Source organism: Mesoplodon densirostris, chromosome 5 (genome assembly GCF_025265405.1).
Source record: "Mesoplodon densirostris isolate mMesDen1 chromosome 5, mMesDen1 primary haplotype, whole genome shotgun sequence".
In the NCBI taxonomy this organism is placed as follows: Eukaryota; Metazoa; Chordata; class Mammalia; order Artiodactyla; family Ziphiidae; genus Mesoplodon; species Mesoplodon densirostris.
The window spans coordinates 42,727,504-43,015,861 of NC_082665.1; positions in this window are offsets into that span (position 1 = coordinate 42,727,504).

Sequence of the window (288,358 nt, forward strand, 5' to 3'; positions counted from 1 at the left end):
AAAGACATGGCAGTGAGTTCCCTGGGTTTTCATTTTGGTCTATATATCACAAACTGAGCACTGAAGAAGTTGGCGATTTGAAAACACCAACGAGCACAGGGGGGAAAAGAAGCCAGAGTGAAAGCTTGTTCTCTATAGCCAAAGGACCAGGAAAAGGGCAGGAAGGCAAGACAGAAGATGTTCGGATTGTAACTGCTCTACTTTAGGCAACCATGGCTCCAGGCACAGTGGCTCCACCCCTACCCTCATCAGCAAAGGCTGAGTGGGGAGCCTAAACTTCCAACCTTATCTAGCCATAGCAAGGTATTTTGTTTTTCCCACAGAGAGGTGGTGTCAGAAGAGGCTAGTGAGAGTTCAGGATTCCCATCACTACTCAGCAGTATTGTGCACCCCTGCCCCTCTCAGTAAAAATATCACAGGAGCAGTAGTGGGAAGCTGCAAATTTCATCACATCCCAGCAGTAACAAAACTTTCTTGTCAAGTGAGGGAAAGTAACAAGGTTCTCCTCACCCTCACAGCCAGGGTGGATGCCTAGTAAAGATCCTGAACTCCCACCCATATCTAGCAGTAATGAGGAATCCTTCCCCTCTATTCTAGGGTATCAAGACAAAACTTGAGTGGGGAACCTAGACTTCTACCACTACCTGGCAGTAACAAGGCAGCTTTTCTTCTCCCACAACCATCTTGGAGGAGACTTGATAAAAGAGAGGATTTAAAATAGATCCAGAGTGTCTTAATATGACATATAAAATGCACCAGATAATAGGGAAAATCACCCATTGTACCAAGAACCAGAAAAATCTCAAGTTGAATCAGAAAAGACAATGAACAGACACAAAAACTGAAGTGATACTAACGTTGGAATTATCTAACAAAGTTTTCAAAGCATCTTTATAAAAGCACTTCAGCCAGAAATTACAAACATGCTTGAAACAAATTTTTTAAAAGTCTTAACAAAGAAATAAAGATATAAAGAAGAACTGCATGGAAATTTTAGAACTGAACATAAAATAACGGAAATAAAAATTCAATGTATATGCTCAACAATAGAATGGAAGGAATAGAATAAAGAATCAGTGAAGTTAAAGATTAAACAATAGAAATTACCAAGTCTGAACAAAAGAGAAAAAAATGAAAGGATACTCAGGGGGACTATTATAGTCCTGTGGGACTATAATAAACGATTTAAAATACATGTCATCAGGGCCTCCCTGGTGGCGCAGTGGTTGAGAGTCCGCCTGCCGATGCAGGGGATACGGGTTCGTGCCCTGATCTGGGAGGATCCCATATGCCGCGGAGCGGCTGGGCCCGTGAGCCATGGCCACTGGGCCTGCGCGTCCGGAGCCTGTGCTCCGCAATGGGAGAGGCCACAACAGTGAGAGGCCCGCATACCGCAAAAAGAAAAAATAAAAATAAAAAAAATAAAAAAATAAAATAAAATACATGTCATCAGAATCTCAGGAAAAGAGAAAGAAGGTGGTGCTGAAAAAGTATTTAAAGAAATAATGGGGGCTCCCCTGGTGGCACAGTGGTTAAGAATCTGCCTGCCAATGCAGGAGACATGGGTTCAAGGCCTGGTCTGGGAAGATCCCACATGCCGCAGAGCAACTAAGCCCATGCACCACAACTACTGAACCTGTACTCTACCACGAGCCACAACTACTGAGCCTATGTGCCACAACTGTGTGCCTAGAGCCCATGCTCTGCAACAAGAGAAGCCACTGCAATGAGAAGCCTGTGCACTGCAATGAAGAGTAGCCCCCACTCACCACAACTAGAGAAAGCCCATGCACAACAATGAAGACTCAATGCAGCCAAAAATAAATAAATTAAATTAAAAAAAAGAAATAGTGGCTAAAAATCTCCCAAATTTGGCAAACAAACAAATCGTAAACCTATAGATTAAAAAAGCTAAGCAAACCCGAAATAAGATAAACCCAAATATATCTATGCCAAGACCCATAAGAATCAAACTTGTGAAAACGAAAGAACAGGAAAACAAAGCCTTGAAAGGAACAAGAGAGAAATTAGACCTCACTATGAAGAAAAGTGAACCAAATAACAGTGGATTTCTGATAAAAAACCAAAAAGAAGTGGCGTATCATTTTTCAGGTGATGAAAGCAAAAAATAGTCATCCCAGAATCATATACCTTGCAAAATTACCCGATAGGAATGAAGTAGAAATTAAAACATTCACAGACAAAGGAAAACTAAAAGGAGTTTGTCACTGGAAGACCTATCCTAAGAGAATGGCTTAAGGAAATTCCTAAAACAGAAAGAAGATGATAGAAGAAGGAACTTTGGGGGCTTGGGGGCTTCCCTGGTGGCGCAGTGGTTGAGAGTCCGCCTGCTGATGCAGGGGACACGGGTTCGTGCCCTGGTCCGGGAGGATCTGGCATGCTGCAGAGCGGCTGGGCCCGTGAGCCATGCCCGCTGAGCCTGTGTGTCCGGAGCCTGTGCTCCGCAACAGGAGAGGCCACAACAGTGAGAGGCCCGCGTACCGAAAAAAAAAAAAAAAAAAAAGGAAGGAACCTTGTAATATTAGGAATGAAGAAATAACAATAAAAAGAGTAAAAATATGGGTAAATACAATGGACTTTCATCTCTTGAATTTCTTAAATTATGTTTGATAAATTGAAGGAAAGGTTATAACATTTTTCTGATGTGCTTCTCAAGGTATAGAAAGGAAGTATTTAAGAAAATTGATATTATAAATGGGCAAAGAAAAAGATTTTTAAGGGAAGTAAGTTTTTTGGTTTTTGTTTGTTTTTCTGCGGCACGCAGGCCTCTCACTGTTGTGGCCTCTCCCATTGCGGAGCACAGGCTCCGGACTCGCAGGCTAAGCGGCCATGGCTCACAGGCCTAGCCACTCCACGGCATGTGGGATCTTCCCAGACTGGGACACGAACCCTTGTCCCCTGCATCGGCAGGTGGACTCTCAACCACTGCGCCACCAGGGAAGCCTGGGAAGTAAGTTTTATATAGTTCACTCTAATTGGTAAAATGTCTACATCAATACCCTATGATAAATTATATATGTAAATGTAATACCTAGAATAACCACTAAAAATTAATACAAAGAAATATGCTCAGAAACACTAAAGATCAATCAAAGGGAATTCTAAAAAATGTTCAAGGTACTATTGATACACACAACTCCTTGGGTTGATTTCAAGGATGTAGAATGAAAAAAGTCAGTCTTGAAAGGTCACATGCTATTTGATTTGACTTGATTTGATTTATACAGAATTTCTGAAATGACAAAATTATACAACTGGATAACAAATTAGTATTTTCTAGGAGCTAGTAATGGTGGGGGAGAAAGTGCGAGTACTCCTATAAAGGGGTAACATGAGAGGAGTCTTCCTGATCATGCAATAATTCTGTTTCTCTATTGTAGTGGCAGTTATATGATTCTACATATGATAAAATGACACAGAGCTATAAATACACATTTTCTCAATATCACTTTCATTGTTTTGATACTACACTATAGCTGCATAAGATAAAACCTTTGGAGAAAACTGGGTGAAAGATACATGATATCCATCCATAATATCTTGGCAATTTCTTGGAATTTATATTTCAATAAACATTTAAAAATACATAGATAATGGCTGAACTTGTTTGAGTGTAGGTTTTAAAAAATTCCTTGATAGTAACAATAAACTGCAGAGGTTAAGAGTCAGAATACTGGGAACCAGGGTAGCCATATTTTCTTGGAGATTCCTCATCCATTCGATTAATGTATTTCTAATAGATAATATAGATAACAAGGAAACTTAATTAGGCCATCAGGACATGAACTCTATATTGAGATACTAGCCAGTCTAGGATGAAGAACACATTTATTACATGGCAAATATTTTTGAGAAAGTTGTAGACTTTGTTTTCATTCTTGAAAAGTAAACATCAATTCTTATTTTATGAACTTTTCAACAGAAATACTTGGTAAAGTGACATTTATAAAATTTATGGGGTTTCCCTGGTGGCACAGTGGTTGACAGCCCACCTGCCGATGCAGGAGACACGGGTTCGAGTCCCGGTCTGGGAAGATCCCACATGCCGCAGAGCGGCTGGGCCCGTGAGCCATGGCTGCTGAGCCTGCGCGTCCGGAGCCTGTGCTCCACAACGGGAGAGACCACAACAGTGAGAGGCCCGCATACCGCAAAAAAAAAAAAAAAAAAGCATAATAAACTAGCTTAGTCATTGTCTATAAGAGAAAAGAAAAAAACAAAAAACCAACTATATCCTAGCTAACACCTAATTCTAGGAATCCTACACCATTCTTTCTATTTCAGAATACTTTCATACCTATTACATATACCAAAATTCTGAGCACCCGAAACAAGTCAAATATTATTATGAATCACAAAACTCTCTTCCAAATTTAATCATGGCCTCAAAATTCTTCTTAATAAACTCTAAGAAACTATTGCCATTGGAATTGAAAAATATGGTATTCATAATTGAGATCAATTCGCCATTCTTTTTTTTTTTGCAAGTGATTTAAATCCTTTTATTAAAAGATAAATTGAATTAAAGAATAATACAACTTTGTGCAGCTTACAAGAGTTATATCTAGGACTTCCCTGGTTGCACAGTGTTTAAGAATCCACATGCCAACGCAGGGAACATGGGTTCGAGCCCTGGTGCGGGAAGATCCCACATGCCGTGGAGCACAATACAGTGAATAGGATAATGGGTAGGTTATGTTGATAAAATGTGTTATTGCAGATTATGCTATAATAGTTTGAGTCATTATATTTCATATATTATTATCAAATGATATAAAGGAAAATATTAAAAATAAACTAAGAAATTTTATTTTATTCTTTTTAAAATTTTTATTGGAGTACAGTTGATTTACAATGTTGTTAGTTTCTGCTGTACAGCAAAGTGAATCTGTTATACATATACATATATCCATTCTTTTTTAGATTCTTTTCCCATATAGGTCATTACAGAGTATTGAGCAGAGTTCCCTGTGCTATACAGGAGGTCCTTATCAGTTATCTATTTTATATATAGTAGTGTGTATATGTCAATCCCAATTTTCCAGTTAATCCCTTCCTCCCCTTACCCCTGATAACCATAAGTTTGTTTTCTACGTCTTTAACTCTATTTCTGTTTTGTAGATACGTTCATTTGTACCCTCTTTTTAGATTCCACATATAAGCGATATCATATGATATTTGTCTTTCTCTGTCTGACTCACTTCACTCAGTATGACAATCTCTAGTTCCATCCATGTTGCTGCAAATGGTATTACTTCATTCTTTTTTATGGTTAATTAATTTGTCATTCTTTTTTAAGGTAAATTTCTAAAGACATCCTCTAACATCAAAGCACTATTAGTGCATCTGAAATGATTATAGTGAATTTGACATCATCATAACATCTAATAATGCAATTTGTGTCTAAATGTAAAGTAAGTTCTCTAGATTTTTGCCTAGCAACAATGACTTTTTTTTTTTTTTTTTGGCCGCACCACATGTCATGTGGGATCTTAGTTCCCCAACCAGGGATCGAACGCATGCCCCCTGCAGTGGAAGCGAGGAGTCTTAACCACTGTACCTTCAGGGAAGTCTCTTTTTATTAGCTTTTTTTTTGCAACACTGAAATAAAAGACATGCATCCCAAATGACACAGCAATTCCATCTCTAATTATTCCACTCTGGAGAACCTCTCACAGGAGTGTACGAGAAGACATGCGTGTGTGTGTGTGTGTGTATATATATATATATATATATATATATATATATATATATATGACTATTTATGGTAATATTTATTAATAACAAAAATAGAACCTATCTAAGTATTAATAAGAGAACAGATAAATTGCAGTATGTTCAGAAAATGGAATATAGCAGTAAAAATTAATAAACTAGAACGTCCTATATTAATTCTATTTCATTCAACAAATATTCTTTCAGCATTTTCCTCACTCATTCCACCCTGAGTCAGATGCGTTCCACAGCCTTTTCCCATCAAGCTGGCATATTTGCATTATTTTTTTCTTGCTACTGTGCCTACAATTCTAACGGTTGTTACCAGGTGAAAAGTGATAGTCATTAAGGAAAGCAATTTCTCATGCAAAATTAATAAGTTGATAAGCATTTTATCTGTTCATATGATTTTTTTTGGCTTATGAGAAAAGATAACAAAAACAAATACTTTACTTAAAATCAAGTAAGGAACAACTCTCTTCGTGCACTCCTTATCCACTATTTTTCTCAGCATGAAAAACACATTTGCCATTTTCTTTCTCCATAATGGAAATCCAAAACCAAATCCCATGTAATCTTCTCATATGTAATGAGTCAAACTTTAAAAAATCTAAACAAATATCTTTTTAAAATTTCATATATCTTAAAATGTGTTTAGTAAAAACAAAATTTCCCTTTAGAAATATTAGATATTATTAGGTTATCTGTTGAGATAATATGAACAAAAGTGAGGGGGAAATAGTTATTATTTCTTCAGGCGATTTTTAGTTCATTTGTTGAATCCAGAAATGAAACCTCTAACACCACCCTCTCTTTTGCTTCTTCCCCCATTTTTTCATGATAATCCATCATAGTCATATATAGAAGTCATAATATTGTCATCAATGCCATTTTGAATGACAGCTTATCCTAAAATCATGTATCTACTGTTTCCTGATTTCCTGTTAGACATTTGGTTCTAAGTTAAACCTGTGTTTCTTAAACCTGTTCTTGCATTCAATGTATCAACTGACATTATTTGAAGTGTAATGTTCTTCAATTCCATCTATAGGTTTTTCACAATTATTGGATAGTACAAGCCTGAGAGTAGAGGTTTTGCTTTATTTAATTCTGTAACTTGCCACAGAAATTGGCATTGTACCTGACAACTAGAAAGTAACTACTAATGATTTTTCAAAGAAATAAATAGAAAATGTTCAAACTTTTTGATCTCCTTTGACTGCCTTTGCCTAATGAAATTACATTTCTATTGTAGTTTTGCAGATTTTATTCATTATTAGGCTAAGATATATAGACATCTGTTCTGGTGGTGTTCTTTTATTTTTAATTAGTCATAACATCCTTATATTGATATTTTAATTTCTCTGAACTTTTTAAACCAACAGAAATTAAAACATGTTGATAGTTATGTTTATAAAGAGCAGCATAGATTACATTTTGAGTTACATAAATAACTTGGAACTATATTCCAATAATTTAAATATGACATTCATCTATTTATATACTCTTTATATCATTAGCTGGCGGTTTTACTTAGTTCGTGTCATTTTCCATTTTTAATATTTGATTCATATGCACGATAATACTTTACTTATGGAGGGCTTCTTCTTACCGATTTATCCTTTAAAATATATTTCTTATGGACTCCAGGCAGCAACGTCTGCATAATAGACCACATAATCAATTCTCTTAATGTATCAGGTTTAAAATTTTTTTCAATTTTAAACCTAATTTCAGATGTGTTCAAACATTTCTCAAGATGAAATATTTTATCTTTTTTCCAGTTTTATTGAGATATGATTGCCATATAACATTGTGTAAGTTTATTTTGTACAATGTGATGATTTGCTACACTTGTATATTACAAAATAATTACCGCAATAGGGTTAGCTAACACCTCAATCACCTCACATAATTAAAATTTCTTTTTTGTGGTGAGTAAACTTAAGATCTACTCTCTTAGCAACTTTCAAGTATATAATAATAATATACATAATTACAATTATATATATTATAATATAACACTGTATAAAATGCAGTATTATTAACTAATAATACTGATGTTACCGCATCTTCTGTATCCATTCATATGTAGATAGACATTTAGGTTGTTCCTATAACTTGGCTATTGTGAATAATGTTGCAATGAATGTGGGAGTGAAGATAACTCTTAGAGTACCTAATTTTATTTTCCTTGGATATATACCCTGAAGTGGATTGCCAAATCTTATGGTAGTTCTGTTTTTAATTTTTTGAAGAATCTCCATACTGTTTACATAGCAGCTGTACCAATTTACATTCCCACCAACAGTGCACAGGGGTTTCTTTTCTCCACATCTTGGCTGAATTATCTCTGTCTTTTTGATAACAGCCATTCTGACAGGTGTGAGGTGATATCTCAATGTGATTTTGATTTGTATTTCCCTGGTGGTCAGTGATGTTGAGCATCTTTTCCTGTACCTGTTGGCCATTTGAATGTCTTCTTTGGAGAAATTTCTATTCAGCTCCCCTGCCATTGTTAAATTAGTTTTGCTTTTTCCTTTTGTTTTTGATTTTTTCTATTGAATTATGTGAGTTCTTTATGTATTTTGAGTATTAACCCCTTATCAGTTGGTTTGCAATTATTTTCCTTCATTCCATAGGATGCCTTTTCATTTTGCTAAGTTTGTTTGTTAGTTTTTGGCTTTTGTTTTTGGGTTTTTGTTTATTCTGGGCAGAATCTTTTTAATTTGATGTAGTCTTATTTATTAATTTTCACTTTTGTTGCTGTACTTTTTGGTGTCATACTCCAAAAATCTTTGTTAAGACCAATGTCAAGGAGATTTTTTCTACCTTTTTTTCTAGGAGTTTCATGGTTTAAGGTTTTATGCTTAAGTCTTAATCCATTTCTAGTTAATTTTTGTGTGTGTGGTGTAAATCAGGGGGTCCAATTTCATTCTTATGCATGTGATTATCCATTTGCCCCAACCTAAGTTATTAAAGAGACTACCATTTCCCCATTGAGTCTTCTTGACTCTCTTGTCAAAGGGTAGTTTATAGTATGAGCAAGGGTTTATTTCTGGGCTCTTAATTCTGTTCCATTTGTCTATGGTTCTTTTTGTATGCCAATAGCATGTTGCTTCTATTACTATTGCTTTGACATTTACTTTGAAATCAGGAAGTGTGATGTCTCCAGCTTTGTTCCCCTTTCTCTGAATTTCTTTGATTATTTAGGGGTCTTTGGTGGTTCCATACAAATTTTAGGGTTGTTTCTTCTATATCTATGAAAAATGCCATAGGAATTTTGATAGGGATTTTTATTAAATCTATAGATGGGTTTGAGTTGTATGGACACTTTAACAATATTACTTCTTCTGATCCATAAACAAGGATATCTTTCCATTTATTTGTGCCTTCTTACATTATTTTCATCAAAGTCTTATACTTTTCAGCGTACAGATCCTTCACCTCTTTGTTTAAATTTATTCCCAAGTATTTTATTATTTTGATGCTATTGTGACTAAGAATGTTTTATTTCTTTTTCAGATATGTCAATGTTAGTGTATAAAAACCCAACTGATTTCTATATGTTGATTTTTTATCCAGCAAACTTAATGAATTTGTTCATTACTTCTAATAGTTTTTTGGTGGTGTCTTTAAGATTTTCTCCATATAAGATCATATCATCAGCAGAGATAATTTTACATTTCCTTACTGATTTGGATGACTTTTGTTTCTTTTGTTTTGCCTGATTTCTCTGGCTAGAACATCCAGTAATATGTTAAATACAAGTGGTGAAAGCAGGCACATTTGTCATGTTCCTGATCTTGGAGAGTACAGCTTCAACTTTTCATATTATGTATGATGTTAGCTGTGGGTTTGTCACTTATGGCCTTTATTATGTTGAGTTACATTCCTTCTATACCCAATTTGTTGAGAGTTTTTAATCATGAAAGGATGTTGTATCTTGTCAGATGCTTTTTCTCCAGCCATTGAGATTATCATTTATTTTTAACCTTTTATTCTATTACTGTGGTGTATCACATTTACTGATTTGTGTATGCTGAACCACCTACACATCACAGGGATAAATCTCACCTGATCATGCTGTATGATCCTTTTAATATGCTGTTGAATTGGGCTTCCTAATATTTTGTTGAGAACTTTTGCATCTATATTCATCAGGGATATTGGCTTATAGTTTTCTTTTCTTGTATTGTCCTGATCTGGCTTTGGTATCAGCATAATGCTGGTCTCATAAATGAGTTGAGAATATCCCTCCTCTTCAAGTTTTTGGCAGAGTTTGAGAAAGATTGACATTCATTCTTCTTTAAATGTTTGGTAGAATTCAGCAGGGAAACCACCTGGTCCTGAGCTTTTTTTTATTGGGAATTTTTTAAATTACTAATTCAACCTCCCTACTCATCATTGATCTGTTCAGATTTTCCATTTCTTCAGACTTGTAGGTTGTATGTTTCTAGGAATTTATCCATTTCTTCTAGGTTATTCAATGTGTTTGCATATAATTCTTTATAGTTGTCTCTTATGACTGGGACTTCTTTGTTAGACTCCTGAACTTCCACAAAGTCTTTCACATCCTGATGACTAGACAGTGTTGTCCAGGGACTCCCAGATTGTGGCTGAGAGGGGCTGCAGCTGGTTCACAGGTCACTGCGGGGTCCACAGCTGGGAGTAAAGTCTGTAGACCTATTACCCCACACACAGTGGGCGGGACTCCTCCCATGTCCCTTGATATTTAGTTCTGGATCCCACAGCTCCCACAAAGGCACTTTTGTCTGTGGATGGATGCCAAATTGTTGTTGTTGAGGAGAAGATACATGCAAGGGACATTTTATTTGGCCATCTTGCTAACGTCACTCCTCCAAAATAATATTTTAAAACAATGCATTCTTTAATTTGAAAAAAGATTGGCATGTTTTCACTGAAAAAGATTGATAACCCCCAAATTTTTCTAAAGTTACTTTAAGCCAGTATTATGTAAGTGCTTTTCTATATGATATTTAAGATGATTTTTATAATAATTATGTGAAGTAGATGATAATATCCAACTGTAGAAAAAGAAAAAAATACCTGACTTTCAGAGACGTTAACTACTTGTCTAAAAGCACCACTTTGTAAATGGAAAAGTCAAGAAATAAAAACACAAGGACAAGGAAGTCAAGACCTATTTTCTTATAAACAAGGAAGAAATATACATACATTTAAAAAATATCCCAAATAATGTATTCACTCTATTTGTTATATCATATGGCCTTGATGATAATTTACTAAAATTTTTTTTTGCTGAATAGATAAAACATATCAAAGTGGTGAAACAAACTCTAGAAAGCAAAAGTCAGCTCAATTTATTCAAAAAATAATTAAAAGATTAACAGAACATTCATTTCCCTCAGGTTGGCATGATTTCATCTCTGTTTTTTTTTTTTCTATTCTCATCCTGATGATCAATCATGTTATGCACAGCAACCTGTCAAAACGTGCTATATTAGCAAACCTAGGATGCTTTGCTCATCTTTCCCCTTAAAGTTCATGCATTTTAATAGGACAAGTGAACTCAAGTCAGTACTTGGAAGGAAGTAAAAGCAGAGAGTAAATCAATATCACCTTGCTTTAATATTCTTTATCATTTTTTTTTCTATTGGTTAAAAAATTGTTTGGTGATCCTGCTTTGTTCAATCAGAAATTTTTAGCATTCTTCATGGAAACATATGTTACAGTTTTAACCAAAATAGGAGAAAACATACATTTTTATTATATAAATCCTGTAATGACTCACAGCATTCTGTAATAAACAACTGATGCAAACTGCTTTTTAGTTAGGAAGAAATAGTTTTGCTCATTTGACATTCCTGCTGTCTATAGTTAAACTCTTTCAAGTTAATTCCTTTCATACTCACAATTTATTTTGCTTCTTGAAGGATTAGTAAATTTTGTCAATGAAAGAATGACATATACTAATTCCCCAAATGGCAATAATTTATCAGCTATCCAAAGGGAATAACACCAAAATATTTTCTGATCACTTAGAGTATCTAGTAAGATTGAGTATCTGTTAAGCAATTTTTTCTCTTTAAAAAACATTTTTTTTATTGAGGTATAATTGACATACAACATTACAATAGTTTCAAGTGTAGGATGTAATGATTTGATATTTGTATATATTGCAAAATGATCACCACAATAAGTCTAGTTAACATCTGTCACCATATAGTTAAACAGAATTTATTTTTCTTGTGGTGAAGACTTTTAAGATCTACTCCCTGAGCAACTGTCAAATATGCAATATAGTATTACTAACTATAGTCATCATGCTGTACATTACATCCTCATGACAATTATTTTATAACTGAAACTTTGTACCTTATGACTCCTTTCACCCATTTCACCCACCCTCCCCCCAACCCCTACCTCTGGCAACCACCAATATGTTCTCTGTATCTTTGAGTTTGCTTTTTTTTAAAAATTGTTGCTGCTGTTGTTTTTAATTCCACACGTAAGTGAAATCATATGGTATTTATATTTGTTAAGCTATTTATAGCAGTTAGACTGCATTCTGCTACAAGTAACAAAAGACCCAACTAAATACAGCTTAAATAATAAGATTTATTCTTTCATATAATAAGATTTATTAGTTCATATTATAGGAATTCTGTGGAAAGAATGACTTCAAATTGGCTAATTTAGAAACTCAGTGGGTTTCCCTTCAAAGTCACAAGATGGCTGCAGAAATTCTAGGCATCATCATTTTACTCAGCAACATACAAAGGCACAAAAACTGGGAGAATTCCTAATTTCTATTCTGTTTTAAGATTGAGAAAACTTTCTGGGAATGCCTCGGCAGATGTTTCCTCACTTTGTATTCATTAGGTTTGCATCACATGCTAACACCTGAAGCAATCAATGTCAAGGGGAATAGATCTTTCATGAGTGGCTTAGATTTTATTTATTCACTGGTCAAATCAATGCCAATAAGTGAATAAAATCTGGTTTCTGTTATCAAAAAATAAGGAAGATGGCTATAGGGACGGCTTTGGATAAGCAAACAATAATGATTGCCAATACCTTTTATGATGCTAAAATCTCTAAAGCATTTTCTTATGTTTTTGTGTAATATTTATTATCAAACTAAAAATAAGAATTTATTGGTTCTACAAATTTCACAAAGACAACTAGTTTCCACCCTCTGAGTGTTATTCTGGTATGTGATATCATGGAGATATATATAATACATGTATAAAATGTATAAGCATATACAGAAAATAATCAGAAACATGGCAATGAGGTAGAGAATGGAGTATTAAATTGTGGGGTTCATTTTAGTTTTTAGGTGAATAAAATACAGGCAGCATAAAACAAGGGAAAATAATGTAACAATGGCATATCACAAAAGAGAGATTAATCCAGGGCTCAGACTACAGTAGAATGTTTTGTAGATCTAGACATTGACCCCACTAGTGAAGTTTAGGTAGATTTCAAATAGGGGAACTGCAGAAGTGAAGTTTTGGTGGTCATGGAAACAGAATGAACAGGGATAAGCTAAGTAGATGGAATATGGTTTGAGGATAGTGGAGAGTTGGGGGAATATAGATCTTGGGTATAGACAACACTGAGTTGAAGATCAGTTTTTTAAACCTCACTCTTTCATATTGCTATTTCTGCAAATCAAACATGTTCCTATGGAGAGGTGACTACAGGGGAAAAAAAGAGCTCTCAATTTCATTTCAATGACAGATTCATTATTTAACTTACTCATGTTGACTTTGGGTAAGGTACTTAACTTCTCTATGTCATCACCTGTAAAAAGGAAATAATTTTGGCCTCTCACCTTCTGAGATGACCCACACTCTGTGGAGTGTGTTTCTCTCTAAATAAATCCACTTCTTACCTATCACTTTGTCTCTCACTGAATTCTTTCTGTGACAAAATATCAAGAGCTTGAGCTTCATTAATTCCTGAGATCAGGTGTGTGGTCTCAGTTAAAAGATGTGGGTTCAAGTCTTAATCTGGGTTTTGGCCAGATTCAAGTCTGGACATACAGGTTCAAGTCCAATTTGAGTTGCATGGTTTCAGCTGACAAGCCACAAAGGGATAGTGATAAGGTAAGAAAATGTTGAGAGTTAGGCCTTGGTCCTAGGCAGGCTTGTGGGACGAGGCCAGGTGTACCAGGGAGGATGCTCCACTGAGGTCTGCCCATTTTTGTCAGGCTGGTCAATCCTGAATGCTTTGGGACTGTGACTGGGAACCTAGGTCTGGACCAGAGGAATGATGGCAATCAGCATGGTTTGCTATAGAAAAATGGTATGGAATGGTTATGCTTAGGCACATCCAATAGCAGGTCTAGGACAGGATTTGATAATCTATACTCTTCTCCTTGACTCTGAGGGTTTTTTTTCCTACATTCTATGTTCATTCTTATTCCACTTCTCCCTTTTCCTCCCCCTCTCCTTCTTTCCTTCCTTCCTTCCTTCCTTTTCTTAACTTCAGAAGACCTGTGTGGCTGCCAATATGTACTTTCTATTGACAAGTGCTGACCTTTTTTTTCCAACTTATAGCTAGACCAACTCCTGCTCACCAGCGACACGATGGGGGACACTTTCTGTACCATTCTTTTGCAAGAACTTTTTGGACACTAACACCTGGTTGGGAGACTACCTTGGAAGGGATAACACCTAAAATCGTAAGTGCAAATCTTGACCAAATTGCGGGGTGGATTTTGACATGAGAGTGAAATTTTGGATAGCATGGGAGTTACAGACATCACTTCAGGCTTGAGTCTGAAATGGGTCAGGACACCCCAATCCTGGCTGATACCCCTCTGGGCCATGTATTCAGGGACTGGGAAAAATTCAGAAAATAGGAATTAAAAAGGAGAAAAAAAAAACTTATTACGTTACGTAATCAGGTTTGGCCACAATATGAGTTAGGAAATTTAAAATGGAGTAAGGTACTGTATGCTCAAATTTTCATGGCCTTGGAAAATCCAGGCAATGGAACACAAAAGGAATTTAATGCATGTGCAGCTTGGAGGGATAACTCTAGGAAAGACACAGAGGACATTTTAACTGACCCACCCTATGGGGTCATGCAGTACACTGGGTGAGGAACGATGCCATGCCTGAGGCAGACACACAAGGGAATTACCAGGAGAATTCTATTGATAGAGATAGATGGGACCATATGATTACCTGTTTAATAGAGGGTATGAAGAAATTTATAGTAAAACCTGTTAATTATGGAAAGGCGAAAGAGGGCCAACAGGGACAGGACAAAAATGCTGCTGTCTTCCAAGGGAGACTAGTGGAAGCTTTTAGAAAGTATACTAGCATGGATCCTTCCTCCCCACAAGGGACAGGCCCTTTTGGCTATGCATTTCATAGTCCAGGTAGCCCCAGACATGAGGCGCAAAATTCAGGAATGAACAACTCAGACTTCAATGAACAATTTGCTCCAATTGGCTTATTTGGTTTTCAATAATAGGGATATGGCCGAAAAGGCTGAACGCACTGAGAGGAATATGCAAAAGGCCCAGATGATGGCAGTGGCTTTGACCGCTCAGAGACCACCAAAGGGAAGTTGGCTTTTCCAGGCCAGTCTGACTTTGGTGGACCACTAGGCCCACAGGTCCAGCGTACCCTTTGTGGACAAAAGAGACACTGGAGGGAAGATTGTGATCACTGTGCCCTTTGCAAACAGCGAAGGCACTGGAAGAGAGAATGTCCCAGATGCCAGAGAGCAAAGGGGGGCCCCCCGGCCATTGATGGTTTTACAATCAGAAGACAGAAGGGGCCGAGGCCGAAAGTGGCTCTGCCTAGAGATACCATCTACATAACTAATGTTGAGCCTCTGGTGGTCATTGATATGGCGGGCCACTTGATAGAACTTCTTATAGACACTGGTGCAACCTTCTCAGTCTTAACCCAAAGGATTGGAAACCTTAGCAATCAAAAGGAGTATGTAATGGGGTTGTCAGGGAAGAGGTAGGGGCACACTTTCCTGGAACCCCTTTTGTGCAACATCAATAGCCAGCTGTTTTTACATTCCTTTCTGATTGTGCCTGATTATACCATCCCTTTAATGGGAAGAGACTTACTATATTAGGGGCCACTCTGTTTCTTGAGGGGCAAGGGAACCACCCTCATCACCAAATGGTTCTAACAGAAAACAAAGAGGAACAGATTGACTCTGGAGCTGAAACAGAAGGCTTAGTAGACCCTAGAGTGTGGAATATCAAGATTCCATGCTTGGCCAGAGATATCCAGCTGGTGATTATTAAATTAAGACCTGGACGGGGACATCCCTGTAAAAAAAAAAAACAGTAACCAAAATGGGAGGCCACTAGTCTGACTAAACTAACCATAGATGATATTTGGAGCCTGATAAGAATTTGGAGGAAAGCCTTCTCCTCTAAACTAAATGAGGGAAAGTAAAACCTTACAATATAGGTGAATGGGTGTGCCAGTCTTTTGATGTCATTTGGTGGCTACCCAATTCTTTGAGAAAGGAAAAAAAAAGAAGAAAAAAAATGTTTTTCTGGACTTAAGAGAACAAAGTCATCCTAGGAGGAGCTTGCTTGTGCCTTTGAGTTGCAAATGTTCTACCTGGTCTTCTCAGGACCCCTTATCTCTGCCATCTTTTTAAAACAAAAATTTTGAAAAAGGGGGTAAAGTAATTTAGAATTTGACTTATCAAGGATAAATAGAAATCTGAAGTGTCTCTCCTGTAAACATTAGTAAAAAGGGTTTAGCCATCTAGACAGGTGACCTTGATTTTTTCCATCTGCCAGAAGCCCAATTTGAATCCAACCCCTTGTAACTGATGGGTTTTATGTTGTTGTACCTAACTCATGGCTGAAATTTTGAAATGGGAATTATGAGGTCTCTGTTTGTGTGTTCATATGTATCTATATGTATATTGTAGATCTATAGTATTGCCAAAATCAGTTCATAAAAGAGCTCTATTTAATTGGCTTAAAGGAACTTAAGTGCTTATATAAATACTCATAAATATGAAAAAAAAAATCCCAGCCAAAATGAATTTTGGGTTCACCTGATCTAGGAAATATTCAACATTAAATTAATATCTGGTATTAAAGCTGGCTTAAGCTTGTTGGTTTGATTAAGATAGACATGGCTTTAAAGTCATCAGTGTTAAGTATAATACTTCCTAGGTTTACTGAAGGTCAAGTTTATGTTATTCCTGTTTCAGAGTTTGTCAGCAGAAAGAAAAAAACTAAATTAACTAGGATTACTTGGTATGTTAAATGTAGTCATTCGTAATTCTGGTTATTGTAACTAGGTTTATCAATTACACTGTTTAACTGTGCCTTCTAAATCTTCTGTCATTTATAGATATTTTTGTACTCTGATGCTATTACAAAAAGTGCTTCATCAAGAAGATTCAAAGAAAGGCTATGGAAACAGTTACAACAGTTCCACATCAAGATGACGGCTATGTGAGGATTCCAGCCCATACCAACTTAAAACAAGGAGATGTCCTGCCCCTGGCGCCCCAAGATGAGGCATCCAGAGTCTTTTACTCCCTGACAGGTAGGGTCGACGCCCCTACTCAGCCTTGAAGCAGTTACAGAAGACTGACCTTCACCCCTCTGCTTCCCATAAGAATATAGGAGTAAAATCTCTGAGAGAGAAATGAAACAAGAGGAAAGGGTGCATGGCACAACCTTTAAAGGAATGATATAGCCATAGGACATGACAAAAACTGGTTAGAACCAATTAGGTCCAAGATGGCAGAAGATTCGACTTCCAGTGGACTCTTGAGCCTCATTATATGCTCACTGTAATACATTAGCATGCTAAATGACACGCCCACCAGCACCATGACAGTTCTGAGGCCAACTATAAAAGGTCAAAAAGTGGGTAGTGGGGCCTCCCTGGTGGCGCAAGTGGTTAAGAGTCCGCCTGCCGATGCAGGGGATACGGGTTCGTGCCCCGGTCTGGGAGGATCCCATATGCCGCGGAGCAGCTGGGCCCGTGAGCCATGGCCGCTGGGCCTGCGCATCCGGAGCCTGTGCTCCGCAACGGGAGAGGCCACAACAGTGAGAGGCCCACATACCGCAAAAAGAAAAAAAAAAAAAAAAAAAAAAAGTGGGTAGTGGCCCAATTCCTGGAAATCTCCTCCCCTTCTCTGAAATAATTGGAATAACCCTCCCACTCATTAGCCTATGAAATTACCCAGGCCATAAAAACTAACCACACCATATTTTGGGGACTCTCGCATTCTGAGATGGCCCACACTATCTGTGGAGAGTGTTTCTCTCTAAATAAATCCACTTCTTACCTATCAAAAAAAAAAATTTTTACACCTATTGCCCAGAATTGTCATGATGAAATAAGCAAAACATGTTAAAGAAGCTTGCATAAATCTTCAGCTATTAATAGGTGATTACTGTATACTAGTATGTATTAGTAAAAATACTACCAATTATTTCCTGTGACATGAAAGTTTAGACAGAGATATATAATCCTATTAATAGCTCTAGGTAAACACTTTGAATATTTCTTGGCACACGGCATTAACGATGTATTCACAGTATTAAGATTCAAAATTCATAGTCTCAAATTGAAAATTAATGAGCAGAGGGACTTCCCTGGCGGTCCAGTGGTAAAGAATCCGCCTTCAGGTGCAGGGGAAGCATGTTCCATCCCTGGTCGGGTAACTAAGATCCTACATGCCGCAGGGCAACTAAGCCCGCATGCCACAACTGTTGAGCTTGGGAGCCTTAACGAGAGAGCCCGCATGCTGCAAACTATGGAGCCCACGCGCTCTGGAGCCTGCGTGCCACAACTCGAGAGAGAAAACCCACAAGTCACAACTAGAGAGAAGCCCAGAGCCACAACGAAGAGCCTGCGCACCACAAGGAAAGATCCCACATGCCTCAACAAAAGACGTAGCCAAAAAAAAAAAAAAAAAGGAAAATAAATAATATATATTAAAAAAAAGAAAATTAAGGAGCAGAGTTTTCCAACAAGAAATCCCTCTTTGTGTTAGTGTGATTTGTGAGTGACCATTCTGGGATAACTTTAGAGTTTACATCAAAACTCTATGTATTTTTTATGAAAATATGTGGACTAACACCATTTTAAAATTTGTAGTGTTAGTACAAAATCAATATTTTGTAAAGTCACAGTTGTATACGGGTGTTTGGAACTAAGAAGGTATTTATTATTGTAATGAATTTAATTCTAATGGGTTCTTTGAGCAGTACTCTCTGTTAAATTTGCATTTAAAGTATTAATTTAAGAATAATTGAAAATAGAGTCAATGAGTCATTTGAAAAGAATCCGTCAGATTATCGATATCAATGTGTGCCATAATACTTAAAAGTCTGAATTTAAAAGCACTGTACAGTCCTTGAAATAGCTGAATCAAGAGCGAGTCTTTGCAAGGCTGCATGTTATTAAGTGATACCTGTTCATAAACAAGCAGCTCCATCTGTTGTGCAGTGATGTGTTCTCTCCAGACCTCACAGACTCATGTTTTACATGTTCAAGTGTAAATCAGAAAGGGCCACCCAAACACTTTGGGAACAGAAGAGCTGTTTACACCAAATAAAAATGCATCCAACATGACAGTCTTGTGTGGATTACTTTTAAGTTTATTGCACTGTGTGGCATTACTTCACTAAATAAAACTGCATTGTTCTAATTTCAGGCTGCATATTTAAATTCAGAGTTTTTTTCCCCCCAGGGTACATGTATTTTAATTTCACTTACACATGTGTTAAGTGACTTAAAAACTCTACTTCATGTACACCTTATTATTTAAATTCCTCTTCAGGACAAAAAAGCCAACTGATTCTCGAATGGAGTTTGAGAACAACTACAATACCATTTTCTTTCTCAATGTCTCATTATTTTTCTATAACATAAGTAAATCAAAATGATTTTCTAGGTGGAAATATTTAGTATTCATTGTCTATAATAAAAACAAAAATCAACCCTAAACTTCACCAGAAAATGAGAATATCTAGATTTAAAAGGTCAAATTATCATGTTGTCTATTTACCTAAACAGATATCTGTTGGTCTATAGCACATACCTTGTTATTTCCACTTAAGTACTTTTGTATCTCTGTTGTGGCATGTTTTAAATATGAACAGATTTAAAATTTTTTGTTTTATTAATTAAGTGTATATTGAAGAGTTAAGTATCGGGGCACTGGGCTAAGCTCTAGACACGTAATAGGGTCCCAAATAATAATTGATGCTGTAAGCTCAGCTTCTCTGTATACTGGTGCCGGATCAAATCTCGGAGACAGAGTTTTGGGAGAAGTAGAAAAGAATAGCTTTATTGCTTTCCCAGGCAAAGGGGGACACATTGGCTCTTGCCCTCGAAAACTATGTGTCTCCACTGGGGAAGATTTCATGAGGAGTTTTATAACAATACTGCAAGGGTGAGATTGCTGACAAGATTAGGGTGTGTGCAGGGTCTCAGGTGGTTTCTTGGCTGCTCCTCCCTTGATTAGCAACTGTTCCATAATCTGCCCTTTGGAACTCAGGGAAGGTCATGGAGGCTGGAGTCTTGCCTACAAGAAATGGGGGACAAAAAGAGGCCTCTGTGTCCAGGCCCCACTAGGTTTCATAATCACTCTTTTTACTCACAGAGGAAATACATTACCTATTTTGGAAACAAAATTAATTAATAATTAAGTATCAGGGCTTCCCTGGTGGCGCAGTCGTTGAGAATCTGCCTGCAAATGCAGGGAACACAGGTTCAAGCCCTGGTCCGGGAAGATCCCACATGTCGCGGAGCAACTAGGCCCATGAGCCACAACTACTGAGCCTGCGTGTCTGGAGCCTGTGCTCCGCAACAAGAGAGGCTGCGACAGTGAGATGCCCGCGCACTGCGATGAAGAGTGGCCCCCACTCGCCGCAACTAGAGAAAGCCCTCGCACAGAAATGAAGACCCAACACAGCCAAAAATAAATAAATAAATAATTTTTAAAAAAATTAGGTATCTATAGATTTGTGAAATGAAAAAAAGTACATTCAGGAAAACTGAAATGTATACACATATAAAATTGTTTTTTTTTTTCCCAGTATTTATCAGTGTTGGTAAAATGAGAACTACTTGGTGAAAGTTTTAGAGAAGGTGTTAGTTTATGAAGGGCAAAGGGGGAAAAGTTGTAAGAAAAAATTCAAATACAGGGGATGGATGACTCCTAGGACAGATTTTTGGGTAGTTTGAAATAAAATTCATATTTTATGGCAAGACGAAAATTTAAACATAAAAACTTTTCTCTGCCCTTTGGCCCCCTTTCTCCCCACACTGTGCATTGAATCAAACCTCCCACATCAGCAGGAATACCTGCTCAACCATAAAGGGCAACATTGTCCTAGCACCAACAAGACAACTCCTTGAAAGATAACATTCCTTAATGTTGTTAAGGGGCTTAAATCTGGATTGTGTAACTTGTCAATAATACCTCATTCAATGTACAGCCCTCTATCTCAAAAACTTACATAACTGTGCTTTGACCTCTCATGGGTGGAAGAGTTCTCAAGAGCTTTCTGAAAGCCTGTTCCCAGGTTATAATCCTCAATTCGGCTCAAATAAAATTTTCTTTCTTAGATCAACTAATTAATTTTTTTTTTGCCAGTAGAAAAGTGCCTACATGTTGGTTCCACCTCCAAGATATCATTGCTCCCGAAATCAAGCAGAACCCTGTGGGGTCCTCCCAGGTACAAAAGCCTTTCCATACCCCCCATTTCTTGTTTACAGGAAAAAAGTTTCAGCCTCATACCTTCCCTGAGTTCCAAAGGGCAGATTCAGTCACTAGAGTAGTGAGGGAAAGCAGAAACAAAGGAAAGGTAGTCAAGAAACCATAGTGCAGCGATGCAGCAAGATCCTGGTTCCTCCCCAAGGGTTATACATAGCAATCTGATACACATGTCTGCGATATTCTACAGGAACTAAGGCCCCCAGCCAAGTAGAGGATGGCAACTTCAGGCTGAGCACAAGCACTTAGACCCTAGATTGGTTGGAACCAGGGGGCTGATGACTGAGATTCCTGGACCACCACCCTGTTGCCTCACCACCAACCAATCAGAGGGAGGTCACAAACCCAGCAGACTTCCCCCCAAATTCTGCCTATAAAAACTCTTCCCTAAAAACCATCGAGGAGGGCTTCCCTGGTGGCGCAGTGCTTGAGAGTCCGCCTGCCGATGCAGGGGACACGGGTTCGTGCCCCGGTCTGGGAAGATCCCACATGCCGCGGAGCGGCTGGGCCCGTGAGCCATGGCCGCTGATCCTGCGCGTCCGGAGCCTGTGCTCCGCAACGGGAGAGGCCACAACAGTGAGAGGCCCGAGTACCGAAAAAAAAAAAAAATAAGAAAAAACCATCGAGGAGTTCAGGTCTTTTGAGCATAAACTGCCCCGCTCTCCTTGCTTGGCCCTGCAATACAACTTTCTCTGCTCCAAACTCCAACTTTTCAGTTTGTTTGGCCTCACTGTGCAATGGGTACATGAACTTGGATTCAACAACACTCTAGTATGTCTGGATTTTTTCCCTTCAATTTGTTAGTCAGAAATTCCACCAAATAGAGTAATTTGTATGAACACACTTCTATTTTTAAATTATAAATACTCCTTAGATAATTATTAATCCCATTAGTGTAAATAGAATTAAACTACATTGCTTTCTTGTTATAACCTGAGATCAGCAACATCAAAATGTGGAACACATTGTGATGCAGAAGGAGAGGCAGATAATTCTCGAATAGTGTGAATTTTGCCAAGAATGGGTCAGATCAGAGTCGTAGTCCTTCAGGATGGTTTGGGCTTATGAGGTCTCTTGAGAAAGCATGGGAAAAGCAGGCTGGAAAGGGGAAAAGGCTGTGGGATCAAAACAAATGCCAGAAAAGGAAGAGGATATTTTCTCTTCAATCCTTCCTCCAGAGACATAGGAATAATAGGCAGATACTATCAGCCAAATAATGGGTTAAAGCAGCTATTTGTGGGCTTGCTTGGGAAACACTAACATTTATCCTAGTTTATACATAAAAATATGTTCTTAGTCCCAAACAAGTGGCTCACAAATGCACTTTTGGAATACAGTCCATTCATAAATTGTGGTGTCCTCCTATAATTACATTCAGACAAAAATCCTCTGACTCATAAACAAATTAAACAAATAATTTCCTTCCCAAACATCTGTTAGTATGAATTGCAATCTTGTAAACCAGCCACAAGATGCCTTATAATAACACGTGTGGTACAACCTTAGCATATGAACAACATGAAGTCATGAGTTCCTATGGACGTGTTAGCCATGATTAACCATTTATTCATACCCTTTCCCCAAAGATTTTAGTCAGGACTTTTTAGGGCAGTAGATGGTAACTTCATTTCTTTCTTGGACAATCTAGAGGAAAAATTATTTTTGAAGATAATAAACTCTGGGACTACTACCAATGACCTTATCTTTTCTTTTATAATATTCTCCCAAATTCAATTTACATTTTTATAGTTGAAATTGATTAAATCCATTTGACATCAATGGAAGTAGTGACTTTTCTGCAGAGAATAAATCCAATAATTACTGTCACAAGTTCAGGAGGTAGTTGATTCCAGATAACATAGGTATAAAGTAGATAAAGGATGTCCTTAGACAAAATGCTTAACTAAGTTTGTTAATAAGGAGCCAGCCCTCTTCTAAACTTATCTGGCAAACCTAATATTTTGAAGTGATAATGAGAAAAACCAGATATTATATCATATGATAATAATACTTGTTAATAGTTTACAGTGCTCACAATATTCTGGATCTTGTTCTATGGATATTTGGAAATATGACATCATTTAATCCCAACAAAAAGCTATAAGGTAGGCACCAGATTTATGACAGTCTTAAAATGAAGAAATTTAGAAAAAGATTAAGCATCTTGCTCAAGGTTGCATGGCTAGGTGGTAGAGTATATGTATGCCATTCAGGTGAGTAAAAGAAATATTTTGTACAACTGATTTTTTAAAACTTAGATGCTACATCAAGCATAAATCAGGCAGTTTAGAAGCTTTTTGAAGAATTTAGGATTTTATTTGTTAGTTTATGTCTAGGAGCTCCTAACTCCAAAGACTATATTGTACAGATTATTTTCCTACACTTGTATCTTTAAGATGGCCTTTATTATTTTAGATAAAAAATTATTTGGGTCTCTTCAATAAAATGTACTTTTGCAGATACTGTAAGAATTCTGTAGGAATTTAGGAAGAGAAAAAAAGGGAAGGAAGGAAGGAAGGAAGGGAGGGAGGGAGGAAGAAAGGAAGGAAAGAAGGGAGGAAGGGAGAGAGGAAGGAAAGTAGAACAGGGGTAGGGAGACCAAGTGAAAGAAAATAATTCGAGTTGTTTCATAATAGACATGCTTCCTGCAATGCCACACCCATTCAGGAAATTAAACCAACACAAATGTCTGTAATGCAGTGTAGTATACAACAATTGTCACAAGAAGAATCTAAATAAAGTGAGCAGCCAAAGGCAGTAAAAGTGCACGCAGATACCAGTCTGGGAAGAAAGGCCTTAAAAGATATGTTTAGCTGGTTGAGACATGGACATGATAAGTGCAAACTGCATTTAGTGCATAAACATTAGTTTAACATAAACATTAAAACATATAGAGGAAAAGTGAAAGTAAGATTTTCAAAAAGGTGCTTACGGTCTCTACCAGTTATCAATTACTGTAAATAAGTTACCTCAAAAAATATTGACATACAATCAGTTATTCCTTATGTCTCATGAATGGTGGATTGCAATTTGGGCTTGGCTGGTCACTTCTGCTGCTGCTCAGGGCTGATGTCACTCATCCAGCTACAGTCATCTGGATTTCTGACTAGGACTGGATTGTCCAATAGCCTCAAGCAAACATCTGATGGTTGGTGCCAACTATTTAATGAAGGGGGAGTGTTCCAAGAGGATGAAAGCAGAAGAAGCTGCAAGGTTTCTTAAAGCCTAGGCTTAGAAGGCACCTTCTGCAGTATTCTGTCACTTCTGCAGTATTCTGCTGCTCAACATAAGTCACAGGGTCAGCCCAGATCCAAGAGTTGAGGAAAAAGACTCTACCTCTTGTTGGGAGCAAATTCATATTGCCAAGAGGCCTGGAAACAGAGATGCATAATACATGAAGGGCCATTATTTTTTTATTTTTTTATTAGTTTCTGCTTTATAACAAAGTGAATCAGTCATACATATACATCTGTTCCCACATCCCTTCCCTCTTGCGTCTCCCTCCCTCCCACCCTCCCTATCCCACCCCTCCAGGCAGTCACAAAGCACCGAGCTGATCTCCCTGTGCTATGCGGCTGCTTCCCACTATCTATCTACCTTACGTTTGGTAGTGTATATATGTCCATGCCTCTCTTTCGCTTTGTCACAACTTACCCTTCCCCCCTGCCATATCCTCAAGTCCATTCTCAAGTCGGTCTGTGTCTTTATTCCTGTTCTACCCCTAGGTTCTTCATGACATTTTTTTTCTTAAATTCCATATATATGTGTTAGCATATGGTATTTGTCTTTCTCTTTCTGACTTACTTCACTCTGTATGACAGACTCTAGGTCTATCCACCTCATTACAAATAGCTCAGTTTCGTTTCTTTTTATGGCTGAGTAATATTCCATTGTGAAGGGCCATTATTAAACCAATCCACTACAGGGCCATTAAGTGTTTTGGCTCATTATTGAATTTTTCCCACAACATACAAACGTGCTGCTGAATTCTTCCATCTTTCAAAAGAAAAAACTTTATCTTGACCTCACTTCCCTCTCAGATAGCTCATCGTTTCTTTTGCTTTTCTCTGTAATAAACCATCTTCAAAGAACAGTCTGTTCTCATAGTCTGATTTCTTTCCTCCCATCATTCCCGGTTAAACCCAATCCAATCAGGCTTTAGTCCTCACCACTCCTCCAAAACTATTATTGTCAAATTAACCAACAAGCTCCACATTGTTAAACCCACTTGTCAGTCCTTAGCCCTCTTCTTCCACCTATCATTAGCATTTCACATAATCCAACACTCCTTCCTTCTTGGTCCTCACTTGCTTTCTAGGATACCATGTTGCCCATGAAAAAGCACCATTTGGGGGGCTTCCCTGGTGGTGCAGTGGTTGAGAGTCCGCCTGCCGATGCAGGGGACACGGGTTCATGCCCCGGTCCGGGAAGATCCCACATGCCGCTGAGCGGCTGGGCCCGTGAGCCATGGCTGCTGAGCCTGCACGTCCAGAACCTGTGCTCTGCAACGGGAGAGGCCACAACAGTGAGAGGCCCGCATACCACACACACACACAAAAAGCACCATTTGGACATCCTGCCGCAGGAGTATAATTGACGATCTGAGAATGCCTGCCCCAGCATTCTTAGATACACCCTGTGCTTGGGTGTTGAATCCATGCTTCCGATTGGCTTCTCCCAACCAATGGCTGAGCACAGTGTCAGCACTAACACAAGATCCCGAGACATACAGAACTTAAATGGGGTCTTCAGCTTTAGGACTTGCCACCACCTGGCAGAAATGTTCTTAGAACTGCATTGCAGTCTAAGACTCATTCCCCTCAATCCTCCTTCCTCTACTTCTTTTTTTGTGGTGCTCAAATCTCCATCAAGATCAGAAACTTCTCTTTACTCCCTTTGGCTCCCTCCTCTTTTTCCTTAAAAAAAAAAAAATCCCCCCTAAACTCTCTTGTACATCTAACTTTTAATTGGTATCTGCTTCTCTTTGGACTCGAATTAACACACTCTCTGTTCGTTTTTCCCCTACCTCACTGTTTATTCCTTCTCAGCATATTTTGATGATTTCTCCTCTTTTGTACTACATTCTAAATGTTGAGTGACCCCAAAGCACAGTTTTTGTTTGTTTGCGGTACGTGGGCCTCTCACTATTGTGGCCTCTCCCGTTGTGGAGCACAGGCTCCGGACACGCAGGCTCAGCGGCCATGGTCCACGGGCCCAGCCGTTCTGCAGCATGTGGGATCTTCCCGGACCGGGGCACGAACCCGTGTCCCCTGCATCGGCAGGCGGACTCTCAACCACTGTGCCACCAGGGAAGCCCTGCCTAACTCTTTTCAAGACTTTGTTTTAATCTATCTTCTCACAAGTTTTAACCTGACCACCATATTTAATACTGAAATCTACACCTATTTACAGTAACTATTCATTGACAGGACAGTCCTCATTCCCTTTAACCTGCTCAACTTTGAAATGTTTCTGTGCCCTGATCACCTTCATACCATATTGTATAAAAATAATTTATTAATTTCTTGTGTCTTTTGTTTATTATGTCTCCCTTCTCCAAGAATATAGGTTCTCTGCACAGGAATTTTATCAGTTTTGTTCACTGGTGTATCCCAAGCATATGAACATTGTCTAGCACATAGTTGTTTAATAAACATTGAATAATTAATGATTATTCATTATATGAATAATATATGGTTATATATGACAGCTTGTTATTATTAAAATGAAAGTTTTTAGGAGTCTTTGTCAAAGATAATTTTCTCAACCCAACACTGTATCTTCTTCAAATAACCATGTTTAGTTAAATATTAATGCTCTTATTACACAGCGTTGACTTATTAGAGTCTAATACAAATTATTACTTTAACAATTCCCTCAATAACATTAGAACTTTAGAACTCTTTAACTTCATTTGCATTTATCCTGCTTTTTAAATTATTTTTGTGATGTGTTTTAGCTCAACTATATTTTACATCCACAATATATTACTATTCAATATTTAGTCAATATTCCGTCAATTTTCACTGAAATATTTACCAAAATATTTATCCTTTTCAATACTTTTTATTCTTTCATGGTATAGTCATATGATGGAATATAAAGTAACACTGAGAATGAACAGACGACAGGTACTCCCAACAACATGAATGAATCTCACAAACACAACGTTGACCATAAGAAACCTGACACAAAAGAGAATGTATTGTGTTTCCATGTTCATAAAGTTAAAAAAACAAGCTAAATTAAGCTATTGTGTTAGAAGTTAGGATAGTGGTTGCTCTAGGCACAGGTGGGAAGGTTTATGACTGGAATAGAACACGGGGATTTTGAGGTTGTAGGTACCTGGCTGGGTTCAGTTTTTTAAATGTATGAAACTGTACATTTATAATTTCACCACCTTTTTGTAAGTATACTTCAATAGAAAGTTCATATTTAAAGAAATTAAATGAAATTTGAAGTACAACATTTCTACTTCTGAAGTCTTGTCCTGATATATAAAACATGGATACTAATATTGTCCTTACAAAATTATTGTAAGGAACTATTAAGACAGTGAATATGAGACACTTTAAAATGATAAACATTATGATTATAAAGTAGTTTTATATATAACAACAGGCTAATATCTAAAATGGATAAATTGGAAAATGGAAAAATGAATTATTGATTTGCTTTAATGTGCTGCATTCTCTAAGACAGCTTCAAATATTCAAATGTATTGTATTCTAGATTTTTGTAAGAGTCATAAATAAACCAAGGGAATAAATTAAACATTCTCTAACCCCAAATTACATTTAAAATACTGCATAATATACTAATGCTTGCATAGTCAGAAAATGACTATTTCCTCAAAGCTTCTACTTACAAAGGAATAGAATGTTTACTCACAGCTAAATAAAACCAACCTAGTATAGATATAAAAAATTAAATAGTAGATAATTGTGTGTATGTTAAAATTTTCACATTGTTTTCATTAAAATATTGGCTCGAAATTATTTGAGGATTTTGTTTGTTTTCATAAAGCCATCTTAAAATGCCTCAGTAGGAACTTCCCTGGTGGTCCAGTGGCTGAGGCTCCACACTCCCAATTTGGGGGGCCCGGGTCCAAGCCCTGGTTTGGGAACTGGATCCCACATGCATGCTGCAACTAAGAAGTACATGTGCCATGGCAAGGATCCCGTGTGCCGCAACTGAGACCCAGCGCAGGCAAAATAAATAAATATATTTTTAAAAAGCCTTAATAATTATTTGGTAGCCATTTACTTAGGTTTATGATGGAAACTATCAGATTTATTTGAATTAAAAAAGAAAGTGAATCAATCAATAGATATTTCCCGAGTTCCAACTATGTTATGCTGTGAATAAGATTTTAGTGGTATGTTAAATGAGAAAATTAGACTGAGACCCTACAGTGATAATTACAACATTTCAAATACAGTGATAATTACAACATTCCAAATAATTCCAACATTCCAATTACCAATAAAATTATTGAAAATTAAATATCTAAAACTAGTTTGGTGATATTTTCCACAGCTAGGAGATAAAGGCTGGAGATTTAAAGAAGAATTTAGAAAGGTGTTATTTGTATTCTGAAGAGTTTTACCTCTTCTTCCACGGGGGTGGAGAAGGGGGTGCCTTTTCCTCCCCTCAGCCTCGAGACAGAGTTTTCAGCAGGGCCTTCCAGAGGGCTAGATGTGGTCCCCTGCCACTGGAAGCATGGTGCACTGGTGTGTAACTCTCCCTGAAAAATCTAAAGCAGCTTCACGCTCACATTCTACAAGTTAGGGAGAAAGGATTCAAACACTGTATATGTACATGCACATTTGTATTTGTATGTTTTATTTATATGTGCCATTTTAAATAATCCAACTATTTTTGTCAGTGAGATACCTAAAAACTTGTGTTTTATTTTCCTTCAGTGTAATTATGTTATATAAAAGCAAAGAGCAAATGGGGGGGAGGGTGTGGAAGGAGTTTTATTAGTGTTTTACTAATAAATAGTGAAGTTATTTTTATTTTATTTATTTATTTATTTATTTGCGGTACGCGGGCCTCTCATTGTTGTGGCCTCTCCCATTGTGGAGCACATGCTCCGGACACGCAGGCTCAGCGGCCATGGCTCACGGGCCCAGCCACTCCGCGGCATGTGGGATCTTCCCAGACCGGGACACGAACCCGTGGCCCCTGCATCAGCAAGCAGACTCTCAACCACCGCACCACCAGGGAAGCCCTGAATTTATTAATAAAGAGTGAATTTAAAGAAACAGTGAATTGGTCAGAGGATAAAGCAAATGAACTCTGCAGTCCTCAGAAAGACAAGAAATCACACTAAAGAACCACTTTAGTCAAAGGAAATATTTTCCCCAGAATCCTTTGGAATTCTAATGCTGTTACTGAAACCAGCAGAAGGCAGCAGGGTTTGTATTAGCTATCAGCGGCTCAGGAAATCACCCACAATGATCAAGCCCACAGAAGACAGAGGTACAAGGGTTGGTGGAATCTTAATTTTACTTAGTCTTATGCTCAGAAAAACCCAAAAGGGAAGAAATTAGGTATGCTTAGTTTTAAATACTAGCTAGAAAAATATATTCTCATACAACAGAAGGAGCTTGTGACAGGTGATGACTGCATTTCAAATATTTAGAGGGTTTTATTTCTTCAAATAAGAACAGAGTCTTCTGAGTTTCTCTGTGGTAGAAATATCACATTAGCAGTTTTTCTTTTACATTTCAGATACGTTTCCAATTAAATTCTGGTCTGCTGCAACTAAAACTGAGCAAAATAGCTGTCTTAAAATAAATAAACACATACATACATACATGCATGTGTATGTACATACATACCAATTAGAAAAAGTGAACATATATTAAATAAGATTGTAAGATTCTTCAAAACATAAGGCTAAAAAGAAACAACAGGGAAAATACTTAGGCTATTTCCATACACATTTATTTTAAGAAATTATCTAATTTGCATGCTGTGCCATGCTAAGGGACTTACACCCTCAGAATGTTTGAGCAAGAGGGAACCATGTCCAATCTCTACTTGTGCTCACATTACAGTGCAGGAAATGCAGCTAGTTGTGTTGGTTGTCTGATGTCACACAGCAAGTGGTAAGAAGAACTGTGTTATGTTGGCTCTGAGATAGTCCTTCTACTTCAAGTAAAGGGAAAAAAAAGGGACAACAATGGTACCAACCTAGGAGGAAATGAAGTTCCATTGGAGCAGCTGTAAGAGAATCTGCCTATTCCAGGACCTCGGCCTACCCTGTGTGAGAAGGCTAGCTCAAGAGATCCAGGGTACTCTGTATCTGCAAGAAGATAGATTTATGACAATAGTTCACAAGGGGCCTAAGATCAGCCCATGCAAGTAGGGTTGCCAGGTAAAATACAAGATACACAGTTATATTTTAATTTCAGATAAATAACATTTTCTTTTTAGTAGAAGTGTGTCTCATGAAATACTTGAAACGTACTCTACTAAAAAAGTTATTATTTTTTTATCTGAAACCAAAATGTAACTGGGTTTCCTATATTTTCATTTGTTAAATCTGGTGACCCTACATTCAAGGCATTTCCAGGAGAGCAGGAATGCAGGTGGGCCTAAACATACAAGCAGGCACCAAGGTCTCTATGAGATTTCTGAGAAAGGCTATGTCACCACTGATTAGGTGGTCCTGAAAGGATTTTTTTAAAGGCTGAAATGACTGAGGAATAATCTATGCCTATTTCTAGAAACTTCACAAAAATGTCTTAGTTCAACTCTGAAGGAAGAGTATCTTTATGCCTTTTTCCAGATATCTCTCAAGATTTCTGAGAAAAGAAGAATGTCAATAGAGCAATTTTCTATTAAAATAAATATCTGCAGAAAAAGAATTATGAGACAACAGTGTGGGAGTTACGAAAAAATTCTTTCAATTTAAAATTAAGTAGTCTTGTCACTGTAATATGTGGCCATTTAGATTAATGTAACAAGTTTTTAAATCAACAATCTGTATGCTAACCTTCAATTCTTGCACTTTTTAAGCAGGGAAGGTTATATGCAAGAAATTACACATTTTGTTTTGGGGGCTTTATTGGGTGCTTCACAGAGAAGGTGAAATAGATTAATTATTAGATTGAGGCAGTCCCAACACAATGATTTCTTGTCATAAGGTCTATTCCAACCCATGTAGCTCCTTCATCATAACATAAACTTGTCTTAATTACTTGATTATTTACAAAGATACAAAGTGATGACAAGATAAAATAGCAAACCAGTAATGTGCCATGTGTCATTACTCTTTTCCATTGACATTTTTGGTGCAGTTTAGTATCATGAGCTTTGTCTCCACAAGACAGTTCAGGTACTTTTTTGTGTGTGTGTGGTATGCGGGCCTCTCACTGTTGTGGACCCTCCTGTTGCGGAGCACAGGCTCCGGATGCGCAGGCTCAGCGGCCATGGCTCACGGGCCCGGCCGCTCCGCAGCATGTGGGATCTTCCCGGACCGGGGCACGAACCCATGTCCCCTGCATCGGCAGGCGGACTCTCAACCACTGCGCCACCAGGGAAGCCCCCAGGTCAGGTACTTTTGGAAGTTGTAGCAAAGGTGAGGAAGGGACAGTGTTGGGGATGTGCAGCATAAAAAGGACTTGCTTAGGCTCCAAGTTCAGACTGGATTAGTTCAAGTGGGTGGTAGTCTCAACTAAATTGACCTGCTACAATTAACCAACTCCCAGCAGTTTAGATTTTAAGTCACAGTTTTACATTTATCTTCACATTTGCACAATAACTCTGTAAGCTAGAATTAAAATAAACAAAGCATGGCTCAAAGTATTTAAGTAAATTTCCATGATTACGCAGTCAGGAATTGGCCTTGTAAGACTTGATTCCTGATCTGCCCATACCAGAAGCTAGGCTCTTTTAACCATAATATTCTCTAACCAGACTCTTAGGATGTGTGTGTGTGTGTGTGCGTGCATGTGTGTGTGTGTTATCTTTACAACTGGCCTTCCATATATTCAATATGTATATGATAATATATGATATGTATTGCTATGGGTTGAATTGTGTCCCCAAAAATGATATGTTGATGTTCTAACTCCTTGCTCCTTGTACCTCTGAATGTGGCATAATTTGGAAGTAGGGTCTTTGCAGATGTAATCAAGTTAAGATGAGGTAATATTTCATTAGGATGGGCCCTAATTAACATGACTGGTGTCCATATCAGAAGAGGTGAGAAGACAAAAAGACATAGAGGGAGAAGACCTTGTGAGGACAGAGACAGAGGTCAGAGTGATGCATCTACAAGCCAAGGAACACCAGAGATTGATGAGCTACCACGCAAAGCTAGGAAGAGGTAAGGAAGAATTATTCCCTAGGGCTATCATAGAAGCATGATTATGCCTACCCCTTAATTTTGAACTTCTAGCCTTCAGAACTGTGTGTCAATAAATTTCTGTTGTTTTAAGCCACTCAGTTCATGGTAGTTTGTATGGCAGCCCTAAGAAATGGATATATACCAAGGTAGATAAACTTTCCCCAAGGTAACATATTACTCTGTATAGAAAGAATATTCATTATAGAGAAAATAAAAAAGGAATAATAGGGCCTCCCTGGTGGCACAGTGGTTGAGAGTCCGCCTGCCGGTGCAGGGGATACGGGTTCGTGCCCCGGTCCGGGAGGATCCCACATGCCGCGGAGCGGCTGGGCCCGTGAGCCATGGTCGCTGAGCCTGCGTGTCCGGAGCCTGTGCTCCACAACAGGAGAGGCCACAACAGTGAGAGGCCCGCGTACCACAAAAAAAAAAAAAAAAAAAAAAAAAGAATAATATTAGTGGATTCTTAACCTATAGTAAAGCAAATATTTTTAAATACAGTTGTAAGAAGAGACTAAGCATAATTAATATGTGCCTTTTTCATATAGGGAAAAAATGCGAATTTGAAGCTGTATCTTTCACAACACTGTATATTTCAGGATACCTTTATAATCTGGGTTTACATTTTGTCTAATATAATGCAAATAATTTTTAAAGCCGAAAATCATTTGTTTAGTTATAAGATGCTAGTTTTTCAATCAGGACCTCTAATTGAATATTTTCTCCTCCCACAAAACAAAAAAAAAAGCATCTGTAACAATAAAATCACAGCAATTGGTTATATTATGAGAACATGTTTATTAATCAAAGAAAACATCAAGTTAATGTATTGTATTAATGTTTAGCTAGTGGGCACATTTTTTATTGTGTGACCATCTGCTGTGAGGCTTTTGTTAAAGGACTTTTACCAAAAATTGCTGATTAAAATTGAAGCTACTAGATTTGCTAGATTCATGCAAATCTCTTAAAGGAAAAGGTAATCTCACTAAAATCTAAATCCTTTCTTTGATTAGTTCAATAAAAGTAATGACTTTTTGACAAAGCTTTGAGTCATACACATTTTGATAGGAATGTTTAAGTGCACATAAAAACTAGCTTTTAAGAAATGGTTACAATAAATGGTTTGATTCATTTCATAAATATTAAAGATAATGCTGGACTTTTGATGGTAAGAAATACCTTCTGATAATCCCTTATATGTGTATGAGGTTTAACAGATTGCCAAATGCTTTTGTGTAAATTATCTCTATTATTGTTCTGAATATGGGAATCAGTGAGTATTCTTTTCTGTGACAGATGAAACTGCAGTAGAGGAGTAATGACTTTTCAAGATAACTGAACTAGTGAGAGAGAGAACTTGCACTTCATTGCTAGTGCTCTTTTAATTTCTGTATGGTTGGCTGTCAACCCATGACCGCCTTATACTCTAATATGCTGCTATCTGAACAAAATGCCCTCTAACTTTCTCACTGTCTGTCTCCAATTACACTTGCTTTCCAGGGATATTTAAACCACACCTCTTGATAATTGTTCTAGTGTTACAGCTATTCCACTGACCAAATCCCCTGCCAAATTACCCACAAATTCTTTAATCTGGAAAAATTGTTATATTCTACTCTATGATTCTAAGTAATCCCTGAAGGATAAAATTATACAACTTGGAAATTAGAATCATTACAAATGATGAATTACTAACTTCAGCTGTATCTATCATGCCACTCATCAATTCTTTTTATTTTGAGTTGGCCTTCTCTCACACTTCCCTTCAGTTTCTCCATCTTAAGACTTATCTGTACATATGTGTGCTTTTTTTGTTTGTTGGTTGGTGAGGAGTGGGATTGGGGAACAGGGCTAGTTTACATTTTTCCTTTTTTGAGTTATAATTTACACATAGTAAAAAGCACAGATCTTAAATATTCAGTTTAATGAGTTTTGACAATTGTATATATACAAGTAACACAAAAGAAGAGATAGAGCTTTTCTATCCCTCTAGAACTGTACTTTATATTATTTTCTAGTAAACATTGGCCTTCTAGAATTTGATTGAAATGAGTTCAAGAAAGAATGGAAGAAATGTTGTTTGAGACAGCAAGTTTGCACAACTACTTCATTATGACTTTATGCTTCCAAGCAGGTAGTCAATGGAGAAGAATGGATATTCAAGAGAATTTATTTTAAGATGGACAAAATAACTGTGTATTTACCTGGCAATGACCATTAAAGAGGTAAATGTTGATACCAAACACAGTGGGGATAATTGAAAAGCTGGTATATTTTTGGAAGGCAAGAAAGATGGAATGTAGTACACACATGGATAGACTAGCTTAGGCAGGAGTATACACATTAGCTTCATTGTGGCAAGATATAAAACAGAGTATATGGATATAGATGGAATAAGTTGGTAGATCTGTTGGAAAAAGCATGTGGTAGTTTTTGGTTTTGCTTTTTCTGATTTTTAATAATGATTTTTAATAGTGAAATCAGAAGCATTGCCACCAGCTGAAAATGGGATGGAGAGGGAATTACTTGGCATTTGAGAACAAAAGACAAGAGATGGAAGAGTCTTCTTATATAGGAGAGTAAATATAACAGAAACTTAACAGGTTACACTAAGGACCAGTTTTGTATAAGGAGTCATGAATTTAAAGGAAACAAATCAGCATGGTTGTATGTTTCCTTCTAACATTGTTTATTCAGCTGGGCAAGATGATGCGGTAGTATATGCAGCATTTTATGCAACTAGTATTGATATTTTCTAGGTGGGCATAATAAAGGGCAAAGAGGTCAGAGAGTGAAGACTCTGAGGCAAATGACTGATTACAATCGAAGACCATTGACCTAAATTAGATAAAAGGGAAGTGAGGTTACTACCTGAGTGAGGGAAAGTGAGATGATGATTAAATCAATATATGGTTACACCTTTTAAATCCTTAAATGGTCACATTGTGTGTCTGTGTTTATTATAACTAAACGCATCATTTTCCAAACATAAAAGGGTACCTACTAAGAGACATAAATCCAGGAATTTAGGTAAATCCCATAAATTTTATTCTTTCTATGTCATATCTACAAATATGTTAGACTTTCTTATCTTCAACTTTTTAGGCTAAGATATTCTAATCTTAACCTACTGTAAACTGTCTTGATCATTTACTTGTCTTTCTCCAAATTTTCCCTGCTTCAGTTATATTTTTCATTAATAGAATAACAGCTGTGCTTTGAATTCTTAATGTTAAGATTTTGGTTTTGCTTTGTTTCTATCCACAACATAGGCAAAAGATAATTTCTTAAAATATACATCCTCGGGTAAACAGAAAGAAAAATAGTTCAACCTTATAATACAAAAATCTTAATCTTTTATCTGAACTAAAATAAGATTGTGTCAAGGTCAAAACTGACTTTCACTTTGCTAAATGCAATGGCCAATTCTCAGGTGAATATGCTGAATCATCCCAAGGATTTAATACAGTTGATGATTTATCATTCCTGAAATGCTTTCTTTCCACAGCTTATTACTTCTTCCCTTACTTTGTAGGCCATCATTTTCTCAGATTACAGCTCCTTTACTTGAGAGTTTACCCAGGACTTTTTCTCATTATTTATACTCACTTTATAGTTGATTCATCCATTCTTATGGTTTTAAATGCAATTTATATGCTGATGATTCTCAAATTTACTTCTCTGGCCAGACCACTTCCCATGAACTCTTGATTCATATATCTAACGTCTTACTCAAAAATCTCCATTTAGATATCCAATAAATTTTTCAAACGTAACATGTCTAAACAAAATTTCTGATTTTCCCTCTCAGAACAGTTTACGCCACTCTTCATTTTATCTCTGTTAATGAGAACTCCACTGTTCCAGTATTCACTCCAACATCTTGGAGGTGTCCATGGTGTCTCTCTAAGCTACCAGCATTGTCTATTAGTTCCACCATCAAAGTACAATCATAGGGAGAGCTTCAAGATGGCGGAAGAGTAAGACGCGGAGATCACCTTCCTCCCCACAGATACATCAGAAATACATCTACAGGTGGAACTGCTCCTATAGAACACCTACTGAATGCTGGCAGAAGACCTCAGACCTCCCAAAAGGCAAGAAACTCCCCACGTACCTGGGTGGGGCAAAAGAAAAAAGAAAAAACAGAGACAAAAGAATAGGGACAGGACCTGCACCAGTGGGATGGAGCTGTGAAGAAGGAAAGGTTTCCACACACCAGAAGCCCCTTCGCGGGTAGGGACTGCGGGTGGCGGAGGGGGGGAGCTTCGGAGCCACGGAGGAGAGAGCAGCAACAGGGGTGCGGAGGGCAAAGCGCAGAGATTCCTGCACAGAGGATCGGTGCAGATCGGCACTCACCAGCCTGAGAGGCTTGTCTGCTCACCCGGCGGGGCAGGCGGGGCTGGGAGCTGAGGCTCGGGCTTCAGTTGGAGCGCAGGGAGAGGACTGGGGTTGGCGGCGTGAACACAGCCTGAAGGGGCTAGTGCACCACGGATAGCCAGGAGGGAGTCTGGGAAAAAGTCTGGACCTGCCGAAGAGGCAAGAGACTTTTTCTTTCCTCTTTGTTTCCTGGTGCACGAGGAGAAGGGTTTAAGAGCGCTGCTTAAAGGAGCTCCAGAGACGGGCACGAGCTGCGGCTAACAGAGCGGACCCCAAAGATGGGCATGAGACGCTAAGACCGCTGCTACCACCACCAAGAAGCCTGTGTGCAAGCACAGGTCACTCTCCACACCACCCCTCTCGGAAGGCTGTGCAGCCCGCTACTACCAGGGTCCCGGGATCCAGGGACAACTTACCCGGGAGAACGCATGGCGCACCTCAGGCTGGTGCAACGTCATGCTGGCCTCTGCCAACGCAGGCTTGCCCCACATCGTGCCCCTCCCTCCCCCTGGCCTGAGTGAACCAGAGCCCCCGAATCAGCAGCTCCTCTACCCCATCCTGTCTGAGGGAAGAACAGATGCCCTCAGGAGAACTACACGCAGAGGCGGGGCCAAATCCAAAGCTGAATCACGGGAGCTGTGCAAACAAAGAAAAGAAAGGGAAATTTCTCTCAGCAGCCTCAGGAGCAGCAGATTAAATCTCCACAGTCAGTTTGATGTACCCAGCATCTGTGGAATACCTGAATAGGCAACGAATCATCCCAAATTGAGGAGGTGGATTTGGGAACAAAGATATATTATTTTTTCCCCTTTTTCTCTTTTTGTGAGTGTGTATGTGTATGCTTCTGTGTGTGATTTTGTCTGTATAGCTTTGCTTTCACCATTTGTCCAAGGGTTCTGTCCGTTCTTTTTTTGTTTTTTACTTAAAATTTTTTTTCTTAATAATTATTTTTTATTTTAATAACTTTATTTTACTTTACTCCACTTTATTTTATTTTATTTTATCCTCTTTTCTTTCTACTTTTTCTCCCTTTTATTCTGAGCCGTGTGAGTGAAAGGCTCTTGGTCCTCCAGCCAGGAGTCAGTGCTGTGCCTCTGAGGTGGGAGAGCCAACTTCAAGACACTGGTCCACAACAGACCTCCCAGCTCCATGTAATATCAAATGGCAAAAATCTCCCAGAGATCTCCATCTCAATGCCAACACCCAGCTTCACTCAACCACCAGCAAGCTACAGTGCTGGACACCCTATGCCAAACAACTAGCAAGACAGGTACACAGCCCCATCCATTAGCAGACAGGCTGCCTAAAATCATTAGGCCACAGACACCCCAAAACACACCACCAGACGTGGACCTGCACACCAGAAAGACAAGATCCAGCCTCATCTACCAGAACACAGGCATGAGTCCCCTCCACCAGGAAGCCTACACAACCAACTGAACCAACCTTAGCCACTGGGGACAGACACCAAAAACAACGGGAACTACGAATCTGCAGCCTACGAAAAGGAGACCCCAAACACAGTAAGTTAAGCAAAATGAGAAGACAGAAAAACACACAGCAAATGAAGGAGCAAGGTAAAAACCCACCAGACCTAATAAATGAAGAAGAAATAGGCAGTCTGCCTGAAAAAGAATTCAGATTAATGATAGTAAAGATGATCCAAAATCTTGGAAATAGAATAGACAAAATACAAGAAACGTTTAACAAGGACCTAGAAGAACTAAAGAGCAAACAAACAATGATGAACAAAACAATAAACGGAATATAAAATTCTCTAGCAGAGATCAATAGCAGAATAACTGAGGCAGAAGAATGGATAAGTGACCTGGAAGATAAAATAGTGGAAATAACTACTGCAGAGCAGAATAAAGAAAAAAGAATGAAAAGAACTGACGACAGTCTCAGAGATCTCTGGGACAATATTAAATGCAGGAACATTCGAACTATTGGGTTCCCAGAAGAAGAAGAGAAAAAGAAAGGGACTGAGAAAATATTTGAAGAGATAATAGTTGAAAACTTCCCTAATATGGGAAAGGAAGTAGTTAATCAAGTCCAGGAAGCACAGAGAGTCCCATACAGAATAAATCCAAGGAGAAACATGCCAAGACACATATTAGTCAAACTATCAAAAATTAAAAACAAAGAAAAAATATTAAAAGCAGCAAAGGGAAAACAACAAATAACACACAAGGGAATACACATAAGGTTAACAGCTGATCTTTCAGCAGGACATCTGAAAGCCAGAAGGGAGTGGCAGAACACACTTAAAGTGATGAAGGAGAAAAACCTACTACCAAGATTACTCTACCCAGCAAGGATCTCATTCAGATTTGATGGAGAAATTAAAAGCTTTACAGACAAGAAAAAGCTGAGAGAGTTCAGCACCACCAAACCAGCTTTACAACAAATGCTAAAGGAACTTTTCTAGGCAGGAAACACAAGAGAAGGAAAAGACCTAAAATAACAAACACAAAACAATTAAGAAATGGGAATAGGAACATACATATCAATAATTACCTGAAATGTAAATGGATTAAATGCTCCCACCATAAGACACAGACTCGTTAAATGGATACAAAAACAACACCCATATATATGCTGTCTACAAGAGACCCACTTCAGACCTAGGGACACATACAGACTGTAAGTGAGGGGATGGAAAAAGATATTCCATGCAAATGTAAATCAAAAGAAAGCTGGAGTAGCAATTCTCATATCACACAAAATAGACTTTAAAATAAAGACTATTACAAGAGACAAAGAAGGAGACTACATAATGATCAAGGGATCGATCCAAGAAGAACATATAACAATTGTAAATATTTATGCACCCAACATAGGAGCACCTCAATACATAAGGCAAATACTAACAGCCATAAAAGGGGAAATCAACAGTAACACAATCATAGTAAGGGACTTTAACACCCCACATTCACCAATGGAGAGATCATCCAAAATGAAAATTAATAAGGAAACACAAGCTTTAAATGATACATTAAACAAGATGGACTTAATTGATATTTATAGGACATTCCATCCAAAAACAACAGAATACACATTCTTCTCAAGTGCTCATGGAACATTCTCCAGGATAGATCATATCTTGGGTCACAAATCAAGCCTTGGTAAATTTAAGAAAATTGAAATTGTATCAAGTATCTTTTCCGACCACAATGCTATGAGACTAGACATCAATTACAGGAAAAGATCTGTAAAAAATACAAACACATGGAGGCTAACAATACACTACTCAATAATGAAGTGATCACTGAAGAAATCAAAGAGGAAATTAAAAAATACCTAGAAACAAATGACAATGAAAACACAATGAACCCAAACCTATGGGATGCAGCAAAAGCAGTTCTAAGAGGGAAGTTTACGGCAACACAATCCTACCTTAAGAAAGAAGAAACATCTCAAATAAACAACCTAACCTTACACCTAAAGCAATTAGAGAAAGAAGAACAGAAAAACCCCAAAGTTAGCAGAAGGAAAGAAATCATAAAGATCAGACCAGAAATAAATGAAAAAGAAATGAAGGAAATGATAGCAAAGGTCAATAAAACTAAAAGCTGGTTCTGTGAGAAGATAAACGAAATTGATAAACCATTACCCAGACTCATCAAGAAAAAAAGGGAGAAGACTCAAATCAGTAGAATTAGAAATGAAAAAGGAGAAGTAACAACTGACACTGTGAAAATACAAATGATCATGAGAGATTACTACAAGCAACTCTATGCCAATAAAATGGACAACCTGGAAGAAATGGACAAATTCTTAGAAATGCACAAGATTCTGAGACTGAACCAGGAAGAAATAGAAAACATGAAGAGACCAATCACAAGCACTGAAATTGAAAATGTGATTAAAAATCTTCCAACAAACAAAAGCTCAGGACCAGATGGCTTCACAAGCAAATTCTATCAAACATTTAGAGAAGAGCTAACACCCTTCCTTCTCAAAATCTTCCAAAATATAGCAGAGGGAGGAACACTCCCAAACTCATTCTACGAGGCCACCATCACCCTGATACCAAAACCAAATATGTCACAAAAAAAGAAAACTACAGACCAATATCACTGATGAACACACATGCAAAATCCTCAACAAAATACTAGCAAACAGAATCCAACAGCACATTAAAAGGATCATACACCATGATCAAGTGCGGTTTATCCCAGGAATGCAAGGATTCTTCAATATATGCAAATCAATCAGTGTGATACACCATATTAACAAATTGAAGGAGAAAAACCATATGATCATCTCAACTGATGCAGAGAAAACTTTTGACAAAATCAACACCCATTTATGATAAAAACCCTGCAGAAAGTAGGCATAGAGGGAACTTTCTTCAACATAATAAAGGCCATATATGACAAATCCACAGCCAACATCATCCTCAATGGTGAAAAACTGAAACCATTTCCACTAAGATCAGTAACAAGATAAGGTTGCCCACTCTCGCCACTATTATTCAACATAATTTTGGAAGCTTTAGCCACAGCAATCAGAGAAGAAAAAGAAATAAAAGTAATCCAAATCGGAAAAGAAGTGAAGCTGTCAATGTTTGCAGATGACATGATACTATATATAGAGAATCCTTAAGATGCCACCAGAAAACTACTAGAGCTAATCAATGAATTTGGTAAAGTAGCAGGATATAAAATTAATGCACAGAAATCTCTTGCATTCCTATAAACTAATGATGAAAAATCTCAAAGAGAAATTAAGGAAACACTCCCATTTACCACTGTAACAAAAAGAATAATATATCTAGAAATACACCTATCTAAGGAGACAAAAGACCTGTATGCAGAAAATTATAAGACACTGATGAAAGAAATAAAAGATGATACAAATAGATGGAGAGATATACCATGTTCTTGGATTGGAAGAATCAGCATTGTGAAGATGACTATACTACCCAAAGCATTCTACAGATTTAATGCAATCCCTATCAAACTACCACTGGAATTTTTCACAGAACTAGAACAAAAAAAATCACAATTTGTATGGAAACACAAAGGACCGCGAATAGCGAAAGCAATCTTGAGAACGAAAAATGGAGCTGGAGGAATCAGGCTCCCTGACTTCAGACTATACTACAAAGTTTCAGTAATCAAGACAGTATGGTACTGGCACAAAAACAGAAATATAGATCAATGGAACAGGATAGAAAGCCCAGAGATAAACCCATGCATATATGGTCACCTTATCTTTGATAAAGGAGGCAAGAATATACGGTGGAGAAAAGACAGCTTCTTCAATAAGTGGTGTTGGGAAAACTGGACAGGTACATGTAAAAGTATGAGATTAGAACACTCCTTAACACCATACACAAAAATAAACTCAAAATAGATTAAAGACCTAAATGTAAGGCCAGACACTATCAAACTCTTAGAGGAAAACATAGGCAGAACACTCTATGACATAAATCACAACAAGATCCTTTTTGACCCACCTTCTAGAGAAATGGAAATAAAACCAAAAATAAATGAATGGGACCTAATGAAACTTCAAAGCTTTTGCACAGCAAAGGAAACCATAAAAAAGACCAAAAGATAACCCTCAGAATGGGAGAAAATATTTGCAAATAAAGCAACTGACAAAGGATTAATCTCCAAAATTTACAAGCAGCTCATGCAGCTCAATATCAAAAAAACAAACAACCCAATCCAAAAATGGGCAGAAGACCTAAATAGACATTTCTCCAAAGAAGATATACAGATTGCCAACAAACACATGAAAGAATGCTCAACATCATTAATCATTAGAGAAATGCAAATCAAAACTACAATGTGATATCATCCCACACCGGTCAGAATGGCCATCATCAAAAAATCTACAAGCAATAAACGCTGGAGAGGGTGTGGAGAAAAGAGGACCCTCTTGCACTCTTGGTGGGAATGAAAATTGATAACAGCCACTATGGAGAACAGTATGGAAGTTCCTTAAAAAACTAAAAATAGAACTACCATACGACTCAGCAATCCCAGTACTGGGCATATACCCTGAGAAAACTAGAATTCAAAAAGAGTCATGTACCAAAATGTTCATTGCAGCTCTACTTAAAATAGCCAGGACATGGAAGCAACCTAAGTGTCCATCAACAGATGAATGGATGAAGAAGATGTGGCCCAAACATACAATGGAATATTATTCAACCATAAAAAGAAACGAAATTGAGTTATTTGTAGTGAGGTGGATGGACCTAGAGACTGTCATACAGAGCGAAGTAAGTCAGAAAGAGAATAAGAAATACCATATGCTAACACATATATATGGAATATAAGAAAGAAAAAAAAAAGGTCATGAAGAACCTAGGGGCAAGACAGGAATAAAGACACAGACCTACTAGAGAATGGACTTGAGAATATAGTGAAGGTGAAGGGTAAGCTTTGACATTTTGAGAGAGTGGCGTCTACATATGTACACTACCAAATGTAAAATAGATAGCTAGTGGGAAGCAGCCACATAGCACAGGGAGATCAGCTCAGTGCTTTGTGACCACCTACTGGGGTGGTATAGGGAGGTGGGAGGGAGGGAGACGCAAGAGGGAAGAGATATGGGAACATATGTATATGTATAACTGATTCACTTTGTTATAAAGCAGAAACTAACACACCATTTTAAAGCAATTATACTCCAATAAAGATGTTCAAAAAAAAAGTACAATCATAATCTAGTTACTTCATCCAAATCCAGCATTACCACCTGTTTATGTTCCCCCAAAGTTCATATGTTGAAATTCTAACCTCCAAAGGTGATGATATTAGTAGGTGGGGCTTTTGAAGAGTGATTAGATCATGAGAGTGGAGCATCATGAATAAGATTAGTGCTCCTACAAAAGAGATGCTACAGAGCTCCTAGCCCGTTCTGCCATGTGAGGATACAAGAAGAAGTCTACAACCTGGAAGAGATCCATTGTTTAACCATACTTGCACATTGATCTCAGACTTCCAGCCCCTAGAACTGTAAAAAATAAATTTCTCTTGTTTATAAGCTAACCAGTCAGTGCTGTTTGATTATAGAGGCCAGAATGGACTAAGACAGAAAATGTTCCCAGCCCACCATATTTCCTTACCTGGATTATTGCTATGGCCTTCTGAATATTTTTCTTGCTTTTGCCCTTACTCCTCTAGAGTCTATTGTCATGATCGTCAATGTAATTCCTTGTAAAACATAAAGAAGATCATATCACCCCTCTGTTAAAATGCTTCTGTTAGATTTCTTTCTCACTCAGAATGAGAGCAGAAGGTTTTACCAGGACCTACCAGGCTCTGTGTGGTTTGGCCCTGCTATCTCTCTGATCTCATCATTTCATCTCCTTCTCCTTTCCTTCTCACTCACATAGGACCAAGTATATTAGCCTTCTTGTTCCCCAAACACCTCAAGTATAATTGTACCTTAAGACCTCTGCACTTGCTCTTCCCTTTGCTTGGGATGTTCCCCATGATATTCATATAGCTAACTCCTGACCTCCCTCAGGTCTCTCTGCTCAAATGTCACTTTTTTGGAAAAGCTCTCCCTGAAAAACCATTAAGAAACCCTACTCTGATACTCCTATCCTAAACTTGGCCTTGAATTGGACAAGGATTCTTATGCAAGGTAGACTTCCGATTCAGGAATTTGAGTCTGACGAGAGTTAGTGGTCATAGACCCAAGGCAGGCAGGTAAACAGTGGTTGTTCTAGGTGACTCCAGCAGTGTGGAGGGTCCAGTCAGTGACTGGGGTCCAAGGACACTGGTGCCACATTAGCTGGACCTCCCAAAACACAACATGGCCAGAGCCTAGCCAAGGAGCCTAGCCAAGTAGCTTATCATTCAATTGAGTACTCTCATCATCATGCAGGAAATAAAATGTTAATCAGAATGCAACCAAGACACACAGATTGTAAAAACATTGTGGGAATTAAGTTAAGGCTGTGGATCTGAATAAGCCCATGAGTTCAGGGTTTAACCCTGGCATACAAGATGCTGGACTGACAATAGTATGACTAATTTCAAGCCTCATAGAGCAAAGTATTTGAATCTACATACACACTGCCAATGTTGGTTAAGACTATCTGAGCCTATCAATGCAGTGTCTGTAAAGCAGAGGCCTAGGATAGTCCTGGACTCATTTAAAACCCTTATTTCTTTGGGCTACACTGACATTTTGGGGAAGGGGAACATAATTTATAATGCCTAGTATATGCAACAGGAATAATAAAATATATGAGGATTAAGGGCAGAGGCAGCATATTTAATTCTCCTAGAACTTCTATTTTGGTTATATTACTGCTAGGCACTTAGAAGTCATACCATAAATATGAGTTGAACTGAAGGCACTATATCTAGATTAATATTTATCTGAAAGCTTTTTTAAGCATGTAAGCAAAGATATTAATCAAAAATGTAAAAACAACAAAAAAAGAAAGATATATTTGACTACTTACAAATGAAACTTCACCATGTCAAAAATAATCCCAAGTTCCAATAAAAATCAATGATAAACTGAAAAAATTCAATGCATGTAGCAAATAGCAGCACTATTAATCTTTTGTGAAAACATACAAATATTTAAGATGAAAACATATGCCCCAACAGAAAAATGTATAAAAGGCATTAAAAAGAATTTCACAAAAGAAAAAATATAAATGACCCATGAATATATGAAAGGTTTCTAGCATCATTAGTAATCAAAAAATGAAAAGTAGAATAATATGAGTACTTTTTTTTTTTGCATCTAAAATGAATGGTGTCCAAGGTGACAAGAGTTAGATATAATTTTCACTCTCTGCCCCAGTGCTTTAAATTGACACAATTGTCTAGAATTTCTTTTGACAAAATTTTCAAAAGATTTAAATATGCTTGCAATATTTGAATTAACAATTGTGCTTATAATAATTTAACCTAGAAAATAGAAGAGCCTTAAATTATGCATTTATAGTGGTAGCATTGTTATTTGCAGTAGGGAAAATTTATAATAGAGAAATCCAAGAATTTTGGAAATTTTAAATAAAATAAAAATTTCTCTAATATATTCTGTATAGTCATTAAATAGCATACCTTTGAATAACAGCTAATAACAATGTATAATGCTAATAACTAATAATAATTTTGAAATTATACAGGCCATATTATAGAAAAAGGCAAAGTTATAAAACTTTACAGTTTATTAAATTTTTTGAAAAATAATTTAGACACATAGAAAACATAACACAAAAATAAACTGTGGGGCTTCCCTGGTGGCACAGTTGTTGAGAGTCCACCTGCCGATGCAGGGGACATGGGTTCGTGCCCCGGTCCAGGAAGATCCCACATGCCGTGGAGCGGCTGGGCCCGTGAACCATGGCCACTGGGCCTGCATGTCTGGAGCCTGTGCTCCGCAACGGGAAAGGCCACAACAGTGAGAGGCCCACGTACCGCAAAAAAATAAAAAATAAAAAAAATAAATAAATAAACTGTGAATGGTGGTTCAACTTTTACATGGTATGGATATTGTGTGTTTTTGTCATACTTTTCTCAATTTTGTATCTTCTTATAATGAACTTATACTGCTCTACCAAGAAAATATTTTATATAATAAAGGTTTGGAAAAATGAGGCTTGCAGAACAGAGAAAGAAACAAATATCATGTGTCCTACCAAACATCTCCCATTGTCATGGACAGAAAAAAAAATCAGATGGGTATCAGCTGTCAGTATGAGCCATATTATTGATTCAAAGCCTAACTTATTTTTTTTTTTTTTTTTTTTTTTTTTTTTGCGGTACGTGGTCCTATCACTACTCTGGCCCCTCCAGTTGCGGAGCACAGGCTCCAGACGCTCAGGCTCAACGGCCATGGCTCACGGGCCCAGCCGCTCCGCAGCGTGTGGGATCTTCCCGGACCGGGGCACGAACCCGTGTCCCCTGCATCGGCAGGCGGACTCTCAACCACTGTGCCACCAGGGAAGCCCCTAACTTAATTTTTTAACAAAAAGATTACTCTGAAAACCCTCAAGACCCTTAAAATACTAGTTAGAAGTAAGCAGTACTGTTTTATTTTTGATATAGAAAACTCGAGGAACAGTACAGAATTTGTTTAAAATTGAATTTATAACTCCACATTCGTAATTACCTATTCTGCTTTATCTCAAATGTCAGGCTTCATAGATTGGATAAAGGGTATGAATTAGATTTTGGTCAGTAAATTAAACATTTTTTCTATAAAATTATCGTGCTCTGCATAATTGCTATTGGCTTTTAATCAACCACATGACCATTGACTTATGCAGCAAATACAGAATCAATTCACTTAGTACAAGTTTAGGGGATTTGTATGCACAATCATCTTCTAAACAGAAATGTGAAGTTTGTATTATCCTCCCTCTGAGCACTGTCAAGTTCACTGCTTTCCTATTGAAAAAGAATGAGACAGCTCTATTGCTTTATACTTAATTTTGAACTTGCCCATAGTCTCTTATGCATAATTTGAATAAACATTCAAAGAGGTAAAATACAATGATTTTTAAGTTTTATATGATATCATTAGCCCATAGATTATATTGACCTTACATTTAATCAACCTAAATATCTGAATAAACTTTTTAAAAAATTCTCCAAAGAAATGACATGCAGTCCAGGAGTTTAAAACTTAAAACAGACCAAGCTGAACTAAACAACAGGAATAATGTCTTCATCATTTTTGTATTTTTTAAATGTTGCCAAAACATAAGGTGTTAAACATTGTGGAACTGATTTTACTTCATTGTGTATCTAATTTGCTTTAAATCTATATATAAAAATCCATACTATAAAAAGGAGAATACAGTTCTTAAAGGAGATTTTTCTTGACAATAGAATTCTTAATAAAATTGTATTAAATAACAATTACTTTAGCATAGTTACAAATATGGAAATTAAATGATTCCACTTACAAAAATATTTGTGTAGATTTTCTCAGTTGTGTGTCAAATTGAGTATATATATTGCACTATTCAAAGGCCTCTGTTACAAATACATCCTTCTTTAAACGTGACCAAATTAATCTTGCTAATGGATATCTCTAAATAATCACTTTACACCTTAAGTTCCTTTACTGGTTTTCCATTACTTCTATATTCCTTACCAAGAACATCCTGGGGAATCCATATTGTTCAACTATACATCTTCTAGCTAACATTTCCAACTTTCTTTTCCAAAACTTTTTTTTTCATTTTTTCCTCCCACCAAAATAGGTTACTCATTTTACTTAGAATATGTCCCAAGTTCCCTTACCTTTGTTGTTTTGCCTACAGTATCCCTTCTATTCTTATATCATAATTGCCCCCACTTCTGTTGCTGACATATTGCCCATCCTTTAAAAGTTCAAAAGTCTTTTCACATACTTTTAAACTTGATTTCATTTTTCTCACTATGAATTCCCTTGATTATCCTCTTATGTTATTTGCACATTCTGCAATTTACTTTGGTTACCTAGATGTTTGTACTAGGCCTCTCATTTTTCCATAATCGGCAGAACTACCAGAGTACTTTGCTCAATAAATATTTGTTGAATTGACAGGAAAGGATACATTAAATGGATAGTGAAAGGGAAGGAATGACAGATATAAATATAGCATAAATATCCCTAAATGAAATAGAGAGGAACACTCAGCTGGGCTACAGAGAACGTGGTCACTATGTAAGCTAGGAAAATCACATCCAATTTTGGATACGTTTGTAATTTTTTACTTCACAAGTGTAAGTTCTATTGGACAGGGATCATGTTTCATCCATCTTTGATTTATTTTCTAACATAACCCAATCACACTATTTACACTTACTGGTGAATTTATCTTGAACTTCCCAAAAGTATTCAGGCATATGGTAACCAATTCATTGGCTTTTGATCGGAATTTAGAAGTTATGATTTTAAATGTCAAAGCCATATAAGCTATACTATTTTGAGAACTAAATTGCCTTTCTTTTGTACTTGAAGACTTTTTTGAGTAGTTTTAGGTTCACAGCAATATGAGTGGAAGGTACAGAGATTTCTCATATATCCCCAGACTCCACACATGCATAGCTTCCATCATCATCAACATCTTCCATCAGAGTGGTACATTTGTTACAACCAATGAACCTATATTGACACATCACAATCATCCAAAGTCTAGAGTTTACATTACTGTCCACTGTGGTGTTGTCCATTCTACGAGTTTGGAAAAATTTAAGATGACATGTATATATCAACTTAGTATCATACAAAATAGTTTCACTGCCCTAAAAATTCTCTGTGCTCTGCCTATTCATTCCTCCACCACCCTCCTCCCCCACCCCATCTCTCCCTCATCCCCTGACAATCATTGACCTTTTTACTGTCTTCACAGTTTTGCCTTTTCCAGAATGCCACATAGTTGAAATCATACAGTATGCAGCATTTTCAGATCAGCTTCTTACAATTAGTAGTATGTATTTAGCTTCCTCCATGTTTTTCATGGCTTGGTAGCTCTTTTTTTTTTTTTTTTTTTTGATGGTTTAAGAATATTCCATTGTCTGGGTGTACTGCAGTTTATTTGGTCGACTCATCTTGAAGGGCAACTTAGTTGCATCTGAGTTTTGGGAATTATGAATAAAGCTGATACAAACATTTGTGTGTAGGTTTCTGTGTGGATATGTTTTCAGGTCCTTTGTGTACATACCAAGGAGCATGATTGCTAGAACGTATGACAAGAGTATGTATAGTTTTATAAGAAACTGCCAAACTATCTTTCAGAGTTGCTGTACTATTTTTCACTCCTACCAGCAATGAATGAGTTATTGTTGACCCACATCCTTGCCAGTATTTGGTGTTTTCTGTATTTGGGATTTTGGCCATTCTAATAGATAAGTAGTAGTATTAGATTGTTGTTTTAATTTGCAATTCCCTGACATCTGATGTTGAACATTTTTTCATATGATTACTTGTCATCTGTATTATCTTCTTTGGTGAAGTGTCTGTTCATGTCTTTTTCCTTTTTCTTAAAAATGCGTTGTGTTTTTATTGTTGTTTTAAGAGTTCCTTGTATATTTTGGATAACAATTTTTAAAAGTTTTTGCAAACATTTTTTCCCATTCTGTGTTTTGCCCTTTTATGCTCTTGACATTATCTTCTTCAGAGCAGAAATTTTTAATTTTTTAATTAAAAAAATTTATTTTAACTTTGAAGTCCTGTTTTTTAATTCTTTCTTTCATAGATTATGGTATCTAAAAAGTATTGTATATAAAAAGTCATTGCCTGGGCCTCCCTGGTGGCGCAAGTGGTTGAGAGTCCGCCTGCCAATGCAGGGGATACGGGTTCGTGCCCCGGTCTGGGAGGATCCCATGTGCCGCGGAGCGGCTGGGCCCGTGGGCCATGGCCGCTGAGCCTGCGCGTCCGGAGCCTGCGCGTCCGGAGCCTGTGCTCCGCAGCGGGGAGGCCACAACAGTGAGAGGCCCGCATACCGCAAAAAAAAAAAAAAAAAAAAGTCATTGCCATATCCAAGGTCATCTAAATTTTCTTTTTTGTTTTCTTTTAGGTGTTTTACAGTTTTGCATTTTGCATTTAGTTCCATGTCCATTTTGAGTTAACTTTTGTGAAGGGTGTAAAGTCTGTGTCTATTTTTTTCACATGATATGCAGTTGTTCCCGCACCATTTGTTGAAAAGACTATCTTTGCTCCATTGTCTTGTCTTTGCTCCTTTGTCAAAGATCCGTTGACTATGTTTATATGGGACCTTACATTTAAAAAGATTTTTCCAGTGGTTGTCCTACTCAAAGCATATAATCACCTCACTGACTTATGACATTTAAAACTTTAAAGTTTAAATATTAAAAATTTAAAAGACAATGTTTTGGAACTATTTTTATTAGAAAATAGCATATTTATTGGGGAAATATTATAAAATATAGATTAAAGAAAAATATTATAACACTATCACTCAGAGATAATCACTGTGACATGTTTTGGTATGTATATTTCTGACCATTTTATGCATATTTGTCACTTTTTTTTTTTTCGGTATGCGGGCCTCTCACTGTTGTGGCTTCTCCCGTTGCGGAGCACAGGCTCCAGACGTGCAGGCTCAGTGGCCATGGCTCACGGGCCCAGCCGCTCCGTGGCATGTGGGATCTTCCCGCACCAGGGCACGAACCCGTGTCTCCTGTATCAGCAGGCGGACTCTCAACCACTGCGCCACCAGGGAAGCCCTGTCACATTTTTTTTTTTTTTTTACAAAATCAGTAACTTAATATACACCATCTCTCACTGAAATTTGCATTGGAAATATCTTTCAACACAAACAAATATACTTCTATAATATGTTATTTGATGGTAGAATAAATTTGGTTTATTTTGACATTTTACTTCTTTAGATAATTAACTCTTAGGGTTAAATCTTTGTGTGTTTGGTTATTTCCTTAAGATAAATTTTTGAAATGAACCGTTGGTTCAGATGTCCCTATTTCTCCATATCCTCATACTTGAGGATTTACTTGTGTCTAGCTTTTTTTCCTGAATCTCCAGATCTGGATCATGACAGAACTGGAAAACCTTTGGTGCCATACTGGTTAAGGCATAGAAGACAGTAAGAAAAGATGCCTCTGAATATTATGCCATCAGGCCACTTATCTATGAGGCTGAAAGCCACTGCTTAAATAATCACCATTGTGGTCCTTTGGACTCAACCATTACTATAGGCTTCTCAGGATTTAAAATAAGAACAACAACAACAACAAAAACCCCTGCACTGTATTATTTCACTAGTACCAACAAATAGACTGGGTGGCTAAACAACAAAAATTTATTCCCTTGCAGCTCTTGAGGCTAGAAGTCCAAGATGAAGGTGTAAGCAGGGTTGGTTTCTTCTGGGAGCCTCTTTCCTTGCTATACAGATTCTTCAAGTGTCTTCGCATGGTCTTCCCTCTGTGTCTGTTTCCAAATTTCCTTTTCTTATAAAGTTATCAGTCATATTGGATTAGAGTCCACCCTAATGATCTCATTTAAACTTAACTACTTCTCTAAAGACTCTGTCTCCAATACAGTGACATTTTAATGTACTGAGGGCTAGAACTTCAACACATGAATTATGAGAAGATACAATTCAGCTCATCATATTTACTTATTTTAATATATTTCCTTCTGTGAAGGGGCTAGTAACCCTTTTATTTTCCTAAGTTATAGTAGCAGAGGATTTAAGATAGCCACGTTTTGTCAATCAGTAAACAAATCCTTCCTCACTTAACCATCAAGATTTATGAGAGGGGGTTCTGGAACTGTCTTGTACGTACTTATCCTCATTGACTAGCATGTTATCTAAAACAGAATAGGTGCATAGTAAAGATTCATGGATTAGATGAATATATGAAAGAAACATCCATTTATTTAAGATACTGTGATAATTGGTGCTAGGAAATCAAGGAAAGCACTGTGTTGCCTTCAAAGAGTGTGCAATATCAAGGGAAGGATTATAACATTTGAAGTATTGATAATAAAGCCATATTGCAAACTCAAATGCCCTCAAGGGTTAGGCAACTAATTTAAATGTGTGAAGAAGCTATGAGTAAGAAAATAGGCAATGACAGGGCCTTCCATAAACTAGAAAATCAAAGCTAAGCCTAATCAAATTACACTTCCTTAAAACAACCATAACAATACTGAGCTACCAAACAAAATATGTCTGAGGGTTTATTTAGGACCACAGGGTATCAGTTCTTGATTCTTGTTTAGGATATGCAGTTTTACTGTTTTATAGACTTATAAAAGATAATTAAAATCAAACAGCCAATGAATAGCACAGATTCTGCAATATAAGTGGTAAATCTTGGATCTGAGAAAGCACTGTAAGCCGAATAGTTCATTCTATACATCTATTGCCAGACAGCAATATGACCTAGGCAATCTCTAAATGTCTTCACTGGTTTAAAATATGTAAGTAATACCATGTAGAAATCTTTACCAGTTTATAGACTATATTAACTAATAATAGTAAACCTAATTTTTCCCAATGATAATAATCTGTGAGTCCTTGAATTTATATGATAGACTCACTTTAGTCTTTACCCAGATAATTTTTAAATGTGTTTCTGTTATTCTGGAGGGGCTTACAGATTATTTACTGAGATTCTATGTGGCTAAAAAGAAATCACTTTGGATCCATTCCCATAAACTGATGTTATGTCTTTGTTTTTTCATAACCACTATCAATTCCCTCCCTACTGTACTAGTCTTATGTCCCAGCTAAAGGATTATATGTAGCAAATATTGAATGAATTCCTCTACTGAAACATAGTCTCTTACAAAAAAAAAAAGTAAATGATGAGTATTTTATATTCTACCTTAGGCTCAGTGTTTGATTTAACCTAGGGCTATATGTATATATAAATTTTCATAGACACAGTTAATATGTTCCATTTTTATAGCCCTCTCAAACTTTTTAGATATAGGTGAAGGGCTGTATAATCCCTTCTTTTTGATAGATTTATGAATAGGATATATGTGTACATCGTCTGACCTCCTGGCTCTACAGTTGGCTTCTTTTTGTATCAGATATTAATTTAAGAAGACATTTTAAGATTTTCAATAAATATTACATGTTGCTGTTTCACGAAAAAAAAAAAAGGATTTTTCCTCTCGGAATGAATTTAGTATTCCTGAAAGGTTTCAGATGGTAGAATATTCATTGAGATGCAAAATTACAAGATGCAGCCAGAAGCAACGGAAACTTCTCTAAAACGCTCAGTGAGGACCCTACTGAGCTCAAACGTCTCCACACATTTTCCTTCTCATATTTAGGGGAACTGTAAATCGCTGGAAACAGCTACTTCATTTCTGTTCTCTGGCCAGAGCTTGAATCCCAGGAGACATTCCAGGAGATATGGGTTTGATGGCGTCAGCACATACTCCAGAGGTCTGCATACAAACCACAGCTGAACTGGCTGCCTTTGGAAAGAAAGGGCATGTTTCCAGCCAGCAATAAGACTGCATTATCTCTTCTCCCTAGAGAGAAAGATCCCTTTTGATCAAGTTTGCAGTCACCTCAGGGTCAGAAGGGAGCACCTTGCATTAGTCTTGCTGGCTCTTCCCCAGCTCATGAGTGGAATCCATCTGCTTCCCTGCCAGCACTTGTTTAAACCTGAGCAGCCGCATTAAGAAGGGAGGGGTCAGAAGAAGGATGAGGCATAAAGAAATCCAGGTATGAATTGGTGGCCAGATATTTCCGTTGGAGGGGGCAATCCCCCAATCTATTGCTGGAAAGTCCTATTTTTGTGTTGTTGAACTCCAGTTTTCAGCACCCTAATTTTTTGTGCTCTCTCAGATTTAGGGTTCATTAACCCCCCCACTTTAGAAGCACAGTTGCAGGGTAACAGGTGAATGAAGAAGGTTTCCTGCCTGACCAGAGTGTCCTTCCTCCAGGAAAATTCCATCTATGTATTAAAACAAATTTTAAAACTAAAACTTTGAATTCAATTCTCTTTAAAGGGAAATAAACACACAGGATTTTATTCTATAGTTATCTTTCTATTAGATAGTATGAAACCATATTCTATGAAGCAGTTACTTTACCCTTGGAAATTTGTTACATGTACAGTTGCAAAGGTTTTAATGAACTACCACATACACAGTATCATGGATGATTAGCAAAATATTAGATCTTCATTTTTTAATTAGAAACAAAGCCCTCTAAATTAGCAAATCTGGACCTCATCACCTTCTTTTGGGAGATTTTTCCTTTAGTGAGTGGCAGAAGGTTTCTCTAGATTCCAAAGTGAGATACAAACATTATCAGTGTTTGAAGATCTACTCAAGGTAAATATTGCTGATTATGGCAGAAAAGACAGTGGAGTGAGAGTCAGGGAAGTTGGTTCTTCTAATCCAGAGACTGTCACTAACTTAATATGTAAGCAACACCAAACACACTACCTTGCATTAAATAAATGCCTGTGACTTCTTTTCTTCACCTGTACTCTGAGGAAATTGCCTAAACTAGGACTTTGCTTCTCAAAGTATGCGCTGCAGATTACTCTGAACCTTGTTAGAAGTGCGGGCTCAAAGCCCTGCTCCCTGCAATCACTGATTCAGAAACCGCCTTTTAACAGGACTCCCTGTGATTCTCACACGTTAGTTTGAGAAGCACTGTATAGTTGAGCTTCAAGGACCCCTTCTTCAATAATCCATGATTGCATGGCATTAAAAAGCCCATAAGATGCTGATACTTTAACAAGGTGTCCTAATTTAGCTCAAAGGAAGATTTGTGTTCTTGCTTTTCGCAGAACTGGAAAGCAGGTGACCACTGTGGACATTTGTCTTTTTGCATGAACATACGTGCATGGTGTTTTTGTGTTTTAGTCTGGGAGGAAGGAAAGTCAAAGTGACCAGGGGAAGAGATGAAGATGGCAAGGGAAATGGAGGGAGTGAGATGACTTTTGTTCTCGGTCTATCTTCAAGAACTAGTTTTGAAATTCTAACAAAGAGGACATGTAACCAGAAGTTGAATGCCATAATTATAACCCATGATGATTTGGTTTGGGGCAATAATTTAGAGCAGAGACACCTTTCCCAATTTCTTCAGCAAGAGGTAGCAGCAGCATCCATGGGCATTGTGAAGCAGCAGAAGTAGCTGCTCTGCCCAGAAGGCAATCAGGGATTCAGCACGGTTGGGGAGCATGGCACTGGCTGTCAGCCTCCCTCAGACTTCCTTTGATTATTGCACTTACGGGATGTTGCTGGAACAGAAGAAAATGCAAGGACCATGGACAGGTTTGGGAACACATATACACACTGAGGATGCCTAGAAATAACTGTTCTATAGTCAAGTGCTAGGAGTGCATCTATCTTTCCCTTCATACCTGCAAATGTTATAGTGAATGGTACTCCCATCCAACCAATTGCTCAAGCCAGGAACTAGAAATAATCTTCGACTTTCCTTCTCCATCATTCCCACATATGGTCAATGAGGAAGTCTGATCAATTAAAACTCTTGAATATTCTTTATCTCTATCAGCTTACCTCTAATTCTCACTATCACTCCTCCACTCAGGGTAACATCTTGTTCCAAGAACAACCTTGCAACTGGCTACACTGAAACTGGTTTTGTTTTCCTCTAACCCATTTATTATGGTCTGGGGGCCCACTTTTATCTTTCCCTACAAAACTCACTAGTTTCATCTTTTTCCATTTCCTTACAACCTATGCGATATTTATGTGTATAAATTTTATTTTTAAAATACTTTTATTTCAACTCTGAGTCTTTCTACACATTTCCCCAGTTTGGTGGGCTATTTCTTCTCAGTTTAGCCAAAGTATGACTCATCCTTCAAGTCTTAACTTAGATGAAGTTGAAATAAACTAGATAATTCGGATGCCACTAAAAAGTTATATAGCACATATAACAAGTAGAAGTTGCCTCCTCTCAGAGATCAAGGGGAGGTTCCCAGAGGTTTACTAGGACCTCAGTTAACACTCCCTTCTTTAACAATAAACCAGCTAATGGATATTAAAGACGACAATGTCCTATCAGAACTTTAATAGGTGTATGATACACTTCCTTCATAGTGCAATCTCTCAGTGGAAGCATCTCAAACATTTTTCTTCTATCAAGCATATGAAACAAAAGCTGTGACTAATTATGAGTAAATTTGAGTTACTAAACAGATGGACTACACTACTATTTCTAGTTAATCACATGCCCTGCATTCATTGTTTCTACATGGCTTTGAGCATACAATATCAGAAAAGAATAATTCAGTTGAGGGTTATCAGAATGGCTTTGTAGTAGCTCACTATTCCTGGTTCTTAGCAGACAGTTTTGTTACACAGAAAAGCCCTGGAGAATTACGGCAGCCTTCTCTAAGCTCATCCTCTCTAAGCTCATCCTCTCTACCACTAGTTACATAAACAAGTCTAGCAAGGGGATTAGTAGCCTGCTCTCTCCCTCATATTTTGGACTCTGTTTGAATAGTGAAACTTTTGACCCCCGGAACTAGAGCACAGCACAGCTCCATGGTTTCACTTCATGCGCGTTTCATGTGACCTGTTCTCCCTGATGTTTATCACATGATTTTGTACATAGACTTTTCTCAAGATCCAAAACACCATCAAAATCAAGGAAATTAATCTATGACAGCTTTAAATCTCAGATCTCCACATTCAAGGAAAATGTCTGTTAATTTTGCTCTTTTCAGAAACAAAATTTTACTATGTGGTATATAGTCAATTTAAAAGAAAAAAAGACTCAGAGTCCTTCTGCAAAATTCTCTCCCTCAGTTGGACTCGCAATTTAAATTACTTTAAGAAAGACAGAAAAATGAAAAAGGCCGTGAAGAAATTTAGAGTCCTGCATCTGTGTCTTTTGGTAGGGGAGGGGGAGAAGTCCTTATTGACTCCCAGGTGTGTTTTTACTATAAATGGGTATTATTTCTAACTCCTCTAACATTCACACAGTTTTCAGTATACAGAGGAATCTGAAGCCAGGTGAACTTTTTCTTGGTTCCTCTTTTTCCTGGTGAACATTTTACATAGCTATTGTGAGATGGTGCCTTCAGAAATTCCTCTCTTTGAGATTCCTTTTATTGGCCATAATATCCCTCCCAACTTGGAAATGCAAGCAGGCCTATATATTTCCCATTTCTTGACTGTTCTGGCAATTTTCCCCAAAAGGGAGGAAAAACCCTATAAAATTTCTTTTGGCCCCCAAAGCAGAAACATCTGCTGGAGTCATGAGTAGCTTGTTGGCGCTGCTTCGAAGTCCCAGCCTGGAGTTGATTATCTCCCCTCTTCACCAGTGTCCATGCACTCAGCAAGAAACACACTGAAAGGTTTCTGGGAAGACTCATTATAAATAATGAGACCATGGAAGAGAAGAAAGAGGGAAAAGGTTCAAGCTACTTTGGCCCATGCATTTTATGAGTTTCACAAACTAAAATCATTAGACCACCAACCTGCTCAATTAGAAATCAAGATTTTAAAAATTAGGCCATTGCTTTCTGTAAATACAGCTGCTTGGCAAATGCAAATGCAAAACGTGACAGATTGCTGGTTGATTTTTTTTTCCTGATAGAAAAAAAAAAAGTTAGTTATTTTAAGTGATACTGGGGAAAGAATTCGTTGCTGATCCGTCTGTAAGTTACCAATTGCATCTTACCTCACAGTGGAGCTGGCAGTGAGTAGAATTTTCTGACTTGAGTGCACAGGCATTTTGTATTCTTTGAAATAGTTTAACAGGTGCAAGTCAAGTCTTGCAAGGAATGCTTACATATGACAATGTACTGAACTCTTTTGTAAATTAATTCATTCCACCCAATGTACAGTACAACGTGTTGCAAAATTTTTGGTGTGCTGTCAATTCAGTTACTTAACAGATGAAAATAACCCTAGTTCTTTATATCCTCCAACTACTCTGACAATTTTATTATTTTTCTACCGTAAGTTTTTCTAATGTTAACAACTGACAGGGTGAAAATGTTCTTTGTCATTCTGATAGGATTTGCAGGGAAAAAATATGAACAAATTGGATTTAAAAAGTCCTGATGTAAAGATTTAGATTAAAATTTTCGTGTAGACCTAATAGGTACATAAGAAAAGGCTAAAAACTAGTGAGCTGTGAGTGAGTGTCTACAGAATAAAGCTCATTGGTGTAAGTGGAGGTGACTTATTCTGAAACAGGAGTTCTCAATCTTGACTGCATCATAGACCCCTGGACGGCTTGTTAAACACATATTGCTGGGCCACACCACAAAGTTTCTGATGCAGTAAGACTGGGGTGGTGCATTTTTTTAAGTTCCCAGGTACAGGTAAAGGAGCTGGCCTAGTGACCACATTTTTCCAACCAGTGCTCTAAGAGATAGTGAGAGAAACCAAGTCAAAATCCCAGAGTGTCCATCTCTATAGGCTCCTCAGATTTCCAGGCTAATGGACTACTAACCAGTTTTCAATGAGATCACAGGCTTGCTTTCTTCTAACCCTGGATGCCAAGTGCATCTTCACCTACCATCCACCAACCAAGGGCCATACTTTCATGGTAGGATAGTCTAAGGTGACTATTGGACCCAAGTGTTCTTTTCACATCTGTATGTCTATGTTGCTGTATATGTTATTTTATTCAAATGTCATTTTTTTTGACAATTGATTGCTCTGATGATTTAATGACTTTTAATTCTTTTCAAATTAAAGTCAATTCTACCCCAGGACCACCCCAATAAACACTTAGAGACATAAACACCACAGGCAAAACTCACCTTACAAATTAGTTTGGTTTTCCATCATACACTGATATGAAATTCTCACTTGGAAATTCCTAGACCAAATCTCAGCCTCCCTCTTATCTTTCAGCTGAGATTCATGCCCTACAGAGTGTCCTCTACCAATGCTCACCTACTTCTGAAACTTATCCTTACTAACTCCCCATGTTTCTACAGTACTCCTTAAACCCCAATAAACCTCCACCAACAACTCTGTTCAACAAACATGTACACAAGCACCCGATTTTCCTGGGGTCTTTTTTGATGTTCCTCTGGTAAATTCCCCACTGAAGCCTACCTTGTAAAATAATTTTTATAACAACTTTTGTGCTAATATGAAAGTATTATTTCTTGATAACTCAGACTTTCTTGATAAACATCCTAATAAACCTATATTTTAGTAGTTTATTGTATTCCTATGCTTTATTGTAGGGACTATAAGGACCATTGAGATTTTTAAAATACTATACTAAATAACTCTAAGCCAAGATTGATTTCTGACTACTTGTGTCTTTTAATTGTTAACGTTTTATTTTGAACTAATTTTAGACCTACAAGAAAACTGAAAAATAGTATAAAGTCTCCTTATGTCCCTTGCCCTGTTTTCCCTAATTTAATGTCTTACATAACCAAATCATTAAATATAGTGATTATATTATAATGTAAAAACAAAGAAAGGTCAATACAGAACTTTTATACTGAAACTGATCTCTTTTCCTACTGCAGAAGTCACTTTGGATGAAACTGAATGATGAGTTCAGAGATCTTACATTTTTCATAGGTGCCAGGAGTAAATTTCACTCCACATGGATTTTTCTCAACCAATATAAAGATAACTCCCAACTCCCACTCCTCAAGGTGTGAGAATTATTATCTCAGGTATGTTTTAAGCCTATTTCTCTCTTCCTTCCTATTAGAGTGGCCTAAAAGTATAAATAAACATCTGTGGTATTATAAGAAATGAGGGAAGGAACTTTATCATTCAATGCAGCCTCAGAGCCCCTACAATGCCCATCACCCTCGCCTAAGGGGTCCATTGAGGACAGGCAGCTCTGCTCTGCAATGCAAAGCTTGGGCACAGCAGTCTTTGTGGAGGCTGGAGCATCAGCACCTTATGTCCAGACTCCCTATATGCACGTTATAGCTATTGCCCTCCAAAGTCCTGTCACTCTCACCTGGGTGCCACGAGGTGCTGCAGTGCTAATCCGGATGGGGGCTGACTAAACTCCTGTGTCCTTGCCACACGGAGGGATCTCCCCTCCCTCAGAGCCAGCCACTCTCACCCGTAATTCTCCTTATCCCCTTTTATCCTTTCTTCTTCACAACTCCCATCTTAAATATCCACTGACAGCTCTCCTCTCAATAAACTGAAACATAAAGCTCTACTCTCATTCCCTGGGTGGGTTGAGTATGATGTGCTAAACTCAACCCATTTTTCTCCTCATAATATTCCCTGCAATACATGTATCTTCAAAGCCTACATTACATTATTAAGAATGTTAAATATGTTAAATTATAGTAGTCCTTGATAGATTCCATAGTTTGTTTTTTTAAAGAAAGTTCTAAGCTTTAATCTTCCAAATCTATACAGAAGAAAAAGAGGATTCATGTTAAATTTTCAAACTTTTGGTTTGAGGGAAAGAAAAGAGGGAAGAAAGAAACCATGATATTATAGGAAGGGAAGTTAATAGGCATATCATTATTGTGGAAAACATTAAATATTAAAAAAAAAACTGATGTTTCCAAATCTCTAAAGACAAAGCTGTCCTATATTTCATGTTGTGTCTGTTAATACTTAATAATGTTTTAATTTTACAGACAAGACAGTACTAATGCATTTAATTCAGTTTTGGCAAATATGTGAAACACTTGTAACCATTCTACATTCACTTGTCACGACAGCTGTGCTGATTGATCACAGCAGTCTGTAGGGCTGCAGCCTAAGGAATTCTCAAAATCATCTCAGCATAATGCTCAAAACATCCACCATTTGTGGACTTGAGTTAATAATTGGACCTGCTGGGTCTCTATGTTTGCCTTGATTTTAGTCTATGTTTCATACCTTGGCATCATATCATTTGGCTTAAATTAAAATGGTGTAACAAATATATAACAGTATATATTATATAATAGAATAAATATACTCAGAAATGTATATTGGGGGAATTTATTATAATAGATGTTTCTTTTTTTTTTTTTTAGGTAACAGTCCATGGTATTTATTTCTGGTCAACAAGAGCTGCATTTATATTCAATGACCCAGCCTCTTTACATCTGTGGCTCCCCCCTAATTTCTACTGCCTCACTGTCATCTTCATCCAGCCAGCAAAAGAGGAGAGAGAACATGGAGGAGGCAACTATCCATCTTAAAAGCTTTGTTTCAAAGATTACTCACATCACTTCCTCTCCCATTTTATTGATGAGATCTAGTCATGTGGACTCACTTAACTACAAGAAAGCCTAGAAAATGTCTAGCCACAATCCTATTACTAGAGAAGGGGAGGATGGCTTGGGTGGAGGACTCGTAATCTCTCCAGCGGGTGTCAAGACAACAGGACACTGATGTCCTCTGAAGGCAATTGCTCAAACTACAAGTGCTAATTTCAGAAGACACCAGTACAGCTCCATCTTCTTGCACATCTTACTGGAGTATAGTTGTGATGAAAGTGTTTGGACAGTTAGGAAGCAAGCACAGACACTTACTTGGAGAAAAGCAAAAAGATAAAGATGACAACCTTTTTTATACAAACAAATAAATCAATGTTTCACTATGCTCTAGGGTCAAAATTTAACACTTTTGAATATATGGGAGCAACAGTTATTTATTTTCTAAAAATTTTACTGAAATTAAACTTCCAAATTTGCATTAAACTATTTAGACATTTGGGAAAAAACCTAGAAAAGGTGATGGTTTCTATAACTTGTATTAGATTTTATATTTTTATACATTTTAACATATTGTTGAATGACATTCCATCACTGCAAACAATAGGAGTAGGTCCAAAAGAAAAAAATTGCTTTATATTTATGTTAAACTCCAAACACATAGAATGTTGATTATTTTCCATTTTTAATTCAGTGTGTTCTAATATTTGCATCTCAGGATGTTAGAAGGAGACAGATGTAGTGACATTTTCAAAGCCAAGAAAGCCATTATTTGAGAAACAAACAGCCACATGGAAGTTCAGAAATAATTATAAATACATGGATTACCTGGCCTATACTGGTAGAAAGGGCTAGAAAGGAATACAGGAGTAGCATATTTATTCAAGTTCATCAGAATCTCCACAATAGTAGGCTACAAGTATGTTCTCATTACATACAATACAAATAACATCTCACAATGTTTCCCCATCCTGTTTTCCTTTCCTAGGCTTTCTATTGATTTTGTAAAATACAAAAACACATGCAAATACACAATCAAATGCAGTTTAAGTTTTATATCAGAATCAGAATATACACTGGAAAATTCAGCCACTAATATATTATTGCACATAAAACTAGAAAACTACCAAAATTTCCAAAATTGAACCCTGTGCTCTATATCTTCTATTTGCCTATAACTATAAAAGGTTTTCCTCATCCAGTAGGATGCTATAATTAAACTTTTAAGTCTCTCAAGATTGAAAAGGCAAACAATTTTAGCCTGTTATTCTTCAATACTTGATTACAATTATAGCCAATGATACTATTGCTTATAATTATATAATAATCTACACAAAAGAATTCTTCTAAAACTATACATATATAAAAGCCTAAATAAGTATCTGGTTGATATACAGAAGGCAATTGATAAATGTCAGCAACATTTATAAATATTTATATGGGAAAATATTTATAAAAATAGGATGAATGTATTATTTTATTTTCAAGCACATATTGAAAATATAAAGGCAAATGCTAATATCTGCTCACAGAAGAGCAACATGAATGACAACTCACTCACAAGTGGTTCCCTATATCTGTTTGATACACCAGTGCTTCATTAGGAAATGAAACACACACACCCAACACTTAGCACATGAGAACTCTGCCAGCATGGAACCCATTAAGCTTCATCAAAATGCTTTTGGAGTCCATGAAATACAGTGCTACAAGGAAGCCACACAAGAAGCAATTATTAAGTGACTGGGGAGATAAATCTAGTTATTAATACTGCACACCTGCTGTTCTTCCCTCTGCACTTTGATCTAACAGACGATGATTTGTAATGGCACAACCTCAACACCCACCCACCTGTAGTTTATTAGGAAATCAGCCAAGTAACAGTATTACTTAGTTACCAGCAGGAGGGAAGTAGACATTCAAAGAGTCAATTTTTGTCACTTCACGGGTGACACCTTCATCCAGAAATCACCCTTGGCACCTGTGCTTCACTTGGCCAGTGATATGCAAATTTAGCATCTCAGTGGGCAAAAGCTTATTCGTATTCAAAGACTCTGGGTTTGTGGAATATTGTATTGTTTTTAAAAGAGATGTACGTATGTATTATTTTTGCACAGTATGTGTTCTCCCAGTTTATACCTCAGGAGGGAAAACCACATTTTGTGTTTTCCCTTTGTTAGTGTTTTTTACAGACTATTTAAACTTCATCTAAAGGTGGAGCCTTTGGAGATATTTTAAAAACATGAGAATAACCACATAACTGCTTACTCAGCTACAGGAAAGAAGCTATCAGGTTGTTTCTGCACTGAACAATGTGGAAAAAAATCATCGTAGGACAAAAATCTCAGTTGTAGTGAAGCCTTCGCATTGACTTGGTAGTTTCATTTACTGGATTGTAAACAGGCTTCATTTGCCTCAAAATACCTTCACCATAAACTAGCATTGTAGAACAGAGAAATTTCTTACAGTTCTAAGAGTAAGAATAAGAGTAAGAAACACCTGGAGTAGCAGAAAAATCACTCCAAACCAAAACAAGATGTCAACGTCCAGTATGCCTGTTTATATTTTGTGAAAATGTAACATATACTTAGTGTCTCCAGAGCAAACAAAACAGATACAAACCAAGTGATTTTTTAAGCATCTAAGATAGTGTATGACTAAATTCTGTTTTTGAAATTTGTTTCCATTTGTAAACAATACTCTCCTCATTATCATGAGGTAACTTATGTTGTATGTTTATGTGTGTGTCTGTATGTGTGTATGAATGTGTGTGTATGTATGTATGTGTGTATGGATGTGTGTGAAAGACATCCAGATTCAATGCCAGTGTCACTTGGAAAATTTTAATACTTCTATATTTTTTTCCCTTCTAGAACTGTTTTCCTTTTCTCATAAGGAAAAACAGAATTATTCTTCAATTCACTTTACAATGATTTATCTGGTCATTTCACTTTTAACTGTGAAATCACTAAAGTGGTAAGGTCTTTGCCCAAACTTGGACAATAATTACATTTCTTAGGAAGAGACTTTACAGATCATATAGTGCCAGTATTAGCATTTAAACATTAAACTATATATTGATACATGAAACTATAAATTGGTACAATTAAATCATAATATACTAGATTTCACTTTGATTATGCTGCCCAACAAATCATTCCAGTACTTACTAGCTTTAACAGCCACTATTTCCTTGCTCACAGATTTGTGGGTAAAGAATTAGGGCAGGGCTCAGTAGGACACTTTTCTCCATTCCACCTGCTATTGGCTCTTATGGCTCAATTAGAGATTGAAGATTCAAGGCCTTATTCACTTGCCTAGAGTATTGATGTTGGTTGTCAGCCGAGATCCTTTGTTGTTTCTCCATGTGATCTCTCTTTTTATGTTCTCTCTTATTCTCCAGGGCCTCTTCCTCTAAGAGGTTTGCCTGGACTTCTCTATATGGAAGCTCAGAGTAGCAAGTAAGCATAAGTGGAAACCACTAGGTGTCTTAGCTGAAACTCGCACAATGTTACTTCCACCAAATTTTACTGGCCAAAGCAAGTCAAAAGTCCAGCTCAGAAGAGAGTGGAGGGGAAATAGTCCTCTTAATAGGGAAAGAGGCATGTATATACAGGGAGAGAAGAAATTGCTAACAACCACTGCATATGACAGAATTATCATACAGTTGGATTTTAGATTCTCTTTGCTTTACCTTGACTCCTGACCTTAGCTGAGATAAGGATGAGGTGACTTAGCTAGCTAGTAATTTACAGTATGCTGCTTAAAGTTTGAAATTCTTCAGGCAATATGTGGGTCTCATTTGTCTACATTGTTTAGGAATCTATGGATAGATAGATTAAACCCAGTTAAAACCTGTTGCACAACCTGATGCAGCTTTGTGACTGGTGGGGTGTAAGAGATCCTGCTGGAAACATTTGCCCAAGCTATTCAGAAACCAAGATTCTTCACACATAGCTCCATGGCTCACAGTTCAGAGACAAAGTACATCCTGTGTGACCAAGAAAGGAACTGGACGGGCTTCCCTGGTGGCGCAGTGGTTGAGAGTCCGCCTGCTGATGCAGGGGACACAGGTTCGTGCCCCGGTCTGGGAGGATCCCACATGCCGTGGAGCGGCTGGGCCCGTGAGCCATGGCTGCTGAGCCTGCACGTCCGGAGCCTGTGCTCCGCAATGGGAGAGGCCACAACATTGAGAAGCAAGTGTACCGCAAAAAAAAAAAAAAAAAGAAAAAGAAAGGAACTGGAGAGCTGCACCTGTAAGTTTCTAGGGCCCTTGATGTTTGCCTGTGTTTTCTTTCTCTTTCTTTACCACACTGTTCATTTTCATTAAAGTCTTATGTTTGTACACTCAGCAGAGTCTTGTGAGTACTTTCGATTATCTAACCCTGTGTCATCATTTTAGACAATCTATTATAACTCATTACCAAAAAATGAAACAATATAATCCCTTCATTTATATAACACACACACAAAAATTGAGACCCCACTGAACCACTTATAATCTAACAATAAATTTTGGTTTAAAACTTTACATTTTCTATTAGATGAAAAGGGTCAGAAGTACCTGTTTTTTTATGAATACTTATTTTACTACTACTGATACTATTTCTAATAATAATGATGGCTAATTTATTCAGTGTTTACCATAAGCCCAGAATTTAAATCCATAATGTCATTTATTTGTCACAGAAATATTATGATATAAACAATATCATTATTTATAAAATTATTAACACTATATATGAATTTTCCAAACACATCAATAGTCTGCAAATACATTACAGTTTACATATTTTTGCTAAGTTTAGTACCTCTCCACTGTCTTTGATAGCATTTGTATTTATCAGCCTAATAGACTTTGTAAACTTTTCTTTTCCAAATTATGTCAGCATGGGATATTTCAGAAGCATGTTTCCTTCTAGACAGCTTGATAAGAATGATTAAATTGTTCCTTCTGAATATTCTTCTACATAGCTAATTTTGCTTTTCTAAGATATATTTTATCCAAAGTATCTTCTTCCACATCTGTCATTAGAGAGTATTCATTAAAATATCAATATTAAGTTATTATCTGATTTGGAGCCCTAATTTTATGAACACAAGGAAGGATACACACTTCTAGAAAACTGAACTACCTTAGTCTCCATCCTTTCTTTACCCAATGGCTCTCTTTTGTACAGTGCCTTTACACTAAAATCTTATTTTCTTTACACTCATCTTAAAAGAAATACTTTTACCCCATTTCTCAACACAGTTTGCATTGAATCTATGAAAAATTTCACTTTGGGCTGAATTTCTGTTTCCCCTTGATTTTTCAGGCACTCTGTTTTTCAGGAGAAGAGCCCCTTTTAGATATGAGGGTTTCTTCTACATTCCTGGGAGACATTTGTCTATCCTGGAATTGACAACTAAAGTCCTCACTCAGAAGGATATCAAGCAAAGCAGATCAGGTCATATATCGCAAACATTACCCAGAAAATGCATAAAACTGAGGAGTAAACCCATTGGTTTATTAACAATAAGCCTAAGCCGATAAAGGGAACTAGGGTCTTTGAAGAAATAGCTGATTCTGGGACTAGAGCAAGAAATATACAGAACGAACATGAAGAAATTTGTACCACCATAAAATGAGGAAGTTTTCAACACACACACACACACACACACACACACACACACACACATTGATAAGAGTATGTCAGACACAAGAGCAAACTGAAAGTGCCCTCAGTGGCCAAAGCTGGAAAAATGTGAGCAAAAAATCAATTAAAACATATGAATGAGTCTGAATTGGTATAAATAAATAATGAAAAGTACATAAGTGGAGAAGATACAAATCTCCAATGCTGAAAAATTCCAAATAATGTTATGTAGATACTCCGCCCTCAAGGAATTTGAGCACAACTCCTCATGTCTAAAGTGTGGGCTATGCATAGTGATATCTTTCCAAAGAGTATGTTATGGAAGTGGGGGAGGAGGAAAGGAATAACTTTATAGTGGAGAAACCTGACAAACACTACCTCAGCCAGTGACAAAGCTCGACATTAAGGAAAATGTCATGCTGATAATATGTACCCTTGAGAAAATGTGAGAAAATGGCATTCTGTCTTTATGGTCTTATTCCCTAAAACACATAACCTCAAACTAAACATGAGAAAACATCAGGCAAATCTCAATAGAGGGATATTTTACAAAGTACCTGAACAATACTCCTCAAAACTGTTAATGTCGTGAAAATCAAGGAAAGTATGAGAAATTGTCACAGCTAAGAGGAGTCTAGGAAGACATAATGACTTCATGTAATGCAGTATCCTGGATGAGATCCTGAGACAGAAAAAGACACTGGGTTAAAAACTAAAGAAATCTGAATAAAATACGGACTTTGGTTAACTATATCAGTATTGGTTTGTTAATTGTAACATGTAAGATGTTAATAAAAGGGACAATTGGGTATAGGGATTATGGGAACACTGTACTAACTTCACAATTTTTCTGTAAATTTAAAAATATTCTAAAAATTTGGCTTTTTTAGAATCAAAAGCCTAGATATGGATTGAAGTGCTTAAAACAGGGGAGAAAATCAATGTATATTCCTAAAGACACATTGAACAAAGAATAAAAAAAAATCATGAGATCAATTCAAAATTAAGAAGATCCAAAAAATCTAATTATCTATGTCTGTAACAGTTTGCAGATATTTCAACTGTTATAGTTCATGGTTTTGTGAATGAACTTTGCAAGTCAAAACCCCATTGATAATAATAGAGTTATAAAATATCAATGAATTGATAAAGAATTGTATAGTGGGCATTATAAAACAAGGGATGTCAAAAGGACCTATGAATAATAAAAGTGTAAACAAGAAACACAACTATTTAAAAATTTTAGAATAAATTTTGAAGAGTTCATTGAATCATGATGAAAATTTTAAAAGCACAAATCACTGTACTTTGAAAATAACAAGCTGTGGAAACTTATACAATCAAATTTGGCCAAAGATAAAAAACATAATAAAAAGTCTGGGTGCAAAGTTATTTTACATTTGCATTTTTACAAGTGCTCAAGAAAAAAAATAATTTCTATAATAACAAAGATGGAAAGTTTGTTAAATTATCTCATGAAATCTATTTAAGCCTGATATTATTTCATGCAAAAACAGTACTATATAACAATATCTATAATATTCATGGTAAAATCCAAAAGAAAAATTCCATTCAGCAATATATAATTTTATACCCAAAATACAAACAAAATTTTTGTTAGAAAATTGATAATATTAAAATGTAAGTTAAAAAGGAAAATTATCTGATCTTTCTAAATCAAAAATAAAAATCACATCATTGTTTCATTGAATGATGAAAAGTTGTCATAAATATAACCCATAGGGTTTAAAGTATTTTTTTAAGAATTAAAATAAATGTTAACATGAATTCCCTATAATCAATAACCAATATCATTCTTAGTATGGATCTTCATAACAAGCCAAGATGACTGCAGTTAACATTGTTCTATTAATTTTGATCAATGAATTAAACACTCTAAATAGATATAAGGAGTATTGGACAAGTAGAAGAAAAGTTACCATTGTTTGCAGAAGTAGAATTCTTAATAGTCATCTAGAACTTAGTATCTCCAAAATTAAATTCTCTCCCAAAACACATACAAAATAGTGTTTCTCATGTCAATAAATGATACCACATCCAGCCACTAGTTCAACCAAAACCCAAGGAGACATTTTTCATCTTTCATTTCCCTTATCACCCCATTCAATCCATGAGCAAGTTTTGGTGGACCTGATAATCTCCAATGTTGACCTATGTACTTCTACTCTACAATTCTTCCCTTACTTAGCAACTCCAGTGATTTTTAAATCAATTATAAGTCACTTCCTAACAATTTAAAATTATCAATATGATATGATAATATATTTTTATAAATATAACATATAATAGTATAGAAATTATTTAAGTGACTTGCTCTAAAAAACAATAAATTTAAAGAAAAGAAAATGCCAAATTGAACCAATCAAATCAAAGAGATATTCTTCTAATTAGTAGAATTCTTTTGGTCTTTTTTTTTTCCTCACATAAAACATAAAAATATGATATCAGATCCTGGGTAAAAAAAAAAACTACAAAGGGCTTCCCTGGTGGCGCAGTGGTAGAGAGTCCGCCTGCCGATGCAGAGCACACGGGTTTGTGTCCTGGTCCGGGAAGATCCCACATGCTGCGGAGCGGCTGGGCCCATGAGCCATGGACGCTGAACCTGTGCGTCTGGAGCCTGTGCTCCGCAACGGGAGAGGCCACAACAGTGAAAGGCCCGCGTACCGCAAAAAAAAAAAAAAAAAAAAAAAAAAAAAACTACAAAGTTTCAGAAGCACAAAATTGAGAATACATTTCTATTCTCCAAGTCATATTCCAAAGAAAAGAAAAGAATGGTGAAACAGACATTGACCAATGAATAAGGAATAATCCGGACTGGCATTATTTCAATAACCTGATAGAAAATAAGACTCATAAGAGATTACTGTTTTGAGTGAGGATGCACGTGAAAACACTTTTCATGACAAATGCATAATGGGAATCAGTTAATAAGGATATGTACTTTCTAAGAATCATTTATAACTTGTCAAATACTCAGCCAAAGAATCAATATATGTACAAAGAAGGCAGTATGAGCAAATTACCATTACTCCTAAAAGATCATGCATATGGATGGATGGATGAATGAATGAAGGGGTGGAAGGAGGGATGAAGGGATGGAGAAATAAATAATTGGGATTAAAAAGAAAGTATATTCATGGAAATGAACGGGTTTCTTTTGAGAAAACAAAATAATCATCTTAAGAACTACAAAGTTACATCCATTAAATCATGTAAAGAGCTATAAATAAATAACGTTTTTCTTTAAGTAAAATATAGGAAGGATGAGGGTTACAGATACAGAAATAGAAATAAAATTATGTTTTTTTTTCTTGAGAAGGAATGTGTAATAAATTTTTCTTTTAAAACACTAACATTTCTGCAAATTGCAGTGTATATAATAATGTTAATGCAATAAGAAGCCCTACAGAAACTTTATTTAGAAAATGCAATTAGAGCCAAATAGTAAAAGTGATAACGTGATGTTGTACTAATAAGAATACATGAAGCCGGACTTGTACACCTGATGGTAATTACATCACTAACACCTGAGGAAATGAAAATTGATTAATGAGAAACAGATGCTAATTTTGAAGACTGCAAATTCAAATATGTTCAATAATGTGAAGATGTGGTATGCAAATGAAGTATGGAATGCATCATATACCAGGAATTATAAGAAAAGAAAAAAACAAAGATGTTTTAATAATTGTATAAAATATAATGGATAGAAAAATAGATCAAAACTAACATGAACTAAAAATAGATCTAAACTAACATGGGAGGCTTTATTTTTCAGCTATTTGAATGTTACTTGATAATCAAAACTAACAATTTCATAGCTACAAGAAATGTGAATGTGGTTCTGTTTGTTATGCCAATTTTATTAATTACATATTTGTTCAAAAATTAATCTGAATCTTAGCTTATAAGCAGAAGTTGAGACAAAATATGAAATTAACATTTTTTAGAAAGTGTTTGTTCTTCATGTGACTGAAGTTCCAGTACACAACATCAACACTGATGGAAAAAACATGTCATACTAATTAAATATTAGTATAGTGAAAAATTCCATTTGCATTGACAAAGACATAATAAACTCTGATTTTCCTAATTTTTTTTTCTTTTGGCCATGCCACGAGGCTTGCAGGATCTTAGTTCTCCAACCAGGGATTGAATCTGGGCCATGGCAGTGAAAGCACCGAGTCCTATCCATTGGACTGCCAGGGAATTCCAGTGATTTTCCTAATTTCTTAATCACTCAAAGTTACTTTTTCTTAGTTTCGGCAAAGTCTTTCCACTTCTCTAAGATCTTAAGGTAGATGACACTGACCTACTTTTCAACCTCAGATGAACACCTGCAATTAAGATGTTACTCTGCATCATTTACATCATTACATTATGCAGATGAGCTTTCAGAATGCTAACTAGGATATTTTACTCCTTGGCACCTGCAGTACAATTTTATTCTTTGTATCAGGAATAGAAACAGCTGCACTTCAGCAAACCAATAGTACTAGAAAGAAACAAACCATCAAAGTAGAATAATCCAGAAAAATCTCTAAAACTATGTCATTGGGGAAATTTAACTCACTAGAGATAGAAAGTGTTGCTTCATAATTGAATCGAATAAAGGGAAAAAACAGTATTGAAAATTGTTCAATTCTTCCAGTGCCCTGAATGGTCAACATCTATTAAAGAGCCAGAAAATGTCGTTCAAATCAAGGTCCCTACTTTCCTGGAGGCAATAAAATGCATGACACACAAGGAGTGATGTATTTCTGAGGCTCCTGAAGAATACCAAGTCCTTGTCTTTTCACATTTTGTCCTTTAAAACCTATATCTACATTTATGGCAATTTCCTTGAGAGTTTAGTGAGGTTATTAAAAAAAATCTTAAGTATTTAACATAAGACTAAAATCATAAAATATGTTTCCTTGGGAGACAATTTAAGTGACAGCAAGAGAGCTTATATCTTTAAGGATCTTTCATTCCAATGATGTTATTAGGAAAAAAGCATGCTATTTATTTGTAAGAAACACGTTTTCAAGAAAATAAAAAGAATTGCTGTATCAATAAAAATAGTTGCTTTATCAGTTTCATATACCTTTGCCTACAGCAGTAATATATCAAGGATATTTTAAATTGAATCAAAATACAACACACCGACTCAATTCATTTCTATCAAAAGCAGTAAATCTGAAAGGCAGTATAGATTCTCATTTTTCCCAGCATCAACAAAAATAATGCCATATTTATTTGCACTGGCTTCTATAATAGCAGACATAATTCTAAATGAACTCCCATTTTCAAACAAAGAAGACGATTTTTTAAATTAAATGTATCATGAACAATTAGGGTAGAAGAAAAGTTTTCTGCATTTCCAACCACTTAAGATACTAAATATAAAACTTGTAAGAATTTTAAGTGCTTATAGAATACTGTCAGAATTATAATTGGAGGTGAGGAAACATCAAGGGATTTTGTTGTATTTCTTAAGAAAACGTGGATATCAGAAGATAGCTAATTTTAGGTGTCTATGCTTACCTCTTTTGAAGAGATTTTCTATTTTGCCAGAAATACTCACACACACACACACACACACACACACACACACACACACACAAACAGTTGAAGTAAATGAAATTTAACAAGACCTTGATGGTTTTGTACCTGACCAATTCTTCTCTTGTAAATGATTAGGAAAGGCTTATTTTAGATATTTTTTTCCAACAAAGGCAGAAACATTTACCTCTAAAAATTGGAACCAGCATTTTAAGTAAATGCTAAAACAAAATATACCTAGTGCACACCAACAGGGAGAGTTGACAATCTGAAAACAAAAAATGCACAAATCCACCAATCATACTAACATTAACTTATATAACTCAGTGTTACTCTAACTAAAAGATGCAGTTCTACACGGTAGCCAATGTACAATAAAACACAGAATTCCTCCAGGGCTTAATTAAAATTAACTGCCTGCATATAAAGACTGGATTCTGGGAAATAAAGTTGCTGAATAGAAGGCAATGGGAAATGCCATTCATTACATGCAAAGAAAGTAAAACACTGGAAAACAGCACAGATCCCTTGGGTACACATCAGCAGAACTAGAAATAGAGGAACTTGATAAGGATTGGGGATTAGTTTCAGCTTCCCTAAAAAAATCCAACTTTCGAAATATTCTCTAAAATCTCCTTTTTGTTTTATTTTCCAATTAATATGTACATATTAAACAAGTGTCTTATTCCTAGGGCAATTTAATTCTCAAGATTAATGCTAATTCATTGATTCTTGGACTCAGTCCTGGGCCATCTTGTATTCAGTTCTTCATTTTCAGCTGCTATTAATTGCATTCAAGGTTTAATTCAGTACAATTGGCAAGATGGTCTTAATGTTCCCCTTGGCTTGATTAATTTTTTTTTAGCTTCCTAGACTTTCTTTTTGTAAAATTTTTATTTAATATTGGAGTATAGTTGATTAACAATGTTGTGTTAGTTTCAGGTGTACAGCAAAGTGATTCAGTTATACATATACATGTATGTATTCTTTTTCAAATTCTTTTCCCATTTACATGGTTTGAAAGGATACATGTACCCCAATGTTCATTGCAGCATTGTTTATAATAGCCAAGATGTCGAAGCAACCTAAATGTCCATTGACAGATGAATGGATTAAGAACTTCTGGTACATATATGCAATGGAATGTTATTCAGCCAGTGATTAAATTTTAAACAGATTTCTTCCTAACTATAGGCTCCCAACCTCCCTTTCTGTTAGAACATTTACTTTAGAAAACTTGCAATTATAAATTATTTCTCTGTCCCTTTGAGATGTAAATTTTTTCCCAGATTCCTGTCAGTTTTACAAGCCAAGATATTTCCCCTCAAAGACCTGAGAAACATCCCTTTGAAAGGTAATTATAAAATCAAAAGAAAAGGAAAGCATCACATTGACCAACCTCATCCTAATGTACTCCAATAATTTTCCACTAGCTCATCTCAGTGCTTAAAACTCCTTATTGGTTAAAACTTTTCTGCCTGTCATTTCCATGGAGTTGAGTCCAATACCTCTTGACTATGTCAATAGTCTTGACCTCTACTGCAATAGTCTTGAATAAAGTTTTCCTTGCCTGTTTAACTCCATCTGGTTGGTATAATGTTTCTCTGACAGACTGAGAGGGTAAAAAAGGTACTGGTGGCTTTTCTTAGTTAGAAATAAGAGTGATTTCATCTAAAGATCAGATGATACAGAATTAAAATAAGCAGTCATTGAATGTAAAACATTGAGTTTCAGCAGTGCTATGTTATCTGCTACTACTCTTCCTTAGGGTAAGAACTAATATCTACCTATGCTTTTAATAGGGTATGGCAAATAGAAGGTAAAAATAAATATTTTTGAATTGCAGCATGAATGAATGAAGGAATCAAGGGGTCAAAATATATAAAATACCCCTCCAAAAAAATTCATGTAGGCAATATTTTTCTAAGCACCTCCTTTTTTTTCTTATATTTGCTCTGCCTTTTGTCTTCTCAGTTTCCAAAACTAAGTTGACTCTCTTGAACATTCCCTTAGCTTCTACAAATAATTTAAGCAAGAGTAGATTTGAAGCCACTAACAATGGCAGGTTTGAAATGCAAGTTGTAGGTACATCCTTTTAGAAAAATTTCAAATATATGTTTTCAAACAAAGATTTTCCCAACTTTTACATGTGTACTCTTAAACAAGAATTCTTTTAAAATATTATTTAACTCATCAGATAATTATGATTGGAAACTTAAAATATAGATATGTAATAAGATAATAAGATATTCTATCCCAAAAGAACAATATTTGAAGACAAATCTGTACCTGTAAGATAAGACACAAAAATTCAAAAAAGAACTCAAATATCATTTTCTTTACAAAGGAGCTGACTATATTTCTGATTGAAATATTTTAATTTGTCTGAATTGCAGATATGTGCTTTAAGCTAATTCACATATAATGCCAATAAACCATATTTGCACAAAATGACACATCAGGAGAGGGATTATCTATAAGCACTTCCAAAGATTTGTAATGACTGCATATTTCTCATGTTAAGAATAATTTGCAGTTGCTATCTAGTCAATAAAACATCAAGCCTTAAATATAACTATAAATGTAAAAAAAAAAAAAAAAAAACCTTTAAATTCCATTTGGTAAAAAGCAATGTTATATGTGTATCTGAACCCACTGTCTTCTTTTTAGAAGGGAGGTCTGAGAGGTTTAACACCCTGAACACCACACTAGGTACATGCATTTTAAATATTGTTTTATTTCTACTTAACCACCTATTACAATGTTCATAATGCTTGAACTGTACTTATAAGTTAAAATATATATAAATCTTGAGTCTTCAAAGAACATAGCTAACTACATGCATATTCACAGATTTTGCACATGTAAACAACTATAATATTCTACTAAAGACCCAGTTAGAAAATAACAGGTTTATGTGTGTATTTTCTATGCAATAATAATGCATACAAAATAAAAATATAGTCTACTCTTTTTTACGAATGCCTGCATACCATTTAAAATCCAATTTTAGACCTGAGATATCGTGGAATTGTAGATATGGCTGTACAATGATATTAGTAAAGTTTATATTATAGTTTATGAAATAAGCAATGAAATGTTCAAAAGTATAAAACACAGACAAGTTTGTGTATGGTTTGAGTGGTGCTTTCAGGAAATAATCTTTTGAGGAGGTTTAAGCTTGGATATAGTTTCATCAAATAAAGTATTGCACTAATTAATTAGTGCCATGAAGCTCAGGTACAGAAAAACACGTCTACCATCTCGTCTAGCAAGCACATCTATGAAAATCAGAAACTAGTATCTCTCTACTTGATTTCCCTATTTTATTAACGTAACTTAGCTGGTTGAACAAATCTTATCTTTTAATCCACTTTTGTATTCCACATGATTTTTGCCATCGCATTTAAAAAAATTTTCTTCTCTCTGGTTGATTTCTATTCTATACATAATAAATCAATAAGGTAGCAACAGGTCAATGAAAATATAATGGCTGGTAAGTTTCAGAACTGTTAAAAAATGTGTTTCCTTATTTATTTTCACTTTGGATGATCTGTCCATTGGTGAAAGTGGGGTGTTAAAGTTGCCTACTATGAATGTGTAACTGTCGATTTCCCCTTTTATGGCTGTTAGTATTTGCCTTATGTATTGAGGTGCTCCTATGTTGGGTGCATAAATATTTATAATTCTTATATCTTCTTCTTGGATCGATCCCTTGATCATTATGTACTCTCCTTCTTTGTCTCTTGTAATAGTCTTTATTTTAAAGTCTATTTTGTGTGATATGAGAATTGCTACTCCAGCTTTCTTTTGATTTCCATTTGCATGGAATATCTTTTTCCATCCCCTCACTTTTAGTCTGTATGTGTCCCTAGGTCTGAAGTGGGTCTCTTGCAGAGAGCATATATATGGGTCTTTTTTTTGTATCCATTCAACCAGTCTGTGTCTTTTGGTGGGAGCATTTAATCCATTTACATTTAAGGTAATTATCGATATGTATGTTCCTATTCCCATTTCTTAATTGTTTTGGGTTTGTTATTGTAGGTCTTTTCCCTCTGCTGTGTTTCTTGCCTAGAGAAGTTCCTTTAGCATTTGTTGTAAAGCTGGTTTGGTGGTGGTAAACTGATGAAAGAAATTAAAGGTGATATAAATAGATGGAGAGATATACCATGTTCTTGGATTGGAAGAATCAACATTATGAAAATGACTCTACTACCCAAAGCAATCTACAGATTTAATTCAATCCCTGTCAAACTACCACTGGCATTTTTCACAGATCTAGAACAAAATATTTCACAATTTGTATGGAAACACAAAAGACCCCGAATAGCCAAAGCAATCTTGAGAACAAAAAATGGAGCTGGAGGAATCAGGCTCCCTGACTTCAGACTATACTACAAAGCTACAGTAATCAAGACAGTATGGTACTGGCAGAAAAACAGAAATATACATCAGTGGAACAGGATAGAAAGCCCAGAGATAAACCCGCACACATATAGTCACCTTATCTTTGATAAAGGATGCAAGAATATACAGTGGAAAAAGACAGCCTCTTCAATAAGTGGTGTTGGGAAAACTGGACAGGTACATGTAAAAGTATGAGATTAGGGGCTTCCCTGGTGGTGCAGTGGTTGAGAGTCGCCTGCCAATGCAGGGGACACGGGTTCGTGCCCCGGTCTGGGAAGATCCCACATGCCGCGGAGCAGCTGGGCCCGTGAGCCATGGCTGTTGAGCCTGCACGTCCAGAGCCTGTGCTCCGCAACAGGAGAGGACACAACAGTGAGAGGCCCACATACCGCCAAAAAAAAAAAAAAAAAAAAAAGTATGACATTAGAACACTCCCTAACACCATACACAAACATAAGCTCAAAATGGATTAACAACCTAAATGTAAGACCAGAAACTATCAAACTCTTAGAGGAAAACATAGGCAGAACACTCTATGACATAAATCACAGCAAGATCCTTTTTGACCCACCTCCTAGAGAAATGGAAATAAAAACAAAAATAAACAAATGGGACCTAAGGAAACTTCAAAGCTTTTGCACAGCAAAGGAAACCATAAAGAAGACCAAAAGACAACCCTCAGAATGGGGGAAAATATTTGCAAATGAAGCAACTGACAAAGGATTAATCTCCAAAATTTACAAGCAGCTCATGCAGCTCAATATGAGAAAAACAAACAACCCAATCCAAAAATGGGCAGAAGACCTAAATAGACATTTCTCCAAAGAAGATATACAGATTGCCAACAAACACATGAAAGAATGCTCAACATCATTAATCATTAGAGAAATACAAATCAAAACTACAATAAGATATCATCTCACACCAGTCAGAATGGCCATCATCTAAAAATCTAGAAACAATAAATTCTGGAGAGGGTGTGGAGAAAAGACAACACTCTTGCACTGCTGGTGGGAGTGTAAATTGATACAGCCACTATGGAGAACAGTATGGAAGTTCTTTAAAAAACTAAAAATAGAACTACCATACGACCCAGAAATTCCCCTACTGGGCATATACCCTGAGAAAACCATAATTCAAAAAGAGTCATGTACCAAAATGTTCATTTCAGCTCTATTTACAATAGCCAGGAGATGGAAGCAACCTAAGTGTCCATCATTGGATGAATGGATCAAGAAGATGTGGCACATATATACAATGGAATATTACTCAGCCATAAAAAAAAATGAAATTGAGCTATTTGTAGTGAGGTGGATGGACCTAGAGTCTGTCATACAGAGTGAAGTAAGTCAGAAAGAGAAAAACAAATACCGTATGCTAACACATATATATGGAATCTAAGAGAAAAAAAAAGTCATGAAGAACCTAGGGGTAAGACAGGAATAAAGACACAGACGTACTAGAGAATGGACTTGAGAATATAGTGAGGGGGAAGGGGAAGCTGTGACAAAGTGAGAGAGTGGCATGGACATATATACACTACCAAACGTAAAATAGATAGCTAGTGGGAAGCAACCACGTAGCACAGGAGATCAGCTCGGTGCTTTGTGACCACCTGGGTGGGGGATAGGGAGGGTGGAAGGGAGGGAGACGCAAGAGGGAAGAGATGTGGGAACATATGTATATGTATAACTGATTCACTTTGTTATACAGCAGAAACTAACACATCATTGTAAAACAATGATACTCCAAAAAAGATGTTAAAAAAAAATGTGAATCTTCAGATTCAGGAAATCCAAAGAAGCTCAGTTAGAATAAATAAAAACGAAATATTCTTCTAAATACATGAAAATGAAATAGCTTATTACCAAAAATAAAAGGGAGATCTTGAATGTAGCCAGAGAGAAAAACAAATGGTTTGCAACACTGCAGCAGTAAGCCTGATTGTCAACAACGAAAGACCAAAGAAAGTAAAACTATATCTTGAGTGCACTGAGAAAAAATAACTGTCTGCGTAGAACATATGCACAAGGAAACTGCCTTTCAGGAATAAGCATGAAATAGACCTATTTTCAGACAAAAGAAAACCCAGAGTGTTACTAGCAATAAGCCCTCACTAAGCAAAATTTTAAAGGATATACTTAAAACAGAAGGAAAATGATCAAGAGGAAAGGGCTAGATGCTAAAAGAAATGATAGGCAAAGAAATTGTTAAATGTATGGGCAAATTCAAGCAAATATTAGACATAATTGATAATATCTAAATTATAGAATGGCATACAATTGGGAAGAAAGTCATCATGGTTGTATTGTGCCAAAGAAGAGAAAGGAAACTGATTAACTTTAGCATGTCACTAAACTTTGTTTAAATTAGTATGAACATTAGAATTTCTATTTCCTAAGGTATTATAAATATAATGTCCAAACTACTAAAGGAAAAATATTGAAATAAGAAATAAGGAAATAATACAATTATTCCAAAAATGTAAAAAAAAAGAAGAAAAAATATAGAATAAATAGTACAAAAGGAAAGTGTAAAATAAACTAGGCATGAATCAAATATTTATTTGATTATGATAAATATAAATGAGTTACATATTCAGTACAACACAGAATTTAAGACTGTAATTGGTAAATCACAAATATGTTCATTACCTGAAACATGCCTACAATATAAGGACACAAAAAGCCTTTTTAATATGTGGGAGAACATATACAATAATTTCAAATAGAAAAAATGCTGGTGTAATAATCTTAATATCATACCATATTGTCTTTGCCAGAGGTGAAGTCACTTCAGAAAATGAAGAACAAATAAAATGAGTTTCTTCCCCACACCATAAATATTCTACATGGATTAAGGACTTATGTATAAAACCCAAATCCATTAATCTTTCTAACCAGTACAGGAATATAGCTGTAAATTTGGGGGTAAAGGAAGATTTTCTACATAAAAAGTACAAAATATAGAGAAAAGACTTATGAATTTGAATATATTGAAACTATAAATTTCTCTTGAGAACATGAAAAGATAATGTGCAAAATAAGAAAATATTTGCAATACATAAAACTTACAAAGGAATAAGTATCCAGAATATATATTTTTTAAACTCATAAATATCTATGAGACTTTTAAAAATCAAAAGAGAGCAGGCAAATGAATTTAGTAGGCACTTCATGAAAAAAAAAATAATAATGTACAATAACCATACCGAAAGGTATTCAAATTCAATAGAAATAAGGCAAAGCAAAATGACTGTGATACAATTTTACTTCCACCAGAGCAGCAAAAATTAAAGTCTCTTAAAATGAAATATTTGCAAAGATGAAAAAAATCAGAACTCATTCACTGTTGACAGTGAGAGGACATTGGCATGACTGTTTTGAAAAACAAGTTGACGGTATCGAATGAAGTCAAAGATCTGAAGCCTCGGGGTTAAATGTGCTTGTGTGATAAAATAAAACACTGATGGGGGCTCATAAAAGAGTATGCCATAAGACAGAGTCATGTAAAACAGAAAAATTTTAGACGCAGGCTAAGGAAGATAGTATATAAAAATATAGGTCAGAGGAAAAAGTTATGCCATTAAAGCAAAAGAGGTAAATATCACTAGGTGTGACAAGTGGTCTAGCTGAAAGAGATTGACCATAAATCATTAAGCATGAAATAGCATGATATAGCCAATAAATAGAATCAGAACTCCCAAGAGGAAAAAATCATGGCAAGGTAATATAGGCAACAATGGCTTAATTAAAATCTAGAACATGGCTTGAACTTTAAAGTTTGGGAATATAGCCAGGTAAAAAAATCAAGAGGACATGTTTGATGAGATAAACAATACATGACAAAGAACAGAAGTGGGGGTGAGCATGGGACTTGCAATACAGGGAATACTACAGGTTTTCACTAGATGAAAGTATTGGGTAGGTATGGGTTAGATTAGAAGAAATACTATGACTGGACAGAGAAAGTTTAGATTTAGCATAATAGAAAGAACAGAAGAGAACAGAGGCTTTAGTGTAGGGAAGTAATGTATAAAACTGGCATCCAATCATGGATTTTGCCAGAAGCAGTGAATGAATCTAGCTGAATTAAAAAAGGAAACTAGGGACTTCCCTGGTGGCGCAGTGGTTAAGAATCCACCTGCCAATGCAGGGGACACGAGTTCGAGCCCTGGTCTGGGAAGATCCCACATGCCGCGGAGCAACTATGCCCGTGTGCCACAACTACTGAGCCTGCACTCTAGAGACCGCGAGCCTCAACTACTGAAGCCCACACGCCTAGAGCCCATGCTCCGTAACAAGAGAAGCCACCGCAATGAGAAGCCCGCACACCGCAATGAAGAGTAGCCCCCGCTTGTAGCAACTAGAGAAAAACCTACACGCAGCAACGAAGACCCAACGCAGCCAAAAAATAAATTAAAAAAAAAAAAAGGAGATGGCTTCAGGACAGGAAAAACAAAACAAAAAAGCAAACTAGGAAATTACTCTTGTAAACCAGGAATGAGTGGTAATGAATTTGACTAGGGTGGTAGGAAAAGAAGACAGGCAGAGAGAGAGAGAGAGAGAGAGATTCTGAAAGAAAAAGTAAAGGAATTTAAGTGCCTGCTGTTCATGCTCCAAAAATTAACTGAAAGAAATGAGTAAGTCAAAGATGACTCCAAGATTTAACCCTTAGGTGACTGAGAACTTAATAGAAATAAAATATCTGATAAGAAATACTAATTTAGGATGTGAGGCGAATGTTTGATATCTGTTTGCTGTGGTGGAATCCATTCAAGGAGATATGTTCATTGGGCAACTGGTGAAGAAGCTGGAACTTGGGTAAATGGACTTGAATTATGCTTTTAGATGTAAAATATATGACAATTGATGATGAGCTGCTATAAATTATTCATAGCCATTTAATCATTTTATATATTTCAAACATTTCAAAAATAGTATCAGGTACGTATTAAAATATTCTAGGGAATGTTTTCATCTCTTTATGTGTCTTTAATCCTTACCACAAACCCTCAATCCAGGTACTATTGCTATTAACCATATTGTAAACGTGAAAGCACGTGCAACACAGAGAGGTTAAGTGACTTGGCCAAGGTCACATAGCTACAGACAGAGTGGGATACCACGTAGGTACTCTGAATCCCAAGCCTGAACTGTAGCCACTGTGCAATACTTATTACAGGTGCTAAGGGTAAATAGGCTCCAAACGTTCATAGAATGAACATTTGTTGATTCTGCTAAAATTGAAAGACTGAACTATTTCTTTAAAGGTTACTGAAAACATCATGAAATAAAATCTGTAACAGAATTGGCAAATAATATAATCATAAAACTGATTTTCTTTTTCCAGAAAGAAAAAACTTCAGTTACTCAAAGTGTATATTTCATAACTGAAAGCATACCTTAAGCAATGTGTGTAGATATTATCTATGTGTATGTAGATTTAATTTTTATAAGTTTTTGTAACCTCCAAGGCTTCATATGTTTTAAAAGACTACAACAATGCTTTTAACTTTTGTACTGAGCTGTATGCAAATTTTCCAGTTACTGCTTTAGAATTAGTTTTGAAGATTTTATAGATCACCCAGAAATTTTGAATATAATAATTTTCTCTTCATAAACAATGGCTATTATTATAAGACAACACAACTGAAGATAAGGCTGCATAGTAATAATACATATCTGAAACTAGAACAATGTGTTTTCTTAAGATGAACTTTTCAATGCACTCTTAAAATTCTGAAAGTAACTATGGGGCATGTGCTATAATTATGTGTTATAGAAAATGATTAAAAGAAGATGTTCTTCAGAAACAAATATAAAGCAATAGTAGAACTCTCTCTTTGCTCTGTTTTGCAACAATGCTACCACACATTTTATCGAAAATAAATTTCACTTTAAAACTTTCAGGGTCACTTATACACTAATATTAATACACAAATGTATTACACACACACACACACACACATAATAAAATATGGCATCTATTGTTCTTTTTTTCTTTTACAAGTAAAGTTAAACCATCAACATTTTCTTTATTTTTTCTACTATGGAAACTCAAGTCTCATTTTAAATATTTATATCCCATAAGCTACATATTAGGAAATTCTCAAAAATGTAAGACAAATTGTGCCTAGTAGTGAATTCCAACTAGGCAAATCATATATTTCCTAAGATAGCTCCAATAAACTATAATTGGATACATAGTAAACATGCTTTAAAAATAAGTATCTTTATTTCTTAGATTAGCATGAATCTGTCCATGGGATTTAGCAAAAACTATAGATCAAAGATAAGATTCAATTAGAAAATTAAAATGAGTTTCTGAGCACTGATAAATTTAATACTTTAGGGTACTTGGTAGAAGTGTGCATGTTGCCTACTGAAATCACTTTATTACTGCCTTGTATAACTGTGTCCTACTTTTTCTTAAGTAATCAAAATAGAGACTCTAAGAGGTTAAACACATACCTGTATGAGACAGTAGGCATCTTTACTGGATATGATATTGACTAAATACTGTTGGTCTTACCCCATGAACTTTTGACTATGATGTAGGAATGTAGGGTAGGTTAAAAAAAGAAAGAAAAAAAAATCCACTGTTAGGCAATCAGAAATTCTTTTTACCCTAGCATTCCAGTGGAACTTCTAGATTAAAAATAACAGACTCACAAAAATTATTTCTGAAATAATTTGAGCTAATGCCAGTTTGTCTTGTCAAAGAAAAAAGTGTTCACCTTTAGGCCATTGTACATTTTCTTGGATTAAACAAGAGGGCGTTACATAGTGTTAAATTATTAATTTTTACCCAAAGCCGGCTTGTTCAAGGTGAAAGATACTCTCTGTCCAGGAAACTGAGTTATGTCATGAAGCAAGTCTTCTTTACCCATCTTGTCAATATTGTCACTTCACCCTGCCAAGTCCACTTCCTAAATATTAAAATCAACAAAATTTGTTTCTTCCTCTCACCAATCTATATAAAACACTACTCTAATTTAGACCCTTATAAGTTTTTACTTATAATAACTTGATTTTAAAAGTTATTTTTACTATTACATTTCTTTAGACTTATGTTTACTATGCCTATTATTAAATATAAGGTGTAAAGGAAAAAGGAAAAAACCTCTTCCTCTTATTCTCCAGAAGATGTAACCAAATATTTTATAGTTTTACAGACATTCAATATAAGCAAAAATATATATGTATGTGTATTTAATTTTAACAGAAATGAATTCATTCTTCACTCACTGTTTTCTGATGTGCTCAGCTATTATATACATGCATGCATGGGCATGTGTGTGTACATGTGTGTGTTGTTAATATTGGGCTGTAATTTTATTAAAGACTTTGGATAAATCCTTGTATTCAGTACCTCAATGTTATATAGGATATTTGTTTAACTTTTCAAAAATTAATTTTAAATGTTAGAAGATAAAAACAAAGTAATATCGATAACACATAATCAAAAAATTTTCAATTTTATACAAAATTTTTGAGTGAACAATTTCTGCAGGTCCATTTTTTCTCTATACAATATGGGTTTCTAAGAATCAGCTGATAAAGGACACCATTTTATTTGGCATTAAATAAGTGTCTCTACAAAGCACTTTCAAATATGTGTATTTTCACCCTTTCACAATCACAGTGATCTCAGCAGTCCTATCTATTTGCCAAACAATTTCTTTATTCCCTGATAAATTTCTAGAAAAAGTGGTCCATTCCTACTGTTTCTACTTACTTGGCCAACCCTTTTTAGAATTGTCTCTAGTGAAAATCTACCCTACTCAACTCACATAATACTTTGAAATATAATCAGAGATTCTCTAAATTCTCCAAATGATTGTCCACATCATTTCTTTCATTTGTTTCCTTGTTTTTTATAGCACTGCATTAGCCTGGTCCTCCTAGTATCTTCACCATCAGTTTTGCTTACTCAGCTTCCTCCTGTGCTGAACAGTTTAACCTTTATCCTTCTAGCTTCTATAGGCTTCTTTTCGTAGTTTCCTTAATCCCATGGAAATCCACATTCTACACCTAGTGTTCAGATCTACATTTTACTTTCTTCCAGAGTTCCCATCACCATTTCTAATTACTTACTTACTGAATATTTCTGCTTGGGTATCTTACTATCCAAGAAAACCAAGCTTATGTTGAAATATTTAAATAAAATTCCCTTCAACTATTCTCCAATAAAATTTTTTTAAAATAAAACTTAGAAAAATATGTTATTCCCTTAATCATACTTTCTTCCTCCATTCCAACTTCCTTAGCCTTCTTACTGCTTATACCATAAAGTCAAAACTCTTCAGCCAGTCAAATACCCACCAATCCTTATTGCAACTACTCTTCTTTTCAATAGTTATGCTTCAGTATAACCTAGGCACTCACTGAGTGCCCCCAAGAAATGTCGAAATTTTGTTTCTCTTTTCTGTCTATCATTCCAGTTACTCATAATCTTCTCCCACTGTCTAAAGTCTATCCATTCTCAAAGAACATCTTAAATCTCCAAAACCGTTTCTTTATTTTTTTTATCAAACTCTTAGTTTATTTCTTTAGTATCACTTATCACCATTCTTAATTACCAAATTTATATATGTGTTTATTTATGATTATATATAATCTGTCTATAGGAAGATCAGAAAGACCAGTAGATTGTAAGCTTCCCTTTATCAAGGTGTATGTCTGTTGGAAGGTAATTCCATATTAGCCTCTCATTTTTATGGATTTATAATCTTCTGATCACCCTTAAGTGATCCCCCAATGAGTCACACTCCCTTGAGGACAAGAAAAAACTATGACTTGCTTCTAACCAATAGAATATGGCAAAAGTAATGGAATAATCACCCGTTAGCTAGGTTATGCTATATGGCAAAGATGATGGAATAGTCACTCCCGTGATTATGTATAAAACTCCATTTTAGCAGACTGGAAAGACAGAGTCTCCTACTGGCCTTAAAAAAGTAAGCCACCATGATATATATATATATATATATATATATATATATATATATATATATATATATATATATATACTGTAATAGGGCAATATGCCAAGCAACTGTGGGTGACCTCTAGAATTTGACCTCAAGAAGCTAGATGTCGGACAGTAAGAAGATGGAGACCTCAGTCCTACAACTGTAAGAACCTGAATTCTGACAACAACCAAGTGATCCTGGAAGAAGACCCTGAGCTCCAGAAAAGAACTCAATCTGGCTGACACCTTGAATTCAGCCAGTGAGACTTTGAGCAAAGGACCTTGCTACCATGCCCAGACTTCTGACTCATGGGAACAAGATTATAAATAAGTTCTGACCCACTAAATGTGTGGTAATTTGTTGCATAGCAATAGAAAACTAATACAGGCCCTGATGGCTGTATTTTGTTCTGGACTGTCTTTTTCAGAATGTTTGTTTGGTAAACAGCCTTGGAATATTAGTATCTCCTCATAAACTTGAGGGAAGGGTTGCTTACTGACCAGTATAATGAATGTCTCCTTCCAGAGCAGACGGCAGATGGATTTGCTCACTGCCCATAACAAATGATTCAGAATGCCCAAGCCCAGGGTTCCTCAGCTATGATATAAACTCATTACCTGTGCAGCATCTATCTGGGCCCCTTCATGTCACCCCAGTGGGACTTGGAGAACAAGAGAGACTCACCCAAAAGTGAAGCTCCTTCTTCTTGGTGTGCCATAAGTATAAAGACTTTCACCTAGACCAGGAGTCTCATACCCATTGTCCATGAAACTGTGGCAGGATGACTCACTAGTTCCCAAATAAGGTAAAATCTCAGAAAATTCTCAGTTCTTGACAACCTCTGTCTTATTTACCTTTTCATTCCCAACATCTAACATAAGACCTAGCATAATGCCTAACATTATTGCAGGCACTTAACTAAAAAATTTTAAAGAAATGAATTTACTAATGAATCCAGTATAACTACTATAACCCAGAGTAAATTCTCCTCATGAAATATTATATCTTGTACAATCTGTGTAATTAAAATAAAAAATGATTTCCTATAATGTCTTTATTAATAAATTTTAAACAAGTAAATTTTATATTTGACTTTTTATACCCAAATAAATCACATGCTTGTTGAGAACATGGATTTTTTTTCAGTCTATATCTCTGATAGTGTTTACAGAGGATGGCAGTTAATAAATTAAATATCTAATAAACTTATCCATTGACTTATTAAATTTGATTTTTAATGCAGTCTCACACAATTTCAGAAGCAGTAGATTTTCCACATCATTTGCAACTGATTTGCTAACTAATCTGCCAACTTTAAAATAATGAATAAAACAAAATCACTAGCTATTTGACCAATGTTCAACCTTTTTAACATAAAGGCTTCTAGTGGTAAATAAGGTGATTTCTTTGGAAATATTTGATTTTCAATATGAGTGTCATTTACAATATTCTTATACTTTGGCATACAGGCCCAAGATGGCATACAGGCCCAAGATGCTATGGCATACAGGCCCAAGATGACATACAGGCATACAGGCCTATGGCATATGGCATACACACCCTATGGCATACAGGCTCAAGATGCTATGTTCTCAAGAAGGCCAACTTGACAATGTGATTATGGTAGAATAAATTATATAACATTATTTTTCTGCTTTTGATAGTATTCTATGTGTGCTGAATGAACAGTCACATTATCTCTTTCACATTCACTAGGTAGGATAGGTAATCTGTTATGAATGAGGAAACTGAAACATATGAGGTGCCTACATCACACACATATGCATAAACATACACACACACACCCCAATAAAAGACACAGTATTAAAAAGTAGGTGATAGCCCAGAACATCTTTAGGCAAGTTGCCTCCTTTACAAGTCACAAGAGGTGGAGGAGGACGATGGAAATCTTAACTAGGAAGTAAGATAAATATATACCTTGGGCTTGAAATATAAAGCTGCCAAGTCTCTTTAGTTGGGCAAAATAAACCTTCTTGGATTTGTTAGTGGCCTTAGTATTTTCTAGCTTCATTTTAAGAGTTCAGTTTAATCTGGAATCCTCTGAGAGGGAACTGAGAAGGAAAATCTATTTCAGTATGCCCTTGTCTCTAAGGAGACTTCTCATCAGGTAAAAGATGGCTTAAATACAACAATTTAACTATTTTGAAGGTTTCTACCACTAAAGTGCCTTTGCCATCTTACATCTAATGCTTAAAATTCAAAATGGCAGGTTCAGATGCAGTTAGAAGCTACTAGAAAAGTGTGATCCTGAAAACCTGTACCCTAACACCCTAATACTTTCACCTAAGGGATCCAATGATAAATTTCAGAAGGCATTTGAATCTCCTGAAATTTTGTGTATGTGCTTATTTTGTATATAAGCATTTTTTAGGGAAAGTTTATATGGGTTTGATGAGATTCTCATGGCCTAAGGGAAGGAATTGAAGAGATTACAAGCACAGACTGGATATTCTAAAATCTAGGTTAGTAAATAACTAAATTTAAGGGCATTTAAAAATTTTAAGGAATAATTTTCATTCTTGTTATAAAATAGCACATAATTTATTATATCATTTCTTATAGAAGAAAAATTTTTTATAAATTGTTATTTAACCAATAAGAATGTGTTCATTCATCAATCCTGTCCTATGATTATACAGTAGACCTCACTAATAATAACTGCACTATCTCCAAAATCTCGATTTCAAGCATCCAATTCTTTGATTTTATCATCTAATTCTTTGACTCTTATCGTCTGAGTACACCAACTGTACTGCTCATACTCTTAAAATTCTTCAGTTCTTCTGGATCTCCAATCCACATATTCACTATCTCTCACCTGGTGTTCTCATTTACCTCCTTAATCAATTTAAATTTCATGGCCCATTATTATAACCATTTCTGCATATACCCACAACTCCTCTGTTCATTTTCCTCAAGTTATATTTGCTTGACCAAAGCCCCATCCTTAGCTAAAGATGCCTGTTTTGATGGATGGACAGTTTATAAACTAGTCCAGGCCAACTCTTCCACTTCTGCACTTGGTCCTACTATCCATTACCTCTCACCTAATCTAAGAATTTGTTCTTGAAAATTTCACTTTCTCTCCTGGATCACGATTTTCCATAGTTACTAGACAATGCCTGTAACTACTATATAGACACGCTGTAATGTAAGACTGGGAGTTTTTCAGTAGAAAGATACAGAGGATGGGGTGAAAGAAGGGAGGAGCACAGCCTCAAGGGATGTTTTCAACAGAGATATTTTAATAGCATATCACAGACTACAGCTGGATAAGAAGAGGAACACAAAGGAGGTGGCTGTACAGTGAAAAAGTGACAAAATCAATGGATCTGCACTCGTGATGTTGGTCAAGGAACAGCTTGATGCTGTAAAAATATGGATGGACTGGAAGTTGGTGGCCAGAGAGCAGAATGTCTAAAATTGAGATACAAGCTGTGATATAATTATTATTAATGGAAATATCTCGAGTTTGTCCATGGGAGTGGTAAAAAAGTAGAGTGGAAGAAAAGCAACTGAGGGGTCAAGGTCTTGGTGGATAATTAACATAATTATAAAAAAGACACTAAAAATCAAGGCAAGAGTAGTGATGGAAAGGAAGGCAGAGATCTAGATGTTAAAGCCATGCATAAAAGTGCTGTGAAGGTGAGAATCAACATAGAAATAAATAGATGACATTAATAAGAAGAGTGCAGTCTGATAGCATACACTTTAGAGAAATTGAGGCTATGTGGGACAGAGAGAATTAGTTTGATAAACAGCAAATGGAAGCACACATGGTACCACTCACCCCCGCACCTGAGGTCACATGTGAAAAAGAGAAGAAAACAATCTCCACTTCAGAGAGCAGTAGGGGAAGTGTACTCAGTGAACAGTTAAATTTCCAGAAGAACAAGAAATGGAGGGGACATTCAAAAGTAGGTTGCTGAAGACAAGGTTACTAGTCCTTCACAGATCTAAAGGTGCTGTGGGGTTAAAGCCATGAAACCCTTGGGGCATCTGTTCAACTGGCTACTCTAAGTGGATATTAAAATTATCCCTGACAGGGCTTCCCTGGTGGCGCAGTGGTTGAGAGTCCGCCTGCCGATGCAGGGGACACGAGTTCGTGCCCCGGTCCGGGAAGATCCCACATGCCGCGGAGCGGCTGGGTCTGTGAGCCATGGCCGCTGAGCCTGTGCGTCCGGAGCCTGTGCTCCGCAAGGGGAGAGGCCACAACAGTGAGAGGCCCGTGTAACAAAAAAAAAAAAAAAAAAAAAAAAAAAAAAATTATCCCTGACATATATTCACTATGCTTAGGTATACACTTTAGTCTATTTAGTGTATTTACAAACCATTTAATAAGTTACCTGATTAAATATATTTATGCTTAAGTCCCAGCCAAGAGAGTGAATCAGAACTTACTCATTTGAGTGATAACACACTTACAGGGAAAATAGAGCTGGACCTTATGTTCAAATGAATTTATCCTTTATAGATTCAACAGGAGGTAATCAATTTTTTAGCCAGATCTTAATAGCATATCCAAAATAAATGATCAAAAATAAAGTTTTTGAAAGGTGCCTCTTGTCTTGAATTATTTATTACTAGTTGCTTAATGATAAAATGGAATCAAAAACAAATTTTTCATTGTTGTATTCAGAAAAGAAACTACTTAGTGTTTTATCTACCAAAGACTATTTTATAAAAAACTATTACTGAGCAAAGGTAACCAAGAGTATATAAGGAAATGCATGATCGCCAGTTAACATTCTTTTTACAGCTGAAAAGTCAGTTGTGAAATTGATTAATGTCAGAAAGTGCAGGATGAATACAGAACTGGAATAAAGGGAACTGTATTTTCTTATAAAGTTGTGTCACTGTACTCTGGTAAGTAACCTTATATCCATTTTCCCACAATAGTGTGCATCCATCAAGCAACTGTAAGTATAAAAGCATCAGCTGGTCAAGCTGCCTTTTGATAATTTTATAGTTGAAGAAAAATAGCAAAACAATGTCACCATACAAAAAGTTATCCTTAATTTAGTTTTAGTGGAAAAATAAAGAACAAAACCTATTAATTTTATGTTTATTTTCAGTTAGAACATTTCCTGTAGCCTATGCCAATTTTTTAGTTGGTCTAGAGAATGAGCATATTAAAAACATAAGAATAATTAGTAATATTCTTGATAATAAATTACTATTGATAGTAATAATAGTTGGAAAAATGTACTTATATATTTCAAAGGGAGGCATTATTATCATCTCTACACATGAGGATAAGGAGGGTTAAAGAAGTTAAATTATTTGTTCAAAACTTTAGTAACCATTAAAAAGCCTTTCTGATGCTACGCCTCTTCATATCACAAAACAGAATTTTTGTACATCTCACCCTGGGGTGTACAAACACCCTGGGTGTTTCAAAAGTGACCTATTTAAAATATTAATTTGGTACTTGAAAATAGGAGGTTAAATTTTATAGATAAACAAAGAAATTAATTACCAAAAAAAAGAAAACATTACGCAAAATGTTTGTCAACAAGAGAGAAGCTTGAAGAAATGTATGGCTGAGAAAACAGATTGGTTCAGTTTGAAAGATATGCAAAGAGAAGGGGTGTTTCAAAGGATTTAGTGGCATAAAGAAATTGTTTAGTGGAATGATCTGGAAAGGAAACTTGAGAAATGGCCCTAGGAAGCCAAAAACTAGCTGCATTTTGTCAGCTCTTATTTTTGACTGTGTAAAATTAAGGATACATGTATGCTGACTCATCTTGCATGTGGGCTGACTTTTGTTTGGTATGTCCAGAAGCGACCTTCTGACTTCAGGCACTTAGTCCTGGAAGAGCAATTTAAAACCTAGTAACTGGAGTTTTCCATTTTTGACTGGTCATTTCATGTCTTTAATGGATTGAGCTGGAATAAAGCTAAATAGTTTTACACCCCTTAATGCCTTACAACCCAGGCAAACTCTTTAACAAAGGTCTATCGGAATGATTTGTATTTTTGTTATTGCAAACTTGTACATGAAAAATTAGTAGAGTATAATATTTTGTACTGAAAAGATGCAAATAGCTCAAAATTATTAGTTTGTTTCACCTTCTACACAAATGACACATAACGAATTAACCAAATACGTTATTGAATGCAAACCAGTAGTTGATTAATATTCTTTTAAACTACCACACATTCAAAATTGGAGTAGCGTTTTTCTTCTTTTATGACCTACCAAGGATCCACAACTTTACTTTGTATAGTACTTTCCACTCTAATTAGATTTTTTTGACCATTGTTTAGGAAACAGGAGGAAATCTGTTTAACATTATCTTCAAGCCATAAAGCTTTTATGTTTCTTTTTGTTGCTACACAAGAGATAACAAGGAAGCTCATGTATGCATACATTTTCAGAAACCATTTCAGAAATTCAGCACAATTGCTTTGCATAGAAAAGCATTTACTAAATGGTTTGTTTTCATTGTTGTCTGAAAACCAGTTTTATTTTTTTCCCTACACAACTTATAGATCCAAAATAATCACAAAAATCTCCTTTGAAGTTGGTCAGAGTTCTGAGCTGAAATAAATTCTCCTGGGAAAAGAAATAAAAGCTCCAAGATGATTTTTAGAATTGCTTTACTTGACTATGCGTCCAGTACTCCAAATTTTATTAAATTTCTAATGATATTGTTGATATAGAGATAATTTTGAAAGTTTACTAATTTACATACTTATTATACTAGCTACTCAGACCAAGCATTCATTAAAATATCTAGGAGGCCCAAATTTTGAAGATTATTAATATTTTGAGTACACTTGTTCTGCCATTTACACAGTAAACCACAGTCTCTGATAATCTTTGATATATTGTCAACAATTATGTACTCTGTAAATTACTTCAATATGTTCACTTAAAATATCTATTTAACTGGGAATGTCTTAATACAGACAATATTTAGTACTATGCAAAGTGAAAATGAACTTTTTTCTTTACTGTTTATTATGTAGAGCCATTAATTCACGTTATTGGATGTTAGAGTCATACTGGTTGACAAAATGTATATTCTCTCTCCTTCCTTTGTGAATCTTGAGCTATTATATTAAATGTGCATTTAAATGGAAGTAGTGATTGGTTTCCCATTTTATTGTGATGCCTCTTTTTTTCCACTTGGTCCTTTTATCATTTTGACCTTAGGTTAATAAATACAAGAAACAATCTAAATGTAAAGATTAATTTAATGTTAATGTTTGCTAGTTATTAGGTCTTTCTGCTCTATTGGATAGGAAGTAAACATTAAAGGAAAATGAACACTTAAAAATACTGTTTCATCACTCTGTTTGAACCCTCAAGGTACTAAAGGTAAAAAACAAAAGGAAAAAGAGATGGAGTCAAAATGTACAAGTAATTGTAGCATATTTTATGTCACTTTGTTCTTTGGAGGTTCTGCTTATTGTCAGATAAAACAAATTCTTCCAAAGCATGAAAACTCAGTTTTGCTATTTTTTGAATATTGTTTTAATGGGATTCTTTTAATAAAGTACCCAAGACTTTCATACTATCAAAGTTGCTTTAAAAAGCAATGGGGTTTATCCTACGGCCAACAGGTAAAAATCTATAAAGACAGGCTAAAAAAGATTAAGTGCTCTCTTGGGAAGAACATAATTAAGAAAGATTTTACTGAAATACACAGAACTGAACATGATAGAAATAATGTCAAGCAGACTATTTTCCACTTAAAGAAGATAGCAAGATGAGGGTTCAGGAATGGAACTGGGGGAAAAAGGAAATTCAAGGCAGATGTAAGGAAGTACTTTTTCATGAAATAGAGCACAAATACTTGGGAAAGAACTCTGAACAGAAAAACTAAAGGTGAAGTGAAATCATTCACTGTAGGGATTAAAGAAACTTTCATACACATTTTAAATATAGAGTATAAAATCAGAGAATACATGATTTATTTTGTAGTTTAACATGCTTTTTTAAACTTTAATTAAACAAACCCAAAATAAACAATGTAATGCAAATCAAACTAATTTTAAATTATGAAAAAGCAAAGGAAAGGTAGTACTAGTTTTACTAAATAAACTCTTTGATCTACTACATGTAAATCACTTATTCAACCAAGTGACTGGAATTGCCAAGGTCCTTTTTATTCTGAGAGATTATGCCAGTGGCTCTAATCAGGCACCAGTGTTCTATTTCATAGTTTTCTTACATATAGTCACTTTATGTAAAGTCATAGAATCATACACTTTTGAGAACTGCCAGTATTCTAAAGATCATTAGACTTAATTCTTTAAATTTTATAGAAATTGAATAAATACATATTAAATTGCAGAGCCAGAGCCCCAAGTCAGAACTTCTAATATCTCCTTATATTTTCATGTCCTAGAAGAACTCAGAACCAACATGTCCAAGACTCTTTTCTTCCCTCCTCTCCTAAAGTCTTGGCCTCCTATTTTGCACATTTCTAGCCCTGGGTCTGAAATCAGTTGTTCTTGGAAGCCTTGTTCTCTGTAGTGGAGAATAGTTTTTTTTTTGTTTTTTTTTTTGTTTGTTTGTTTTTCTTTTTGCAGTATGCGGGCCTCTCACTGTTGTGGCCTCTCCCGTTGCGGAGCACAGGCTCCGGATGCGCAGGCCCAGCGGCCATGGCTCACGGGCCCAGCCGCTCCGCGGCATATGGGATCCTCCCAGACCGGGGCACGAACCCGTATCCCCTGCATCGGCAGGTGGACTCTTAACCACTGCGCCACCAGGGAGGCCCGGAGAATAGTTTTTACAGAAAATAATTTGAGCTTTTCCAGTAGACAGAATTATAAACTATTTATTTTTTAAAATTATGAGATCATACTATTATTTCCACTTCATGTTGAACACCATAGAGGCAATCATTCTTATTTTAAAATTATATTTCTTCTTTTGTACACCAAAAATCTTGGTTTCTATCAATATTAGCATAATTATCTATTTGCTTTATTCTCAACACACACAATAATTGTCAAAATTAAAAATCAATATTACAACTAACAAGTCTTATGAATGCATTTGAAAGTTGGTTTTGTTCTTAGAATACACTCCATTAAGTATGCAACTCTAAATCTATGATCTGAAGTAGTTATTTTCTCCGTACATTATGCCAGTAGCCTGGAAAATAGACACTTTTTTTTTTCAGCTGGCTTCCCACTTTTAGGAAATTTATTTTCATTGGATTTTCCTTTTCGATTCCATTTATTTTTGATTATCTAAAATATTTTATTATTTCAAAGTCAATATTGAATAGCAAGTAATAGTCAAAGAAATATTATTCCCATCCTGTCCTCTCCCTCATCCACTCTCTCCAAAAAGATAATGATTTATTAATGCTTTTCCTTATATTAAATGCTAGTATTTGCAAATCTGTAGAAATATATATACTATTGCAGTAACTCTATCCAACCAGTTGTCAAAACCAGAAACCTGAGAATCATTTTTCTGCTGTTTGATTTCTTTTAGATTTCTTGAATCTTGTCTCTCCACAACTTACTTTTCCTGTTTACATCTAACAGGCATCCAACTATTCCCCTGCCAACAATCATTTCTCTTTCAAAAATATCATCCACAGAACGTAGAAAGTTATTTTTTATAAAAATTATTCACTACTATAACTTCTATTGATTCCACATTGCCTCCAGAGCCAAGACTCAAATTCAAGTCTTCAAACTAAAAATTAAAAACTTTTTTTATTAAAAATATTTGCCTCCCTAAGTTTAAGATGTCTTCATGCCCAAAACATTTCTGAATCACCTTTCTTTCCTTTAATTTACCTATGTTCAAAGAAGGTAAAACATGTTAAATAAGATTTATATAACTATATATTACATAGGAAGAAAATATTGATGCAAAACAACAAAAATAAGCTTTTATGAGCTTTAATAAACTGATGTATTTTGATTTCAGTTGCATAATAAATATTTGATGATAAAATTATCAAGCATAGCCCAAAAAGATCAAGCATCATTTTCCAGCTACTGGTCTACAGAGTTGTCTAAATCTATAATGTATCACATTTGGGATGGATACTTGAATTCAGATGCTTTGGGCCCTAGATCTAAAACCTTAAGTGAAAACTGAGGTCTCACATAGATGTGCAGAGTATAATAGGATGCATGGAACTCAGTAAGAAAACACTTTTTCTTACAAACTTCCTACATACTTCTTTGATGTATTTCATACCTTGTCACTGAAGTCTTGAACAAGGGGTTCTTAGTTAGCAGAACTATCATTTATTTCACAAAATTCTTGTGATCCATGAAACACAAATATTTGTGGGTCTTTAATTTAAAGCCAAGGTGTAAAGCCATGTCTTTAACAGGGTATAATTTAGTTTGATTATTTGTGTGGTGTGTTTATATTCTTCATACTTATTTTATTATTCATGGAACTTTTCAAATAAAGAAACTCAATATATATACTTAGCCTAATATTAAAGGCCTAATGATATTTTAATATTTAACTGTTCTAATTAGGCAAATAAAACCCTTAGCCAAAAATTAATTAAGTACCAATTTTTCTCCAAGTACAAACCATGTTTACTAATGAATTTTTGACTTATAAAAAGTAATAAAATTTGGTGTAGCCACTATGGAAAACAGCATGGAGGTTCCTCAAAAAATTAAAAATAGGGCCTCCCTGGTGGCGCAAGTGGTTGAGAGTCCGCCTGCCGATGCAGGGGATACGGGTTCGTGCCCCGGTCTGGGAGGATCCCATATGCCGCGGAGCGGCTGGGCCCGTGAGCCATGGCCGCTGAGCCTGCGCGTCCGGAGCCTGCGCTCCGCAACGGGGGAGGCCACAACAGTGAGAGGCCCACATACCACAAAAAAAAAAAAAAAAAAAAAAAAAAAAAAAAAAAAAAAAAAAAAATTAAAAATAGAATTACCACATGACCCAGCAATTCCACTTCTGGGTATTTATCTGCAGAAAATAAAAACACTAACTCAAAAAGATATATGAACCCCCATGTTCATTTCAGCATTACTTACAATAGCCAAGACATGGAAGCAACCTAAGGGTCCATCAATGGATGAATGGATAAAGAAAATGTGGTATATATATACAATGGAATATTAGTCTTCCATAAAAAGGAAGAAAATCCTGCCGTTTGCCATGTCATGGATGAAACTTGAGGTCATTATGCTAAGTGAAATAAGTCAGACAGAGAAAGACAAATACCATGTGATCTCATAATCTCACACATATGTGGAATGTAAACAAACAAAACAAAAGAACAAAAACAGAAACAACAAACTCTTAGAACAAACAATGGATTGGTGTTTGCCAGAGGAGGGGCAGGGAGGCAAGGGTGAAATGGGTGAAAGGGATCAAAAGGTACAAACTTCCAGTTATGAAATAAATAAGTCATGGTGATGTAGTATACAGCATGGTAACCATAGTTAATAATACTGCATTGTATATTCGAAAGTTGCTAAGAGAGTAAATCTTGAAAGTTCTTATCACAAGAAAAAAAATTTGTAACTATGTATAGTAATGGATGTTAATTAGACTTATTGTGGTGATCATTTTGCAATATGTACAAATATCAAATCATTATGTTGTACACATAAAACTAATGTTATATTTCAATTACATATCAATAAAAATAAATAAATAAAATTTTAAAAAATTTAAGTAATAAAGTGCCTATCTTGAAATAATATTATACACTTGGTAAATGTGGAAAAAATATATGCTAATTACATACTTACAATTCATTCGTTCAAAAGGGGTTTTACTAACCATTAAATTCAAATTACTATACCAGGCTATTAGGGGTAGAGGACATTAAAATTACTAAAATCGCATTACTATTCTTAAGGACTTGACAATATAAAAAGGGAGAAAGCATAAGAGTAACTGTTCCGTAAAGCAGTGTAAAATAAATGCTATATTTCATACTTGCCTTGCACCTCCCCCTGAGAAGAACCAAAACAGATGTGGAGAAAACCAAAATACTCAGAAGTTTTGTGGTGGAATTTTAGTTATTAGAAGGAAGTGCTTGAGAGAAGAAGCATAGTAAATGGTGTCCAAGGGAAGAAGATAAAGGATGGAAGAGAAGCTAGAGTTGCACAATAATTTTCTGAGAGAGGACTGCAGGTCAAAGAGACTTCTGCCAAAGATAATGACTGTAGATGTCAGAGATTGAATGATAGATACACTTAATAGGATGACAGATGTTCTTGAGGAAAATATTAACTTAGAAAGTGAACTAATTATGAATCAGCCGGTCTTTATATTCCAAACGAAATCTCAATATGTTGTTTCAGGTCTTGTTAAAATTCTAATAAAATGTGAATGTTTGTTGTTTGCTGATGAGCCTCGTTGGGAAAAAAAGTGTATCAATAACTGTGAATGGTCTGAAATTTACCCTACTTACATTTAACAAGTTAGCCTGATACAGTTTCATGGATTCTGGCAGAAAACATAAGACTCTTGGGCCAGAGATAAAAAAACATTATGGTTCACAGTAATAGCAGTAGCAAAAGTGTCAGTATTTTCTTTAGCTGGTTCCTCAAGCCTTAAATCCTGCAGGAAGATCAGGTTTTTCTTAATTGAGTACTTGGATTAAAGATGATAACTACCAATGAAGATCTTGGCATTAAATCCAATTATGTGTATTATGAAAATTTTCCACAGATCATTTTGATTTATATTTTTACTAAAACCACTTAATAAAGGGTGAATTTGAAAAAGAGTTCAGTAAACTTAAATCATACTGGAAATTTACCAATTACTGGTCAAATCTTAATTTTAAGTAAACTTTGTATGTGTCCAGCACCATGCCAGAAGTAGAAGTGACAAAAGAAATCTTAGATGAAATCTGTTTTCAAAAAATTTACATTCTAACTGAGAATGCAACAAAAATTAAGCACTTACAATACAGATTAAAAGTCGGTATGTAAATAGAAAATTTTCAAAATAATAGCTCTTATAATAATACACCAGATTATGGTTATTAGTTAGGAATTGTTTATCATATGTGCAAAAGAACCTTTTCAAGATTTCAACATTTATATATGGCACTCTGCATGTAATGAGAGGCAGTGTACAATGTCATTACAAGTATGCGTGCTGGAGCCAGCTCCACGGTTGAAATCCAGCTGTTTGTCTTAGAACAAGTATTTTACCCTTGCTAGACCTCATCTGTAAAATAAGCATAATAACTGAATGGACTCCATGGATTGTTATAAAGATTAAAAAGTTAATATATGTAAAATTCTTATAAAAGTATCTGTGACATAGTAACTACTATATTTTAACTTTCACTCTTATTTTTAGGTACCAAATAGTTGTCCCCTATCAAGGCACACATATGTAATTATTTATTTACCTGACTCTATTTCTTACAAGATGGTAAATATCACGAGATTGGGTACCATACTGGATTTATCATACCTGCAATACCTGCACAATGTCAGATCTATTATAGCCATTTTATACTTACTTTTAAAAGGGTGGGCAGGGAATGGGGGGTAAGAGAGGGAAAGAAGGAAGGGAAGAAAGCAAGAGAATTGCAAAAACAGTGAATGAAAACGGCCCCTCACATTCATATATACATGCATTTAATTAAAATATAGTTGCAACATTTTGTTGAGGAGTAAGTAAGGGGCAAGAATAGAGATAGCTAACTGATAAAGGAGAGATTTACAGGGGATTAGGAAGGTCATGGATGGGAGGGTATTCTGTGCAAAGAAAATAGCAGAAACATAGATATGCAGATGTTAAAAGGCATAGAATCTGTAAGGCAAAATGAGTTTTCTGTGGCCTCAGTATTTCATTCGTGGGGAAAATTGAACAAAACGAAGCTGTAGTGGTAAATCAGATCCAGACTTAGTAAGACATGGTATGTCATTACTTTTTTTATATTGAACAAGATGAACTCAAGCGTTTTTTTTTATGTTTTTGATTTGTTTTTTTGTTTTTATTAATTTATGTATATATTTTATATTTTAGGTATTTTTATAGTTTGTTTTTTTTTTCAAAGAAAGATAAAAGGCTTTGCTTTAATTTTGCTAGCTGTGGGTAATTTTGTATGGTGGTTATTTATGTAGAAATAAGTATGTGCGACATGTTTTATCACTCTGCTATTGGAAATCTGAGCCAGTCCTCAGGCTGCAAGACCCTTTGAATAATTAAGACATAGGGCTGGGATCCAGTAAATCACAGTGTTAGCCCGTGGGTTGGAAAGGGCCTTGGATTTTCAGCCCCACTCCCCCAACTGCTGGATCGCCTCTACGACATTGCCACCAAGTGGTCACAGGACCCCTGCGGGAGAAGCTGGCCTGGATTTACTCCACAAATAAAACTATAGAGCTAAAATTTAAATATAATTAATAAAAAGTGGTGTGTTTAAGTTTAAACATGTATAATACTGATCTTTAATGTCCCCAATTCTTAAAGAAGACTCATCTCTTTTTCAAATAGAGTTTGAAACAGCTACTTTTTAATTTTAAAAGTATTCATTGTTAAATATTTCTTTCCATATACAGTATTTTTGACAGAAGTCAGGGAAAGAAGAAGCCGGGAATTAAGGAACATGAATATAAGTACAGCAAGAGCAAGCAAGAAAGAAGGAAAAGAAATGGACAACACACTAAAAACAGCACAGTGTGCTTCTGCTATATGCTTTCGCATTTTATTTTTATTTAAAGGGATTCGCACAACTTTATTATAAAAGATTTATTAGTGTCACAAATAAATTTAGATAAGTTAGTGTTTTTATCAACCCAAGCAATGAACACTTAGATGTTTCAAACACTTGGCTAGACATAGGCAGAATTTGAAATGAGTTGAAAGGAATGATCACAAATAATGAAGTATGTGCTGCTTGTTCCTAAATATACACAGAATTCTGGCTTCTTATGCCAACTTAGTGTTCAGGAAATAATTCTATTAAGCTGATGCTACAAATCCTTAATGGTCACATAAAGCAACTACAATAACAAAAACAAAACTAAATAAAATACTGATCCAACTCTGAACAAAACAAAACTTTCTGCGGTGAAGGGAACACAAATTCTTTATGCTATGAGAACAGCAGGTAACAGTATTCATTCCTTATCTCAATAAAGACAGAATTGTTTATGGATAAAAATAATATCCCTTCTGGAGTTTGCAGCTCTAGGTGTCTCTTCTCTAAATTAGTTTCACTATTACAGGGGAAACCACCAAACGACAGGTATCATAGGCGTGGCAACAAGATATGTCATGTCCGGATACCACTGCCAAAATTTTTCTCCTTCACACACACCCCAGCATTATTTTTATTCATTTATACATTTTTATACCCCGCTTTGTTTCAAGGTCACACAAACATGCACACGTGCACACACACGTACACACGCACCACTACCCCCCCAAAATATTCAGCGTGTAGTTGAGTGACTTAGAATGAAGAGAAAATAAGGGAGGGAAAATTATAAAACCAGGTCCAATGAGCCATACCAGGTGGCCCAGTGAAGTTGCTAAAAGCAAGAAATGACCGTTAGATGAACCTAAAAGTAGGCTCTAAAACCTTTCTTCTCAGACTCATTGGACCATAATTATTGTCATTTCAAAACTGCTCATTGCACTGAGTGTGTCTCCACTCTCCATGGCTGCCATCCAATGTCATTAGAGTCTTTTTCTGCAGTTTGTCAGAACGATTGGATGTTGCTCTTTGGTACCCCTGCTGATGAGGAAAGTCAGTATAGTTTTTAGGACTGGGTGTGGGAGAGTACCCTGAAATGACTGACTCATTTTTTCCCATTGAAACTGTGTAAAGCATATATCTCCTGTCACAGCCTTCCCTCCTAGAACCTACTCGTTACGTGTCTGAAGTTAGTGGGCTCAGCACCCCAAGTTTTTACACCTGAGCCCAAAAGCAAGCATTCCTTTTTCCTGTGGTGAGGGGTTAGATCTTTGTTTTTAAATTTCAGTAAGGATTCATTCCTTACAAAGCAAGTTGGGTGGTTTTTTTTTTTTTTTTTTCTTTTTGGGGGAGGAAGAGGGCAGATGATAACCAAATAGAACCAAAACCTCTATAGTTTGAGAAATAAATCCCTATTATGCAATTTTCAACTCAGTTGGTTAAACGGAAAGGTATTTTAAATGCAATCTGTAACCAAATACAACTGAAGGCTTGATAAAATTTACTGAGAACCAAAAATTCCATCTCTTTCATGTAACTCGAATCAAAGTATTACTTCCAAATATAGTCTCTACAAACACCTATTACTATCTGTCAAATGGTAGAAGTCAACTATACAACATTTGTAACCACATAGCACTTACATTATATCACTCACTGTTCTAGGAGTTTACACATAATAATATAGTTACCCTTTCAAAAACCTTATGAGATAGGAATGCAAGACAAATAAAGAAACTGAGGCAGAGAAAGATTAAGTAACTTGTCTAGAGTCACACAGCAGGCTGGTGGCAGAGCCAGGATTCACATACACTGTGGTCTGGTTCCCAAGCCCATGATCTCACTTACTAGGCTATTCATACCTTGAGATGTGTAAAGTTTCTATGCTGACTTATCTTCTAATATTAGGTTTTTAGTTTTATCATCATTTATTTTGATGCCAGAACCAGTCACTGTAACTTGATTTGGATAGTACTTAGATAATCTGAGATTATTTAGGTAGACTCAAAAAACAATACATCAAAATTAATCCCAGGTGTGATATGTCTCTTTTATAGAATTACGGAAGCCATTTTAATGTTCTGTGGCTTGGTCTCTTCATTTATAAATTTGGGATTTTGATATAATTTGTTTCCCAATTACAAAAAGAAACTGAACATGATATGATTATATAAACCAAGATAGTTAAACTCCCTGTTTAACTATCAGTGTCTATGATAGTTTAACTATGATAGTTTAACTATTAAAATCAGTGTCATATAAAGTAGTACTCAAATTGCTAGGACATCTCCCTAAGGATACTACTTTATTTTTTTCTCAACTGATAAAGTACATAGACCGTGGGTATAGGATTCCCTCGGATGTTGCAAAAATGTGATTATGAGACCACTGCTTAGACCTACTCCATCAAAATCTCTGGAAGTTTGGAATCAGAATATGCATTTTATTAAGCTCCCATGTGATTTTTATATACTAGAATTTGATAATCATTACTCTTGAACAAGCCTTGGTTCTCCAACCTGCTGACACATTCAATTCACCTGGGAGCTTTGAAAAAGTTAAACAGAATGAATCAGAATCTTGGATGGGCATGGGGCCTGAGGATCTGATATTGTTAAAGTTTGCCAGCTGCCTCGTGTTATCTGTGCACTTAAGCCTGAGGACCACTACCTGTCTTCAAGTTCATAGAAAACCATGGAAAGGGAAGTACACCCTTTCTGATTTCAATAATCTAGGAATGATTATTATATCACTATTTATTTAAAAGATCATCTTTGCCAGGTTATTCTTTTCAACCTATGAAAATATTAAAGTTAAATGCATGTTCCATCCTTACTGTCACAAGAATAAGTGCCCTGGAAACTACTGTATTGATTTCCTTTTTACCATTACAATGGGAGTGTCCACGGTCCAAATAGATCCTGTAATGGTGGGCTTGATTACATCACTTTTGGTGTTGTTTATAATTGTGTTTGTGGGGTTTCTTGCTCTGAAAGTATATGAATATACTAGGGAATGAAATGCTTTTATACACCCTAATCTTCAAGCCCCAGTTATGCTCTTGAGACTTAAATACTATTCATGAGTGATGCTATACAGCCCGTTAAATCTCCTCACTCTTTCCATATGGAAATGCTTTGCTTGAAACTGTTCCCTAAGGACAGAGAAAAAAAGAGGAAATTATTTTTAAAATATGTTGGGATTTTTACAGGGACATGCTATATACTGTATACTCAAGTGACAATTCCGAATGGACCATGATGACCCAAGATTTTAATTTTGTGATTTAGTCTGACATTAACATCTTAACTTCCCAATTCAACAAATTCAAGTTCAACAGCGTAATGAAGCTGGATGCCACACTTAATGCTGCTTTTAGAATGTACTTCGGGGAAATTGATTTAGGCCCTTTTTATCCTTGGGAAATATGCTTTTATGCTCTTAACTGTGAAAATGAAAACAATGTGTAATAAGATGAACAGAGAAATTCACAACAAATATGAGTGGGACTTAAGAGCCAGTTGGCTAGAGACATGTTCCTAAATCACTCTGGTTGGCAAAAGCAATAGAGATTTGGAGAGAAAAGTTAACAATCAATAAAGAAAAGCAAATATGGCATTGCATAAAGAAATATTACTGCAGTTCCTGATACTGATCTCAGCTTAAAAGCTTTAAGAAACATGTCACACTTCAAGATAATCCAGGGAAAGAAGTTGCATTGCCTTGCACACAACTGAGGACAAATCAAATTTTCTTAGCCAACAGAGACACCCATGGATTTGAAAAGGCTTGCAGATGGTCTTACAAATGATACCTTGGAGATAATGACATCAACTTTACAGGCCAGGTAAAAATCCAGTGGCTGGCTGGGGTTTTGACAGCATGTGTTCCATTTAATGACAATAAAAATAACTTTATATATTGTATCGCAAATTGTATTTACTATTCTGCAGGAAAACTGCAATAGAGTAAACAGAGGCAAAACAGATTCATGTACAGTTAGGCAGTGGTATGTTTCCAAACACTTTGATGTCCCTTCTCCATTTCAGTTACATCATATTGCTCTATGCCACCAGGTACCTGGTACCTGCCTACCTAGGACTAATAAATTAGTGATTTTTCTGATGACCAGGTATCTTATGTAACTACCTCATTCCCAACCAGCAGAATCTTTCTACAGTGACCAAATTAGACTCATACTCCAATAAGACTACATGTGACACACCAAGTCACGTCAATTTGGACATTATATTTTAAAACCATACAACTTAAAAAGCACTGGTCCATGATGAAATAAGGAGCTTACTCTAGAAAATAAATCAATGTACCATTGTCTTCATCAAGAAAATCTTTCAAAAAAAGAGTGTCAGCCGACTCTAACAGTGTGCTTTGTAATGAAATGCCTTTACATCTTGGTGCAATTCCTTATCTTGTTGCAGACCAGTAGCAAATAATTCACAAACTTGGCAGCCATCTTAGGGCTAAATTTGGGGTAGCACGGCTTAAAATATTTATTTACATCTATAATGTCTGAGTTGAATAGTAGCCCCCTAAAAGTTACACCCTCTCCTAACTCACAGAACCTGTGAATATGACCTGAGTTGGAAAAAGGATCTTTGCAGACATAATTAAGTTAAATATCTTAAGAGGAGATCATGCTGGATTATCTAGGTGGGCCCTAAATTCAATGTCAAGTGTCCTTATAAGTGACACAAGAGGAGAAAACAAAGAGACAAATTGGAGAAGACCACGTGAAGACAGATGCAGATATTGGAATTATGCGGCCACAAACCAAGGAACACCTGGAGCCACCAGAAGCCAGAAGAAGCATGGAAGGATTCTCCCCTAGAGCCCTTGGAGGGAGTGTGGACTCCAGAACTGTGAGAATAAATTTCTGTTGTTTTAAGCCACAGTTTGTGGTGATATTTTTACAGTAGCCCTAGAAAGTTTATACAATGCTGTAGTTTTGTTAATTTCTAAAAACATCCACACATACACTCTTTAGGGATATATTTTGGGGAATATAACTATTATATATATATATATATATATATATATATATATATATATATATATATATATATACACACACACACACACACATAAATATATACAAACACATGCACACTAATGTATAAATGTATGTATTTGTCAAGGACAGTGATTCAATAAGAAATTAAATGGTTGCAATTTGTAGTTTACATAGTTCTTACTATTAGTCAAGCAAGGGACTCACTCATTTAGCTCAAGTACATTTAAGTCTGCTGAACACTAACAATGAAATGATCCATTTGTCACAAATATCTCTACCGTTTTTTTGTTAGTGGAAGAGACTTTTTCTCTTCCACAGAAATATCATGCCATGAATTGTAATAATAAGAAATTGGACAAGGAATTTATGGTATGATTTCTGTACACACATAAAAATATACCTAAATATATAGAAATACAAATATATACACTGTTATCACTACAATCATAAATTGAGAAGATATTAATATGTGAGTTCATGATTTAAGTGTAAGAAAATTCCCTCAGTATTCTATTTCCAAGTGCAAATTAATTTGGAAAATGACTGTGAAAATGCCCTATAATTAGCCCAAATTATTTTTTGTTCTCTTCTTTCAAAAGGGAAGGAATAGTTTGAATCTCATCACAGTGAACCACAGTGTACAGGCTCTGGATTTCTAATCCATCAAGAATAAAACCCTTTCAAGGATCTCTCACCAATATCACTTTTCCCTTCCTGAAAGCATTTATCCTACAGTTCCCTATGTACAGTTGCACCTGCATGGTATATTCACATTCACTGCTGGAACTGCCAAAAAGTGACTTGCAGTTACCATGTTTCTGTTAAAATTAGCTAGGCTCTTTCTGTCTGTGAAACATCTGCTTTGAGTGATACTGTAGCAGCTGTGATGATCTAATAGTAAGCTAAGCACTTCAGTATTCAATTGTACAAAAGGGGCTTTGAGGAGAATGATAAATGGCCTAAATTAGATGACGATTTTTAAGTACCTAATTTTAACCTTGCCCATAATGAATGCTTTTTTCTCAAGCTTCTTTGCACCTGTCGCTCTTGGAAAGCAAGTAAAACGCGCCTGCTTGTTGTTTGGTTCAAGTTGCATTCTCAACAGATTGTTAAGCAATGCCTGAAATGGTGGAACGAACATACATTGTGCCTTTTAAGTCCTTTCTCTTCATTTTGGTTTCCTCTAATTTCCTCTGGTCTTAAAAGGCAGACCTTCCTCCAGAGATGCACATGTACTGTAAAAATAATATTATATAAACCTACATATCATCCTTAAGAAATTCATATTTTTAACATATTTCATTCTTAGACTAATCAATATTTTTTCACTAAAAGCTTTTCCATACAGAAAGAACATTATTTTGACTTAATTTTATATTTACATGTCTACAGTGTTAGGTAAATATGTGCACTAGATAATATATGATTATTAAGAAGGTACATATTCATCCATTTAAAATTATAAAGGTAATTGGGTTCTAGTTGCCAAAAGCAATCCCTTCTATCTCACCCATTCCCACCCTTTTTCATACATACATTGAAAACAGAATCATGAAGTTATTCTTACCATCTTGAAAACAATGGAATATTAATATCTAGTTTATAAAATACTTCCACAACAACAAAGTATCTCTTTGTTTCTGACAATAGGGTCATTGAGGTAAGCTTCCTCTGTGATAAATAAATGATATAAGATTCAGATAGTTTAACTGCATATACAGGTGAAGTCTAAACAGATGTCCAAGTTTGCTTTAATTATATTTTTATTTGTTTCATTACATACTCTTTTCCATTATATAAAATTGATATAGGAAAGGGAGTCCTTTAAGCATACTTTGAACCATTGGTCAAAATGCTGTGCCTTCTATGTGTGAAAAGACATAAAATGCACCAACCTTTTATTATTTTCTTTATTAAATTACTTTTCAAAAATTATCAAAGTAATATTTGCACACAAGAACTGGTAAAGTAACACAACAGTGTGTGAAGAAAGCTAATATATGCTCTCCCTAAGCCTTTTCCATTTAAATCCCTGTCTCCAATAAATAATCACTATTGTCTTTACCCTACTCTAAAAATATGCAAACATCTACACACATGTAGAGAATTTTATTGTTAATGTGTCTCTTTAGGAAAACGTATTATTCCTATAGACATTACTTTTCAAATTTTCTCTCTTAATACGTCATTGGCATATCTCGGGTGAATAAAGAATTTACCTAAGACATGCTCTCAATTTAGGCCACAGCTGACATTTATAACAACCTATGGTGAAGGACACCCTCTGGCCTACTGACCCCTTGACCGCTTCCTTCTGAAGGTATTTTTGTGCTTCATCCTGTGTTATCAACCCAAGTCAAAACACCTAGAGATCCTTGGTAGTATATGCCAGGGACAACGACTTCTACATATAACTTTACTTTTTCCTATCTCCTTGCTTTTCATGGTTACCCATTCAAAAGCATATTCTCCTCCTTTACCTCACCTTCTGGCATTTAGAGGACATCCTGTCTTAAGGAATGTCTCAGTCCTGGGTACATGTCTACCCATTGATGGACATTCACATCGTTTCCAGATTTTTGCAAAAATAATTACTACAAGAAACATTACATTTAACGTTATATCATGAAAAATATGGGTACATATACTCATTCTTTAAATTTTATAGGATAGTTCCCTAGGAGTGAGGTTGTAAAATTTACGACTGTTTACCAGTATACCCTTTTGATTTAGTCCTACCAAATAAGTGCTATTGCTTTTTACAATTTTTGCCAGTCTTACAGAAAATTTTTATCTCATTTTTACTTTGATTTGTATTATCCTGACGTCTATTATTTACTATTTAGATTTGCTATTCTGTGATTTTTCTATTCATATTATTTCTCCATTTTCTTCGTTCTTGTATTTTGGTAATTTGTCAGTTCAGAATTAAACATATTAATCCTCTCTGCTTCAAAAATATATCTACGTGGCTCGTTTATCTGTTGACCCTATTTATGACATCAATTTTTTTTTCTATAGTTAAATAATTCTATCTGTCTTTTTCTGGCTTCCAAGTTTATGGTCTTGTTTTAGAATTTTCTCCTGCCATATTTTTAGTCTCTTAGATCTGTTGAAATATTTCAATAACTTTAATGTATACATAACATTATTAGATGCAGTATAATAGAGTCTGGTTTTATTTTCTCCTAAGAGACAGTTTCTTAATATTCTTAATGAGTTTATCTGCAATGTAGTTGTTAAGAGGGTCAATCCACCATGGGCCCTGAGCGTCCTTGTGTATTCTTGCTGAGTATACCAAGAATGAAAGACCCTCACTACTCTGTATCGAGACAATTTCTCAGGGTTCCATTTGCAGCAAAACCCTAGAGGGATAAAGCCCTCTCTCAGAAACAAAGAACAACTTTACTTGTCCCTCATTATAAAAGTGGTAGATTCCCCAAACTCAGGTCTTCCTGTTCTGTAATAGAACCCATTGCAAGGACAAGCATGCACCCAAACCATCTACTTCACCTGCATAAGACGTGAAAGGTAAAGGGAAATGATGCAAATATGCTCATATTGTTGCTGTGACATCAAAAATGAATCCTTTTTCTCTCATCTGAGAGTCTAATGACTTTTGTCAGTATCCATTAAACAGTAAAAGGCTAACCTAGCTTGTAACTAGAGTAAAATCCCATATCCAACAGCAAAGATTTAGATAAATGTATACACACATACACAACCATACATATACAAACATACAAGCTCAGTGAGTATATTTTCAAAATCTTACATTCTTGGTTATTTCTATCACTTGATCTAATTTTGAGAGTATATATAAAATGTATGTTTATAACTGTGCTTAATTAAATTCTCCTTGGATTTTGCTTTATACATTTGATTCCTGGATTATTTCATTCACAATGGTCTATGACTCCAGCGTCACTTTTGTGAATGCATGTTTCAATATGAAATAACAATGCATATTTCTTACTCAATAACTTTGATGTCAATTTTTTTTGTCATTAATCCATCGCTTTATATTCCTTTTTGTTTCCATTTTTCTATTATGATTTCCCATTCCTTAATTTTGAAATTATTGTTTTCACTCTGATTTAGGTGTGTCTCATAACAATTACCTCACTCTCTTTTTTTTTTTTTTTTTTTGCGGTACGCGGGCCTCTCACTGTTGTGACCTCTCCCATTGCAGAGCACAGGCTCCAGACGCGCAGGCTCAGCGGCCATGGCTCACGGGCCCAGCCACTCCGCGGCATGTGGGATCTTCCCGGACCGGGGCACGAGCCCGCGTCCCCTGCATCGACAGGCGGACTCTCAACCACTGCGCAACTAGGGAAGCCCTCACTGTCTTTTTTTAAAATCAAAACTTATAATCTCTACTTATTGCCCCATTATAGTGAACAATTTATTTATTAGTTTTATTTTTAATTAATACTATCCTAATCTACTTACTACTTTTACCAATGTCTATTGTTATTTTGGTTTTTCTTTCCTTATACGTTATGGTTTGATTAAATTTATTTTTTTACATAGATTATTTCATTTATTTTTCAAAGCAGTACTCCAAAATGGACACCATTATCCACACTTTATGGAAGAAAAAACAAAGGTTCCAAACGATGGAATGACTTACTCAAGATCACAAAGCTAAGATGTGGTAGATATAGGATTTAAATCCAGGTTTGTAATCTCCAAAGATCACTCTCTTTCCATTATACACTTGTCCTTCTTGCCAATAAAAACCAATAAAAATATTTTAAAGATTTTCCAATGCCATTTGAAATTTGCTGCCAAATATGAAACTTTTATCACTGAGAGGATATATTGTGCTTTTGATAATAGGGCACCTCATTCTATAGCTTCCTTCACATTGGAGAGGGAAAGCCAGCAACAGCATTCCCAGGATCTCCTTCCTCAGCTGGTTCTGAGTTAGAGCAGCCAGTGTGGAGTCTTTGGTGTGAAAGCTGTAAGGTGGAAGATGGCCAGAAGCCATTATTCTCTGGGGGCAGCTACAAGCAGACACATGTAGGTCCATAGCAGTTTCCAGGCTGAGGAAGGCAGCTGAGAGAGTGGCAACAGTCCATGGAGATTACCTGCTTCAGTAGTAAAGGCTGAGATGCTGGCAGAATACTTCTAGAGTCCTTAAGAGTTCTGGAAGCTTCTCGGGATATCTGGAGAACCACTGGTTTTGAAACTACATTATTATTATTTTTTTCCCTTTTGACCCCTTCACCCATTTCTCTCACCCCACAATGCCCAACTCTGGCAACCACTAATCTATTTTCCATATCTAGGAGCTTGGTTTTTTGGGTTTTACAGTTTCGTGGGATTTTTTTTTAGATGCCACACATAAGAGAGATCATATAATATTGGTGTTTCTCCGTCTGACTCATTTCACTTAGCATAGTGTCCTCAAGGTCTATCCATGTTGTCACAAATGGCAAGATTTCATTATATTTTGTGAATGAAGAATATTCCATTGTATACATATACCACAATTTCTTTATCCATTCATCTACTGATAGACACTAAGGTTGTTTCCATGGCTTGGCTATTGTAAATCATGCTGCAATAAACATGGGGGTGCAGATATCTTTTCAAGTTAGTGTTTTCATTTCCTTTGGATAAATACCCAAAAGTAGAAATGGTGGATCATATGGTAGTTCTATTTTCAATTTTTTGAGGAGCATCCATACTGTTTTCCATAGTGGCCACACCAAGTTACATTCTCACTAATAGTGCACTAGGAGTCCCTTTTCTCCACATCCTTGCCAACACTTGTTATTTCTTGTCTTTCTGATAATAGCCATTCTAAGAGGTGTGAGGTGATATTGAAACTGAGCAGGACTCTGTGGGGCCTTCCCAAGTTCAGACACCCCTTGGCTCCCCTCACCCTTATTTGTAGAAAAACTTTAGCTTCCTAGGCCTTCCCTAACTTTCAAAGAGCAAATTTAATCAGAAAAGTGAGAAAATGCAGAAACAAAGGAAAGCAGTCAAGCAAGACAAAATAATAATAGTTTAGCCATAAAACAAGGTCAAGGACCTTTAGCTCCTCCTCAAGGGCTCTAGATAATATCCCAAACCACATCCTTGAGTTGTTTTGCAGATACTAAAACCCCCACCAGGTGGAAGAAGTTAACTGCATGTTGACCACCAGCACCTAGACCGCAAGCTGGTTGGAATCAGAAGGTTGATGATTGAGATTCCTCAAACATCACCCTGTTATCTCTCCATCAACCAATTAGAGAACTGTGCACTAGCTGGTCACCCACCCTGTGACCCTCTCCCTCACATTGTCTTTAAAAACCCTTCCTTGAAATCCATTAAGAGTTTGGGTCATTTCAGCATGAGCTGCCTTGCTTGGCACCCTGTGGTAAACACTGTACTTTCCTTTACCACAACCCAGTGTCAGTAGACTGACTTTCTGCAAAACAGGTGAGTGGACCCAAGTCTGGTTTGGTAATAATATCTCACTGTGATGTTGATTTGCATTTTCCTGATGATTAACCATGTTAAGCATCTTTTCATGTCCCTGTTGGCCATCTGCATATCTTCTTTGGAAAAATGTTTGTTCAGATCTTCTGTCCATTTTTAATCAGATTGCTTATTATTAAATTTATTTTTATTGCTTTTTATTCCTTGTTAATTTGGAAGTTTCTGCTATGATTTTTATTTCTGCAAATGGTTATGCAGTAGTCTGCTCAGGCTGCCATAACAAAATATCATAGACTGAGTGGCTTAAACAACAAAAACTTTATTGTCTCACAGTTCTGAACACTGGAAATCCCAGATCAAGATGCTAGACAATCTGGTTCCTGGTGAGAGCTCTCTTCCTGGCTTGTAGATGGCTACCTTCTTGCTGTGTCCTCACACAGTGAAGAGAGACAAAGCAAGATCTCTGGTGTTTCTTCTTATAAGGGCTTTGATTGCATCATGAGGACCCCACATTCATGACCTCATCTAACCCTAATTACCTTCCAAGGCCCCATCTCCAAATACTCTCACACTGGTGATTAGGTCTTCAACATATGAATTTGGGGACACACACACATTCAGCCCACAGCAACTTACTTTTCCATTTCTTGTAATCATATCTAAATTTTTCTAATAACTATATGGAAATAAAATTAGAAACCATCTCAATTAAAATGCTTTATTTATCCACTTCTTTCCAAACCCACTAGTAACAAACTTTTAGAATATTTTCCACTATCTCCATCTTCTCTGCTCAAATATTCGATCTTATGACTTTTGCTGAGGTAATTCTTAATTCTAAGCTCTTAAGATTTACATTTACAATGCGCCTCTTCTGTCTCAAAATCTTTACCCTTAAAATAATAAAATCTTAGTCACACTGTCATTCATTTAAACTTAACTACACATAAAATTGTCAAAGCTTGTTACTGACTATTAGATTTACATTTTGTTTAGAATATCCTTCTGTTTTCCATAGATGAGGTGGTGTTTTCTATTAATTGGTGTTCATCTTCCCTTTGCACTGTTCTATAAGTGATTTTCGAATAAAGAAGTCAATATGGTTGGTTTTTTTAACATCTTTATTGGAGTATAATTGCTTTACAATGTTGTGTTAGTTTCTACTGTATAACAAAGTGAATCAGCTATAGGTATACATATATCCCCATATCCTCTCCCTCTTGCATCTCCCTCCCACCCTCATTAACCCACCCCTCTAGGTGGTCATAAAGCAGGAGCTGATCTCCCTGTGCTACGCAGCTGCTTCCCATTAGCTATCTATTTTACACTTGGTAGTGTATATATGTCAATACCACTCTCTAACTTCGTCCCAGCTTACCCTTCCCTCTCCCCATGTCCTCAAGTGCAAAGAAGTCAATATGTTTAATGGTGAATCTGGAACCAGATTCTGCAGCTTCCTGTCTGAGACACTTTGGAGTGTACCTCAGTTCCTTCATGTGTAAACTGAGGAAAATAAAATAATCTATCTCAAAAGACTGATATATATTACATAAAACACATAAAATGATTCTTAGCATACTGAGCACAGTATAAATATTAGTTTAACTTAACTGGGTATAGAATTGTTGATGATAAACATTTTCTAGCAGTAATATGCATATATTATTCCACCACAATATAGTTTTCAGAGTCACAGAAGAGAAATTTGATGATAAACTGATTCTTTCTTGCATTGTACTGTTTAAAACATTCTATTTATATTTAGAATTTAAGAATATCCATGGATTTCTTTTTCATAAATCTTCCCTTGGCTTTGGAAAATCTTTAAAACTTCAGACCTATGTCTTCAATTGAGAAAAGCTGTTTTCTGTTTTTTGTTTAATTATATGAAACAAATAAAAATTTGTTTTTAAATTTCCAAATATATTTGGTATAAATTTTAACCATCTTTTTATAATTGATTTGTAGTTTCATTGTGTATTGATCAGAAAAAACAACCTATATTACATTGATTGTTTGAACCATTAAAGTCCCCCTGTGGATTGGTATGGGATCAATGTCTATGAAAAGTTTATGTATATATAGCTTATATTCCTGTGGAGAGGGCGAGTTTCTACATATTTATCAGATTAAATTTGTCAAAATTGTACTATTTTATGTTACTGAGAATTCTTCTTTAATTTTTTGCTTAATCAATTTGTGAAGAAGTATATTAAATCTCCCAAGATTACATTGGATTTGGCTAGGATTTCCCTGTAATTTTTTCCTGTTTTTCTGTATATTTAACAAATATATGATTTTTAGTCATCAACATTACATTTTGGGTTATTCATTATTTTTTCCATCATATATACCTCCTTTTAGCCTAAATAATTTCCACTTGAAATTCTATCAAATGTTGATGTTGCAGTACTAACTTTATTTTTTAGCAATCTTCCATGCCAATGGAAATCAAAAGAAAGCTGGAGTAGCAATACTCATATCAGATAAAATAGACTTTAAAATAAAGAATGTTACAAGAGACAAGGTAGGACACTACATAATGATCAAGGGATCAATCCAAGAAGAAGATATAACAATTATAAATATATATGGACCCAACATAGGAGCACCTCAATACATAATGCAACCGCTAACAGCTATAAAAGAGGAAATTGACAGTAACACAATAATAGTGGGGGACTTTAACACCTCACTTACACCAATGGACACATCATCGAAAATGAAAATAAATAAGGAAACAGAAGCTATAAATGACACAATAGACCAGATCGATTTAATTGATATTTATAGGACATTCCATCCAAAAACATCAGATTACACTTTCTTCTCAAGTGTGCATGGAACATTCTTCAGGATAGATCACATCTTGGGTCATAAATCAAGCCTCGGTAAATTTAAGAAAATTGTAATCATATCAAGCATCTTTTCTGACCACAACGCTATGAGATTAGATAATGAATTACAAGGAAAAAAACGTAAAAAACACAAACACATGGAGGCTAAACAATACGTTACTAAATAACCAAGAGATCACTGAAGAAATCAAAAAGGAAATCAAAAAATACCTAGAGACAAATGACAATGAAAACACGATGATCCAAAACCTAACAGATGCAGCAAAAGCAGTTTTAAGAGGGTAGTTTATAGCTATACAAGCCTACCTCAAGAAGCAAGAAAAATCTCAAATAAACAATCTAACCTTACAACTAAAGGAACTAGAGAAAGAAGAGCAAACAAAACCCAAAGTTAGCAGAAGGAAAGAAATCATAAAGATCAGAGCAGAAATAAATGAAATAGAAACAAAGAAAACAATAGCAAAGATCAATAAAACTAAAAGCTGGCTCTTTGAGAAGATAAACAAAATTGATAAACCATTAGCCAGACTCATCAAGAGAAAGAGGGAGAGGACTCAAATCAATAAAATTAGAAATGAAACAGGAGAAGTTACAAAAGACACCACAGAAATATAAACCATCCTAAGAGACTACTACAAGCAACTCTATGCCAATAAAATAGACAACCTGGAAGAAATGGACAAATTCGTAGAAAGCTACAATCTTCCAAGACTGATCCAGGAAGAAACAGAAAATATAAACAGACCAATCACAAGTAATGGAAGTGAAACGGTGATTAAAAATCTTCCAGCAAACAAAAGTCCAGGACCAGATGGCTTCACAGGTGAATTCTATCAAACATTTGGAGAAGAGGTAACACCCATCCTTCTCAAACTCTTCCAAAAAATTGCAGAGGGAGGAACACTCCCAAACTCATTATATGAAGCCGCCATCACCCAGATACCAAAACCAGACAAAGATACTACAAAAAAAGAAAATTACAGACCAATATCACTGATGAATATAGATGCAAAAATCCTCAACAAAATACTAGCAAACAGAATCCAACAACACATTAAAAGGATCATACACCACGATCAAGTGGGATTTATCCCAGGGATGCAAGGATTCTTCAATATACAAAAATCAATCAATGTGATACACCATATTAACAGATTGAAGAATAGAAACCATATGATCATCTCAATACGTGCAGAAAAAGCTTTTGATAAAATTCAACAAGGATTTATGATAAAAACTCTCCAGAAAGTAGGCATAGAGGGAAACTATCTCAACATAATAAAGGCCATATATGACCAAACCAGAGCAAAAATCATTCTCAGTGGTGAAAAACTGAATGCATTTCCTCTAAGATCATGAATGAGACAAGGATATCCACTCTCACCACTATTATTCAACATAGTTTTGGAAGTCCTAGCCATGGCAATCAGAGAAGAAAAAGAAATAAAAGGAATACAACTTGGAAAAGAAGTAAAACTGTCACTGTTTGCAGATGACATGATACTATACATAGAGAATCCTAAAAATGCTACCAGAAAACTACTAGAGCTAATCAATGAATTTGGTAAAGTTGTAGGATACAAAATTAATGCAGAGAAATCTCTTGCATTCCTATACACTAATGATGAAAAATCTGAAAGAGAAATTATGGTAACATTCTCATTTACCCTGCAACAAAAAGAATAAAATATCTAGGAATAAACCTACCTTCGGAGACAAAAGACCTGTATGCAGAAAACTATAAGACACTGATGAAAGAAATTAAAGATGATATCAACAGATGAAGAGATATACCATGTTCTTGGATTGGAAGAATCAATATTGTGAAAATGACTATACTACCCAAAGCAATCTACAGATTCAAAGCAATCCCTATCAAATTACCAATGGCAATTTTTACGGAGCTAGATCAAATCATCTTAAAATTTGTATGGAGACACAAAAGACCCTGAATAGCCAAGGCAGTCTTGAGGGAAAAAAACGGAGCTGGAGGAATCAGCCTCCCTGACTTCAGACTATACTACAAAGCTACAGTAATCAAGACAATATGGTTCTGGCACACAAACAGAAAAATAGATTAACGGAACAAGATAGAAAGCCCAGAGATAAACCCACGCACCTACGGTTAACTAATCTATGACAAAGGAGGCAAAGATATACAATGGAGAAAAGACAGTCTCTTCAATACGTGGTGCTGGGAAAACTGGACAGCTACACGTAGAAGAATGAAATTAGAACACTCCCTAACACCATACACAAAAATAAACTCAAAATGGATTTGAGACCTAAATGTAAGACCGGACACTATAAAAGTCTTAGACGAAAACATAGGAAGAACATTCTTTGACATAAATCACAGCAAGATCTTTTTTGATCCACCTCCTAGAGAAATAGAAATAAAAACAACAATAAACAAATGGGACCTAAGGAAACTTCAAAGCTTTTGCACAGCAAAGAAACCATAAACAAGACAAAAAGACAACCCTCAGAATGGGAGAAAATATTTGCAAACGAATCAACGGACAAAGGATTAATCTCCAAAAAATATAAACAGCTCATGCAGCTCAATATTAAAGAAACAAACAACCCAATACAAAAATGGGCAGAAGACCTAAATAGGCATTTCTCCAAAGAAGTTATACAGATCGCCAACAAACACATGAAAGAATGTTCAACATCATTAATCATTAGAGAAATGCAAATCAAAACTACAAAGAGATATCATCTCATATCCGTCAGAATGGCCATCATCAAAAAATCTAGAAACAATACATGCTGGAGAGGGTGTGGAGAAAAGGGAACCCTCTTGCACTGTTGGTGGGAATGTAAATTGATACAGCCACTATGGGAAACAGTATAGAGGTTCCTTAAAAAACTAAAAATAGAATTACCATATGATCCAGCAATCCCACTACTGGGCACATACCCAGAGAAAACCATAATTCTAAAAGACACATGCACCCCAATGTTCATTGCAGCACTATTTACAATAGCCACGTCATGGAAGCAACCTAAATGCCCACTGACAGACGAATGGATAAAGAAGAAGTGGTACATATATACAATGGAGTATTACTCAGTCATAAAAAGGAACAAAATTGAGTCATTTGTTGAGACGTGGATGGATCTAGAGACTGTCATACAGAATGAAGTAAGTCAGAAAGAGAAAAATAAATACTGTATAATAACGCAAGTATGTGAAACCTAGACAAATGGTACAGATGAACCAGTTTGCAGGGCAGAAGTTGAGACACAGACGTAGAGAACAAACGTATGGACACCAAGGGTGGAAAACCACAGTGGGGTGGGGATGGTGGTGTGCTGAATTGTGCAATTGGGATTGACATGTATACACTGATGTGTATAAAATTGATGACTAATAAGAACCTGCAGTATAAAAAAACAAACAAACAAAACAACTAATATTAAACTTTATTTGGTTATTTGTATGGAAATATGTTAATATAAATGTTTCAGATATTACATGAAATTTCTAAAAATCTTATATGTTCTGGGTAATGTTATAAGCCATAATTCTAGTTATTACTTTAAAATGTATATCTCAGAAATAACTAAATTTCCTTGTCAATTGCATTATTATGAACTTTCATCAAATCTTTAACCAGGGTCATTTTTAAGTCTTTTGTCATTTACAGACAGTTCTGGGTGTATTCTGATGCTTTTGCAAAAATGTTCCTATAAAAGGGTTTCATCTTCAAGGAATTCATGGAGGAGACTGACAAGTACAGGTTTCTGGTAACTGACTATACTGCTAAACTGAATGAGTAAGCATTTTCAGAACTCTAATGGAAAACTGATGAATTCATAAAAGTGCTAACAAAAGATCAAGATAAAAAAATTAATTACATGGGACTGAGTGAACTGATGAGGATGATTATAATTTTTGTGACTTTCTGTTTGAATAAAAAAATAATAATTTCTGATTAAAATATGCTTTTACCACTTTAAAAAATACATATTTTCTGAGTCACTACATGGAAGAATTTTTCAAAGAAAAATGTCATATTGCTCTATAATGAGATGATAAAATACAAGGGTAATTGGTGAACAATAATTTATTAACTCACAATTTGTAGAGATTTGCAGCAGAGTGTGTAAAACAACACCTTGTGGTCCAGACTTCCAAGTAAAATTCTGACTCTCCTACTTAACAGCAGTGTGACCTTGGGCAAGTTATTCCACTTTTCTCAGTTTGTTTCCTCATATTTAAACAGATAAAATAACAGTATGTACCCCATAAGGCTGTTGTTAGAAATAAACGATTCAATATATTTAAAAAGCTTAGAACAATACTTTGCCCATAGTAAAGACTACATAATCATTAAGGTGTTCATGGAAACATAAAAATTCTTTAAGTTTGCAAAATCAAGTCTGTTACTCACAGTATAAATTTTCTTATCAAAGATGAGATCTTTTGTCAGTGATACCTAATTGCAACCTGAAATATCCATTTCTCACTGGTGGACATATTTTGACTTCTTTCTCATTTTGTTAGAGGAAGTTTGAAGCTTTTATACTTGTAATGTGAAAAGTAGAAAATACCATTATAAATTCAATCATTTTGCCTGCTTCCTAAGGTAAAAATATATTTCTTTTTATCCAAAACATGAAATAATAGGGACTTGCCTGGCGGTCCAATGGTTAAGACTTCTCCTTCCAATGCAAGGGGTGGGGTTTGATCCCACATGCCTCATGGCCAAAAAACCAAAACATAAAACATAAGCAGTATTGTAACAAATTCAATAAAGACTTTAAAAATGCTCCAGATCAAAAAAAATCTTTTAACAAAAAACATGAAATAATAAAGATAATTGAGGGATTTCTATCAATTATTTTTCCACTTGTCTAAAATGAAGTAATAATGTAAATGTTATATAAGAATAAACACACAAGATAAAACTTTTGAATTTTTATATTCTATTAAGAATATATTGATTGAGTTAGTATTTATTGAGCAGCTAGCCTATGTAAAATATGAATTTCCAGCTTTGCGATAATGGCTCACCTCTGTATATTACATTTACTTTTTCAAATAACTGATGTAATTTTATCACATCAGGTGGGGCAATTCTGAACAAGTGGCCTTAGAGGGTTAATTTTATGTGTCAACTTGACTGGGGCACCCAATGCCCAGATATCTAGTTTAACATTATGGGTATGCCTGGGAGGATGTTCCCAGAAGAGATTTGTATTTGAATTAGTGGACTGAGTAAAGTAGATGGCCCTCCCCAATGTAGATGGACATTATCCAATCCATTGAGGGCCTGAACAGAATAAAAAGGAGGAAAAAGTTTGAATTCTCTCTCTGCCTGTTTGAGCTGGACATCCATCTTCTCCTGCCCTTGGTGCTCCTGGTTCTTGAGCCTTCAAACTCAAACTGAAATCTATACCATTGGTTTTCTGGATCTCAGGCCTTCAAACTATAACAAAAGCTTTCCTGGGTCTCCAGCTTGCAGATGGTACACTGTAGGACTTCTCAGCCTCCAAAACCAGTGAGCCAATTCCTTATAATAAATCTCAAAATTAAAAAAGTGCTCAAAGCTTAATGGAACATATCAAAACAATGCTGAAGCCAGCTTGTTGTTGAAGGAGCTCCCTAGGCAAGTCTGGAAAAAGTTGACTATTTAAATATATAACAACTTTACAAAACTTCACCTAGTTGTATACTTAAATGGGTAAATAGATAGTGATGTATTATAACTTAATGAATACAATATGATTTCATGTGTTCACACAGATAAAACACCTAGTAAATAAGAAAGAGAAGAAAGGGAGAAGACAAATTATACAGCTCATCTGTATAGTAAAACACAAAAAAATAGAATGGTGAAATTAGATAATCACCATTTGGCAACTACTCTAGTAATAATTATTTCAGAATCTTAAATAAAATCATAGCAATTTTTTCTTGGATCAGTTTCCTAAGGCACAAAAAAATAAAAGCAAAAATAAACAAATGGGACCTAATTAAACTTAAAAGCCTTTGCACAGCAAAGGAAACCATAGACAAGATGAAAAGACAACCTACGAAATGGGAGAAAATATTTGCAAATGATGCAACCAACAAGGGGTTAATATCCAAAATATACAAACAGTTCATACAACTCAACAGCAAAGAAAACAAAGCAATCCAATAAAAAAAATGACAGAAGACCTGAATAAACATTTTTTTTTTTAGTTTTTAGTTTATATTGGAGTATAGTTGATTAAAAATGTTGTGTTAGTTTCAGGTATACAGCAAAGTGATTCAGTTATATTAATACATATACATGTATCTATTGAATAGATATTTTTCCAAAGAAGACATACAGATGGCTAACAGGCACATAAAAAGATGCTCAACATCACTAATTATTAGAGAAATGCAAATCAAAATTACAATGAGATATCACCTCACACCGGTCAGAACGGCTATTACCAAAAAGTCTACAAATAACAAATGTTGGAGAGGATGTGGAGAAAAAGAACCCTCAGACGCTGTTGGTGGACATGCGGATTGGTGCAGCCACTATGGAGAACAGTATGGGGGTTCCTTAAAAAAACTAAAAATAGAGTTACCATATGATCCAGCAATTCCACTTCTGAGTATATATCTGGAAGAAATGAAAACACTAATTCAAAAAGAAACATGCACCCCAATGTTCATAGCACCACTATTAATAATAGCCAAGACATGGAAGCAACTCAAATGTCCATCTAGAGATTACTGGATTAAGAAGATGTGATATATATATGCAATGGAATATTACTCCTTCATTAAAAAGAAGAATGAAATATTGCCATTTGCAGCAACATGGATGGACCTAGAGAATATTATGCTTAGTGAAATAAGTCAGAGAGAGAAAGACACATACTATATGATATCACTATATGATATTATGTAGAATCTAAAAAATAATACAAATGAAAGTATATACAAACCAGAAACAGACTCACAGATATAGAAAAACTTGTGGCTACCAAAGGGGAGAGGGAAGGGTGGAGGGATAAATTAGGGGTAAGGTATTAACAGATACAAACTACTATATATAAAACAGATAAGCAGCAAGGATAATACTGTATAGCACAGGGTATTATACTCATTATCTTGTAATAACCTATAATGGGATATAATCTGTAAAAATACTGAATCACTGTGCTGTATACCTGAAACTAACACAATATTGTAAACCAACTATACTTCAATTAAAAATAAATTCAATAAAATTCAAAAAAATAATTCAATGAAATATATAATCTCAAGCTATCTACCCACAAATTACTTATTAATAACAATGAAGAAAAATAACAAATAAACAAAGTTACTCTATCCTGCAGAAACTTTGCAATCCCTTTCTAATTGAATTCTACTCCCCCGGATAGGATGCAGTGAAAAGAACACAGCATCAAATTCTATGCTATCCCTGCCCCAAATGGATAACCAGAAGCTACGCATCAGAAAACATCAGACAACTGTAAATTGAGGGATACTTCACTAAATGGTTCACATCTTCAAAAATGTCAGGGTCATGGAAGTCAAGGAAAGGTGAGGAACTAGGAGACTAGAAACAAATAATAACTGGGAGCATTTCATGATCCAGGATTGATTCATAGGGCAATTGACAAAACATGAGTGGAGCTCTCTGGGTGAGTGGTATACAGTACTTTGGGCTATACCTGAAGACATTCTGTAAATTGAAATTGTTCCAAATTACTTTTTTAACAAATGGATGGAAAAAAATAAAAAATTAGTTATGGCTGTAAGATTGAGGGGAGAGGAGTATGTGGAGAAACAAAAAAGGAAGTGAATAGGAACTGGAATTCTCTGCATATACTATGTACATAGATTTAACTTGGAATCTTAAACATATACAAAACAAAATTACATTTTTATGTTACCCATAAACATTAAAAGCAAAATGAAACAAATGAACCAAATTGCGTATAAAGTTGGTGGCAGAATCACACAATGACTTCAAAACACAGAGATCTGACTGTAGATATACCCTAGAAAGAAAAAGAACTTCACTAATAGTAAACTCTATAGAGTTACTCTATAGAGTAAACTCTGCTCTATAGTTTGTTTATTATGATAGTGATGTTAGTTTTATTCTGAATCTGGCATGTATGTATTTGTGTGTTGTGGAATAAACCAAATGAGTCATGTTAATGTCATTAAGAACAGGAGAAAAGGAGATATAAATGTAAGATGGATGAGTTTAATAACATCTCTTTAGTCCTTCATTTGAATTGGAAGTAATAGTAAGATCACATGATACATTTTCTGTTAAAATATACATATTTTGCAGCTCAGGCTATTGAAAAGACTAGCTAGATACCATTTCCTACTAACAAGAATTGGGACCCTTGGAAAATTGTGTGATGCCAGATCTGAGTCAGGAAATGCCAAAAATGAGCCTGCAACATATTTTCATAGTGGAAAGCAAGGAAACTATCAAAATTAGATTTCAAATGGATTCAAGAGCCAAAGCTTTAATTTTTTCTCTTACAGTTTTTTGAACAGAATCATCTATACAGAAACCTAGATTTTTTTCAATTAATAAAATTAATTTCATAACTTTTTAGTATAAATCCAATATTTTTTCTGGATTAATCTTTACAGGATTTTTAAATTACATAATGTTTTCACCTCTAATGGTCACATAGTTTATCTCTAAAATATAATTATAGTTTAAAATAATTTATACAGGGCTTCCCTGGTGGCGCAGTGGTTGAGAGCCCGCCTGCCGATGCAGGGGACACAGGTTTGTGACCCGGTCCGGGAAGATCCCACGTGCCGTGGAGCGGCTGGGCCCGTGAGCCATGGCCGCTGAGCCTGCGCGTCCGGAGCCTGTGCTCCGCAATGGGAGAGGCCACAACAGTGAGAGGCCCGTGTACCACAAAAATAAATAAATAATAATAATTTATACAAATTTAAGAATAGACTATGTGTGCATGTGTGTACGTGTGTGTGTATATGTGTGTGACACAAGATATGCCCCTGAATAGTGTTCAAAAGAGGAATATATGTAGTTGGGAGCCTACTTGCAATATCCATCAAGAAAAAGATTTCTTCTCAACGTCCGAGACCACAATGACTATAAGTAGGCAGGTGCATTTTTAAAAGACAGCAGTGAGAGGCCGTGTGCATATAAACAGACAAGTAGTAAGGCTTCTATGAAAACCTCACAGATCCAAAACATATATTTAGGCTTTGCTAAGAATGAGAATTATTTAAAACTCTAGAGCCTAGCTGTGCCAAGGAAATTTATTCTCCTGAAAATAATAAAGCAGTATCTGAGACTATATGCAGACAATATTTGTTGCAAATGTGTCTAAACCACAACAAAATCATGCCCTTGAATAAAAATCTTCATTTTCATCTCATGCAGTGAAGCACTGGTACAGACCTCAAATAATTCATAGATACAAATTTAAAAAATTATTTTCTTCTATGTGGCTGATTTGATCTTGTTTAAAAGTTTCTGCTCATACAACTCAGACCTGGATATCTGTATTATCGTAGAGATTAAGATTTGAAAAATTATCCCAACGTGCCTATAGTGCTACCTGTATAACTATTCAATGTGCTGCAAACATTTAAGAAATTGGCTGTAAGCATTTGGGTGCTTACTCCAATATTTACCAAATAATAAAATAATTAACGCTTGAAAAAAAGAAAAAAGAAAAAAAAAGTTCTGCTCATAATTTACTGCAGGGGAGGAAAAACTTTTAATCTTGTGTTTTAAATTTAGCTCAACCTTTTAACTGAAAAATTTCTGAAGGCATTGTTCAGTGAGTTATGGAAATAAATGTTCAGACGCTTAGTATTTTACATAGCCTCCCTCGAACCTTGCTTGTCTCCCCTAAATGGGAGGTGGAAGTATGGAGTAAAGGAGGTTGATTCATCCTCACTGCAATGGCAGAGAAGGAGGCTTCTACATCCTGTCTCCTGCTGCTGTCTCTGATCTACCTGAGTTGCTCCGTGCAACTGAATCTGCTGTAACTCTGATCCGGTTATCTTTGCCAATCAAAGCCAGGTGGGCTTTCTCAGAACCCAGCTGTTGCTAATGCTATAGACCTCTGGAATCTAGCCGTGACTCTCATTTGTCCCAGCTCACACAGTTAGTTCTGCAGCTGCAGGCACAGAGTCACCACACCCCCACCATCACATCCTCACTTGCAATGTTCTTAGTCAAAATGTCTACTATTTCTTGTCTGAGAACTAAGAAATGAAAGGAGGCAGGGGACTGATTGCTAACCCTCAGGGTTTCCCTCTGCCATCAACAATGTATCATTAAGTGGGTTTCCTTGGTGGCACAGTGGTTAAGAATCCGCCTGCCAATGCAGGGGACACAGGTTTGAGCCCTGGTTCAGGAAGATCCCACATGCCACAGAGCAACTAAGCCCATGTGCCACATCTACTGAGCCTACACTCTAGAGCCCGCAAGCCACAACTACTGAGTCCACGCACCACAACTACTGAAGCCCATGAGCCTAGAGCCCATGCTACGCAACAAGAGAAGCCACTGCAATAAGAAGCCCAAGCACTGCAGTGAAGAGTAGCCCCTGCTCGTCGCAACTAGAGAAAGCCCACATGCAGCAACGAAGACCCAACAACGCAGCCAAAAAAAAAAAAAAAAATTGAACACTACAGAAATACTTAAAAGAAAAAAAAAATGTATCATTGAGTGATCTCACATCCCAAACTGATACAGGGATCTTCTTTGAGACTATCTCCTTTCAGAGTTATTAAAACTGAGTTAGGCACAAGCCTCTATCTTTTGCATCACTATCACTTGTCTAGCACTATTCTTCTGTCTTAGATGGGGCAAAATTGTCTTCTGGCCTTTTTCTTCCCCCTTTCCTTTTCCACAGTCCCACAGGTAAGCCTATTACCCTTGTAACAAATCTTTCAATTAGATACCTTAATCATGGACAGATGTCTCTTTACACTCAGAGAGATATGAAAATTGGGGGAGAAACTTCTTTAGATGATACCCTAGCTTGAAATCTCTTATTCAGTCTTACAAATCAAATTTGAATATGACAATCACACTTTACTAGTTATTTTTCTCTATTTATTTTACGAAGTCCTTGTTTCTGCTCTGGCAGATGAGTACCTCAAGTATACTAGGATGAAAGTCTTTTGCATAAGAAGGAAAAAAAGAAAAACACAGCAAAATATAAAACTATTACTCCTTTACTCTTATTTATTAAAATAGTGTTTTAAACACTATTTGTTAGGTACAGCAAGGGGAGCAGTGATTCAGTATTTCACTGTGATAATTTGGAGTTTGTATCATTTTTTGCTGCAATGAGTTATGAATAGGAAATAAAAGGTTGTTGCTTTCACTTGTCTTTTTTACTAGCACAATGTAACAATCCTTTAATGGTTAAAATTCTTTTCCCATAACCAAATATCTTAAAAGATTATTTTCCTAAATTTTTATACTTAGCATATTGAAGAGAAATGACAAAAAACAGAGAACCATGGAAATTTTAGAGCTGACAGAGACCCAAGACAAAATCATATTTAATCTCCTTCCCAAATATTTATTTGTTGTCATGTAAACAACACGGAAAAAGTTCAACTTTCTGGGTTGTTAGCCAGGATCTTTTTAATGTAAGCCTAGAGAATGCTAACAAACTTAACTGATCAGCCAGCTATATTGAATTTGAGATTTCCTTTGATATTTTACCATAAATATAGACCGCATAGAGAGCACAATGGACATAGTAAGATTGAGGAAGGAAAAAGGAAAATTAATATAAAGTTGTATTGAAAGGAATGCACTTGCCTGATTTAAGAATACCTTTACTTTGACTTTGTATTTACTAATGACAGTGAAAGAAAATTTTTAGTTGTACTGGTTCAGAATCTAAACAAAATGTCATTCTATAAAATATGTGATCACTAATAATTGTGGATGAGCAAAGGACAAAATCCTGGAGAGTTCTACTCATTGGAAAGGGAAGGAGAGCTAGAATAGTAAGCAAGAAAAGATAATCATACATCGTAGGTTGATTATACCACATTTGCAATAAAAGAAATAACAAGTATGTTATTTCCCCTTTTCCTACAAAATGTAAAAGAAATACTTTAATTGAACTCTTTACAGCCTTGACCAAAGTCAAAATTACAAATCACAAATATAAAAAGAAATTTTCTTTTTAATTTATAGGGATTTTTTTAAATTCTGTAATATTTCTTTCAATGGAAAAGTTAAAATATATGAAAATATGTCACAATTACTATCTCTAGGCATATATCTATGTTATTTATTATGTTTTTAATATGTTCTGAATATGGATTATGTAATAACAATTATTGTTGTTATTATTATGTAATAACAACAATAACAGAATCTGCCAATCTCATTGATCAAGTCAATAAAGCTAATCAATCTGTAAGTGAATCAATTTGTAAATGAAAAGTATTTGTCATAAATGGTACTAAAGGCTGGGTTTAGATCTATGCCCTCAGGGAGTTTACAAATAGTAGCACTGCAATGTAATAAGTGTATTGAGCAGTTAGTCATTTAAACTGACAATCTACTTAAAATGTAGTCTTCAAAATTTTGGAGTTACATAGGTAGGAAAATAATTGAGATTAGCCTAAAACTTGGCCAAAACCAAATTGGCAACCAAGGCATTTTTTAAAAATAAAAGCAAGTATATCAAATCACCATGTTGTACACTTTAAATATATACAATTTTGTTTGTCAATTACATTCCAATAAACCTGGGAAAAAATAATATTAAAGCAAGTATTAAGCTCTCTAAGGTGCCACATGAACAAACACCAGGTACAGGGAGCTGTAAGGCTCTCAGGAACATGTCCCGCATGCATTTCAACAAGATGCCATATTATATTATTTTCCTCCCTAAAGACATAAAATATTACATAAGAATACAAAAAAACAGCACCTGCTTTCTGCTAGACTCCTACTTGCAATAAATCTGAATCTGACAGATGAAGACTAAGGACAAATGTAAAGTCTCCAGGAAATATGAACAACCAGATGTGCTGTTTGCCAACTCTTCCATCCCACGAACCTATTCTCTGACTGCTGAAGTCATCATCCTGTGAAAATAATGGCTCACTAAGCATCTGCTTGGAAATTAAAATTATGATCATACAACTATTACTTATTCAAGTCTTCTAAATTTTGAGAAATCAATGGCCATCTGACAACTGTTCAAATGTAACCATAACAAAGTTCTGTAGATGTAAGGTAAAAAGAAAAGAAAAAAATAGATTTCTGCTATTGCAGACATGATCTTGGACAGATTTAATTCTTGAATATTCCTGTTATTTAAATATCACTGATTGGATCTTAAATCCTAAATTTGTTGTTTTATTCCTAGTTTTCCATTTGCAAATCCATTTTCTGGTAAGAGAATTAAAAATTCTGATAGAGTAGTAATGTAGCCTGAAAGATGGTACTGTTTGGAATTTCTCAGGTAAACAAGTACTACAAGGTTTGTTGATACTGCTATTCGGGCCTTTATTTTTTCCTATGTTATGATGCAAATAAATGTAGAATCAAAGAAAAGTTGATGCTTCAGGGTCTTTATTAAGAATGTCTAAAATGGTGAGACATTCTGTATTGACTTCAGAAACACCATAATCAATTTGTATCTCTAAATTCATATTGAAAAAAATTCTTCCCCAATGTTACTCAATGGAGTGTTGAACATGAACCTCTCTTAGCGAGACATAACTACTTCCATATGCAATATACATCTGGTTAGGAAGTGGAATCTTTCTATGCACATTTATCAAGACCAAGGCCTTTTATCAACTAGCTACTGTATTTTTCCAAGCTCATCTCTCATTACCACCCAACATGCCCATTGCCTTCTACTTACCATCCAACTGAAGGGAATGAGTGGTTACTGAACGTGATTGACTGGGGCTTGGCCTATGGCATGTTATATTTGTGGTAATTTGCCTGCCCTCATTTACTCTTGGGAATAAATGATAGAGAATTAAATTAGCCTAAGGACTTTGTGCCTATATGTTTCAGACTATGGTTTTGCCTTTCATGAAACTTGTTTAGATGTACATTTTCCTAAAATGTTCACACCCTCCAATTTTAGTATTTTAAGCAGTTTTGGCAGCATATGACACTGAGAAGTAGTATTAACCACTGCTACATTAATGTAGGATAGACTACATTAGTTTAGTATCTGAAACAGGAAATAGCAATAATATTACCAACTAAATGATTCCGCATGGTTAAAATGTCTAAGACCTTTAGATTTTTTATAATGAATCTGTGCAATAGGTATTATTCCCATTTTAAATAGGAGGAAACAGGCATAACTGATTCAATAAGTATATTAATAATTTAATCAAGGATGTACTGTTCAAAAGCAAAAATACCAGATACCTCAGATCTTTTCAACATCAAATCCAGGCTTTTAATCATTTTACTATATAGTCATCCCCACTTTTAACCTCCATCTCAAGTCCAGCATATTAGAAATGCATTTTCTTATGCTTATTTAAAAGTTGCTAGTTGCTAGTTAACATCACTTTAATATTTTAGCAAGTTTTTTTTTAGTTTTTTAAGGAATATATTTTCATTTTTAATTGTATGAATTTTTATTTTTATTCCTTTCTATACCAGAATTCTATTGTGCCATTATTACTGTTACCTAGTAAATGTTTTCGCTGATGCCTTTTATTTCTAGTTGCTTTTATTTTATTTAATTTATTTTATCTTACTTTTTTGGCTGCATCGGCTCTTAGTTGCAGCACGTGGGATCTTCGTTGAGGCACGTGGGATGTTTCACTGAGGCACGCAGGCTTCTCTCTCGTTGTGGCGTGTGGGTTTTTCTCTTCTCTAGTTGTGGAGTGTGGTCTCCAGGGCACGTGTGCTCTGCAGTTGTGGCGTGCGGGTTCCAGAGCACGTGGGCTCTGCAGACAGGCTCTCTCATTGAGGTGCGCGAGCTCAGTAATTGTGGCCCATGATATTAGCTGCCCCGTGGCATGTGGGATCCCAGTTCCCTGACCAAGGATCGAACCCACGTCCCCTGCATTGTAAAGCAGATTCTTCACCACTGGACCACTAGGGAAGTCCCTCTAGTTGCTTTTATATTTTAATTATTTTTATATTTAATGACTCAATTTGGTATCATTTTTTAGAATTATATTGTCTTTCCTGATGATTTTAGGTAACTATTGTCTATCAAGTAATAGGTACACTAAAAAAGGCAATGACTTTATAAATGCATCTATTCAATCATTATCCACTAAACCTAAGCAATCTAATATTAATCATTTTAATTTTTTAAATTCTTTAATAAAAAAATGGCCATCATGTGTTGAATGCTTAACAGTATTAAGTATACCAAAGGGCTTTATTTGCATTGAGTCTATTGCTTATAATTATATAGCAATTAAGCATTAACAACACATATTTCATGTAAGGAAAATAGGGATCATAGAGTTTAGATAACACATCCAAAGTCACTCAGCCAGTAAATACTCAACATGGAATTGAACACTGATGTATTTGACTACAAACTGTGTATGCTCACCAATACATGAAATTGTCATTCTGGTATCACAATAGAAAATATTTTCTAAATGAAACTTCTAATCTTCAGACTAAGAAGTTTCAAAATTCCATAAAGCAGTGGGTCACTTCCTAGAAATAATTCTGAATACCCGATATCATTGATGTCTTCAATTTAGTCCTGAGTATATAAAAAATTATGATGTTATAAAATATGACCAAAAATATTCAATGGTATTATAATGCATGAAATAATGCATTCCTTTTCAGATGGTAACTCAAGCAAAAGAGATCCTAACATATATATGGATTAGGAAAAAGTGACAGCTTATTTGAAATTGATTTCAGCAGTCCAAAGGCTGGCTAAGGCTCCCTGGAAACTTTATTCTTCCTTTTGTTGTCTGAAACAATTTGAAGACCCAGGTTACAAAAGAATAACAACGTGAAAACCATCAAAAATGTCCTGAATTTCACAAACCACAAGGAAAATCTCAAGTAAGAGTAAAAATATTGGAAAAATAAATTTTGTTTTATATCCTATAAAAATCAAACTCTTCTGATGTTCTGGTTGATGGTTTTGTCCTGGAACTTATAAATAAATGCTAAATATGAAAACGTTCATGCAATAGTTGTCCAGATAAACTTGAAAGCAAGAGAACTTTTCCATTTTTCTCCCTAAAAGAACATTTTTAAATGCTTCTTAATCTTACTTACCTCTATGTCTATAACTATAAAAGGTAGTTAATTAAGATAATATATGGGAATAGATGTGTATGTATAACTGATTCACTTTGTTATAAAGCAGAAACTAACACACCATTGTGAAGCAATTATACTCCAATAAAGTTGTAAAAAAATAAAATAAAATAAAATGTATCCATCAGGATGGTTCTAATAGTAAAAAAAAAAAAGAAGAAGATAATAAACAAATAGAAACAGTTGCTCATTTTAAAACATACATACTTGCTATACATCTGTTAGAATGACTAAAATCCAAAACACTGACAACACCAAATGCTAATAATGGTGCTGAGTAACAGAAACTCTCATTCATTACTAGTGGGAATGCGAAATAGTACTGCTACTTTGGAAGACAATTTGACGATTTCTTACAAAACTAAACACACTCCTAACATATAATCCATCCATGTATGCCTTGATATTTATCCAAATTAGTTGAAAACTCATGTCCACACAAAAACCTGCACAGGAATGTTTAGAGCAGCTTTATTCATAATTGCCAATGCTTAGAAGCAATCAATATGTCCTCCTATAGATGAATGGATAAATAAACTCTGCTACATCCATACAATGGATATATTACTCAGAGCTAAAAAGAAAACAACTATCAAGCCAGGAAAAGACATGGAGGAATCTTAAATGCATATTACTAAGTAAAAGACACCAGTCCTAAAGACTGCATATTGCATGATTCCAACTATATAACATTCTGGAAAAGGCAAAACAACAGAGACAGTTAACAGATCAGTGGTTGCCAGGGGTTGGAGGGTGGGGGAGGGGTGAATAAATTAAGCACAAGAGGTTTTTAGGGCAGTGAAACTATTTTGAACAATACTATAATGATGGATCTATGTCATTAAACATTTGCCAATACTCAGAATGTACAATACATAGTGAACTCTACTGTAAACTAAGGTAAACTAAGGACTGGTTGATAATAATGTGTCCATATTGGCTCATCAGACTGTAACAAATATGACATCCTGGTGCAGAATGTTGAGGGTGGAGAAGGGTGTGTATGTGCCTGGGAGAGGGGTATGTGGGAAACCTTTCTACTCCCCACTCAGTTTTGCTGTGAACCCAAAGCTGCTCTAGAATATAAAGTCTATTAATTTTAAAGAAAGCCTATGTACTGTATGTTCTTTTATATATAAAGTACAAAGCTGGGGGAATCTCAGAATTAACACATACTTTGTAGAACAAATCCTACAAATTTAGAAACTTGGGTCAAAATTTAATTATCTGTAAGATTCTTTGATCAATTAAGAAAAAAGTGACAAAAAGAGATATTTGAAAAGTCACATTTTTGGTAGAAACTCACTAATCTTTTTTTTAGGTGTCCCTGACTGAACGAGTTCACTCTCTGGATCAATATAGCCACAGAGCCATACTCAGCTGTTCCCTCTCCTGGATTCCCTTCCAAATATTAGATGGTTACCTGGACTGTTTGGTTTTTTTTAAAAAAACATCTTTATTGGAGTATAATTGCTTTACAATGTTGTGTTAGTTTCTGCCGTATAACAAAGTGAATCGACTATATGTGTATATATATATCCCCATATCCCCTCCCTCCTGCATTTCATTCCCACCCTCCCTATCCCACTCCGCTAGGTGGTCACAAAGCACTGAGCTGATCTCCCTGTGCTATGAAGCTGCTTCCCACTACCTATTTTACATTTGGTAGTGTATATATGTCCATGCTACTCTCTCACTTCGTCCCAATTTACCCTCCCCTGTTCCCGTGTCCTCAAGTCCATTTACTACATCTGCATCTTTATTCCTGTCCTGCCCCTAGGTTCTTGAGAACCATTTTTTTTTTACATTCCATATATATGTGTTAGCATACGGTATTTGTTTTTCTCTTTCTGACTTACTTCGCTCTGCATGTCAGACGCTAGGTCCATCCACCTCACTACAAATAACTCAATTTTATTTCTTTTCATGGCTGAGTAAAATTCCATTGTATATATGTGCCACATCTTCTTTATCCATTCATCTGTCGATGGACTCAGGTTGCTTCCATGTCCTGGTTATTGTAAATAGACCTGCAATGAACATTGCAGTACATGACTCTTCCTTTTTTGTATTTTTAAAATTTTTTTAACATCTTCATTGGAGTATAATTGCTTTACAATGGTGAGTTAGTTTCTGCTTTATAACAAAGAGAATCAGTTATATATATACATACGTTCCCATATTTCTTCCCTCTTGCATCTCCTTCCCTCCCACCCTCCCTATCCCACCCCTCTAGGTGGTCACAAAGCACTGAGCTGATCTCCCTGTGCTATGTGGTTGCTTCCCACTAGCTATCTATTTTACGTTTGGTAGTGTATATATGTCCATGCTACTCTCTCACTTTGTCACAGCTTACCCTTCCCCCTCCCCATATCCTCAAGTCCATTCTTTAGTAGGTCTGTGTCTTTATTCCCGTTTTGCCCCTAGGTTCTTCAGGACCTTTTTTTTTTTCTTCTTAGATTCCATATATATGTGTTAGCATATGGTATTTATTTTTCTCTTTCTGACTTCACTTTGTATGACAGACTCTAGGTTCATCCACCTCACTACAAATAACTCAATTTCATTTCTTTTTATGGCAGAGTAATATTCCATTGTATATATGTACCACATCTTCTTTATCCATTCATCTGTTGATGGACACTTAGGTTGATTCCATGTCCTGGCTATTGTAAATAGAGCTGCAATGAATATTGTGGTACATGACTTTTCTTGAATTATGGTTTTCTCAGGGTATATGCCCAGTAGTGGGATTGCTGGATCATATGGTAGTTCTATTTGTAGTTTTTTAAGGAACCTCCATACTGTTCTCAATAGTGGCTGTATCAACTTACATTCCCACCAGCAGTGCAAGAGTGTTCCCTTTTTTCCAGACCCTCTCCAGCAGTTACTGTTTGTAGATTTTTTGATGATGGCCAGTCTGACCAGTTTGAGGAGATACCTCATTGTAGTTTTGATTTGCATTTCTCTAATGTTTAGTGATGGTGAGCATCACTAATTTTTTTTTTGTTTGTTGACAATCTGTATATTTTCTTTGGAGAAATGTCTATTTAGGTCTTCTGCCCATTTTTGGATTGGGTTGTTTGTTTTTTGGATATTGAGCTGCATGAGCTGCTTGTATATTTTGGAGATTAATCCTTTGTCCGTTGCTTCATTTGCAAATATTTTCTCCCATTCTGAGGGTTGTCTTTTTGTCTTCTTTATGTTTTTCTCTGCTGTGCAAAAGCTTTTAAGTTTCCTTAGGTCCCATTTGTTTATTTTTTGTTTTTATTTCCATTTCTCTAGGAGGTGGGTCAAAAAGGATCTTGCTGTGATTCATGTCAAAGAGTGCTCTGCCTATGTTTTCCTCTAAGAGTTTTATACTGTCTGGCCTTATATTTAGGTCTTTAATCCATTTTAAGTTTATTTTTGTGTATGGTGTTAGGAGGTGTTCTAGTTTCATTCTTTTACATGTAGCTGCCCAGTTTTCCCAGCACCACTTATTGAAGAGGCTGTCTTTTCTCCATTGTATATTCTTGCCTCCTTTATCAAAGATGAGGTGACCATATATGCATGGGTTTATCTCTGGGCTTTCTATCCTATTCCATTGATCTATATTTCTGTTTTTGTGCCAGTACCATACTGTCTTGATTACTGTATCTTTGTAGTATAGTCTGAAGTCCAGGATTGGCTGATTCTTTAACAACATAACTTGTAAAAGCAAAATCACATAATCTCTCACCTTATATTCTATACTAAACAATCCCATTTTTAGTCAACAAATAAAAATATTTCAGGCACTAACTGGAAATAAACACAATTTGCACAGAAAGTATGCCACTTATCAATTTATTGCTTCTCAATTTCAAATTCAGCCTGTTAGAGAGATCTGTGAAAATGGGTATGGACTCTTTAAACATTTTTTCCCTTTACCAACTAGCACCGAGTCCAAAAAGACATTGAAGGAAGAAAATAGGTGTTTCCTTCCTGGCTCCAGTTGCTCAATTAGCAGGATCCTGTTACATGCAGGGTCTCTTCCTCACCAGGCTCCTGAAGCTCCCAGAGCACCTCCAGTGTCCAGGTCCTGCAGTGCATGGTGACCAGCAGCACTCAGCAGCCAGTAGCTTCCCCTTGCATCTCTCTCAGGCAATACTGTACTAGAGTGTCCTGGTGAACTGCCTCCCTGTAAACAGATTCCCCCAGCAAACTTGAGGGCAGACTTCTAGCAAGTTCCACCATTGGGGTGCTATGAAGACTGCTGCTCAATGAACCAAAGCACTACCCTCTCTAACAGGGTCTAGTTCTCATTCCTGGGAGCCTCTTCCTTGGGTGCATAATCCCAGCCCTAAAGTTAGAGACTGCTTCTTATATCTGATATTTATGTATAATTTAGAGTTCTCTTTACTTTTCACTATGCTACGTCTCATTACTCCAGTCCCCAGTTATAGTAAACAATTCTTCATTTTAAACATTCTCTGTTCATATTATTGTGTGGTTTCTCTCACCTGATTGGGGCCAGTCCAATAAAGTTTTCAAGCTCATGGGACATATACCCAGAGATACTATGTTCTGGGTCATAAAACAAGTCTCAGTAGATTTAAAAGGCTTCAATTATATGAAGTATTTTTTTCATGTAAAGTATACTTACTATGGAATTAAATTAGAAATCAATAATAGGTATCTTTCTGGAAAAGTTCCAAATATTTGAAAATTAAATAACACACTCTGAATGATCCATGGGTTGAAAAGAAACCAAAAATAAAATTAGAATGAAATTTGAATGAAAATGAAAAGACAGCATATTAAAATTTGTTGGATACAACAGAAACAGAACTTAGAGGGCAATTTAAGAACCTTAAATGCCTATATTAGAAAAGAAAGGTCTCAAATCAATGATCTCAGCTTCCACCTTAAAAACTAGAATAAGAAGAGTAAATGAAGCCCAAACTCAGCTTCAAATATGAAGGTAAGGGAAAGATATGAAAGAAGAAGGGAAATGTGAAAGATGAAAGTAAAACTCAATGAAGTAGAAATCAGAAGAAATATAGACAAAATGAATGAACCAAAATGAATGAATGAATAACCAAATTTATGGTTATTCATAAAATTGTATGAAACTGATGAACCCACAGTCTGACTAATCAGAAGAAAAGTAATAAGACATAAATTCTACATCAGACATGAGAGAAGTGACATGACTACTGATTCTACAGATATTTAAATATAAGTGATTATCATGAACAACTTTATGCCAACAGATTTCACAATATAGATGAAATGAACAAATTCCTTGAAGGACGCATATTACTATTATATTTTTAAAAAATATATGACCTTGATGCGTAGGCTCGTGGAGGGGTCGCCGAGGCCCGGTTGGGGAAAGGTTGCGGGCAGGACTGAGGCAACCTTGGGTCTGGAGCGCGCTTAGAGTGGTCCTTCGGCAGTTTGAGCAGAAAACTGGTGCAGTTTTTGATGAAATTGTAGAGAACTGATTTAGTAGCCTGCGAAAAGGAGACCCCAAACACAGTAACATAAGCAAAATGAGAAGACAGAAAAACACACAGCAGGAGAAGGAGCAAGATAAAAACCCACCAGACCTAACAAATGAAGAGGTAATAGGCAGTCTACCTGAAAAAGAATTCAAAATAATGATGGTAAAGATGATCCCAAATCTTGGAAATAGAATAGACAAAATGCAAGAAACAGTTAACAAGGACCTAGAAGAACTAAAGATGAATCAAGCATCGATTAAAAACACAATAAATGAAATAAAAAATACTCCAGATGGGATCAATAGCAGAATAACTGAGGCAGAAGAACGGATAAGTGAGGTGGAAGATAAAATAGTGGAAATAACTGCTGCACAGCAAAATAAAGAAAAAAGAATGAAAAGAACAGAGGACAGTCTCAGAGACCTCTGGGACAACATTAAACGCACCAACATTCGAATTATAGGGGTTCCAGAAGAAAAAGAGAAAAAGAAAGGGACTGAGAAAATATTTGAAGAGATTATAGTTGAAAACTTCCCTAATATGGGAAAGGAAATAGTTAATCAAGTCCAGGAGGCACAGAGAGTCCCATACAGAATAAATCCAAGGAGAAATACACCAAGACACATATTAATCAAACTGTCAAAAATTAAACACAAAGAAATCATATTAAAAGCAGCAAGGCGAAAACAACAAATAACACACAAGGGAATCCCCATCAGGATAACAGCTGATCTCTCAGCAGAAACTCTACAAGCCAGAAGGGAGTGGCAGGACATAATTAAAGTGATGAAGGAGAAAAACCTGCAACCAAGATTACTCTACACAGCAAGGATCTCATTCAGATTTGATGGAGAAATTAAAACGTTTACAGACAAGCAAAAGCTGAGAGAGTTCAGCACCACCAAACCAGCTTTACAACAAATGCTAAAGGAACTTCTCTAGGCAAGAAACACAACAGAAGGAAAAGAACTACAATAACGAACCCAAAACAATTAAGAAAATGGGAATAGGAACATACATATCAATAATTACCTTAAATGTAAATGGACTAAATGCTCCCACCAAAAGACATAGACTGGCTGAGTGGATACAAAAACAAGACCCATATATATGCTGTCTACAAGAGACCCACTTCAGACCTAGAGACACATACAGACTGAAAGTAAGGGGATGGAAAAAGATATTCCATGCAAATGGAAACCAAAAGAAAGCTGGAGTAGCAATTCTCATATCAGACAAAATAGACTTTAAAATAAAGACTACTAGAAGAGACAAAGAAGGACACTACATAATGATCAAGGGATCAATCCAAGAAGAAGATATAACAATTGTAAATATTTATGCACCCAACATAGGAGCACATCAATACATAAGGGAAATATTAACAGCCATAAAAGGAGAAATCGACAGTAACACAATCATAGTAGGGGACTTTAACACCCCACTTTCACCAATGGACAGGTCATCCAAAATGAAAATAAATAAGGAAACACAAGCTTTAAATGATACATTAAACAAGATGGACTTAATTGATATTTATAGGACATTCCATCCAAAAACAACAGAATACACATTTTTCTCAAGTGCTCATGGAACATTCTCCAGGATAGATCATATCTTGGGTCACAAATCAAGCCTTGGTAAATTTAAGAAAATTGAAATTGTATCAAGTATCTTTTCCGACCACAATGCTATGAGACTAGATATCAATTACAGGAAAAGAGCTGTAAAACATACAAACACATGGAGGCTAAACAACACACTACTTAATAACGAAGTGATCACTGAAGAAATCAAAGAGGAAATTAAAAAATACCTAGAAACAAATGACAATGGAGACTCGACGACCCAAAACCTATGGGATGCAGCAAAAGCAGTTCTAAGAGGGAAGTTTATGGCAATACAATCCCACCTTAAGAAACAGGAAACATCTCGAATAAACAACCTAACCTTGCACCTAAAGCAATTAGAGAAAGAAGAACAAAAACATCCCAAAGTTAGCAGAAGGAAAGAAATCATAAAAATCAGATCAGAAATAAATGAAAAAGAAATGAAGGAAACGATAGCAAAGATCAATAAAACTAAAAGCTGGTTCTTTGAGAAGATAAACAAAATTGATAAACCATTAGCCAGACTCATCAAGAAAAAAAGGGAGAAGACTCAAATCAATAGAATTAGAAATGAAAAAGGAGAAGTAACAACTGACACTGCAGAAATACAAAAGATCATGAGAGATTACTATAAGCAACTCTATGCCAATAAAATGGACAACCTGGAAGAAATGGACAAATTCTTAGAAATGCACAACCTGCCAAGACTGAATCACGAAGAAATAGAAAATATGAACAGACCAATCACAAGCACTGAAATAGAAACTGTGATCAAAAATCTTCCGACAAACAAAACCCCAGGACCAGATGGCTTCACAGGCGAATTCTATCAAGCATTTAGAGAAGAGCTAACACCTATCCTTCTCAAACTCTTCCAAAATATAGCAGAGGGAGGAACACTCCCAAACTCATTCTACGAGGCCACCATCACCTTGATACCAAAACCAGACAAGGATGTCACAAAGAAAGAAAACTACAGGCCAATATCACTGATAAACATAGATGCAAAAATCCTCAACAAAATACTAGCAAACAGAATCCAACAGCACATTAAAAGGATCATACACCATGATCAAGTGGGGTTTATTCCAGGAATGCAAGGATTCTTCAATATACGCAAATCAATCAACGTGATACACCATATTAACAAACTGAAGGAGAAAAACCATATGATCATCTCAATAGATGCAGAGAAAGCTTTTGACAAAATTCAACACCCATTTATGATAAAAACCCTGCAGAAAGTAGGCATAGAGGGAACTTTCCTCAACATAATAAAGGCCATATATGACAAACCCACAGCCAGCATCGTCCTCAATGGTGAAAAATTGAAACCATTTCCACTAAGATCAGGAACAAGACAAGGTTGCCCACTCTCACCACTCTTATTCAACATAGTTTTGGAAGTTTTAGCCACAGCAATCAGAGAAGAAAAGGAAATAAAAGGAATCCAAATCGGAAAAGAAGAAGTAAAGCTGTCACTGTTTGCAGATGACATGATACTATACATAGAGAATCCTAAAGATACTACCAGAAAACTACTAGAGCTAATCAATGAATTTGGTAAAGTTGCAGGATACAAAATTAATGCACAGAAATCTCTGGCATTCCTATATACTAATGATGAAAAATCTGAAAGCGAAATCAAGGAAACACTCCCATTTACCATTGCAACAAAAAGAATAAAATATCTAGGAATAAACCTACCTAAGGAGACAAAAGACCTGTATGCAGAAAATTATAAGACACTGATGAAAGAAATTAAAGATGATACAAATAGATGGAGAGATGTACCATGTTCTTGGATCGGAAGAATCAACATTGTGAAAATGACTCTACTACCCAAAGCAATCTACAGATTCAATGCAATCCCTATCAAACTACCAATGGCATTTTTCACAGAACTAGAACAAAAAATTTCACAATTTGTATGGAAACACAAAAGACCCCGAATAGCCAAAGCAATCTTGAGAACGAAAAATGGAGCTGGAGGAATCAGGCTCCCTGACTTCAGACTATACTACAAAGCTACAGTAATCAAGACAGTATGATACTGGCACAAAAACAGAAATATAGATCAATGGAACAGGATAGAAAGCCCAGAGATAAACCCACGGACATATGGTCACCTTATCTTTGATAAAGGAGGCAGGAATGTACAGTGGAGAAAGGACAGTCTGTTCAATAAGTGGTGCTGGGAAAACTGGACAGGGACATGTAAAAGTAGGAGATTAGATCACTCCCTAACACCATACACAAAAATAAGCTCAAAATGGATTAAAGACCTAAATGTAAGGCCAGACACTATCAAACTCCTAGAGGAAAACATAGGCAGAACACTCTATGACATAAATCACAGCAAGATCCTTTTTGACCCACCTCCTAGAGAAATGGAAATAAAAACAAAAATAAACACATGGGACCTAATGAAACTTCAAAGCTTTTGCACAGCAAAGGAAACCATAAACAAGACGAAAAGACAACCCTCAGAATGGGAGAAAATATTTGCAAATGAAGCAACTGACAAAGGATTAATCTCGAAAATTTATAAGCAGCTCATGCAGCTCAATAGCAAAAAAACAAACAACCCAATCCAAAAATGGGCAGAAGACCTAAATAGACATTTCTCCACAAAAGATATACAGACAGCCAACAAACACATGAAAGGATGCTCAACATCTTTACTCATTAGAGAAATGCAAATCAAAACTACAATGAGATATCATCTCACACCAGTCAGAATGGCCATCATCAAAAAATCTAGAAACAATAAATGCTGGAGAGGGTGTGGAAAAAAGGGAACACTCTTGCACTGCTGGTGGGAATGTGAATTGGTACAGCCACTATGGAGAACGGTATGGAGGTTCCTTAAAAAACTACAAATAGAGCTACCATATGACCCAGCAATCCCACTACTGGGCATATACCCTGAGAAAACCATAATTCAAAAAGAGACATGTACCAAAATGTTCATAGCAGCCCTATTTACAATAGCCCGCAGATGGAAACAACCTAAGTGTCCATCATAGGATGAATGGGTAAAGAAGATGTGGCACATATATACAATGGAATATTACTCAGCCATAAAAAGAAATGAAATTGAGCTATTTGTAATGAGGTGGATGGACCTAGAGTCTGTCATACAGAGTGAAGTAAGTCAGAAAGAGAAAGACAAATACTGTGTGCTGACACATATATATGGAATTTAAGAAAAAAAATGTCATCAAGGACCTAGGAGTAAGACAGGAATAAAGACACAGACCTACTAGAGCATGGACTTGAGGATATGGGGAGGGGGAAGGGTAAGCTGTGACAAAGTGAAAGAGCGGCATGGACATATATACACTACCAAACGTAAGGTAGATAGCTAGTGGGAAGCAGCCGCATAGCACAGGGAGATCAGCTCGGTTCTTTGTGACTGCCTGGAGGGGTGGGATAGGGAGGGTGGGAGGGAGACGCAAAAGGGAGGGGATATGGGAACATATGTATATGTATAACAGATTAAATTTGTAAAATAAAAAAAAAATCGAAAGAGGATTCCCCAGTGCCAAGTAGGAGGAAAAAAAAAGACTCAAATCTGGACGTATCCTGGCAATGTTTCAAATCACCAAAGATAACTACTCCTAAAAACTTCCAGAAAGAAGAACCTATTCAAGAGGAACAAGAATCAGAAGATGACATCAGACTTCTAGTTGGCAACACTAAACACAAGTATATGATCAAAATAAACCTGTTTTCAGACAAAAAAAATAAAAAATAAAAAAAAATAAAAATGAAAGAAAAGCCAAAGAAAACAATGATGAGAAACTATTTCACCCATTAGATTCCCCCAAAAGTAAAGGAATAATTTTTTTAAAACCTCCTATATTGGTAAGCATGAAGAAAAGCAGGTATCTTCATATACTGCTAGTAGGGATTAAATTTTATAGCATTTCTGGAAGAGAATTTGGCAAATGTACCTAGTCAGCCTTAAAAGATTTATACTTTTTTTCCTAGTAAAATCATTCTGAGAACTTGTCCTAAGGAAAGAATCAGTAATGAACATAAATAAAGATGTATACAGAAAAAATATATATATATATGACCTCAGTAGCTCTATCTAGATACTTAAAAAATTGAATTTATAGTTAAAAACCTTCCCACAAAGATACCTCCAGACCCACATGGCTTCATCATGAAATTCTACCAAACAACTAATGTAATAATAGCAGTTTTGTGGATAAAAGAAAGACAAAAGAATCCTTTGATCTATAATCCATCAAACTTAACTCAAATGTATCATAGACTCAAATATAAAATCTAAAACTACAAAATTTCTAAGAGAAGATCTTTATAACTTTGGGTTCAGCAAAGATTTCTTAGATATAACACTAAAAGTATGATCCATAAAAGAAAAAATATTATAAATTGGCGTTCATGAAAATCAAGAACTTCTGCCCTTTCAAAGACACTATCAAGAGAATGAAAAGAGAACCTACAGACTGAGAGAATATATTTGTTAGGTAATGTACCTGGTAAAGTACTTATATCCAAAATATATAAAGAACTTCCATAAATCAAAAATAAGAAAACAACCCAATTTAAAATTTGACAAAATATTTGAATATACATTTCACCAAAGAAGATATACGGATGGCAAATAAGCATATAAAAATGCTTAACATCATTAATCATTAGGGAAATGTATATTAAAACCACTTTAAACCTATTTACAATATCTAAAATTATAAAGACTGAACAAATCAAGTCTTTATGAGGATGAGTAGCAACTGGAAATCTCAATATCTGCTGGTGGAAATGTAAAATGGTACAACCACTTTAGAAAACCATTTGGTGTTTTCTTAAGAAGCTAGACATGTACCAACCACATAATTAGCCATTCCATCCATTTACCCAAGACATATAAAAGCATATGTCTGTACGAAGACTTATACAGAAATATTTATAGCAATTCTATTTGTAAAAGCTGAATTTAGAAACAACTCAAATGTTCATCACCTGGAGAATCAAAAAAAAAATTGTTGTATATCTAAACAATGGAGTACTACTCTGCAATAAAAAGGGATGAATTACTGACACACCCAACAACATGGATGAATCTAAAAATATAAAACAAAACATTGAAAATAGAGGGATTGAGGTTAGTTCATGTAGAAACCTTCCAAGAATTTTGTTTTAAAAAGAACTGGGGCTTCCCTGGTGGCGCAGTGGTTGAGAGTCCGCCTGCCGATGCAGGGGACACGGGTTCGTGTCCTGGTCCAGGAAGATCCCACATGCCGCAGAGCAGCTGGGCCCGTGAGCCATGGCTGCTGAGCCTGCGCATCCGGAGCCTGTGCTCCGCAACGGGAGAGGCCAAAACAGTGAGAGGCCCGTGTACCGCAAAAAAAAAAAAAAAAAGAACTGGATAATGGAGAAGTTGGTGGAAAGGGACTGAAAGTGAAAATCAAGAGATTTTATTTTTAAGGTGGGGGCAGGGATCCTAGATGGATGCATGAAACCATGAAAGAATCTGAAGTGGGAGAAAATTTGTGGATGCAGAAGAAAGAGGGTGTCATTTCCAGAGCAAGTGAATCAATTGGCCTTAAAAGAAACAAGGACTCCTCCATTTTGAAGGGCCATCAGACAGAGCAAATGGGCACTCTTGTTTGTAGATGGGTAGAAATAGTAGAGATTTTGAAAGGTTTCTTCCCACTTTGAGTTTTCTCACAAAAATAGGAAAGATGGTCATCTGAGAGTGAAGAATGAGAAGAAAGAAGAGAGGTGTTACATTTTGAGAAGAGAGGAAATAGTAGGGACTAGGAGAGAGTATGAACTAAATACAGTGATTGTCAGGTAGCATTAAGAGTCCACTTAAGGTTATTAATTTAAAGTGAAACAGCCATATCCTCCTACACAGGTGCTGGCACAGAGAAGAAGAAGAGTTGGATTTACCCCAAATTGTGGTCTGACCAATTGAGGAAAATGAAGTGAGAGACGGACAAGAAAGTTGAAGGTGAATGCAAGGGAGTGAATTTAATGATTGGCTAAAAAGTGTAAGCTGGTGAAGAATGAAATGATGGAAAGAGGGGAGCAAAAGAAAACAAGGGCATGATAAGATCAGGTGAAGGGGCTAAAGAATTGTTGGATTTACCATCCAGACAGAGTGAGATGAAGAGACAAAAGTGGTTGTCAGAGGGATGTTTGAAATTGAAATTTTTGATGATGTTATTATAGATATTGGTCATGATAAATCTAGGGTATGCTCAAGGGAGTGAAAACCTAGGTGGGATGAACAAGGAGTTCAAGGAGCTGAGAAGCCAATGTTTTGGAAGTATCAGCCACGTGGACACTGAAACCACCAAATGTGGTTTTAGAGTGACAGTAAATCAGATACAAAAGCTTTCAAGATACAGGATGCAGTAGGAGTGGAGATTATGACCCAGTGGTAGCTAATTATTGCAACAATGAAGGTAATGCATACCACTGTCTGGTACATAAAATTCAAAGCTAAGGGGTCTTAGAGAAAAGGGAGAGAGAATGGTCAAGAGACAGCAATTCAGATCAAGAAGGACACTCACTCCACTTTCAGGCTCAGTGGTATAAGAAAGGCCTATGGGGGAAGCAGTGTTCTTAGGGGAGATTTAAATTTTTGTTAGAGCAGGAAGTAAAGGGAACTTTCTGAAAAAGTTTAAAAATATGGGGAATTTTTTTTCTAGTAATGTACTGTGTGCTCCAGAATACTCAGTGGAAGGATATCAGAAGGTGGGGATGGCTAAGAGATGAAGAGAGATCTGGAAATGTGTAGCCTTCAGTGACATTGAGCATAGAAGATGAGGATGACCTGAGAGTCTGGGCTTCTTGTGGTCACTTATGTGATCAGGACAGAGACCTGTCGCTATTATTTCTTGTGGTCTCAGACAAAGAGAAATAATGGCAAGGTCATGATTCTTGGAGAAAAGTTTGGGATTAGTGTAGACCAGGGGCCTCAACTTCCTTCTTCTAATAGGAAAAGTAGTGACTGGGGAAGGAGTCCCTGTATTCTGTTATTTTATTTTTAAATTATAAGCATAGATGTGAACAGTAGTAGACAGATGGACTCTGTTTTTCAATGCCTCTAGAAATTCATTAAAAAATCTCTGGAGTACTGATTTGGTTCACATTACTGAAATCATAATGTTAGTCATACATGTCTCAGAAAGTGAATTTAATTTAGAAAATGTTGACATCGAATTTGAATATAGACAGTATTTGGATACTAAATATATTTAATTACATTCCATGAATATATTCCCATTTCACTTTACTTGTGGCAAGATTATGATTATTCTTGCACTTACTGAACACAAAATACCAGCTAGTCTCTTTTTATTTTGCATTACTACAAATGTTAGAGAAATATATTTAAATATACTTATCCATACATTATATAAAAAGTAAAATAAATTTTATGATAAAATTTCTTGGCTTTAACGTGGTGTAAAAGTTTCTAATATATGACTACTATAAACTTTTAGAACATTGATGCCCTTATTAAAAGTTAAGGTGAGGGGGCTTCCCTGGTGGCGCAGTGGTTGAGAGTCCACCTGCAGATGCAGGGGACACGGGTTCGTGCCCCGGTCCGGGAGGATCCCACATGCCGTGGAGCGGCTGGGCCCGTAAGCCATGGCCGCTGAGCCTGCGCGTCCGGAGCCTGTGCTCCGCAGCGGGAGAGGCCACAACAGTGAGAGGCCCGCCTAACGCAAAAAAAAAAAAAAGTTAAGGTGAGTACCAGGAAGAGGTTCGTGGTAATAACCTGGAAAGAAAAGAACTACATTAAACAGGAGTGCCTCATCATGGCTTTTTTTTTTCTCCATAAAACTGTACAACTAATTCATTTTCACTTAAGTAATGAGTAAGTTGTTCATGAATAGGAACTTAAAACTCACTCCAAGCTTAACATCTGACAAATAAACTATAGGTGAACTACAGCTAAATCAGGGAGATGATTAGATTAGTTATGGAGGAATTTGAGTTCCAAAGGTTAGAAATATATGCAAAGTATACCACCTCTTGATGTTATTAATTTTATTCCAAATCCAATGGGGGTTCATAGTCCCAAGAGAATATTTCTTGGGTTGTGAAAATGTATAGGATTTACACTTTCTCAAATATTCATTTCTGGAGCAGTATCAGGGATCACAAGCATTACAAAAAAATATTAACCTTTCTTCTTATTTGAGGATACTGTCATTTCTCCAATGCTTTTCTGACTTCTTTTCCCACCACTTAACTTGGTCATCTAGAAATAAATCTAACAGAATGAGTTGTAATTCCTCCTGGGACAATGGGTTTACAATATATATGTAACCACCCACAAGAAGGGATATGATGTCTGCTATTTAGCAACAAACCAATGATGATAATAAAATCATTAATTCTGTCAATATAAATGCTAATAGAAAAGGAAAATTGGATCCATGCCTGGTATCACATTTTCTCTGATATGAAATTAGAGCAGAGAAATTGAATATGACAAATCTTAACATTTAAAGACTAACATCAAAATTGTAGTCTAGAGAACACAATAAATGGCAGAATGCTTAATTAAACTGTGCTTTTGTAAGGTCAGGATGAATAGCTTCTGCCTGGCCAACAAAGTGATCCACAGTCTCCCAGAGGTATTCTTAAAAAATATAGCACAAAATAAAGGCCATAACGTTAGCAAAAATCAAGCTGACAAGCCTGCATTAATTATCTTTGGTATTACAACACTGCTAATGGAGCTGCAGTCTGAAACATAATAGAGGTGAAATCATTAGCAGTGCCTTGAACTAATGTTTGTAAGGGGAGCATTTATTGTTTGCTAGTTCTTACATAGCTCAATGTTTCACAGCAGCATATTAAACAGGACCTAATTTGATTTGTGAGCATTTTTTTAACCTCTTGGTAAAAATGACTTCCTTTGAGGGAAAACAAATTTAAATAAATTGGAGAGTATAAGACTTCAGGGAAAAAATCAGGCAATTGATGAAAGGATGATGTTTAAAATTTTTCACTTTTGAGAAAAAACTTTAAAGTACTTCTAAAGTCAGCCTTGGAAATCTTCCCATTAAACTTTACCTATACAAAATGTTTTTAAGTCTATAATAGATATGAAAATATATTTTAGCTTTTTCTACAGTTTGATTACTTTTAGTGAAAATTTAACCTTATTTTAATAACACTAATGGAAATGACTTCTACTGTTTTATAAAACAAAAAGTGTGTAACTTTTGTGTTTGGAAACTAACAATGGTATAATCAGTATGATTGGGTTTTTGTTGGTTATTTTTAATTTAGTTTAGTTTACTTGCTTATTTGAGTGTAGGGGCATAATTGAATTACTTAGGGATATAATCTATTCTATTTTTATTTGGCAACATCTATTTCAGTTCCTTCTTCCTTCACTCTTCCCATCCTATGTAGGCACAGTGTATAAGATAAAGAATTTGTGTAAATGTCAACAAGAAGCTTCATCACCCTTGAATAGCCACCATTTGCACTGACTATGTAATGATACTCTAATAATTTATTTCACAAATATTTAATGTGTAGTGCTCTTTATTTTCCTGTAGTACATTCCTATAAAAATTTTTCTGTAGTAATTTCCTGTAGAAATTTTATTCAATTTTCATTTTATTCAAACTGGTTTTAACTGTGTGGTTAAATGAAGCTATGAATACACTCTATCTGAAATTGCATTTCAATGCCCATTTTTCTATGGTAGATTTTTGTCAGAAACATTTAATTTTAAAGACCCTAATGCTATCAAGTGCCCTGGAAAGGAGAAACACATGTTTGTAACCTTTATCCTAAGCATGGTATTTCTTCAATTTCTATATATTTCTTACAAAGAAAATTAAGTTTTTTTAACAAATAATACAATTCATACTATATGGGTATTAAAGGAAATTAGCTATAATAGTAATATGTATTATGCTTTCTTAAAATTGTCATCAAATCATATTGTTTAAATTAATCCATGCCCATTTCAAACATCATTCTCCACCTAGCCATTTAATATCTAAGACAAATGTTAACATTTATACACATCAGTAAACAGAACAAACATTGTGAGTACATAGCTTTATAAAAAAGATAATGCAGAAATTTAATAGCTGCATTTCAGGGCATTACCTGTGTATGTTTAAAATATGAGTACTGAATTCCTGTGTATGTTGTATCTATGTACAGATATACACATATATATGAACTTAAGAATTTTATAGATTGGTAGTTATAAATTTAAGATCACAGAGTAGAATTAGTATATCTGAAGTTACACAAAGTCTAAGTTTAAAAAAAAACTGGAAAATGAAGCAAGAGAATTTACATAACTTCTCCTTAGTTGGTTAATAAAATTCTAATAATCTTGAATTGATGTAGGATGAAGATCTAGGAGAATTATGACCTTGAAAGAGTGCATTGCATTATCTATCCTACTCATTATCCAGTGGTCTCCAGGATATGACCTTGAAGTGCTCTGAAAAGGACAGCTTGTCTTTTTTGTGTTTCCTGAGAAGATGTGTGCACCTATGATGAGAAGTTTTAGAAGTCTCAATACTATCTTCTTTCACATAGATAATCAAAAAGAAATTTTAATTGATTAATTTATTCTGTAAATGGATTGCTTTATTATAGTTCATTTAGTAGATTCTGTGCTTCTTAAAAAAATTCCTTCTAATATATTTTAAATTCCTTATGTGTCCTCTCATGACCAGTGAAATTAGAAGTAGAAGCTATAACCAAACACTGAGGAATACTATCAATACTTACAAGACACACACACACTTGCACACGCTTGCAGAGCATTATCTCTAGCTTCTTCCAGAAAAAGGTATGTGTGGGGTACCTCTGTCTTAATCCACATCTAAGTACATTGGTAAAAATGAAACAATAAGAACAAAGGGCAGTAACTTCTTTCTAAAATAAAACAAAACTTGAATTTCTAGCCTTCGTTCATAAAATATTTTATTTTGCCAGAGTACCTAAAGTTCCACTCTTAATTATCTCATGTTTTTGAAGGAAGGGAAACACTGAAACTATCTAATGCGGTTCCTGAATGAATTAATGCAAAGTAACTAAAGCATTTTTAAAACATGGAGAGGGCCAGATCAAGATGGGAAATAGAAAGATGTGGGGCTCACCTGCTCCCACAAATATATCAAAAATACACCTACATGTGGAACAGTTCTCTCAGAATACCTGCTGAAAGCTGGTAGAAGATCTCATGAAACCAAAATTGCAAAAAGATCACCATGTAACCAGTTAGGATAAAAGAAAAAAAAAAAGAATCAGTATGGGACCTGCACCCCTGGGAGGGAGTTGTGAAAGAGGAAAGGTTCCCTCACCTGTGAAGCCACTTCACCTGAGGGGAAATCAGCCAGGACAGAAAGGGAGCTTCAGAGGCTTAAAGGAGAGCACAGCAGCTGCATTGTGGCAGGCAGAACAGAGAAAGACCAGCACAGAGTTCCTGGCAACCTCTCCACATTCCCCAGCCTGAGACGTGCATCTGCTGGTGCGTGTGGGGACTGGGTGCTGAATCTAGGGCTTCAGCAGATGGACCCGGGGAGAGGACTGAGGTTGGCTGCGTGGAGACAGCCTGGAGGAGCTGGAGTGTGATCCAAGCTGCAACGAGGGGTGCGTGAAGGAAGGAGCCCGGGTCCACCACTGAAGCCTCATTGTTACACAGGGATGCTCCCACATAAAAGCAGCCCTCCGAGACCACAGTAGATAACTGTTTCTCCTAAACTTACAGAGTCAGAGGAATATAAGTAAAATGAAGAAACAGAGGATCCCAAGCATGATGAACCCAAACAGACCTACACCAAGACATATTAAAATAAAAATGGCAAATGTTAAAGGTGAAGAGAGAATTCTAAAGGTATCAAGAGAAAAACAAAGAGTTAATTACAAGGGAACCCCTCATAAGGTTATAAACTGGATTTCTCTACAGAAACTTTTCAGGTCAGAAGGGCATGGAAAGTGGCAATTCAAAGTCCTGAAAGTGAAAAACCTGCAACCTAGAATACTCTACCCAGCAAGAATATAATTTAGAATATAAGGAGAGATTACGAATTTCTCAGACAAGCAAAAACTAAAAGAATACAACAATACTAAATTTATCCTAAAAGAAATATTGAAAGGTCTTCTCTAAATAGAAAAGAAGCAAGAATCTATAGGAAAGAGAAAAATCACAATTGGAAATCACTTAAATAAGCCAATACACAGATTTTTTAAAAAACCAAAAAAAATTTTGTGAAAGTGATGATAACTACAGTGAACAGCAATAGGATATACATGAAGATATAAAAGGGAACATCAAAATCATAAAATGCGGGGAAGGAGAGTAAGAAAATGTAGATTTTTTATAATGTGTCTGTGCCTATATGACTACCAGTCTAAAGCAAGTAGATATAGTAATGGGTTAACATACTTGAAAACCAGGGTAACCACAAATTAAAAACATACAATAGCTTCACAAAAAAACAAAAAGAAGAGAACACAAGCACAATACAAAATAAAACCATCAAACAGCAAAAGGAAAAACTAAAAAGAAGAAGAAAGGAACAAAGAAGAAATACAAAATCAACTGGAAAACAAGGAGTAAAATGGCAATAAATACATATCTATCAATAATTACTTTAAATGTCAATGGACCATATGCTCCAATCAAAAACACAAAGTAGCAGATTGGATAATGAAACAAGAGCCTACAACATGTTGCCTACAAGAGATCCTCTTTAGGGCAAAGGATACACAAGATTGAAAGTGAGAGGATGGAAAACAACATCTCATGCAAATAGAAACAAAAAGAAAGCAGGTGTAGCAATACTCATATCAGACTCAAATAGACTTTAAAACAAAGGTCATAAAGAAAGATAATGAGAGACACTATAAAATGATGAAAGGATCAATACAAGAAGAGGATATTACACTCATTAACATTTATGCACCCAATATAGGAGCACCTAAATGCATAAAACAAATACTAACAAACATAAAGGGAGAAATTGTCAGATATACAATGATAGTAGGAGACTATAACACCCTACTCACATCAATGGTCAGATTTTCTAGACAGAAAATCAGTAAGGCAACAGAGATACTAAATGATACAACAGAACAGTTAGACTTAATTGACATTTTCAGGAAACTGCATCCAAAAAACAACCACCAGAATACACATTCTTTTCAAGTGCACATGGAATATTCTCCAGGATTGAGCACATACTAGTATACAAAACAAGCCTTAACAAATTTAAGAGGATAGAAATTATTTTAAGCATCTTTTCTGACCATAACGGCATGAAACTAGAAATAAACCGCAGAAAAAGAAACAAGAAAAAATAATCACATGGAGACTAAATGACATGCTACTAAAAAAACAATGGCTCAGTGATGAAATCAAAGAGTAAATTAAAAAATACCCTGAGACAAATGACAGTGAAAACACAACCATAAAAAAATCTATGGGATGCAGCAAAAGCAGTTCATAGATGGAAGTTCATAGTGATATAGGCCTTTCACAAAAAAACACAAAAATCTCAAATAAACAACCTAACGCTCCACCTACAAGGATTAGAAAATGAAGAACAAACAAAACTTAAAGTTGGCAGAAGGAAGGAAATAATAAAGATCAGAAAGGAAGTAAATAAGTAGACATTTAAAAAACAATAGAAAAAAAATAAATTAAACCAAGAGCTGATTCTCTGAAAAGCTAAACAAAATCGATAAACCTCTGGTCAAGCTCAGCAAGAAGAAAAGAGAGAGGACCCAAATAAACAAAATAAGAAATGAAAGAGGAGAGAAATAACAATGGACACCACAGAAATACAAAAAAAAAAAAACTGTAAGAGAATACATGAACAATTATATGCCAACAAATTGGATAACCTAAAGAAATGGATAAGTTTCTAGAAACAGAGCCCACCAAAATTGAAACGAAGAAATAGATAATTTGAAGGGCTGATCACTATAAGTGAAATAGAATCTGTTAAAAACAAACAAAAAACACCTCCCTGCAAACAAAAGTCCAGGACCAGATGGCTTCACTGGGAATTTTACCAAACATACAAAGAAGAACTTATATCAATCCTTATAAAACTCTTCCAAAAGTTTAAAGAAAAGAAAACACTACCAAAATCATTCTAGGAAGTCACCATCACCCTGATACAAAAACCAGACAAAGACATGACCAAAAAAGAAAATTACAGGCCAATATCTTTGAGAACTATAGATGCAAAAATTCTCAACGAAATATTAGCAAACCAAATCCAACAACACACAAAAAAAGATCATACACCATGGTCAAGTTAGATTCATTCCAGGGTCACAAGGATGGTTCAAAATACACAAATCTATCAACGTGATACACCACATCAACAAAAGAAAAGATAAAAACCACATGATCGGGGCTTCCTGGTGGCACAGTGGTTGAGAGTCCACCTGCCGATGTAGGGGACACAGGTTCGTGCCCTGGTCCGGGAAGATCCCACATGCCGCAGAGCAGCTAAGCCCGTGAGCCATGGCCACTGAGCCTGCGCGTCCAGAGCCTGTGCTCCGCAACGGAAGAGGTCACAACAGTGAGAGGCCTGCGTACCAAAAAAAAAAAAAAACAAAACAAAAAAAACACATGATCGTCTCAATAGATGCAGAAAAAGCATTTGATAAAACTCAACAACAATTCATGATAAAAACTCTTACCAAAGCAGGTATCTAAGAAACATATCTCAATATAATAAAAGCTATTTATGACAAACCCACAGTCAACATACTTTTCAATGATGAAAAGCTGAAAGCCTTCCCACTAAAATCTGGAACAAGACAAGGATGTCCACTCTCACCACTTCTATTTAACATAGTATCAGGAATCCTAGCCACAGCAATCAGACAACAAAAAGAAATAAAATGCATCCAAACTGGAAGGGAAGAGATGAAACTGTCATTATATGCAAATAACATGATACTATATACAGAAAACCCTAAAGACTCCACACAAAAACTACCAGAACTGATAAACGAATTCAGCAAGGTAGCAGGATACAAGATTAACATACAGAAGTCTATTGTAGTTCTTTACACTAACAATGAAATATCAGAAAGGGAAAGTAAAAAAAATCTGTTTCAAAATCGCATCAAAAAAAGAAAATATTTAGAAATAAACCTGACCTAAGAGGTGAAAGACTTATATGCTGAGAACTATAAAACACTGATAAAGGGATTAAACATCAATTAAAGAAATGGAAAGATATCCCATGCTCTTGAATTGGAAGAATTAATTTTGTTAAAATGACCATACTACCCAAAGTAATCTACAGATTTAATGTTATCCCTATCAAATTACCCATGACGTTTTTCACAGAACTAGAACAAATAATCCTAAGATTTATATGGAACCATAAAAGACTCAGAACTGCCAAAGCAATCCTGAGAAAAAAAGAACAAAGCTGGAGGAATAACTGTCCCAAACTTCAGACAATACCACAAAGCTACAGTAATCAAAATAGCGTGGTGTTGGCCCAAAAACAGACATATGGATCAAAGGAATAGAACAGAGAGCCTAGAAATAAACCCACACACCTATGGTCAATTAATCTTTGGCAAAGGAGACAAGAATATACAATGGAAAAAATACAGTCTCTTCAGTAAGGTGTGTTGGGAAAGCTGGAGACGCATGTAAATCAATGAAGTTAGACCATACCCTCACATCATACACAAAAATAAACTCAAAATGGCTTAAAGACTTAAATATAAGACATGACACCATAAAACTCCTAGAAGGGAACATAGGCAAAACATTCTCTGACATAAATCATACCAATGTTTTCTTAGGTCACTATCCCAGGCAATAGAAATAAAAGCAAAAATAAACAAATGGGACCTAATCAAACTTCAAAGTTTTCACACAGCAAAGGAAACCATAAACAAAATGAAAAGACAACCTATGGAATGGGAGAAAATATTTGCAAATGATGCGACCAACAAGGGCTTAATTTCCAAAATATACAAACAGCTCATACAACTCAATATTGAAATAACAAGCAACCCAATCAAAAAATGGGCAAAAGACATAAAGAGACATTTCTCCAAAGAAGACATACAGATGGCCAGTAGGCACATGAAAAGATGCTCAACATCGCCAATTATTAGAAAAATGCAAATCAAAACTACAATGAGGTACCACCTCATGCCAGTCAGAACAGCCATCATTAAAAAGTCTACAAATAACAAATGCTGGAGAGGGTGCGGAGAAAAGGGAAGCCTCCTACTCTGTTGGTGGGAATGTAAATTGGTGCAGCCACTATGGAAAACATTATGGAGGTTCCTTAAAAAACTAAAAACAGAGTTACCATATGTCCAGCAATCCCACTCCTGTGCATACATCTAGAAAAAATGAAAACACTAATTCGAAAAGATACATGCACCCCAACGTTCATAGCACCACTATTTACAATAGCCAAGACATGGAAGCAACCTAAGTACCCATCCACAGATGACTGAATTAGGAAGATGTGGTACATGGATACAATGGAATATTACTCAGCCATATGAAAGAATGAAATAATGTCATTTGCAGCAACATGGATGGAAATAGAGATTATCATACTAAGTGAAGTAAGTTAGAAAGACAAATACCATATATCACTTATATGTGGAATCTAAAATATGACACAAATGAACTTATTTATGAAACAGACTTAGAAAACAAGCTTACAGTTACCCAAGGGGAGAGGGGGTGGCAGAGGGATAAATTAGGAGTTTGGAATTAACAAATACACACTAGTATATATAAAACAGATAAACAACAAGGTCCTACTGTATAGCACAGGCAACCATATTCAATATCCTGTAATAAACCATAAATGAAAAGAATATGAAAAAGATTATATATATATGTATAACTGAATCACTTTGCTGTACACCAGAAACTAACACAACACTGTAAATCAACTGTACTTCAATTTAAAAAAAAACATACACAAAATAAAACATGGCATGCCTATGAAAGTCAATTTCAAAAGAATGAAAAAAATCATATAAATTTTAAAAAATATGGCATGCTTTTATCTATAATTGATAATATATGAACAGGTTTACTCTCTTTCAGTAAATAAAACTAAATTGTCATTCAGTATATTGCACAAGCAAAAGAACGTTTAAGTAATAGTTACTTTTGGCCAAAATTATAATGATTTCTGAACTAAAAAGGAATGGTTATCATTTGGTGATACCTAAGAAACCTCATATTTCCCAGGAAAATTTCCAGTTGACCAGTGGTCACTGCTTATGTTTGTTTATTTGTACATGGGAAACACACCTCATGTTTAACAGTGTAACAGAAAGATCTATGAAAAATAAAACAGAAGCAGCAGTAGAAGGTAGAGAAAGCCTTCAGACCTCCAAGAAGGCACATGAAAGGAGAGAAGAAAGGAAGGAGAATTGGCCAGGAGGAGGAGTATAATAAAGTCGGGTTTTTTTAATGCTGTCTTGCCCCCATTTTGATGACCTGGCTAGAAGCCAGTCAGTGCCCCTTCTTGAGCAGCTGACTGAGTCTATACCCCACATTGGTCTTTCAAATGCTGGGCTATACACCTTCCTTAATTGAATCAGGGCCAGGATCTAGACAATTGGGGACAGCCCCTGTACCCCAGAGTCCAAGTATTCAAATTAGCCACTCCACAGGGATCCTGGGAAACCTGACTAACTCCACTCCACATACATAACCCACCCCTTACAGCTCCAACTTGCTGTTATCCTGTCCTAAAGGGGCAACCCCCTGTATTGCCCTGCCTGACAGCCACCTCCATATCAGAACTGTAAGTAAAAAAGAGTTCTGTCTTTGCTCTATCCAACTGTCAGTGTGTTGTGTCCCACCTTCAAAAGACTCTTTAAATCTTATAAAACAAGGAGTCTTAGATGTTGCCCATTAGAGGTGTCCTGCCATCCAAACACTGCAGAAATGAGCCTGCACCCAGATTACTGCCTTGGAGTGGCCTAGGGTAGCATGACTTCAGAACAAACACAGTGGTGGATACAGGGAGGTGGCAACTGGGCCCTCAGCCTACTATGCTCCCTGTAGCGAGTTCTCTTGAAGGAGATCTAAGGTGAACATTGACAAAGGTTACCCAAACCCTACTCCAAGGTCAGAGCTTAGGCTAATTCATGAAATTTCTCTGCGACTGCTATTGGTGCAGGAGTAGATTTGTGGTTTCAACTGGCCATCAGACTGAAAGGCAAGAGTAATAGTCCTTGACTGTGGTGTAGTTTCTCCCTCTCTCCTTCCAGCCATCAACAAAACAAAACACACATATTCCCAATTACCACTAGCAGACAACTGTCAACCATGAGCAGAAGCAGAATCAGGATGAAATCCATGCTATGTGGTGGCAGCAAGGCCACCAAACTGCCACACTGGGAGCTTGTCTGCCTTTGGACTTCAAATTATGTGTACTCAGAGTTTGGGTATCTTTTTGTCCTCAACATCAGGAGGCAGCCTACAGAGTTTAATTTTTAGTGTTTTGCTAATATAGATGTGTGCTTTCCCCTATATAAAGTCATAGCATCTGAACATTCAAAGCAATCTATTCAGTGAAGGCTCAAGAAAATCCATTCATTATAGCATTTTAACATTCCAACAAATGCACTTTAGCCAGCTCTGTTTATTCTTGTACAGAGCAAGGAGCCAAACAGGAATGAAATACATTAAGGACAATGTTTCCAAAGAAATCTGATCTAGCAAGCTCTTCTAATCACTCCTGCAAATATTGGCATATTTTGACATTGTAGTTTTAAAAAATGCAAGCACCTGCTACAGTTGATTATCTGCTTTACATTTGAAAAGTGTATTGATTATTTGACTTGAATTAACGATGCAAGTTTCTTAATTGGACAATCAGGGTCAGGAAGCTGGATGTATGTTCAAGGAGAAGAGTTTCTCTTCTATTGACTGCCTCATAGGCACTATTGAAATTATCATTTAGGGTAATTTTTCTTCTTCTACTGATTGAAATATTATGATTATACAATATTGACTTTCCTTGATAATAAAATGCAATCGAATTATTAAAACTGATCTTAATGGCTTGGAATTTGCTTGTGTAATTTATTACAGGCATTCTTGTTTATTTTAAGAACTATTTTTCTTCTAATTACTGAAAATTTTATTTTCTACATGGGGTGGTCTGAACTACTTTGGCTTTATTTTTAAAGTCAAGATAGCTAAACTCTAGAAGACACTGAATTCAACGCTTTAGGCCTTCCCTAAGAAGGTAATTTCTAAAATTTCCTGAAAATATGATTGGTTAACTCCAAGGTCTTGATGACTAGGAAAAAAGATATATCAAGGACAGCGGTTCCCTTAGATTTTCTATTTTGTCTTCTCTTTCTCTTCTTTTCATATTTTGTAATATGTAACACTCCTGATTGCATAGATATTTGCACAAGCATACATTTAATTTGATATTCTAATTTGAGGTAAGTATTATGTCCCAAATATTATAAATAAAGGTATTGAATCTCAGGTAATTTGATATTTGCTTTAAGTCAAAGAGTTAATTGATGGCAGACCTGGAATAAGAATCTACAGCTCTTTCCTCCCTAGATTGATTCATGGTCTGATCCAAGCTCTTTTCATTGGATTACACATTGATTAGAAAATTATTAATGTGCTGGCCTGTATATGTATAACATATGTAATGTATTTATAGGATACATTTAAAAATAAACATTGTTATTACTATTCCTAGTTGATTTTTCAAACCCATTTAATGTATATTCATTTGCCCAGACTTCTCATACCCAGCATTTTCTTTCAGATGTGATGTGAAACAAGTAGACAGAAATAAGGTTTTTATATCACTTTGTCTTAAAAGAGCTACCATTATGGAGTCCTAAATGAAAGGCTTTCTCCAAAAGATACATTTTTCTACTTATTTTCCTTTTTTTCCCCCAGTACAACCATACCTGAAATATCTGGTAGAGAAAGAATTGAGGATTTGGCATATACTCTGGTATCCTAGGGTCCAGCACATGTTCCCACAGCATAGGGCAAACAGAAAATTAGTTCATCACTTATTTTCCATGTGCTTCCTAGAAAGCAAAAGGAGCTGGGGGAATCCAGTACCATTCTAATTGCTTTTTGTTTACTTGATCATAACTATGCTTATTAAACACGGGTTTGTTGAATCACATAAATCATTTCATGGGGTTCATGATGGGGATCACTCATCTACTCACCACACTGAGTTCTCTCCAGAAACAAACAGGTAGGTTAAGAATGTTGCTAAAACTCAGAAGCAGCAGACTCTGAATCCAACTTCAGTATTTAAAGCCTCTGTAGTCAGTTATTCTAAGTGGGATGGAAAATTTGCCTCAAATAAAATATTAGCACAATTTAGCCCCAGATTCAGTAAGAAATTACTCAGATTAGGAATTCTCTCTAGTGACTGTAAATAAATATGTGATTTCCAGGGATAAGGAAGAAAAGGAACAAGATCACTATTATTCTGTAACCTCCACAAATTAAGGTTGCAAATGTAGACAGATGGCATTCTTCCTCTTTAAAAATCTAAATGCTAAGAAGAAAAAACAATAGATTTTCTCATTCAGAAAAAAATCTGAACCATCTTCTGGTTCCTTCCACTAAATGCATCATCCTTATATTATCTGCATCAAAATTTTATGAGTTACTCCTTCTTTAATTCCTTATGCACATGCTTCTTTAAGACTTTGGAAGACCCAGATGTTGTATGTCTAAACGGTAATGCAATGACTCAAAGACTACTACCTCAAATAGAAAACCACCTTCTTTATTTTCACATAAAAGCCAAAATGATCTTACCATTCAAAAAATCATGTTATAATATGGTTCATTATATCTACTTGAATGTGTTAGAGATCAAATAATACCTCCATTCCTTTATTTTCTTATTCAACAAATATTGAGTACCTCCTCTTCCAGTTATTGCTTGGTATTAATCACTGAATGGTATTAATCACTCCTCCCTTCACGTGATATTCATGAAGACTAGTAAATTCATATGGCATAAATCTAATAAATTACATACTGACAAAAAGGTGGTGTGCAGGCCATCACCATGTCTTTGCTGGAAAAGCCCCTACATAGACTTAAATCAGAAATGTCTAGGTATTGGAGGGTAGGCATAGACAAAAGGAGGTGGTGTAAAGTGACTTTCAGATGCATCAGAAGAAGGACTGCCTAAGTATGGAGCAACAAGAATTTCACGATTTGAAACCCCCAGATACCTATGCTTTTTTTGACAGAACTTCCTGAATAGCAGATCACTTTATATGGCACAGATTTTTTTCATGTGTGGTGACCTGACCATTCCAGCTGGTGTGAAGGCAGCCATGTGTTCAGCATTCCTCAGACCTGGAAGTCTACTTACCTTGCATGGCTTGCTGGCTACTTGCACATTCATTTGCAAGACAGAAGGCAGACCCAAGAAATCTGCCCTCCCTCATGAATGTTATATCTTTTCTGATGCTTGACAAGTCTGTAAGTAGAACTAATTGAGTCTGGAAATTTTTTTTTCTACCATCCTCAAAACCAGTCCCAGTCTTCTTGGACCCTGTGCATAAGACATAGAATTAGTCCATCCTCCAATTCTAATATTTTAAGGAGGATGCTTAGCTTATTTCTTCCCTTGATTAACTTTCCTATTTCTTTGCTCTAGTTTCCTTTTATTTCTGGACCTGAGCTACCCTTTTACTCAGTACGCTTCCAATCATTTTTCATATATTTTTTATATTAGAAATCATCTATTTCTTTGAAGAAGATTCAAAGAAGTGGAAAGATATCCCATGCTCTTGAATTGGAAGAATTAATATTGTTAAAATGGCCACACTACCCAAAGCAATCTACAGGTTTAATGTGATCCCTATCCCATGACATTTTTCACAGAACTAGAACAAATAACCCTAAAATTCATATGGAACCATAGAAGACCCAGCATTGCCAAGGCAATACTGAGGAAAAAGAACAAAGCAGGAGGCATAACCCTCCCAAACTTTGGACAATACTACAAAGCTACAGTAATCAAAAGAGCGTGGTATTGGTGCAAAAACAGACATATGGATCAAAGGAACAGAATAGAGAGCTCAGAAATAAACCCACACACCTATGGTCAATTAATCTCCAACAAAGGAGGCAAAAATATACAATGGAGAAAAGACAGTCTCTTCAGCAAGTGGTATTGGGCAAGTTGGACAGCAGCATGTAAATTAACAAAGTTAGAACACACCCTCTCACCATACACAAAAACAAACTCAAAATGTCTTAAAGACTTAAATATAAGACATGACGCCATAAAACTCCTAGAAGAGAACATAGGTAAAACATTCTCTGACGTAAATCATACCAATATTTTCTTAGGTCAATCTCCCAAGGCAATAGAAATAAAAGCAAAAATAAACAAATGGGACCTAATCAAACTTACAAGCTTTTGCACAGCGAAGGAAACCATAAACAAAATGAAAAAACAACCTACAGAATGGGAGAAAATATTTGCAAATGATACAACTGACAAGGGCTTAATTTTCAAAATATACAAACAGCTCATACAACTCAACAACAACAAAAAACAAACAACCTAATCCAAAAGTGCACAGAAGACCTAAATAGACACTTGTCCAAAGAAGAAATACACATGGCCAACAGACACATGAAAAGATGCTCAACATCACTAATTATTAGAGAACTGCAAATCAAAACTACAATGAGGTACCACCCCACACCAGTCAGAATAGCCATCATTAAAAAGTCTACAAATAACAAATGCTGGAGAGGGTATGGAGAAAAGGGAACCCTCCTACACTGTTGGTGGGAATGTAAGTTGGTGGAACCACTGTGGAATACAGTATGGGGATTCCTCAAAAAACTAAAAATAGAATTACCATATGATCTAGCAATCCCACTTCTGGGCATATACCAAGACAAAGTTATAATTCCAAAAGATACATGCACCTCTATGTTCACAGCAGCACTATTCATAATAGCCAAAACATGGAAACAACCTAAATGTCCATCGACAGATGAATGGATAAAGAAGATGTGGTACACATATACAATGGAATACTATTGAGTCATAAAAAAGAATGAAATAATGCCATTTGCAGCAAAATGGATGCAATTAGAGATTATCATACTAAGTGAAGTAAGTCAGAAAGAGAAAGACTAATACCATATGACATCACTTACATGTGGAGTCTAAAATATGATACAAATGAACCTATCTATGAAACAGAAACAGAATCATGGACATAGAGGACAGACTGGTGATTGCCGAGGGGAAGGGGGTTGGAGGAGGGATGGAGTAGGAGGTTGGGTTAGCAGATGTAAGCTTTTATATAGAGAATGGATAAACAACCAGGTCCTGCTGTATGGCACAGAGAACTATATTCAATATTCTATGATAAACCATAATGGAAAAGAATATATAAAAAAGAATGTTTATATGTGTATGTGTGTGTGTGTGTGTGTGTATAACTGAATCACTTTGCTGTACAGCAGTAATTAACACAACACTGTAGATCAACTATACTTCAATTTAAAAAAAAAAGAAAGAAATCATCTATTTCTAAACCAAGTACTCCTCTATATTGCTTATGAGTCTTGTGCTTTATTTGCCTTTCATGTTCTTTAAAGAATTGGGTTCTGTATAAATAAAAATTTATACAAAGACCATTCAAATGGGATGCTTATTATTTCTTGCATAAGAATGAAATATTTAATATTAATAATAATTCTTGGGGTGGGATAGGAAGAGAGAAAATCCCACAAGTGAATGAGCAATGCCATAAGAAAAATATTAAGCTTTTTTTATTGTACTGTCTAGTTATTTTTGGAAATTTAACAGATCAATTTATTTGCTTAGTCTAGGATATTCAGCCCAGTCTCATATATTTTCATTATTGTGGATTTGTATGTATACAAGATCACAATTTCACAGAATTTTATTAATATCAATCCTTGGTTCATGACACACCCTCATCATATATAAATGCTAAGTTTTAATATAACTGCCACAAGGGAGTATTATTTCTTGTTAATGGTTCAGAAGCAAAGTCCACCAATAGATCTCTTTCTCATATTGTATTGTGATCTACCTTCATAATTTTCCTGTATTAAATTCAAAATGATATTAGAATGATTCTTCTCTTTTCAAGCTTTTAGTATAATGAATTTGTTTTGAATTTCAATTCAAAGGGAATCCTCTCTATCCCCACTGAGGCAAGCTTGCTGATCAGCAGCATTTGGTGCAAAGAGTAATCAAGCTTCAAACTTATGCAAAACATTCCCTGTTTCTCAAGAATTTCACTGAATTATTTAAAACTCAGTGGTGGAAACAAGCACCAGCTGTGGTGTGAAGGGGGTGGGAATTTGTAAATATGCACAAAGGATTGGAATGATCAGTGAATATAGTTCACATGGTCGCACACCCTTCTTCTGCTTGTACTCTGGTAAAATCACACCGAAACCTAACTGTGCAACACACATCATTTTACCCAAAGAGGGTTTTTTTTGTATTCAATTAAAAAGCGTTTTGTCACAGTATCTTGACATCTGTTTAAAACTTTCAAGCACTATTACATAATGCTAGTTCATTTGTATGGGCTGTGTATTGACACAATGTTAACTGCATGATGCTGAAATGTATAGCAGTGACATAACTCCAAATGGCACCAATGCAAGGATCAATGTCATTCTCTACCCCAAAAATTGTCACTTCATGGATAATAGTATATGTTAATTTGGTCAATAAAGATAAAGTTATAATAAAAAGGAAAACAAAAATAAAAGATTAAGGAGTAGGGCTTCCCTGGTGGCGCAGTGGTTGAGAGTCTGCCTGCCGATACAGGGGACACGGGTTTGTGCCCCGGTCCGGGAAGATCCCACATGCCGCGGAGTGGCTGGGCCCGTGAGCCATGGCTGCTGAGCCTGCGCGTCCAGAGCCTGTGCTCCGCAACGGGAGAGGCCACAACAGTGAGAGGCCCACGTACCGCAAAAAAAAAAAAAAAAAAAAAAGATTAAGGAGCTATTCTACAACTAAGTATTACTTCCAGTTATACTGAAAACATAATAGAAATGGCAGAGATTTGCTGTCTTGCCACCTCTCTGGTATACAGCAACATGTGACAAAGTTCCATAAATCAAAAGCCGCAGCTATTGCAATGTTTTTACCTTTGATGCTATCAAAAGCCCAGGGTAAAAAGGAGAGTAAGAGGAGTAAGAATGCACATCAACCTGTTTGTTACACTTATATTACTAAATTGGCCTCCGATCTAGGGAACCACTTATCAATTATGCTTCAAACAGGACAATAATAGGCTAACATTCTGATTTTTCTTCCCCTCAGATCATTTCATTCTTGCACCAAAAGTAGATTCATGTATTTCTGTGATTCATGTATTTCTCTTGAGTTAAGAGATGTGTTCAATTTAATTCAATGTATATTTATCAAACGTACATTATGAATGCTTAGAACTTTGAAATAATCAGAAGAAAAAAATGGTCTCTGTCCAAAAGGAACTTAAAATGTTATTAGGTAATATCTGTGATTTAACAGTCAAGACACCTGAAGCCATTGACCTTTAAAGAATGCCTATTTTGCTCATGAATTTCATGATAATAAATATTTTTAAAATTAACCTTCTGTGTAATATATATTAAAACAGATATAAGGGAATATGTCTTTCTTGTTGATGCATTAGGAGATTGATTCCCCTGTGAATAGGTATAAATCTGTCCAAAGAAGTGATGAATCATTTCAGATGTCTCTGTACACTGGGGTCCATGAGAGGGAAAATAGTCAAGGTTAGGATATTACTCAATTAATTTGAAGACAACTGTTTTTCCTGGCCTGAGTATGACTTGCCAAAATAACTTCCTGCTTTGTGCCTTCTCTCCCTCAATGGAGGAGACAAGAAAAATCAGAAGTTGAGAGGAAGAGTGAGGAAGGAAATCATTACTGGAAAGAGAGGAGGCACCTTGGACATCTTAAATGGAAAAAAAAAAAAGGCAGAAAGATCTGGTAGCAAAGAGACCTTGGGACAGATCATAAGAATTGGTAGATATGAGCTCAATGGTAACTTAATTATCTCAATCCCAGAGACCATCAGTTAAATAGAGAAACTCGATATACATTTTTTTCTCTCTCATGCAACAAAAGGAAATGCCTCTATTAAATGTTGTTCTGCAGAGCATGTGTTTAGTCATATTCTGAGTAATTTTGCTTGAAATAATGTGGCTTTATTGAAAACACAAGCAGGAAACAAGAAGTGTTTATGTCTCAGATGAGGACTGTCATGAACATTTTGCATAATTGCACTGAACAACGTGTCTTCTCTAAGTGTATGTGACATTCTAAACTGCCTGTGGGAAAGCATAAAACCAAAGAGAAATTAAAGTAATTCCTAAACTAGAGGGTAAGCCTAAGCCTTCACTCATTTTATTTTAGTATTCTGAATAAAACTGCTTTGCTGTATTGACAAATACAAAATTATCTAAAGCAAGAGGGATCTGAGGTGGGGTGTGTTTTTTTTTTTTTTTTGCCATTATACATTTAATGTGGGTTCTTTCCAACTTTTTAAAAATAAAGCATAGACTTACTGTGGGCAAAGTTGTGAAAAAATAATTATATTGATAGAGTATGTTAAAATTTGCTGATTCCTTTTATATGCATAATGTAGTTTAATCATTATAATCACCTTGTAAGTTGGTGTCAAAGTCTTATTTTTACTGATGAGAACAGAAGAGATTAAATGATTTGCCCATTTCTGTAATTAGAGAGTAGCAAATTTGGGACACAATTCAGGCCTCCTGATTCTATGTTCAGTATTCCTTTGCCACCACAAATATATACCATGTCCTCTTTTTTTCTTCTTTTCTCCACCCCCTTTAAAGCAAGCAGTACTTCCGTTAACTCTGTTTTTCTCCCCAATCTTTGGAGGCTTTGCCCTCTTGTGCAGGATAAAGTCATCTAAGTAGCAGACGGTTGGAACATTCTGACACTTATCCAATTCAAATGCAACACTACTAAAGGAAACCTACACCTTTATGGAGTCCTTTATACATTTTCTGTTAAGTAACTAAGAATGCCATAAAATGCCTGGCAATAAGCGATCTGGCTACACAAATTAAATTTTCCCTAAGAAAACAGGCACCAGTGAGAGACAGCAATCTTAAATTCTAAAGGTCACAGCCTTGTTTAGACATATCTATGCAAAACTGTAAACCTCTCCTTAGCTTGTTCTTTCTTTCTTTTCTCCCTAGGTTCCCACTCCCAGTCCTTCTAGATCTGATTTTTCCATCTTACTTGTAATTTTAAAATTGTTACTGGAGTATAGTTGCTTTACAATGTTGTGTTAGTTTCTACTGTATGGCAAAGTGAATCAGCTATATATATACATATATCCCCTCTTTTTTGGATTTCCTTCCCAATTAGATCACCACAAAGCACTGAGTAGAGTTCCCTGTGCTATACAGTAGTTTCTCATTACTTATCCCTTATAATTTTGATCCTTGTTTTTCCCCAGATATCTGTTTTGCTCTGTTTTTAATGTTTCTAAAATATATTGTAACTTCACATACTAATATATTGTAGTACTCTTTATTTGTTTCCTGTTACACTCTTTCCTCTAATCGTTGATTCAGCAAGTATTTGCTATGTAGCAGAAGCTGTGCCATGCACTGGAAACAAAAAAATAAGACATCTTTTGAAGATTTTTTCCCAAGGTACATTTCTCTAATTTGAAGAGAAATATAAATACAAGTTGTTATATAACTTGTTGATAGACAGTGCAAAATCAGCTTCAGAAACACAGTAAAGGTAAGAACTTGGTAAGAGGGTGAATGTGGATGGGGTGTTGGGAGGTTTAGTATTTGAACTGAACTTAAAGGTAGAATCAGAGATTACAAGCACTGACATTCCAGAGAGAATTTTCCCAATATGTAAAGTCACAGAATATAAAATAGTATTATGATTTTTGAAGGATGGTTGGATTATAGATACATTTTTGGAACTGGTAGGTAAAAGCCAGATTGCAAAGAACCCTTTACGGCACATGAAGAAGCAGATCATTTATCTATGGGTAGCAGGGACCTAACTCAAAGATTTTTTTTTTTTTTTTTTTTTTTTTTTGCGGTATGCGGCCCTCTCACTGTTGTGGCCTCTCCTGTTGCAGAGCACAGGCTCCGGACGCGCAGGCTCAGCGGCCATGGCTCACGGTCCCAGCCGCTCCACGGCATGTGGGATCTTCCCGGACCAGGGCACGAACCCATGTCCCTTGCATCGGCAGGCGGACTCTCAACCACTGCGCCACCAGGGAAGCCCTAACTCAAAGATTTTTAAAAGAGGAATAATGTAATCAGTTATATGTGTTTAAAAATGTGTGTTGGTGACAGTGCAGAGAATGAATTGGAGGGGCGACAAGATAGAAAAGTGTTAGGAAATAGTTACACACATCCAATTATGTCACGATGAGAATCGTAACTATGGCAGAAGCTAAACATAAGCGGTAGATCAAAATGACTGAAAAAAAAAAGAACAGAAGTGTGTGCAATATGCATAAAGAACACAGAAGATAGGTTTGCTGAGTCTGGTGCTGGGGAAAGGACAGGTTCAAGGGCGAATCACAGACTCTACGAAATTTATAATTCAGTGGAATTATCAAAGAGAATGATTGCCACTCTGAATGGCATTACAGAAGTACAGAAGAAATGTGATGAAGCTGTTCTAAAGTGGGAGATGTCACATGTCATCTAGGATAATGGATTGATGGAGAAGGTGAAGCTTGCAGGTGGTCAAACAACTGTAAGGCAGAAATTCTTGGTTTCTGGAGAGAAAGGTCTCAATGGAGAAAGAATGTAGTCTCTTGTGAAATTCTCAGACCCGAAGGGAATATGACATCTCATCACTTTCTTTAAGGCACCCTATGGCCACAACACATTTGAAAATGCATTAGAGCTCAGGGGTACCATCAGCTAAACTTCCAAGAGGATCGCTCAGAGTTCTCTCCTGAAAGGAGATGCAAGTTTGTGCCTTCCTTCTGAGCCACAGAACATAAATTATTCATTTAAGAACAAGACTGAACATAGAGATTAGAAAGACCCTTGAGCAGATGATTTAATTCAGGAATCTTACCCCCCAAAAAAGTAGTCTCTCAAGGCTCACTAACAGAAAAATCTGTAGAATACCTTAAAGTATTTCAGGAGGTAACTGCCAGCCAGTGTAGGAGCTAAAAATGAGATTGCTGGGATAATCATGTCAAGAAGTGGGCTCCTGCAGAGAACCCACTGAGGTAAAAGCAAAACAGATGTGTTTGACAGGTTGGAAAATGGCAGCAAAAGAATGAAACACTGAATTTGTAAATTTATAAAATTCAGGTTCCCTAAGGGTTTTTCCTCAGGGACTTCTGAGTAAAGTAAAAGAACTTGTTAGGAAGAAAAATGTCATTGTATTTTTAAGGGCTTAGAGAAAAATAATTAAATAGACAAAACTAGTTTAAAATCATAGACTTTAGGTATTAGAAGTCTTCCCGGCATCATTTAGTCTACCAATATGGAGGATGGATATGTTACTAGAGTTCTTAGGACCAAAGGAAAAAATCTAATGGGACAGGGGAGAAAGTTGATATATATTAAATAGCTACTATGGCTTTGTGAGATGTTTTACATATGTTTTCTCATTTAACCTTTGTAGAAGTCTTATGAAACAGGAATTATTCTCCCTATTACAAAGGGAAGGCGACTGAAGCTGAGAAAGGTTAACCAAATGTATTTATTTATATAGCTATCTTGTTCCAGAAAAGATTTCAAGGGTATAAGAATGATTGAAGATGCCTACAATATGACAAAAATAATAATAATAATTTTAAAGCAAGTAGACAAATGCTAAAAAGAAAGCAAAGTAATGTAGAGCAAGGAGTACATAAAACTACATTCCTCATTCAATCTAAAAATGGATTGAATGACTAAACCATAGTTGGACACATTTCTGTGATTCTTAATGATGAAATGTGATACTTCCTCTTTTTGTGGCTCTAATGCTCTCAAGAAAATTATTTCTCAAAGTTTTGGGAAGGTTTCATTAACTGTAGTAATTCCTCCAATCCTTTGCTCATGAAGTTCTTGTGGAGGGTCCTGGATTCGGTAGGAAAGTGAAAGAAGTACTTTAGAACTGGCTACTATTTAGTGGTGCACATGAAGCAAGCTGCCTTCTTGACCAAGTTTTAGCAAGATTCTTGAGAAGTCTGTGATTGATTCTTTGGTGGATGGGAAATTATATTTGGTTTTAGGTCAATAGAAACTCTGTCTGGAATACACAGAAAGATTCAGGAAAAATCTGTATTACTAATTTTAGGAGGCATTTGTGTCTGATCTATCCATGGAGAATAAATGGTGGACTACAATTTAAGGGAATACTAAATAAATTGTAAGACTGGTTTAGAGAGATAGAATGATATATATATATATATATATATATATATATATATATATATATATATAAGGGAGAGAAACATTCTTTCTTGCTTATTATCAGGAATTGTATGTCAAAGTCAAGAATATATCAAGTCTGGGATTATGAAAGAAAGACTTTAGAATGACTATGTGTGAAGTACTCAATGAGGGATGTTTACAAGGGACAAAGTTGATGGCATAAACAGGTTAAAAAAACCCAAGGAAAGGAATTAGAAACTGGTGGGTCTGTAATGAATGGATGGATGTACCCTTGGTTGGCTGCCTCCACCAAGAATTAGACAATAATTGCCAAAAGGGATTTCTTACCAAGGGTAAAATAGTGAAAAAACTCTTCAGTCTATCATTTTAAATGTCTGGGATATATTTAGAATTTACTAAACTTACAAAGAAATGCAATTAAATTGGAATTTTATAACAATAATAAAATCTTCAAATATTTGCAAACAAGCAGCATAATTCTAAATAATCCAAGGGACAAAAAAAGAAACCACAAGGGAAATTAGGAAATATTTTGAACTGAATGATAATATAGACACAACATATCAAAAATGATGGAGGGCTTCCCTGGTGGCGCAGTGGTTGGGAATCCGCCTGCCAATGCAGGGGACGCGGGTTCGTACCCCGGTCTGGGAAGATCCCACATGCCGTGGAGCGGCTAGGCCCATGAGCCATGGCCGCTGAGCCTGTGCGTCTGGAGCCTGTGCTCCGCATCAGGAGAGGCCACAACAGTGAGAGGCCCGCGAACCGCAAAAAAAAAAAAAAGATGGAACTCCACTAAAGTAGGAAAAAAATTACAACTTAAAATTCTATATTTGGAAAGAAAACATTTTAAAATCAATGACCTAAGCTTTCATACTGAAAGGCTAGAAAAAAAGAGCAAACTAAACTCAAAATATCAGTAAGTATAAGGTAAAAAAAACAAAGGTAATAGAGAAAAGCAATGAAATTGGAAACAGACAAGAGAAAATCAACAAATCAAATATTGGTTCTTTGAAGATATTAATTAAATTGATAAATCTCTAGACAGATTAATCAAAAAAGAGAAATAGATACATAACTTGTCCCAATCAAAAATAACAGAAGTGACAACATTACAATATTAAAGACATTAAAGGATAAGGAAATATTATGAAAAATTTTATGCCAATAAATTCAACAATGTAAATGAAATGGGCAAATTCCTTGAGAAAGCAATTTATCATAACTAATTAAAAGTCTTCGTTGAAAGAAACCTCTAGCACCAGATGGCTTCACTAATATATTCTATCAAACATTTAAGGAAGAAATACTAATCTTACACAAACTTCCAACATAAACTCTTTTTGAAAATCTAAGAGGTAGTAATACTTACCAACTTGTTTTATGAGGCAAACAAAATTTGACAAACATTTAAAGAAAATCAATTAATGGTAATACCAATTAGGAACATAAAGGCAAAAATCCTTGGGAAAATACCAGCAAAGCGAATCCAACAGTTCATTAGAAAGATATTACTCCCAAATCAAGTAAAGTTCATTACAAGAAAGCAAAATTATTCAATTTTAAAAATTGATCAATGTAATTGACCACATTAAAAGCTAAAGGAGGGTCTTCCCTGGTGGCGCAGTGGTTGGGAATCCGCCTGCCAATGCAGGGGACCAGGTTCGAGCCCTGGTCTGGGAGGTTCCCACATGCCGCGGAGCAACGAAGCCCGGGCGCCACAACTACTGACATTGCGCTCTAGAGACCGCAAGCCACAACTACTGAAACCCACCTGACTATAGCCCATGCGCTGCAACTGGAGAGTCCACCGCAGTGAGAAGCCCACGCATGTCAGTGAAGAGTGGCCCCCGCTTGCGGCAACTAGAGAGAGCACACACACAGCAGGGAAGACCCAACGAAGCCCAAAAAAGTAAATACATTAAAAAAAAAAAGCTAAAGGAGAAAAATTTTATGATAATCTTAGTATTAAACACTATGTGAAAGAAGTCATTTTCTAAATTGGGAAATTATGCACTGAAAGGGTGTACAAGAAGATGATCCTGCTGTAATTCAGCAACTGATTGGAACCTAAGAGTTGATGGTAAATTCTGGGGGGAGGGAGAATAGGGAGAGGCAGAGTGAGAAGTGTTTTGTGATCCAAATGGAATGTAGCAAGAAAGTCTAGTAATGACAGAGATGGCAATTAATACAATAAACCTCAATTGATGCAAGGGTTCCAAAAACTTAAAGTGTTAAAGGCAAGTATGCTTGATGATAACAGAAAGCTGAAATCTGGACTTATTTCATCAAAAGAAAGAAAACTTTGACATTTTGTTATTTTAAAAACAAAAATGTAAAGGAGCAAATCAAAATAGGGACTTTTTTCTTCTAATGTCTTATTTAGATTACTTAATTTTAAATAATATTAGATCTGTCTAGATGGTATCATTGAACATAAAATGAGAAAACTCTTCCTCAACATTGGCATACAGGAGATGCCCAATAAATGTGAGAATGGATGAATGAATTAATGAGGCTTATTAGAATGTTTTTGTGGTAAGCTTTATAATGCTGCACTTTTAGAACTTTGAAGAATAAACAAAATATATTGAACAGCTTCATATCCTTGGAAAAAGATATGTTAAAGTGTTCTTATGTATAAATGTATATGTATAAATAAATGTATATACATGTTTTCTTTTCCATGCCTATTGGCCTTGAATTTAAATTTAGTATTTGTATTTATTATTTATTATTATTATTATTTATGAATGAAAATAAATGTACACTTTGATTTTAAAATGTTTATCAGGTACTTCCCTGGCAGTCCAGTGGTTAAAACTCTGTGCTTCCAATGCAGGGGGTATGGGTTCAGTCCCTGGTCGGGGAACTAAGATCCCACATGCTGTGTAGTGTGGCCAAAAAAAAAAAAAAAAGTTTATGATAAACCTATATGCTTCTTTTTACCATTTTAATGAATTACTTTATTGCCTTTTTATGTAAAATGCAGGAGTAATATAAAGTTGCATCAGAATTTTTTATGTTACCATTTAAGGCTGTAGTTCAGAAGGGAATCTGTGAGTTGATGTTCACTCCACTCCAATGTAAGCTCCACCCTCCCACACACAGACACCTACACAGTAAATGTAGGTTCTATGAAGACGGGAATTTTTCTTTTTTGATCTAGTTTCTTTAGCGTCCAGAACAGTTTTTGAAACACAGTGGTAGACAATAAATTGACGTTAATAAACTTAATGTATTAAAGAATGAAAAGTAAGTATAGACTGTATATGTGCCATCAGAATTCCAACCATCTGATAGCGTGTAAACTTTGTTTTCTGTTGGGAAGTCAGTGCTGTCCACGGTCAGCCTAAATGATGAGTCAGAAAAGGAATTCAGAGAATCCCTAGTAGAGATGTACTTTTAATCATTCTATTTGTTTAAAAGTACAGAAAAACGTAAGTGGCCAAATAACAAAAACTTGGGTTATTAAATAGTTGTGGAGGAAGGAGGGAAGATACTAGAAAGTCAAGACAATAAAGGTAAAAGAGAAATTTATTAGTCTTCAGGTATAAGGCAATTCTAGTTTATTGCTATACCTTTCATGTTTGGGCCTTCTTGGTTTCTTATTAAAGAGTTTCTATGGAGAGGTAGGATCATTATACTTTTCTGTATATATAAAAATACTGTAACATTCTATCAATATTAGGCATGTCCAAAAGAGCTTGCCAGTAGATCCACTTTATCAGTGCTCTCCAAAAGAAATTTTTGAAAGATAGAAATGTTCTACATTGTCCAATATGTTAGCCACTAACTACATGTGGCTGGCTATTGAGCACTGCAAATGTAGCTAGTATAACTAAGGAGACCAAACTCTTGATTTTATTTTAATTAATTTAAATTTAAATAGCCACATGTGGCTAAAGGCTACCAAATTGGACAGAGGATCTTTAGATGATCAAAATAAGGCAAATCTATTTTATTTTCACAACAGTACAATACAATATTATCATAAGGGAGAGTCTGAAACATTTCTTCCAACCAGCGTATCAATGTGAGTTTAGCCTCTGGAATGACTATAGACCCCAAAATGAAATAAGTATAACAAGAAAACGGGAATGTGGCACTAGTTGTGAACACTGAGTAAACTGACAGAGGTGGATGGTGGATATAATGTCTGGATGACACAAAAAGGGAACCATTATTTTCATAATTAAACATACTGTGTCTATACATAATTATGGTTATTCAGTGTATCAAAATGATTCTCTCACAAAAAATAAAATATGATTTTTGATCAAACATTCATACTAATTTTAGTAATTCCTTTACTAAAGCTTTCTAAAGATTTTTATTGGAAAACTAATTGTATTTCTGGAAGTCTAATGATCTTTTGCTTCTAAATATAATTTTGAGTTTGATTATTAAATGTTAAGTATGATTTTTTTGTTCTTTTAGATTTTCAAAATTCAATTTTGATTGCATTACTCTGATTTTGATGACCACATCTTAAGTTCAAGGACCCCTCCTAGTTTAAAAGATAATGAGAAATATTATAAAAGCTGTATCAATGTTTTAAGTGTGAAATATGTGTTTCTATTGTAGTCTAGATAACTGGCCTTAGATTAAGAACAAGTAATTTATTTTTCATACATGTGTGTCTTGTTTTTTCCCTTATTTAAATCATTTTAGCACAGACTTTGGTATAACATCACAAAATTGTACTATCTCCTCTCCTTCATTATTTACATGCATATCCATTGTTACAAGTTATTTATTATAGAAAGTTCTATAAAAGAATATCTGAACCGTATGCTAAAATATTCCAAGCAAGTGAATGTATATTTACAATGCATGTTTACTTTGAAAACCTAAGACTGTGAAATGGATACTTAAAATCCAATTGATGCTACCTTATATTTACCTGAAAAGTCTTTCTTATGAGTAAAGTGGTAGACAAAAATCTTTGACCTCGATGAAGATGAAACCACCTCTGTGATGACACTGCAGATTCCCCATATTATTTTTAAATATTTTAACATTCAACTGTTGTGGCCAACAGTTATCAATTTGATTGTAAATCAGTTATATTTTTTAAAGCATGATTTATTTTTTTGGTATAATACAGACAGCTATGAATTAATGCCAATAAAATCTTCCGAATTCATTGTATTGCTAACTCCCCCAAATGGGAAAAAGAATGTCGCCTTATAAATTCTGAAATCTTAGAAGTGGGATAGAATTCATTGGAAGAAAAATACCTGAGCATTCCTTAAAGGCATAATATATAGACTGTTTGCCATTTTCATATACTACACTTCTTACCTCTTCAATCCACTTCAATCACAGAGATTAGTTTCAGGATGGACAGACTCAGGAGAGAATAATTTCATCCTGTCTCAATTCAACTTATTAGTTATGACAAGAATTGTTCTTTATATCAATAATTGACATATTTCATTGTTCCCCTTACCCAAACCAGAAAGCTCTATCTAAGAAACAAGTTGGGAGAAAAGAGAGATCAGGGAACCACATTTGGAAAACTGTTTTTAGATCACTATCTTCGGTATTTCTAAGAAAAAAATCATGTTGCTGTGGTTTCAAAAGCTCTTTGAAACAAATACATTTCAGAAGTCATCACTGGAACACAATGTTACACAACACTGTTTCCTTCTTCTTTTTTTTTCCCCCTTTCCCTAGTTAATTTTTACTTTCTTCCCTGGCAGGAAAGCAATTTGTAACAGCTGTATGATTTATGCAATAATTGATGCAAAACTATATTGAATCCCCAGGCCATTCACCATATCTTTCGCCAATTAATATCAGTAAAGGCAGCGTGACTTGATTTCTCAAACATGCAAGTGAGGCCACTTTCAATGTGCTGGAATGACAAGTGAGACCACAGACTGATGTTTCTATATTGCCTGTTCAGGTCTGAAAGCAGGCAAATGCTGCTTTTCCTCTTTAATCACTAAAGCAATGCAATTTTACGGATCTGTTGACTATGTAGAGGTACAAATGTTTTGTCTCAGTCTTATCAGGTTTGGAAGTTCCTTTCAGATTAGAGGACAGGTTGAAGTGCATTGCTAATACGACTTACATTTAAAATGGGACTTCTTGGTAAAGGGCAGGAAGCAGGTATAGTTTTTTGATGGCTCCTCATGTCACAGCACAACTGATGGTCAATGCTTCCTTGATTCTGAAGTTGTATATTCTTCTCCTCTTAGCATTAACAATCGGACTAGTTTAACCCAAAACTATAAACTCTCAAATACTCTTGAAAAGCTCTTTATGCTAAATTCACTTTCCCCAATTAACAAACAAAAAATCTGAAAAAAAAAACACCTGCCAGACTTTAAGAATAATTTATTTTTTAAAAAGTCAAATGTAGGGCTTCCCTGGTGGCGCAGTGGTTGAGAGTCCACCTGCCAATGCAGGGGACACGGGTTTGTGCCCCGGTCCAGGAAGATCCCACATGCCGCGGAGCGGCTTGGCCCGTGAGCCATGGCCGCTGAGCCTGCGCATCTGGAGCCTGTGCTCCATAACGAGAGAGGCCACAACAGTGAGAGGCCTGCATGCCGCAAAAAAAAAAAAAAAAAAAAAAAAAGTCACATGTAAAAGAATGTACTCATGTTTCATCATTGGCTCTGGGAAGTCCTCACAGGCAAGCTTTCCATTAAAAAGCAATCATTGTCCCTGTACCCTGTATGAAAATTTATGGTAAAATCCACAGTCCACAAGGCTTTCAGGGACAGTCTCGCCATAGCCAGGTAAACTGCAAGGTACTTGTGAACCTAGAGGAATTTCCACTACCATTTTCATCAGCACCATCACTACTACCACCACTCCAGCAATTCCAGAAGTTACTACACATATCAATTAGGTCAAATGAGGTTTCATGATTTGAGACAAACAAAAGATACTACTACTTACTGGTGTGTTCCCTTCACTCTATTGTGGAGAACTCAGTACTGGCTGTATTTTTTTCTAATAGAGGATTTTTTGAAGCTTTAAAGTACAATGTTTTATAATGATTAACTATTAAAAAGCATTTTAATCACTCTTCCTTTACAAGCAATAAATACTCTAGAATAGTGATTAGATGGTTCTCTAAAACTTTAAATAAATTCCTTGGAGAGACTGAGAATTGATAATGGGAAGAGAAAGAAAAAAGACAACAATAAATAACAAAAATAGAAGCGGAAAAAAAGGAAAGTTTTTATCACCAATTGCTTCAGATTCCTTACTTTTAAGCCTTAAGTATAGTCTGCTAACTCTAATGACATTTTGCAAGTGTCAGTGTTCAAAATAAATAAAATTTAAAACCAAACACTCCTTAAATATGAAGAGGATTACAAAATTATTTTAATGCAGCAGAGAAACAATACTTAGGAGTATAGTCTAGTTTTGAATCACAAACAATACCAACTATTATGTATTCTGCTTTAAGGATACTCAATATATTAAACATCTGGATTCAGAAGAAAATGTCAAAGACAATGAGAGGTAAGAGGAACTTCAAAGATCATTGAGTACAAGCTGCTACTTCCATGGATGAAGAAATGGAAGCCAATGAAACCTGAGGACTTTGTTTCAGCATTCTTGCTGCCACAGAGTTGTAGAAGCTATTAGTCATCACAAAGGAATTTAGATGAGGCATGAATCAAGGTTTACTTTTTTCAAGTGGCATGTTGTACTTGAGATATTTGGGAACTATTTTTCTGGAGGTTAAATGAAAGTGTTGGTCAAATAGTGAGCAACAAAGTAATTTTCTCATTTAATTTACTGAAGGATTTATTAACAGTTACCTTTAAATATTAGTTTGTCAAGTGAGAACATACTTAAAAGTTACAAGGTTATTTGCCGATAACTTCTCAGGAATGCATCTGTAATATGAAATGAGGGATGTCTCTGGAACCTCATGATGCAATGAACAACATCCTAACAGCACCCTTGGTAAATACAATAAGGAACTTAGAATATTTCTGATATCATTTAGAAACCCATCTACTGTAATCCAAATGCAGTTCAGAAAAGCAAATATGGGGGGGCTGAGTTAGGAGAGCAAAATGCAAGTGTAGCATTTGGTTTTTATTTGATTCAAAAGTAGATTATAAATTATATGGAGCATGAATTCTTAACTCGTAAACCATGGACAGGATTAACGGGAATGTGAACTCACTGTGTATGTATATTGTTATTTCATTTTTTTTATTTTTTAAACATCTTTATTGGAGTATAATTGCTTTACAATGGTGTGTTAGTTTCTGCTTTATAACAAAGAGAATCAGTTATACATATACATATATCCCCATACCTCTTCCCTCTTGCGTCTCCCTCCCTCCCACCCTCCTTATCACACCCCTCTAGGTGGTCACAAAGCACAGAGCTGATATCCCTGTGCTATGCAACTGCTTCCCACTAGCTATTTATTTTACATTTGGTAGTGTATATATGTCCATGCCACTCTCTCACTTTGTCACAGCTTACCCTTCCCCCTCCCCATATCCTCAAGTCCATTCTCTAGTAGGTCTGTGTCTATTCCCGTCTTGCCTCTAGGTTCTTCGTGACCATTTTTTTTTCTTTGATTCCATATATATGTGTTAGCATATGGTATTTGTTTTTCTCTTTCTGACTTACTTCACTCTGTATGACACTCTAGGTCCAACCACCTCACTACAAATAACTCAATTTCGTTTCTTTTTATGGCTGAGTAATATTCCATTGTATATATGTGCCATATCTTCTTTATCCATTCATCTGTTGACGGACACTTAAGTTGCTTCCATGTCCTGGCTAGTGTAAATAGAGCTGCAATGAATATTGTGGTACATGACTCTTTCTGAATTATGGTTTTCTCAGGGTATATGCCCAGTAGTGGGATTGCTGGGTCGTATGGTAGTTCTGTTTTTAGTTTTTTAAGGAACCTCCATACTGTTCTCCATAGTGGCTGTATCAATTTACATTCCCACTAACAGTGTAAGAGGGTTCCCTTTTCTCCACACCGTCTACAGCATTTATTGTTTGTAGATTTTTTGATGATGGCCATTCTGACTGGTGTGAGATGATATCTCATTGTAGTTTTGAGTTGCATTCCTCTAATGATTAATGAGGTTGAGAATTCTTTCATGTGTTTGTTGGCAATTTGTATATCTTCTTTGGAGAAATGTCTATTTAGGCCTTCTGCCCATTTTTGGATTGGGTTGTTTGTTTTTTTGATATTGAGCTGCATGAGCTGATTTTAAATTTTGGAGATTAATCCTTTGTCAGTTGCTTCATTTGTAAATATTTTCTCCCATTCTGAGAGTTGTCTTCCATCTTATTTATGGTTTCCTTTGCTGTGTAAAAGCTTTTAAGTTTCCTTAGGTCCCATTTGTTTATATTTGTTTTTATTTCCATTTCTCTAGGAGGTGTGTCAAAAAGGATCTTGCTGTGATTTATGTCATGGAGTATTCTGCCAATGTTTTCCTCTAAGAGTTTAACAGTGTCCGACCTTACATTTAGATCTTTAATCCATTTTAAGTTTATTTTTGTGTATGGTGTTAGGGAGTGTTCTAATTTCATTCTTTTACATGTAGCTGTCCAGTTTTCCCAGCACCCCTTATTGAAGAGGCTGTCTTTTCTCCACTGTATATTCTTGCCTCCTTTATCAAAGATAAGGTGACCATATGTTCATGGGTTTATCTCTGGGCTTTCTACCCTGTTCCATTGATCTATATTTCTGTTTTTGTGCCAGTACCATACTGTCTTGATTACTGTAGCTTTGTAGTATAGTCTAAAGTCAGGGAGCCTGATTCCTCCAGCTCCAATATCACTGATGAACATAAATGCAAAAATCCTCAACAAAATACTAGCAAACAGAATCCAACAGCACATTAAAAAGATCATACACCATGATCAAGTGGGGTTTATCCCAGGGATGCAAGGATTCTTCAATATACACAAATCAATCAATGTGATACACCATTTTAACAAATTGAAGGAGAAAAACCATATGATCATCTCAATAGATGCAGAGAAAGCTTTCAACAAAATTCAATACCCATTTATGATAAAAAACCCTCCAGAAAGTAGGCATAGAGGGAAAATTCCTCAACATAATAAAGGCCATATAAGACAGACCCACAGCCAACATAGTCCTCAATGGTGAGAAACTGAAATCATTTACACTAAGATCAGGAAAAAGACAAGGTTGCTCACTCTCACCACTATTATTCCACAAAGTTTTGGAAGTTTTAGCCACAGAAATCAGAGAAGAAAGAGAAATTAAAGGAATCCAAATCGGAAAAGAAGTAAAGCTGTCACTGTTTGCAGATGACATGATACTATACATAGAGAATCCTAAAGATGCTACCAGAAAACTACTAGCGCTAATCAATGAATTTGGTAAAGTAGCAGGATACAAAATTAATGCACAGAAATCTCTTGCATTCCTACACACTAATGATGAAAAATCTGAAAGTGAAATTAAGAAAACACTCCCATTTACCATTGCAACAAAAAGAATAAAATATCTAGGAATAAACCTACCTAAGGAGACAAAAGACCTGTATGCAGAAAATTATAAGACACTGATGAAAGTAATTAAAGATGATACAGATAGATGGAGAGATGTACCATGTTCTTGGATTGGAAGAATCAACATTGTGAAAATGACTCTACTACCCAAAGCAATCTACAGATTCAATGCAACCCCTATCAAGCTACCACTGGCATTTTTCACAGAACTAGAACAGAAAATCTCACAATTTGTATGGAAACACAAAAGACCCCTAATAGTTATTTCCTTTTAGAAGGTGTCTGAGATTCGCAGGGATCTTTTCTAGAATTGTGATATCAATAGAAATATAATGTGAGCCACAAATGTGAGTGACATGGGTAATTTTTAATTTTATACTATCCACATTAAAAAATTAGGTGAAAGTAATTTTAATATATTTTATTTAACCTAACATATCCAAAATATTGTCATTTCAACCTGTAATCAATATAAAAATGGTTGATGAGCTGTTTTACATTTTTCGGTAGTAAGGTTTTGAAATCTGGTGTGTATGTAATACCTGGAGTGCACTTCACTTTGGACTTGCCACATTTCAAGTGCTCAACAGTCACATGTGCTTAGTGGCTACTGTAAAGAGCAGTGTAGGTCTAGAGGTAAGACCCACAACAGGTATCAGGAAATACATCATGAATAATATCTCCTTTCGTTGATTGATTGATAAGTATTTAGGGCCACTGAATTTGAGGTGATCCTCTTTGATAATTACTAGTATTTCTCTGCTTCAAATTAAGTGTCAACAGAAAATATGTAATGGTCAACAGATCTGGAGTACAATTATCATCTTCTGAAAAGTGCCATTCTGAGAGAGAATGGTGCCTGAAGACTACCAGATCTCCCACAAACACAGAAGAGGAAATACCTACAGGGATTATGAAAATTTGCACTGTTGAAATGGTCATTAATTTCACAAGAAAATCATCACATGACAAAATGTCTAAGTTGGGTTGTGTATCCTTTGTATATATTTAAAGGACAACATTCAGTAAATTGGTGCAGCCACTATGGAAAATAGTATGGAGGTTCCTCAGAAAACTAAAAATAGAGTTGCCATATGATCCAGCAGTCCCAGTCCTGGGCATATGTCAGGAGAAAACCATAATTCAAAAAGATATATGCACCCCAATGTTCACTGAAGCACTATTTACAATAGCCAAGACATGGAAGCAATCTAAATGTCCATCAACAGAGGAATGATAAAGAAGATGTGGTACATATATATAATGGAATATTACTTAGCCATAAAAAAGAATGAAATAATGCTATTTGCAGCAACATGGATGGACCTAGAGACTGTCATACTGAGTGAAATAAGTCAGAAAGAGAACAGCAAATACCATATGATATCACTTATACGTGGAATCTAAAATTTGACACAAATGAACTTACCTATGAAACAGAAACAGACTTGCAGACATAGAGAACAGACTTGAGGATGACAAAGTGGAGTGTCAGGGAAGGATGGATTGGGAGTTTGGGATTAGCAGATGCAAACTATTATATAGAGAATGAATAAACAGCAAGGTCCTACTGTATAGCACATGGAACTATATTCAATATCCCGTAATAAACCATAATGGAAAAGAATTTGATAAAGAATATATATATATATATATATATATATATATATATATATATGTATAACTGAGTCACTTCGCTGTACAGCAGAAACTAACACAACATTGTAAACCAACTATACTTCAATAAAATAAATTTTTTAAAAACAACATTCAAGAGCTTGTGGAATCTTAGCAATTAAATAAGAAATGCTCTTCTTCAAAATGACATAGGAGCTATTACAATTAAATTTTGCTTAAATGCAATTATACTGATTTATATGCAATTAATTATGTATGTGAAAAAAGCCATAAATAATCTAAATTTTTTTTCTGAACTTCTCATATTGTTACAATCAGGCCTATCAAAAGTTAACCTTTTTCAATACTTATTGAATCTCTTTATTTCATGGAACCATGGTTACGGAAGCTCCTAAAGAATATGATGACAGTATCTTTCTTCTTCCTTTGTAGGGTTCATATAGTCAAAAAGGCCACCTGAAGTATATTAACTCTCCATGAGTGATAATAATTTCTGCTTTTTGTACTGCTATATTAAAATTTCAAGGGTGTACTGCTGTAATAGTAAAGATAGAATGTTTGTTTCCTTCACCTCAATTTAGGAAGAGATAAAAAATGTATTCCCTAGATATTGAAATTGTGAGAGAATATCCCTTATCTTGTAAGAAACCAGCAGTAAACTGGTTTTATATCTTGAAATTTGTGATAGGAAATTCAAATGCAGGTAGAATTATTGCCAGTTCAAAGAACAGTGGAACATGCTTGGTTGGCAAGGGGATAAATTATTTTTTCACCTGATTCCAGTAAATTTTTTTTTAATTTAATTTCTCATTGGTGATTGCACACTCACTGATCCATCTGGTGCGTAGTGGAACTTTCAGGGGTGCAGCTGAATTGGTCCAAAGGGAGCCACAAGATAGTATAGATATTGCAGAAAGCTTCTGGAAGATAGAAAAAGAGAGGAAAGAATAGCATGGCTTCTCCCCATCTTTCTACCTTCTGTTCTACCCCCAGTGCTTCCTTTTGGACAAACCTATATGCTGATACATGTATTAAAATAAATGTAGTAGGAGTTGAAAACTTATTCAGGAAATCTGACCAATGCTGAAAGCCAAACTAAATAATTCAGGCACAAGAATTTTTCTTTTTTCTCTTGAGAAGGTTTTTATTCCTAAAATATTTGGGTCATTTCCTTTACTCTCTATTTAAGATACTGACACATTACTCAGGTTTGCCAACAGTGAGAATGAATCAGCTTTTGTTACATGGATTGTATTCACGAGAGGTTTTGAGATATCCTGAAGTATTAATGTCATCATGTCAGCTCAATTCATCACACATTGATTTTCAAGCTAAAACATATTATTTATACTGTGATTGCTGCTTGCTATTTTCCTGAAGTGATCAAAATGATTACTCTATTAATATTTTTTCTCATTCCAATTTAGTCTCTGGAGGAGTAGAATTGTTTATTATTGCCCTTATTTTTTATATTAAAAAAACTAAGATGAAGAGAATTTAAATCTGATCACAGTGATTTAGTAACTTGCTGATATAAGACATATGGAATATTTTTTCCTGGTTCAGTGTGCTTTTTTTTTTTTTTTTTTTTTTTTTTTTGCAGTACGCGGGCCTCTCACTGCTGTGGCCTCTCCTGTTGCGGAGCACAGGCTCCAGACGCGCAGGCTCAGCAGCCATGGCTCACAGGCCTAGCCGCTCCGCGGCATGTGGGATCTTCCCGGACCGGGGCACGAACCCGTGTCCCCTGCATCGGCAGGCGGACTCTCAACCACTGTGCCACCAGGGAAGCCCCAGTGTGCTTTTTAAGTAAGTTCTTTTCCCACATAACATAGACAAAGTATTATTATGCCTACTTATTAGTTTTATATGTATGCATAATTATATGCACTGTTTGTATATTGCTCACAGTTACTTACATATAGAATTTCACTCCATTAATAAAAATTCCAAGTGAAAAAAGCATGAATCAGCAATGTAAGGGATCTTCTGTATCATTATTGGCCTAAAGCACAAACCTCTGATTAAAAAGGAAAATATATTTCCCTTAGACATTATAAAATACTGCTGCTCATGAGATTTTGTCCTTCCATTATGGAGATAAGTAACAAATCAAAATCAAATAATACTTATTTAAACCCACCAAACTTGAAAAGGCATATGTTTAGAATGATTTACTAGGCACTTCTTCTAAAAAGCAGAATGTTAGACAATATAATATTTATTTACACATTGTTTCAGTAGACAGTCATTCAATATCAGTATGAAGCAGTCGCTAACATGAAAATTTCATATAAAAATAGATAAATAATGGTTTCTGCCTTAAAAGAGGTGAAAATCTAGTAATAAGCTCTTTCAAAAATGCCCATAAAAGCAATAATAAAATATTGCACACACACACTCACAGAAAAAAATCATGATGAATGACAGAAGTCTTACTTAGAGAAGAGTGTGGAGGGATGCAGTTGGGAAGGATTTTATAGAAGAGGATGCACTTGAGTTGAGTTTTAAAAGTTAAAAAGGTGATGACTAAGAGAACTTTATAAGAGAATTACAGTGCAGGGAGGAATAAAAAGATGCACAAAACACAGAAGTAGGAAGCAGGAGGAAGCGCTGAGGATAGTTGAAGCATACGGAGGGGGCAGTGATGAATGATGAGGTGAGAGGAGTCTCATCGGGGGAGGATCTCCTGGGCTACTTCCTGAAAAGAGATACTGATTACCATACTATATCCCTACATTTGGAGTAGTTCTCATGTGCTAGCCTGGAAAAGTTGTCTACTCTCTAGGATATTGAGTTCATGTAATAAGGCCTAGGAACTAATATGTTCTCAGATACAGCCTAGACCCCCAAATTTTTTTAATTCACACACTTAGGGCTTAAGAAATTAAATGGTGGCTGACAGCTTTCTTCCTCAGTCCAGACTCTTCCAGGACCCCCAGAGGTTCATTTGGGTCTATTCAGAGTACCTGCAGATATAATTTTCTTGGATTTTAGAGATTTTCCTAAACTTAGATTCAATATTCCACAAGAGATGAAGGATCTTGCACAATCCTGACCAGATCTCTCAGGCAATCCTAAGCATTTCAGACTGTTCAGAAAACTGGGTAGTGTGTGTGAAACTGGAATGCAACTGCTAGATGAATAAGGTACTATGTCCTCCCTTATTACAGTCAGAGGTTCAAATGAATTCAGTTTAATTTCATGTAATTGCATCTGAGCCACTACTGTGTGTTAATACAATGGGCTAAGGGCTATGTGGAATATAAGGTTGAAAAAAGATACTTTACTACCCCCAAGGCCCATGACCCCAAATTAGGTTGGATGGTGTACTCATAGGCTTAACCCCCATGGCCAGTATTATTAAAGCTAGAAAGTAGTAGAACAACGGATTCTTTTCTACTCTTTCCTTTCTCTGTTGTGTTTATGGAAATAATAATATTTATGAGGCAGAGCTTTCCTGAAGTTATAGTGAATCAGAGCAATGACATAGAGAGACAGTCTCCACCATTAGCTGTGGTCTCTTCCAACAGTAAGCCTTTAGACAACCTCGGAGCTCTCTACCCAAGAATGTGGACTTATAAAAAGGAGGGAAAAAAGAACTCTGTAAATGACATAACAAGATATAGCAATTAATTATTGCTACATAATAAACCACACAACAGAGTGGTTTAGAGGAATAACAACTTTTTGGGGGCTCACAGTTCTGTGTGTCAGGTGGGTAGTTAGCTAATCTCCATTTGGCTCACTTACAGTTAGCTGGCGGGTCAGGCACTCATCAAATTTGGATGGCCTTACTCAGCTTACATATTATTGGTCACGGTGATAGAAACAGCCTCTGAGGCCCAGACTGAGAACAGGCACAATATGACTTACTTTGCATTCTCTTGGCCAAAGCAAGTTACATGGTCAGCTAAGATTTCATAAGTGGGGAAATAGATGATGTAAAGTCACATCGTGAAGGCCCTGGATACAGGAACAGGTGGAGAATTTTGGCCATTTTTGTAAATTACCAAATCGGGGGATTGAGAAAATTTTTAAATAGCACTGTGGATTTCCACATTTTTCCATCATATATGTTTTATGGTAATATATAGTTTAATAAATATATATATAAAACAAAACCTGAAATGTCTTGTGGTGTGACAAGTAAGGGCATTGGCTACCTGAGGGTAGATTAGCTAAAGGCATACTTCAAATATAGTTACAGGGTGGCTAAATCAATCAAGGAAAGAAACAAAAATATTACTGTCACAAAACAATCCATATGATTAGGGAGTTTCCACGAAAGTCTAAAAGTAATCATTTGAAACCTAACTATTCTTTAGGCTCCTCTGTGTTCTTCAGACTTAAGATCTTATATTATAACATCAAACATCCTATGGCTGATTTATAAATGTGTAAAGAAAAGTTTCTCTTTCTAATATCCTTCAATGCAATTCCAACAATATGGTTGGTTGCTTTCTTTATGATTCATTGCCATATCTTTTCTATGTGTTTCTGTCCAATTTTATCATTGAGAGACACCATGAAATGGCACAGAAGATGTGGTATTAATATTGCCTGTGTTATAAGGACACTGGGTTTTGCCTAAGAATAAAACCCTGCATCCATAACCAGGTTCTTCAGCCAGTGTGTGAGACAGATCAGTCTGGTGACACTTAGACCTTGGACCTTTGCTAAGAGTCACTCATTTCAAGGCTGGCGGAAGTGCTGTAACTGTACACTAAGTCTGAAAGAAGCCCTGTTGGTGGCTGCAGTCCAGTTCCCGGAGTGCAAGGCAGGGATGATGATTTTGAGCATATGCTAGAGCCAGTTGTGGTGGGAAAAAAGCAGGGCTCCTGCTGTCCCTGTTGATCCTTCTGAGGTGGAAAGAACAAGATTTATTGCAAGTTCCACGGCCTTAAAAACAGGCCAGCAAACTCCATGTGTTCTTTTCCTGATTGAAAGCCTGGATACACATTGTGTATATAACTTGGCCTAAGTAAAATAACTCAGCTGACCCATATTTACATTTCACTGCTGGTGTCCTAAACACAATCAGGATGGGCCTGGTGGCCAGTCTTGGCACACAGCACAATGTTTGTGTTTTTCTTCCCTTGGTGCTCCAGACATTAGCTTCCCTTCTGATTGGCATTAGTGTCTGCAGCTGTTCCTGCTCATCTCCCCATCTCGTTCCTCTCAGTGATGGCAGCGCTTTATTTCACCCATTTCACCACACATTACTGAAAATCTGCTATGCAATGAAATTCTTTTTTAAAAACTCACAAGATATGAAAATTTTCTTAATTTTCTGTGGCAAGTAGTCATAAAAATTAAATATATTTGTTCTTCTTTCAATTCTCACATCTTCCATTTGGAGACAGCTGAGCGCAGTGGAGGAAGTCCTAGGTGAAACTGTGTGACGATTCCTGTAGCCAGCATGCTGACCCAGGGACTGTGAACAAGATGCAACTTCAGTTCTGTCTTCTTCTGGATGTAACCTTACCTACCCCTGATGAAAACTCTGACAGTCACAGGGCTTTTGTTCCCATTCACTCCTAGATAACACAATGTCTTACAATATGTGTAAGTCAAAAAACAGTCTCATTTCATATGTAAAATATCCATTGAATATTCTGATCACTAAATCTTCTCCTCTTCTGCAACTCAGATTTGCTTCAGGTTGAAAGCCTGAAGAAGTGCATGCTCTGCCCTCCACCTGTCCAGGTCAAGATTTTCCTTCACTCATAGTTGCAGCGAAAGAAGAGATTAGATAGTTCTTATTGGACGGGTGCCATCACAGGTTGACTGTCATCTCTGCCCTTTGAAGGAGGATAAAAGTCAACTTCTTTTCTCTTGGGCTCTGCAGAGTTTCCTTCCTGGGCTCCTGTCTTCTGAGGAGACCTCACCCCTGGGGAAATGAACCTCTGTGCCAGCTGGTAGCACGACACTGCAATCTCAGCTACTGGGCATTCCACGGTGCATCTTCTTTCTTCTGCTGCCTAGGCCTTCTTGCCCCTTACCATGGCACAGTGGGACAGGACCTAAAAGTCTCACGTTGGCTTTTTCACTTTAAATGACCGACATCTGATTCAAAAGAAGTGGTAGTATATTCTGTGAAAATTCTCAGAGTTTAAGCAGACCCAGTGCAGACCAAATATGGTGGTGTCATATCAAGTGGTTCTCTCAAAGACCACCTAAGTCTCGGGCTTAGAAATCAGCATGCTCCAAAATTTAAGTTTGAGGGCTCAAAGCAAAGCACAAACTTTCTCCAAAGAAATCTCCTTACCAACCTCTTTCCCTTTACACTGTCTCTGATATATTTTTATGTCCTTGATCTGGCAGAGGGGTGCAAGAGTCATGGTTTTTTTTTGTGTGTGCCATTTCCTTTAAAAATCAGCATATGGGGCTTCCCTAGTGGCGCAGTGGTTGTGTCTGCCTGCTGATGCAGGGGACACGAGTTCGTGCCCCGGTCTGGGAAGATCCCACATGCCGCGGAGCGGCTGAGCCCGTGAGCCATGGACGCTGAGCCTGCACATCCGGAGCCTGTGCTCCACAATGGGAGAGGTCACAACAGTGAGAGGCCCGCGTACCGCAAAAAAAAAAAAAAAAAATCAGCATATGAGGATGGGGATGTCTGCCCACACTCTGCTATCTGATACTTTTCCTTATGGTACCTTGGTGGAAACCTGAGGCAGGCACAGTCCCAAACTAACTTCTTGTTACACTCACTATATAACTTTGCAGAAACTATTTAATTTTCTGGATCTGTACTTCCTCCTTCATAAAATGAGAGCGTTGAAGCTCAATCTCTAGAGTCCTTTCCAGCTGTCAAATTTGGTGGTTTTGCAGTTAGGTTTCTATAGACAGTGTAACACAATGGAAAACACATTGAAATGGTTGTCAAGAAATCCCTGCTGTAATCCTATTAACTAGTTGAATGTCCTTAAACAAGTCTCTTAATTTTTCTGGGACTCAGTTTTCAAATATGTAATGGTGGAGTTTGTACTGGATGACTTGGCTTAATAAAAAATGCAGGATTTAAGAACATTATCATTTTGGAAGGCTGCACAGTGTAATAACCAGTGGGCACCTTTGGAATCTGAAAACTTGGTTTCTGGTTCTACTTTTGCCTCTTCCCCAGCTGTACAAGCACAGACATATCACCAAATCTCTTTAAACTTCATTATTATTAATAGTAGTAATAATAATAATAGTAATAATTGACAGGGTTGATTTGAGGATCATATGACATAAATTCAAAAGTGATTTTTAAAGTGAAACAAATGCTGCTTGTTATCTTTAAATATATTCAAAAGTGTAGAAAGAAAACAATTATTTTTCTACTTATTCAGAATGGTGATGAAACAGTAACTTAGTGATTATTATCTAAATCTGCAAGCCCATAATACAACGGAAACGTGAGGGGTATGAAAACTGAGGGCCAGAAAGTGAAGTAGATCCTGGATGTGGTGAGGGATACATTCCAAGATGTTTGTGAATCTACTGATTGTCTAGGTTCTTGATTTTCTCTCAAATCACATTTTAGTCAAGCCACACGTTTCCTGAGAATATCTTCATGTGAATAGTTGAGACATTGACTAGAACATTCCAGTCACACTTTACCATGTTTCCACAAGAAGTGGGATATGCTTGTTCATGTCACTGGTCCAATATCCTAAGAAGGTCCTCATGTGAAGAGTTGAAACATTGACTAGAACATTCCTGAGAATATCCTCATGTGAATAGTTGAAACACTGAGTAGAACATTCCAGTCACACTTTACCATGTTTCCACAAGAAGTGGGGTATGCTTGTTCATGTCACTGGTCCAAGTCATTACTAAACTAGACATTTCACTCTTTCATGTATCTAAAATTTCTATCTTAATAAGAATCATCATTCTTTTAGACTCCTTGATATGTGCTTCACTATCAATCTCAACACTATGCTTTCTCTTTAGGGGTAATATGAAAGAAAAATGTTTGCTTTTATTTGTTAGGTTTTTTATTTCGCTCTTTAATGTACCTCTTTAATGTACATTTCACTCTTTAATGTACCTAAAACTTCTATCTCAATAAGAAGAATCATTCTTTTATACTCCTTGATATGTGCTTCACTTTCAATCTCAACACTACGCTTTCTTTTTAGGGGTAATATGAAAGAAAATGTTTGCTTTTCTTGGTTAGGTTTTTTAAAAATCTTTTTAAAAGAGTTACTATGGAAGTTTATATACTACCTAGGTGAGACACTTTCTTCCTCTGGTGTGCAACTCAAATTCATGCCTTTGCAAAATGACAAATATCATCCGATAAATCTTAAAATCCCTAAAACCCTAACTACTGATTCCTTGGGTACCAAGGTCTACAACCATACCTAACGATTAATATATTTCCTTATTAATTCAATTCCCTTTTTTTGATCACACCTCTCTCTTCAAAACTCCAACATCCCTGCTTTCTCCCTTTAGCTGATAGTATCACTTTGTAATTAATTGAGAAAATGGAAATGACCCCATTTCCCAACACCAGTTTTTCACCCACCCAGTGACTTCTGTCTTGAAATCACCCCCCTGCCTGTATCATTTCCTCTTCTCTACTGAATCATGCCCATCAGCAGACAAACAGGCTGAATTCTCTTCCACATTAGAAATCCCTTTTTTGATCACATACTCCTCTTCCTTTACTGCCCCATTGGTTTCTTCCTCTTCTTTTCTAAACTGTTGCCAGTACTTAATATATTTCCTCTTCTACACTCCCTTGAACCCACCCCAGACAGGCCAAAATTCCTACCACGCCAAATATACTGCCCTGGCTAACAACTACCATCTTGCAAGATCAGATAAGTGCTTTTTACTTCCTCACATTTCTCAAATGATTCACTCTTAGTCAAATAGTATTTTCACAGTTGATAGTTACTTGCTTCTTCAACACTCCTTGTCTCTTAATTTCTGGGAAACCATACTCTCCTGATTTACTTTCTGATATATTAACTGTTCTTTCTCAGTCTTGTTTGTTGACTTTTTTCCCCAACCTAAATGTTAGACTGGCCAAGAAGTTGATCTCATATTCTTTCTCTTCTCTATTTACACAGACTCCCTAGATTGTATATTATACCCTTTCTCTTCTCTATGTACACGTACTTCACTGGCTATTATGGCTTTAAATAAAATGTAAATGTAGATGAATAATAAATTCATATCTTAAGTCTCTAGCTCTTCCCTGAGGTCCAGACTTATAAATCTAGCTGCTACTTAATCATTATCATTAAAAATGAAAATAGGCACCTAAAATTTAACATAGCAAAAACAAGGTTTATTTTTATCAACCCCTAAGCCATTTTTTCCTAGTCTTCTCCATCCAAGTAAGTGATACCCCTACCTATGTGGTTACTCAGACCAAAAGCCAAGGAGCCATCTATGACTCTTCTCTTTCCTTCACATCCCACATTCAGTTCACCAGCAAGTCAGTTTGGCTTCATACTGAGAATATAACTTGCTCATTTCTCTCAATATGAACTATACCACTTTAGTGCAGGCCACTCTTTCTCTTACTTGATTTCAGCAATAGCCTCCTAACTGGTACCCTTGCTTCTACCCTTATCTATATTCAACTCATCCTCCATTTAGCCTGTGTCTGATGGCATAACTCCTCTTGAGACCCTCTAATGCCTTGACATTGCTTTTAAAATAAAATCTGTGCAAACTAAACAAAATCCAACTTTCTCACATAAAAAAACTGCATTTTTGTTAAAAAACAGAGATTATAGATACATAAACTATATGCTTATATGTATATGCATACATACACATAGCAGGTTACTGAATAACTGAAATAAGTCAACAAGTAGGACTATTCTGTTTTCATTTCTTGTAATAAGTTACTATCTCTAATTAAAAGCCAGATGAGAAATACAAAAAAGAATGAATAAGTGTCATAAAATGTTAAGATAACATGATACTTCTAAGAGATTCTGTGTTTTGAACTAATTTCTTCAGACTAAGTACCCAGATTCCTAGAAGGGGACATTCCTGCACCCACCCACCCCACATTAGAGTGACTTGAATAGGAAAAAATGTATATATATAAGAAGTGATGATCTGTACTTGATTTTTTGTATCAATAATCAGTCCCTTTTTGCTAGTATCCAAACCAAGACACTTCATGTTGTCCAACAGGGGAATGGAACAGACCCAAGAAGTGACAATCTACATTATAAAGGTTTCAAAGGAAATTGAAATTCTTGCTTATTTACTTATCCTGTGCACAGTCCCTATAAAGTGATGTCAAATTTATCAGAATAATCAAACCTCCCAGAAATCAGAAAGAGTGTCAAAATCATTAGTCACAAACAATGTCTTTTTTTCTTCACAGACATTCCTAGCTGCTGGTGAGCCTGAGCCCTTTGTAATCTTCCTGAGTATGTGAATAATGGCACATTATTCAGGGTTAAAAAAAATTCCACCTTCCCAAGCATTTCAATTTGAAACTAAGATAGTGTTTCAGTGTTTGTTTAGTGACCATCAAATGTCCCCAATACTGGAAAGTATTTCTGCATTACATCTTGTACTGGGCTTTGGGCCAAAAACTTCCTACTGTACATGTTCCCACTGGCCTCTATAACGGTGAAATGATTTTATCCTAAACTTTAATTAGCAAGAAAATGGTGATAAAACTTCTTAGCCTTTTCCTCTCATGTTGGGTAAAGCAACCATCACATCTCCATATAGATAAAACTCTCTACCTAAAATTTTGCCATTGACTACTGAATTAATGAGAAATACTTCCCTCCTGGCTGGCTTTTCCCATCTCATATTCTTACCCTCATGGGGGATGGGGCCAACCCACCAAGAAGCAAACCCACTCTCACTCTCCTGCTACAATTGCTGGGACAGAGCCATGGAGGGAGCACTGTGGGAAAGCAATCAAGACAGCAGAGTGAGTTAACTTTCTGCTGTCAGAATAAAGCTTCATAACTCATGGATGTGAGGAATTGACAGGGAAACCTACAGTCATATCAGCTTCTACTCATCAAAGAGTCTCCTTATCCCTGGAAATGATATAAACTTCAAACCCAATCACAATCTGATTCATTTCCTGTTGCCCAAAGAAATGTCTGTTTGCAACATTTTCATTTTAATGGTTTTAACATAAATGTCCTCCTCACCACTGTAAATTCACCCATTCATATTTGAAAGATAAACTCTGTATCAATGGTGAAATAATTTCAAAGGATATCTTTATAATGTAAGAGGAAGCTCTGTGTGTGTACATCATTGTGTGGGAGTGTGTGTGCGTGCGCCTGGGTGGGGGGAGAGGGAGAGGGAGAAGGGGTAATGGAAAGGAAGGGGAGGGAAACTTCCTACAAAATGAAATTGTTTAGCAGAATAGAAAGATTTCCCAGCAATCAAGTGAGATCAGCCAAAAATAAATTTCAAATGAATACCTCAGTAGGCAACTCTGAGCCCTCCAAGGCTGATCTGTTAGCTCTATACCATCCTTCCAATCCCACTCTATTACTCATATCAATAGCCAAGATATTTAGAATAGAATGGAAGCCAACATCTTAGCTAATAAACCCTTTCCCAGTCAGTGCATGTGCTGGCTTACATAACCTATTGCCTAGGAAGGCCATGCATTTTGACTTGTTTTACTCGATGATTAGCTAATGACTTTATTTTACCATCTCCTCCCTATGACTAAAGAGAAGTATTTGCAAAATTAATGGCAAAATAGTTGCATAAAATATGTAGCCCTGAGCTGTGATAAAGATAATGTATTGAAATTCCCACAATTCTGATTACAGTCCAAGAAGTCCTCATGAATATAAGGTGTAAAGCAGGGACTCTACTCCTTTGATTATACCTGACAGTATAGATGGCTAAGGGTCTGAGAACACTGATTATTGTCATTTTATACTTTCTAGGGAGCCTGGTATATGGCCTATTAGGGATTAAATGTAAGGAGAAAAGATCATAGGTCTTGCTTCTATTTATGATGCAGTAATTATATAGATGTAAATATATTTCAGTTCCATTTCTTTTTAGCTTAAGTAGCTCCATCTGCACCACAGTGTTAAAGCTGTACTTTTTCTATATTCCTTATTCTGAGATGGCCAAAATAATCTAAAATGTACATCTATATTTGATGCTTCCTGGTCTGAAATGCAAATATAATCATTTAAAAGATACTTTTGCAGGAGTAAAGACTTGCTAGTCCTCAACGAGCAGGTGGCAAAGCTGTTCACTGAGTTATCATGCCTGTTTGCACATGTTACATGAATCTTCCAAATGAACAGTAACAACCTGGTCGATTCATTGAGATACTCCTTGGGACCACACATGCAATTTTCAATAGTGCAATACTGGCAAATATTACTGCAACAAATACAAATCATATTCGAAGTACTTTTCTGTACAGTATTCAGCTACACTATAAGCACATTCTAAATCTGACATACTCTTGAGAATAAAATATTTTAACAAATTAAGTTTATTTGGGGTTGATTCTATCACAGCCTTTTCTTGCAACAGAAATGCACTCCAGATACATACTTTATAATTTGGTTCAATCTCTGTTGGACCAGCGGTAGTAAAATACAATTTGGGAAGAAGAAAAGAAAAACAAAAACCATGCTAACAATACAACAATTTTGCAGAAACACAGACACGCTGATATGTGAGTTCCAGTTTGACAAAGTTGAGTGAACCTAAAGATGGATGAACCCTGTCCCCAACCACACCTTTAAAGTTGTCACTAAACAAAAAGCAGATGTGTTGATTTTAGCTCTATTCAAAACATTTATACATTCTTTATAAGGTTTTGTTTCAGGATCCTAAAGAAAACAATAATGTTTTAGTTAAATCCTCGATATTTTTCTGATTCACTTAATGTTAACAAGGCCATAGATAAGAAGTACATATGAATTATAAGAAGAGAAATGTAAATATATGTGAGAAGAGAATGTAAAAGGAAGTTACAGGTCTTGGAATCAGGTCAGTCTTAATTTTTTTAAGTCATAAAACTTTTCCAGCTCCATGACTTTCCCCCTTCTTTTGCTCAACACTGTTAAAAAGTGTGGGAAAACAGCTGCCTGGTGTGGTTTTAAAGGCAGGAGAGTTACTAATGTCTCACAAACTGTGAAGAGATGTGAAGTAAAGTGTAGGCAGCATTTGGGTTGATTAATCCTCCTCTGGATGATTCAGACTCCCTTAAATGCAAGCTTGAAAAGAAAATTGAGGCCATAAAGTATGTTTCATCAGGCTGTTATTTACACATTAACACATCCCACATACAAAGGGTAACCATTGCTTTAAGAAACACAACATTAGCTGTACCATATTTAGATGCAACATAGTTTGTCCCTTAAAAAAAAAAAAAAAAAAGCTCATGGTTACCCAAAACAGAGAGATTGTAAAGTAAGCCATATTTATTAAATGTCTTATACAAACATTCTTTCATTTAAATGTTAGAACCAGAATGATGAAAAGAAAAAAAATCAAACTTGAGAGCATTTTAAAGAGTACCAAAAATCACCCCACCCTAAAGTCTCAAAGTCAACCTATTTAATACATAGTAGAGTGGCATTTATACATATTCAATTTCTTACTCTGTGTGCTCGTACTTTGAGGGGTGGGAATGGGTGGAGGCAGTGGGAAGATATCCCTTAATTTATCTTGTCACTCATTTCCCCAGGGTATGAGGCTACAGATTTAATGCAAAGAGCCCCACTCTGGTGATGTAAGAGTAGTATAGAAATTTTTCAAGGATAATTTTAAACATATGTGATTTTTCTATCATGTTCTTACTTTAGAATCTAACTTTCTCATTAGACGCGAGTCCACCATATTATGTATTTACCTTAAAGTATATAGATAGAATTCCTGCTGCTTACATACACCATCTCAACTGACAGAAATTATTTCTAAAAAATTGCTTGCTGTTAAGATTTGGAAAACAACAACTCTTTAAACAGTCTCAAGTTAAAGAAGCTCCTCATGTTTTAGGTTTTTAATAGAATGTTTTAACTATTGTTAATTCCTTTCTCAGACTCTTGAATATCAGTGTTCCCTCTGAGAAAACTCACTAGTTCTTTCAACTGCTTCATCTCTAGAATCCTATTTTCCTCTCCCCCACTCTTCATCTGCTCCTCCAACTTAAAAAGGTCTCCTGATTTCTTATACCAGACATGTTTCCTGACTCTGTGTATCACTCTTGGCTACGCAGCTATTTCCTGGGGCCTAATGAGCCAGAGAAATGAGGGGAGAGAGAACAATACTTCCATAACCAAAAGAGTCTGTTCCAAGATGTTGGGCTAAACAAAGAGAAGTTTCTTTTACTAAGAATAATTCAAATGTCTACAGGGGCTAAACGGGAGGCAAAACAGGGACACAAATATGTGGACCGGACTGCAGAGAAACAGAGCTCACTTGCCCCATCTAGAATAGACAGCATAGAAGCTGGGTCCTCAGCCCCTGTTGCATATTGCCCTCTGTGAATTTGAATCCCCTTTGCTAGTGTTTACCATGTTCCAGGAAAGGCCAAATTTTCAGATAATTCTATGAAATCTCCCAGGATTTAAATATTGGAAGTTACTTTTTTTATGTTTTCAAACACTGTCCTGAGCAAATATATGTTACAGGTTGTATCTAGCCTATAGGATACCGTTTTGGGGGCAAAGCTCTTCACTGTTACCATGAGCTATATACACATGTTAGCTGAACCTCACAAATGAACAGAGACAATCTACTTTATTACTTGAATTAAATGTGACCATATATGGCTAACCTGTTGCAAGACCTCTCTCATAAATATACAGTTTTACCCTTCTGGATATAACTATTTATAATCCTCTATTTCTAGTCTTCAAAAAATAAAATAAATTTAAAGTAGAATTATAAGGGGGAAATACATTTAACTTGTTTTCCTCTAAATCCACTGTTCTTCTGGGTTCATTATTCATAAATATATACATATTTTAAAAATCAGGTTCATGTCCCACATATTGAGGGACATTCAGAATTTCAAGATTTCTTATGATTCCCCTAGGGAATTACAGTCCTTCTCTTGGTCACCTCTTATTCTGAAATATAACTGCTGACAGTTGTTATCTTCTTATTGGTCATCATGCCTCACACAAGGCCTTCTCCTTCACTCCCCAAAGAATCAATAATACAATGTCATTGCATGTATAGATACTCAATGCTTTAGATTAAATAAGGGGAACTCAGTACACCCAAAATAGAAAAGGAGTCTAAAAAGAATGTTGGACATTACTTTTCTTGATGTTCTTCTGCCACACATACCCACTATACCCTATTTTATATCATTTCTTCTCTGCTCACATACTGTCTCTAAGCAGATATGTCTACTATCTTCTTTATCCTTCTTTATGTTACAGGTATCCCATTCAATTTCTCTTTCTTTTCATTTCCTTTTTTAGTCTGTTTCATAATTTGTTTTCTTATTCAAGAAAGCCAACCACTATTACTAACTGCATGACATTGCCCAAGTTACTTAACTTCTTTAGAGAAAAAAATACTTGTTTACCTGACCTATTGATGTGAGGATTAGAAGATAAAGCATTAATGAAACAGTTCATCTATGCGTCCAATCTATGGTTGGTACTCAAGGAATTTTCTCTTCCCCACTCCACTCCCTGCCTGCCTCTTCTTTCCAACCTTCAATCTTCATTACTCCTCCCTGCATCTCTCCCTGCAATTTCCTCTTGGTCACCTCAGGTCACCAACGGTGTAAACTTTATTATATTTTGTTTTTCAAACTTTTTAAAATTTAAAACAGAAAATTGAACACACCATTTTGATACCAACAAAGGACTCCCTGGATCAGCTCGGTGCTTTGTGACCACCTAGAGGGGTGGGATAGGGAGGGTGGGATAGAGGGAGACACAAGAGGGAAGAGATATGGGGACATACGTATATATATAACTGATTCATTTTGTTATAAAGCAAAACCTAACACACCATTGTAAAGCAATTATACTCCAATAAAGATGTTAGAGATAATAATAATAAAATAAAAAATAAAAATTTTTTTTAAAAAAGGACTCCCTGACTTTTTTCTGAATGAGAATCACAACTTCATAAGCAGAAATCCACAATTATCTGCATGAGTGCTACTCTTTCTATTTCTGTTTGACCAGCTATCCTCAGGGTTAGACTCTGAAAGCCTGCAGACTCTAAGCAACCTGTGCTCTTTCTCTAATCACCCATTTTCCCCTACATTTCACTTCCTACCCTTTCATTTCTCCAAATGCTTCTTCCTTTCTTCCCATCTCAGACTCTGGCCTTTAAAATGAATTGGAAGGGGGCTTCCCTGGTGGTGCAGTGGTTAAGAATCCACCTGCCAATGCATGGGACACGGGTTCAAGCCCTGGTCCGGGAAGATCCCACATGCCACAGAGCAACTAAGCCCGTGTGTCACAACTACTGAGCCTGCACTCTAGAGCCTGCGAGCTACAACTACTGAGCCCACGTGCCACAACTATTGAAGCCTGTGCGCCTAGAGCCCATGCTCCGCAACAAGAGAAGCCACTGCAATGAGAAGCCCACGCACCGCAACAAAGAGTAGTCCCTGCTCACCACAACTAGAGAAAGCCTGCGCACAGCAATGAAGACCCAAAGCAGCCAAAAATAAATAAATTAAATAAATAATTTTTTTTAAAAAATGAATTGGAAGGAAATTACTTTAGCTTGCTTTACTTCTCTCCAGTTCACCACTTCTGACATTAGCCTTTAAAACATTCATTCATTTACAATTGATAATCTTGTCTGTGACAAAAGCCATAGTGAATAGAATCTACAATAATTTAAGGAAGATGTTTCTGCCATGAGAAGACCTTAATAATTTCATTTCCCATGGCAAACATAATTCCCATAAAAACTCATAGAAAGACCAAAATAACACAAGGTTTTAAACAACTGGATTTTTTTGATCACAACTTGAATGAACCAGACTTTCAAAACTCAACAACATGTACCTGAAGATTAAGGAGGAATGTTGATGCCATTGTTTATTCTTTCTAAATAATTAAATGCTGAGGTATTGTGTTTTTTAGTAAACATGAAACAGTTGTTTCTTTGGATTGTAAACAGAATCATGAGGCTGTGTTTAGGAATGTTTTGTAAGCAAGAGAAATGGAAGGTTTCTTGTATAGAAACATAGACAAGAATGATATAGATTTAAATATTAAATTATCCCAGTTGACAGATACTAATAAATTTGGCACTGAGAATCACTGTGGCATCTCAGATTCATCTTGGATGTCAACAGATCATGAATACTGCATCACCAAATGACTTTCCTGGAATGTTTTCAAGATTGATCATACACATTTCTGTTCTTAGCACATCACAGATGGAAAGAATATATGGAATCCATTTCCCTTTTCCAGATTTAGGAGGCAACTAGTCCTCAGGATTTCTGAAGCTTCTTCACAGACAAGAGTCACCCTAGAGGTCAATGCTGTGGCTGCTCCAAAAGGGGTCTTGGCATGGAGCACTACGGGGGGTCAGGAGAGGCCTTTGCAGAAGGGTGTTCAGGAAAAAGAGAAAGAAAAAAATTGTTTTCAGCTGCTAAAATCCCATATACTTCAATAATCCCCATTAAAGAACACACTGCTTTTCCAACCTGCTCTCTATAAGTGCAGGTTTACATTTGTAATGATAACCTTTCTTATCATGCGTCCTATTGAAGCTTTGTGAGTAAACACAGGGTAAGAAATAAATTATCCCAGTTATTCAAGATTTACTTCCCTATACACCTCAGAAAGGCAAACTTTTTTCATATATTAAATGTATTCGCTTGAATTTGGAGTTAACACAAAGAAGCAGAACTGCACCATGTGATATGTTATTAGAGGATAGGGCTAGCCCACCTGCCCAAAACATTCTCCTTTCACCTGAATTTTCACTTCCATTTGTGTGTTTCCTAAAACGCCACCTTATTTGCATTAATAAACACTTATTTCCAATTGATGAGTCGTTAATAGTTACTGTTAAGACTATACATATGCAAGTTTGAGGCTGACTTGAACACTGCTTTCAACATTTCTAATGAAGAAGAGTTAGCAGAAGAATAATCAGGAGGTTTAGATAGATCATAAGTAGTACATAATTAAAAATTTGAAATGACTTTTCAAAATAACTTAATAGTCTTCTTTAATCAAAGTGTCTATACCAGAAAAAAATTCTTTTTGTTTTCTGGACCACACTGGAAAACTGGATTAAGTTGTAAGAAGCATAAATATATGTCTTGCAAATCTAATGACTTTTAAAAATTATTTTCAATTTTGTGTTCATCATTAACATAAGTTTCTTGCTAAATGCATCTTCCTGTAAACCTTATCAATCATTGTTTATCATATATTCTGGTGTTTCCAACTGGAGTGCCCAAAATGAACTCTAGATATTCTGGAAGGTATTAAGTTCCACTACATGAAATTGCTCTTTTTGTAGCTCAAAAATGATCAAACATCAGCAATTTCATATTACTCAGCCAGAAACAGTGGATAGGAGTGGTTAATAAACATAATAAAACAAATAAGTTATTTTTACTTTTTTGGATTTTAAAGGTTGACACATTATAACCTAACAAAAATTACTGATTATTTCATGGTGACCATAAGTTATAAATGTTAATTAAATATACTTTTATTTAATAAAACTGAGAAAAAGTATTTAATAAATGCAGTTTTATAAACATAACTATTAGCAGTTTTAAATTTGCTGTAACAGTAGTTCAATAAATAAATAAATATTCAAAAACAGAACTATTTTCCTCTTAGTAAATTCAATATAATTCTCAAATGCTCATTTCTTTCAGTAGGAGGAAATAATTTAGATAATAAACATATTCACTTCCTGTTCGTATAAAAGTCTCTTTTTGGATAGTCAATTAAATTCAGAGTCCTCTCTCTCTCCACTCTCCTTTTCTTGGTAGTATTCTAAGCTTCAAGAATCTTACTATTATGACTCTGAGGAAGAAGGGTTCACTTTGCAGATACTTATTGTAGGGGATGAAAAAGTTTTCCTTGACCCTCTCAGGGTCCGTAGCTGAGTCTGAAAATTAAACTGGAAAAGACAGATTAATAGGAGGAAGGCATACAGTTTTATTGAATTTTTATATATACATGAAAGCCTTCAAAAGAGAATGAAGATATGAAGAAATGACCAGAGCAGGATGCTTTTATACCTTTAGAAAATAAAAACAATAAATTTGTGAAGAATTGACAAGACAAAGGGGTTTGGTCTAGGGCTAGTAAATGGTGAAGAAGTAACTAGGAAAGAAAGGGTTAGTTTAACAAGGATTGTTGGTACAGATTTCTTGACCCCAAATTCCCCATCTCTGGTGACAAGAATGTCTTCCCTCCTCCTGGTACAGCAAAGGTACCTTCCACATGGGAGTTTTAGAATTTGTTTGGGGGAAGGATGAGGGGGTGAGGGGTCAGAGTGACGTTCCTGCTTCTGCCATCTTTTTAAAATTCATTCAGCTTATGATATTTAATATGCCAAGATGCCACATTTGGGGGTAGCCTGTTCTGAACCCCATCATTACCTTCACTAATCCGTTATTGATTAGTTTTTCCATTCTCCCAGCCAGGGAAGGCAATATGACACACAGAGAATACCTAGCAGTCTCATCCTATTGGCTCACCTCTCTCCTCAGGTCCTACAGCCTCCCTTCAGAAGCTGGCTACACTCTACCATAAAGTTCTTCATCACTTACAATGACAATTCCTTGGCAAGCATAGCATCTTCAACTCTTTACTGCTTTTCATCTCAAACTTGTCTCTACAGTGAATATTTTCAGATCTTTTCTATATCCAGTAGGAAAATTTAAATGGTGAGTGGGGACTTATCTCTGGACCTTTTCTAGCTACCCATACACTGCTAACATTTTTTTTCTCTATTGCAGTGATTCCATGTTAGCATAGAACATTCCACAATGATGAATTTCCCCATGGTTCCAGACAGGATCTGGGGTAAATATCACATCTCTCCACAGATTCTCACATCTAGGAGTTTCCATCTTCCCCACTGGGTAATTGCTGGGTGCTGGGTGGTGGTAGAAGCCAACAAGGAAGGGAGTCCCACACTGGTGGTTAAATTCTGCTTTCCTCTCCCAGTCTTCTCTAACCCACCCCCTTAGCTCAGAAATGGTTGTTATCCCCTTTATATGTGGAAATAAAACTAAGTTTCTGTGTATGATATGTATATTTTTTCATCGATTTTTCTTCATTCTTTTGTTTATGGTATAAATATTTACTCTGTGTTTTCCGAATTTTGCTCTTGGTACTCGAAACTAAATTGAGGAAATTTTAAAAATAAAAAAAGACAATATGGATGCTTTCTTCTAGCCAGTTTCAGGCTATTGAAATCAAAAGCCACACAGAAGTTCAAATAACTATATTTTTAGGAACGAACCACCCTTTATTGTAAGAATACTGGTATACTAGAGGTAGAGCAATGTTATTGATAAAAAATTATCTTCATAATACTCTCATTTATATAGTTTCTTTCTTATGTTCTTAAAATAACCCTGTAAGTTACGTCAAGAGTAGAACTGGCATGTTGAATATTACTAAATACCATGATTTATTTCATTCACTCTCACAACAACACTATGCATACAGAGAATTCCCTCACTTTACACATGAGAAGGCTGAGGTTCCACAATGACTTAACTGATTATTTAAGTTTATCTGACATTAAATGCTGGAGCTAAAATCTAATCTAGAGCTTCCCTGCCTTTCCTAGTACCTCATACCTTTTATATGTAATATCTGAGATATGTATTATACACATACACATACAATAATTTGAATAACTTTTTAAACTATTGGTAAAAGAGCAAATAATACTATGGAATGATACAACTATATGTTTCTAAATTTCAAACTATTAGACTAACACAGATGTATATGGAAAAGAAACATTGAAATCTCATAACTTTTCGTCACGGGACACAATTTATGGCTTTCTGCCATTTGATAATGAAAGTTAAGTTTTCTGTGTGATTACTGGAATGGGGTATAATAACTTATTCTCCAAAACCAATTTATATAGAAAACATATTCAATACAAAGATGTTTGAGTTCCTGTATTTCTCTTTTGTCGCATAGCAGCAATTTGTGTATGACTCAAGAAAGATAGAGTGAGAACTGATGGCAGCTATTTCTTCAAGATACATGGAAAAGGCCAAGGGTATTGAAAGTGTGCGTCAGTTAATATCATTCATTTTAAATTAAACTCATGTTCTGCAGTGACAGAAGTTCCAAATAACATATTTATCTTTAAGGATTAATAGTGTTTTACCCAAAGATTACTCTTGGTCAAAAAAACATGTTTATTAGTTTGGGGTTTTTTTGTTTGTTTGTTTGTTTTTTTCAGTAGCTTTAAAAGCCATTGAGGCCACAGACAGCAGTGGACATTTGAATCTATGTTTTCCAAGGTGCACAAAGTTTGGACTGAGTCTTTGGTAGTTTCACAACTTATGTTGAAGATACAATGAAATTTGTAACCTCTGTTCACAAATAAATGTGTCAGTGATCTTTATCATTAAAAATTAAAAAATTCTGAATGCAATAATTATAAGGTGCTTGGCAACTTCATTTGTAGAACTGACAATTTCAATTTCTGAGCTTTTAATATCTTTCATAACCTCTGAAGTTGAGACCATAAAATCATGTCTTTTCCCACATATTTCAAACCATTTCAAGTGTTTTTCACTGCCGTAATGGACACTGTGGTTATCTCCACAACAATCATTCAAAAATTCTCCATCATGAAGTGGCTGTGAGAGTTGGGTGGAACTGGGTAGAGCTTGAGTGTCCCACAATTACTGAGATAATCTCAAATTCCTTACTGCTGCTTTTGTCACAGTAATCCACACAGCAAATGATTCTGAACATCTAGAATAAATTCAATTAATGCATAGCATTTTCTGGCCACTGAGATTAGTTGAAGATTAGACCAATCATCATACAAGTTGGTATTAATGAAAATAATCCTGGAAACACGTCCATCCCCTTCTAATGATGTGATTTGTGGATGTGCCATCAGACTGCCACCCTGAGAAAAACCAATTTGAAAATATAACTGAAACACAGAGAAGACCAGAGATTTGATCAAACCATATCTAGACATATTATTTGTCTGAAACTTTTAAACTGTATGAATAAGTTCTCTTATAATTTGTCATTTGAGATAGATTTTATCTAACAAGTTAAATAGTCTTAACTGTATATCTCCTTGACTCATAAGGACGGTCATAACAAATATTTCTATTGCTAGAGGTATTGTGTCTCATGATTTTTACAGTTTAGTTACATTAACTTAAATCATCTGCTGAGCAATTAAAGAGAAAATATATTTTTATTAATTTGCTTAAAAGGTTAAAAAGCAAATGATACTGTATTTTAATCACATACTTGGCTGATTAGCATCTTTTGTGCTCTTTCTCTGTAATCAAGGAATATTAAGATGAGAATGGGATCACAATGATTATCTAGTTTAACAATATATCTGAGGCTTAAATTCCATTCAACTGGTCATTAGCCAACTCTTGATCACTTCCAGTGATAGGAAACATCTCCTGAGATAGCTTCTTTCACCTTTATTCAAAATTTATTGGCAAGCTTCATTTTTATTCATATTAGAATGCTGACTACTAGTTTACTGAAAATCCTGTAAACTTTAATGGTATCATTTCCATTTCTCTCTAGATAATAATTTGTTGCTTCTATGTCTCTTCAGGCAAAGCATCCATTGCTAGTCGCATTTAAAACTCCTACTGTCTTAATTCACCCTTGATGTTAGCCAAAAGGCTGAGAAGCGATGCTGCTGTCTTTATTCAGACATATTACTTCTAGGACTTCTCTGGTGATCCGGTGGTTAAGAAACCGCCTGCCAATGCAGAGGACACGGGTTAGATCCCTGGTCCAGGAATATCCCACATGCGGCGGGGCAACTAAGCCCCCATGCCTAGAGCCCATGATCCGCCACAAGAGAAGCCACTGCAACGAGAAGCCCGCGAACCACAACGAAGAGTAGCCCCTGCTCGCCGCAACTAGAGAAAATAAGCCCGCGCGTAGCAACACAGACCCAGCGCAGCCAAAAAAAAAAAAAAAGAGATGTCACTTCTATTTTCTTTTTAACCAATCCACATTGGGCTACAATGTTTATCTAATTTAGCAAATTATTATTACAGAACTTTTTAAAAAGGAATTGTGATTCTCATAATGCCTTTCTTTGTGCTGAAAAGTCAAAAATTTCTAAAACTGGCTGTGACAAAAATTGCTAGTTTCAAGTTGCCAATTGCCTAACAGATACCTAACCTTTTCCTTGCTGAAAGAACTCCCACCATGTTATATATGGCAATAAGCCAAGCAAACATTTTACATTTTCCTATGTCCTTTATAGAGGTGGTCATGAGACACCGTACTGGTCACAGAGAAATAAAAGAAATCCCTTCAGTGGGGCATCCGTGAATGGGATGATTTCAGTTGGTGTGTGCCTTTTGCCCTGTGTCCTTTCCCTTTTCCTGCCTAAAATGCTGATACCCATAGGTTGGGCCATTTGTCACTACAAAGCAACTCACATACAAGAAAGATGGCTGAACAAAAAGTTAGAAGGAATATTAAGTCCTTACAAATATCATCCCTGGACTGCCTATCCTTGAACTTATTATATGAGAAGTAACAAAGTCTTAATTTTTCAGTAAATATTCTCTATTGACTGCTGAATAGTAATAATAATCTTCTCTCATCAAAATAAACCTGTTTTCTTCCAAAATGAACAGTAATGAAAAATTATAACAAAGAAAAAGACTGCGAGCTGGTAAGGATTTAGAAAATGTGCAAAGATTTAAATATTGCATTGATCCATTTTTATGAATGTGCCCTTCCACTCTAGAAGATAGTTCAAATGAACGCCGATGGATGATCATTTAATTACAGTGTAGTCTTTTTAATACATAGCTCCTAGGATAGATAAAGAACATTATGCATTCCTGGGACTTCCCTGGTGGCACAGTGGTTAAGAATCCGCCTGCTGGGCTTCCCTGGTGGCGCAGTGGTTGAGAGTCCGCCTGCCGATGCAGGGGACACGGGTTCGTGCCCCGATCCCGGAAGATCCCACATGCCGCGGAGCGGCTGGGCCCGCGAGCCATGGCCGCGGAGCCTGTGTGTCCGGAGCCTGTGCTCCGCAACGGGAGAGGCCACAGCAGTGAGAGGCCCGCGTACAGCAAAAAAAAAAAAAAAAAAGAATCCGCCTGCCAATGCAGGGCACACAGGTTCAAGCCCTGGTCCGGGAAGATCCCACTTGCCGTGGAGCAACTAAGCCCGTGCACCACAACCACTGAGCATGCGCTCTAGAGCCCGTGAGCCACAACTACTGAAGCCTGCGTGCCTAGAGCCCGTGCTCTGCCAGAAGAGAAGACACTGCAATGAGAAGCACTCACACCACAACGAAAAGTAGCCCCCGCTCGCTGCAACTCGAGAAAGCCCATGCGCAGCAACGAAGACCCAACGCTGCCAAAAATACATAAATAAGTAAATAAATAAATTTATTAAAAAAATAAATACAACCCAGATCTTTAAAAAAAAAAAAAAAGAATGTTATGCACTCCTTAGTTTTTCTATGTCCCAGTTGTTTCTGGACACTTAACAAACCTATCATATGCCGGGGGCGGTATGCCGGGGGCGGGGGGTGGTGGTGGAATATATGTGTGTGTATAAATTACATGTTTATACACACATAAACACATATATATACAGATACATATACTTCTTTTTTTTTTTTTTTTTTTTTTTTTTTTGCGGTATGCGGGCCTCTCACTGTTGTGGCCTCTCCCGTTGCGGAGCACAGGCTCCGGATGCGCAGGCCCAGCGGCCATGGCTCACGGGCCCAGCCGCTCCGCGGCATATGGGATCCTCCCAGACCGGGGCACGAACCCGTATCCCCTGCATTGGCAGGCGGACTCTCAACCACTGCGCCACCAGGGAGGCCCTACATATACTTCTTAATACAGTTGACCCTTGAACAATCCACTTATGCATAGGGTTTTTTTCCACAGTAAGTACTACAGTACTACACAATCTGTAGTTGGTTGAATCCACTGATGTAGAACTGCAGATAAGGAGGAACAGGGCATACAAAGAGCTGACTATAAATTATACTAGGATTTTTTACTGCACAGAGGGTCAACACCCCTAATTCCCATGTTGTTCAAGGGTCAACTGTGCATTCAGGCTGCAAAGACAGAACACCACAGACAGCATGGTTTATCAACAACAGAAATTTATTTCTCACAGTCCAAGAGTCTGAGAAGTCCAAGATCAAGGCCCAGTCAGATTCGCTGTCTGGTGAGAGCCTGCTTCCTAGTGCACGGAAGGGCAACATCTCACTGTGTCCTCACAAGGCAGAAAGGATAAGGGAGCCCTCCAGAGTCCCTTTTACAATGTTACTAATCCCATTCATGAAGGCTCTGTCTTCATGATCTAATCACCTACCACAGGTCCCATCTCCTTATCACCACATTAGAGGTTAGAACTTTAACATGTGAATTTGTGAGGGCAGGGGGCGGTGCTAGGAACACAAACATTCAGTCTAATATATTCTATTGACTTGTCCTTAAGTTCATTTATCATTTTTTCTGCTGTATCCAAGCTCCTAAGTCTGCTTGGTGAATTATTGGTTTCTTACTATGTTGTCTTCATCTAGTATTTCCATTTTTTTAATACAGCAGATTCCTCTTCCTCTTGCCATTACACCAGAAGTGAGAGCAGCTATGTTAGTTTCCCTCCCTATTAAGCATACATCGCTTTTGGAGTTTAGTACTTTTTATGTTTCTTTGTGTACTCAGATCTCTGATGGGTTTTAAAAACTAGATTCTGTAGGTTATCTGGTTTATTTGTTTGTTAGGGTAAATCTCTTGCCACTTTCTGAATCTGAACTAAAAACGAAAGTGTCATGTGGTTTTAATTTAAAGATCATAAAATTATGATATTTATTAATATGATTTCATTTTTAATTCAACCAATAATTAGATCAATGGTCCTGTGAATAGAACAGCATACCAAGAATCTAAAGACCCATGCTCTGGAACTTGCATTGCCAGTGATTACCTATGTGGCTTGCGGAAATACATTTAATCTTATCATTTCTCCATGTGTAAATATATTAAAGTGATAACCACTAGAAAGAGAAGAAAAGAATAGCATTCAAATGAGAAATATTATTTAAAGCTCAATTTCTCTGAAAAGAATAGAAAGAATATGAAACAACTATGATATGAGGTTAACAATTATTAATTCTGGAAAGTCAATAATACCATATTAGATTCACAATTTTCCACATTTTTTGTTAATTTTTCTGAATTAAAAATATAATCATAATACTAACACATCACTCCAACAAGTGTAGCAACCAATCAAATAAAGGGAAAATGTGCTGACTGCAGATCAGCCAGGATAAGGGGTGTAATAAACAAAACCTACAAAACTCACCAGGAAATTTTTAATAGCCTCGTCTTCCACTTGCTGTCATATACTCCACTTGTTGTCTGACATGAAAGTTGGCAGATCCAACTGCAAAATCTCTGGAGAGATGACAAGAGAAAAAGATTTCTTTTTGAATTACTGAGGCTTTGCAGAATCCCAAGAATCTCCCCTCCAAAAACAAGGCATATAAATAGGTATATAAGTAAGCATAGTGTCTTTTGTTGATTTCCCATCCTCCAAATGTACTTAAAAATACAAGAATTTTTTTTAGATTCCAATTATAAGTAAACTAGAAGTATCTGTCTTCCCCTCTCTGGCTTATTTCACTTAGCATAATGTCCTATAATTTCATCCATGTTGTCATAAATGGTTGAATAGTATCCATATATGTATATATGTATCACATCTTCTTTATCCATTCATCTATCGACAGACATTTAGGCTGTTTCTATATCTCGGCTATTGTAAATAATGTTCCAGTGAACATGGGGGCTGCAGAAATCTCTTTGAGATACTGATTTCATTTCCTTCAGATATATACCCAAAACTGGGATTTCAGGATCATATGGAGTTCTGTTTTTAATTTTTTGAGGAACCTCATACTGTTTTCCATAATGGCTGCACCAACAGTGTACAAGTTTTCCCTTTTCTCCACATCCTCAACAACACTTGTTATTTCCTGTCTTTTTTATAAAAACCATCCTAATAGGTACAAGGTTGTATTTCATTGTGGTTCAGAGTAGAGTGGTAATCACCAGGACCTGAAGGGTGAGGGACGTAGGGAGATGCTGGTCGAAGGGTATAATTGCCTTCAATTATAAGATGAACAAGTTCTGGGATCTAATGTACAACATGATGTGTATAGTTAATAACACTGTATTGTACACTTGAAATTTACTAGAAGAGTAGATCTTAAACATTCTTACCACAAAAAAAGTAACTATCTGAGGTGATGGATGTGTTAATTAACCGGATTGTAGTAATCATTTCACAAAGTATACGTATATCAAATCATCACATTTTATGCTTTAAATATATAAAATTTTACTTGTCGATTATGCCCCAATAAAGGAAAAATACAAGAAATTTAAGTGATATAGCAAAGATACAGGGTCCAGGAAAATAGCAGACAGAGCTGTGATATTTAGCAATCACACAGAAACACAGGACTTAAAAGGTCTTATAGAGTTCTGGCACATCACATTCATTTTAAACAAGAAACTAAGATCTAGAAAGCTAATGTACACGAAGTTGAAGTTATTAAAATAAACAGGTTTACAAACCTATTCTTTCAGACTGTTACTGTCTGTACCATTCCACTGACTTCTAGAGAATTCCCATTAGAAATTTCAAGGAGAGCTTTAATACTTCTCTCTCCCCCACTTTTGACCTACTTCCAGTCAGCAACCAAATTTTATTAGTTCTTCATCTCAAAACTCAAGTTTTCCAACTTCAAGATATCGTTATTTTTAATTGTCAAAAGTAGAGCTATTGAAAGTACATAAACCAACTATGTTAATTATGGAACTGAAGTCACTATTCATTTTTTTCTGCCATAAAATCATGTTATTAATCAATATATAATATGAAAACCCCCATTACAACATCCAACAAATCTGGGTTCAGTCCCACTAAGCATTTTAAACATTTAATCTCTATGCTTCAAAATATCTTTTACTTTTGTCCTTTCCTAAATAGTCCTCTTGTCACTAGTCCCCAATGTTTACCTTTTGCATTATTATGCTACTTCCAGTCTCATTGCTCTAAAACATAGATTAGATCTTGCTATTTCATTCTTCAAAGGTATTCATCACCTTCCAGATACAAACACACACACACACACACACACACACACACATGTATGCATGTACACACACCCTAAAATACCACAACATGGCATATAAGAATTTCCATGGGATGAAACTTGGAATCAGTTGTTTTATTTTGTCAGAGATGGAGTGGAGACTTAAAGAGAAAAAATAAAAGATACTTAGATTAATACTAGGACTCCGATTTGGGAAGTACTTGGACCAGGAAAAGGATATTGTGAAGGGCACTGTTTAAGTTCCCCAAAGCAGTGCCTAGAATAGAGGGTTAAACCTAACACTACAGCTTGGAGCTGACATATCAAGGAAGAATATTCCAATGTGTCTAAAATTCTCACCCTATCTGTGCCTGAAAAGCATAGTCATCAATCATTTTCACTTTTTGAGTAGAATAACTTCTCTCCCTATTATTTAAGACACTGTCCATAATCATCATAAAAAGACATATCCCAGCAAGCCCTACCTCGCTAGAAATAGTAAGTTATCATTGCACGCCTAATGAAGTAGGAGAAAAGCTCAAATTGCATGTATGTTGGAGGAAGTGGAACGTATATGCCATATGTTGAATAAATGACTGTTGCTAGAGAAAATAGGATACCCTGATTGGCCATTTGCTATTCCCTACTGATGTACCCAACCAGGAGAGGGTAGGTGGAGGCAGTCTACCCAACCCACAGGAAATGGGTTCCTCAAAGGAAAGAGGAATTCTCGTGCCATAAAAGGAAGAAAAAGAAAAGAAATAGTTCTGGACATTATACCAACTAGTCTCTTAAAAAGCATAAATGAGAATTTGATAAGAGATCTGCATTCTCTACACATTTGTTATTGTAACCAAATGGTTAATTTTTAAATACACAGAATTAGGCATAAAAATTTCTTTAAGTACAAATTATACAATGATCAGATTCTGTATTTCCATTTAAATGTTTTTGGTTTTGTACTCTTGACTATTTTTATTTTACTCGTTGCAACTGATTAATACTCCCATAATAATTAATGTTGATACTCTCCAAACCATTCCAGGTACCATATAGTGTCTCTTTACTGAGAAGCCCTAAAACATAAATTCGTGGGTCTCCTCCTCTCCCCTACTGAAGGTGGCAATGATAACATTTATTGAACATTTACTATGTTCCAGGCACCATTTTAAGTACTATATATGTTTTAACAATTTAGAGCACATATCCCAATGCAAAGAAGAATTTGGCATAAGTTTATAGTAATTAGTTAATTTGGCATTAAAATGCAAAATGTGCTGTCACATAGCAATGCTGCTTAAATTAAACTAACAGATTTTTTCATGAGGCTTTTTTTTTACAAACTCGCATTTGCATGTGTGAAATCTTGCTGTGAGGCTGCATAAGGCAGAATTAAAAATAGATTTAATGTGCATTACATCTCTATCACATAAGGAAGACCTAAATCAACTCCCCAGGTCTGTCACACCCTTTGGTTCTTTAAAGAACAGAACTAAATTTGTGTGTTCAGCTATGATATCTGGTCAGGTCATCCTACAGTGTTTAGGAATAGGTCATCTGATTATTGTGGTGTGTACAGAGAGCTTACCCACTCTAAAATGGTGATAAAGTTAAAATCGTGCAATAGAAAGGTGGAAGGCTTAATATAGCCATTTAATATATAAATACTCTACAATTGAAACAAAGTGAAAAGACCTTTGTTGTAAGGACAAGCTATAAATGCAAAACATGAAAATAGAAGGATCCAATTCATGGTTATGGAAAACATAGACCCTCTTATCATTAGTTTCTCCATCAAACTAATTGAGCAACCAAAGTAATTCTCATAATAGAATTGGTTCTATTTGAACAAAGACTATAAGTATTTCTATGCCAGAAGAACTGCCGATTATATCACTGCTTAAATAAGTAGGAGTTTTGTTCTGATAAGTACTTGTGGAAAATTATTAGGAGAAATCCTATAATGAAAAGGCAGTTACCACTTATGGAAGCTATATTTAAATTCACATTATTCTTATCTCAAAAATATGGAGAGAAATCAATAAGAAAAACTCAATGAGTAAGTATGTTGATTATGTGTTCTGAACTAAGAATTCAGAGATCTACAATAACAAAGGACATTTACTTCTCATCTGTGATTATTCAAAATGGGAAGTTGTGAAATCAAAATGTATCAACTCATCTTTTTTTAGATATTCATCACATTAAACTAAAACTATATCATATAAACTATATCTAGGATCCCTCCCATAAAGCAGTTTTTAAAAAATTCTTTTGAATATTATTGTCATTTTCTTCTATTCCTTTTTCAGTCAAACTCATACTTACAAGATTTCTGCTTCTAGGCATCTTAGAATAACAGGGACTGGATTCACCAAATGATGCTGGAACAATTAAATATTCAAATGCTAATAATGAACCACAAACTTTACCACATGTCATATAAAATATTAACTAAAAGTAGATGGGTCATAAACCTAAATGAAGACCTAAAACTATAAAATTTCTATGACCTTAGGTTAGCAAATATATATTAGGTAGGACACAAAAAGCACTAACCATAAAATAAAATATTGATAAAATATTAAAAGTAAATCTTTTCCTTTCAAAGACAGTTAAGATGATGAAAATGCAAGCCACTCACTGGGAAAAAAATATTTGGATAGCATATGTCTAATAAAGGGCTGGTATACAGAAAATAAAAAGAACTCTCAGAATAAAAAGACGAAACATAGATAAAATATTTGAATAGAAAATTCACAAATATGTTATACAATAGCAAGTAAGCACATGAAAAAATCTTAAATATCATTAGTCAGTATGAAAATGCATTTCTTATCAAATTAAACCTACAGTCATACAACCCACTAATTCCACTTGTAGATATGTACCCCAGAAAATGAGAACTTATGTCCCCATGAAGACTAGTTCTACAAGGTTTATAGGAGCTTTATTCATTATAGATAAAAACTGGAAACAACCTAGGTGTCCATCAACTGGAGAATGAATAAACTCTGAAATAGAAATGAACTAGTAATATTACAAAATATTGTTCCATGATTCAAAGTGCATTATATAAAAAATATATAAAATATAAATTACCAATTCCCTGTTTAAACCTTAATATCTATGTACTTTTGTGTGATACCTTGTCCAATAAACCCTTAAGTTATGGGGGTGGGGTAAGGAATGAATTAATAATATATACAAGAGTATGGATGGATTTTAAATCATCAAAGTAAATGAAAGAAGCTAGACAATAAAGACTATGTACACACATACTACATGATTATATTTAAATGACATTCTAAAAAAGGCAAACTATAGTAAAAGAAAGTGGTTGCCAGAGACTAGCTAGGAGTAGAGAACAGGGATTAATTTACACAAAGAGGCACAGAAAGTTTTGGAGGTGATGAAAGTGTTCTAATATCATGACTGTGCTGGTGGTTAAAACCATGTTAATTTGTACACTTAAAATCGGTAAGTTTCGGGCTTCCCTGGTGGCGCAGTGGTTGAGAGTCCGCCTGCCGATGCAGGGGACACGAGTTCGTGCCCCAGTCCAGGAAGATCCCATATGCCGTGGAGCGGCTAGGCCTGTAAGCCATGGCCACTGAACCTGCGTGTCCGGAGCCTGTGCTCCGCAACGGGAGAGGCCATAACAGTGAGAGGCCCGCGTACCACACACACACAAAAAAAATCAGTAAGTTTTATGGTACATAGCTTATAACTCACTGTTATGGACTGAATGTTTGTGCCCACCCCCTCACTAAATCTATAAGTTGAAGCTCCAGCCTCCAGTGTGATCGTATTAGGAGGTGGGGCTTTTGCGAGGTAATTAGGTTTAGATGAGGTCATAAGGGGGGGACCCCATGTTGGGATTAGTGCCGTTATAAGAAGAAGAAGAGACACCGGGGCTTGCTCTATCTCTGTCAGATGAGGATAAATAGGATGTGGCCATCTGCAAGCCAGAAAGAAGACCCTCACCAGAAAATGAAAAGGCAGACACCTTGATTTTGGCCTTCTCACGCTCTAAACTGTAAGAAATAAATGTCCTCTGATTAAGCCACCTGGTCTATGATATTTTGCTACAGTAGTCCTAGAAGACTAAGACACTCATTGAAGCTCATTTTACTAAATAAGTAGACAAACAGCTTAGTCTTGACCTAAAATTACTGAAGATATGGAATAACATTTCCTCAATGTACACTTAAAACTGCTTAAGCATAACTGAAACTGCCTCTCATTGTGGTCAAGTAGGCAGAGGTCTACTGAGTATGAAGCATATAACAAAAGCTACACAGGAAGCCCTGGACCATGAATTTAGGGGAATGCATTAAAGTATCAAGCTGTGATGCTGGAGTGGTATAGGAGAGGGAGAGCTGGCAAATGTTACATTGCTGTAGGAAATAGCAGCCAAGGCTGAGGCAAATTTCCCCATTCGTAATTCCCTCTACATCCATCTGCCAGGAAAAACTGAACAGCAGCAGCACCAGCTGTTCTTATTGCTCCACAGATTGCAGGCCATGCTTCCCAAATTAACATCTCACCAACGCTTACCCATGGAATTTTTTTAAGACAGAAACGAAGATGGAATCTGGGAAGAGGGAGAAAGTAACAAGGAAGTCCGATCACAAACTGAGAAGCAGACAGCAAGGAGCTGTCTATCTGAAGGACAAGCAGCACAATCAGCTGAGGAATTAGCATAAGGTCAATGGGCAGAGGCAGACAGGGAAGGGGAGCAGGTGTTTCAGAAGTAAAAGTACCGTAGTAAGACTGTGATTTAGTACTTTGTCTCCCCCATTTCAGAAGAGAAAGGGAAAAAATGGAGAGTAAAATAGTAAAGCATTATTAGTACTGCCCATATGCCAAGTAACAAACTCAGTGTACTGCATCTCATTAGACAGATGCTCGAAAGTAATGAACAAAATGAATTATGGCAACAGTATGTATTGCCTTAAATACTAAGATGACAACTCTTCCCATCTTGCTAAGGAAAGCGACTTGTAATCCTATAAGAAAAGGAGTCTTGTGTATTCTGTTTTGAGAATTGTATCCCTGAGCCCACATTCCTTTTGGTTCCTGGAGCAGAAATGCTTTCTGAGGGCCAGCATACTCCAAAGTTGCCTGCCTAATATGTGAAGTGAAAGCTCTTGAAATGGTAAATTCTGTTGGGAAGATGAAAAAAGGAAAGCCACTTTTTCTTCTCTTTTTGTCTTCACCTTACCTTCCCCTTCCTTTCCCCATTTTCCGCTAACTTCCATTTCCTCATGTTGGGCTCGCAGTAGACACACAGAGCAGGTTGGAATAATTCCCATGCTGTCACCGATGGCAATACAATGAGGAACCCATTTGAAAAAATGTGTCCATCCCAGTATCCTCTAAAGTGATCCATTCTGAACACAAAACATGATGGAGACAAGTGTACATTATTCTATGTCATATCATTTGGTAGGGTTGGAGTAGGGGGAGTTAACCAACCTAGTAATTTTAGTATTGAACATGAAAGTTTAAAGCATTTATTGGTACTCCCATAGTATGTTTTCTGAAAGCTATAGGGAAGAAAGGGGTTTTCTTAAGTTTATCTTGATCAATTTACATCCACTATTAAAAAAATCAGAAATATCTATGACTTTATTCTGCACAGCGTGCAAAAGTGAATATTCCATTTGCTTATGTAAAGACAAAAAAATTAATAAAAGGCATGGAAGAATAATAAAAATGATGGCTAAATACATTTTAAATGAGATACATACATATTTTCTCTTTCCTCTCTAAAATAAAATATTTAAAATTATAATTCAAATGTTTATGTATTTCTTTTTTTTTTTTTTCTCCCTCTTTTTTGCGGTACGCGGGCCTCTCACTGCTGTGGCCTCTCCCGTTGTGGAGCACAGGCTCCGGACGCGCAGGCTCAGCGGCCATGGCTCACGGGCCCAGCCGCTCTGCGGCATGTGGGATCTTCCCAGACCGGGGCACGAACCCATGTCCCCTGCATCGGCAGGCGGACTCTCAACCACTGCGCCACCAGGGAAGCCCTATGCATTTCTTATTTAAAAGATAAATGAATATAAACAACTAACTTTATAGGACTCAATAGCTACTTCCTCAGTTACCAAGTAAAACATGTAATTATCAAGAGTTTTACTGCCAACAAATTATTTGGGCTGGAGGGTAACTGTCAGTGAGCCTTAATTTTCTTATCTGCATTCTAAAAGGATGGAATAAATAATCCTCATTTTTATAACAACATCTAAAAAAGTCATTTTTTCTCTAAAAATGGAAACTAAATTTATAAATAAAGCTCTGTAATTAATGTCTAAAAATAAAACTAATATATGTGCATAGTGTTGTGGTTCAGATGTTTTGTTTCCTGTCTCCGTAAGGGCATTAATTTCATTGGTTTTATTCTGCAATGTTGTTGAGGTTTCAAAATGTTTATATATTCTACTGTTGGAACAAACAGTAAATGCCATTTGCAATTATTCACACCCAAAGTAAATTTTTCTTGAGACAGGATTATGAAAATCTCTTGAAAATTAGGAAAACTTATTTAAATCCTCCCCCCCCAAAATCATCATAAAATATAGTTTTCACGTAGGTAGAATACTACAATATTATGATTAACAGAGTGAAATAGTGCTAAGAGTTTGATCTGTTAGATCAGGGCTATCAGAGTTTAAATCCTGCTCTACTGCTTTCTAGTAATATAATCTTGAAGTTATTCAAACTCTGCATTAGTTTTCCCTTCAGTAAAATGAAAGGAAGCAGAACGACTGCTTTTATTGTATTCTTGTGAGTAGGAAATGATGTAAGTATAAAGCAGGTAAAAGAGTATACAGCATAGCAGAAACATGAATAAATGTCAGCTATTTATTTTTGAACAAATATTTATGGAGCGATTACTATGCTCTGGACATTGTTCTAGGTGCCTGAGAGATAGTAGTGGACATGAGATTAAAATAGCTTCCTTCATGAAGATTACATTCTAATGGGAAGATGAACAATAAACAATGTATAAAATATATATTCTGTTTATGAAAAGCATTACACAGAGTAGAGGCAAGAAAGCTCGGAGTAGGGGATGCAATTTTAGATAGGATGCTAGGGAAATATCGCTGAAAAGATGGCATATGGGAGAAAGAACTTAAAGGAAATGAGAGAGCAAACCACGAAGTTTTCTCAGGGAGGAAAAGTTTTCTAGGCAGAGGAAACTGCAAATGTGAAAACAATGTGGGTGGGGAAAGTGGGAAAGTGATCTGTTAGAGGGACAACAGACAGATCAGCGTGTCTGGAATGGAGTGAGCAAAGTCGTGTGTAATACAAGGAGTCAGACGGGTGAGGTGGGGCTGGGGAGTGGTGGCAGTACAGGAATTGGTCACATAGGGCACTGAGGGGAACAGTTATTCAATATCTTATACTCAGAGTGATATGGGAAGTTATTGAGGGGTTTTAAGCAGAGGAGTAGCATGAGCTAACATAGTTTACCAAGATTTCTGTAGCTAATAACAAATCAAAGTGTCCTCCAATCATCACACCCAAGTAAGCAATCTACTCCAGTTAAAGAACCGCTTCTCTTAATTCTCTTCTAAAACTTTAAGGGCTAATTGTAATGAGTGTTATATCGCAGTAACCATCTATACTTTAGAAGAGAGCTTCCCCACCCATTCACACATATTTTGGACCCCCTAATTTCTATTTGCAATACATCTGTAACCATTTGGAAAAACAATTTACAAAATGTTGGATTATGAAAAGTGTACATACTTTGTATTATCCAAAATTGAGAACATGAAAGGACTCAGAGAAAATATTCTTTAAGCTTTGTACAGAACACTAGGGCAGCTTTTGTTGCTTTTTTATTGGTAACATCCACAGCTCAGTGATAACTCAATGTCCCTGTTCCTCCAGTTGACAGGTGATAAATATTCAAGAGAACAGTGAGGGCATCCACCAGCATAGGATGTCTGATGGCAGTGTGCACCATAGCGAGCTAGCGCCCCTTCTGTTTCTCACACAAGCTAAATCATCAGGTAAGCAGAGAAGTCAATCAGCCAACAGCTTGTGTTGCTTTCATTACAAGCCTATAGAGCATTTAAACCTTCCGAGGAGACAGAATTGTCTCTGGCTTCAGTTCCTACCCTCTTAAAACCAGCTGTGCACCAGCCACTCTCCATGCTCCATAAGGCACCCAGCTTAGAGAATTCCACTTCCCCCTAAAGACCAGTCAGAACTGCTGGGAAAGGCAAGCACTTCAATGTAACAGAGGTCTGGTGAATGTTCACATCACTTCAGAAAGCACTTGCCTGCTCAGAGATAAGGAGGGAAGCTGCAGTATTCTGAAGGCTTATAGAATCACCGCATTGCTCCCACCTGCTTTTCTGTTTCACCCAGAAACTTAAGTCATTCAGGAGGCATGCTCCTTGAACAGTTGAGCACAAATAACAACTGGCTGGGAAAACAGAACAACAGAAATCTTCGCTATCGTGACTCAGAGGGGCTGGAACATGCCTGTGAAACAGATGTAGTACCGAAGACAGTGATTTCCAGGTCTTGAAAATCTTACAGTGCTTTTGACTGCCAGTTATGTAATTGTCTGGCAAGATTGGACTCCAAACTGTTTTCTCAATATTAGAGAATACATTTCTCTTTCCCCTTTACCTCCTCTGTGAATGAAGATTACCCTTTTCCACAACGAGACTACCCCAAATTGTAATTCAACAATTATAGTTAACTCTGAGACAATCTCACCAATGGGGAGAGAGGTTAACTGAACCCGGTGGAGATTCTCTCTGGTTAGAGATTGGCAAAGGAATCCAGCTGCCCCCTTCTATTCCACACAATAAATATAGCTTGGGGCTTCCCTGGTGGCGCAGTGGTTGAGAGTCTGCCTGCCGATGCAGGGGACACGGGTTCATGCCCCGGTCCGGGAAGATCCCACATGCCGTGGAGTGGCTGGGCCCGTGAGCCATGGCCGCTGAGCCTGCGCGTCCGGAGCCTGTGCTCCGCAACGGGAGAGGCCACAGCAGTGAGAGGCCCGCGTACCGCAAAAATAAATAAATAAATTAAATAAATAAACAGAGCTTATTTCATTTCATCTCAGATCATATACTGTAAGCAATTATATACGTAGATTCTCTTTCCAAAGACTTCAATAAGGAAGACATTCGCATGCTACTTGTGGTCTGCCACTTTCTTGGGGTACAGCTACACAAACCAATCCACTAAGAATACACAACCACTTTTAAGTTAGTGATGTGATAATTAAATTTAAATCATCATCATTCACTTAAAAATTCAATAATATCCCCAAACGAAGAAACAACTGGCATGAAACAATTTCTGCTTTTATTAGTTAAATCAATGTCATAAGCAAAACAGTTTCCTTTTAAAAAGTGTCTGTTCTCTATCTTTAGAATCTTCCTGCCAAATCTTCCCACAGTATCAAGCCAAATAAATCTTACACAGCCCACATTCTCCCACATCTAAATTATTTGGGTTTGCCTGACAGGCACATGAAGTGTTAAATAATAAGTAGTCATCCCTTTTTTCTGAATAGAGTGACACCTCTTTCTCAAAGATCTCTCCTTTCCCAGACAATCAAATCTACCTTTTTCAAAAAACTTCCCATCAATGATCATGGCTTCCATCATTTATGATAATTTGAACTATTCAAAGACAAAAATATATGTCATTTTAATATCATTTTAATTCATGGATAATTTGATGTGACAGTATAACAATATATTGACATGCAGCATTAAGAAAAATATGATGTAGTTTTCTAAAAATTTATAGCCAATTAATGAGCAAACAAGTATGATGTCCCCTTCTTGAGTATCACCTCATCCCTGGCTCCATCTGTACTCTCATTCTGCCCCTCTAAGTCTTCTAATTACCACATCCCAAAGTTCTACTCTACCCAACCACAGTTCTAACTCTCAACCCAGTCACAGCTCCTACTCCACCCATGACTCTATCCCTCATCCTCTCCTAACTGGTCAAAATGGTAATTTACATTAGGCTGAATTCTCTACTTTTGTGTTGAATAAGCACATCATAGGCAGAATAATCATTAATATGTCATTTTTTAAATGGGGTTGCCCAGTTTCATCTTAAGATATCTTAAATTCATAATTATAGCATAAAAGAACTTCAAAACCAAAAAGATTTTGGCAATCACTTAATCAAAACTACTAATTTTATTTTTATGTATTTGTCTTTTTCTGGAAGTCTATGCATGAGTTCAGTCAGTCAGACCCCTCAGCTCATGACATAGTCTAATTGTCCAAGAAAGACCCCTCACATACATAATTTTATTCTTCCCTTCAGTCCTGATATCACTCTCATTCCCTTCATTCTCACTGGACACCCACTATAGTACACATCACTGATTATCTGTGTATGTTTGAAAAAATAATAGAATTCTATAGGATTTAAATGTTCACACAACTACAGGTTTACGATACTAACAGTTTTATTTTATGTCTTCTTTTTCATTTGACACTTTGTAAAGTATAGCAATGTTGCTATAAATATATCTCATTCATTGCTTCTAGCAGTGGAATAGTATTCCATGGTATATATAATCATGTTTTACTTTTTTATTCCCCTAGTGACAACTAGGTATTCACCATCTGTCTACTGTAATATGTCTACAATTATTACTCAAATAAGACAATATGAGGGAGGATATTTACAAATGGACTATTTTTTAAAAGATGTGGATAAGGTTAGGGGGACGCACAAGGGCTATTTTAGTAGATCAGGGTTAGAAGCACCACAGCTCTACAACCCCTAGGTTCAAAAGAATAAGTGAAGGGAGTGGTCACTGAACCTGAAAAAGGAAGAACTATGCTGAAGTCTACAACCAGAAAGGAGGAGCAATGACCTGGGGTGTAGGAACACAGCAGCTGAAGCTGCTCTCTCAGGTCTCTGAGGCTCTATTCATTTTTCTTCATTCTTTTTTCTCTCTGTTCCTTAGACTAGACAATCTCCACTGACCTACCTTAAGGATTGCTGATTCTTTCTTCTGCCAGTTCAAATCTGTGGTTGAACCCTATAGTGAAATTTTCATTTCATTTATTATAGGTTTCAACTCCAGTATTTTTACTTTTTTGTTTTTAATAATTGCTATTTGTTGATTTTCTTTACTCAGAGACATCATAATCATATGCTCCTTTAGTTCTTTATTTTTTAACGTTTTTATTCGAGTATAATTGCTTTACAGCTGTATGTTAGTTTCTGCTTTATAACAAAATGAATCAGTTATACATATACACATATATACACATATCCCCATATCTCTTCCCTCTTGCGTCTCCCTCCCTACCACCCTCCCTATCCCTCCCTTCAAAGCACCGAGCTGATATATTTTACATTTGGTAGTGTATATATTTCCACATATAGACTACCACTCTCTTACTTTGTCCCAGCTTACCCCTCGCCCTCCTTATATCCTCAGCTGCATTTTCTAGTAGGACTGCCTCTTTATTCCCATCTTGCACCTAGGTTCTTCATGACCTTGTTTTTTTCTTTTTCTTAGATACCACATATATGTATTAGCATATGGTATTTGTTTTTCTCTGACTTATTCACTCTGTATGACAGACTCTAGGTCCATCTACCTCACTACAAATAACTCACTTTCATTCCTTTTTATGGTTGAGTAATATTCCATTGAATATATGTGCCACATCTTCTTTATCCCTTCATCTGTCGATGGACACTCAGGTTGCTCCCATGTCTTGGCTATTGTAAATAGAGCTGCAATGAACACTGTGGTACATGACACTTTTTGAATTATGGTTTTCTCAGGGTATATGAGCAGTAGTGGGATTGCTGTGTCCTATGGTAGTAATATTTTTAGTTTTTTAAGGAAACTCCATACTGTCCTCCATAGTGGCTGTATCAATTTACATTCCCACCAACAGTGTAAGAGGGTCCCATTTTCTCCACAACCTCTCCAGCATATACTGTTTGTAGATTTTTTGATGATAACCATTCTGACCGGTGTGAGATGATATCACATTGTAGTTTCAATTTTCGTTTCTCTAATGATTAATGATGTTGAGCATTCTTTCATGTGTTTGTTGGCTATCTGTATATCTTCTTTGGAGAAATGTCTATTTAGGTCTTCTGCCCATTTTTGGATTGGGTTGTTTGTTTTTTTGATATTGAGCTGCATGAGCTGCTTGTAAATTTTGGAGATTAATCCTTTGTCAGTTCCTTCATTTGCAAATATTTTCTCCCATTCTGAGGGGTGCCTTTTTGTCCTCTTTATGGTTTCCTTTGCTGTGCAAAAGAGTTTAAGTTTCATTATATCCCATTTGTTTATTTTTGTTTTCATTTCCATTTCTCTAGGAGGTGGGTCAAAAAGGATCTTGCTGTGATTTAAGTCATAGAGTGTTCTGCCTATGTTTTCTTCTATGAGTTTGACAGTGTCTGCCCTTACATTTAGGTCTTTAATCCATTTTGAGTTTATTTTTGTGTATGGTGTTCTTCCAGGTTGTCCATTTTATAGGCATAGCGTTTCTTGTAGTAATCCCTCATGATCCTTTGTTATTTCCACAGTGTCAGTTGTTACTTCTCCTTTTTCATTTCTTTTTTTTTTTTTTTTTTTTTTTTTTTTTTTGTGGTACGCGGGCCTCTCACTGTTGTGGCCTCTCCCGTTGCGGAGCACAGGCTCCGGACGCGCAGGCTCAGCGGCCATGGCTCACGGGCCCAGTCGCTCCGCGGCATGTGGGATCTTCCCAGACCGGGGCACGAACCCGCGTCCCCTGCATCGGCAGGCGGACTCTCAACCACTGCACCACCAGGGAAGCCCTCCTTTTTCATTTCTAATTCTACTGATTTGAGTCTTCTTGATGAGTCTGGGTAATGTTTTTTTTTTTCCTGATGAGTCTGGGTAATGGTTTATCAATTTTGTTTATCTTCTCAAAGAACAAGATTTTAGTTTTATTGATCTTTGCTAACGTTTCCTTCATTTCTTTTTCAATTATATCTGATCTGATCTTTATGATTTCTTTCCTTCTGCTAACTTTGGGGTTTTTCTGTTCTTCTTTCTCTAATTGCTTTAGGTGTAAGGTTAGCTTGTTTATTTGAGATGTTTCTTCTTTCTTAAGGTAGGATTGTATTGCTATAAACTTCCCTCTTAGAACTGCTTTTGCTGCATCCCATAGGTTTTGGGTAGTTGTGTTTTCATTGTCAATTGTTTCTAGGTATTTTTTGATTTCCTCTTTGATTTCTTCAGTGATCTCTTGGTTATTAAGTAGTGTATTGTTTAGCCTCCAAGTGTCTGTATTTTTTACAGTTTTTTTCCTGTAATTGATATCTAGTCTCATAATGTTGTGGTCAGAAAAGATACTTGATACGATTTCAGTTTTCTTAAATTTACCAAGGCTTGACTTGTGAGACAAGATATGATCTATCCTGGAGAATGTTCCATGAGCACTTGAGAAGAATGTGTATTCTGTTGTTTTTGGATGGAATGTCCTAAAAATATTAATTAAGTCCATTTTGTTTAATGTACCATTTAAAGCTTGTTTCCTTATTAATTTTCATTTTGGATGATCTGTCCATTGGTGAAAGTAGGGTGTTAAAGCCCCCTACTATGATTGTGTTACTGTTGATCTCCCCTTTTATGGCTGTTAGTATTTGCCTTATGTATTGAGGTGCTCCTATGTTGGGTGCATAAATATTTATAATTGTTATATCTTCTTCTTGGATCAATCCCTTGATCATTATGTAGTGTCCTTCTTTGTCTCTTATAATAGTCTTTATTTTAAAGTCTATTTTGTGTGATATGAGAATTGCTACTCCAGCTTTCTTTTGATTTACATTTGCATGGAATATCTTTCTCCATCCCCTCACTTTCAGTATGTATGTGTCCCTAGGTCTGACGTGGGTCTCTTGTAGACAGCACATATACGGGTCTTATTTTTGTATCCATTCAGTGAGCCTGTGTCTTTTTGTGGGAGCATTTTATACATTTACATTTAAGGTAATTATCGATATGTATGTTCTTATTCCCATTTTCTTAATTGCTTTGGGTTTGTTATTGTAGGTCTTTTCCTTCTCTTGTGTTTCCTGCCTAGAGAAGTTTCTTTAGCATTTGTTGTAAAGCTGGTTTCGTGGTGCTGAGCTCTCTCAGCTTTTGCTTGTCTGTAAAGGTTTTAATTTCTCCATCAAATCTGAATGAGATCCTTGATGGGTAGAGTAATATTGGTTGTAGGTTTTTCTCCTTCATCACTTTAAATATGTCCTGCTACTCCCTTCTGGCTTGCAGAGTTTCTGCTGAAAGTTCAGCTGTTAACCTTATGGGGATTCCCTTTTGTGTTATTTGTTGTCTTTCCCTTGCTGCTTTTAATATGTTTTCTCTGTATTTAATTTTTGATAGTTTGATTAATATGTGTCTTGGAGTGTTTTTCCTTGGATTTATTCTGTATGGGACTCTCTGTACTTCCTGGACTTGATTAACTATTTCCTTTCCTATATTAGGGAAGTTTTCAACTATTATCTCTTCAAATATTTTCTCAGTCCCTTTCTTTTTCTCTTCTTCTTCTGGGACCCCTATAATTCGAATGTTGGTGGGTTTAATGTTGCCCCAGAGGTCTCTGAGACTGTCCTCAATTCTTTTCTTTTTTTTTTCTTTATTCTGCTCTGTGGTAGTTATTTCCACTATTTTATCTTCCACGTCACTTATCCGTTCTTCTGCCTCAGTTATTCTTCCATTGATCCCTTCTAGAGAATTTTTAATTTCATTTATTGTGTTGTTCATGGTTGTTTGCTCTTTTGTTCTTCTAGGTCCTTCTTAAACGTTTCTTGTATTTTCTCCATTCTATTTCCAAGATTTTGGATCATCTTTACTATCATTATTCTGAATTTTTTTTCAGGTAGACTGCCTATTTCCTCTTCATTTGTTAGGTATGGTGGGTTTTTACCTTGCTCCTCATCTGCTGTGTGTTTCTTTGTCTTCTCATTTTGCTTAACTTACTGTGTTTTGGGTCTCCTTTTTGCAGGCTGCAGGTTCGTAGTTCCCGTTGTTTTTGGTGCCTGCCCCAGTGGCTAAGGTTGGTTCAATGGGTTGTGTAGCCTTCCTGGTGGAGAGGACTAGTGCCTGTGTTCTGGTAGATGAGGCTGGATCTTGTCTTTCTGGTGGGCAGGTCTCCATCTGGTGATGTGTTTTGGGGTATCTGTGGACTTATTATTTTAGGCAGCCTCTCTGCTAATGGATGGAGTTGTGTTCCTTTCTTGCCTGTTGTTTGGCATAGGGTGTTCAGCACTGTAGCTTGCTGGTCGTTGAGTGGAGCTGGGTCTTGGCGTTGAGATAGAGATCTCTGGGAGATTTTCGCCATTTGATATTAAATGGAGCTGGGAGGTCTCTGGTGGACCAGCGTCCTGAACTTGGCTCTCCCACCTCAGAGGCACAGCCCTGATGCCTGGCTGGAGCAACAAGCGCCTGTCATCCCCACAGCTCAGAATAAAAGGGAGAAAAAAAGAAAGAAAGAAGACAACATCCAAACCAAAAAACAAATCCACCAATGATAACAAGCACTGAAAACTATACTAAAAAAAAAAAAAGGAAAAAAAAGGAAAAAACGGACAGACAGAACCCTAGGACAAATGGCAAAAGCAAAGCTATACAGACAAAATCACACAGAAACATATGCATACACACTCACAAAAAGAGAAAAAGGGAAAAAATATATATATATACCCTTTCTCCCAAAGTCCACCTCCTCAGTTTGGGATGATTCGTTGTCTATTCAGGTATTTCACAGACGCAGGGTACATCAAGTTGACTGTGGAGATTTAATGCGCTGCTCCTGATGCTGCTGGGAGAATTTCCCTTTCTTGTCTTTGTTCTCACAGCTCCTGGGATTTAGCTTTGGATTTGGCCCTGCCTCTGTGTGTAGGTCGCCTAAAGGCATCTGTTCTTCTCTCAGACAGGACAGGGTTAGAGAAGCTGTTTCGGGGGCTCTGGCTCACTCAGGCCAGGGGGAGGGAGAGGTATGGAATGCAGGGCGAGCCTGCGGCGGCAGAGGCCAGCATGACATTGCACCAGCCTGAGGTGCCGTGTGTTCTCCTGGGGAAGTTGTCCCTGGATCACGGGATCCTGGCAGTGGCGGGCTGCACAGGCTCCCGGGAGGGGAGGTGTGGACAGTGACCTGTGCTCGCACACAGGCCTCTTGGCGGCGGCAGCAGCAGCCCCAGCATCCCACGCCCGTCTCTGGGGTCCGCGCTTTTAGCCGCGGCTCGCATCCGTCTCTGGAGCTCCTTTAAGCAGCGCTCTTGATCCCCTCTCCTCGTGCACCAGGAAACCAAGGGGGAAGAAAAAGTCTCTTGCCTCTTCGGCAGCTCCAGACTTTTTCCCGGACTCCCTCCCGGCTAGCCGTGGTGCACTAACCCCTTCAGGCTCTCTTCCCGCCGCCAGCCCCAGTCCTCTCCCTGTGCTCCGACTGAAACCCGATACCCGAGCCTCAGCTCCCAGCCCCGCCCGCCCCGGCGGGTGAGCAGACAAGCCTCTCGGCCTGGTTGGCACCGATCCTCTGTTCGGGAATCTCTCCGCTTTGCCCTCCGCACCCCTGTTGCTGCGTTCTCCTCCATGGCTCCGAAGCTTCCCGCCTCCGCCACCCGCAGTCTCCACCCGCGAAGGGGCTTCCTAGTGTGTGGAAACATTTCCTCCTTCACGGCTCCCTCCCACTGATGCAGGTCCCGTCCCTATTCTTTTGTCTCTGTTTTTTCTTTTTTCTTTTGCCCTACCCATGTATGTGGGGAATTTCTTGCCTTTGGGGAGGTCTGAGGTCTTCTGCCAGCGTTCAGCAGGTGTTCTGTAGGAGTTGTTCCACGTGTAGATGTATTTCTGGTGTATCTGTGGGGAGGAAGGTGATCTCCGCATCTTACTCCTCCGCCATCTTGAAGCTCCTCCTCCTTTAGTTCTTTAGAGATGGTTCCCTTTAGTTCTTTGAACATATTAGAAATGCTGAGAGTTTTTTCTAGTAACTCCAATGTCTGGACTTCCTTGGGGACGCTTTCATTCTATTGCCTGATTTTTTCCTCCAGCAAACGGACCATATTTTCTTGTTTCTTACAAGTCTTTTGATTTTTTAAGTTGTGATCTAGATACTTTAAATCATATAATGTGTCAATTCAGATCCCACCCACCCACAGTGTGGTAGCTGTTGTTTGTTGTGGTTGCTGCTGCTGCCGTTTTTTTAGTGATTTTCTTGAACTCATTTTGTAAAGTATGTATTTTTTTTGTAGCCACTTAGCACTTAAGCCTCTGCTTGATTAATTTAATGGTCATCTAGGGATTAAACAGAAATGTCCTTAAATGCCTTAAAGCATTTCACCAAAGGGCTATGTTTGTGTGTTGTGGCACATCTTCAGTGATCTACCTAGCAGTCAAAATTCTGCTTTAGTGTTTACTTTCTGCTTGCACAGAGCTTCAGGATCCATCAAAGATGAGAGATCAGAGACTTCTCAGATCTTTCTTGGACATACATACAGTCTTGCATATGTATGCAGCCTTCTAGACTCCCAAAATTATTTCAAGGTTTTCCAAAGCCTTTTCTGGCCATCTCATTACCCAACATTTCCTCTTAAGCTTTTTGGTCAGCTTCTTGTTGATCCCAAATAAGCTTTTTGGTCAGCTTCTTGTTGATCCCAACTGTTATCACCACTTCAGGCAGCTTCAAAATTTTAAAATTACCACTGATTGTTTACAACAAATGCTTCAAGGAAAAAGGTGTTCACAATAATTGAGTTGTAAATCAAGTTAAATAAATACAAGCCCTGCAAATGGGGATTTCCAGGGAATTGCGAGACAGATCTGATAATGACAGTTCTCTGGGGACGGAGCTTTCGGAGAGCCTCAGATATCCTCTGCTCCCTTCAATGGGTGCTTGGCTACAGGAGGTTTTCATAATGACTAACTGTGAAACTGTTGGTTTTCAAGACGACTGCAGAGCTGGAGAGAGGGAGATGGGACTACAGCAAGGCAAAATGCCAAGCTCACTGTTTCTTCTGAAATTTAGCCTTTTTTTTTTTTTCAATAAATGCTCCTCAGATTTTTGCAAGCCTTTGGTTAATTTCCAAAGTTCTGAAAAGTTGACTTTGATCATTTTTACCAATGCTTTCACTGCATTAATGGACAAGAGGCTTTTCAGAGCTCCTTATTCTACAATCCTCACTGATGTCACTACTTGTTAATTTTTCACTTTGAAATATATATTTTTTAATCTTTCATCCATCTGTTATTTTTCTAAGGTATAATTTTAGGAATATAAATTATATTTTCAATTGTGCTGAATGATCTTTTTATGCCCCTCGATCAACTGTCAATTTTCTCCATTCTGCTTTGTGACCTAAGAAACTAACATTGATGGACTGCTTCTATCAGCCTATTTTGCCTGCTGGCTTCCAGACAGTGGGAAATACCAGCATGAGACTGGAGAGCAGGAGGAGAGATGGAGGGAAAAGTTATTCCTCCAACTTCCTCCCTTCTAGACCATGATTTGGCAGTAGCTGCATTCCTCTAACACAAGTGCAGTTCTTCTGATAACCATTCCTTCCTCTGGTCCCTTCAGACCTATGAGTGATACAAGCTACTCAGTGTTGCTAACACCAGATGCTTCATCAAACTTTGTCCCTTAGCTCTGTCCAGATTTTGTAAATAGTTCCTCCATTCACTGTCCATTGAATGAAATTTAGATATAGTTAAATGTATTTGTTTTTACCTGAGGATTTATGCTTTAGAGATCTTAGTTAAAAACTTACTCCCAACCCAGAGTTATTTTCCAAAATTTTCTGCTACTAGCTTTATTCTGTTTATTAATTTATGTATATGTCTTAATCCTTTTAGCATTCATCATTATATGGAGGTAGATGTCTGTATGTTTCCTGTTGCTGCTATGACAAACTAACTAATGACTTAAAATAGTAGAAATTTATTCTCTTACAGTTCTGAAGGACAGAAAGGGGAAATGGGTTTCGCTGAGCTGAAATCAAGGTGTCAGTGGAGCCATGCTCGCTCTCAAGGCTCTAGAGGATAATCCATTTCCTTGTCCTTTCAATCCTTAGAGCTGCATTCCTTATGTTCCTTGGCTCATGGCCCCTTTCTACACCTTCAAAGCCAGTAGCATAGCATCTTCATATTTCTCTGCTTTCATCTTCACTTCACCTCTCATAAGTACCCATTGGATAATTTGATTTCATCAGACCCATTGGATAATCCAAGGTAATCTCAAAATCCTTAAGCTATGCAAAGTCCCCCTGTTACCCCTTTTGTAAAGTAACAGTCACAGGTTCTGTGGATTAGGACACAGAAATCTGTCAGTGAGCCATTATTCAGCCCACCAAAGTATCCAACCTTATTTTACTCTATATGAGCCAGTTTTCTTAATGTCATTTATTACCATTTCCCCTATTGGTTTATACTGCCAACTTCATCAACAACAGGGTCCTTCATAATACACAGCTTTTTTTTTTATAGCTTTATTTTTGAGCATTCCAGTCCAGTGGTTCTCAACTAGGTACAATTTTCCGCCCAAAGGACATTTGGAAATACCCAGAGAACGTTTTTCTTGGGGCGGGGGGGAGGGGTCCTACTGGAATCAGGTGGGTTGAGGCCTAAACCTATTACATTGCACAGAACTTCCCCACCTTAACCCCCACCAACTAATTATCTGGCTCAAAATATAAATAATACTGAGGTCAAGGAGCCCTGCTCCAGTCTATTCCAATGATCTCTATGCTATGCCTATCCCAGTGCCAAATCATTTTTATTATTATGTATTTATATAGTATATATATAATTTAGGATGTAGGCTCCCTCTCTTAAGTAAAAAAATAGGTGGTACCATATAAACTTTATAAGTTGAATTTTTATAAATAACCTGCTGGAGTTTTAGGAATTCATATTGTTTTTTTTAGAATAATATTGGAAGAACAAACATTTTTACAATGTAATGATGAGAGGCAAATCTGGATGGCCCTGGAAGATGCTTCTGTGCCCTCTATCATTAGCGTCTCAGAGGACTGGCTCAGGCTTTGGCTGATGTCAGCATTCTTGTCATGCAAGTCTGTTCACGTGGCCCTTGGATGCAGACCTTGATCATCCAAATGCATAGTCCTCAGGGTTGGTCCTTGGCTGGAAAACCTGATACTTAATCATCCCCCTTCTTTATCATCCATTCTAGAGTCACCTTCCTTCAGCTAATTCCTGTAGAATTTTTGGTGGGGTGGCTCATTCATGAGGAATCTGTTCCCCTAGTGACCATGCCCTTCTCAGATGATGGCTACTCTAGCCATGAGAATCCTAACACCAGTAGTTTGTAGAATGTGGATAGCCCCTGACATCCTATGATAGTACAATGGTTAAAAATTTCACTAGTGGTAAACTTGGATGTCATGCTGCTAGAAGGGGCCCAAATGGCTGCTACAATATATCTAATACTAGAAAGAAACCAGGGAAATGATTTTTAAAAGAGCTGGGAATTAGGTGGCTACTCCTGAACTATCTTGATTAATTGAAGAGAGATAATGACAGGTTCTCTATGATTAATCATCAATTCAAGGAAAAATGAGAAAGTGCTTAAGAAAAAATATCAGCGTCATCCCTACCCCAACTTCATCAACTGACTCCAGAAGAATCCTTTGACTTTCAGTTTTGTTAGAGAACATTTTCCCTTTAAGAACTTAGTTTCTTCAGATTTCAATGTATCCACAGCTTTCCAGGGATTTTAAAGGAAAGCATAATTTTTTACTTTACTGAGGATTTCTTGTTGTTACAGCAATTTGATAGCTTTAAAAATGTGTCCACAAATTCTTCAAAACTGTTTTCCCTTCAAGAGACAAAATTTAATTCCCATCTACCTGAGTCTAGGCGAGACTTAGGGACACAATTCTGAAGACTAAAATACGGCAAAAGTGATGGCCTGTCCCCAAAGACTGCAGCTTCCATCTTGGGGAGGATACTCTCTCTGGCTCGCTCTCTTAATCAGATTACTTGCTTTGTGGGAACAGGCTTCCATCTTCTAACAACATTCAGGCAGGCTATGGAGACGCCCACATGTAGAGAAACTGCAGAATCCAATCAACAGCCATGTGAATGAGCCTGCTTGGAAATGGACCCTCTACCAGAGGAGACTAAGATGACTGCTGACCCCAGTGACAGTTTGTCTGCAAGCTCAAGAGATACTCTGAGTCAGAACCACTGAGCTAAACCAACTTAGATTCCTCACCCTCACAAAGTATGTGAGATAATAAATGTTTTAAGCCACTAAGGTTGGAAGCAATTTGTTATACAGCAAGAGATAACTAATGCAACAGGACTGAAAATCTTTCAAAGCCTTCTACATCCCAACTGGAAGCCACTTATTAGCGAATTTTATCCACCTACTTGTATGATTCCTAAATTTATATCACTAGTTCAGAAATCTCAGACAAGCTTTCACATATTATATTGTTTTATATTTGCCCCATACACCCATGTCCATTTTCTGCCTCTCTTATAACCCAATTTATGTTCAAAGGGACAGGGGTTATCTTAATCTCCTAAACTTATCTTTATCATTGCATTTAACACTTTGTATGATAAGTTTTGTTATTTCCAACCTACTAGAGAGTGAGATGCCTGAAGGGAGGAAGAGTGTTCCTCTTTGCATCCCTTTACACCTAGCACATATGGGTCCTCAACACATATGGGTTGTTAATTAATGATTGGATAACTATAATAGTCATGATAGAGTCAGTCACAAACTAACAATCTGAGGCAACTGTGAATTGCAAAATGTGGTTGAATGGTAATTAGAGTCACCAAGCATGGAAAAATATGATATACATTCATTGCACATTTCATGTACACTGGCGTTGACTGAGCTTCAGTTTATTGTTCCAGAATTCTTCATCATGTGTTTATGAGACATCTCCCATAGGAAAAGGAATCTTCAGCGAAATAAGTAAATCTAATATATGCCATCTAATAAAGAAAAGATGAGGGGAGGATTAAGATCCATGTCTGAAATGCCAGATGAGTATCTGTATCTGATTTACTGATTAACTTAGACCAGAACTAATTTTTGTCATCATGGTATTTGCTAGGAATCTAGACACATAAGGTCTGCGGATACGGCATAACAAGTGCACTAATGCTTCTCAAGTTCATGAACCATGTCTCTTCAACCTTGACACTAGTCTGAATAGAACAAAACCACAATATATTTTCAGTCTCTAATCCCTTGTTATCAATTGTTCAAGTGCTTTGGCATAAAAAGGACGAAGAATGTCACTCCTTTATCCCCTGCTGGTTATACCTCTCCTAAAGTCATAATCCCTGTGACAATAACTGATTGAAGAGGGCATTGCTTTGATGAGGCTCTTTAACCTCAATCTTTTTACATACTGTTTGTAAAATTTGTGCAGCTACACAATTATTTATCATCCCTTTCTTTCTATGGCATCTTTTCACACTTCCAAAACTCCCCAAACTTATAATTCAGCTCCACTGGCATAAAGACAAAAAACCCTCCCAACTGCAGTTTAAAATCATGCCGCTGTTGGCCTTAATCTCCTTCGAAAGCCCTAAAATATAAATTAGGCCTGTATTCACTGGGTCCCAAAGAGCTTTCTTTTCTGAAACTCACTCTCACTGCCTCGGGGCCTCCCCAACAGTTCACAATGGCCATCTGGCTGGTGTGCTTTCCCAGATGGGCTCAGTCAGCACAGATTCCAGGGTCTAGGAAAAAGGAGAGGAAAGAGACATTTGGTAACTGACTATATTTAAAATGTATAATATTGAGGCAATCTGTATTTCATTTTCTCTCAGCTTCACTATCACCTGCAAAAGTTATCTGTGCCTAATAGGAGCTGCCATCTTGGTTAACACACTTCACAACAGTCTATGATTTCTTAATAAAAGAATACTTGGAGAGGTAAAGAGAATTAATCCTTGATTTTTAAAAATTCTGTTATAAAAATATAGATGGATGTTTGAATTACTGTGGAATAGTAAGTCTGAATGGTGTGTTGTGTCCTGCAATAGAAAAGTGGAAGAATGAAAAAACATATGTTGTGCATTCTATTAAGTAATAATAGAAAATACTTACATAGGGCTTAAAACGTGCCAGCAAATGTCCTGAGTGATTTACAAATGAGAACTCATTTAATCGTTACAATAATCATGTGGAGTATGCACTATTAAATATTTAATGACAAAAATAATGAATAAGAAAGTAAATAATTTATGCAAAGTGATACAGATACTGGCAGAACCAGGATTTGAACAAATGGTCTGGCTGCAAAGTCCACGTTCCACTCTTGAGTGTCACACTACTTCCTCCATCCTTTATCCTGTGTTCTTGATTAGACTACCAAGGTTGGTCACATTCCAAGACTTGATCTCTGTAAAGTTATCTTCCCTCTAGTTAACTGTCACCACAGCTGGCAGGCAGTGGAAGTATGTCTGATGTGCAAGCAAGGGCAAACCTGAAGTTTGGTGATCTCCACCATCTGCCATGTTAGAAGAGATGGTTGCTAACATTAACCTCTCTTAGGCTGAGGGAGCAAAGATATTGGGCAGGTCAGCCCATGAAGCCCTGAGGTTAAGCAAATAATTGCTAACTGTACTACAGTAACAAAAGCCAGTTTCTGCTGCATTAGGTTTCTGGGCCACAACAAAAGCCTTCTCAAACTTTCAGCACCACAGACCACATATGTGTCTTTATGTCTGAGAGCATATGTGTTTTAGATCAACTCAGAGTCAATAATTTGGTGTCCATATCACTTAGCACATCATGTGGAAACATGATAAAGTATATGAGTAATTATGCTTCCATCAAAATAGAAAAACACAATTAAATGGCTAATATGAAATCCTCTGCCCCCATCAAGCAGGGTCAGCAAAATGGTGTACAGTGTGTGCAGGACTAATATATTTGATGCCTTCTACACATCAAGTGATCAAGAATATAACCAAGAAGTGCTGTTTTCACCTCAATACAATAAAGGTGTAAAAAGATGGGCTTTCCAAGGAGGGTAAAACTCATGGTAAAAAAAAAAAAAAAGTTAAAATATGTGACTGGACTACACTTGCAGGGGTGACCAGAGCAGGAGGAATCATGCATCAAAAAAGGCCATGACCATGGCCATCACCATGGTGATTAAATTAGAATATGGAACTCCACAAGGAAATGAGGTCTGGGAATTTGGGGATGGCTTTGACCCACCACATCTAGGTAAGTAGACTTTAAGTCTAGCTTACCTAGACTTCAGAGAAGAGAAGCCACAGGAGACATTTCAATTAGGATGGAGAACAAGTTCAGCTCTCCTTCCATGATACTTTATGTCCCATGAAAATCACAGGCTTGTCAGCCTCTGTGAAGTTTCCATAGTTCTCTTACAAACAAGCATTATAAACAAATGGCGAAAATTTCCATTTTGCGCTCCCTAAACATTACAAGAGTTACAAGATATAAAATTCTAGATCTTTTGAGGAATATCCAGAAATCTTTTAATATAAATCTATCTCTAATATCCAGCCAGAATTAAACCACACTCATAATCTCAAAGAAATATGCATTTTAGCATCTATACTATTATTTATCCTACATATCAATTTTAGTGTAGTATTAATTTTCAACTACTCAAACTACTACCTAAAGCCTTAACAAGTAACAATATAATGTTTTAGGGACTTCCCTGGTGGTGCAGTGGTTAAGACTCCACGGTCCCAATGCATGGGGCCCGGGTTCAATCCCTGGTCCGGTTTAGATCCCACATGCCACAACTAAGAGCCTGCATGCCACAACTGAAAAAAAAAAAAAAAGATCCCACATGCCGCAACAAAGATCTCACACGAGGCAATGGAGATCCCATATGCCACAACTAAAACCCGGTGCAGCCAAATAAATAAATTAAATAATTAATTAATTAATATTAAAAAATAAAAATAATGTTTTAAATGGGAATTTGGAAATAAATTTAAACTAACCAAAATAAAAAATGTTAAGGGTTGTACTGTCTATGGAATAATCTCTTTTTATGTTGGCAATCTACCTCATCTACTCTTTAGCAACAGCCTCTTAAATGGACTCTCTCCATCTCTCTATGTTGAGCCCACAAATATGAATTATGATACATAACTGTCCCAAAGCCATCAGTAGCCACTCATTGACTAAAATATTAAGTAGAAGCACAAACTTTTTACTATGGACCACATGATAAAAAAGGGTAACGACTGGAATTTTACCAAGCTGGAGTTTCCATACCAGTTGTTTTAACTTGCATGAGAATGTTCTTTTCTCACAATAAGTAATAGTAACTTAGCAGTGAATTGACATTAAGGAAGATTTTTCCCAAAGAAAGTAGTCACATAGGTAATAAGAACTGAAACTCACTGTTATAAAGTTGGTCAGGACTATTTTACAAAGTTTTCTTGGCAATATAAAGGGATGCCAGCTTGAAAAGTAATAAGAATATTTGATTTTGAAATACTGACCAGATATTGATGTTACATCTTTTTTGCAGTGAATACATTCAAGAGTTTTGCCTAATACTTCTTTTTCAGTTTAAAATTTTTCATACATAGCTTTATAATTTTGGAAATAGAGGAAAAATTATAACATAGAACCAAAAGTAGGATGGTTGGGAAGAAGGAAGAGAGAACGTTTAACTGGATAGAATAAGAAGTAGGAAATCATGGCATCAAGAAAAAAAGAGGTAAATGGCATCTCTGAAGATAATGGCTATTTTAAAATTCTAGCATCAGTACATTTTTAATTGAAAATTTGAGAAAATTGTACATTGATACGCTATTGTAAAAAATAATATTGAGACATCCTATGTACACTTTACAATTTTCCCCAAGGGTAATATTTTGAAATTGTAATATCACAATCATGTTATTGATATTGATATCATCCACGTATCTTATTCCGGTTTTACCAATTTTACTTTTATTCACTTATGTGTGTATGTGTGTTTTCGTTCTCTATATTATTTCATATGTATAGTATCTACCACTATAGTCAGGAAACAGTTCCTACCAAAAGGATTCCTCCTGTTACTCTATTAGAATCACATCCACCTACCAATCCCCCACCATCCCTATTCCCTGGTGACTAAAATGAGACCTTCATTTCTAAATGTTGTAATTTCAAAAATGTTACACAAATGAAATTACATAGAGTATGTAAACTTTTAGGATTAGCTTTTTTTTTTTTTTTTTTTTTTTTTTTTGCGGTATGCGGGCCTCTCACTGTTGTGGCCTCTCCCGTTGTGGAGCACAGGCTCCGGACGTGCAGGCTCAGTGGCCATGGCTCACAAGCCCAGCCGCTCCGCGGCATGTGGGATCTTCCCGGACCAGGGCACGAACCCGTGTCCCCTGCATTGGCAAGTGGACTCTCAACCACTGCGCCACCAGGGAAGCCCAGGATTAGTTTTTTTTCACTCAGCATAATTCTCTGGAGATTCATCCAAGTTGCTGCATATATCAATACTTTGTTCCTTTTTATTGCTGAGTATTCTGTTTTCTAAGTTGTCTAATTTATTAGTATTAAGTTGTTCATAGCATCCTCTTGTTAATTTTTGAAAGACTGTCAGATCTGTAGTGATATCCCATATTTTATTCCTGATACTGATGATTTGTGCCTTCTCACTTTTTATTTTGTTAGTTTTGCTAGAAGTACATCATGTTACTGATTTAATAACCAGCTTTTTATTAATTTTCTCTATTGTTTTACTATTTCCAATTTGATTGATTTCTGCTTTTAATGATTTCCTCTCTTCTGCTTGTTATGGATTTATTTTACTCTTTTTTGTCTAGTTTCTTTAGGTAGGAACTTATTCTCTCAGCACTACTTAGCCTCACCCTATGTATTTTGATAAATTACTTTCTTGTTTTCATTAAGTTCTATGTATTTCCTACATTTTCTTTGACAAATGGATTATTTTAAAGTATTTTTTAGTTTTTGTGTGTTTAGAGATTTTCCTGGTTTCTTTCTGTTACTGATTTCTAGTTTGATTACATTCTGGTCAGAGAACAAGCTACACTGCTTTAATTCTTTTAATTTTGTTGAGTCTTGTCTCATGGCCCAAGCTATTTTAATGAATGTGCCATGAGTGCTTGAAAAATATATAAATATTCATCAGTTTTTAGGTGGACTCTTTTATATGTGTCAGTTCGATCCTGTTGGTTGACTGTTGTTCAGATCCTCTTCATCTTTGCTGATTTTTTCTGTTCATATTTCTATCAGTAGCTGAGAAGAGGATATTGAGGTCCCCAACTATAATTTGTATAGTTTTCCTTTCATTTCTATTTGGTTTTGCTTCATGTATTTTGAGGCCCTGTTATTTGAGTGTACACATTTAGGATCATTATGTGTTCCTGGTGAATTAACCTTTTTATCATTATGTACTGTCCCTCTTTGTCTCTAGTAACTACTACTTATCTAATAATATTACCACTCCTGCTTTTTAAATTTTATTAATGTTTGCATAGTATATCTTTTTCCATCATTTTACTCTCAACCACATTTTGTCATTGAATTTGATTTGAATTTTATGTAAACAGCATAGAGTTGGGTCACTTTTTTAATCTACTCAGTCTCTGTTTTTTGCTTGGTGCATTTAGACCATTTACATTTTAGGTAGTTATTGATATGCTAGTGCTTATGTTTACCTTTTCTTTTCCTTCTATTTTCTATGGTTCGCATTCTTCTGTTTCTCTCTTCTTGCCATCTGTGGGTTACTGGAACATATTTTAGAATTTAATCTTGACTTAATTATACAGTTTTTGAGTATATCTCAAAGTTTTTTCGTGGTTCTTCTGGGTATTACAATATACATATGTGACTGAAAACAGTCTGTCTATATCAACATTTTACTACTTGGAGTGAACTGCGGAAACCTCATTTTCATTAAGGTATGCCTTTGCTTTCCCCATCTTTAAGTATCATTGCTGGAGTATCAGATGGTGTTATAACTGTCTCCCTCATCAAATATGATTTATAAAATTCATGAAGTAAAGGATGTCCATTGTACGTATCTAAACTGTTGCAACTTCCTTTATTTTTTATTCTTTCCTGATGCTCCAAGATTCTTTCTTTTATCATTTTCTTTCTGTTTGAAATGTTAAGAATGTGTCTGACAGGGAAAAATTCTCTTAGTTTTCTTTCATCTTTGAATGTCTTCATTTCCTCTCATTCCTGAAGGATAGTTTTACTACATATAAAATTCATGATTGCCCATTCTTTTCTTTCGGCACTGAAAAAAGTGCTACTTCCTTCTGGTCTCCAGGATTTCAGATGAAAAATCTGTTGTCATATAAATTGGTGTTCCCCTATATATAAATGTTGTTTGTCTTTGGCTGCCCTCAAGATTTTTTCTTTGTTTTTAGTCTTCAAATTTTAAATTGTGCATAAGACCCAGCAATCCCACTACTGGGCATATACCCAGAGAAAATCATAATTCAAAAAAAAAAAAAAAACATGCACCCCAATGTTCATTGCAGCACTATGTACAATAGCCAGGTCATGGAAGCAACCTAAATGCCCATCGACAGACGAATGGATAAAGAAGATGTGGTACATATACAAAATGGAATATTACTCAGCCACAAAAAGGAACGAAATTGGGTCATTTGTAGAGACATGGATGGACCTAGAGACTGTCATACAGAATGAAGTCAGAAAGAGAAAAACAAATATTATATATTAATGCATATATGTGGAATCTAGAAAAATGGTACAGATGAACAAGTTTGCAAGGCAGAAATAGAGCCACAGGTGTAGAGAACAAATGTTTGGACACCAAGGGGGAAAGTGGGGTGGGGGGGATGAATTGGGAGATTGGGATTGACATATATAAACTAATGTATAAAATAGATAACTAATAAGAAACTGTGGTATAAATAAATACATACATACATAAATAGAAAAAAAAATTTTTTAATTATATGTGTGTGGTGTGTATTTCTTTTTTTGAGAGGGACTGAGAAGAGTTTGTCCTGTTTGGAGTTTGCTCAGATTCCTGGATCTGTATGTTGGTATCTGTCACCAAAATATGGGATGTTTTCAGACATTATTTCTTTAAATACTCTTTCAGCCTCACTCCATTGTTCCTCTTCTCAGAAGCCAATGGTAGTAATGTTGTATTTTATGTTATTGTCTCACAGGTCCAAGTCTCTGTTTAATTTTTTTTCACTCTATTTTATCTCTGTTTTTCAGATTAGGTACACTTTATTTATTTTTCCTCCAGGTCACTTATTTTTATCCTCTGCCCCTCCAATCTACCGTTGAACCTCTCCAGCAGGTTTTTTTGTTTTTGGGGGGTTTTTTACTTTATTTATTTATTTTTGGCTGTGTTGGATCTTTGTTGCTGTGCATGGGCTTTCTCTAGTTGCATCGAGTGGGGGCTACTCTTTGTTGCAGTGCACAGGCTTCTCATTGCAGTGGCTTCTCTTGTTCCGGAGCACAGGTTCTAGACATGTGGGCTTCAGTAGTTGTGGCATGGGGGCTCAGTAGTTGTGGCACACGGGCTCAGTTGTTGTGGCTCACAGGCTTAGTTGCTCCACAGCATGTGGGATCTTCCCGGACCAGGCATCGAACCTGTGTCCCCTGCACTGGCAGGCGGATTCTTAACCACTGGGCCACCAGTGAAGTCCTGGGGTTTTATTTAAGTATTATTATTACAGTATTTTTTCAATTCTATATTTTCCATTTGGTTCTTTTTTATGACTTCTATTTCTTTGCTGAGATTTTCATTTTTTTCCTTTGTTTCAAGAGAATTACTTGATAAAGCATTTTTACAAATGCTGCTTTACACTTCTTGTCAGATAATTCTAACATCTGATTCATTTTTGTATTAGCATTAGTTAATGTCTTTTCTAATGCAAGTGATTTTCTTGGTTCTTAGTATGATGGGTGATTTCCAGTTACCTCATGGACATTTTTTTTATTATGTCAGGAAATTATAATATCATTATATTTAATCTTTAAAGATCTATTTAAATCTTTTCTTTTAGCAGGCATTCATCTTGTTTAGGTTCAGCACACAGATCTTGGCTTGCTCTTGTGGGCTGTAGTTCCAATGTCAATTTATTATTCAAAGGCTTTGTCATATTATTTCGGTCTGCTTGGTTTTTCTGGTGCTACTGGGACTCCCACTGGTCCCTGCTGGCACTACCTGGGAGAATGGAAGTGATCTCTCCAGTAGGTTGATTGGTGGATGAGAGATATAGTAGTGTCCCCCCTTACTGGTGCCTCTGGCTACCTTGATATCTCTAGACAGGGAAGAGAGTCTCAGGCCAGTGGAGCCAAAGAGGCTTCTGCTGCCAGGCCACTTTATGTGAGTGGGTCCATCTTGCCAGTTCTGCCCACCTGCCCCATATCTGTGGGTGGGGTAGGAGAGTTTCATGCCCTCAGAGACAAAGAGGATCCATGACCCAGCCACTTGTCTTGACTTAGTCTTTCCTGCCCATTCTGCCCACATGCCGCTGTGTCTCTGGACAGAAGAGGGGTATACATGGCTACCTGGGCTAGGCCATTTTTTGTATATGTGCTCATGTTGCCAGTTCCTCTCACAACCTCAGTATCTCTTGGTGGAAGAGAGGAGACCCTTGGCAGAAGAGAGGAGACCCAGACCACTTATTATTAGTGGAGATCCACCTTTGTTGGTGGTGTATAGCTCACTTGATGTTGACAGAGGGACTCCCTTTAGATATGGAGGAGGAACAAGTCTACCTGTGCTGGCTCCCATTGCTAAATTAGGGTCAGAAAACGCCATGTCTGAGTGACCTTCTTCTGTTGGGGAGGCAGAAGGTATCCTGCCACATGTGTTTCCTCTAGTTTCCAGGTCTTAAAGCAGTTGGCCTTTTTCTTGCCACATTTTAGAATTCTCCTTGAAATGTCTGTTGAACTACGTACAGAGGTTAACTTAGACTTAGTGGGGAAGAACAGAGAAAAACAAGTTCATGCTATCTTGTTGGGACTAAAAACTCAACAAAGCATTTTATTTAATTTTATTTAACAGTACATTTTATTTCATATTATCTCTAATTTTTTGCCTTTTATTTTCACTTTCCAATTTGTCTCCCAAAACAACTTAATCAAAAAGCATAGCCTAGGGACTTCCCTAGTGGCACAGTCGTTAAGAATCTGCCTGCCAATGCAGGGGACACGGGTTCAACCCCTGGTCTGGGAAGATCCCACATGCCACAGAGCAGCTCAGCCCATGAGCCACAACTACTGAGACTGTGCTCTAGAGCCTGCGAGCCACAACTACTGAGCCCACATGCCACAACTACTGAAGCCCGTGTGCCTAGAGCCCGTGCTCTGCAACAAGAGAAGCCACCACAATGAGAAGCCCATGCACCACAATGAAGAGTAGCCCCCACTCGCCACAACTAGAGAAAGCCTGCATGCAGCAATGAAGACCCAACACAGCCAATAAATTAATTAATTAAAAAAAAAAACATAGCCTATGGCCTTAATGACTGTTAAAATCTTTTTTTCATTAATTCTTAACATAACTTTGATTCTTGTGTAGATATGAAAAATAGAAATTCCACTTAAAAATATACATGAAAACATTATTTTAAAAGGCTTAATAAGCCAAATTACAATCTTGCAAAAAATGCTTACTAATCATATCTTTAAATGCATTCCATCATTTGAATAGCATTGCATGATTCTAAAATTTTGAGGACACAGAAATTTTATTCATTATTGAATGGCAAAAAAAATGATATGAAGATCTACAATACTATCTTTAAAGGAGAATATGAATAAACAGGGCATATGTGAAAAGGATTAATTGTTAGCCTTTAAATTGGTGGGAAAAGTCTTTTAGAATTATTCATCTTTAATGCCTTTGGACATTATTACATTCAGTGATTTTACACAGGACTGAGTCCTAAGCAAAACAGGACATATACCTTTCTGAGGCATTTGTACTCAATTCTAACCTTAAAATGTGGTTTATCAAATAATAATACTTAGCTTAACATGTTATTTTATTTCTATAATCTGTAGAAAATACACATTCTACATGTTCCACACAGATTTTTTTACAAAAGTCTGTCATTTTTCTGAGGGTTCAGAATCAACATTCCATGGTTTATACAGTCTCTATATCCAATGAATCAGATGTGCTGCCTGAAGTGTTTTAGAATTTAAACTTTCTTTTACATTTTAATATTTTAATTAGGAACTTTGTATCTTTAGATAAGAAAGCTGTCATTATGAATTTATGCATTTTTTGGCTCATTTTAAGGTAGTAATGTATCTGAGTTTGGGGAACAATGACTAAAGAAAAAAATGTTTAAAAAAATACCTTGGGATAGAACAGAGTATATATATTTTTTAAGTAAAATAAAAGTAAAAGAAAGAGGCAGTTTTAAAATACATCCACAAATTGTTAATACACCTCCCTTTAAGAGGTAGAGGTTCATTTCCTTCCCATTGAGTGTGGGTTGGATTTGATGACATGATTTCATCAAATAGACCATGGTAGAAATGATGGTGTGTGATTTTCACAGTTAGATAATTACTTTGCAAATTTTTCTTTACTCTCTCTTTGATCAATTGCTAAGGTGGAAGCTAGATGCCATATCATGTATCACATATGCATCATTCTTGAGGACATTCAAGTAATTGCATATAGAGGTCCATAAGGCCGGGAACTAAGGCTTCTTGTTGAAAACCGTCAAGGAATAGAGGCCTTCTGCTAACAGTCATGTAACTGAGCCATGCTAGAAGTGGATCCTGCAGCCCTGGTCACATTTTCAGATGATAGTAGCCCCAGACAATAATTTGACTTGACTCTGACTCAGAACCATCCAGCTAAGCTACCTTCAAATTTTTGACCCATAGAAACTATAAGTAAATAAATGCTTGTGTTTTTCAGCCTCAGAGTCTCAGGATAATTTGTTACGCATCAATAGATAACTACAGAAATAGTTTCCCTTACAGACCTTTAACAAATCCAACTCCCCTTACCCGTTTCAGCTTACCAATATTTTACTCCAACCCACTTCACTCTTTGATTTCTTTTTCATTGAAACTGACAAATTAGAATAATATCTAGTACATTTTGTTTAGGTCGACTTAAGTCAGTCAACTTATACTGCACTGTATGGTTTTCAATGAGGGGATTCTACAGCAGTGATGTCTGCTCCCCAGAAATCAGATCATTAATTTTTTATTCACAAAAAGGTATTTTTTATTCCCATACCTCTGAATATTCTTATTATGACCTTAACATGAAATTTGTATGTACTTGTAAGTCTTAAACTATTTTAAGACCTTATTAAAAACATATAGAGAATGGTCTGTAGTTTTTAATTCTATGTTTGAATATATCAGCATATTTACCTTTTAATACAAATGTTTCAGTCAAAGATAATGTGAAATTACCTGGAGCAAACAAACCTGCTGGGTTTACTGTTAAGCAAAAACTCTGAAGCAAATAATGCTTTCCTAAAAGAGACAGTCTTGGGAGTGACATCATTCTGTCAACGGCCAAATTGTCTTCTCAGAAAACCCACTGCTATGTGCAAGGAACTCCCAAATAGAATGCCTGAAGAGCAATGTTAACAACTCTGGTCAAATCCAGTTTCTATACTTTTTCCATCTAACCCCTCATATGTTTTTTTGGTTTTTACAAAGTAGCAAAATTACTGTAGTGTTTTAGGCAGATAGTTCTACTTGAAGGAGAAATAAACTCCATGCTTCCACTCTAAGCTGGATACATATTTCTCCAACTAATTATTTTATTGTTATTATTTGCCTTGGCCAACTACTGTGTATTTCATGATGATTTTTTTCTAGGATAAATTTTTTAAACTCCAAACTTGGAGCATATTTTTCTTAAAAAAAAAAATTGAAAACTACATTTCACTGAAATGGCCTGGGAAGGGATGAGTTGTTCCAAATATCCAAGTTATTGATAGACTATTTTAAAAGTTGCATCTGGGGACCTCCCTGGTGGCTCAGTGGATAAGACTCTGTACTCCCAATCCAGGGGGCCCGGGTTCGATCCCTGATCAGGGAACTGGATCCCACATGCATGCTGCAACTAAGAGTTCACATGCCACAACTAAGAAGCCCGTGTGCCGCAACTGAGCCCACATGCTGCAACTAACACCCAGTGCAACCAAATAAATAAATAAATACTTTTTAAAAATGTTGTATCTGATGACTATATTTAATTAGCTTTCCAAATTTTATAATATTTTAAAGTTGTGATCCAAACAAAAAAAATTAAATGTATGTGCAAATCACCTTACATGTCTTCAAGCATGGCACAGCAACACAGACTACATATTATGATAAGAATAATTCAGAGCATTTCAGCAAGAAAAGTTGCCTGAAAGTTGATCTGAACATCATTTTGGCATTAAATTGGAGTAAGGTACAACCAGAATCCCATGTAAAGACACTGCGACAGTTATTAATCGCTAAAATGAAGTACTGTGGCATTTTAAAATTAAGATTAACAATTCTGCCATCACACCAATCACTCTTGACACTTAAGACTGAACTGCTTCCTTTATGTTACCCAATTATGACAATACCAGCTCCGGTCTTATACTGAAAGGGACATTTCAAAGGGTTGACAACTGATCCTCAGGAATCTGAAAGGAAATATCAAGTAGGTGTTACTTATCCACATGTGAGGCTTCCAGGAAGACCAGGGAACTTTGTAAGGCTCACTATTGCTGGAAATTCACTTAATGCATTATGTCCTTCTCCCCAGCGTCTACACAGGAATGATTTAGGGATACCTGCTGCCATGTCTTGATTTAGAACTAAGATCTTAATCACAATAAAACCCCTGTCTTGGCAGACCTTCCCTGTTATCTTCATGAAGACCTCGTCAATAACAAGCACTCAATTCCAAACAATTCTCACAGAACCACATTATGGTTTTACTGGGCAGCCATTCTCTTTTTGGAGTTTGCATTTAGACCAATTGGAGAAAAGATCGGGTGCTTTGGGGAGCAGGTGCTGAGATCCAACAAAAAGTGGAGCTGTGAGGGTTGTAGAGCAGTGTAGGTTAAAGCAATCAATTTTATTGCAGGACGCTGTTTCTCCTGCTACTAACAGCTGCTCAGAGGATAGTGGGGAAGCTACCCTGCTGAGCAGATTTGAGTCAGTGGATGGAAAATCTACCTCATTTCCAGGCTGAAGGATCCCACATTAAAAGACCATAAAGCTAAAGTCATTTAAATAGTAGCTCCAGGGGCACATTAACTTTCTTTCTTACAAAATGTCTGTTAATATAGATCTCAAAGACAAGTTCCTGGTCACTTCAACATTCAACACAACATAATGGGTTTGTTTGTTTGTTTGTTTTTAATTTTTGAATTTTATTTTTTTTAATACAGCAGATTCTTATTAGTCATCAGTTTAATACACATCAGTGTATACATGTCAATCCCACTCGCCCACTTCATCACACCACCACCCACACTCCCCCGCCGCTTTCCCCCCTTGGTGTCCATACGTTTGTTCTCTACATCTGTGTCTCAATTTCTGCCCTGCAAAAAGGTTCATCTGTACCATTTTTCTAGATTCCACATATATGCGATCGTAACAGGTTTTTAAATTTGGTTTCCCATCTCAGACATTTGTGTTTACACACACACACACACATAAACACACACACATTTGAATAAATGAAGAAAAAGAACAAGCCATCACTATTCATACGTGGTAGCCACTATCACAAAAAGCTAACACTGGCCATTTGAAACCTTTGCAAAGCATTTATACTGCTGAAATGGATATTCCATAATTTATGTTAGGAAAAAAATAATTTATTGCCACACATATTGCTACAAACTTGGTGAGGCTTTAAAATTTCTGGTTTGCAGATTTGGAATAGCTCTGTCCTCGAGGAATGACTTAGAGGAACAAATTTGGAATATAAATTGGTCTTTGAGAAGTCCACTGGGTTAGATGGCTGAATGCATGTCAACTGGTGAGTGTGCCACAGTCTTCATGGAGAGACCTGAACAGTAGGACTGCCTGTTCCTGCTGCTGTCAGTCGAGTGTTCCCTTGAGAGATACAGCTTATGGGTGCCGTACTGTTAACTATAAACTACTTGGGAAAAGAGGAGAGAGTGGGATTTAGAAATGTCTGGCAGCTCAAGGATCCGGTTTGAATGCCAAGTAGCAGCTGAGACAACTGTGTAATAGCTTACATTCCCAAAGGAGAAGGGATTAAAAAAAATGACAGCTAGGTTCTTGTCAACTTTTTTGAGAGTAGGTAAAATCAATGCTTCTCAACAAGATCCTTAGTTTTGAGTTTTAAAAATATATAAAATATATTTTAAGTATAAAATATATAAATGTATGTAGATACTGAAATTTTATATATTTATAAGTATATTTCACATGCAGGGCAAATTAAGACTGACTTTACAATCATTGTGCCTGTCTAAATGGAATTATATAAATCTGGCTATGTAATACACAAGCTACTAATGTTATATCTTAAAGACAGCGTGTTGTATAAAATATCTGGATTACTATATTCAATTATTATAATACTTTGTGCAGTGTAGAGACTGGTGTAGGCAAATTTTACACAGGATTTTTTAAGTGTTCCCACAATATAAAAATACCAGCATCATTTTATTTTAAGCAATCATTGTTTTTATAAAACTACTGAAGTCAGCAACATTAGAAATTTAAGTAGAAACTGGAAGATCAATAATGTAACACGTCAGCTGCTTGTAATATAGGATTAAATGATAATTATAAGCAATAAAATATTGTAACATAACATTTATTGATATTTCAAATTTTTTTAAAGTTAAAATTAGGATTTTTTTAAAAAATCAACTACTGATAAACAGAAACGTATGTGATAACTGGAGATGGAATTTTTCTAAATGTTTCTTGTTTTAAGTTGTTTTGTTGTGACATAACTAATTTGTCTAAGTAGAATTTGAACAATTTGCCTAGGTGGCCTATTAGTAACCTCATTGTGAAGAACATCAAGAAATTCGTTTTAATACATACCCTTCTTTCCAGCTTTGAAACTGCAATCAGAGCTTCCAGCAGATGCTCCTTCAGTTTAAGAACATGAATCAGCTTTTGGCTAAAGTCAGAGCATCCTATTTAGGAAAATTTCTCTTGGAAAAAAAAATCTAATATGATGGCTTTGGTGCAAACAAGGAGTTAAAAGAACTTGCCACTGACTAAGCATGGGGGTTCATGCCCTAAAGGGTGAGTTAGCATTCATTCTTCTACCATAGCCATCTGCTCCTGTCCTAACTTCCTTTTATACCTGCCTGTCTCTGATTCCTATAGCTCATCAGCAAGGCAGTAGCTGTTGAACTGTCTCCTTGAAGATTCTTAAGCCTCAAGCCTAAAACGTCACAGAAAAGGAAACATTAATTTGTAAACATCATCACCCTTCAATCTCTTCATGCCTGAATCATGGGGAAAACCTGAAGTGATTTGTAAACACACCAGCATACAGAAGTGTTCCCTATTTCACACCTTTTGTTCCATCTTAAGGAAAAGCAGGATCCAGATGCTTATGTAATTCTCACCTTAACCCCACACATTTAAAAAATTATGAAGGGCAAGGATGGAAAGGAAAAATACTTGGGTAGGTATGATGCATACCGTATGTACCAGATTTCAAGTATTTTTCATCAAGCATTAAAATATTCCAGAAATTTCAACATTTTGCCTCAAAAATGCCTATTTTATCCTGATTCTCATATCTGGAAAGCCATGTGTTTTCCATTCCATGTCTTCATTAGTTTGGAAAATAGAGTCCAGAGGGGTTTGGTAGAAAGCCTGTGGGCATATAGTGAAAAGTCCCTTCTCATCAAATTAGCACAGTCATTTAGACTCACATGGTACAAGCATATTACTTTGCACACAGTATGTGCTTACCAATGCTAATTTTATTTAATTTAGCTCAATGATAAATGTCATATGGATAATGATACCCAGTCTATGTCATTTTACATCACTCAAGAATACAGACTCACTGAACTTTAAAGAGACATGTTTTCACAAGAAAAAATTGCAGAGCAAACAGGACATTTTTACCATAAATAATGAAGATCTTAAATGATCCTATATACAAGGACAAAGAAATATACAGTAAAAGGCCACCCATGCCACATAACTTCAAGGTTCCTAAAACTCACGTAATCCCCCCAAAAATGTCTCCATCAGCTTTACCCTATACCAGAAATATTTGTATTATTCTTCTTTCTGTTATTAAATGTATGCATTTTCAGAGGGTGCTTATATAAAAGAAATACATTATCCAGAATGTACAGCAGTTTATCATTTTAGCCTTCATGATCTCATTTGGTAAAATTAGATATTTTTCAGCTTTCCACCATAGATTAAGAACTATACAGGAGAAGTAGCTTTTAAAGAGAGTGTGTACGGTTTTGGTAAAGTCCTAAACACAATAGGTATTCTAAAATGGTACACATAATCAGGGTGGAGGGAGATCCCTTGGGCAGCCAGAAAAATGAGTTCACTGTATTTCCATTAAAGGTAATTTAGGAAAAGGCACAACTACAAAAACAAGCTTTTTGCTACATCATTGTTTTGGCCTGAACTGTGTCTCCTCCAAATTTATATGCTGAACTCTTAACCCCTAGTACCTCAGAATGTGACTGTATTTGGAGATAGAGCCTTTAAAGATGTAATTAAGATAAAATGAGATTACATGGGCAGGTCCCAATCTAATATGAATAATGTCCTTATAAAAAGAAGAGGTTAAGACACAGACTCACAGAGGGAAAACCACGTGAAGACACCATGGAAGACAGCCATCTACAAGCCAACGAGAGAGGCTTCAGAAGGAATAATCTTGCTGACAGCTCAGATTTCTAGCCTCCAGAACTGTGAGAAAATAAATGTCTGTTGTTCATGCCACCCAGTCTTTGTTTAGGCAGCCCTAGCAAACTAAGACAGTCATTTCTTTGTAGCATTTTGGTCAGGATAGAAAGTAACACTCAGGCCTAATGGCATATTACATAATTAAAGATTTCAAGCGTAATTTAATGCAGTTCGACAAGGTCAAAGAAGTAACATTCAAAAAGCATCATAGATTGAAGTCAAAGGAAAGAAAGAAATGACAAAATAGGAAGAAAGACTCCAAAAGTCCAAGTCAGAAAATTGTGAATGGCATGGCTTAAAACCAGAAGAAATGAGACAAGGGAAAAAACATGCTAAGAAAAAATAGTAAGTAGTCTACAGTGGTAATACTGACCTGGGATTGCCAGTAGCATAAAGAATATCAAATGAAGTAAAATATGATGTGTTTTGATTTCCTGACTAATGCATAACAGGACAAGGTGTCCAAATTATAGCTGTGAGAACTCTATTTTACTTTTAAAATATAGCATTATAAGTTAAAGAAAGCTTTACTTGGAGTTTTTTGTTTTTTTTTTTTTAGAAAGGCCATTTGGAATCAATGGATAAACTGAATTATAACATTTATAAAACATACAACTCTATTATGTACTTTTCCTATACAGTTCATCAAACTAGGCTGACAATATTGAGAAAAGAATTTAAATATAAAAGTGAGCAAAGCCTGTAGCATCCTTTATTATACTGTATGCTAAACTCCATGCTACTAAATGATTTATTGAAAATAGTTTTTTTCTTAATTTTTCTGTAATTTACTTGCACTATTTATGTTCAGTATAACTGAAGAAAGAATTGACAAGTTGTGGCATTTAAGATTAAATCAGTATCTAATTGATCATTCCATAAGACATGAAAATATGGCACAAAAATCAGTATGAAAGCCAGGATAAGAATAAAGAGAAGGGGGTAAATATATAGTATTTGGGGTTAATTTTAAATGAAATAGGACTTAAAAGGTAACAAAATATGGTTAAAACAGCTTTTCTAAAAAAGTCTCTTCTTAGGTATTCCTGAACAAAAGAGATACAAAAGTATTCATCCAATCCTGAGAGAGAAAAAATTGATCTTTTCTCTGTCCTGGAGCCCATTTCTCTATCATGGTAGTTAACACCCTCTAGTAAGTATCTTTAAATGTTTATCCTCCCTACCTTGACTATGATTTTGATACTGAGATAATCTTTTTTTTTTAATTTTCAACTTTAAATCTTCAACACATCCCCTTGTTGAATATTATACTAATTTAGAGTGTATATCTGGATATTTTCTATACCACGAAGAGGTTGATTACGACGGAATGTTTTGTGGAACATGTCATTTGTGAAAGTCAGGAAGCCCAGTCCAATCCAAGATAATTAGAAAGAAAAACAAAAGGTAGAACTAGTGCTGAATGCTTTAAATAAACATTATTCCAGAGCATCAGTATGTCTTAGGAAGGTAGTGGACTGGGGCCAAGAACTTAAACAGAAAAAATGATTGATTATGATGCTGCCCAGGAAAATGAAGGTGATGTAAATAATATAGCTGTAATAATATGATTATGAATTCGAACAAACATCTTGAGATTCCTGATACAGTCTATCTCTTTTCTTAGGGCACCATTGTCCAGAAACCTATTCTTATTCTCTTTGTTACTAACTGGTGGTTAAAGAAAAGACTGTCAATAATGGAAATACTGTATATCTTTCCTTCTTTCTGGGAACCAATGTTGATTTCTTTCCAGCCCCCCTATACAGTTGCAAGTCTAGCTCTCTTTGGAAAATACTCCAGAGTTTTCAAGGTTGTCTCACTTTCCATAAATAAGAAAATACAATTTTACATCCCCTCATTTTGTTTAGTATGTAACTCTATAAAGCAAATGAATAACTACAGCTTATACCTGCAGATTCATTCAGAGCCTAACTTCTCAATAACAATAAATATAGCTTATCAAGGCCTAGCACAAAAGTCATTCTTGGTAAGTACCTGAGGGAGCCATCATGGGAATACTAAAGTTTCCCTTAAAATTATGCTATTTTCAGTAAGAATTATGATTCTTCCACTTAAGCATGATTTTTGTTGTTGTTGTTGGTTTTTTTTTTTTTTTGCGGTACGCGGGCCTCTCACTGCCGTGGCTCCTCCCATTGAGGAGCACAGGCTCCGGACGCGCAGGCTCAGTGGCCATGGCTCACGGGCCCAGCCGCTCCGCGGCATATGGGATCTTCCCAGAGCGGGGCACAAACCCGTGTCGCCTGCATCGGCAGGCGGACTCTCAACCACTGTGCCACCAGGGAAGCCCGAGCATGATTTTTTTTAATTAAGCTTATTTAAGATATAAATGTCTTCATTCTTCAAAAAAACATTTTATAGCTTTAAGAAGTCACCTAAATAGCATACTAGATGACATCCTTAGAAATGTCCCTTGAAGATTTTAATAATATTTTTTGAAATTTCTCATCTAACTTTTACCTTTAATAGTAATATTTCTGCCAAGGGGGATTTCTTGGCTGTACCTGATCCTTTCATATTAATTGTATAGCTTATTTAGATTAAAACACTGTCAAGCCCTTTATTGAAATTCCACAAGGAACTGAAAAAGAAAATTTCTCAAAGTGCCTCACAAAAGTAGAGTGTCTAAAAACTAAGAGAATCAAGATCCATAAAATCTAATTCATAAGGAAAGAAACTGATATGCTACTAAGTAAAGACTGCCAGATTTACCTGTGGCACTCTATGAATTTTTTTTAAGCTGAAGAAAGCTTTGAAGTCCCTTCCTATGAAACTTTATGTTGTTGTTGTTATTTTCACAGTTTAAATGTGTTTGCCTGAATCCTTAATACTGTAATCTAGAATTAATCAAATGCATCTACTGAGAATAAGGGAAATAATAGTAAGATGACTTGATTTTATCTCCATGATATCTGCCTATTGAGGGTGACTGGACAGAGAAATGGTGACTTCCAGTGACAGTTAAACTATATGAAAGTGTCAAAATAACATGATAACAAGAACTTCATTGTACTTAAACGTGCCAAAAATAAGTAGGCTGGCCAAAATGCCAAATAATAACTAAATACATGATAAATGTGTCTTATTTCTGGCCTAATCATATGATGCTGCTAAATATTGAAATAGAGAACATGTACATATGTAGATATATTAATATATGTCAAATTTAGAGATGCATACCCAAAATATTTTGACTAAGTGTTAAAAGATTTTCTTCATTTGGATATAGTAACATCATTTAGTAGAATTTTATCACATTTGCATCCAGTCACTTTCTTGGAAATAACCCAAATGATATTCTGTGAAAAATCCCTTTACAAAATGATCAGATAAAAGAGAATTATTAATCTTAACAATCTTTATCTCGCTAATGTTAAAATATCATACAAAAAACTACAATAAGAAAAAAATTTCAATTTTTAGATTGAAAAAGAAAGACACAAGTTAAATATTTCCTTTTTGATCAAAGTGCCATGAACTTGAAAGGATTTGCAAAGTGGAAACAGGTGTAGTCAACTGTTGGAGTATTTTTTAAGTTGTTTGACACATTATAATAGTGTGATCCAAAACTGAAACTTGACATTACTATAAGCATTGGAAGATCATAAATCACTTTAGACAGCACACTGTAGTCATAGTTTTTTCACACTGTAAATATGTTGTAATACTTTTTAATATGAGAAAACTTTAATATTTTTAACATATGAAAACTTTGTATTAATTTTACTAATATAAGGAAATTTTAACATTTTAATATGAAAAAAATTTGCATTATTTTGTTTCCTAATAAGTAATACAAAGTTTAAATAATGATAAGATGAAAATTTAACTTTCTTCCCTTATATACAATACATTGTATATAATTCCACATTGTTTGTAAAGCAATTAAATATTCTTTCTGCTTTGGCGTATTATTGTCATTTTATTAAAGGCTGGACATATGAGAATGATGATTTCAAGAGGACTTCATACACATCCACATTTTATAGGTGATTTAATTGAGGCATAATTAAAATTACAAAAAAATTAAAAGCCCAGTTAAAACAGAAACTTTCATCTAATTTTGTTTTTGTAAGAAAAGACAATTTCATGTAAATGCTAATAATTTCATATTTTAGAATAACATCTTTCCAAGGACTCCAATGTTTTTCATAGAAACAGTCTTATAACATCTTTATTTATCCCATAATCTCACAGTGACACGATAAGTATAAAATAATTCAGATCAGCAAAATGGCATGTGGGATACTGGCTCCTTCCCCTACTCTATGCATCATCACTCTTGGAGTGAAGGTCCCACTCCAAGCCAACTTTTCAAAAAATTACCAGTCATGCCAGATGCTTAAGATCGCTTCAAATGGCTCAAAAACAACTTAATATTGCTTTTCAGTATGTTAAGCAGTAAGAATAAATTAAACCCATTTATTTCCATCAAAAATAGATACTTAACATAAGCTAAAAATGTTTAATCATTACAGAAATTTAAATAAGCAATTTGCTTTAGGTTAACCCAAAGGGTGTATTTGAAAACTTTACTCTTGACATACATATTATATCCAATTCACAAAGGAATAATGCAAAGAATTTTAACTTTTTTTTTTTTTTTTGCGGTACGCGGGCCTCTCACCGTTGTGGCCTCTCCCATTGCGGAGCACAGGCTCCGGATGCGCAGGCTCAGCGGCCATGGCTCACGGGCCCAGCCGCTCTGCGGCATGTGGGATCCTCCTGGACTGGGGCACAAACCCATGTCCCCTGCATCGGCAGGCAGACTCTCAACCACTGCACCACCAGGGAAGCCCCTAACATTTTTAAAAATATATTTTTGGCATTGTTTACCTGCTTTGTTTTTCCCCTTCTTGTCCCAAGAAATTTCTGCTGTTGTCCATTCAATTGCCTCATCTCTTTTTAATTCCTAGTTCCACTTCAGTCAGACAAACATACAGTATGACGAATAAAACTCAGACAGCTATTTTTAACTTTAAACTATGCTTTTCTATGATACTACCAGTATACGCTATGACTTGATTTTTTTTCCCATTTTCTAAGGAATCCCTTTCTGTTGTGAAGTTTTCAAAATCTGAATACATTTCATGGATTGAAGGCATCCAAACAGTCTCTAGCAGAAAAATATATAGCACACAATCCTTTATAAAGGCATATAATAACAGCTGGGATTTATAATAACAAACGAAGCAAAAGATGAAGGAAATACACAAATCATAAGCTTCAAGAGACATAAATCTTTTTGAAGTTTTATCATAACTCAGAAAGAACGTTATCCTTTCAAAACCTGCCAGATCACGCCAGACATTATACCCAGTTTTAAAACTCAGGTGCTTTGAAGTTATCTTTGAAGTCCTCTCAGCTTTGGAGTTTTGGTCACTCCTCAGATCACACCATGCATGCATTTGTTCTATGTTGTCCTATTGTTTCCCTACATCAGTCATTGTTTCTTCTTTTCTTTAACACAGAAGTATATAATTTTGTTATCTATAATATATAACCTGAAAATGTTAAACTTTTTTGCATAAAAAGGTTACATTTATAGAAGATAATGACATAAACTGGACTTAGTAGACTGAAAAGAGAAAACTTTTTTTCTTTCAAACTACTGTCCCCTGAAAACTCACTGTCTACTTAGTTTTTCTTGCCTGCAGATAGAATTTAGCCAGGATGTATTGCTTTTCTCATATTAATTAATTTATTCATTCATTTTAAAAACCGTTGCAAGTGTCTACTAAATGCCAAACACTGTTCTAGGTGTTTAGAAATATAGATGATCAACATCAAAGATTCCTAAGGAGCTTATATTCTAGTTGGGGAAAGGCATCAAAAGTGATTAATTCGGGCTTCCCTGGTGGCGCAGTGGTTGGGAGTCCGCCTGCCGATGCAGGGGACACGGGTTCGTGCCCCGGTCCGGGAGGATCCCACATGCCGCAGAGAGGCTAGGCCCGTGAGCCATGGCCACTGAGCCTGCGCGTCCAGAGCCTGTGCTCTGCAATGGGAGAGGCCACAGCAGTGAGAGGCCCGCGTACAGCAAAAAAAAAAAAAAAAAGTGATTAATTCTATGGAAAAAATTAAAATAATCAAGCCTGATAAAGGAAGACAGAAGGTTCAGTTTGGGGGTGGGGAGGAGTACGGGAGGTATGTGGAGGGTCAGTATTCAGTATTAATTATGGTCATCAGGGTAAGCCTCATTGAAACAATGGATTTAGATAAGGTAATGAGTTTAGCCAAATTGCTATCTGGTAGAAGAACATTCCAAAACAGATAGAGCAAAAAGCTAAAATAAGAACATGTCTGACAGAGAGAATGGACTTGAGGACACTGGGAGGGGGAAGGGTAAGCTGGGACAAAGTGAGAGAGTAGCATTGACATATATACACTACCAAATATAAAATAGATAGCTAGTGGGAATCAGCTGCATAGCACAGGGAGGTCAGCTCGGTGCTTTGTGACTACCTAGAGAGGTGGGATAGGGAAGGTGGGATAGGGAGGGTGGGAGGGAGGCACAAGAGGAAGGGGATATGGGTATATATGTATACATATAGCTGATTCACTGTGTAATATAGCAGAAACTAACACAACATTGTAAAGCAATTATACTCCAAAAAAGATGTTAAAGAAAAAGAATATAATCAGACAAAATGTAAAAATGCGTATCTTAGATGTTTATCAGAGCCTTGTTAATAACAGTAAAAATGTAGAAACAGCATAAACATTCAACATTAGAGGTTTGGTTAAAAAATTACAGAACAGACAAATCCACAGAGACAGAAAGTAGACTTGTGGTTCCCAGCAGCTGTGGGAAGGGAGTGACTGAATAGGAGTGACTGAATGGGTATGGGGTTTCTTTTGGGAGTGATGAAAATGTTCTAAAATTAGGTTGTGGTGATAGTTGCACAATTTTGTGACTATATTAAAACCATTCAATTGTATGCTTTAAATGGGTGAATTTTAATGGTATTGGTTTATATCTCAATAAAGCTGTTTTTAAAATTAAAAAAAAAACCATGTCTGAGATGTTCACACAATATCAAGGAAATGTGTGCAAATGGTAGGAGAAGTCAGAAAGGAGAGGAGGGCAGCAGAACATGAGAACCATACTGGCTATTTTCTGGACTTAGGCTTCTAACCTGAGTAAAATGGAAATATAACAAAATCTGACATATTTTAAAAGTATAACTCAGTATCCAGGTAAGAGATGATGGTGGTACAAAAAAAGGAGGTAGTAGTGAAAGCTATGTTTTGAAGATAAAGCCACCATCATTTCCTAACACATTTGATAAAGAATGTGAGAGAAAGAAAGGAGGTAAATATTGCTCCAAGGGTTTTGGCTTGGACAACAGGAAGAAAGGAAGTGAATCAGACGTGCAGGACACAGTGGGAAGTGAGGGAGCAGATGTGGGACCGAATATTTGGAATTTCAAAAGTTTTATAATGTTGCATTTGTGATGTCTGCTGGCCAAGTAGACATGTTGAGTGGGCAAATTGGACATATGGCCAAGACAGCTTAAAAATTTTGGAGTCATCAGCATACAGACAGTCTTCAAAGTTATGAGACTGGATGTTTAACCATGGGTGTGTAACTAAAAAAGAGAAGTCTAAAAACTAATAAGCTCTGGGCCATGCCAATGTCAATGGGTCAGTTAAAAGAGAAGGAATAGATAAAAACAACTGAGAATGAACAACCAGTAAGTCAGGAAGAAAGCCAATCCAGTGCAGTGTCCTGGAAATAAAATTTTAAGACTGAAACTTCTGATTTTAGTAAAGATATTGCTCCATACATGTGACATATCTGAACTGGATTTCAGCAACCAAAATTTTCATGATAGTGGTGGCTGCTGAATCTGAATCTACAATTTTTAGCATCCTCCAAATGCATTTTGCTCTTGAATAGAAGGACTTTTGGAGCAAAAAACTCTTTAACTTATTCTTCATTCTCTAAAACCTTATAGACTGCTTCAACATATGTTCAATACCATATTTATGGTTGTGACTGACTCTAGAAAACTGATTGAATTTAATCCTCTTGTTATTACCTTTGGGAATAGTACACAAGTACATACTTTGATTTTTTTCCTATTATTGAAGCTAAAAAGACCATAACAAAACTGTGACACAATAAAGGAAGTCGGCCAAATGCCAATCAATCATATTCCAAAGGGAAGTTACAGATGAAACACTTCCTAAGTGTTTTCCAAATATTAACACTGAAATTTCTGAAGAAAAATCTAAAGGCATTCTTTAGATCTTCTAGAGTATGAATTTATACTTGGCATCATTCTTCACTGATTCTCTCCACTGACCCATCCTAAACCCAGGACCCCCAGACAATATCTTGCCATATCAAGAGAGATTGCATAACTAGATTTTACAGTAGTAATTACAGATCTTATTTTTAAAGATTTCTCAATTAAACTTAATCATTTAAAAACTCTTTTAGAAAAGCAAAAGATTTTCAAAGTGGTTCAATGTAATCAACCCACCTCCAAATAGCTGGTTGATCACTCTAGGGAATGTGAGAAACTCAGTACTGGTCTCTGCTGCTGGCATATTGGACATTCAGCAGTGGCTGTAGCCAGGTTGGCTCTGGTGAGTGGAAGTCCATGTTGCTAAGCCCATATCTACCCTCCATCCCTGCCACCATGGCCACTTTGTTCATGAGCCTATTGGGTACTGATAGGGGTGACTAGGAAAAGAGGCTGACTGGTATACACAGAGTGGGTCATCCTATCCACTTGATTATTAAAATTCTCCTCTGCTGAGGTCACTCTTTGGTGAGCATTCATATGGGACACAAATACCTTCACACTTTCACCCATTCAAAGGAACTATCCATATACCCCTTCCCTATATCTCCCTGTCATCAATTTTCCAATTATGTTCCTCCCAAGTCTGTAACCATCTAGCCAAACCATTGGCCACAGCCCATGAATTTGTATACAATCGCACATCTGGCATTTTTCTTCCCAAGATAAAAGAACAACCAGATAGACTGCTTGAAGTCCTGCCCACTGGGAGAATTTCCCCTCATACTGTCTTTCGAGGATGTCCCAGAAAAGGGCTATAGGGCTGCAGCTCTTTACTTCCAGGTGGTACCTGCCTATTACAGACCCACTCACTGTAACCGAGACCCAAATCTTCTCTTCCCTTATAAACTGATCATAGAGAACTCCTGATGAGGCCAGAGGTGTAGGCTGAGAGAGATAAAGTAATGGGCCACTTCTTCATGGAACTTACCTGTGCCTTCAGAGCCTGCTCAAGCCTAATCCTATAGGCATTACTTGCATTTGATGATGGACTGCTACTGTATACTCCCAACTTTATGACTTGGTAGGTCAGACAATGCTCAGTTCATGATGGACATCTCAGGTTGCCTGGTATCTTAGTGGTCCATGGTTAACATTCATTTTCTACTAAGGCCCAGTAGCAAACCAAAAGCTGTTTCTCAAAAGGAAAGTAGTTTCCACAGAACTACTTTTGACAAGGTTCAAGGTTCAATGACAAGGGTCGCTCCAAAATCTGAAATTCTGAGCTGTTATTCATTGATAGGTGCCTATGAAAATCCTTCTCTGCCATACCACATTAAGCACCATTGGAACTACTGGATCATATGGCCCAAGTGGCAAAGCAGCTAGGCATAACAGACTGGACCTGTTGCAAAGCTTTCCCTTGCTCTAGGCACCAATCAAAACTAGCAGTTTTTTGGTCACTTGGTAAATGGGCTGGGTGACACACCCAAATGAGGAATATGTTGCCTCCAAAATCCAAAGAGGCCCACTACTCATCTCTTTTTTGGTTGTTGGAGAGGCTAGATGGAACAACTTATCCTTCACTTTAAAATGGATATCTTGACATGCTTCACACCACTAGATCCTTAGAAATTTCACTGATGTAGAAGACCCCTGAATTTCTGCTGGATTTATTTCTCACCCTCCAACATGCAAATATCCTACCAACAAGTCTAGAATTGTTGCTACTTTTTGCTCAATAGGTCCAATCAGCATAATGTCATCAATGTAATAAGTCAATGTGATATCTTCTGGAAGGGAAAAGCAATCGAGATTTCTGCAAACTAAATTATGATGTAAGTTTGGATAGTTGCTATATCCCTAAGATATGGCAGTGAATATGTATTGTTGGCTTTGCCAGCTGAAAGCAAACGACTCTCGTGGTCTTTACAAACAGGAATGGAGAAAAAAATCATTTGCCAGATCAATAGCTACATACCAGGTACCAGGGGATGTGTTAATTTGTTCAAGCAACGAAACCACATCTGGTACAATAGCTGCAACTGGATTTACCACCTGGTATGCGTACAATAATGCACTGTCATTCTCCAAGATTCATCTGTTTTCTGCACAGACCAAATAGGCAAGCTGAATAGGAATGTAGTGGAATCACCACCCCTGCATCTTTCAAGTCTTTGATGGTGGCACTAATTTCTGCAATACCACCAGAGATTAGGTATTGCTTTTTATTTACTATTTTCCTAGATCTGGAGGCAGTTCTAGTGGCTTCCACTTGGGCTTTCCCACCATAATAACCCTCATTCCACAGATCAAGGAACCAACATGGGGATTTTCCAGTTGTTTGTGTGTCTATTCCAATTATGCATTCCAGAGCTAGAGAAATAACCACAGGATGGGCTAAGGGACACACTGGACCCACTATAAAATGGATCTGAGCTAAAACCTCACCCCCAGAAGCTCCTACACTGACTGGTGGACCAAACTGGCATTTTGGATCTCCTAGAAATAGTGTCAGTTCAGAGCCCATGTCCAGTAATCCCTAAAAAGTCTGATTATTTCCTTTTCTCCAATGCACAGTCACCCAGTAAAAGGGTGATCCCTTTGGGGAAGGCTGGGAGAAAGATTAATAGTATAAATTTTTGGCAGTGCAGCTGGGCTTTTACTCAAGAGGACTCAGCCTCCTCTTCATTCAAAAGGTTCTGGGTCTGTAAACTGGCTCAAGTCTGGGAATTGATTTAGGGACCATAACTCTGTTTTTATGATTCCAGTTAGACTTTTATTTACTTGGCCTACAACTTTTCTGCTTATACAAATCAAGTGAAAATTTAGTAGACTTCCCATCTATTTCACTTCTAGGAACACCATGATTCAACTAGCCAGTGCCAGAATCTTTACTACTCAGGCTATTCTGATTATTGCTTTGACTCTGATGTCCATTATGATAACCACAACCACCTTGCCTTTGGTGATTAATTGTTACTATCTGGCTTCTGCCACCCCATGATCCAACAATCCTCACTGCATTAAGGTTTCCCAATTAAGTTCCCACTATAATTTCTGACCTACAGAAAAGAATGACCAGGGGCTCTTCAAAGATGCTAGATATCACCTAATTTATCTCACAGTTGTAGTAAAAGATGTGTCCTCTAGATTCTTCCAGGGTGTGTGAGCAGGTCTTACATGATAGATCTGCTCTTATATTCTCATCTTCCTAAGCCTTTTGATCCCCTCCCCTACTATATACCAAGGCAGCTCTGCTGTTTCCACTTACTTAATTCAGGTCACCTTTTGGTCCGTGTTTCAGCCAACCAAACTGTTAGAGCCCTCTCTAACTCCCTGAGCTGCAACATTAAATCCAGAATCTCTACTTATTGATATATATTAATAAATTCAGCCTATCCAACTTTGCGTTCCTTCTACTATTATCTAAAACCCTTAATATCCATTCCCACACATATTTCCCTGGATTTCTGTATGTATAAATTGGAAAAGTAGTTCTTTCAGAGTGCAGCACTCTTCTTCATGGTCATACTTTGTACCTCACCTTTCAGGGCCTACTGGGAAATGAGTCTAGTTCAAGGTCTAAGAGCAAAAAGGGGTACTAAGGCAGATCAGCAGTGTTTTGCAAGGCAGCTGATTCATGGGAGGCCACTGCAGTCTCCTAAGGCATATCAGCCTTACTCCCCTGAGGTAGAGGTGCAACAGCTGCTTCTACTGGCAAAGAAGACTCAGAATTATTAGAGGTTCCATGTCCCCAGCCTCATCAGGATCTTTCCATTTGGGCCCATTCCAGTTTTCAGGATTCCATTCCTTCCCAATCAATGCCCTTACCTTACCACCAAACTCCCTGTAAGGTTGGGAATTCAATTTGTGTTATAATTAAGCACTAGCAGGATGAGACCCTAGGTTTGATTTTCAGCAACCTCTGTGGCTCTAGGAGATAAAGGTTTCTTTCAGAGCAGACATAGAAACTTTCAGGTCATTTATGTGGGGCTTAAACTGGAAATTCAAATCCTTGAGCTCATCTTTTTCTTTCCCCACTTTTTCCAACACAATTAGGAGCAGCCAGATAATTTCACTGTATGTGTTAGTTTGACAAAAATGTGCTAAGGTACCAAATACTTGGTCACCCAAAAGCCTGCCTTCTCTAAGTATTTGTTTAGAAGAATCGAAGATAATATTTTGCATATCTTTATTGCCACAGCATACCGTGAACTATCAGTGCTCTCTTTACTACTGGAAATACAGTCATTAGCAACTTTATATCTAGTCAGATCAGACAACCAATTCCAGAAATCCCAGCATCAATTCAGAATCCTTTTTACTACTCTTCCTTTTACACACAAAGCCCCAACCATACTGACCTTCTTGCTGGTCTATGAACACAACAGACACATTCCTCCATTAGGGTCTTAGTTGTTCCTTATGCTGAAACTGCTCTTTGCCAGATATTGGCTTGGCTAACTCCTTCATTTCTTCCATGTTCTTGTTCTAACTTCTCCTTGATGAACCTGCCCACCCCATATAATAAGGCAATCCACCAAAGTCCCCCTACTTGTTCTATTTTTCTTTTTCCATAACATGTATGGATTTCTAACATAATGTTACATATTTTGTTTCATATATATTATTTTTGTTGTTATTGTTTCTTGTTTATGTCTCTCTTCAGTAAATATAAGCTGTGATCTTTGCCTATTTTGTTTAACAATGTATCCTAAGATACTTGTTAAATAAATTACAAATCAGATTTCTGCTTCTGTAACTTAAATATAAGAAATATGAACCTTGTGTACATCACAAAGTGCACAACAATCAGGAAATGAATATGGAGTGAACTATAATAAATATGAGTTCCATTCAGAAACTTCAAAATCTCTCAAAACGTGTAGCCTCAATATCAGAGCAAATCATAGCAGGTGCAAGCCGAGGAAGTGGAAGCCAAAAAAATCATTTTATCCAACCTCCTGATTCTACTAAGGAAGACAATTAAGCCCAAGGAACTTAAGTGTATTGAAGAATGGTGAAAAGTTACCTAAGGGCAAAACTAAGATTAGAATCAAATCTTCTAATTACCAACACTATATTCTTTCTATTTTCTCAAATCGACAAATTCACTGCTCAAGCAGGACTTATAACAATCAAATAAAAGGATGAAAGAAGAAATTTCCAACATTATTGAGTATTTTAAAATGTAGGGCTTTGAAATTTAAGCTTGCAGTTTCTAATTTCACCAAATTGAAATCCTATAATCTGGTATATTTGTTTCTCAGAAACAGCACAGATGACTGAGGTTTAGCATCTCTGGATGTAAAACTCTATTAGAGGAGAGGGACGCCTTACTGAATCTAAATTTACAATCATATGGAACTAAATTATTGGCCTCTGCCAGTCCATGGGAATTTCATTTTCAGAACTGAAATGAGCTTAGTAAAAGTTACTACTGACAGAGGGAAAAATTGTATCAACTAATGATATAAAGGAAGTAGAAGTTGTCACTATAAGGGAATATCTCCTTAGTCCACCTTGCTATTGAATAGTTTCAAAGAACTTTTTTTCTATATAAATGACCAGGGAATTAATTTAGCCAGGAGAAAAGCATCTGTTAATTGTGGTTATGCTTCTACAGACTAAATTTTGCCAATGGAGTGTAACTCTCCCACAGAGTTTTATAGAATGAGAATCTGGGTCAGTGTTTTATATGACTGGCTTCTCCTAACAAAGTAATGTGATACTCCCACTTTGCTGAAACTGAAGACCAAGAAGTTATAATTTTGTAGTAGCATTTATAATTTTCTTTCCCAGGCATTTTGCTCTTTTGGTCTTGTGATTCTTTCCCCACTTTAATGTTATGGCTAATTGAGATATATTTCTATCTGATGAAGGCTGAATGAATCTTCCCTGGTAAAAATTTCATACATTTATAGCTAATAATGTCCATATATTTAATTCCCACTTCACTGGTAATGAATTAGTTATTAGGTTTTCCATATGAATTGGCAACAAAAAGTTCATAAAACTAATCACTTAAAGGTCAATGTTTATATAGTTTAAAAAAATAGAATGTAGACAGCCAGTTTAATTCTCTGCTTTACATCAATTAAAGAAATATTCTTATACTCAGAAACCACTAAAAGTCTATTCTTCAGAATAATATTAGAATTTGAGTATCATCTGTAAATTCTCTCACACTGAAATTAATTATATTAGTATTAAATTGATTTATTAAAACTTGAAATGTTAGAGTAAGAAGACATGAAGAATCTTTTAAACTCTAGTATCAGACTGTTCTCACTTTCAAAAAACATTGCCTCATGTATTCAATGTAATTTGGTTAACTAACTAAAATGGTAGAATTCTTTATCCCCATTATTGCATGAACATGTTAAACTATCTCTCCAGGAGTAAAAACATAGTTTATGACAGTCACTTTTTAAATTTTAAAGACTAGTAACTTATTTTCCCAGCGGTATGCATTTTTTATTTGAAAAACTTGACTTCCACTCCAGGTACCTCAAAGCTTATTTAAATGCAAATAGTATTCTGAAATACTTTCCCTCAACATACAATTCTCAATTGGAGACATAAGTAGTTTAATTTTTTTAAAAACTGATAAGCAATTTATTAGCCAGAGATTTTTGTAAGTTCATGACTTACCTGAAACTACTTTAATTCAAATATGTGTCACAAAATATAAATTAAAATAATGTAATACATCGAAAGGACAGTGATACAATGACTCACCAAACTGCCAAAAACCTGAACATGGTTTTATTCTCAGCCTTATGGCAAGTTTCTTCTTTATGCCAGGAGCCTCAATGAATAATCAGTAACATTCTAGGAAGAAAGTAGATGCAAAAATATTGCAGAATATTGTGGGACTCCTCAAGAAAAAAAAAATCTCTAATGTTTTTGAATCATGCATGAATTATGCATATAACAATGATAGAATTCTGTTAAAACTTTAAAAGCTTGAAAGTTTCCCCAACCACATTTTCTCCTAGGATCAACAATGAAGAGGTCTACATTTAATATAAAAATTCTCCTAAATTCACATACTGGGTTTCTGTATTATTTAAATTCTTAGTTCTTAAAAAAGGGGGGAAACCTTCTCTTTCTTTCTCTTTAATAGAGTCAATTATTCTAAAAAAGTAAAAATAATAAAAACATGTCAGCATAACCAAATCAGCTTTCAGTTTTGCCTCTAAAATTTAAAAGAAGCTTTAGCAGCATGAGAAAATAGTATAAGTTCTGACTATGTGCTTTCTATCTCTCTGTTTCTATGTTCTGGAAGTGAAAATGCTAAGATGGCCCACTGCAGACTAGAAACATAGAACATACTTCCATTCCAAAAAGATGGTACCGAAAGTATATCTTAAAAAAATAGACGTCTACAAACCTGCGTCATCTGGTCAACCCTGCATTGCAGCATTTCACACAGAGTGCAATTTATTCTTTAAATTGAATAACAGTCTCACAAAAGAATAACACTATAAAAATAAACAATACCGCTGCCCTGTAGGACCTCAATATTTCTTGCTAAGAGCAAGTACTCAGAGAGAACAGAAACTCACAACTAGAGTGGGAAATAATTTTTAAAGTATGTATTTCTCCACAAATGAGTAGCAAGAAAACAGAGAAAGAAAATCAACTCAATAAACTGTTTCAATGAGGAACTATCAAGTTATATGATAAGCAAAAATTTTCAGGACAATAAGCCCACTATTTTCATAACAAAGGAGACTTGGTGCTCAGGATCTTTAGGACAATAAGGAGAGGAGCAAATATTTAAAGATTTCTACATTTTTTAAAATTTTAATTGTTTAAAAAAGGAAGTATTATGGCCCACAACACAGGGAAAAAGCAATCAGCAAGTTATAGAGTGTTTTCCATTTCATTAAGCTTGATGGTACCCTCAATAATGGTCAACTAAGGCTCTACATTTGGAACTAATGATTATATATTACTGTTAACTTTAGATAATAATAGCAATAGCTAACACTTATTAAATGCTTACAATGGCCAGGTGGATGCTATTCTAAGTAGTAAGTTTTTAGTTCATGTAAATCCTCACAAAATAACTTATCTTACCTATTTTATAAATGAGATAATAAAGGCATAGAGAATGTAAATGATTTATCCAAATCATATAGCTAGTAACAGAACCAATAACTGAACCCACTTAGGCTGACTCCCAGGTCCAACTACTTAAACAAAGTTCAATATGTCTTAGGAAGCTTAATGAAGTCAAAGGAGCTTGGATAGTAGCAACAGAAGCCTAAAACAGATTTTAACTTTTATAGTCAATTCCATTTATTTTTTTCTTTTATGATCTTGTATATTACTTTTTTCTTCTATTATATTTTAAGCTCAGAAAACAGCTCCACTTGCAAAGATTGGAGAATATTCATTTTACTCAAGGCCATAAATGACACTACCAAATCCTCCAACATCTTCTTTTATTCTGATCACTTTCCCTGTCTGTACTTTGGGTGGTTCATCTGGGTACAGAATTACCCTGAACATTACTGAAATTATTTGGCCAGGAGCCTGAGACCCTGGTTCATTCTTGCCAGTTTAAGAGCTGTACCAATCTCCGCAATCCCCCAGCTCTTTGTGGGGTGCACATCAATTAGGTAAGATACCTAGAAGTATGAGTCACTTGGCTGATGCTGACTTGATATAAATAGATTGCCAAATATTTCTCCAGCAATGATGGGTTTGTTCAGGATCAGCAGAGAATTGCAATTTGGGGTCTGAAATCATGGTGAGCCACATGAAAGTACCGGCATGGCAAGGGAAGGAGAATGCTTCCCTTGGCATAGAGAGGAAGAGGAAGTTGGGAGGGCTACAGTAAACAAACAAAGAGTCCATGACTTCATTGACTGAGTCCTTACCAGGGAAAAAGAGGTGACTTTCTTCTTCCTGTTGGGATCTGCTACCATCACAGGGTGTGAGGGCTCCCTCTTTTGTGCTCTCAACTCTATCTAATTTAGATTTCTGTTTACTAATTTTTTTACACTGACTCGATTGCTCATTGCCCTGTCATACTAACCTAATCCTGTGACTTCTCAACACTGAAGTAGGAGAAACTGAACTCTATAAAACACTATACCTAGCCTAACTGAATGCCTAATACCTGCCTAAATTTGGAAGATGGGCAGCTACTGAAGCCCAGCTATTTCTCTTTCTGTATCAACCTGTGTTGCTGAGAAGTCTCATGAGCTAACACAAAGTATGAAAGTCATGACAGGGTGTCCAGTTCCACATATAAGGAGATAAGAAGTTGCCACATTGTCCTAATAACAAGTAAAAAGCTGAACAGACTGAAAAATCAACAACTCTTCTGGATTCTTGGATTCGTAAGACAGATGAGGACACAGGGCAAACCACTGCCCCCAAAACTGGAGAGACAGAAAATACAGGCAGTCTCAGCTTACTGGAACCATTCAAAACCACCTCAGGAACCAGTGCTGGACTAGGAAAACTTGAACCTTTATTGACAAATTGCTGGAGGCTCAGTGCAGACAAGTCTGATAGTTAAAAACTCCAGGGGGACCCACTTATAGGAAGCCCCCACGCTTTTGAGAGTTTTACTTCCAGGAGCTCAACCAAGTTCTCACAGTAAATATCAGAGAAAAATTCCCCCATGCTTCTGGGAAAAGGAACCATTTTGAAATATTCAAGAGCACTGTGTTCTCAATAAGGCCTGACTTCAGGAAAATTTTTTAACCAGAACCTAACCTGATGGGGTTTTATCAAAACCTAACTGACCTGTAGTTTGGGAAATACCCAACTCTAGCCCACTCTAGCCATCCTTTTTCACCTAAGAGGGGAGAAAAAATACTGAGAAACATTTATGAAGTCCACAGTCTAGAGTCATAAATAGGATCACTAAAAGTGATGATCTATCTTTCCCTCATTTTATGATACTTTTTTCAGCCTTTACAAATACAATAAATTTATTAGAAAGCTAACAAGAAATGGAGGAAAAGATCTTTTGTATTAGTGTGTGAGTGTGCGTATTGTGTTTGTGTCTCAGAGGGTTGGGATGAAGTGAGGAAAAGACATTAGAATAAAGCTATATAGAAGAACACGTAGTTAGCTAAGAAGGAAATGAAAAGTGATACTAAATCTAACACTCAAGTAGATAAAGCTTCAAACATCTTCACAGGAAATAAATGAATAGTGCTAATAGCTGGATCCAATTTACAAGGCCCTAAACGGATATTATAGGAGGAAGAGAGATAATTAATCTTCAGCTAGAACAATAAAAGCTCAGCTGCAGCATTATCACAGTGCCACATTCCAAGAGTCTGGAGGTGCGTTGCCTTCCAATGTATTAATCAAAGACTATCCAGAATTAGGATGCTTAATTATTTGCAAGGATTCTTTGTATTTTTTAATCTCTGCATGAAGCCACTGATTACTGTACATAAAAAGTTTTCCTTTCTTATTATATACTGCATTGAGACTATAACAGGAATATTAACAGTCTCTGAGCATGGAAATGGAGATACTTGATTTCAAAATTATTTGACAAAACTATAGTTTTCATGATTATTTGATAGATTAGATATCTGATTCCAAATTTAATAAAGCTATAGATTTTGGTGATTCCTTGAGTATTTGCTCTATAGTTTTTAGATCTTATAATTTAAAACAAATAGTTGCTTTATTCCACTTTCAATTGATTAAAATAAAAAAGTTAAAATCACAATAGTTAAAGGCAGGAAAAATATGACCAAACATTAATTCCATTTTTTGCAGGAGATTATTTCAAGCATGAGTAACATTCGTAACAAAGAAAGTTTTGTGCAATCTATGTCACTTTACCAGTGCATCAAATGGAATGGGAAAGTGAAAGCTCTTAACGTTAATATAAGCACATTCTGTACCTTGAAATATTGAAAAAGTTTATTCTTAGAAGCTTTGCGAATAAACCTCTATCATTATCAAATTGACATTGGTTGGTCACTTTTGCAATGAACAAGTTTTAAAAACAGGGGTGTCCTTTTTTCTGCCTCTCTAACACTTACACTTTCTCATCCAGTTTCAAAAGACTTTGTCCAAAGTCTCTAAAATCTTCCACTCCTTTCTATTACCTTGACTCTGCCCCTAGTGTATGTCACAAGTATGATTACATTTGTCTTTTAACTGTCTCCTTAACTCCAACTCTTTCTCATATTTATTTTACAACAGTCAAGAGGTTCTTATCATATGTAGATTGATCATGCCATACTCTTATCTATAAATCTTCAAGGTTTTCTCTTTACCCTAAAGTACGAGCCCCTTAGCAGAGCAGTCACAACTTGCCATGGGTGGGCCCCATTTACCTATCCAGTTGTACCTCCTAATGCCATTCTCTCATCTGTGATTTATTTCAGTCAAGCTACAAAATGTTTCTTGAAATACTCTGCAGATGTTTGCCTTTACTCACCCTTCTTTCTTTATAGAATTCCTTTCCCCCTCCCATCTGCATTACTCTTGGAAAACCTGCACTGTGCTTTCAAGACCTGCTCTTTATCTGATTCCTACTACCTACCCAGAGTCAGCCCCTTATCTGAAGTGCCATCATATCAACAGATACTGCATTATAGTTACTTTACATGCCTTCTCCCTTGTTCTCCTATGCCGAAAAACAAAAACTGTGTTTAGCACATTGTAGGTATTCAATAAACACATGCTACATTAATTAATGAATTCTACCTTATTAGTAGATCAGCATGCCTCAAATACTGGTAGGCTGAGCTGCCAATGACCTTTTCACTTTTGTACTCACAGGTCCACCTCTAACAGGCTCACCATTTCCTTATTCTTCTCCCCATGACAGACTCTATTCTAATCCATATTTTACTGAATAAAAGTAAATGGAGTAACATTTTGGTAAGAATATAAAGGAAAAGGTCATTACTTTTAAGAAGCAGTTATTAGAAGACAATTCTCCAGGAATCTTTTGCATTTCTGCACAACTTGCAAACAAAGGTACTTATTGTCCTTTTGTTCCAAACCACCTTTTCAAGTATGTTTTCATAGAAAACAGCCTTGGAAGATAGTACCTCCCTTCAAAGAAGAATGCAGGTTTGTAATTGTCCAGTATAAAAAAGATAATGGGTTCCTCCAGGTAAAAGATTGGTCAGATGTGCTTGTAGCTCATTATAAAAGATTCAGCTTCCCGAAGCTCAGTGTTCCTCAGCTGTGGCATAGATCAAACCCGTGTGCCTTGGTGGGGTGGGGAGCAAGGTGCACCACTGCAAACATGAGGCTCGTGTTTCCTGCTGTGCTGTGAGTAATAAAGTCCTTAGTTCCTGACTTGGAATCTCATGTGCTCCTCCAGCTTCCATGAAAGTATGCTAGGCTAACTTATTAGTTTGCAAGTACATTTCATCAATGAGTTTGGGATGCTGACAGAGGCATGACTTCCTGGAAGAAAAAGAATAAGGCCTCATGGGCCTGTTTAGAAACATGAGAAGACTCCCTGGAATGTGGAGAGCCAAGAAGTGTGGGGTTGGGGAGGGAGGAAGTGTCTCCTACTGTCCTACCCATTAATGAATATTTAGAGTGATTGATGAAATGTAGGATTGATTCAAGCTGTTCCAATAGTGATGTGATGCTTGGTCACTCTCCTCCAGGCAAGAGAGGTAAGGATTTTATCATAACAAAACAGCAGAAAGCATCAAAACTCTGGCCAAAAGGCAATATGGCTGTAGCTATGAGTCAAGGAGTCCCTCAACCTGAAATAGATGGTGTCAGTAATGATGAGCTTGCCACCTGAAACAAATATTGGGTAGGTCAAAAATATTAAAGGTCTTTTCAGTTGAGCCATGTGCAATTCAAGGACCACATGAAACTAAAAGTAGATGTGCCATGCTTACTGGTGTGGAGTCATTCTCTCCCTCCATGCATTCTACCCTTCTATCCTTCCCTCCTTCCTCTACCTTAATCTCAGTTGCTTTATGGCAGATGATTAGGGGTGGGCTGAAGCTGTCCCTTCTTCATCACGTACCTAAAATCATATGCACCTATACAAGCACACTTCAGTAACGGGAGAAACTCAAACTTTTATGACTCTGTTGCTTATAGGCACCCAACTCACCATCCTACCCAGTTCTGCAGAACAAGAAGATAACCAAATTCAACCGTTGCTATTTGGATGGGGTTCATAGTGAGGGGGGGAAATCTTTGTAGATTTTGTAGGTGAATCCTTTGGGACCAATTCCAAGTACTGTTGATGCCTCAACATCTGAATGTACAGTAGGATTGATGTGTTATATTCTTGTACTTCATCATTCCTTAAGTGCCATATGGGGGTTCCCTCAATCAGGAAAGAACCAAATGTAAAGAAATGTTAGTGGGACAAACTCCCCTGAAACTTTCTACCAGTGGATGGGTCAGGAATTAGCATGCATGCCTCTCCCGTCTAATGTCCAAAGCTTTCACTATACTGATGATGTCCTGTTGGCTGGCAAGTCAAAAGCCCAATCTCAATGACCCTTAATGTAGTATATTCATACCTCTTCAGGAGTGGCTAATAAGTTCTGATAAAAACATGTACCTGCATGCAAAGTAGTTTCTTGGGAGTATTTAAATAGACTCACAATACTCAGTGCCTTCAAAAATCACCTTCTTGGTGACTGCCAAGCCAAAATGGGGTCTAGGAGATTCAAATTAATTCAGGTCCAGCCCCTTAGATCTCTTGTTGACTTGACATGGTCTTAGATCTTAAGGATAATGACCATTTAGTAGTCCATTGCTTACTGAGTCCTCCTACAGTAATCCACACAGGCCAAAGTGGGGAGCATAATAGGTATCTGTAAGTTTTATAGAAATGCCCTTACTCTTGTAACTAATCTTTTTGGACAAAAGGACTGGGTGTTAGAGGGGGATGATAAGATAAAGGTGAGGTTATAGCTATTGAAACAGACACACTGACTGTGTGGATAAGAATGAAGAGCAACAATCCTGGCGCCTGAGGAGGCAACACCCAGGATGCCAGGAAGAATGGGGAAGGGAGGCAATTTAATGATCATTCTCTTTCAGAACGCCCTGTGGAATCTTCTGCATGAAAGAAAGTGCCCCAGTGCAACTCTTCAAAACTTAACTTTAGTGCCTTAAAGTCAACTGAATCCCGGGTCAGCCAGCATCCTGTTCCAGATGAGTCTGACTGTGATTTGATTGCCATTTCTCTTAATATTCTCAAGATGTCTATCTGAAAGGGCATTGGATGGTCCTAACTCCCAAACTACCTCTGATGTCTCTCCCCACCCTGATTCCCAGTCATTCTCTTGGGCAGAGGAATATCAACCAGCTGGTAGTGTGGAAAAAGTGATAGTCCCTCTAAAAATAAGGAATAGAGTCAATTATTCAAACTGAACTTAGAAGGCTACAGTTTACAATCCAGCCAGGTGGCTACACTGGAAGCACTCTCAATCTGTGCCTCCTGACTGATGTAGGTTCTGTTTGAGGGGCACCATTAACTATAAACAACACTCTTTTTCCAGAGGCACCTTCAAGATGGTATTTTTATGAGGAAACCAGTCACTATCATGGCTCGCTCCCAAAAACATGGTTGCTTAAACCTCAGTGATGATCACAAGGGACCTTCAGTGTTTAAGGAAACACTATCTCAGACCTGGAAGGCATTCAGGTCAGCCCCAACTCACTGACCAGTGTTGATACGAACGTGAGACTCGGCCTAGATTTCTCCCTTGAAGAACAAAGTGGAGACTGGGCAATCTCTAATACGTTTTTCTGCACCTGGCTTAATTCCCCAAGCCAAGTGGAAAGCTCAATACAGAAACTTAAGGAGAAACCATCTGGCTTTCTAAGGGACACCCTAATTGTCAATGGAGGCATGACATGGTTGAGGTAAATAGTGCATGTTAGCCCCATCTTTCTGCTTGGAGTCTTGTTGGGAATATCCTTAATTAAATGTTGTATGAGAGAAACCAGATAGATATGGTCCCAGTTTCTATCAGTTAGATTAACTAGAGTGTTGTCCTCTTGCGAATATATGCCATAACAAAGTCGATGCAGAAACAAGGAATTGCAATTATTTGGAGACAATTCTCCATGGATATCTCATATCTCTGTACATTTTATGAGCAAGGACACTAACTACCACTAACTACACTTTATTCTGAATTCTTTTCATGGATGTCTGCATAGCAAATAGCCTTGTCAGATAGAGATAATGTGTCTTCCTCCAAGATAGAGTAAACAAACCCTCTAGTATAATAAAGATAACGTCTCCTACAGGGCAGTGGTTGGACAGGTCCGCCTGCAGCTTGTTATAAAATACTGGAGTTCATTAAGCTTGGGGTTCCTCAGCTACGATCCAAACCTACTACATTCACAGCATCCACTCATGCCCTTCTGCATCTCCCTACCGTGAGACCTGGGGGACAAGGGGACTGATACACACATGAAGCTCATGCTGCTTGCTGTGCTGGGAGTAACAAGTCCTTTGTCTCTGACACAGAAGTCTCATGTTTTCTGCCAGAATTCATAAAACTGTAGCAGGCTAACTCTTGAGCTTTTAAGTAAAGTAAAACCTCTCTCAGACCCTTTAAAATTCTTGATAGTGGGTCAGCATTTGCAAAGCAAATTTGTGTAGATAGCATGAGAAATGGGGGAAGTCCAGAATGAGAAAAAAAACTGCATATCATTTCTATGGTTGTTCATTGTTAGTTCATGCATTTCTTCCTCATGGATAAATTTCCCATCTCGATTAAGCAGAGACATATAGAAGAACATAGTTATCATTATTTAGCCTCCAACTGAAAAAAAATAATACACATATTTTCTTACTTAACTTGCAACTTAATTTAGACAGGCAGGCCTTCACTTCATATGTGCAATTTGAGAAATTAATATTTTTCAATCAAAATATTAAGATATTAAATAACAGAGTAGGAATTGTTTTAAAAAAACTTTTTAGAAGTTATCTTTAAGGTGGGTTATAATTCTTAGCCTACTGCTTTGCCAGCTGAGCTGAACAAAACATGTGTCTATAATGAACCGTTCATACAATTCCAGAAATACTAGAAAAGGAAATACTGTAAGTAGCATCCAGTCCCATGGCAATTATACTGAACCTCGTGAGTTCTGTAGATTTTTGCATTATGTGCAAAGATATGATCATTTAAATTGTTCTCTCTAGGTATGTGCCTGCTTTGAGGATATGAATAAACCAGTATATAATATGAGTAATTAAAGACTGTTATGCTTTAAGATCATCCATGAAATTATTTATAAAACTTTTATAATCTGTATCTTTCCTATAATTGTTGCCAGTTGAAAATGTACTTCATCCTTTCTAGAATGGATAGCAGAAATATATACTCTGGGACATTTGAGTATAAAGGCCCAAAGGGGACATAGGCCTTGGGAATAGCTGTTTTGGGGGCCTGACTTCTTGTAAATATTAAATCTAATTTTTCCCAATTACAGCCAGCACATATGGATGTAATACTAGTAGGGGCATCTCATTTAAAAACATCAATATAGTTAATATATTTGGGTTCACTTGAAGTTTATAGTCAGAACAACATAAGGACAAGGATACAAACTTATAGTGTCTGCTAGTTGGCAAACATCCAAGTAAGATAACTCAGTTGGTTGCTGTTTATGTCTCAGAAGAGTTTTATAATTGATGCTTATTGTTACACAATAGAATCAGAAATATTCCACAAATAATGTTTAAAGAATATTTTAAAACACAGAACTAAGATATCATTATATATTCTTATGAAAATGCTTCATTATTTTAATTAAATCAACATTATAAAATTATTTCACTACTTATACACCTACTAAATTTACATATACAAAAATGATAATATTCAAAACTCAGAACTTTTAAGCTTGGTATTAGTTATAAAGTTCTGAAGGATTATTTTGCCATAACATTATAATTGAGGGTTCTTTCTTTCAATAAAATTCATGAATTTTAAAGTAAAAATTATTGTCACCAGATGTGTATGTTTGCAGTAGATTTGTAAGGTAAAGCTCAAATTCACTTGATTAATGGGTATCTGTTTATGAAGTCAAGGGTTCAATGAACGACTCCATCATTTTTAACCTGATTATAGGTAGATCTAACGGGTTGTTGAAACTTCTGTAAGAAAAAGAGGATAAAAGGGAGGGAGGGAGGGAGGGATGAACTTCAGGAGGGAGGGAGGAGAGGAAGAGAAAGAGAGAGAGGCAAGGGAGGGAGGGAGGCAGAAACAGAAAGGAAGGAAAAAGAGAAGGAATGGAGGGAAGGAAGAAAGGGGGGAGAAAAAGAGAGAAAGAAAGAGAGAGAGGAAGGAAGGAAGGAAGGAAGGAAGGAAAGGAAAGAAGGCAGGCTGAGGTGAAAGAAATACAAAAAAGCTATACGCAGTCATCCACCAATTAGGGCATATTATTTAATATTTACCCTTTCAGTTCACTAAATGATAACTAGAATCAGACTGTGCAAATAACCTACCTTCCATCAGAAAGCAATATACTTAAGGAGAAATGTTTAATTATCCATGTCTACATTTCTAAATGGCATGAAAGTTCAGGTGTGTGGATAATAAAGGGAAAAAGGTTTCCCAAATGAGAACATGAGAGGACTTGAATATGTTCCAAACAACTATTGTCTATGGAACCTGAGTGTTTGATTCAAATTCCTTGCTAATGTTAAAGACTGAGTTATAGTATCTATGGTCCTGATTTTGACATTCAGACATGCAAGAAAGAATACAGTCTGCCCACTCCTTGAAAGCAAACATTTCTTCCTCTCATCTTTAATGTCAGAGGAATTCTGTACCCCTTTTGTGGCTCTTATCATTTCCTGCTGTCATTATAGTTAATTACAATATCTTCCTTCTATCAGTACCCTCCTTGGGCATCTGATTCATCTCTGTATCATCATACTGCCTAGCACAGGCCTTGCACAGAAATGTCTGTGATATGAAGGAATGGAAAAAAGAATAACTCTTTTATACATTTCACACTTTGTAGGTGGGGCCAGGGTTGTCAATTCTACAAGCCTAATCCAGAACTTAATTTGCCCTTAAGTCTGGGCATAATTCTGAATGTCATGATCAGTCACCACTGTTGACTAGAAGCTTCAGGACAATAGTTAAGAGAATGAGCGCTGTAGCCTACTTCTACCTGTGGAAACTTTTGCAAGTTACTGAAGTTCTCCATGCCTTAGTATCCTCACTACAAGATTTTTGTGAGAGTTAAATAAATTAGTCCAAATAAGGCAATTAGAAAATCGCCTGAAACATAGAAAGCCTTGACATATGTCAGCTATCATCATTATCATTATCACTGGTTTGTAATTTCTATACCAAACACAGACCTATTAAATACACAAAGTTGAAAAGTACCCACAGGCTTTCTCTCTATTGATAAAAGGAGACAAAATCTCCCTAGAACATAGGAAAGACTCAATATCCATTTTTGTAAATTTCAACTTTTTTGAGGTATAATTGACAAATAAAATTGTAAGACATTTAAAGTGTATATGGTGGTGATTTGATGTAGTTATACATTGTGAAAGGATCCCTTCCATCTAATTAATTTACATATCTATCACCTCACATACATATCTTTTTTTTTTTTTTTTTTTTTTGCGGTACGCGGGCCTCTCACTGTTGTGGCCTCTCCCATTGTGGAACACAGGCTCCGGACACACAGGCTCAGCAGCCATGGCTCACGGGCCTAGCCGCTCCGCGGCATGTGGGATCTTCCCAGACCAGGGCACGAACCCATGTTCCCTGCATCGGCAGGCGGACTCTCAACCACTGCACCACCAGGGAAGCCCTACATATCTTTTTTGTGTGTGAAAGCATTTGTTTTTTTCTCTCAGCAAATTTCAATTATACAATACAGTGTTATCAACTATAGTTACTATGTTTTACACTAGATTCTTCAGACTTAATTTCACGTGACCTAAAATGACCCAGAAAAGGGGGGGCGGGTTATTTCACTTTTCTCAGTCAAGTGTCTTTACCTAAACTTCCTAAAATTGACCAGTCAGGGGCTTCCCTGGTGGCGCAGTGGTTGAGAGTCCGCCTGCCGATGCAGGGGACACGGGTTCGTGCCCCGGTCCGGGAGGATCCCGCGTGCCGTGGAGCGGCTGGGCCCGTGAGCCATGGCCGCTGAGCCTGCGCGTCCGGAGCTTGTGCTCCGCAACGGGAGAGGCCACAACAGTGAGAGGCCCTAGTACTGCAAAAAAAAATTGACCAGTCAGATATCAGTTTCAAAATCTCCCTCGACAACATTTCCATGCAATTTTCCTCCTGCCTAGGCCTGGAGATACTTCTCAATTAGTAACCACTAACTCCATTTAATGAGAAAAGTAGATTTCTCACAAGTTTCTGTAGTATATCTCACTCCATGAAGTTGATTAGAGCAAGTTTCAGGTCTGAAAATAGTTTTCATCATTCATTTTCCAGCATGGATTCAAACATATGCTTTCCTTCCAGAAGCAAGCTGGAAAAGATAGTGATTCATGACATTTGATTAATTAAATCCTCTTGTTAAATATGTTCCTGGCAGCAGCATTATGATGGATATTTATATACGGATATTTATCCTTAATCTCATGTTTTGACCTTTAATAGACCACCCCCCTCCAAAAAACAATCCATTGTCTGATGGCCAAGATAGGCATGTTACACCTTGCAACTTGACCAGATTATCATTCTTGACATGCTCTGTCAGAGAAACCAGAAAAAAAGTTCAGTCTTGAGGAAGCAAGGGACTGATCTATGACGTATTCAAGAAATAAACAGCTCTACTACATTAACAGAATTCTAATATACCTCACCCAGGCTTACATGGAACTTGTAATGAGAGTACATTTAAGAGAAATTAACTCAAGATATGTAAATTGATTGAGGGCTGAACTGTACTGCAGTTGTTAGAACTAACTTCTCCCCTCTGAATCTTATATTGACATTTATACCATTTTAATAAGTATCCATAATAAGTTTCATATTAGAGGAAGGGATTCTATTAAGTGAAAGTAACCACATATGCATCCAACCAAATGCCAAGTAGAACAAGAAACAGATTTTAAATGGAAGTTAAAATTCATACATGTAATGAGTGATAATAATAGCTCATAGTTCTATAATTCTTTTCATTAACAAAGCCCTTTCAAATATCCTGTCTCACTCAGTCTTCAAAAAATCCTTTAAAGAAAGATATTTATCTAGAGTTTAGGCCTGACATCCTAGGGATTGCTACTGCTGTTTGACAATGTTATTTTATGAGGTGGGAATTTTATCATGGCAACATTTAAGAATAATCATTGGAACTGAATTAGTCATTTTTAAATGTTCTAGGAAAGTCAGTTGAAGCTAAAGAACATTACATTCCCTCCTATTTTACCCTTTTAAAAACATTTCTAATTTGCATGAGACCAGGTGGTCAATTTGCATAGATAGTTGTGCCACACTATGAAGTTTGGGGGGCAGGGAAGGGGAATGTGGAAAGAATAATGCAGTGTGTGCTTTTTTTTAAATCTTTGGTTTGCTAGCTCAGGCAGTATGAATGGATCAGTGGGGACCAAAAATCTCTTTGTTCATTTTCTGAAACCTTGGCCATTGTTCACATGAGCTATATCATATTTCTATTTTAGGAAACAATGAAGTAAACAATACTAGAATAAAATAATAAAAAAAATGGAAAGCTGAATACAGAAATATAGCATGGCTAAAATTATACTTTTAACTAATCAGAAATTTTATTTTCTTGATATAGCATACTTATTTTATCCTTTTATTTAAAACCTACTATAATATTAAAATGTATCCATTGCAGAAACAATATTGATTATTTGCATCAAAAGTTGATAGTAATAAACATGAAAATACTTCAAGCTCCTTAAAATTAAGCTAATACAGTTGTTTTATCTTCATAAAACTGACATTAGGAAATGAGATGTAAACTCTTCTTATATCAGACTTGCTGGATTAGCGGAGAGAAATATGTGCTATCATTTGTAGGGTTGACTCTGGTAAGAGACAGAACAGAACTTAAACCACTACAAAATGCCTCCCTTTTCCACTTAAAAATGGCAGTTGGTAAGAATGGGAAGCACTAGTGGAGACTGAAGTTATTTCAGTAATTAACCTTTACATTATGAAAGAGAAATCCCTGGTTATTCATGATCGGCATGGAGAGGAAGTCTGATCTCCCTGAATACAGAACAATTATAGAATCACTCTAAATATAAAATAACAAGATTCTTCCATTTATCTCCCTGATAGCCTGGGACACAAGACACAAGAGATGGGTGCAAGTTCTCTTGAGGGAAGGAAAAAAGACCACATCAATCTGCAATGGGAGAGAGTCTCAGATATGAAACTGCACGAAAGAAATTCCCTGTCATAAAGCACGGGCAAAGAATGGTTATTTAAGTAATGTCTGATGTTCAACTTTTTAGTTATTTCCTTTTTAGATTTGTAATTAATCCTCAGCATTCCTATCTACTTAAAATCTCCTACATATAAAAAAAAACTGTTAGATGTGCATTGAAGAATGAAGACATACAAAAAGAGTGAAGAGACTGCTCAACATGGTCAAGAAGAAAGACAGGAGCAGGAACACAGAAGGCAGAGAAGGTCAACACTGTCTCTTCTTGCTACACTGGAAACCCTTGGAAATCATGTTAATGCACTGGAATTCCCAAAGTTAGCTGGGGTGGAAGTACAAGTTTTGTTTTGTTTTGTTTTGTTTCCAATATTGAAAAATAATACTGTATATTAAAAGAGAGACTTGGAAAGTTGGAAACTAGTCCATTACATATGTAATTTTTATTTATATGCAAACTTTATTTATGCAATGTTTATTCAAAGTGTTATGGTATTTAATAAGCTGGTAACATAAGCTCTTTCTTATTGTTAATTTCTTTCCTTTATTTGTGTATCCTAGGAAGGGTGGCAGCCCACTGTACTAGAAAGGGTGGATAATCTCTGGCACATCAGTGGACAGCAATACAGCCTGGTTACCATTCTCTGTGATGTAGTTTCCTTGAGGTCAGGAGTTTTGTCTTCTTCCATACTATATCCCCAGCACCTTGCAGATATGTGATGAATGAAAATTTGTACTTCTCTCTGGCTCATTATTTAAAATCTTTCACATTAAACAACAACAACAATTTGTGTTAGCAGTACCCTAAAGAATGAAAGAATGCATAAAGAGTGATTTACTCAAAGGTTCAAAATAATAAATCCTGAAAACTTATTCTAAAATGGGGACTCTTTACACTAGATTTTAAGGTAGTTTCAGTTCTGATAAGCAATTATACAGAAAAGCAACTTTAACTTTTAATTGATTTGTATCTGAAACTGTAAATTTTTTTCCTATAAATCATTCTCCAGATTAATGTCATTTTGAGCATTAACTGTATCTGATGAAAGTGGAATTGTTATTGTTTGGGAGTTTTAAGAATAATTTTGATGTAATGATTATTTCACTGTCAACATACTATCTTTATATTTCCTATGTGCATATACAATTATTCTCCAAATGTCACAGATCTGAACACTTGATTGAAAGACAAAATTGCTTTTTAAAATGTTAAAAATAAATTTCCTGTCTAATCAAACATTCTTAATATATACATTAATCTGTGTCATGATTTCTACTCACTCATGCCTACTTGCACCTCCATATTCTAAGGAAATGTGTTTTAAGAAAATATACATAGGCTTCTGTAGTAGCACAGCTCCTTGCTAATGTTACATCTCATGTTACAATCTGAAACAAATAAAATTACATGGTTTGTGAGTTGTAGCAGGATGGATGCCTACTTCTTCCCCTACAGTCCAGCTGTTTAACAAATTTTACTTTTATGGACACTTTTACTTGATCCAATGCTCCTAGCTAGTATTGTATTCTACTCCTTCAAAGAATGTCTCTAATGTTATGCATCCACTGTTTTTCCATTTTCTTTATTTTCACTTCCCTATCTTATGCCATTCTCTCTAGTAACTTTAACAGCCTAGCATTACACTCTTTATTCTTTAAATTTTTATAATTAGAATTCTACCACTAAGAGGATTTGGGAAAATGGTGGTGGCAGAGGCAGAGTTTTTGAATCTCTCCAAATCTCCTAATAAAAACAGAACTGTGTGAGAAGAAGCTGTTGAGAATGGAATAAACATGCAGTGCAGAAGCAATAGAAGCAAGGAAAACTAAAGCTGAAATTAATGTCGGGGAGGAGAATAGAGCCAGAAGATCTCAGAAAGCAAACCACCATATTTTCAACACTCTAGAAGTATTTTTAAATAAAAAAGCAGGAGAGGAAGTTCTGCAAAGCTAGGAAATCTATGCTAAACCACATCTTTTTGTTTTTTAATGGTAAAATGTATGTTTTATTTTTATTAAAGAGACTAAAGAAAACATCTTTATATAAGAAACTACAACATAGATAGAACACATTATTTTTACTAATTGAATTCTATAATATTGATGGTCTTCTGCTAACACAGAGTGATAGAGTCCTAACAAGACGAAGTTAACATGAAGTATGATATGAATCAATGTTAATGGCAGTAGTAACTTTAAACCACATCATTAAAAAAAAAAAGAAAGAAGAAGGAGGAGAAGGAGGAGGTTGGAATCCCGTGTAAGGCAATTTGAGCTTAGAATGATCCTGGAAGTTTAGAAATAGTGATTATGAGTAATTGAAAAGACTTCATTCAGGGCTTCCCTGGTGGCGCAGTGGTTGAGAGTCCGCCTGATGATACAGGGGACACGGGTTCGTGACCCGGTCCAGGAAGATCCCACATGCCGCGGAGTGGCTGGGCCTGTGAGCCATGGCCACTGAGCCTGAGAGTCTAGAGCCTGTGCTCCGCAGCGGGAGAGGCCACAACAGTGAGAGGCCCACGTACCGCAAAAAAAAAAATTTTTTTTAAAGACTTCATTCAAACCACTTAGATTTAAGACTTATATTTAAATTCAGGAAAATTCATTTGTTAATTGCATTCAAGTAAATGAGGAAAGTAAATCTTTCTAAAAGGTAAGGAAAACTAATTTTATCAAAAATTGAGCAACACAGAAGGATCATAGTGAATTCTACACAAAAGTATTATAAGGAAAAAAAGAATAAGAAACAAAGTAATATCCCTAAAATGAAGAGAATGTAGCTGTAATACGAACTATAACAAATGTAAAATATAATTCACTATTTCTATAGTAGCTAAAGGATAGTAAAATGGTTATATACAAGAAAAAATAACATAAATTTGAGTTAGAAAAGAATAAGAAATGAGGTAGAACTTTGGAAATAATTAAAAATAAAACAATCATTCAGAAATGAAAACTAAACTAAGAAAAATACATGAGCAATGAATATAACAGATAATGCCTTATTATAAATAGAAGATCAAAGGAAATGAAGTGATAAATAGGATTAAGAGAAAATGATGATTAGAGAAGATAAGATCCAAAAGACAACAGGCAATCCTGAAAAAGAAAATTTAAGGGTACAGGACAAATACTAAAAACTATATTCCAAGAAAACTTTTCAGAAACTTAAAAATGTTTGTAACTACATATTCAAAAAGTGCACCTCATACCTGAGACTATTAAATATCAAACACCAAGATATATTCTAGTAATATTACTGGGCTTTAAAGAAAAAGAAAACTCTTCAGGAATTAAGGTAAAAGAAAAAGCAACAAACAAGCAACTAACAAAGGAAGGACATTTTGGTTACCATTAGACTTTTTGATGCAATGCTTTATGCCATAAGAGTAACAAACATATTTATGCTACTCAAGGAAAGGAAACGTGAACTGAGGATTATATATCCAACAAAATCAACTTTCAAATATAAATTTGTCTGATATCAATATCAGATATCAGATAAAAATTCAAGGAATAATTTCCTTTGAACACTTTCTGAGGAATCAACTAGAAAACAGTTTCAAACAACCAAAATGACTAAGGAGATACTGAAATAAGCACTGACAGTGAACATTAAATATACAGTTACATGTAGAAATAAGAGTAATCAAAAGGCATAAAGTACAATACCTAATTTCTATATGCTCTGACAGTGTAGATATAGTATCACTATAAAAAAATGGGAAAATGAGGGAAACAAATGCAAAAAATATTTTTAGCTATTTTTAGTCAGCTTACTTGGTAGTATTAATATTAATATTGTTATTCTAAGTAAATTATATATATATATAATGTTGAGCAAAATAATTCAAATTCTATCATCCTCTTTGGATGAGGTCCTTAAGATTAATAATACTGGAAAAAAAAAAAAAGGAAAGAAGAAGAAAAAAAAGAAAAACTGTTCACCTTAGGAAGATGGAAACAAAGAAACAAATTTTAAGAAAACTAGTATAAATTATCCTTGGCAAATTTTGGAGAAGTTTTACTTTCCTTCCTCACCCTGGGTTTACTCTGCTTTCGAAAAAACTAAAACTTTCTTATTTAGTTCTTACAGCAATCCTCTGAAATAGTTATTATTTCCATTTTACAGAGAGAAAAATGAAGCTCCAAGAGGCTAAAGTATCTGCATAAAATCTCTCCACTACTAAGCTGAGCTATGGTTTAAATCCAATTATTTTGAGACAAAGTCCAATGTTCATTCTATTATGACACAAATGCACACAAGCACTAACAAAATACAAGAGGAAAAAATAGACTACTTTCCAAGTAATTCCAATAATTTCCACTGACTAGCACATTTTTTAAAATTTGTATTAAGTTGCAAAGTACATGGGAAAAGGCTAACAGGTCTTAAGTGTATAGCACAATGAATTTATGAATTTTGCATACACATCCATGTAATTTTTGATACAATATTAAACATCTTCAGTATCCCATATGCTCCCTCACTCCCCCCTCATAGTCAATATCCTCCCCAAAACTAACCTAACTTCTATCAAAAAAGATATGTTTTCACTATTCATGAACTATATAAAAAATGGGATTATAAAGTTTGTTCCTTTTTGTGTCTGGCTCATTTTGTTCCACCTTGTGTCCCTGAGATTCATCCATATAGTTGCATCTGTGGAAATGTATCCATGTAGTTATTCTAGTTTGTTTTTTCCATAGATGTATTCTACTGTATGAATATGCCCCTAATATATTTATCCATTTTTCTGATGATAGAGAGTCTAGTTGTTTCAGTTTGAGGCTGTTATGAATAAGGCTTTAAGAAACATTCTTTTGGATTTATTATGATGACCATAAGCACTCATTTTTCTTGGGGATGTTCCCATGTCACAGTACAGGGATTTGCTTAGCTGTAGGTGAGACCAGTGTCTTTGTCTTTAAAACCTAAGCAATTCTCTGTTTGGCCCAAATTACTACACTCTCTTAAAGGCATTTGCCTTGCTTCCCATTGCAGGAAAACTTCAAGACAAGTAAGAAAGGCCTTGTTGTACTTTTTGCTGACTGCTTTTCCAGCCTGATCTATTGTCACTAATGACATTACACTTTACTCACTGGAGACACAGAGCTGCTTAAAATCACCCATGCTGTTACCACATTCACATCCTAGCTAATGATGAACCTTCTGCTTAGAGAGTTGTTTTTTTTTTTAGAGAGTTTTTTTTTTCCCTCAGTATTCACTTTGTTACATCCTACTCATCTCTAAAGATGTATTTATGTTTCTATTTCCTCCACCAGAATGTGAGCTCTTTCAGAACATTCTTCCATTAATCTTTTTTAAAAAATTGTATTGAAGTATAGTTGATTTACAATGTTGTGTTTAATTTCTGCTGTACAGCAGAGTGACTCAGTTACATACACATATATATATGCTTTTTCATATTCTTTTCCATTATGGCTTATCACAGGATATTGAATATAGTTCCCTGTGCTATGCAGTAGGACCTTGTTGTTTATCTATCCTATATGGAATAGCTTGCAACTGCTAATCCAAAACTCCCATTCCTTCCCTCCCCCAACTCCTTCCCCTTGGCAACTACAAGTCTGTTCTCTATATCTGTAAGTCTGTTTTTGTTTCATAGATATGTTCATTTGTGTCATATTTTAGATTCCACATATAAGTGATATCATATGGTATTTGTCTTTCTCTTTCTGACTTACTTCGCTTGGTATGATAATCTCTAGTTCCATCCATGTTGCTGCAAATGGCATTATTTCATTCTTTTTAATGTCTGAGTAATATTCCATTGTATATATATGTGTATATATATATGTACCCCATATCTTCTCTATCCATTCGTCTGTCAATGGACATTTAGGTTGTTTCCATGTCTTGGCTATTGTAAACAGTGCTGCTATGCACACTGGGGTGCATGTATCTTTTCGAATTATAGTTTTGCCTTGGTATATCCCCAGGAGAGGGATTGCTGAATCATATTGCAACTCTATTTTTAGTTTTTTTGAGGAACCTCCATACTGTTTTCCACAGTGGCTGCACCAATTTACATTCCCACCAACAGTGTAAGAGGGTTCTCTTTCTCCACACCCTCTCCAGCATTAATTATTTGTAGAGTTTTTAATGATGGCCATTCTGACTGGTGTGGGGTGGTACCTCATTGTAGTTTTGATTTGCATTTCTCTAATAATAAATGATGATGAGCACCTTTTCACGTGTCTATTGGCCAACTGTATGATTTCTTTGGAGAAATGTCTATTTACGATTCCTGTGCATTTTTCGATTGGTTTTTTGTTGTTGTTGTTGTTGAATTCTAGAAGCTATTTCTATACTTTGGAAATTAAGCCCTTGTCAGTTGCGCCATTTACAAATATCTTCTCCCAGTCCATAGGATGTCCTTTCATTTTGTTTATGGTTTCCTTTGCTGTGCAAAAGCTTATAAATTTGATTAGGTCCCATTTGTTCATTTTTGCTTTTATTTCTATTGCCTTGGGAGACTGACCTAAGAAAACATTGGTACAATTTATGTCAGAGAATGTTTTTCCTATGTTCTCTTCTACGAGTTTTATGGTGTCTTGTTTTATATTTAGGTCTTTAAGCCATTTTGAGTTTATTTCTGCATATGGTGTGAGGGTGTGTTCTAGTTTCACTGATTTACATGCAGCTGTCCAACTTTCCCAGTACCACTTGCTGAAAAGACTGTCTTTTCCCCATTGTGTATTCTTGCCTGCTTTGTCAAAGGTTAACTGTCCATAGGTATGTGGGTTTATTTCTGGGCTCTCTATTCTGTTCCATTGATCCATATGTCTGTTTTTGTGTCAATACCACAGTGTTTTGATTACTGTAGCTTTGTAGTATTGTCTGAAGTTTGGGATGGTTATGCCTCCAGCTTTGTTCTTTTTCCTCAGGATTGCCTTGGCAATTCTGGGTCTTTTATGGTTTCATATAAATTTTAGGGTTATTTGTTCTAGTTTTGTGAAAAATGTCATGGGTGTTTTGATAGGTATTGCATTAAATCTGTAGATTGCTTTGGGTAGTGTGGCCATTGTAACAGTATTAATTCTTCCAATCCAAGAGCATGGGATATCTTTCTATTTCTTTGAATCATCTTCAATTTCCTTTATTAATGTTTTGTAGCTCTCAGCATATGTCACCTCCCCAGTGAAGTTTATTCCTAAATATTTTTTGGATGCAATTTTAAAAGGTATTGTTTGTTTACATTCCCTTTCTGATATTTCACTGTTAGTGTAAAGAAACACAACCCATTTCTGTATGTTAATTTTGTATCCTGCTACCTTGCTCAATTCCTTTATCAGTTATAGTAGTTTTTGTGTGGAGTCTTTAGGGTTTTCTATATATAGTATCCCATTCATCTTTATGTTACTGATCTCCAGCATCATAGTTGACCTATTATTAAATAAATGAAAAAATGAATTTAGGAAACATTCAGAATCAAAGAGTTAGCTGCAAATATATCTTGCCTAAAATAACTCATCTGTTATACAAGCTCCCTCCCTCAGTTCTGTCCTTCACTGTGCAATGCATCTCCCAAGATACAATAGCAAATTAGAATAAACATAAATATTGTAAATCTCTAAGATTAATGTACAGGCCTACATTTTCAAAGATTATGGTCACTAGTTTTGAACACAAATGCAAAATTTTTAAAATTACTCTGTACAACTATCCATGATCTTAATAATTTCAAGATGATGTCCCAAATGTAACTTCCACAACAAAGAATATAAATATTATATTTTTGTAATTTAAGCATTAGGATTTCTGCACATACATAAAAAGTTATCTGGAACTAGACTGTACATCTGGAAACATTTTGTAAACTGGATTAGACCCCCATGAGAAATCAAAATGCATTACAGATTTAGTTTAAAATTTTAGCTTAATTAGACTTCTCATACCCTATAAGAAGCAATGCTTTAAGATTGGATTGTCATCAAAGGCATATGGTTAACCAAATGTGTGAAGAAATACAAGGTTTCAGAGTAAAACATTAGCAATGTATGTGCAAATGAAAGTGTTCTATGTATCTATACCAAAAGAGACATATGCTTTAAATAGTTGTCACTCCTCCTCATCACAGAATCATTTCAGTTTATGGAGAGGTCCAAGTGTGTTTTGTGTGGGAGCTCAAGAGACAAAACTTTTCATAGCAGAAAAGAACAATTTTTGATGCATTAAATCTCTAGTCTTTGCATGGCAATTTTTACTCTGAAGGTCCAAGGGAAAATCTTATCTCCCCTTCCCTATGTTAAGATTATGGAAGATGTTTTACTTTTTATTGGTTTCAACTGTTGCTGCAAGAAAAAAAAAGCATGATGTCTGGGCACCACACTGCACTCGCTGATATTTAACAAACAATTCCATATGTTGGTCCAAGTGTAGAGGTGAAAACCTCTGCTATCATTAACTATGATTAAATCTTTTCCAGGAATCAGGAATAATATTATAACATTATCTGTTTTTTATCTTTAATATAGTTTATGTAAAGTGTGAAATATTAGGAAAAAATTCATGTACATTTTATTTATAGAATGACTTGAAAAGAAATTTTACTTCCAGATGTCTAAATGAACAAGTCATTGAATTTGGAGAAATACAAAATGATGACAGAATTTACTAACAATTCCAAAAGTTTTAGGCATTTCTTAATGTTTTATTACTTTTTAATCCTTTCTCATTTTAAAAACCTTTTCTTTTTTTTTTTTATTAAAGTAGTTCACTGGGGAAAATTTTTAAATACAGAAAATCTAAAAGAACTGGAAAAAGTTCATCTCTACTCCCATCCAGAGAAAACCATAGATAACTGTCCTTGCCTAAAAAGGAAGGAAGTTGTCACTAAAAGTATGATAATGGCCAACCAGTTCTTGAGAATTCTGGATATTATGAAGAAAATAGGCAGGACTAAACTTCTCCCAAGAATATCTGAGCAATTCTTGGGTGTCTCTTAAAATAACTGTACTTTAACCAACTGCAAATGAAAACTCTAGGGGTCTGAAAATTCTGGGATCATATGAGCTATATGGAATATGGAAGTAATTAAACCCAGGAAATGGTAAGGAAAATAATAACAGAATAACCACAAGATAGAAAAAGCTGACAAAGATTTTTAGGAAAGAGCCAGTGAATAAGTAATTCCTTAAACATCATCAATGTCAATGACAACTTCTCTCATTGGGCAAACACCTTCAGTAGAAGAAAACAGAGCAATTTATTGGGGACATTTCAAACCATGATCTGAGGTTCTGAACATTTTAAGAAAACTGTAGGGCTAGAAGACTGTACATGGGCAGAGAAGAAAAGTAAAAGCTGCTAACTCCAGTCCTTATTCCAGAGTTTGGGGAAGAGAGGGAAGAAAAGGGAAAAGAAAGGAAGGAGAAGGAAGGGGAGAGGGAAGGAGAGAGAAAGTGAGAGAGAATAAACAGACAGTGGACAGAAAAGTTGTCAGAAAGTTCCCACTGAATTCCTCCTGAAAAATACAGAAATTACAGGAAAGAATATATTAGATGAACAAACAAAAATAATCAACCACAACAAAACCTGCAAAAAAACACGAATGAGACTATAGATTGTCCTGAACTGGTCACTGTGGTCAGGAAAATATTTATATTTTGCCCTTTCCTTTCTCTTGTGTTGGCTTGGGAAAATCATCACTTGCCACTTGGCCACAGAAGCCATATGCTAATGATGGTGGCGTAGACCACCAGCATCCACAGAATAACTTCAAGGTGCTGCAAAAGCCCTGTTGGGATGAGAAGTGGATTCAAACAGATCCAAGCTGACCTTCTGCCCTCCATCATTCATTCTTTAGTGCCTTCTTATCCCCAGGGCTAGTAGATTACAAACTAAGGAGACTGCCTTCTCCCTTTCTTTCCAAGAGTTTAAAAGTGAGTGCCGGGCTTCCCTGGTGGCGCAGTGGTTGAGAGTCCGCCTGCCGATACATGGGACACGGGTTCGTGCCCCGGACCGGGAGGATCCCACATGCCGCAGAGCGGCTGGGCCTGTGAGCCATGGCCGCTGAGCCTGCGCGTCTGGAGCCTGTGCTCCGCAACGGGAGAGGCCCGCGTATCAAAAAAATAATAATAATAATAAATAAATAAAAGTGAGTGCCTACCCTCCTACACTGTTGGTGGGAATGTAAATTGGTACAGCCACTCTGGAGAACAGTA